The sequence below is a fragment of the Triplophysa dalaica genome, chromosome 6 (assembly GCF_015846415.1).
Source record: "Triplophysa dalaica isolate WHDGS20190420 chromosome 6, ASM1584641v1, whole genome shotgun sequence".
NCBI classification, from domain to species: Eukaryota; Metazoa; Chordata; class Actinopteri; order Cypriniformes; family Nemacheilidae; genus Triplophysa; species Triplophysa dalaica.
In genome coordinates, this window is record NC_079547.1 from 4049156 (window position 1) to 4337513 (window position 288358).

At 38.3% G+C, this 288358-nt stretch overlaps 4 protein-coding genes across 23 annotated transcripts in view; 1 reads left to right on the top strand and 3 right to left on the bottom strand.

Moving 5' to 3' along the window:
• The window catches only part of st3gal3a (ST3 beta-galactoside alpha-2,3-sialyltransferase 3a), a 22613-nt gene extending 3747 nt beyond the window's left edge, over positions 1–18866 (bottom strand). For 2 of the 5 annotated variants that reach the window (XR_008906964.1, XM_056750460.1), the window contains exons 1-10: positions 18631–18866; positions 17777–17862; positions 17379–17527; positions 16010–16057; positions 13967–14009; positions 12066–12158; positions 8781–8875; positions 6746–6809; positions 6483–6578; positions 5945–6131 (exon numbers count right to left, since the gene is read on the bottom strand). Coding sequence is in view for 4 of the 5 variants with exons in the window: in XM_056750460.1 (XP_056606438.1) it covers positions 5945–6131; positions 6483–6578; positions 6746–6809; positions 8781–8875; positions 12066–12158; positions 13967–14009; positions 16010–16057; positions 17379–17496 (744 nt within the window). In the remaining variant the exon portion in view is untranslated. Of the gene's footprint in view, positions 1–5944; positions 6132–6482; positions 6579–6745; positions 6810–8780; positions 8876–12065; positions 12159–13966; positions 14010–16009; positions 16058–17378; positions 17528–17776; positions 17863–18464; positions 18581–18630 lie in introns of those variants that run through there. The other 3 variants (XM_056750462.1, XM_056750461.1, XM_056750463.1) reach the window with 3 other exon arrangements.
• Positions 18867–28489: 9623 nt separating this feature from the next.
• Positions 28490–42922, bottom strand: kdm4aa (lysine (K)-specific demethylase 4A, genome duplicate a). Its single transcript, XM_056750411.1, has 22 exons — positions 42807–42922; positions 40883–41042; positions 40610–40785; positions 40305–40419; positions 38164–38357; positions 38032–38081; positions 37849–37952; positions 37632–37769; positions 37172–37521; positions 36933–37090; positions 34684–36851; positions 34507–34579; positions 33762–33943; positions 32540–32735; positions 32145–32221; positions 31837–31892; positions 31196–31304; positions 30719–30907; positions 30304–30477; positions 29969–30088; positions 29790–29882; positions 28490–29708 (listed from the first exon to the last, which is right to left on the bottom strand). The coding sequence occupies exons 2-22, from the start codon at positions 41027–41029 to the stop codon at positions 29571–29573; spliced, it is 5007 nt and encodes a 1668-aa protein (XP_056606389.1). The 5' UTR covers positions 41030–41042; positions 42807–42922; the 3' UTR covers positions 28490–29570.
• Positions 42923–44204: 1282 nt separating this feature from the next.
• Positions 44205–212008, bottom strand: ptprfa (protein tyrosine phosphatase receptor type Fa). Of its 15 annotated transcripts, none has more exons than XM_056750938.1 (37): positions 211682–212008; positions 176058–176158; positions 162092–162263; positions 149194–149339; positions 146266–146407; positions 124497–124685; positions 120689–120706; positions 118052–118162; positions 113336–113347; positions 108096–108365; positions 99415–99996; positions 99202–99335; positions 98573–98714; positions 94539–94844; positions 89889–90082; positions 74418–74535; positions 73528–74109; positions 72599–72696; positions 71584–71840; positions 70709–70790; positions 67303–67518; positions 64155–64312; positions 62975–62986; positions 62708–62820; positions 59226–59258; positions 58571–58668; positions 55856–55979; positions 55498–55673; positions 52746–52865; positions 51768–51922; positions 51374–51659; positions 50188–50366; positions 47270–47396; positions 46676–46801; positions 46440–46594; positions 45706–45841; positions 44205–45514 (listed from the first exon to the last, which is right to left on the bottom strand). In XM_056750938.1, exons 3-37 carry the CDS (start codon positions 162180–162182, stop codon positions 45446–45448), a joined length of 5757 nt encoding a protein of 1918 aa, XP_056606916.1. In that variant the 5' UTR covers positions 162183–162263; positions 176058–176158; positions 211682–212008; the 3' UTR covers positions 44205–45445. The 15 variants fall into 15 exon arrangements, with proteins under 15 accessions (XP_056606916.1, XP_056606913.1, XP_056606914.1 ...); XM_056750935.1 differs by having other exon boundaries at positions 98573–98717; XM_056750936.1 differs by lacking the exon at positions 211682–212008 and adding an exon at positions 185359–185559 and having other exon boundaries at positions 98573–98717.
• Positions 212009–264946: 52938 nt separating this feature from the next.
• Positions 264947–269158, top strand: LOC130424324 (uncharacterized). Of its 2 annotated transcripts, XM_056749890.1 has the most exons (4): positions 264947–265104; positions 266550–266608; positions 266773–268282; positions 268355–269158. In XM_056749890.1, exons 3-4 carry the CDS (start codon positions 266788–266790, stop codon positions 268396–268398), a joined length of 1539 nt encoding a protein of 512 aa, XP_056605868.1. In that variant the 5' UTR covers positions 264947–265104; positions 266550–266608; positions 266773–266787; the 3' UTR covers positions 268399–269158. The 2 variants fall into 2 exon arrangements, with proteins under 2 accessions (XP_056605868.1, XP_056605867.1); XM_056749889.1 differs by having other exon boundaries at positions 266773–269158.
• Positions 269159–288358: the final 19200 nt, after the last annotated feature.

Genomic DNA, 288358 nt, shown 5'->3' on the forward strand with positions numbered 1-288358 from the left:
TCTCATGGCACTTGCTGTTCTCCACTTCACCTGCACCCAATATTTCCCTTACGGATAACAGCTGGGGCGACGTGACTGTTACAAGTTAAAACTGCAGCTGACATTCATAAAGGTGACAGTCTGGAGTAACAAGTCCGGTGGGATTTCATCAAACGCCACTCCATTCCAAAAAGCCACCGCAGATGGCACATAATTGCACTGCCTGCCTTAAGCATGTTTTCTTTCAGTGTGTGTGATGGTCAAACAACCAATAACAAAGTTGTTCAACACATAACCTTAATTTCCTGGATGCAAAAAGGTGTTTTGATGAACAGCAAAACTGGAACAAACAAGCCAGGTGTGAATCGGTATAGTACAGCGATTTACAGTAAATAATGGCAGGATGTAAAACTAAGTATACCACATTAGCTTATTCACTTGATTATTCAATTCAGTTTTATTTAAATAGCGCTTTTCACAATGTTTCATTGTTGCATTGTTGGATGATCACTTAAGTTTACAGGATATCGAAGGAGGACGGCATATGAAGTCCACAGAACATTATTGACATCTATTAAATTCATTTCTTTTAAAAACAAACTGATTTCTACAATATTTCATTGAATCAATTCAGCTTTACGGTAAATACATGGAAGCAAAATACAGGTAAAAAAATAGCTGTAACGACACTAAATTTCTCCACCGATCCCGATAGCCGATCATTCAGTTTGATAGTTATAAAAACTCACATTAACTAAATTCTAAAGGTTCAATTAATTCATATTTCTTAACTTTCTGAATGTTATTAATTCATATATTGACTTTTAATATTAAACATCAAATTGACATTTTATTTAAACAGAGCACAAATTCATTGCATTTTCCTCTCATCTTTTGATAGACAGGATATATCAGCTCTGATTATCGGCTGTTAACTATCTGCCAATAGCCAACAGTATGAAAAATCGATTTTATCGACCGATAATGACAATTGGCCGATATATCGGATGCATCTAGTAAAAATTTTAAAGATGTATGAAATACATAGGAAATAGGGTATTTTAAAAAAAATACAAGTATATTGGCTGTATCAACGGCAAACAAAGATTGGACTGAAATCTCCACAGTGCTATCAAATAAGCATGTGTATCAAATAAAAATATCATAATATTACTTGATATCCTTATACCAAATAATGACAAAAGGGGTTACGTCAAAAACTTGCAATTGATGTTAGTGATGCTTACTGTGAAGATAATTGTCTGTGGGACAGTAACTGGAACGTTTCATTACTGGTGCTATTATACAAATATGATTATCGGTAAAATTTATATTTCGTCCAATGCAACATTACTAAACAATATTAGGACATATAACCAAATAATAAAAATCAGTGTTGAAAGCACAGATCCCTTCATTACCAGGCCCAGATAAAATCTGAATGTTTATCAGAACATTACGCACTTAAACAGAGGTGAATCAGCAGAAAGTGAATCCGTGTTGTTCGGCAGCGGCTGTTTGCTCGCAGAGGGTCAGAGTCATAAACACACAGGTGGAAAATGTGACGTGGCTCAGGGAGAGAGGTGAACATAATACCCTGTGCCATTTAAAAGCTCCATGAAAAACAAGAAGCGCAAACAAAGCCACAAGGAGAAGGAAGACCCTGTATCAATCACCCCGCGACGGATCCGCCCCAACGCTGCGACAGGTCTTTGTGCGCAGAGTTTCCCTGATACCCGTCACGGAGCGGCTGTAAATAGACAGGCGGGTAAAAAAACAGCCGACTAATGATTACGAACTCTGAACTCTGGCAGTTCGAGGCGGCTTACAGTGCTGTTTAAATGGCTCATTGTGCTGTATTACGGAACGGTCACTCAACACTGCCGTAGCAACGAGAGCAAAACTCCTCTCACTGCAAGATACAGTGTCAAACCCAGAGTCCAACTTGATCAAAAACATCGGTTCGATATTAATTGATTGACTAATGCAAGTCACTGTTATAAATGTTAATAGATATACATCCACATCCAACCCACTTCAAAAACTAAACACTGTCTCGCTAGCACACACACATGTTCGGTCACTTGCATTCTTTCCCTAATGGGTAATCCTCGGACCCCTTGTTTTCACAGCTCCAAACTTCCCTTTCTCTGGTTAAAACAGTTCCTGACACATATTTGTTTGATGATTCTGGCCAGTAGGCGTGGAGTGCATCCAGCGTTTCCCTTCTCTTGATTTTGGCGGAGGAAGTGACTACGGCTTGTACGCAACAATGACAGCTCTCAGTCTCTCTGACACTCTGGAGGTGCCAGTCGCACGCTTTATCTCAGAATCCATCGGTTTGACACACAGTGCGGCATTCATGAACCGCTGCGGTCTTCAACAGCGGTCTGGTGAGTGGTTCGGGATGTTGACCCCGACCCTGACCCCCACCCCTCTTTCTCCTTATGTCTGAATCACTCGACTTCAAGTGCTCTTGATGCTCATAAACATCATTGTGTTTGAATGTGTAAGAGAAATATGTCATACAAAGCATCTAATGATTCACAGACATGGGCTCTGTTCAAATCTCAAGTAAGCTGCCTGCCTAGATTGCATCCTAAAGTGACCAAAATTATTATTATCCATTAAAGATGCAATTTCGTACAAAATTTGTTATAAATCAAGTATCTAAAATCAATTTTCCTTAACCCAATTCACAACAGCTTATAATAATAACCAACTTTAACACAAGTTTGTCAGGTCATCTGCAATTTTATGTTTCTAACAGAGATGATGATTCACATGCAAAAGTTACAGATTGCAGCTTTAATGACCAAAATGGGCACCATAAATGGTGATTGAAATCATGTAAATATTTTATGTTATATAAAGAGGAATCCCTTTTCCATTTGTTGGGTATCATTGCTTCTGGTTTGTACATTTAAATTCATAGAAATCCTACAAAGTATGTCGTCTCTCAAAAACGTCCCTCCTATTTGGTCACATCCATATCATGTAAATGTTTTCCTCTTTTAAAAAAGAAAAGATTGATATTTTTCTGATGTCTAGACATCAAGAGGTTTAGTAAAATATGAACAGATGATTCAATATGTTGGTAATAAATTCTGTGAGAATTTATATTTCAAGTTTTGACTGAAAACATCACATCAATAATGCTGGAATCGCCCTACTACAGTATAAATATTACATAGTCTTTTTACATTCTTCATATTTTTATGCTTATTACAATATCGAGGAGTCAACTTAGCAAAATATGATAGCGTCAAAGTCTTCTGGAATCAACTCTGAGTGCTGCACATGACGTGGGCTTTTCATATGTCATTCAAAAACCCCTGACAACATAACGCTTGTGGTGACATCAGAACCCTTCTACAGTACCTCTTCTGCCCAGTCAAGCACATCAGCCCACAGCCTGATCTGCTCTCTCGCTCCCTTTGTCTCTTCTCTCCATTCAAGCTAAATATATTTTTGAAGTCTTGAAGAGTAGCTAGAAACAAGTGATTACGCCAACAGTGGAACAACAGTTTGTTGACCCTTTACCCACCTGCTCCTATTATCCTTTCTGTACTGCGTGTTTGAATCTGATTTCAAAGAGCCCATGAGGAGACAAAAGCAAAGGGACAGCCACAACAGCTGACACCACCAAAAGCTCTTCGACTGGACTAACATCTCACATATGGTGACATTAGTCTAAACACACCGTATTAGGACCACAAACCAACTGATGATTTAGCTGTTTTGCCGCATCATTTACGACAAGATATCTTGGCCATTCCTTTGCTTTTAGTAGACATAGTTGCCGTTTAATTCTGAATTAACGGAGATGAAAGTAATGAGTCTTTTTGGCCGGGAGCCCTTTTGCGTATCCCACAGTATGAATATCGCCAACAAACACAAGCACAAAGAAAAACATCTACTTTTCCTTTAACCTCTCAATTATCCTCATCAACATTTCTGTTTGAATGTTTTGAAATGAAGAGTGTTTACTAGACAATCGAGTTCGAAATTCACACACTTCAAAACGTTCACGGCATTAACACGTTCCGCTTCATTTCACGTATAAATTACACCCGTGATTGTGGCATGCGGTAGGATGTGAATTGATGTTTCACATGGATGGGTCAGTGACGGATAATGCTTTCAAACTGAAAGAGACGTTCAAAGTAAAAACAATTATCTAGAAAACTAGTTTCAGGAGAAACAGTTTTTGTTGGTTCAAGTCTGTTTATCATTAAGCAAAATTGTGTGTAAATTGGTTCATTTATTGTTCAGTTTGTTTAGTAAATCACTACTTTGTGGTTGCAAATGCAATAGATCCACAGCGTGCTGTAAAGACTGTCAAATGTATCTGCACCCTAATCTCTACATAAAACACTCAAGAACAAACGTCTGATGGATCCCATGAAAGAATCAGGAGATACATTTCTTTTTCCATCTTCTGTGCCTACAAACCCCATTTAGTCATAATGGCTCTTTCAGGCTTGTGATGGGAATTCTAATGGAGCAAAGATATGCTATCTGAGGAATAAAAGCAGGTGTTTAAGGGAATAGATGGAGTCTTTACGAAGTCTTTATAAAAACCCAGCCAGCGATAAATCTGAGCCACTGAACCTTATCAGGAGACAGTGAGACAAAATAACCTGATCTCTCACAAGGAAAACTGTCTCTCCAGAAGATCTTTGTGTGTGGTTAAATGAATCAACAAGACTTTATCAACGTTTCTTAGTATCACGTCTGATGAAGAAAATAATTTGAGCAAAATTCCCTAATATGAGAGATCTGTAGGGGGTGGAAATCTTTGGGCATGTCACACTGGAACTCTTTTTTACAGAAAGTGCTAAATTATTTGTTACGGGGGTAAAAATCTTAGCAATCTTCGTAACGACGCCTCCATTCCTAATAAAATATAAAGCTTTTTAAAGAAACGAATAAAAAAAAACATTAAATAATGTCTAAATATATATTTTTTTCTGTGGTAATGAAATACTATACTAAAACAAACATGAACTTTTGTTGTTCAGTAGGGCATGACTTATTTTCGCTGGCTTTTTTTTTAACAAAATAACTTTTTCACGAATACATGAGATGCATTGAAAATCAATAAACAGTTGGCAAATATTGGAGCCAGCTTCACAGAGCCAGTTAAATGCAGAGGTTGTATTTCAGGTATGGGTCACCATATCTGACAAATAGGTCACTTTCACTTTTTCATTTCACTTTAAATGCCAGTGACATTTATTACAGTATTGCGATCTGGGATACAAATAATGTGCAAACGTCCTTGAGCCGAGCAAAGCAGAGTAGACTTTCATCATGGGAGAAAGTCCACGAGCAGAAAAGAGGCCAGATGTGCGTGTCATTCTTATTAGCATTCTGGAGATAACTCGCCATAGAGCTTCTTGACTTAACCAAAACCTGGACATAAGACGGCTATTCTCCAGTCCAGATCACACAATTGTGCACATCACTGAGTACACTACCTGTCACCTAAAGACTTCAGTCTCACACACAGTTGCATATAAAGACACAGGAAACACAAAACCAACTTCCTTCTATAGTCACCAATTGACCTCTTGCCAGTTTCCTGGATGATGTAACTCTGTTATTTAATTATATGTCATGTACAGTTCAACTGTATGTGTGTAGTGTATTGTTTTATATATAGCGAGGGTGAAAAACCAAATTTCAGCTAAGTCTGGACTATAAAATTGAACTAAACTTAACTAATTTCAAAAACCTTTTCAAATTTTTCTGTTACAAAATATTCTATAATAAACACTTCTATTACAAAAAAGGACTATATGGCATATTTAAAGGAATTCCAAACTCTACTCTGTCCACCTCAGTATTCAGACACCATGCTGCCCCCTGCTGGTGGTAAAATATGTATTGCCTGTTTAATTGATAATCCTTTCCTGTCTGATATCTTAACAAATAAACATTATGTTGAAATCTGTCTTACCAGCTTCTCCTTAAACACCATTTGCTTGAGCCATTTAAAGTCCACTGGTTTGAAGGCGGAGAAGACGAAAAGCGAGTCGTCCTCGTAACGGTCAGGTTTCTGGATGGCTCCTTCGGGGTAGGTGATACGCATAGTGGTCTTAGAGCCCACATCTTTCTCGAACCCTCTGACTGGACCCTCATTTAGTCTAAATTCATTGGACAAATGAGTCATTAAAAAATAGATGTGATTTCCTGTTGTCATTGTGCATGATTCAACTCTGCACACTTAACCAAAAAAGCAAAAATGTTTTTATAATCTTCCATCATAATGAAAATTTTCTCTGCCTCTTTCTTTTTTGGCTGAAGTCAAAAACGAAAACTTCTCATTGTTAAATCTTTACCTCAGCTGCCTAGCAAGTGGTTCATTTCACTATGAAACACACACTTTTCAGTATTCAATCAATTGATTATTAAAAACAGTAAGTGTTTTTTAATGGCAGAGAGGGAAACATATTCACAAATTAATCAAACCACGATAAAAAAATTGAAGAACATACCGTATAACAACATCATATTCATCGATTTTGGAGCCCAGGGACTTATTGAACAGAATTCCTCCATTACCGATAATAATACACTTCATACAACTTAAACTGTAAGAGATAAAAGAGAAATTTGATAAAATAAATTTTACAAACAGAATAAAAAAGCCATACCAACAGAGAAATGTACAATGTACTGTGCTGTATTTAATTATTTTAATGTGCAATATTTAACATGCAGTCATAAATGACCTACAATGGATTATAACAAAATTTACCTGTCCAGTTCTGGACCCAGAGTATTGCTCTTTGTAGCTGACAAAATAATATCAATGATATTTTCTGTGGAGAGAGAAAATTATGTAAAAAGGCGAGTTTCTCATCTTGAGGATGTGCAGTCATACCCAGACATTAAAAAAAATAGATTTTTTAGATGATAACTGAACTCCACACAAATGCATCTTGATAAGGCTACAAGACAAGAACACAACATACTAGTATTCGAAGCGTTTAACATGAAGCGATGCCCGTCATATCATTTGATCATTTTTAAAACTGCTAATTTACCAAGTAGTCCTAGTACTAGTGATGGAGTACACAAGCACTTCATTCTAAATGCCGCCAAATTCAAATCATCCATACTGTTTAGGAACCAGCATGAGAGGTATTTCTATACTTTTCATCTCTCTCCACTGGCTACCGGTTGAAGCCCAAATCAGATTCAAGTCACTAATTCTTGCCTACAGGACAATCACTGGATCTGCACCGGCATACTTTCACACTCTCCTACACACTCTCCCTTTGCGTTTAGCAAACCAGCGGTTCTTGTATTGCCTTCTCATAAGGGCAGTAAATCGCTTTCCCGCTTGTTCTCCTTCAATCTCTTCTGTGAATACTTGATAGAAAAAATAAATAAAACAGTTTCTCTCAACAGGTAGTGGTCTAGCTTTTGTTGAAACTAATAACTTTGTATTAGCACCTATTGTATTCTTGCTCTTGTATGACGTATCGCTTATTGGTCCTTGAACTCTCTGTAAGTTGCTTTGGATAAAAGTGTTTCTTAAATGACTAAATGTATAGTAAAATCGACTCTGATATGAGTGATGCTTTAGACATGCATCACAGCCTCTAACACATTCAAGTATGAGAAAAAAAACACCCTTCATCCACTGCAATATCCACTCACTGTGCTATTTTAAGCAAACCTCAAGGCTGTCTTCTTGGAAACAGACTCTGAACATAATGCGTGTACCATGATTGATCTGTATCACTTTAAAAACATCTGTCTGTTACACAGAAGCATGTGTTGGAGCATCATTTCTCATTATCTCAAATAATCAGACTTTTTGCCGAAGTTTTGCAGAAGTTTTTGCCGTTATGTCGTTCAGAAAGGTTGCTCACCGGCCTAGGTCAAGAGATCTTTGAGTCTTTGTGATATGGCTGGGCTCTAGGCAAAAATCCTAGTCTAAACACTTTACTAAAACTATTAACTCACAACTCTTTCCAACAACACTCGGAGTTTATATAAATTACTAAAACGATGCTCGCTCTGAAAACGCCACTAGCAACAACTAATTGAATTTGAGTTGTGTTTCATCTCAACATCACATTAGAGTAGACAAAGACATGCGTAATTCCCACACAGACGTGGAATTCTTACACATTAACATTTCCGCTGCTTGAAAAAGCTCAATGGCTCTGAAGCGAAGATGTTGACAGCTCTGTTCTGAAAGACCCACAACATCTGCTCACTGACCAATGTGAAAATGTATCTAAATAGTGTCAGAGGAAAATCTGTCACTTTATGTGTATTTAACGGTTTAATCAGGCTGGAAGATAATTACACAAAAAACCTCAAGGGCAGAAACGAATGAAGGTAAGTGGAAAAGAGAAAAGACTTGTGTATTTTGTGTGAACATCTACAATCATCAGCAAATGTTGGACGCGGACTCGAAGTGATTAAATAGATGTCACGAGAAAATGGCTTGCACATTACCTGCACGAGCCTCTGGTGAGTAGTTAGGCAGACATTACATCTATAAACCATCTGACTTTTATTTATCCGCAAGTCACTTTAAATAAATGCGTCCACTAAATGAATGGATGAAAAAAAGGCTTGAAGTTTATTGTCGGTTTGACGGTTCACACTGACTGCTGCTGGTCTAGTTTTGGTCTAGCTGGTGGATCTATGTATTTTTATTTAATAAATAAAAAACTTCCATGAGATGATATTGCACAAATAAAGGTTTTAAGGCAAAGAAAAGGTACGAAAGTGTAAAGTACACATTCAACCAAACTTAAAGAAAGAAATACCTTGTGTTTTTATCCCAAAGGGAGGTGGATAATTGCTGATCTTTGACAGCCGCTTAAAATTTGAATCGAGGAACATGGGGGCTGGTTTCGAAAACCTAACAGAACAAATTTAAGAGAAAAAGAGGTTAGGCTCAAATTATGACAAGGACAAATGTAAAGGAACACAATATGTGAATAAGGATCACAGTAATGACTCACAGCCCCCTTTATGGGAGATGTATTTGTAACAGGTGGAAAATAACAGAGGATTATGTGCTCTGCATTATCCATAATGCCCTGGCTACTGGTGTGTTTAAGAAATCTCTCACACCTGAGTGTTTAAAGAAGCAGACATGCCAATCTAATCTCAAACTAATCTAACAAATGAAGGGAGTATGACACAAAACAATCATGCTGTATATCGAATTTTTATATTTCAAAAGATTTTCTCCAGAAAAACATACCATTCAACTAAAATGAATTAGACCTCACAACACTACATATTTAAACAAAGCTGACTTATTGTAGGTTTATTGCTCTGCACTATGTAATTCACACCAAAGCCTGACACATTATATCAGTTACACTACCAATTAAATTCTCCCTCAATGTGACCAAAAACCATGTGTGCTTTAGTCAGAACACTTGTAGAAACACCCAAATGTCCCATCTGCCATCCAACAAACATGCACCTGACCTGATTCCACTATACACCAGAGACTTGCTTCACTGCCTCACTAAACAATGGCTGAAAACTTTAGTTATACTTTTGATGATGTTGTACGCAGCTGCCAAGCCCCTAGAGTAACGTTACTAATGACACAGATGCTTTGCTGTAGTAAAGTTCCCATGAACACCAACCTCTGGGTCTGCTCACGTCCTAGTCACTTAAATGAAGGTGACATGCAGTCCCTCATTCCTCGCTAGCTCCAAACATCTAAAAAGCCATGAATTATATGGATCACTGCACGCACGTCTCCCAAACTGAGGTCAGATATTAATTCACGTCACAACAATAAGGGTCACAGAGCTATGTTTTATCCCAACAACTGTTTTACAGTATATAATTAATATTACTGATAAAGTATTGCTATTTTATCAGGTGCCAAAAGTTAATCTGGGCCAGAATTATCTCAGACTAGAGTGAAGCATGCTAATAGTTGACGTGGGCTGTAGTTAAACAGTAAACTAAGACTAGGGTCTACCTGGGCAAAAGTTAATCAGGATCAGAGATAACTAGGGCTAGAGTTAACCAGGGCCAGAGTTAACCCAGACTTGAATATGGTTATAAGTGACTGGGGCTGTAGTTAATCAGTTCACAAAAGGCTAGAGTCTACCAGGGCAAAGGTTAATTAGGATCAGAGTTTACTAGGGCTAGAGTTGATCAGGGCCAGAGTTAACCCAGACTTGAGTATGGTTATAAGTGACTGGGGCTGTAGTTAGTCAGTTATTTAAGGCTAGGATCTACCAGGGAAATGGTTAATCAGGGCCAAAGTTGACTGGGGCCAGAGTTAGCCCGAACTAGAGAATGGTAATAGTGGAGATGGGCTACAGTTAATCAGTTAACTAGGGCTAGAGTTTACTAGGGCAAAGGTTAATCGGAGCCAGAGTTAACTAAAGCTAGAATTAACCAGGGCCAGAGTTAGGGCTAAAGATAACCAACGCTAGAGTCATTCAGGGCTAGAGTAAACCAGGGCCAGAGTTAACCAGGGCCAGAGTTAACCAGGGCCAGAATTAACCTGGGTTGAGCTAAGCATGGTTACAGGGTCAGAGATAAACAGGGTAATGGTTATGGAATTACACAATGTAAAATACAGTCTCAGGTTAAGTAATACCTGTTAGTTTTCGTAAATTCAGACATTTATTAGTTAATTTTGAACCCAGTGGATGAAACGACAACTTAACCCAGATTTTTTTTACATTGGAATGTTTGAAAAACATGGCAAGAGATTAATACATGAAAACAATGGAGCAAACTAACAGTTTGTGTTTTTCGGACAATAAACCTTTTCATGTAGTCTTTGGCAATTGCTAGTATTCGGCTGACTTTGTGCTGCTTTCCAGGTAGAAACATTTATTTGAGGTCAGATTGCAAATGGGGTCTTTGGCCATGTGCACCAATGCATGAAAGATGCTAATTACACAGCTAACTAGATGTTATAGGGTTAGTGTCTCAACAAACATTGAAGATGTCATGGTCTATTTAGTATTCCCATCTGACTCCACTTAGAGCGGAGAGGTTCAACATCAAAATCAGACCAAGCCCTTGTTTTACAGTTATTCATTTTACGATAATGACAATGAATAATGATCTAATGACATTCAACAATGTGAATAATGATACAAGTAATAAAAGCAAACTATCCAGTAAGGACGATTTATTCTAAATTAAGTGTTGATTCATCATCTAAAGGATTCTGATTGTTCTTTAACTGCTGTTTATATTGATCTCAAAGGTTTTAGCAGGAATCTTGCTTAGAGAAACCCTTGCGTGTGAGTTGTGTAAGTCAGAACCTCTGCTTTCTCACGCAATGGGAGCTCAGAGGAGCAAAAAAGATCCGCATCCTGTCTGAGACCAGAACTGAGCTCTGTGGACGTGAAGCATCTTTGATACGCAGAGGATAAAGAGCTTCCACAGTAAGGAATCTTCTCAAACTATGAATTATTTAAAAGAGAAAGAGAAAGGGAATATCTCCTTTTCATGCCACTCTTGAGTTCATCTCAGGAGCATTGCTTGCAGAGACATCTTTACTGGGTAATGGGTTTAAGAAAAACACAACATGGTGCAGTACTTTCGAAAGAGGATAAAATGTAGGGTGTAAGCCATTTTGTAATTGAGATATTTAATGTTGGCGTATAATGTCCAATTCCACTTTGAAACTGTGCATTGAGAAAAGTGATATTCAAATGTATGCACAATAAAGGACCTATTTGGTCAGTTTCACCGAGAGATCAGGCCTAACAAAATGCATTGATGAGCACGACATTGAAGCGGAGGTAACAAGGAGCTTGACGTTTACTGGAAATAATCGTGCAGCTATATCTCTCTTTTATAAATTTGATCAAACTAAATACTCTTCGGAGATACGAAGTATGCAATACTACTGTATTGGTACTCAAGATTAACCATCTTTACCAATATTTACTTTATAAACTTTTCTGCAGAAAGAACTGTTTGTCTGTACAGTTTGATATTTCAACAGTTTGATATAGTGAACTTTATGTTGTTAACCGTGCAGAGTGAGATCAGATTTGTACTAAGATCAGAGGTGGAATCAAATTAGATTTGTAGTGAGATCGGCTTACTTTGGATAAATTGAGGTCATCTTGGCCTGTGCGTAACCTGGTTTACACTCGCCTTTACTGAGATTAGCATATTTATACTGGAGCTCCAGGGGTCTGCAAAGCAATAACAGAGTAAGAACATGTGTTAGAAGAAAAGGAGACAGTGGAAAGACATGAGACAGCCAGATAAGAACCTAAAACCATTTGGATACTTACTGCAAGTCATAATTGTGAATGCATATGTCTTTGAATTATTTATCAATATTAACAATATTTATATTAACACATACTACACAACATGTGCAAAAAAGTGATACAGTTTCTGAACACCACATTCATGCAAGATATTTTACTCACAAATACATATAGCTTATTATTTGGCTTGCACCTTTTATTAATGTACTCATTCTTAAATGATTATTTTATTATTGTAAATGAATCCCACAAAACCAGTCATTAGTAGCACAGGTATACAAGTAGAAATAGCTGAAAATACATTGTATGTGTCAAAAATTATTATTGCTCTTCAACAGAGAACGCCAAAACAAACCTGGTTCTTCTTAGCAACGGCCTGCTACAGCGTCTCTGATGGATAACTTTAAAGGTGATTTGCTCACCATTCAATTTTGCACCCTCAGATTCCAGATTTTTATCTCGGCCAAATATTGTCCTATCCTCACAAACCATACATCAATTGAAAGCTTAAAGATGTTGTAAAAATATAAATTTCAAAATATTATTTTTGTGGTTTTGTAGTTCTCAACTATTAGTGGATTTATTTTCAAAAGTTTCAAAATATGGATTATTTGCATGTTAAAATTAACGACATTTCATCATTATTTAATGTATTACAATTAAATGATAACTCTACCCATGTTTCTACTCTACCCAAGTAGTTTGTAATGAATAAAGTTTACACAGGTGTCCTAACAGAGTGATCACAGGTATAGTTCATTAAATTTAGACATGTTCCAATAGCATCTGACAACCAGAAAGTGTTTAAATACTGTCTTCATTTTAAATATTAGTATATTTAATTTATTTATTTATGATGTAAAACCTCATGAACATCTTTTTGTGAAGAGTACGTAACAGTTAATCCATGTTTATTCAAAGAGGTGAATTTAGATTAAATGTTCAATTTAATTAATTCCCTAAAAGATTATAATTCCAACAAAGAAATGCAGATTGCAATCTAAACCCTGTTCCTGGAGAGAAAGTGGCCAGAAAGGAAACCATCTGTGATGTGCTCACACTGTCCAGAGGATGTACAACGATAAATGTTTCTCTACGAGACAGCTGAGGTGAGGTGGAGTTTATGTTAAAAAAGCGCCAGAATAAACCCTCTTATTCACAAGCCGGCAAATGGAAACTTGCTGGTAAGTTTACATGAATACTGGACATAAAAAGATGACTCGCTGACAGTGTCATTAATACAGGTGAAGGTTAATGGTAATAGGAGAGGCCGTGTCATGTTTTTTTCTGGTAAACGGACCTCCCATATAGATACAATCAAGAAATCGGACATGACTAGGTGAGAGCTGCTGGGTGCAAAGACATCATTCATTAGAAAGGCTTTAGGGCTCCATTCATTATTCTAGCGAAGTAAAGTTCAAATAAACAACGGGTCAAGTTATTAAGAGAGAAAAATTGGTGGACACTACAGGCCAAACTAAACCTACATATGCACATATTTAAGCTCTGTACCAATACAGTGAGCCGTCTTGTTGTAAACAGCCCACATAGGCAGCAGTCTTCTAAGAAAGAACCCCATGAAACGTACAGTACAGCATAATAACACTGCTCGATTGAGACATGGATTAATTCAACTGTTAACTGTTTTATCATCTATATTGAGTGATTCCATTTACCCTTTCATGCTCAGATTATAACAACAGATCTTAAACTCATGTGTTACTCACAGTTTCCCATCAAGCTTCGTAAGGAATCCCTGCTTGTCGTACTCTAAAGAGAGAAGAAATATTAGACATCAACAGATTTTATGACCCTGCCAGAAGAAAAAGATGCATCAAGTTATTTTCAATGCGCCCCAAAGTAGCCTAAAAAATTACCTGAAAAATGTTTTTTGGAAAGCAGGTTATAAAGGAAGAGATTATTTTGGTACGCAACAAAAGAAATGTAAGACACTGTTTACATTCAATCATGAACAATAAGGGTTTTACAAGGAGTGACACGCAAATAGTAAATTAGCTGTTCAATTGTACATGCTGTCAGGTGAACAGGAGTGTCAACGAGGCATTACTTTGAATAACTGGCAACTAAAATACTTTACAAACTCTTAGATGGCAAAACCATTTATTTTAGGAGAAATTCATGGCTTAAAATTAAAAAAAAAATGTGTTTTATGACATAAGCAAGAGATCATTTACAGCCAATGGTTATTATGAAAAACACTATACGTTTTTTTAAATCATTGTCAGACTATGAATACATAAATAAAGGTACATTAAATATCGATTTAACTTAAAACATTATATTTTTTATATTAAAAAATAGAACTAATACGAGAAATTTGAAACTGGCAAAGAACATGGTTGGCTGGGACAACAGTCAAATGTAAAGCTAAACAGTAATACAACAGAATTTACAGGCACATAAACCATTTTACGGGACAAAATATTTTTTGCTTGAAGACTTATATATATATATATATATAAGACAAACAATATCAGATATTATTTTTTGGGGTTATTCGGCTAAAAATCTGTATAGTTCACTGAAAGAGTTTTATAACCCAAATGATATAAGAATGACACAATTTCATCAGCAGCTGTGAATCATTTAAATTTCACAAGTCTTCTTTCCTGATCAAAATAAATGCTGTCTGAATAGAAAGAAATCCTGATATTGAAAACTAACACTAAACACCAATTGTGATCCAATTGATTTAGCTAATGTGATGTGTAATGAATCAGACCTGAAAGCAATTGTAGGAGGGAGAAATAAGCTTGGTTGATGTAAGCAAGGAAAGTCGTGTCAGTGGTATATATAATGCTATAAGGTAGATGCATTCTTGTGAAGAGCGAGATTGCAGAGACATTGCATAAGATGCAACAGGTTTTAAATTACAGGAAAGAAATTTTAGCTCAGAGAGTCTTACAAAGATGGCTGTGCTTCTGTCAGCAGCTTGCCTGCTATTTCTGTACAACTGAAGGAATACTCAGGTTTAAGAGCTGAAGATCTATCAATAACATTGGTGGCTGACAATGACCACTGATAATATTACATGATCATTACAGATGATACTGGTAAGAAATTAACTCCTGTTGTGATCAAGTGGCTTTAGCATTGAAGCAGTGGAATGACGGCATAGTTATTTGTAATGCTTGTGGCCAAAATAGTTGTCTATTTACTGTTAACACTTTACTCTTACGTTTTAAAAAATTGCAGGCCACAGATGACAACAGCAACAGCTTAGTCAGGATAGATACAATACATAATACAAATACTACATTAATATAATAAATACATTTCATTTGAGTGTTGACTAAATCTGAAAATAGCTACACATAAAGATTGTGATGTCAGAATTCAGACTGTATTAACAGATCAATGTTTAGCATAGACACTTAATGTTTGTCAGAAGGGTTTTTCACCAGCCCTATGTCAAAAGCAGAAGCACGTTTTTCACTTCCTCTGCAAGTGGACAGAAGCACAACACGTCTTTGTAAATGAATCTGCAGCAGGATTCTGCTTGTACACACGAGGTGGGATAAGCTTCATAATGCAGGGAGATTAAATAAGCAGTTTAATTTACATTATCCATTCATGATTTGCAATCCAGTTTTTTTGTCCAATTCATTAAGTGAACTTACTTAGCAAGCATTTAAGATGTTTTACACTGAAAAGAATATAACTATCATATTTTTATAGTAATGCATACAAGCAATTCAAATGAATATATTAATCTCCCGACATCAATGTAGTATGTAGTGAACCGCTACCTGAAGCTAATACACGTCCCGTGGAGAGTAAAGAATCCAAATCAGGTTCTGAAACACAAGATCGTGAGCAGCGGTCTAAGAAAAAGTGAGACGCTCGTAGTGTCTCTGTTAACATAAGTCAAGAACAGCACACGTGAAAGTGTGAATATAGAAGTGTGGTTATTACTTAGCCCAGATTCACACACACATAACAAGTTTCATTGATCGGTTCGTACCATGATTAAATCATGTTCTATGAGACATCAGCTTTGACTATGAGCTATTGCCCACAAAATGAAATGTATGATTTACAGCGATGTGGAGCTGTGATCTGGAAAGATTTGCCGGGGGGAGTTTGGTAATAAGCCGAGGGAGTTTAAGCACACCATATCTGGATGAGAGATGAAGAAAAACATAACTATAAAGACACACGCAAGTGCATCATTCTGGGGGGATCCGATTTGTTCTTTATTGCTTTATTACTACATTTACATTAACTAGTTCATTGTTTATTACTTTTAGGCCCAGTTTTACAGATACAGTTTAGCTTAAATAATTCATGTTCACTTATTTTACTAGTATACAGAATATTCGTGTTATAATATTATCGGGAGACTACTGGTGAACTCAAACTGAAGATAATGAACATTACTGCACAATATAATTTAAAAGAAAAAGATAGTACTAGTAGTTTTGCCCTTCACGCATACTTTCCAAATACATATTTTTTTTATTAGAAGATTAAATTGAATTAAACTTGGAATGCAAGCGCTGTGTTGAATGACTATACAAGGTGAACAAGGTCAGTGATGTGGTCTTGGCTCCCTCCTCTGGCCACAGCAAGACAGCAATATTTTATTCTGGTTCCTTTTGGTTTTAACATAATGATATCACACCTATGATGTCACAGGGGAGTGCAGTAAAAAGGGATGTGCAACAGTCTTAATTTTATCCATGATATTTTTCGGGGAATTCCTGAATGAGAGTAGAATGAATAGAAAAAGTTTTAGGGACTTTAGGGACAATTTAATTTTTAGAGAAATACAGATTTTTTTATATTACTCTGGATAAGCATTCAGTTTCAGTTTCATCACGATGAACCTTTCTCCTTTACATCACATCAGACTAAAAAAACATTACAAATTACATTAACCTCTCACGGCATTTTTATTATGTGGGTTTGGGTTTTTCCGATGTAAATTAAGGATATAGTTTCAGTTTGTGTTTATGTGGTTTTCATGTTGACTAACGTTCCGATAAGCAAACCAACCAATATTTGTTTGCTTGTCTAAATATACCATTTAGGTCACAATACTTTATCCACGCCAGCGGTTCAGTCCCACTCCTCACAATCACCTCACGCTTAAGGAAATGCTCTGGGTTTACTCACGAGATTTTTGGACCGAAGATCTCATGTGTAGTCTTCCAGAAGAATAGTAGAGAAAAAACAGTACCAGCGTGGGACACAGGAAAATGATGAAGCTGCGTGTGCACTTCATTCTGATCATCTCTCAAAAGGCTTCATCTGCAATGAATCACCTAAAAAAACACACACACTGTCTGTTATCTACACTTATTTAGCAAAGGAAAAGATGAATGTGATTTTTGAGCCATGATATTGTGAAATGTTATGACATTTACATTTAGTAGACACTTTTATCCAGAGCGACACACAAATGAGGTAAACAACGGAAGAAATTGGAACAACATAAGGACAACAAAAAGCGCAAGGGCAATAAATCTGGTAAGCTGGTGACACAAGCAATGAGTTCAACACAGGGCAATTACCATCACAACTGTGGCTTAAACCATCCTTTCAACCACCCACAACGTTTTCTTTCATGTTCATATGCGTACAGCCAAAAGTTAATATTCTGTAAAGGAATATTATGAAAATTAATAAGCCATAGATTACAATGTAAAGTCTATTTGCTACAGTAAACTATTGTACATTGAAGAATCATCAAAAATAATATTAGATATTAATTTAAAGTACGCATGTATGTAGCCATGTGGCAATTTGGAAGCTTTGTGCTTTTTGGTTATGTCACAAGAAAATAAATAAATACAAAAGTCGACAAATACGAAGTTGGTGTAATTGTTTACAACAATTTCTAACCTTCACACACTTAGCCTTACAGTACCGATGAAAGTGATTTCACAGTAATATTATGACATTTTCGTACACACCACTGTTACGCAATATTTTACAATTATTTGCTTGTGTAAACACAAAAGGAAAAGTACTACCATACACTATAATGCCTTACATTACCATACGATTTGACATTTCTGTTACACCACTCGCGCGCAAACACTAGGGTAACGTTAACGGTTTTGTACGGGTTTATTAATACAAATACTATTTATTAATAGTTTATTAATACATGCAAAGTGACCAAATGAGCCCATAGCTGCTGTAACGATCACACACATTCACCCAGTTAGCGTCCCTGCTAACGTCCTGAAAACTAACCGTAAACAACCGTAAATCCGTGTTCCCAACCACACAGTTACACAAGCCTGTCAACAAAAACGTTACACAACAAATAAATTACGGCCTTTGAAATCGCAATAAGACAATGCTAGACCGTGCACGAGCGGGGGTGTGAGTCTGGATAGATTTCGTTGCCTTACGTTACCTCAGAGAGCGCGTCTTCGACACACAGCGACAATAAAAACATGTCCACAGCAAGATGCTATCTGTCTCTGCTGTCGGTACAGTTCCCCTGAAGATGAAGAAACACCATATTTGCTTCAGGCTATGAGCTCTGAACTTCAAAGTGTTTTGCAGGCTACACAATAATAACAGAGTTCATGTGTTGTTGAGCGAGGCCCTGAACAGCCTTTGGTAGACGGATTTTTGTGCACACGCACGTCCGCGCACGCACGCACGCACGCACGCACGCACGCTCACCCACACGACCGAAAGCTCCATGTCTGCCTACCCGTTAATCTTGTCAAAAAATGATCCTGACTTGCTTGTTGCCAAACTTTAACCTTACACACAAAAACATTCATTATAGATAAATATATGAATCCATGTTTTCAAGTATTAGTTCCCATATTTTATTATTTAGTAATTGCTAAAATAATGCTTATAGGAAAATATTAATATTGTATCTTCGAGAAACTGGAAGAATTACTAATAGAAGAGGCCTGTCTTTGTGTCGATCGGTTTGATCTATGAAGTGTGGTATGTCAGGCATCCTGTCAGTTCGAGAGTAAGTCTTTTAAGAGGAAATAACTTTCACAGTTGACTCTATTATGAACTAAATTTTTCCACCAGCTCTGATGAGAAGACCTCTGAGATGGTGCCTCTTTTTTACCCTGCATGCTTTAAAAAAATCTTTATAAAACACCATGAAAATATTTTGAATTGTTTATCCATTTGGTCCGATCAGTATATTCTTTATAAAATCACTCACTACAATTACTGAGCAATACAGCACACAAATAAGCATTTTTAGGTCCCCATGAGGGAAAACAAATCATACAGAATGATATTTATTGAAAAAAAAATGCAGGTTTGCGTGTTCAAAGTATCACGAGACACATGAAAGTGTTTGTAGGTGGGACAAACATGTTCATCTGAATCAAGCAGACACGATCGGATACCTGCGACCAAACAATCACATATGTTCTCAAAGGTCAAACAAACTTTCTGACTAACATTTGTTTGTGCAGAAACTCACAGTCGTCGCAGTAGCTGCTGCTGCAACAGGGAGTCGACACAGCATCGGTGATGAGATCTTTACAGATCTTACACATAAAGGCATCGGGCACTGGATCTTCATCTGAGGTCAATGAGGAGGACTCGTTCTGTGGTAAAATAGGTGGAGGTCTTTCCTCTGAGTAGCATAAGCCTCAGTAAACAGAACACGCACACAATTATAAACTAAATGTAAATGTTTGATCATGGTGAGGTCTCTTGTATACTCACGCATTAATAATGGGAATGACATGCTTACCGCTGCTGCTCAGCATCACTCCCTTCATGTTGGGGTCATTCACCTCCATTAGGAAGCTGAAAGGAATTCCTGCGCTTCTCCGTATGCGCTTACTCCCAACAAAAGTTGAATGCTGTGAATGTACAAGCAACAGGTTACATATATATTCATGGCACAACATGTGCACAATGCTGTTTGTTTAGTTATGTGTTGCCCGTGTCTTTGAGCTGATTCTGATGTGATGCCCTGGGATGCAACAGTTACGGCACACATAGTTTGGTGGAAGACCTCCAACCACCTAGAGTGCGTCACTGGTAAGTGGGCGCGCAGATGGCACTAGGGACGGGGGGACATGTCCCCTCAGATTCAATCGGGGTGAACTGATCCGTCCCCCTCACTGTCCCTACGAAAGGTGACAATCAATCGGTAAAACTGAGGAAAAATCAGGGTTTCTGGTATGTACCTAAGTAGTGGTGGATATGCCTCCCGCTCCCTTAATTATTTGTCGTCACTACAGACACAGCGTGACCACCAATAACAGGGCTGCAAAAGCACACGTATCTGCCTTGAGACTCACGCAATTGACTGCTTTCTCAGGCACTCACACCACACATCCATTTTCTCACCCAGGATCGCACCCGCCATTTTTTTCTGTGATGTGTAATAAAATTTGTGATAGAAATGTCTAAAAGCCTATCTGTAGTTTTTGATGTTGCATACAGTCTAGCAGTGGACCTCAATGTTAGAATAATGTGGCCATAGGCTAATCAAATATAAGAAGGCAGAAGTTCCTGATTACAGAGCCGGTGTGGTGGTGACCAAATCAAAGAAGACAGGTTAGGGTTGATTGTTTTAGAGGCTAAACATTCAATATATTTACCTATCAACCACATCACTCGCAACATTCAAAAAAGTACTAAAAAATGATCTCTTCTGTGATTACTTGACAGACAAATGAGAAATAAATCTCTCTTTTTCTCTCATCAGGTAGTGGTCTTGCTTTTGTTGAAACCAGTAATTTTGAATTGGCACCAATTGCATTATTGATCCCGTATAACATATCGCTCATTGCTCCCTAAACTCTTTGTTAGTCGCTTTGGATAAAAGCGTCTGCTAAATGACTAAATGTAAATGTAAATGTATGTGTGTCTATAAGAGCAAGGGTTGCGAGTGCTACTATGTGAAAGGTTTCATAAACACTCTTCAAACCTGTATTCAATGCAATATTAAAAAGACTTTATAACGTCTTTATGTCTATGATATCTAATTATATACATAATATATACATAATGATGAAGCTCTCTGGACATTCTTCATAAATACTAGGTCTTCTTGTGCAGAAGCCATTATCTTCACCCTCTTACCGGAGGGTAAATTGGTGCGAGAGCTGTGAGGTTCAGAAACAGGTGAACTGGATCTATGGCTGACGCTCAATCCTCTGGAGGAACACAGCGAATGACAGTACAGGGGTTTTCGGGACTGTGAGAAACCAACCCTCGGCTCTGTTCTTAATAGGGTTCACTTCCTGTGTGAGTAAGAACCAGAAAATCCGGTTTGAAAGGAAGACAAAGCTTGAGAACAAACAAGATTGTTTATGTGTAAAATGTTTATGTTCTTTATGTAAGTATCAGGAGACACATGAAACTGTTTGCAGGTGGGACAAACATGTTCATCTGAATCCAGCAGACACGATCGGATACCTGCGACCAAACAATCACATATGTTCTCAAAGGTCAAACAAACTTTCTGACTAACATTTGTTTGTGCAGAAACTCACAGTCTCCGCAGTAGCTGCTGCTGCAACAGGGAGTCGACACAGCATCGGTGATGAGATCTTTACAGATCTTACACAGAAAGGCATCGGGCACTGGATCTCCATCTGAGGCCGCCGAGGAGGACTCGATCTGGGGTAAGAAAGATGGATTCTCTTTCTTCTAAGATGCGTAAGCCTCACTAAACAGAACAAGCACACAATTATCAACCAACTGCAAATGTTTGTTCATGGTGAGGTCTCTTGTATACTCACGCATTAATAATGGGAATGACATGCTTTCCGCTGCTGCTCAGCATCACTCCCTTCATGTTGGGGTCATTCACCTCCATTAGGAAGCTGACAGGAATTCCTGCGCTTCTCCGAATGCGTTTACTCCCAACAAAAGTTGAATCCTGTGAGGGCACAAGCAACAGGTTGCATTTACATTCATGACATAACATGTGCACAAATGCTGTTAGTTTAATTATGTGTTTTACGTGTCTTTGGGCAGTTTCTGATGCCCACAAACTCTTTGAAGTGTTGCCCTCTGGCCGGCGCTTGTGCACCAAACACCAGGACTTCCAGCTTCTACTCCGATGCAATCTCCCTCCTAAACATATAACGGCTCCTTAAGAGCAATATTCAACTTTTACTACTCCTATAGTGTGCACTATAGTGCCTTATTATATGTAAATCTTTTTTATACATGTATATAACACTACCTCTACTTACTACATTATCCGTTGCACAAGTGTACATACAATCTGTTTATATGTTTATTCTACTATATACTACTCTGTACAATGTCTCTTATATGTTATTATCCCCCATTTTCTGTACAATAGTCTTTTGTTTTATAAATGCACATTTTAGAATCTTTAAGACTGTAAATCTTATTATATTGTATTGTTATTGTTTTGAATGTCTGTACTAGAAGCTTCCAACACCAAAGAAAATGCTTTGTGTGTGCAAGCACACATGGCAATAAAGCTCTTCTGATTCTGATGCCACAGTTATGGCTAAAATAGTGTAGTGGAAGGCCACCAACCAGCTTTAGTGCTTCAGTCATGAAAAGTCTTGCTCTAGATGTGAATGTTATTAAACTCACTTGAATAGTAACAGAGGCTGGAACATGACAGCTTTTATTTTGTCCTCCTTTGATGCATTTGCCTCAGCCAGATTGTCAGTCTGTTCATTTACAAATAAATGCTTTATGCGCCTATACAGTTTACATACAACACTATTGTTTACATACTGCTTTTGAAGATCCACTGGATGGTTTAGAACAGTTACTGCAAAACAAAACAACAAAGACTCAATGACTGATTGAAATTCACTTAAAGATTCAAATTCGTAACATCTTCACGTGACTTACTTGGCATGTCTGTTATATGTGGATTTTAGTCCAGTTCCAGGGATTCGTCTGACGGTCACCATGGTGTAACTGGGGATGATGTCCGCATCATCAGTGTATTCTGTGGTAAACACACACTTATTTACAGTCTCTGCACGTTTACCAATGTAATACCATGGTACTGTATACCGACCACAGTACATGTCAATATTAAAACTATTTACATTCGTTTGTCATTATAACACCCCAGTACTGTATTTACAAGGGGAGACAAATGTGTTTTTAACCAGGTTGTAAAAAATATCGCCCTATATACACACATACTAATTAGGGTCATAAATACTTGTCGAAGGTTGTGAAATGCACTAAATATACTAAACGCACACAGGGACAAATTATGATATTAAAGGGCCCCGGGGCCAGTTCTACCCCCAAGGGCCTCCCTCCCACACCTTTTCCAATCTTCCCCTTACCTGCGCATTCACAGTTACAGAAAGTGAAAGTTAAGGTTATGATAAATATTAAAACCATTCTCGCTCTGCGTCAAATGCCTGCGCTATGCTAAAAATTATATGTACAGGGTTTATATAAGCTACACAGTGAAAAAACAACAATGGACCAAATTAAGGCGTATAAAAAACAGACGTATTTAACTAACTGTCAAACAAACACATGTAAATTGCAAACATCAAATCATCAAAAGATTCAAAAAATGCAATTTAAATGTGCTGAAATTTAATAATAAGTTCATATTTAACAAGTTAAATTTCATTTAATAATATAGGCTATGGGACCCACATATTAAACATAGTTAAACATCTGGGGAATAAAGTTACAACATGCACCATGCTGTGTTTTAACTTTTCTGTTTTTCCTGTTTGCCCTGTAAAGCTGCTTTGGAACAATGCACATTGTAAATAAATAAACTTGAAAGAATTGAATGAATCAATCGTTGGAGTTTGGGTTCCTCGCCACAGCAGGACATTGTTGGCTCTCTCACCGGGAGACTGCATGTATTTATTAATTAGATATTATTTATTACAATGATCTTGCTTGTTCTATAAACACTATGCACTGTGCTGTGTTTTACCTTTTCTGTTTTTCCTGTTTGCTCCTGTAAAGCTGCTGTGGAACAATGCACATTGTGAAAAGCGCTATATAAATAAACTTGAATTGAATAAACATTTGTTTTCATTGTTATTGGGCTCTCTAACAAACTGGATGGCGCAACCTTAAAACCCCCTCGGGCTTATGGTAGTTAAGCTTCAGGTACCTTTCGAATACTAAGTTTCTTTCTGTGTTTTGGATCACCCATTAAATCAAATCATAATAGGTTGGATGTTATGAGAGAATTCTTCTGCAGATCTGGGAGCACAAAGACAAGACACAGAGAGGTAACATAAAGCTTTGAGTACTTTAATTCTAGGGAAGACACATATTTATTTAGTGCACAATAAGACACGTGTTACAACCAAATAAGGTTTACATTTATATTTACATTTAGTCATTCAGCAAATGATTTTACCCAAAGTGACTTACAAAGAGCTAAGGGAGCAGTAAATGATATTTTATACAGGAGCAATAACACAATAGGTGCCAATACAAAGTTACAGGTTTCGACAAAAGCAAGTTGAGAGAAAGAAAGGGTTGGTGTTGTTGTTTTTGTATTTAATTTGTCTGTCAAGTATTCACAGAAGAGTTTTAAGTAGTTTTTTTAATCTTGTGAGAGATGTGGTTGACCGGACCGAGTTAGGAAAAATGTTCCACCAGGAAGGAGTTGTGAAGGAGAATTCACAAGCTATTTATCGCCCTTATGAGAAGGCAATACAAGACGCCACTGGTTTGCTGAACGCAGGGTTCTTGATGGGCTGTAGGAGTGTAGGAGGGTGTGAATGAATGCCAGTGCAGATCCAGTGATAGAGAAAGAGGAGAGTTCAGTGAAGTGAGGGGGGTGTGTACCGAGGTCTGAGGTGCTGAGAATTGTTTGCTGATGGATGGTGTTTTCTCAATGAAAAATACAGAGTGATGTGAAGGCCATCAAAGATCACTGTGTCGTGTGTTAGTTTATTAAAAAACTTATAATGAATACACGGCATGTTGACTTAGTGCTTGCGGTCTGATGCCCCTGCAACAATAACAACAGATTAATTACTGTAATACATTTGCAGAAATGCAGAAGAAATTAAAACGATAAGACAAGCAAGTGATTAGCCACAAATATAATATACTGTATATAATCAACACAAATATGAACTTCAAAAGTAAAAAATTACACAACAACAAGGATGTTGAAATGTACTCTCAGGAACAGCGATTATAATGAAACACTTAACAAAACTTGGTTTCCATGGAAACCAATTAAGCGCATCAATTAAAAGAGTTGATGATGCAAATTATGCAGGTATGCATAATGCATTATAAAAGTAGTTTTAAAGCATTGTAATGCACCTTTTAATGCATTGTAACATCTTATAAATAATTGTTAATACATGATAAAAATTAGCAATTCATTGTTACACTACACATTTTAAATTTGTTATAATTCTTTACAACTACATATAATGCATTACAACACACATTATGAAGAATAATGCGTTTTACCCTTTAATAACTCTTTATAATGTATTATACATACATGCTTCAATGAAAGTAATTCCCAAATTTCGAATGAAGATGGCACATCCAGCACAAGTAAATACAAAATAAAGTTTTATTGCAGCTTGTTCTCACTTGTGTTTGAAAAAACTAATTACTGAAAGTAAAAGGGATTAGTCTTCATTTATAAGTCATTTGAATCACAACTCTGTATAAAATAACATGTCAAATTTATGTAAAAATTCATGTAAAATCAAAATTCTGATTTGTTAAAATGAGTAAGATTTTTTTTATATATTAACAACTATTAATTATGATCCACGAGAAAGACAACGGAGCTCAGAATTATAAAATTGTGGTGTGTCATTCAAAAAAGAATGCTTTGATTTCTCTCTCATCCAGAGACAACCTCTACATCCACTAGAATAGTCTTTGTGCCTCTAACTCAGTCATCTCATTGAAGCCTTAATAAAAACTGAGGTTCAAATAAATGTTTTATTGTCCATCTCACAGTAAAATGAAAATGATTGATGCTGCGAATCCCTTAAAATAATCAAGCAATCTTTATTAATATGTAATAAAATAATAAACTGAAAAGTAGAGTTATTGTCTTAACATAATATTGCAATGACAACACGGTTGTTTCTAATTAAATATCTCCATTTACACATTTATTATAAGAGGTTCCCTGCCCCATGCATCTCTCATCTAAGAGGTCCTTGCCGCGAAAAACGAAGACCCCTGGGCTAAATAGGTACTTTAGGTTTTTTGAGTGACGTCATTAGTAATAATTACATTTTGAGGTAACATACCCCATGTGGGGGTAATGACTGTCTGAAAGTAAACATTAAGAATTACTTTTCATTTAGAAGTCATTTGTAATGTAGGCCTACTTGCATCACAACTCTGTCAGCCTATGCAAATTAAGTTCCAAGCTCCAGGCAGCTTTTATAGAGAAGTTAGTAACATAGCCTACAACTTTTTTTAGATAAGCATATACAGCGGGGAAAATAAGTATTTGACACATCAGCATTTTTCTCAGTAAGGGGATTTCTAAGTGGGCTATTGACACAAAATTTCCACCAGATGTAGCCATCAAGCCAAATATTGAATTCATACAAAGAAATCAGAACATTTAAGTATACAAGTTCAATAATAATAAATAAAGTGAAATGACACAGGGAATAAGTATTGAACACACTTTAATTAATACTTTGTAGAAAAGCCTTTGTTGGTGGTTACAGCTTCTAGACGCCTCTTGTATGGAGAGACCAGTCGTCTGCATTGCTCAGGAGTGATTCTGGCCCATTCTTCCACACAAATGGTCTTTAAATCTTGAAGGTTCCTTGGGCCTCTTTTATGAACTTTGATCTTCAGTTCTCTCCATTAGATTTTCTATGGGATTTAGGTCAGGTGATTGACTGGGCCATTCAAGCAGCTTGATTTTCTTTCTTTGAAACCACTTCATTGTGTCCTTGGCCTTGTGTTTGGGATCATTGTCTTGCTGAAATGTCCACCCTCTTTTCATTTTGAGCTTTCGGGTAGATGGCAGCAGATTTTTATCCAGAATGTCTCGGTACATTTCTCCATTCATCCTGCCTTCAATAATATGAAGTCTGCCGGTACCCCTTGCTGAAAAGCAGCCCCAAACCATGATGCTTCCACCCCAAACTTAACTGTTGGAATGGTGTTCTTGGGGTGGTGGGCAGTGCCATTTCTTCTCCAAACATGGTGTGTAGAATGACTGCCAAAAATTTCAATTTTGCTGTCATCTGACCATACTATAGTCTCCCAATAATCCACAGGCTTCTCCACATGCTCTTTTGCAAACCGAGCCTCAACATGCTTTTTGTTCAGCAATGGAGTCTTGCGTGGTGAGCGTGCACGTATGCCATGGCGGTTCAGTGCACTGCTTATAGTTTTCTTTGAAACAACAGTACCTGCTGATGCAAGGTCTTCCTGAAGTTCTGGCCGAGTGGTTATTGGCTCTTGGAGAACTCTCATGCTTTTCAACGATAGATTGAGAAGATCTACAGAGAGTTCTTTGCTTCCACCCATCATGAAGTCTTTCCTGTGTGCCTCCTAGGTAATGAGAAGCCTTTATAGGCCATCAATTACGACTAAAGCAGCTGATATCAATTAGTACTGATAGGGGTGCAGGGTTTCTCTCTCAATACTGACAGATTTCAGGTGATCTCATGGCTTTCTATGCCATTTTGAACCTTCTTACCTTCATGTGTTCAATACTTATTCCCTGTGTCACTTCACTTTATTTATTATTACTGAACTTGATCAATCGAGCATGGATCAATGAAACGACACTCTAGTTGAACTACTTTGAATTGCTTCTTGTTACAATGTGTAGATTTATTACATACGGTATGTTCACTAAACACTAAGGCCCAGTTTTACAGACAAGGCTTAGCTTAAGACAGGACTATTAGTTAAATTAGGATATTAAAGTTGCCTTTATTAAAATGCCTGGGATAAAAACATTACTGGTGTGCATGTTGAGACACAACAATGGCAATTACATATCTTTAGATATGCTGGGCAATTATTTTCCGTTAAGACAGCTCACATTTTCATTTAAGTCTGGGACTAGTCTTAAGCCTTGTCTTTGAAACCGGGCATCAGCAAAGTTCATGGATTTAAATCCGAGAGAAAAACATATAATCAATTTTATCGCGATGTTTGGTGCTTTGGATAAAAGTGCACATGAGTTCTCACAGGAAAAACACATAATGATAAGAAACATGTCGGCTAACATTCTTAACAAACGCACATAAACTATTTTATGAGAGAACGAGACTCGTATTTAAAAGCAAAACAAGAGGCAGCCAAAAACGTGCTGAAAGCTTCATATATTTAAATTACAACATACAAAAACTATATCACAGTATATGAACCTTTAAGATGTATTAAAAACAAACTAATAAAGGCTTCTTGATAAAAAACTTTTATAATTCATTTATGGTGACACTCAGCCCTCTAACAAAGGCGGACTCCTACAATCTTTAACCAAAAGCTGGACAACAGACAGGCAATCGGCCTCAACGTTCATAAATGCATTGTTATCTCTGGATCTTGGCTACTGAAAGGAAACAGATAAAAAGTCATACAAAAACAGTTAAAAAGTGCAAAAATAGCTTATTAATACCCCAGGGGGTGTGATAATATGTTGACAGCAATAAGCTACATTATTAAAAATGCCTGAAATTGTGTTGAAACAGAGTGCAAGGCAGGGCTCTGTGAGCTGTGAAAGTGAGATTCTTGGCATTTTCGGCTTTATCCTCTTTCAAAAAACAGAATGACAAATCGGCTTTGAACTTGGACAGCACAGTAACTCACACATTTACTGTAAAAGTTACTTTCGGAAAGCACCAGGTAATAAATAGCCGTGTAAAAACATCTCTTGAGATTTCATTATGTTTCAAATAAAGCACAATATTCAGGTTGTCAACTGCACAATTTACAACAGTGTAGATCATATAAAAAAAAATCTGGATTCATAAAATTATAATGGCACCTCCGTTCTGTAAAAGATGGGTAAAACAGCGCCCTGAATTCAGTCAAATAAATTAATGCAATTCATAAAATGGAGATAACAAATAATCGTATTTTTACGAACAATTAAAAAAAATTATTAAGGAGACGAGCTACTGCTTCCTGTGCCAATTTATCCGGGTACCATGTGGTAACATCTGTACAAAGATTATGAACTATGAACGCCCTGCATCGACTCCACACCCATACCAGAAAAACGTAACATGCTGGATGAACGACAGCTTGTAGGGGTCTATAGGAAGTGGTCAAACCCCTTCAGGCTTCTGACCCCCTGCAATCTGAACGCTGTTGACATAAACAGGGTATGCTAGAGTCTGCTGGATGGGTGCTGGTGGTTTCGGATGAAGGTCGCGTCATTGCCGGCTACTCCATGATGGCTCGATAGATGACGGGCTCGATGTAGTCCCCTCTGTATCTGGAGTTAATCACTCTCTGCCTCTTGCTTTCCTGAACCTTCTTCTCTCCAAACATCTCGTCGAAGCGCATGTCCGAGGCCTTGGACTGAATCACATGCACTCACAAATCAGCACTCAGACTATTTTAAATATCGAATTGATTGACAAACTCTGATATGGAGCTCACCAGACGAGACTTGACCCTCTTGGGAAGTTCCTCGTCCAGAGTGTAGACGTCTTCTCTCTTTGCTGTGAGCTGCGATCCATCCTCAAACTCCACCTGAGAAGGTACAAGATACCTTTTAGAAAGGGAGGATTAACTGGATAATAACACAGTGACAATAACACGCAAGTTTGAATATTTACCTGGTACATCTGTATGACATGTGCTGCCACGAATTTGGCTCCATAAACAAGGCCATCGGTCCATCTGACCTGAACCACTTCCCCCTGCGGAGGTGGACCAAGCTGAGCGCAGTCCCGGTTCTACAATAAAACAGCAAAGATCATCCAACTTCTTGAGTAATGTACTACTTCATTATCAGAAATAGCGTGATTCACCGCATTCTAACAAAAAAGCTAACTATCAAAGGACAGTTCAACCTGAAAAATACCAAAAAGGTTTTGAGATGCCTTCTGAAGCCTATATGACATTATTAAAGGGTTTAATAAGACAAGAGAAATCTCTTTAGCCCTCTCACCACAATGTCTACTGGGAAAAGGTTATCGCTGAAGGATCCGTCATCAAAGTTGACCTCATAAAACGTCTCTTTTGTCAGCTGTATCACTTCACACTGATAGTAACGGCCGTTTTTGTGTTTGCAGATGACCTTTTGACCCACGCTGAGCTCGGCTCTCAGAGCTGCTGCGTTTCGCTACGGACAGAAGAAGAGAGAATATTTGCCGTAGTTCAACACCAAGGTCATTGTTTAACCACATGTATTCATTGGCGCTCAAACCGAAGTGCGAGTATGAAAATATGAGGTCATAATCAATACTTTATTCTCGGTGAAAACAGGAGGTCAGTTTTATTCCAATTTAATGCAGTGTGAAAGTGAACCAAGTGTTTACATCAGTTAAAGCAGAAGCTCTGAACGCTTTCTAAAGTTTCCAAACCTCTGACTGTACTGGGCCTTTGTGCCGGCAGCAGGTGACGTAGACGATGAACGGCCAGTCGTCCGGGTGCATGATTACACCTGCAGCCTGCGCGCAAGTGGGGTGATAGGATGTGGGACATCGACCGTGAGAGCACTGCACGCAGCATCCTGACGTTTTCTTCATGCGCCGTTTGCAGTAATAGCATTTCTGCAAACGCAGGATGTCAGTTCAGGGGAAATGAGAAGTGGGTGCAGATTTAAATAACACTATAGGAGTTTCGTAAATTACCATAGGCTCTATGCTTAGTGTATTTAGTATTGCCTTCAATGAAACAAATTTTTTTTACATAGAAACATTTGGTGGTTTTCAGTTTAAAACGTTTTTAAACGCACTTGTTGTGTTGGAAGTTTTAGAAAGAAGTGAAATCTTCAAACAGAAACGGGTAACTGTGTAAAGGTCACCCACTACACACGGTTCTCTGGAGATTATACTCACCAGTTTAAATCTCTGTAAGGGAATGCCGCTGAGATCCACAGGAGAACGTTCTGTGATGTTGACAAAGCGCGCTTCAAGCACGGCCACTGTGCACAGCACATGAACCCACCTGCACAAGGACACACATTGGTTCATGTTAGAAACTTGGGGTGGTAGTATATGGAAATTTTACATTAGCATAACAACTACAATTATTTTGAGGGTTCAATACAAACTTATAAATCATATGGATTCATCAAAATGGTATAGAAATATTTATTATTAGCTGCAAGAAGTTGTTTAAGATCTATATAATAATATAGTTTTGTTTTTCAGTTTTATTAATACTTTGAATTAGCCATTATTTTGATTTTTTTTTAATAATTTTGGTAAATATTGTAGCAATTTATGCTTTTAACAAATAACTCTAATTTATTTATGTTTAATAACCTTGTGGATTGCAAATATAACCTTTGATGGTCGTGTCTAGTTCTATTCTTTGTTCCTCTTTTTAAAACATGTCATTGCTTTACTGAGAACAAAATCTGATCACTTTGCTTGTAACATTTATAAAAAGCAAATAATATCTACAGAGATCTGATCAGAGAACACTGCTTGTGTTGTATCACTGCTGACATCTGGTGGACCTCTGGATTACTTACTTGCCATTATTGGCTCGGTGTAAAGCTCCTCCTCTCAAAGAACACAAACAGCAACTCTGAAAATCAACAAAACACAATGACATCAGAAATAAGATAACTCTCAAGTTACTATGTATTTAACACAGGTCTACACCGGACACTTGGGTGATATTTTATTATCTAATGGAAAGACAAAAATGTATTCTCAAGAAAAGGTTTCTGGTTGACAGACATGTTCTGCTCATGTGTTGAGCTACTGAGTAATTTCATCGAAGGTTCATCCGAAAACTGAAGCTGAAACCACACACTTTCACAGTATGAGTACTCACCTCTGAGAGAGCATTAGCTTTACAGCGGGCGCATTTCCAATCTTTTGTGACTCTTACTTGAGGCACACCGTAACAACCTAAAGAGAACACACCACTTTGATGAGAACATGAGTTATGGTAGAAAAAGCATCCTGATAACCGTTAGGTTTATTTGAACAAACTTAGTTTCCTCTTCACAAACAATCCATTGGACTGATAAGTAAAGTTTTTTTTTTCTCTCAAGATTTGTTGATAAAATACTAAAAGCACCTAAAACTCAAGCTCATTGAAATCTTAATGAACCTTTCAAACTTTGACAAACTTGTTTAGTTAAGCATAAAGCCAGCCAAACGATTGAGCTTGCTTATTTAAAAAAAAATCTCTTGCAATAAAATATGCATAGTTCTGAGTCTCACTGGTGTGCACACGGACGCTGCAGTGCGAGCAGCTGATGAGCAGGCTGGTTCCGTCTGCGTCCAGGTGAGGTGTGGACAGGTGCACGCCTGCGTTATCCTCTGTGGTGGTGCTGAAACACATCTCTGGAATCAGAGGTTTGGTTCTCATTTGACCTCCACGCAACACCACGGCTGACTCGCTGTCGCCCCCTTCAGACTAGACACAAAATCCACAAACAGGGTTTGTAGTGGATAACACAGGAAGTATTGGGCATGTAAATTGCAGCAACAGGACAGAAATAAACACAGATTTGTTGGTGACGGGCTGACGGCATTGTTATTTGAATATACTGAAACCATTGATTTAGAAACATCTGATGATTAGGGCTGTTAATGAAATAAAATCACGTCATCAAACTCAACATTTATAAAACTTTATCACTTTACATCATCCATAAACGTGATTTCTCATTTACATCTGATTGATTATTAGTTGTGGAGTTGAAGAGGACAGTTCCCATTATTCTACCCTCCTTCGCAGCATCATCAAGCTTGTTTTGAACATATCTGTTTTGAATGTGCGCCCTCTTGTGGCGGATTTTACAAATTGCGTCTTTAATTGCATCCAGAATAATATATTTTGTTTAAATAATGTGCGCACTGCATATATTTATTTTGTACAATTTTTAAATAAATTATACATAAACATATTAAACATGCACAGTGCACGACATATTTGTTTTTGTTTTTTCTGGATGGATTCATCGTGATTAATCGTTGAACAGCCCCTCATTGATGCATGAACAATTAAAGGGATAGTTTACCCCAAACTAAAAATTCTGTCATCATTTACTCACCCTTTTGTCATTTCAAATGTGTACAACTTTTTTTCTTCCACAGAACACAAAAGAAGATATTTTGAAAAATGTTGTTAGCTGGACCCCTTTCACTTGCATTGGTTTTGTGTCCATACCATAGAAGTGAATGGGTGTCAGTGCTGTTCGGTTACCAACTTTCTTCAAAATATCATCTTTGTGTTCTCGATAAAAGAAAGTCATAAAGGTTTGAAATGAATAGAGTGAGTAAATGATGACAGAATTTTCATTCTTTTTATTTTTCTTGATGCAGAATAAAAGAAAACAAAGCATTTCCTTTATGTGTTTTACATCATTTGTGCATGAAAATAATATTAAAAATAAGTAAATATATCATAATACTGGTTCACTCTGACATTTTGACTCACCCGCTGGTGTGCTTGGAACAGCATGCACACTGCACAGTAGGGGGGCACCAGCCCCATCTTTCTGTTGTACTCTCGCTCTCTCTCTAGATTAAAAGGTTTGTTTTGCCACAGGTGGGTCAGAGGTCGAGCCCAGGCCTCTCCGTCCAGACCGTCCTCCTCTGATGCTGATGGCTCCTGTAGCTCTACACAAGAAACAATAAACACATAGGTGCAGAACATATACAGACTCAGATCCAATGTTGAGGAAATAAATGACTGTCACGAATGTGAATTCTGTGAAACAGATCAATATAAGGTATATGTCCAATGTCACGGGACTAAAAAGGTCTCGTTATATCCGCTTGTTGGAAAAGTGTATTAACAGTATCAACTATCAGTGATATCTATGACTCTAGCTAGCTGTTTCCATAGTTAGGCATTTTGTGCTATTTTAATATTGAAATGTCTGTGAGAAGAAAAATAAATAAACTTTTATATATATATCAATCTGTTTATGTGATGGGCATCGATTTTGATAATCTTTGGTAGATAATATAACCGCTCTTTATGTTATGAAGCGCATATGCGTGTGATGTTTTGCATAAAGCCTACTGGATTGCTTGGATTTTCATTTAAATATACTGTGGCAAGTGTTGAGATAGATTATACCTGTATAGCTGGGTCCTGGAACAAGAGTTTTGGAGACCCTGATCTAATAAACTAAAGCCAGAATACACAGAAAAAATGATCAAGACAAGCATCTGACCTTCATCACTGATGATGTCCTTCATTAAAGGGTGATGTCTAGGTAGTCTGGGGATTCTGGTTCGAGATGTCTTCTGTAAAACCACACACATGCAGTGTCAGACTAAAGAAGCATGTGTCAAATCTACAGACCCTCAATGTAAAAATGCTAAAAAAGTGCATAACTTTCCACACATACCTTAGTGTCTTCCTGAGACTCGCTATCCGAATCACTGTCTCGTTCCCTCTCATGCCTGATGCGTGGTTCAAGCTCACTGTAATCTCCTTTAGCGTAGCTGTGAACGTGTAGCACCTCAGCCGGACTCAGAGTCCTCTGGAAGATATGCTGGACTTCAGACTGGTTCACCTGACCGCTGCCTGCAGACACGGAGCTACTCTGTGACTCCGAAAGCTCCGTGGCCTTTGCGTTTACAGTGATGTTGTTTGGTTTTGTTGTGACATCACAAGTGAGGGCGGTGCTAGTGTCGGGCTCGCACTCGGGGCTGACCAGGTTGTTGCTGGGTTCTAGGGTAACATTATCCATGTGGGCGGAGCTAATGGAAAGCTCTTGATTAGGGCTGACAGTGCTGTTGCTGGGATCTGTGGTGACATCATTAACCTGGGCGAAGCTTAAGTCAGACTCACATTTAGTGCTGACGGTGCTGCTGTCGAGTTCTGTAGTGTCGTCAGAGGTGTGTGTGGAGCTGACGCCTGGCTCGTGTATAGGGCTGATTGTGCTGTTGCCAGGTTCGGTGGTGATGTCACAGATGTGGGCGGGGTTAAGACTTGTTTCATCAGTGCTGATAGTGTTTGAAATACAGTTGCCAGGTTCTGTGATGGAGGTGGTAATGCTGGGCTCACAGCGGATGGTGCTGCTGCCTGGTTCAGTGGTGACATCACAGAAGTGGGCAGAGTTATTTGTGGTTTCAGGCTTAGGGTTGATAGTGATGTCGCTGGGTTCAGGGATGACATCACAGATGTGGGCGGAGTTATTGGTGGTTTCCTGCTTAGGGTTGATAGTGATGTCGCTGGGTTCAGGGATGACATCACAGAAGTGGGCAGAGTTATTTGTGGTTTCAGGCTTAGGGTTGATAGTGATGTCGCTGGGTTCAGGGATGACATCACAGAAGTGGGCAGAGTTATTTGTGGTTTCAGGCTTAGGGTTGATAGTGATGTCGCTGGGTTCAGGGATGACATCACAGATGTGGGCGGAGTTATTGGTGGTTTCCTGCTTAGGGTTGATAGTGATGTCGCTGGGTTCAGGGATGACATCACAGATGTGGGTAGAGCTACTGGTGGTTTCCTGCTTAGAGGTGATAGTGATGTCACTGGGTTCAGGGATGACATCACATACTTGGGCGGATTTATTGGTGGTTTCCTGCTTAGGGGTGATAGTGATGTCGCTGGGTTCAGGGATGACATCACAGATGTGGGCGGAGTTATTGGTGGTTTCCTGCTTAGGGTTGATAGTGATGTCGCTGGGTTCAGGGATGACATCACAGATGTGGGCGGAGTTATTGGTGGTTTCCTGCTTAGGGTTGACAGTGATGTCGCTGGGTTCAGGGATGACATTACAGATGTGGGCGGAGTTATTGCTGGTTTCATGCTTAGGGTTGATAGTGATGTCGCTGGGTTCAGGGATGATGTCGCTGGGTTCAGGGATGATGTCGCTGGGTTCAGGGAAGACATCACAGACGTGGGCAGAGTTATTGCTGGTTTCATGCTTAGGGTTGATAGTGATGTCGCTGGGTTCAGGGATGACATCACAGACGTGGGCGGAATTATTGCTAGTTTCGTGCTTAGGGATGATAGTGATGTCGCTGGGTTCAGGGGTGACATCACACATGTGGGTGGAGTTATTGCTGGTTTCATGCTTAGGGCTGATAGTGCTGTCTCTGGGTTCAGGAATGACATCATAGATGTGGGTGGAGTTAATGCTAGACTGAGCAGGAATATCTGCAAGATGATGTTCTGCTGTGATGTCAGAGGAACATGAATGGGGTGTGATGTCACTGGGTTCAACATCAGCGAGCTCCATGTTGACATCACCGTTCTGAGTGAAGTCATCAGGTTTGGTTTGGATGTTGCAGCTTTGAGTGACAGCATCTGACTGAGTGGTGACATCACTGCCCTGAGCCGTGACATCACTGATGCTATTGGATTGTGAAGATGAGGTGACATCACTGGGTTCAAAAGGAGTGACATCATCTTCTTGAGCCTGAGCTGTGATGTCACTGCTGGAGGTGGGATGTGGCTGCTGGCTTGATGGAGAAACCTCTTCCTCTGTGTGAGGGGAAGGGGCTTGATTATCCTCCTGGTTTGGAGAGGGAGTGTCTGTCTGCATGGTTTCCTCAACCTTCTCTTCACCTGCTCATAACAAAACATTTATGGCATTTCATATCATTTAAGAAAACGTACAGCGTTAATAATTTATATGAGGCTCTTTACCTGGATCAGCAGAGATGGATTGTTCTTGGCAGGCATCTGTCTCAGCTTCGCTCAATTTTGACTTCTTCTTCTCTACATCCCCCTCTTCTCGAACCTGATCGTCATCTTGTCCTTCAGCATCATGAGGACGCTTCTTCCCCACAATCTGCTTTGGACAGCTGCAGCATGACATCATAGGGATTAAAAGAAATGTCCTCATAAATAGTACGATAATATTTAGTAAATGAAAATGAACATGCCTGTTGTTCAGCTCAGAGGTGCTGCTTGGTTCTTCAACACAAACAGCCTTCGTCTCATCTGTCTCCAGCTGTCCATCAACAGCTTCTTTCTTCTCTTCAGCGTTTGCGTTCGTCTCCTCTTCATGTTTCAGCTCTCCAGTCTTCTCCGCTTCTGCTCCGCTGCTGTCTCCGAGCTCTTCTGTCAGGACCTCGCTCCTCTCTTCCGTCTGCTCTGCTTCCACTGGTATGTGCTTTGTGTGATCGATGGGCGCATTGTCCTTTCCTGCTTTCCAGAGTTTGTAACGTTCTGGCTGAAACTTGCGAACAAACAAGTCCATTGATATCTTCACCATGTCCTTCCGGCAAGAACACTGAAAGAGGCATCAACAACACAACAAGTTTTTGTAATCATTTCTTTATTTTTCAATAAAAAGACAAATATGGGAGTGGATGGCACTTCCGTATGTAAAGATAAACATACTAATGTTGCCTGTTTGCCATAATCAATCCAGCGCGGGGTGGCAAAGTTGGTTGACTCTGCGCAGTTGAATCCATGATTAAACCCTGCGTGATATCCATAAGGGAAGGTCACGATGAACTGGCCAGCTTCATGAGTCACCTGATGTGTTCAACAGATCAAATATTAATAATACGTTTAGGCACAATGCGATGCTTTTTATAAATATAAAGAAACAAACCTTGTCAAAGGGAATGCCATACTTCCTCAGAATCGATGGTGAAATTAAAGTCATTTTGTGTCGTAAGAAGGCTTCGCAACTCTGAGCGCTTCCAGGAAAAAATCCTGCATGAATGAAGAAATGTGATGACTTAAAGTGCTGATGAAGAAGAACCGTAAGAAGGCCTACAGGATATTACTGTACCTTTAGCAAGACGCTCCAATCTCTTCCCATGCTCCGGAGGCACAGAATACCTGCACAAGAGTTTGTTTTAATTCAAGACAAAGTGGTAATGTCTTTAAATCTCTTTACATTACACATGTGCTGTGTCTGTACCATGACTTGGGTTCTCCGAAGTGAAGGTAGTTGATGCTGTAGAGATCCATGTCCTCGGTGTGCCAGGCAAACGTACTCTTCCACATGCCGAAATAAAGATACGGAGTGTTTACTCCTTTTATTGTGACCCCACTTTCTCTCTCCACAGTGTCCAAAATAGTGTTTAGATTACCAATATTCCACTCCGTGACATCCTATCAGGAGAAAAATGTAATGTTTGTGTTGCAGAAGTTTGAGAACAAAGCAATATTGAAAAATATTGTTTAGAAGAAAAATTTGAAGGAATCGTTAACCCCAATAATACAAATTCTACAATAATTTGCTCACCCTCATATCATTCCAAAACTGTATGACTTTCTTCCTTTAAACACGTAAACTGACACAGTACAGAAAGTCCACGCTGCTGTTTATGATGTGAAGAAAGTGACCAGGTGCTGGCAAACTATTCCACACAACTTATACAATATATTTTAATAATTTCTCACAAACTGTTATATGTAAACAGAAGCGATGCTAAAAGCGGTTTTAGGCCATGTTCACACTTGACTTAATTTTTTGAAGCTGGTAGCGGCATCTGTTTTACATTAGAATCCTATGGATGGAGTAAACCTCATAAAAAAAGTCCTGAGCGCATTTTAAATGCCAGCGTCTTTTTCTGCAGCTCAGAGCATTTTCAGAGGTTGAAAAAGTTCAACTTTTAAGAAATAAACGCCCTACGTCAAGCACCTTTTTCACAGCTAACCAATGACAGAGACCCGTTGTTTCCATAATAACATGTTAGTAACATGACTGGTTGAGAAGGCTCAAGCTCAAAAAATAAAACAGAAGCCGAAATGCCCTTTGGAGCATATATGATAACTTTCAATAACTTTTGATTGCATTTCTAGCAAGAAATTTGTATTGTAGTTTTTAATTAAGTGATTGGTTATTGCAAAGACTTCCGTTACGCCTTCTATGAAGCTTGTCGCTCTAAGCTGCCTTCGTGGACAACTGATATCTTTGAACATTGCCGGCTGCTATTTGTAGCCACAACATGGCAAGCGGGTTTTATTACTAAAAAAGAGCCATTGTCAACTTTTTCTTTTCAAAAAAATAAGTCAAGTGAGAACACATCCTTAATGTGCTCTTTTGTGTTTTCTGAACGCTGACAGCTCCTGGTCACTGTATGTTTTCAATGTATAGAAAACAGTGTCAACAATCTGCTTGGAAACATTGTTTTCAATGGAAGAAAGTTGTATGGTTTAGAACAGTGGGGCGCAGAGGTACTGCAGGTGGGGCGTGACGGCTCCCCGAAACCCCAACCTCTGGATCTCGATGGTGAATGCACGAGGTACGCGATGCAAATTTACAGAGGGCAATGTTCCGTCTGAAGCTGCACGCATGAGGGGTCGCACAAAAACAATATAACAACAAAGTAGACAAACGTCCACTCAGGTAGCAGCTGCAATTACCTCTACATCATCTTAAGAAACAGGAAGATCATGTAAGAATGTTTGTCTTTCAGACTGTAATTTTAGAATAAGCGCAAGTCTCTCTCTCCCTCCTGATGAGTTCAGAGTGTGCGTGAAGGGAGTGGCATGTAAATAAAGGGCCTTTTCATTTATTTCTGAACTTGGACAGCTGTTTAAAGCTGTTGACAGTTATTAAAGATGTAAAGAGCTATTTCTGACAGGCAAATGACACAACAACACGTCTGTATCATAAACGGAGTATAAACTCTCGCTTGTGTTAAAATCATGAAACACCCAACGTTCTCATGATCTGGCAGATTAATCTGTTTGGACTAATGCCCAAAACACTACAATTTTGTAATGGTTTTAATGCAAAAAGCCAATGGTTCACAATGGTACTTTAATGGAAACCATCCATTTCTGTGATGGTTTCTTTTGTTTTTTGCAGGGTTGTTACATTTATAATCTGTCATATACAGGTATTTCTGCTTCTTTATATAGTTATAAATCTAACATATTTTATACGTTATCTTATCTATGCTCAATGTACAGTAGGGGGGCGCCAGTTCTTAAAAAGGGATTACAGGGGGGCGCGACCATGAAAAGTTTGAGAACCACTGCTTTAGAATATAAATAAATGAGTGATTAACCCTTTTAAACAATAGGCAAACAGCAAGTAAGATAACTCACTGGATCATAGAGGGTTCCGCTAACATCCGCCCCATATAACGGAGGGTTGAAAGTTAAATTCTTCCAATATTTCCTCTCCAGCTCATCAAAATCAGCGTATCTGGGATTACAGAATCTACAATGCAGAAGTCAGAGAAAGGTTAAGTTACACGGTGAGAACCAGGAACATTTGTTTAGTAAAAAGGCTTTACATGTATCCAAAGAAAACAAAACAGAATATTTTGACTACCCAATTTATCAATACAAGCATTCCATGGGAAGTGAAGTTAAAAACATATACGACTTTATCAGGCTTTGCTCCTCACTTGTCTGTGTTGGCGGTTTTGCGAAACTCGCGGACCGTCATCGGTTTCTTCTGGATGTTGTACTGAGTGAAGAGACCCGACTGGCCAGTGACAACCTGCTGAATAGGGGCGGGAATCACCAAATCGTCAATGTCGTCATACGTGTGTCTGGGCTTCCAATCTTTCGGTGGCACCACCTACGACAAAGACACAAGAATACAACTTGCTGAAGTGACAATCTCACAACAATAGCTGAACGAACATGGCAGAAAATTTAAACAAGGATGCACTAACCTTTGCCATTCCTGCTCTGTGAGCTCCCTGTGACTCCATATATGCGATGTATCTGTTGAAGTCTTTGAACTCCTCTTTTGTTGGATGAAAGGTCATGATCCTGGTGACAGGACTCTGAGAGCTCTGAGAGACAGAGTCTGAAGCCATTCTGCCTTCTGGACTGAATGAGGGAGAATACTTTTTAGCAACAAAGACATAAATCCATTACATAATAGTTCATGATTTTCAAAAATGTTTTTCAAATAAACAGGCAAAAAAGTTTGTAAAATAAATTTAAGTTACATAGAAATATTAAAAGGTGCAATTCGCAACTTTTGCCTCTTTATTGCCATCTATGTTTAAATCATCAAACTGCATGTAAATATGTGTCTGTTTACGTGGGTCAAAAAAACAACTGACTAAAAATCCACAGCCACACTCCCAAAACTTAAATTATAGACCATAATACTATAAAAACTGACTGTTGTGAATTTGTTGATAGTAAGGGGAGTTTTTTTAAAGGACAGTTCTTTTATGTATTTTTTTATATTTTTGATTGAACGTCTGCTTAATGACTAAATGTAAACTTTGAACAGTAAAAATCGTTTAACCCTCATTCATGTTTCATACCTTTGTTCTGGGAAAAGAAAGCATCAAACACTTTCTGTAAAAAAATATTTTACTGTTCCACTACTTTAAAACAAATCTACATATGTTACCAAAAACCTTGTCGATGTTATTAACAAACATTTATGATATTTTAACATATAGTTCAGCCCTAGATATAACACACACGCTTTAATATAAGAATAGACAACATCGATAAAAAATGTATATATTCAACAAGTGTCTTGTTGAACAAACTCATTCTCGAACCATTAACTACCAACACAACTACAATTCTAGGACTAGGCATGTTTATTTATAACACTACACTATGGTGATTCTTTACTAAAACATAAGGGAAAAAATAATGAAATAAAATATATTTTACTAAACATAACGTACATAACAATGAAAAAATATAATAGCTGGTATTCGTTCATTTTTAAGGATCCATACATATATAAAATACTATTATAACCTGTTCTGCATATATACATTATAAAACAGTATTATAACCTATAAACCCCCATTATATATGTTTATACATATTTTTATTGACAATCTTAATTTAAATGTATTATACTTTGAGGAATAAATCAAAAGTATTGCATTATTCAAACTCATAGTACACGACAAAATAACATTAAAAGTATATAGAAATAAACTTAATATATATAAAACCAATGTATGTATATATATATATAAAAGCAATGAAATTATAGCCTACACGTTGTAACATGTAAGTCTGTTAAAGTGCATTAAAAAGTGCATTATTATTGAACTTTTGTCCTAATTGTATTATAATATGCATTGATATTGTGTTGTATTATATTGTAGATAGTGAATATTAAAGCACTTGTAAAATCAGACCTGCACTAGCATGCTAACTGACTTAGCCCAATAATAACACGGATCATTCTGAAGGTTTTATCTGACAAATCAAACCCGCATCTCTCATGATGTTCTCATCATATTCCCACTCGGATAATTTAAAGTTCCGATGCAAAAAAATCTGTCACACTCAGTCCCTGAAAACAACAACAAAACAAACATACTGACGGCTAAAGCTGCTGAAATGGCACAAAACTTACAGCTGTCACACAAACACACAACTCAAGTCAACACACAAACACGCAGTCACGTTTATTAAAACGACTCGTTAAAGTTTCCGTCAACGTTGACTGTTTAACTCTTAAATATGAATTATTGATCTGCTCAAAACTTTGATGAGCTGTGATGCTAACTCCTGTAAACACCGACACTCGCGGACTGAACCTACACGAAATCGCATAAAAGCGTCATGGATTCTGTCAAAAGGGCACGATGTCAGTTTACTTACAGGTGTCGATGGGTCGACTGACAGCTGTTGAGTGCACGAAAGCCAAAAACCAGCGCAGAAAAAGACGATTATACAGCAGACATGTCCTCCATTAGAGCTCAGCGCACAGACTGCGCATGCGCAGCAGCACACTGTTTACAAAGATGGAAGAAGGCGTTCCTCTTATCAACTCTCTCCATATGACCCCCGTGGGGCCATATACACGCACAGAACACATATTTATACATATCATACATATTAGTACATACTGGTTTACATCATATTAAATAATATATCGGTTAATACTGCTGTAATAAAAAACTTTCAATAGTGTATGAATGAACTAAAGTAAGACAATTCCCATGGGACCATATAGTTTCAAGTAAATGACAATGACAGTACTGTCTTAGGTATTCCTACTGTACCATACTGATATTGATTCCATTGATAATAGGTATAGAGTGACATATATTTTGCCTGTATAGTAATGAATGAATGTATGGATTTGATTGACAATGAGATTACACATTCAATACATTCCTATGGGGCCTACTACAGTACAAATTGAGTATGCAACTCAATTTATGGCCCTTATACTTATCTTTTGTCATGAACAACCATGTACAGAAAATAAATATGATAGATTATAACGTACAACCCAACTACTGTATATATTGCTCATTAAGATATATATTGTGTATTACTCACTCCATATAATATATATACTAAATACATATAGACAGTATATTACTCGCAAGCATTTTTCATACATCGCTAGCCATGTGTGCACATAGGCATATACAGAAAGCTACTCGTTTTTGTGCATCATTTGCACAGTATGAAAAATACAGTGAAGCTTCAGACTACACCTGTACAGTATTTAAATCAATTTGAGCTCATTTGAATTTGAATCTTTTGATGAATCCTCTCGGTACTTTTTTGCCTAATATTGTCAGTCAATGGCAGTTTCCAGACCACCGATGTGTAATTCAATCATTTGCGGTTCTCCAGAGGTAAACCGAGACATTGATTACCGTCTTCAAATTGATGACCGGATCTAATTATGTGTTAATTAATATGCAGAATAAAAAGCAGCAACTGCGACCTTAGACTAAAGGGAGAACTTGTGTCTAATTTGTGAAATAATTCGCTTTTAGTTTAATTACTTGAAACTTCTCAGATGTAAATAGATGATAATATCACTATACTAGGTGTTCTGAGACAAATGAAATTGAATTTGAATGGAAATAAAATGTTGTCATTTACATCAAACTGCAGTGACTGGTATGTACGCTGGCTCACTTCAGCGGTTGACCACAGGGTTTCTGGCACAACAGCACAAACTGTGGAGGAACAAGCCATCTGCTCGTCAGGAAATGTGAAGAGAGGAGAACACAACAAAGCTAAACAATAAAAATGTACAAAACCCAATTAAGCATTTTATTAACACATATTTCAACATATTTCTCTCCTTTTTTATTAACAAATAGAAAACAGACTGCCTGTACAACAGATAGAACGCTGTTTTGTCTCTATGCGAACACAAAGTGAAATGAACCCCTCCCTGTCCTGGAATTCCATCTTACTTTTTGCGCTCAGGCCATAGGAGGTAAGAAACACTGGAGTATGCTCATATCTTCAGTCCAACGATGTGTGACGCTGCAGGGGATTTATGTGTGTCTGTACGAGCCACAGTGAGAAATGATCAGACCACATAAGGAGTTTTTTTTTCCGTAGGGCATCGATACCCAGGCTCAGCTCTGGTCAAGACTGTTTCACTTCGCTATCTTCCAAACCACATCAGCTTCTAGTCTGCACGGATGACGCACGGCTGAAGCGCCGCCGGACGACTGTGGGGACAGGCTGACCTTTGACCTGGGATGACATGGGACAAAGACTTTGCTGTGGCAGCAGGTACGTTTTCTTTGAGTTCATTAAAATGAAGGGTTTCCAGAAAAAGCGGCCGTTAGCGCAGAACCACGTCGTTTCATTGGTCTATTCAGTTTCTGTCCAGTGAGGTCACTGACTCGGCTGTAAGCATTCCATCTCTTTTGTACTCGATTATATTTTTTTACAAAGTATCAGGAGGTGAAAAGGTTCTTATAAAAAGTTTCCCCCGTCCCACCAAATAAAGATTATAATAATGATTAAAAGTAAGAAATCATCAGCAGCTCGGAATACAGTATTAGTAACCTGGTCATGTGAAAATACATGTCCACATGTGCTAAAAATAACAGAACGAGAATAATAATAAACAAGAAAATAAAACAAACCCCGTAGATATACAATGATTAGTGTAAATTATATAAAATAGTGTACTTTTCGACAGCAATGGCAATAATAATAATAATAGTAATAACAAAGTATGCTGATAATGAAGATCATGATGCAATGGCAGGTTAGGGTAAAACACTCAGCAGGTACAGAGACAGGAGCTGTGCATATATAGAGACCATATTGAAGCGTCTGTTTTAATGAGAGAAAACGGACTGGAGTGAACTTTCAGTAGCATACGTCCTCTCTCTCCCTGTATGTGTCAGTCAGTCTCTCTCTCTCTCTTTCTCTCTCTCTCTCCAGCGGCTGTTTAGGATGAATAGGTAGGATGGCTATGGCTCAGCAGGAAGTGACGTCTTTTTGGTTCTGAGGCATTCTGGGAGTGGTTACGTTGCATAGTGATCAAAGCTGCCTAGGTACTCCAAAGCTGCTCTGTAACACAGCTGATACTGATCCTGAAACACACAACACACACCGTTACGCTCAACGGCGCACACTAAAGGCTTAACACTCATATCATAAACAGGATCCACATCATAGCGTACGTCAAGTAACCGTGTGAAGAATTGAAATATCGCTTTAAAATGGTATTGATTAGCGTGAAAAATGACTGAATTGTCCTTGAAGAGGACAGCAGTGAGATTACCTCCGTCTGTACCATGGCAGGTCTCTGAGTGCGCAGCGTTTTGATGGTGTGGAACATGTCCACCACACCTTCATACCTCATCCGTTCCAGCACGATGCTCAGAGTGATGAACACGCCCGTTCGGCCCACACCAGCACTGAGAGAGTGAGAGAGAGAAAGAGAGAATGCTTAAGCACACATCAAAGTCCCTTTAGAAATGCCGCCGCACTCAGCGGCCATGTTTGCAACCATCTCTGGGAAGCTATTTCAGTATATTAGCTTAAACTCATAATCGCTTGGTAAGGTCAAAATAAAACAACTTATTACATGACGAACTGGAATACTTGATTCTAATTGGCCAGTCGTGACATTCCAAGGTCAGTTATTTCCCCAAAATGACCCGTCAAAACAAATTTTGCACGGTCATCTGAGTCAAAAAATGAACATAAGATCTTAAGTTATTGCTAAAAACATTTACATATAAAAATCCTATATTGGTCGGAGCCGATGGTCGAGTGGTTCGTGGTCCGACAAATGTGCCGGTGCGTCCCGGGCGACCCTAGTTCGAATCCCAGCTCGTGGTCATTTCCCTGAGCCCACCCCCTCTCTCTCATACACTTCGCTTCCTGTCCTCTCTAAAATAACTGTCTGTCAATAAAGGCAAAAACGCCAAAAATAAATCTTTAAAAAAAATACATAATGCAATATTGGATTTAGAGTGTTCAGAGTCTCCAGGACTTTGTCCTCCGTCTCACCTGCAGTGAACAGTAATTGGTCCGTCCTGTCCGAACTGCTCCTTGGTTTTGTGAACTTGGCCAATGAAATCAATAAAGCCCTCTCCTGTCTTTGGCACACCTTGTTCCGGCCAATCGGTGAACTGAAATTGGCGGATCGTCCTAGACTGGCCATCCTGAGAGAGAGAGAGATTTAGAGGTTTAGTGTTTTAAAGCAAAACAAATCGATCTGTAAGCTGCAGTATGATGAAACGAACCCGGGCGTCCGTGACTTTAAACTCCCTTAAGATGTACTGGGGCATGTTGTATTCAGCCATGGGGTCCACGACAAAGTACTGGTAGCGTGCAGATCTTTCAGCAGGCCAGTACTGATGACACTTCTCCTGTGGGACAGAACAACAGGAGTTAAGAAGTTTGTTTTGATCTAAACCCGAATTCAAAAGCTTTGTTTTTTAATATCGTCACTTTGGAAAGAACACTTTGTTTTTTATAATGTAAGTACTATAAAAACAATTTGGTAACACTTTCCTTGAAGCATGTATGTATAATGCATTATAAAGAGTTATTAAACTTGAATTATATGAATTATAATTCTTCAAAATGTGTGTTGTAATGCATTGTATGTAGTTGTAATTTAAATTTAAAATGTGTAGTGTAACAATGAATTGCTAAGTGTTATAATGTATTAAATGTAATAACAATTATTTATAAGACATTGCAATGCTTTAAAACTACTTGTATAATGCATTATACATAAATGCTTCAAGGAAAGTGTTACCAACAATTTCTTTAATTCCTTGAAACCACATGCATGCACCGACAGTAAGAGCAAAACAGTGTCACATTCTCACCCGTCCCATCTCTCTGAGCTTCGTCAGCATCACCACGATGGTGGAATTGTGCTCCCAAAGCATCCTCCAGAAGTCTTCGGTGGTTTCAGCCAGAGGACCCTGCGTTGCTATATAAGCCTTCTGCTGCCTGAATGAACACAAAACATTCCATTTCAAAACACGACCTTTGACACAAACTATGAGGTTTCACTGCCTTAGTGCTGTCTGAAATGGAGTAGTTCCTCTCAGCTGACAGCAGGAGGCACTGCGGCTCCATGATTGAGATGCAACATAACACGACCAAAAAGACAGACATGTGGAGATAAAGCCAGCAGGGGAGAGAGAACACTAGTACAAGATCGAGGAGATGAAGAAAGAGAAGAGTGAGACAGGTGAGATGGAGAGATAGAGAGAGAGAGACTGTCAGTAGCGGTTTACAGTCACATTGGTCTGTGTGAGGACACCAGTAGATGTTTTTAGTGCTCGTGTGATTTCATGCTGTGAGCGCTTCTGTTCGCCGCTGAGGGTTTCTTCAGATAAATAAAGAGAATGCTTCTCTCAGACGGAAAGAAAAAGTGCAGGATTTCTAATCTATCTTCCTCAGCACTTCCTTCATCCTCGATGTGCCTCGTTCACACATATGAGTTTATGACTGCAGTATTGCAGGTCCTCGTTTCTCAGCATTTGGATATTATTTCTGTATGTGGGCGACGTATCAAATAGACACTACAATATCTCACAATAACACTGCTACACTTCTCATTTGCATAAAACACAAATTTTACATCACTGGAAACGCCCACAACAGTCAATCGGCCATGTTAACATATACAGCACAACACATGTCAAGCTGGGAGAATGCATTCATCTTGTGGATGCTGTAAGTCATCATTGTGATCCGGGTGGAGAGAGAGACAGGTAAAGAAAGAGAGAGAGAGAGTGAGAGAGCCATGGTGTGTCTAAAGAAACTCATTTGCTTCATTCAAAGACAGGAAGCACAATCACTGCCCCCTCAAACCCACCACACATGCCATCGAAGCTCATCAGGCTAAAAGCAAGCGAAAGCTCGTCGTCGTCCGTCCTTCATTATAAACAAGATCAGTGCAATTACGCTTCAGTAAGGTAACAGATGCCAGGGAGCTCTTTGATTGGCTGTTAATGTGATTAGGGGCCAATAATGAGTCCAGATTTTCGCCGCACCTCTGCCCTCCGCCTCACATGACCCTTGGGAAGCGGTGGAGGTACAATACCGCAGGACTGGAACTACAGCTTTATTGCATGAAGCCAAATCAAATAATGGATCCCTACTGAGCCGATAATAAAAAGTTAAAAAGTGCTCTTATCCTTTAGGGTGATATATTTTTAAAACTGCTTGTATGGGATTTTTGTTGATGATTGATAGTACGGTAGAGAACTATTTGGAAAGTTGACTCTTTTTAAACAGACCCTAACTCCTCCTGTGAAGCGTATGTATGCACCTGTAACACAAACTGTATGATTGTGTGTGTTTGAGACAGATCTAGCAGTTCACACAGAACATACTCCACATGTCGGGTAAACCCCCACTGAACTGTTCCTCTCCTGTCAGCCAGCGCTGTTTTTCCCCAGCGCTGATAGTGCTTCAGCTATAGACAGTCCTGCCAATAAGTGCAATTTGCCCTGACAACTAGCAGCACAAAGGCGGCAGAGACGCAGAGGGGGACCTCAGAGATGAGCCGTGACTCTGTCACATCCAGCAGGAGGGACACAGACAGAGGGCAGTGACAGAGACACACAGCAGCAGAAGAACACGTGATACTTCATTCGCTGACGCACAGTGTGTGTCGATTCATTCCTTCTTTCTCAAATCTCATTTTTCTTTTTACATTCACACCAGGATTGGACAGAATTCAGAATACCATCACTGTCTTACCGAAACCTTTGATGTAAAAAGTCTTCAGGAGATTGAAAAAACAGTAGTTTTGAAAAGACTACATTTTGTGCTGTCCAAGTTGACAAGCACTTTGAATCCTTTATTTTTTATTTACTTTTTTATCGGTGATGTTAACATAACCCAGTGACAAACATGTAGATACAAGGTTTCAGAAGGACGGCAGCAATATAAAAACGGACTTCCTTTCAATCCATTTGAATTGAATTAGCCACGCCCAAATCAATGATGTTAGATATCGTCTCTGTGGGAGCGACACCTTGTTTCTCCATTTTTCATGATTTTCATTTTTCATTTTTTACCTTAAATTATTACTCTTGGTTACCCTTCATGTTTGTCAGTGGGTTTTGCAAATATCGAACTAATAAAAAGTATTAAAATGAGCTTGCTAACACTGACAACACAGTTTGAAATTATTTTTCAATAAGTGTTTTTTTATTTTCTGTAAAGTGGCAGTTTTGGAAACGAGTCCAACAGCAATTGGACAAACAATAATGTGTAAAAATTGTGAAACATGAATTTCTTCATGATAAACGGTCCATATCAATCCTACTTAAATTCTTCATTAAATTGAAACCTTAATTCTGCGTCCTATTCACAATTTCAATTAAAATTCATCAATTTAGTCTAATGTATCCTCACGGGGAACAAATAAAACGTCCACTAAAATAACGGGTATTAATATCTTTGTGGGGGTATTTGGTCCGCATACACACACACACACACGTGCACGCACGCACACACACATTTTGTGACATGAATACATTTCATAGACTTCTATTGTTTTTATACACCGCTGGTTATAGACGGTTTCAGCAGTAAACGTTATGTGGCCCAAATTTAACTTCCTGTAGACCTCTGCAAAGAGTTAATAACTGTTGATTAGTTTTAATTTAATTTAATGAATAAATATACAATAAAATATGAATATAAATGAATATTCATTTTAAATAAATATAAATTAAATTGTTATATTATAACCAACACAAACAGACACATTCTCACTCACCTGTATCCATCAATGAAACTGGCATTAATGTAGTCGGACCCCTCCACTCCTCTGATTGGCTGCAGACACACACGACTGGACTCAAATGGCATGATGTTGACCAGTCGGTTCTTGAATTTGTTGCAGGGCAGACTGGCGCTGATGAATCTTGAGGTGTGTGCTTTTGAGTTGGCCAGTTTCTGTTGTGGGAAAAGTTGATCATTTATGTTAACATGTGTGCTTTTCAAACAGTCTTCCCTGTAAACATTTGACGTGGATCTGTGACCGAAAAACAAGCAGTTTTGAGCAGCGTTTGTTCTTCAACGTCAAACAAAACTAGAGATTTGTGCTATTTAAAACTCAGCATGTCACCAGCGAGGTTACTCCATCATGGGAGTAAACATCCCCACCCCGTCTCCCCTAAAGTCATTACTGCTATACAGGGAAAAACCCAAATGTGTCAAAATACAACATCCTATAGCACTGACCTGCCTGCTGATGGATCATCTCCTTCAGACACAGTCACTTTAAAAACGAGTTTACACAACATCAAGCATCAGAAACATGATTATACTCTCTATGGATCTATAATGATCCAGCACACACCAAGTGTCTGATCGTCATCATTTGGGCTGTGAGGCGTCCCTGAAGACAGCTGTTGTGTGTTCACAGAGTGTGTTAAAGCTCAGACAAGCAGCGAGAAGCTTACACGCGCTTTTCCAGCAGCTGTACGCCTCACTTCGGTAACAGATATAGCTCACTGGTTTATCACTCAGCTTCTTGTTTAAGGTAATGTCACTTAGTAAAATGTGCAAAGGTCCTGTCAAAGAATTTCAGTGTAAATTGTATTGTTTTGTTTACTAATAAATCCACAGTGGCCTAACTGGTACGAATTATAAATGTTTTAACAATTTTACTTCACATTGCATTTTAACTTTTGGAAATGATTCAAATATTCTGATCCTGATTCCATTTTAACAACTTGAAATTATGCAATCATTTTAAATCGGATTCCACTTTAACAACTAAAAATTAAATAATTTGAGGTCGGATAAAATTGTACAATTTAACCCATTTAATCAAACTAAGTGTGACCACAGTAAGACTTTGTATGTGACTTGGATTCAGTTATTTCTCCACAGTTGAGTCTTTTAGGTCAAAGTTGACACAGGAAAGGCTTTGCCGTTTTTATATGACTTTGTCTCACCTTAAACTCCAGCTCCATGGCGGTTACAGCATCTCCGGTCGGAATCTGCGTGAGTTTCTGGATGTGTGTGTATAAACTGCGTGCCGGGACCTCCGTGTTGCCGCAGGTGGCCGCCTCCAGCAGAGCTTCGTGGATGAAGATGTACTGATCCTCCGTCTGCACCATGTAGTTCCTCTGAGCCCGCATGCAGGTCACGTGACCGTAGATGTCAACCAACTTCTCGTGCTTCATTCGCTCTAGCATGGCATCTATTACGATGAAACAGCCCGTTCGACCCACGCCAGCACTTCCAACACAAGAGCAGACTCATGTTTAGACTAATTTATCAGATTCATTTCTACACTTAACATTTGTACACTGTTATTGTGGAAAGTGAGTGTAGATCGTGATCTACCTGCAGTGAACCACCATGGGTCCAGCGTCAGGTGGATTGCAGGCCTTTACTCTGCGCAGAAAGGCTAAAATGGGGGTTGGGTATTCAGGGACTCCATGATCCGGCCAGGCCATAAACTGGAACTGCCGAACTTCCCGTTTCTCACTGGAACCGTTCTGTAGGAGTACATTAAAGGGAGGGAAATGTGAAGGAAAACAGGATTTATTTTCTTCTTTTGAAATAAGAGTTTGATGTTCCTTTCCCGGTCCACCCGGAAGATTTACTGAAACTAAGCTGCAAAAATGAGTCTGTCAGAAATCTTCAAGGTTCTGACATCACAAACATAAACCTGTTAACGTTTATGCATCCATGGCTGCACAGAATACAACCTGACATACTGATTCAGAGACGTTAACCAATCATAGAAGAGATCATCTACATGTCCTTCACATATACTTTTTTGCAGATAAAGCACTAAAAACAGACAGAAATAATATTATGGAAAACTAAACTATTACAATAAGTATACAATTTTGTCACAAAATAAGCCAATAAAAACCTATTATTATTACATGTATTATTATTATTATTAATATACACATTTATTGCACTAAGTTAAACTAAAAACGAAATATATATATTAAAATTATTATTACAATTGTGTCAGAATACAATTAAATAAAAACATATTATTATTATTATAAATATATTATTTATAAAACGTTTTTTATGTCAAACTAACAATATGTGTTCTTACAAAATGAAATGCTACAGTGATAAAAATTATTATTGAAAGTCTGTAACTTTGTCACAAAATAAAAAAAAAAAAAATATTATTTTAAACATTATTACAATCATTATATGTTAAAACTAAACTTTTCTTATGATAAGCATAATTTCAAAAAATGAAATGCTACAGTGAAAAACATTGCCTTTAAGCATTTATAATACTCTCCACTTCAATTTTCTCGACTCTGATAAGATAAAAGTAGTTCTGACCTTATACAGAGCGAAGGTTCGGACGCTATAGGTGGCCAACTCCACGGTGTCCAGCACGGTCACCTGAATCATGCCGTATGTTTCAGTCCCACGACTGGGCCAGTACTGGTCACACTTCACCTTTAATGACAAACACACACACGCATCTCAAACATCACGTGTCTTGATTTACAGTGTGTCAGAGCGTGACTATATAGGACGGTGAAGAAAGACAGATTCAGTGTCTTGTGTTGTGCTGTAAACGTTCTGTTTGACCCATTGGAAACTAAAGCAGGACTGTGTGTATATCTGTGGGCTTGTATATGGGTATGTTAGGCCTGGGGGTCTCTCTCTCTGGCTGGGCGGGCAGATGGGGGCTTCATGCACTACAGAATGTCCAGAGTAGTGGCAGAACCTCAGGCACTGATAACACACATGGGTGACATCCTGTCCACTCACACACAAACACACACACACACTGAGGGGTGTGTGAATAATGGCCGGTTAGGCTGAGATTCAGGCGCATTAGTCCGACCCATCTGGGCTTCTGTAAACACTGTTGTCCAACTAGAACAAAGAACAGGTACAATTTGGTCTCTTTCCCCTACTCACACATTGGTTTTCCTATGGTTGTGGGGACTTTGTTTTGATTGGTTTTAATAGCGCACTGCACAAAACCTCCTTGCATTTTTGTAGGCATTCTGTATTTCTATTTGTGTAGCTGTAAGCAAATTTATTACACACCTAAATGTGAATATACTACTCTTATTTCTAATAACCACTACAATAACCCTTCATCTAACCCTAAAGAAACTACAATAAAAAAAAATACGTTATTAATTAGTCTTTATTACGTTTTCAAAAGGATGTTCCTAAATGTCCCTCAAGGAAGGTTTTTAGATTCCACCCCGCACACATAAGACACATTAACACCAACACACTCCTTCAAGCTGTGATTTCGGTTATGAAGTGTGAGATTTTTCTTGCAGTGGAATGAATATAATCCTGTCACGGCTAGGAACAGCAGTAACAAGCAGCACAATATATTTGTGGTTACAGAGAGCAACAGCAGGTTTCTGGATGTAAAATCACATTTATTTTCTCCATCGAGAAATCGATTTGCGGTGAAAACCCATAAACCTTTCAACACTGATCAACAATGAGCTCACAAGTTGTTGAGGAAGCCAAAATTTGAGTGCTTTTAAACCTGATTTACACCCTTGTGAAGCTCTCTTCGGAGGTCTATCTGATAATCTTCAACAGCGAGACACAATTTCATTTCCATTAGAATGCTCGTGTAAGATTCATATGAGTGGTAAAGTGAACGTGAGGTGAAGAAACAGAATGACCAGCTGGCAACACAGCAGGTGAGGACTATAACTCCCCCCCCTTCCTGAACACACATGACTTCCTGTCCAAGACTTCTATTTGTTTCTTATGTTATCCACAGACAGGCACATGTTTGTATTTCCTTCAGACATCTTGCCTTTGCAAACACTAACTTCACAGAAATAGTCCCATTGCAGCGTGACATTTTTTATTTCTTAAAAGTGATAGTTCACTCAAATATACCCTCACCTAAAGGATTATTAGGAACACCATACTAATACTGTGTTTGACTCCCTTTCACCTTCAGAACTGCCTTAATTCTACGTGGCATTGATTCAATAAGGTGCTGAAAGCATTCTTTAGAAATGTTGGCCCATATTGATAGGATAGCATCTTGCAGTTGATGGAGATTTGTGGGATGCACGAAGCTCCTGTTACACCACATCCCAAAGATGCTCTATTGGGTTGAGATCTGGTGACTGTGGGGGCCATTTTAGTACAGTGAACTCTTTGTCATGTTCAAGAAACCAATTTGAAATGATTCGAGCTTTGTGACATGGTGCATTATCCTGCTGGAAGTAGCCATCAGAGGATGGGTACATGGTGGTCATAAAGGAATGGACATGGTCAGAAACAATGCTCAGGTAGGCCGTGGCATTTAAACGATGCCCACTTGGCACTAAGGGGCCTAAAGTGGTCCAAGAAAACATCCCCCACACCATTACACCAACACCATTATTGCATTAATGAGAAATTGAACAGGTGTTCCTAATAATCCTTTAGGTGAGCATATTTCATCATTTACTCACCCTTTTGTCATATCAACCCTGTATGATTTTCTTTATTCCGCAGAACACAAAAGAAGATATTTTGAAGAGTGTTGTTAACTGGGCCCCATTCATTTGAATTGGTTTTGTGCCCATACAGTAGAAGTGAATGAGGGGCAGTGCTGAAAACATCTTCTTTTGCGTTCTGCGGAAGAAAGAACGTCTTAAATGTTTGAAATGACAAGAGGGTCATGGAGATTTTACTTTTGTGTGAACTATCCCTTTAATGGCTTGGAGGCATCTGTTGAATCAGCAACTGCAGAACCTAAAATTTGACATTCAAAAGAAATTCAACGCACTGGAGGGTTTTTAGAAAACAAATAAAAGTCGCTTTATATGCAAGTCAGATGGTCCGTTCCTGAAAATAACAGCTGCAAAGTGGACCAGATTTTACCCAAATGGTCAAGTCTGGCTACACGAGACTAAAGATATCATAAATATGACACGATAACATCTGCATCTTGGTCTAAGAGGCATCACGGGTTAGTTTAAATAACTTCAAAACGATAATCCGGGAAATTTAATACCCAGTCTGAAAGAGAATAATTTTAAACGCCATCTGTCTCCCACCTTCGCAAAACTCTTCCGTTACCCTCGGCAGACACCAGACAACTCACCCTGCTCTTCTCCTCCAGTCTGGTCATCATGACGATGGTGTTGGTCCTTTGCTCCCACATCATCCTCCAGAAGTCACTGAGCGTCTCTGGCAGTGGACCCTGAGTGGCAATGTAGGCGTTCTGCTTGCGGTAGCCGTCGACGTAGTTGCCATTGATGTAGTCACTTCCTGGTACGCCTGCAACAGGGAATTTATTTTCAAATGTGTTATAAGGAACTATGTTTTTATTGGTAGCCAAAATATTAAAGAAATGAAAATGCAATGGGTGTGTGGGGAACTTAGGGTGGAGTTGATGGCCACTCTGTCGTTCCTAAATCATAAGGTCGTACAAAATGAGTTGTGTGGATTTCTGAACTAACCATCAATGGGGTTCAGCACGACTCGGGAGTGATCGTAAGCGATGACATTTGCATATCGGTTCTTGGGTTTGTTGACTTCTAGGTTGGAATTTTCCCAGGTGAACTGCTGACCAGGATCAACAGACTGCAAACCAGAAAGACAAAACAGGAAGAATTAGAAAAAATAGACCAACTTACATGCAAACTTAAAATCTATACAAATAACGACTTTTCTGTATTGCCTCACTGCAACTGGCAGGCCAAGTTTCCCATGTTATTGTTGTGTAAATGTGGACGTTTGTGTGTTCAGATGTTCATTTTCCTGTTGTTTTGTCTTTTTTTCTATACAGCAGGAAGATCTGATTTCTTGACCTGCCCTCCACTACATGACCATGCAGGTCTAAATCGCTACAGTACATCTTAGACCTCCATAAGCCTTTAAACCTACATCACTGTTACCATAGTGATGAAATAATGAGTCACAGGGGTGGTACTGTATGCACATGTCTGTTCTCTAGTCTCCCTGCAGTGCATTTTCGTGACTCTTGGGATAATTGATTTGTCTATTCCTGGCACAGAACCCCTTTTTTATAATGAACAAAACAGTAATTTTTCACGTATAAATCCCATTTAAACATGGGAAGGGAATTCACGGTAAACCTTTGGGAAAATGTTCTTTATGCAGATCACATGATCAAACCAAAGATTAATAATTTTTAACCTTACTCTGTGTAATTGCATGTTTGTTTCTTGCTACTATAAAATATAAATTGAAGAAATAACTATTTTATTTCAAAATGTATGTTCAATTACATTATACTGTATAAGTTTATCAATCCCATAGTCATTTTATATCTCTCAAACCCTCACTGTTCCTCAACCGACTCATTTGTGATTACTTTCATTTCTCCCAAGGGATTTTAAACGAAACATCCGAGATTAAGTCGGACTAACATAACTGAGCTCCGTTAAGTCTCCTGACTACGAAAACACAACCCCTCAACAATAACATGTTCCTCTGGGTGTTTTAAATAGCGTCGCTGAAGCATGTGTGACTTTCTCACACTCAACTCCAGCTGCTGTATGGTTGGCTTTACATTTCATTAGGTAGAATTGTTCTCTTTCTATTATGATGCAGAACACTGGAGATGATTGTTTTATTTATAAAAGCATTCTGCAGTTATTAACATTCACAAAGTTCATTTTATGTACCAATTAAACCTGTTGGGTGGTTTGTGTTCACAGGGTGGTGTTCATGAGTGAGATGTGCAGTTTTATTGTTTTGTAATGAGAAGCGTCACTGTATCTTGAGGGTGCATTGAGTTTCTGTCACAGGTTGTGAAGGAAACAGAGTCATTTTGAGCATGTCCCTCTATATTACATGCACACGCACACAGGCACACACACACACAGAGACACTTTTTGCACAAGTCTACCACAATTATTAATATTTGTTGATTTATCCGAAAGGACTTAAATTGAAATACCTGACCTGTACATAACTCCCCCCCCAAATGCTTTACCAAAGGGCTCCACAATTATGGAGATATTTCCATAAATCTCACTAAATTATCGCAATTGTAAATCCATATAGATATTTCCCACTAACACACTAAGTAAAAGATAAAAACATTTCAAAAACATTTTTTTTCAGTAAGAAATGACTGTAAGAAAAAAGTATCTGTTTCCTTCTGTCTCATGTTCTGTCCATCTTTGCATACATCTCTCCCCATAAGCCCCATCAGAGCATCTCTTTATCCTGTTCATCTTGTTTAGTATTGCATGCTAATAGAAGTCTTTAGATGTTTCATTAGATCCCTCTTACTCCCTTAGTATCTGATGTCTATATTAAGCTTTTGATTGTTTAACCAATGAGCTGCTCGCCATGCAATAACAACTCAAGCAGGCGATTGAGTGCTGTCTCCAACACCCTCACACACATGCGCGTGCCTACACACACACTGCAGCATTAGACGTCTAATAAAGCAGGTGACTCTCACACTTGCTATACTCCTAATAGAGTCATTCTCAAGCTTTAATTTCAAGCTCTGCGGATCTGTGTGTGTGTGTGTGTGTGAGCGAGAGAGAGAGAGAGAGGGTTGCTGTGATTAGAAATGTGTAAGTTACAGTGTTACATCAGCACATATGTGCAGAGCTCACAGCGATATCTGTTTTGGGTGTTAATGAGTTGACACTTGTGTGATCTTTAAAAAAAAAGTGATAGAGTAAACACATGGTGCTGTGTGTATGCATGTGTGATAGTCCCAACCTTTTGCTATAAAGCGAAACGTTATGCAAAGTGTCTTTTCATACCTTCATTCTTTTCATCTATTTAAGAAATCTCTCCAGTCATTGTACTTTTATAAATAATAAATAAACATGATTGAAGTAGGAGTAGAAAGTGTTTACTTTTCTAAAATGTTGAAAACTACACGAACATTGCTCTAATACTGTTAGCTGAGAGAAACCTTCCTCTGCAAACTATTTCACTTTATCTTAAGCGTCTCTTCAACAGTTGCTATGCTTTAGATGTAGGTCACATGTAGCACAAAACACATCTGCAGTGTTTTCCAGCTGCAGTGGATATGTATAATAGATGTGCTCTCCGCCTCTCATTGTCCTCATTTATCTATTGTAGAAACACATAATTTAATGCAATTATCTGATGTTCGACGACAAGAAATAACCCCACAGTGTCTTCTTCTTCTTTAGGCTTGTGTATACACCTCAAATTACCTCGTATTCCTGAGAGAAACACAGGCCGTCGTTGGCTTTCAGTCGCTCTATGTGGTCAGCCAAAGCGCAGACAGAAACTGGAGGGTGTTCTCGCATTCCTACAGGGAAACAGAGAGGATGAAGTGACAAATATCTTTTACGGGGCTTGTTTTGTTTTGATTGGCTGTACCGTGAGGATCCAACAGAGTTCAGTTCACACAGTTTAAAATCTTTTAGAAGATGAGTAAAGAGCACAAGGGTTGTGCAATGAGATAGTGAGAGAGACGGAAAGAAAAGGACAAAGCACAACGCTTGTAGTATCATGCTATGTGCTAGACAACTAGCGGTGATGTAAGCAGTGAAGGCACATGCTCAAAAGCTGGTTTATGAACCGCTTCCGGGTCGTTAGCAAAATGATATCCTGTACAACCTTTACGTGACATGTAAATGACACAAGGACTACAGTCGGACCACACGTTTTCAGATTCTTCCGCCAAACAGAAGAGGCGGAAGGTTTGAGACACACAGCCTGTGGAAAGGAGGTGAGAGATGATAAGCTTTAATTGACAGCAGCCGTTGTGGTGGAGTGGGTGTGGCTTTGGTCTTGATGGACAAGTGGGAGGGAGGTGGGAAGGTAAGTGGGATTTCACACAGGAACACAAAAGCAAAAACTAACTTGGGGTGTCGGGGCAGCTGAAGGCACTGGATCCTGTGGAAAAAAGGAGATAATGTATTTACGAAACGCGCTCTGTTTGTCCGTTTAGGGCTACTGTAGAAACAACATGGCGTATTCAATAGAGGGGGACCCGCGGCGTATATAGATAGAAATAACTCATTCTGAGGTAATAACAACATAACGCAGTATCATTATGTAAGGTCTACACATCCGAAGACAGTTATGTACAGAGCAATCGTACCAGAGTATGTTTTAATCGAACCAAACATGGCATGTATGAACACACCCTTATATTGCATTTCTGTCAATAGAGCTTCAAAAAAGAAAACACATTGGACCTTTAAATGGCACATTTCTCTATTAATGTCACTGGAAGTCAAGAGAGTATCTGTATACAATTGTCCCTTGAAGTTATATTCTGCATTTGTTGCACAACAAGGAAACATTATAAAACTTTCTATCGATAAGTTCCTATTTATCAAAGCGCCCTGAAGGTGTTTGAAACAAAAATTCTCACAAGTAAATAATAAACACTGCCAGTAAGACTCCTCATTTGAAGACTGTCGAGCAAAGTAAATCAATTTTCGTGCTAAAGAAAATGACATGAATATTCCACCCCGTTTTGCCACGAGAAAGATCACGCATCAGTCGGCCCGCGTGCTGGCAGCGGAACAGTCTGACATAAGAACATGAGTCACTTTGCAATTGAGGCAAAATCACATTCTTTTTGAAGTCAGCAAAATATCTGTGCGCTCTGAAATTCCCCCTGAGAAAGAGAGAGAGTGCCTAGAAAGAGACAGAAAGAGAAAGCACAGAGGGGAAAATATGGATGGAAAGGAATGAGAATGATAAAGATTTTCTCATGCGGATCGTCTCGATGAATTCTCAGGCTGGAAGAGCGTTCAAATCTCATCCGGAGGAGAATGAAGTTATCTGATCCGATGCTACACAGCATTCTGTGTGTTTGTGTGTGAGAGAGAGAAAGATCAGCTCGCAGGTTCTTCTCATCGTGTCCTTCACCTGACAGAGTGAATCTGTACGAGTAATATTTTGTCTTCACACCAAAGCTCCGACTGACCATCACACTCATAAATCTAGAAAGCGCTTCTGACAACTGTATCCCAACCTAAAACTGATTCATTTGTGTTGCAAAACTTTTCAAAATACATCTTAACCTTTTGGAACAGTGGTTAGACAAAATGATTACTGAAATACATAAAAAAATAATATTATTTGCGACCCTGTATGACAAAACCAGACTTAAGGGTACATTTTTTGAAATTGAGATTTTTACATCATCAGGAAGCTGGAGAAATAAGCTTTCTATTGATATATGGTTTATAAGGATAGGACACTACCTGGCGGAACAACACCTGCTTACAAAGCTGAGGGTGCAAAAAAAGCAAAATATTGAGAATATCGCCTTTAAATTTGTTAATCTGAGGCACTGTAGCAGGCCATCCACTCACAAAAGTAAAGTTCTACCATTTACGGTAGGATTTTTTTAATATATCTTCATGGAACATGATCTTAACTTAATATACTAATGATTTTTGGCATAAAAGAAAAATCTTTAATATTTGCCCCTACAATGTATTATTGGCGATTACAAAAAATGTTTCCGTGCTACTTAAGACTGGTTTTGTTGTCCAGAGTCACATTTGACCTTTTTTATATAAAAAATAAAAATAATTGAATACAGTATATTTTTTAGTGGAAGGGGGGCTTTTAATATTATTTATAGGATGGGGGTCCATGGAATCCAAAATTTTGAGAACCACTGTTTTGGAAGCTACCTTGTATCTAAATGCTCTACATGCAATCCCAGAATGCATTGCATAGTGTTAAAATTACAAATTGACTAGAGGTGGACAGTCCTTAAGTATTTTTATTTTTCCTTAAGTTCATTTTTTAAGTATCTGTACTTCATTAAACTGTTTTTACTCCGGAATAAATACTTCACTACATTATAAAGCATCATATCATACTTTCACTCCACTACATTTCATAAATGCATGTAAAACACAATGAGAAGCAATGTGCTGTTGAGAGATGCGGGCTGGCTTTATTGTAAGCCTGTTGTACTAAAGTGATAATCTCCGAATTTGGCACATCAAGAATGTGATTTTACACTGCATACAAAAGAGGCACGCTCGCGTTGCTCTCACCCATAAGATGCAGAAAGAGCGTCTACGGCACCATCAATTTGCTGGGTGCTTTGTCACCGAGGGGAGAGTGTCCCAGCGTGTGTCACAACGTTGGAAAGTGACGTCGATGCATACCCTCTATTCACGTCGTAGCAAGAGCGCCTTCAGGCAGCTATTTAGCATTGCATTTCTTCCAATTTATTGCAATGGCAGTGGCCCACAGTGTTAATATATTATCTTTGGCCTTTGCCATTGAGCACTAGTGTTTGCGCACCACACGTTAACTTCCATTACAGCAATCGTAAGTGTTGCATTACGTTATTTTAAATACTCTGATGTGCAAAACCTCTTCAAGAAGCTTATTTTACTGGCATGTTGATGAACAGTAAACCAAAAACTGCTGTGAGTCAGGAATTTGTCCAAGTTGATTTTTGCTTAAATAAAATAAGTAAAGTTAAATAAAGAGAATTTCAGTATAATATATTTTTTCTTCTTAGCTTTTTACTGTTCCTGTCACATAAGCATAGAACAAGGAAAAACACTTTAATGTGCCAAGCCATCAGAACCGAACCGAAAGCCGTAGGTGAAAAACCGAGGTTCATATTGAACCGTGGGTGAGCTTTATTGTTAGAGTAAAAAGTATAATATATGTATAAAAATGTAGTGAAGGATTTTCCCCCTCAAAGTTTGAGCACTCTAATAAAATACAGGTATTTAGAAAAGTATTTAAGAGTAAAAATCCTCAAGTAATGTCCACTGTACGACAACATAGGTGTTATGCTGAACACAAAAAAGTGTTCATTCAATTTGAAAAAAAAATACAAATTGGCGAAATAAGCTATTATTATAAATGTGTTCTGTAAAACACAAAAAAGCATTTATACAATTTGGAGTAGAATAAAATTGTTTAAATGAAAACTGCACTATTTCACTCAACATCTGTGTATATTGTACTATTTGTTTGTCAGAGACATGAAATCATCATCTTGGAGACATGAACAACTAAATTACTTACTTATAGCTTTCCGTCTCAGTTAGGGGTCCTTCACACAGAACGCAGGGCATTAAGACAGCTCGACTGATCCTAGCGGGGTGCACTTACAAGTGCATTAACTCATTAACTCTAACGTACTTAATTTATTCCACCGCTCTATTGTTTAACGCTGCCGTTGAGCCGCTGCAGAAGGGAGCAGCTTATGTAGACATACAACCGCAAAGTAACTCACTAGGGTTTTGAAACACCCCTAAAAAGTCAAGTCTTATGTTTATGTAGAAAGATGATGTATATATAACAATGTATATGAACAATACTATATAGTGTTTTAGGTCTATTACCTTGTGTCTGGTAGTTGAGTCTCCTCATTTCCACTGGGTCAGAAGAATTAGCCAATAAATGATCTTTAACTCCAGCTGAGTGCTCGTCTTTCGCCGAAGGTGAGGTGCGCTTCCTGTCCAGCCAGAAAATGACATGTGAGTATATGAACACAGGCAGATGTGTAAACATTTGAGATAATTTGTTGTTTGTTTCTGTTAGGAAGTCTCATTTATACTGTCATTTTTTATTAAACAACTAGCGCAAAATTGTAGAATCAAGATACCCACCTCTCCTGTTTGCTGCATTCCACAGAAAGGCAGGAAAAAGACACAGAACATCAGAAAGAGAGACAAGCGCAAAGTGTGTAGTGTGAAATTTTGTTAGAATGTGAAAATGCTAATGCTAATGAGCGTCATTTCAACAAACTCTACCCCTTCTTGGACTAGAAAGATCTGTCATTTAGCATCTTTTCTAACTTTCATATCACTCTGCTGACATTTGGAAAATTAGTTTTCTCTCGTCTCAAAAGACCTAAAACTCTGGACATTTGGTTCTCTTACATTTTTAATAAGAAAGATTGCATTAAGACTACAAGTACGGTTTTAATCTCCAGTTTTTGTTATGCCTCCAACTTGCAGAACTCGGCACAATGGAGATATCAAATTTTGTTTAGGTGTGCTGTCTTAAAAATTTTTTATTCGTTGGATTTTCATTGGAGATTTGGGGTAGGGAAAATATGATTTCTGCTGTCCGGTTGAATAAGTGTAGCACTATTTAATCATTAAAGTTCTGTATTAGCATTCAGTATTACAAAAGCCTAAGCGTGGCCTGAGGGTACACGGCTAAATTGCTGACTGTCGTAAGCGATGTGAATGCTGCAGTACGGAAATAAGATTTCTAGACGAAAATAGCATGACTCTTTTTTTTCACTCTGACAGTGAGTCACCAATGTCTAACGTCTCTCTGAAATTATATTTATATCATTCTAAAAAATAGTGCAATATAGCGGTAAAAGTGGTCATTGGGTCGTAATCAGAGTCATATGAAATGGCTAAAACGAATACGTGTACGTATATATAGCTGTATACACGATTTAAGGTACAAAAACGCTGTATTTTACACATACCCTGCATGTTTATATCTTCTCTTTTCCCCGCTTCTCTGAAATGTGTAGATTTTTTACAAAACTCATCGCTCTGAAAAGTGAGGTGTGCTATGATTGGCCAGTGAACCTGTGCGTAGTGATTGGTCGAATAATGCAAGCGTGTGACGGAAATGTTACGCCTCTTACCATATTTGGAACATCAGGTTCCAAAGCAATTGTACTGACAGGTACGCACTTACTTAGGTGTACATTTGGTCGATCTTAGTCAATTTATACCACTACTTTAACAGAAGTTAAGTTTGGGCCACATAAGGTTTGCTTCTATATATAAACCTATATAAAGGAGTTGTTCTAGATCATACCTCTTGAAGAGCAAAATGGCGATAACAATGATGATGATGAGAACGACGGCCAGCACAGGTCCCATCACCCACAGCATCTCTGGGTCTTCCACGTGACGGGACATCCCGTTGTGGAGCTTCACCATCATGGATTCAGAGTATGGACTCACGGTAAACATCTGCGCGAATACAAAAACAAAGACCGAATCAAACAGACACAACAGGACTGAGTTCAATCTTGCTTGAATACAGTTCATGTAGCTCTATTGGCATTGTGTTAGGATTGCAAAGGTCATAGTTTTGAATCAATGCATCAACATAAATTCATAAAAATAACTAGTGTCATTTCCTTTAATACCTCTTAGAAAAACTATATGTGAAATATAAAATGCAAAATGTGCCAATTTCAAACTGGTAAACAGGTGAATTTGGGGTGTTAAACAGGAGATGAGAGGCATGGCGACCATGTGTCCCCTGTACAGTGATCTTTTAATGATGTTTAATGGTCACAGATACACTGAGGATTTTTTAAAGTGCGTTTCAACAGAGCATAGGAAACCCTTCAAAATCTTCAAAGCAGCACCAAAGCTGGTCTTCTTCCACGAGCGCAGGAAACGAATCGCCTTAGTAACACCTTTTAGACAGCACAGCAGGGTGCACACAAGACAGAAGGAATGGAAAGCGGAAGATAGAGAGAGAGAGAGAGAGAGAGAGAGAGAGAAAGGGCTGAGGGTGGAGTAACCTCCTTTATCCTGCCGAGAAGCGAATGATACGCATCATCGACCGCTGAGACAAATCCCATCAACGCAACACCTTCTGCACTCCCACCTGAAACCACTGCGGGAACCAAAGACCCAGCCGCTGCCCAGAACTCATGTGAGTCATTACAGGAGCTCGCCACAAATGTTTGAATTTTTATACCCCGTCACTTTAGTTTGGATACTGTATAGAACCGCATTTGGAATGACTTTGAGTAATGTGAGTATGAATAAATAAAAACGAGGCCCAGATGGCACATGCACATATAGACAACATCTTCTGTTTGTAATTCCGACGTCTCATTTTAATCCTCGCCTCCACTGTCCTGATGTCACATCGTACAGTTTATGAATTATGAGTTTGGACACCATGTGTGAAATACATTTATTCATTTGGCAGATGCTTTTATCCAAATGACTTACTATACTAGCCGTGCTTTTTAACTCCCTGGGAATCAAGTCCATTAGCACATTTTCACTGGCCTTCCGTGCACATTCACCAGCTCACATTCAAGTTTGAATCCATCCTACTTTTTTGGTCATTCCTGTACATTTTTGTCATTTTGTAAAATATTTGATATTTGATGCAGTGATGTCTATTGTATTCTATGTAGTCTGTGCATTCTACTCGTACATACAATTGGATTGAAGGACTTTGACTTAAAAGGACTGCGGCAGTCAGAGGGCACATGACACTCTGCTGAATCTTTATGTGCCTGGACCACTTCTATGATAGTTCTTGGTACAATTCAGAATATTGCTGTTGTCCTTCTGAAACCTTGTATCTCCATATTTAGTTTTTTGCTTTTCCATAAATGATTATTTTTAGTCACCCTTTATTTTTGTCACTGGGTTATGCAAATATCTAACCAATAAAAGTGTTAAACATTGACAATACTGTATGAAATGGTTTAAAAAGTACAGTGTTTTTTAATGTCCAGAGTAACGGAGAATTTGGACATCCATGGTTTCAGAAGGAGAGCCACGATATATTTTGTAATATTGCAACCCGACTTCCAATAGTATCATTTTCCAGAAATTCTTTAATATATATTTTTTTATTCTGTGATCGTTTTTTAACCCTCATTTCTAAATTTGTGTATCGTTGCTATCCTTCTGAAACCTTGTATCTTCATATTTCGGGATTTTTTTATATCATCATTATTATCGTCACCCTTTATGTTTGTCACTGGGTTTTGCATATATCTAACCAATAAAAAGTATTAAAAAGCGCCTGTCAACTTTGACAACACAGTATTTAATGGTTTAAAAATCATAATGTTTTTTCCATTTCCTGAAAAACAGCACATTTGGACATCAGAGGTTTCAGAAGGACAGCGACAATATGAATCTTTCTTCTATAAAACACAAAAAAGATATTTTGAGAAATGTCTGGCGTCCAAACAATGGAGTTCAATAGAGGGATATTGTTCGGTAACTCACATTCTTCAAAATATCTTATTTTGTGTTCTGCGGAAGAAAGAAAGTGAAAGAAAGTTTGAAAGTACACAAACTTGTGTAAATGATGGAATCATTTTCTTTTTTGGCTGAACTGTGCCTTTAAGGTATTGACTAAGTAGAAAGTGAGGCAGTGGGTGTCAGAGAAGGATCTTCTGTTTCTGGCATGCAGAATGTCTCTCACACACTCTCTCTCCCTCTTTAGAACACACACACTCTCTCTCTCTTTCTCTAGCAGGTGTCAGACAGAACGTTTGGAGGGATGCAGAAGTAGTGCAGTGAGAAAGCATGTAAAAGGCCTGTGAGAATCTCTCAGTGGGAAACTTTCAGAGTGATCAATTTAATCGTCATTCCATCAGACAGAAGCGCATCCCACAGCGTGAGTAATGCATCTCTCACTGACTCGAAGCCTATTTACTTATTCATGTTCATGTGTGTGCGTGTGCTTCACAGTCATGTGTTTTCACTCTCCTCCATCTTCAAGACTCCCGTCTGCGACTCTTCATGTGATGTCTCTATCTATCTCTTCCTCACGCGTTTCCTTCATCTCCTCCCCTAATCTGTTTTTCTTTAAATGCAGCTGTAGTTTTGCTATCCTCTTCTTTTATCCAATTTCACACTCACCAGTCTGTTTACCAACACAACACACAAAGCAGCACTGACTGTGCTTCCACCAGCCCCCGTCTCCCCTCTTTCTAATTTCTCCACTTCTCATCTCTCCTCTCATTTTTTTCTTCACCTCTAGCTTTCTCCGTTCTCCTCTCATCTCGACTCCAGCAGAGCTCACAGCTGCAGACCTCTAACCCAGAGTAACTGATCATGAGGACGAGAGCAAGATGAAGAGAAGGAAAGTACAGAAGAGTTTTGAGGGTCTCAGCTGTCTTTAAGATCTCCTCTCTACTTATATCTTCATCAGCTGCTTTAAGCAGCGAGTTCAGTTTATAATGACTTACCGAGTCCCGATCTTTCAGTTCTGCCATGATAAATGTGCGGTACTGTTGCTGGCCGGGTAGAGGTTTGTTATAGTAACTGTTGTAACTCTTCTCATCTCCTAACACAAAGGTCTCTGGAAGTAAATCCAACTTGGCAGCGATGTACGGCTGCAAGAAGTCCTGAGTTTGCCGTCTCCTTCTCTTCCTAACGTCTGAGTCTCCACCGCCCTCCAAAAGCTGAAACACAGACAACACACATAAATGAACATATATTTAATATGAATGTACTTGCTTGAAATGGCTCTAAAAGGTGATTAGAAAGCATCATTTTAACACATAGATGACATCACTCTAGGTCTGTGCTGATGGGTGCATTCAGTAAGTGAAGCAGCTGTGCTGTGACCCAGAGTTCATAGGGCAGGTGACACCCTCAGGTGCTTCAGACAGACACATCATTAATTAAAAATGACACACACATCTCCACCAATTCTCTCACCTTTCTCACTTCTCTTTCTGTTGAGTTTTACCCTCTTTTCAATAGCAAACAAATTTAAACAATTTAACCCCCCAAAGTGCATAACATGAGATCATAAAAATGACATATCATGCAGTGTGTATTCTTGCCGTGTGTGAAAGTAAGCAGTACGCCAAGTTGTAAATCCGAAAGTGAATGAATAATAATGTTATTGGCTTGAGAAGAAAAAGGGAGTTGACTCTGAATCACACAAACGAGTCGTCCCTAGTCCGATTCGGGAACCGCCACGGATCTTCGTCACTGCATATAGTCCCCGCCTACGTTTTGCTAGGACTGCCCATGAAAACTTCACTCTTCTCCCCCAAACACTGAAGCTCGTGAGCCTCATTCGCGGTAGACCAATCACAGCAGACTAGACCAGCGAAAAGGACGGGATTAGACAGATGAATCGCGCAATGGACCATTTGAGAGTCAGTCAAGAAGTATGTTAAGAATAATGACCTATTATTACGAAATAATAGGGTTTTTACACCTTCTTTGTATATAAACTTGTTGTTGACACTCCATAAGAAGGACCTTAAAGATCCCTAGTTATGTACTCTTTAAGATTGAAGCTGAACCAATCAGGTGTGGCAGAAGAGAGAATGAGGATCACAAAGATCGTACAGTAATATCAGTGCGCTGATAAACACCAGCACAGAGTCCCATAATACTCCTCTCATTTCACCAGCAAAAGCTCGTAAATAAAGAGCAGAAGGGATCTTTGCTGGAAAACGGGGATGTTTCCAAACGCAGAACAGCAATGCAGACTGATTCTTAACATCTGAAAACTCTTGTGTTCCTAAAGTTTTTCCTGTTTTGCAGACGATGGCTTATTGAGAGCAAGTAAACTCATGAGAAAGCAAAATGATGTTGAGGGCTAGAGCTTTAGTATTAATAAAGGAAAGCAAAAAAATGCCAACTGAAGCTTTTTAAAAGCCCAGAAATAATCTCGGAAATCTCAGCAGAAGCTGCAGAGACGCAGAGAAACACATGAGAAGAAAAGAGCAACCACAAACACTGTGAAATCATCGAAAAACATCCATCACAGGCCTCATAACATGAAGTGAAGAATCAATGTGACAGCTAGAGTTACATTTATGAACCTTTTATCGGGGACTTGACTAATAAATCGTAAATGTGTGCTATGGGTTGACAGCAAAAATGAAATCTAAAACCAACAATGTGGATAAATCTCTCTCATGCTGTTTCATATAATAAATATTAATAATACAAAACAAAATATTATCAACAGTTTGTTTTCTACCTTTTCTAAAATTTCAACTCAGTATGTATGTCTATACTATTTATTATATTTGTAATATTAGTGAATTAAATAGTTTATTTGCAAAAACTGATAACTTAAATAAAAAATCTAGGGATGCACCGATATGTACATTTTGACCTATAACGATGAGAGGTTGATTCTTTAACATTGGAAGCAGATAACCGATATATTGGCCGATATACCGTATCTAGAAATAAATATAAATTATTTTATTTGAAGAGATTCACTGCAGAAAACAAGGTAAACATTAGTTATCTTTTGTCCCTGAAAACCATTTACAAAGTCTACTTTACAAACTTTTCTTGTATATTTTTTATCAATTTATAGATGTTCTTCCAGAGCAACCCAGAAAAGTGTTCCTAATAGCTACATGTCTAACAGGTCTCAAGACAGAAAGCATTCAGACAGCAGTCTGATCAAACAATATGCTTTTGTTCCAATAATTTACACATTCATAAATACTGTATCTACATACTAAACCTACATTAACAATGTTTTGCCAATAGCAGTATGAATGATCATGACAGAAAGACAGCACTGTACTGTATATTAAATGTGAGCATCGTGCGGCTGAAGAACTTTAACCAGAGGAAATGATTTATCTGCTATAATGTATCGGCCTGTATTAATGTATAATGTATATAATGTATTAATAATAATGTATATTATTGTATAATAATAACTGAAAGGTGCCATTGTTTTGCTGTTTTAAAGCTTTGATTATGTGTTTTGGGTGTTTTAACAGTGGATGTTCATGTTTCTAGTTTAAAAAAACTTTTCATATTTCACATACTTCAAGTCTATAGTTCACCGCTGTCTCTTTTCTCACAAAACGACTTGATTTTTTTACTGTCTTCATAAAATTCACCCTTACGAAACACTCTTGATTTGTAAAGCTGATCAGGTCTGTCGTGATTGGTTCTCGGCTTAGAATGTGTGTCTTAAGATGTCCCACCCACACCATATCAAGGAGCTTCTGCTTCTCAGGCTGTAGTGATTGGTCGGTCCCCCTCTCAGTGCACGTGCATTTATAAGCTTTGGCTTTTAACAACAACAAAAGAAAATAGTGAATGTGACCTTTTTGTCAGATATGGTGACCCGTACCCGAAATGTGACCTCCGCATTTAACCCATCCAGAGAGTTGTGAACACACGTACACCCTACTGAATTAACAGTAGCAATGGCGTCAACTTTACTTTATCAGTTAACGGAGGTCTGCTAGTGCATGTGCAAACGTCAATCTTTTTTAGAGATCGCAATTTGTTTTCTACTATGGCGAGGGAAATGACAGGGGTCGTCAATATGATAATGTTATCATATTTTAATTGTTTTATACTATTGTTTATTAAGTTATTATAACTTAAGCAAAACAACCCAACTGCAGTTTGATTGATATTACTTGGAATGCACAATAAAAAACAATATAATAAAAAATCTTGGTGAGATTCACACTAGTTCAAGGTCAATTTAAGTAAAGCCAAAAAGAAAAACCTACTACTTAACACTAACAAGTCAACAGAATAATCTTGAGCCCTTTTATCATATTCAAATTCACAATTTTTATAAAAATTATACTTGGTGTGGTGGTGCTGCTTTATCAACAAAGCACGCTGATACACACTCACCTCATCCAGATCCATGTCTTCTGGGTTTTCCCAGCGGCGTAGCGTGGATGTAGTTACTGGTACCACCACTACATAAAACCACCTGTGAGGACACACACACAAGAGAATATTTATTCACATCTCTTTTACTCAACTATAATGATGATAAACATGTCCCTATTTATCTCTGCCATCTTTTAAAGAGCAGATTTTGCGCGTCCTAAATGAAAGTGCAAATCTTTATGGCTTCATCACGGCTCTTGTTGTTTATGAGAGTGATGTGAGGGTCTGTTTGGACAGCACACCTCAGATTGCTTTTTCTGAACGCCCCAGCAGCCTTCAGCGCGCTCACTGACTGTAACAAACACTTGAAACTCAATTAAAATCTGAGTAATTTCTACGCTCTGATGCACGGAGCGAGCATGCTGTCTATTGTCAGTACTGTCACATATAACAGCCTCAAATTGTTCAATTTCTGTGATTTCTAATTGAGCATTAAGCTGAAGGACGTCTGAGCTCTTCAGCCAGTGTGAAACCTTCTTCTATACTGTATCAGGACAAATCTAGCGTGCAGCAAGCAGGTGAACTCATCTGAGACAGTTCCTTTGAGATGGGAAGTGCCTCAACATTAACCGTCGACCTCGGTACAAAGATCCAATATTTGCCCACTGAAGAACAGCATTCCTGCCTACGTGCACTGACTAAGACTCAAGCAAATATTGCCTTGAGAGCAGAAAATAAGAGTTGTTTTTCGAATAGCAAACCATCCAGTAGCCTGCATACTTTACACACAGTGTGCACTGAAAACCTGTTAAATGACCAGTGTTGCTCCTGCAAGTACATGACCCCAGAATATAATAGCCAAATGACTGATTTGACACGTTGGTGGAACTGACCTGACGAGGGCGCTGTTGTGCACTTTGGGCAGTGTGATGGTGAGTTTGCCTCCTTCTTCTGGGTCTTGTTTGTAAAGGACGGGTTTGGTGATGAAGAGGTCTGGGGCGGTACGAATGGAGACCTGCTGCTGAAGCCCACCGGCGCTGTTTCCTCGACTCATCAACACAAAAGAGTAATCGGTGTCCGGCTGTAGTCTCGTGATCAACTTCCTCTTCAGATCGCCCTGCACCTCAACGCTCTGCTGGTTATAAAGGATCTGCCAACAGGGAAACAGGTTAATATTAAAGAGAACACAAAGAGAAACAAACTAAAGATGCACCAATACTACATTTCTTCCCCTATACCGATAGCCGATATACAGAGTGATTTCTGCACCATACCAATTCTGAAGATAAAATTAATATTTCTTAACTTTCTGAATGTTATTAATTCAAATAATGTCTATTAATATTGAAAATTGATTCGCCGATAGTGTGAAAAACAGTTTTTTATCAAATAAAAGTTCTGCAGTCCATTCTTTCAACACTAAGGTTCAGAATTTTCAGCTTCCTCTTTAAATAAGTGAGCAATACGGGACCATTTAAAGTAATTAAATGCTCAATTTTACTTAGTAATTTTTGCCTCTGTATCACCACCTCTGATTTAAAGTAAAACTGAAGCTCATTTTACACATTTACCTTTACGAAGGTTGAAGTGAAATGATGTCATACTGTGATGTTCAGCTAAATCTTACCAGCTCAAATAAATTATTATTAAAAGCTTGCCAAGCTTGCAAGGGCAAGGAGACTTTTTATATACTAATTTGTTTATAATTATGAATACTGTGTAACAAAGATTTTTTATGTTTTTGTCTATTATTATTTGTTAACCAAATATTTACAAATCCTTTATGGTGCAATACTTGTGACAAAAATGAATTCTCATTTTAATTTATTTGTGTTTTGGATTCATGTGAACATGTTTAATTTAGCTTCACTTGTTTTTATTTATTTAAGTTAATGAATCTGTTTTCACCTTGAAGGGCACTTGAGACTTGTAGGTTTCGGGCACCTCCCACGTGAGCAGAACTGAGGTCTTCATCACAGCTTTAACACCAAAGTTTTTGGTGAACTCTGCCGTAATAAGAGAAGGCTTTTAGTCACATGTGACACAAGAGCAGTAAAAACAATGCAGGACAGAGACAACACAGATTAATAAGGAACCTTAGAACATCTAAAGAATTCAATAAACTATCTGTTTTCTCCCTGTTGTCTATTTTGCAGGGATGGAGAAGAGGGCTGCACATCTCAGCAGAAAATATGCAAAGCTAAATCCACGAAACTCTTTTGGTATTTCTATATAAAAACTTGACTTATTCAACATCCTCCTGCAGTGAGAGTTTAGATTAGATTATTGTCATTCTTTACGGTGTAAACGCGCCTCTTTACTATGTAAATTAAACTCATTATAGATTGAGCTCAGCGCTATTTGTTGTCAGTCGAGCAGCCTGTAATCTGAATTTCATTTAAATGAGATGTTTGCTTACATTTTCTATTGATCATGGTGGCGGTAATTTATAAAGCGAAGATCAAATAATGAAGGCTTCCCCAGTTACTCAGAAAACGTTCGCAGGTCGCACAAGATTATTATTTAGTTTTTAAATCAAATCAGCCATAAAAATTATTGTAAAAAAAGGTTATGTATCCCTGTTATAAACAATATAGACAATGTATATGGTTAATATTTTTTAAAAATCACATTTGAAAAAAATATGCTACTTGTATTTTGTTGTATAAGCATTGTAGTTTCATTCTTAACTTGAAATTGCACCTGAAATCCTGCTAGGACATGGCACGTATGGTCACCTAAGTATTGTCATTGTTACCAATCATTTTCTTTAAGTAAACATTAAAAAACAGACCCGAACCCCATAAAAGGTCTATAAGTATTTATACTAAACTCACCAGGCATGGAGGTAGACATGGTTCTGCTCTGAATGCTGGGGCTCAACGGACCACCTCCCTTTCCTGTGAACGCTCTCACTCTGATGTCATAGGTTGTGTCCGGCTGCAGACCGTGGATGGTCATCTGCGTCTCCGCGGTACCGTTGGTCTGGTTTTGAAGGCTGTTGATGTCACGGTACACCACCACGTAGCGCACGATCTTCCCATTCCTCTCGGGTAGAGGCGGAGGGTCCCACGCCAGTTTGGTGGTAGTGGTCGTCAGGCCCACCACTCTGAGATTCTGGGGGTAGCTGCTGGGTACATCATCTGGGGTGCTGATCTCTTTGGTGTACTCCTCTCCATTTCCCGCTCGGTTCTTGGCGCAGAGCTTAAAGATGTATGTGGCACCCTTGTGCAGGCCTGTGACGGTGAAGTGATCGTCTGTGCGTTTGAAGTCACGGGCGGTGTAGGTCTCATCTTCCTCACGCTTGTACCGCAATCTGTAGCCCATCAATTCACCCACCATCTCTTTAGGGGGCTGCCACTGGATAAGAGCTGTGTTCCCGATGGTGGTGCTGATGATCATGGTGGGCTTGCCAGGCACTGTCAGAGAGGGAGAAAGTTGCCATCATAAGTTATGGCATATCTAAACGTTTTTAGCAAAAAATAACCACACTTTTAAATATTAACACCCCACATGTACTACTCATACTTAGGGATCTGAACAAGCCCACACAAATGCTCAAACTTCAACGTGTTACACAACTAGTTTAATATGTGTAGGCCTGATATTACAGCTATAGTGATAGCCAAGGCCATTTGACTGCAGTTGAAACTTTTTACCCCTGATGACCTTAAATGTCAAATAAACTGTGATGTCGCAATGTCACAAGTTAAACACAAACACACACCTGCCCCTGTAGTGGTCACCACTTTGGCTTTGCTTCTTGCTCCATCTCCTTTAGTGGTGTAGGCTGCCACGGTAACAGAATATGTTGTTTCAGGCAACAGACCAGTGATGAAAGCCTCCTGAGAGAGAGAGAGAGAGAGAGAGAGAGAGAGAGGGGGGTGGTTAGTATCTGTCTCGCTATCGATGGAGGACATTTTGTGGTGTTGGTACTCTTTATTTCTGCAATAACTTTTTTCTCAAAAACTTTACCTTGTGAATATACTACAATTATGATATAATGTTGTGTATGGTGTAATCTTCAATATAATAATATTTTAATGATTGATTCTACTTTTGTATATATCTGAACCGTTTTTCGTTATTAATATGTTTTCTGTAGCCAATCTTTATTTGTTTCTGTTTGTGTTTTCTGTATAATGAGAAAGCACTCCTAAAATAATCTTAAATTGAATTTAAAAGCTGAACAATTTACAGGGGGCGAATTACAGAAAGTTTCATATTGCAGGTCTTACCTTAAATCATAATAAATTAAATTAGTATTTTTCATCTGTATTACAGAAGCAAATCTTAACTTGATTTGGGATTCCTATCCTATCTTACAAATCATATCTTATCTCTAGTTAGGAAATCTTAAATTGTACCATCAAGCTCGGCAATCCACATTCAGGTCTGTGACCAAGCAACCAATCAGCGAGTTGCTGATGAGGTAAACAAAATGGACAAACAACACCGGCGAGCTTTTAATTTTAGTGCCGCAGAAATAGAAACTTCTCCTTTCTTCATTTTCAATTATTAATCAATGTAATGCCATTGTTAGACAGCGCAGTTTGTTTTTAAATAATTTTGAAGTTAGGACAGCTATGGGGTCGTCCTAAAGTTAAGACCGTTTATTTGTCAAGTTAAGACAGTCCTGTAATATCCCTTTCCTTCATGTAGTTAAAATAAGATTATGCACTTAGGAAGTGCTGTTCTGTAATAGCTTTTGTCCTAAATGAGCTCCTATCTGAAATTACCATGGTTACCAAATCAGATAGATACGATTTTTCTGTAATACGCCCCCAGAACTGTAAGTTTCATAATTCTAATGGAGGTTGTGAGTTGTAAAGTGTTTTCAGAATGAAACTGCTCTTTTTTTCCCCGTCTTTATAACTCAAAGATAATGGTCTTATTCAGTCCTTCATACATTATTTGTGCTGCTCTGGGATATTTTTATAGTATTCTAAAAGCTTGATTCTTATAGTGAATGTCCTTGTTAGTGGATCACGTAGGTTACACAAAGGAATCGTTAAAAAACTGACCAAAAATATGAAAAGTTGACAATCTGAGGAAGATTTTTAAGATCTCATTGTCATCAAGGTCAATTGCTGTATAATATCTATTAGACGTAGTATTTTGAAAGCATGAAGTGATGTAACGATTACCGGTTTTATGATAAACCATGATAAAAGCATCCAACGGGTAGAAATATCATTTCATATTTTAGTTATCATGAAACCGTACCAATTTTTTGGTTACTAACGGTAAGTACTGTCCAGCGTCAGCCAAAGAAAGCAACAGTATTAGAGATGCATTATGAAATGCGAGTCAGGAATGCAATATAAACAAGCAAAATAATACGTTATTGATATGTGACATACATATTCATCCTCTTCTGCTCCCGTTTAATTGTGATCACAGGGCTTTTACTCCAAAAATTTACATATTGTGGGAAATGTAGTATTACTGAAACAAGTTTCATTTATATTTCCCTACACCGCACCCTAACCAAACGTGATGCGATGAGATTCCTGCGATAAGCAATTTCGAACGCGAAAAAGGGGCGGGACGAAACAATCAATCACACTTTTTGGACATTTCCAGCAACTCATAACAAAACCGTGATAATTCTGATAATCGTGATCATTTTGCTCATGATGTAAAATTTTCGTATCGTCACATCTCTAGTCTCTATGTTCACTCATTGAAGGAATAAATCTGTAGAGCATTAAAGCATGATGTTCTTAATTCTTGAGATCTGGGGACGTATTACAGAAAGATTGTCACTTGAAAATCTTACCCTATCTGTTCGGTAACCATGGTAATTTCAGTTAGGACCTTATTTAGGACAAACGCTATTACAGAACAGAAGTGCATTATCTCATTTTAACTATAGAAAGTGGACAAATAATTCTACAAACAGTCTTTACTTTAGGACAACCCAACAGCTGTCCTTACTTCAAAATTGTTTATAAACTAACAGAAAAAATGCTTGCAATTAAATCTCCCTTGCCTGTAAGCTGCTTTCTTTTGGTTTTGCTTGCAAGGGTGGTAAACTTTTCTTTAGTCTCAGCTGTACGTTAATGCCGGACACTGCAGACACATTATCGGCCCACTCCATGTCTTCATCTTTGTGAGCGAACTTACCAAATAGTATCGGCTTTGCCTTTTCTACCAATCTTATTACAGATTCTATTTCCACGGCACTAAAATTAAAAGCATGCCGGTGTTGTTTGTCCAAAGACCTGAAAGTGGATTGCCGAGCTTAATGATACAATTTAGGATTTCCTAACTAGAGATAAGATACGATTTGTCAAATGTATGTAAGATAGGAATCCAAATGAAGTTAAGTTTTGCTTCTGTAATTCGAATTTTGTGAAAAATCATAATTTAATGTATTATATCTTAAGTTTAGACCTAAGATAAGAAACTCTCTGTAATACGCCCCCTGGATCATTTTTAGATAATAATAATTTAGCCATAATTCTAGATTCAGTTTTTCTCTAGCATCTGTAGATTCTTTGAGAGAGGAAACTAGTGCATGTGAGGGTCTAAATATAGTAACCTTAAAGATTCCATGTGTGTAGTTAGAGAGAAACTAAGTGTTTTTTCACTGCAGGAGGTCTGAAATGAGTTGCCAAAAATCTGAAAGCTTCATCAGTAAACAAAGACAGAAAACAAGTAAACACGTTTATAAAACAGCATACACAGTTTAACAGATCTAAAAGCCTAACAACGTGCCGCAACACACGATAAAAGGTCTCTTTTCCATGTTAATCAGAGGTTTTGTCCTAACCAGCTGACAGCTCCGCCCACACAACGATCTCATTCGGTGTAAGTTCTGCACCTCATCATTATTAATCACATGGGTGATAAAAAGGCTACTGTATATACATTTGATTACATACGTTTAGTTTCTGAAATCATAGCATAGCGTTCGCTGAGTGATCACTGAAGTCATGAGAAACAGGACGCAATTTCTGTATGTGCACTCTTCAGAAAAACTGTTCAGATTGGCTGTGTTTTGGGATTAATTGTCGCGTGCCGCCCCTTTTATCGCGTTCGGTATGGACAAACACATGCAGGAATCTCATCGTGCCGCGTTTGGTTAGGATCCGGTGTAACAGACATTTTTATTTTAAGAATGCTCTTATTGGGGTAGAGTTCAAGTCTGTGTTAGTCTGTAGAAATGAATTGAACATAGAAATCAATTATATATGAAAATAACATTTCTAAAGTGAGATTCAGTCGCATTTGACTTTTCTAGGGACTAGGGACTTTCCTAGCACACAAATGACCACGGCCACCCAAACATAAAACAAGTGCATCTTTAATCGTCACCTCTCAACTCCACACTTTTACGCAAATGGGACTCACAAAAAGCTTTTAAATGCTGTTTAAAAGCCTTGGCATGGCAGGGGATCGACTCTGCACTTTAAGCATATTTGCCTTTGCCTCATTTCTCGTTTTTAGCAGTCCGGCTTATGTCTGGTAAGTGTTCGGGGGAGTCACTGAGTCCTGAAATGTGGGAAGACTTCAGCGTTCATATTAAGCCGTGATGGATGGACTGCCTGTGGCAACACAGAGTTTACCAGAACATTGAGAGAGAGGAGTCTTTTTATCTGTTTTGAGTGATATCACTGTCACGTCTCATTAATATGAAAGAAAAGGAAAGAGAGACGGAAGGGGGCCCAGACAGACCCACATACTGATGGAAAGATTAAACAGGCCATAGCTGTAGATGACAGTTGAATATGACTCTTGGTAAATATCTAGGGCACATGAAGAGGGATGCAGGCCTCTTGGCAGAGCGAGAAGAGGAATCGCTTGTCTCCAGCGCTACGGACGCCGAGCTGTCACTGGTTGTCTGAGGAAAGACTTTTGTCAATCACATTCACTCTTCAGCAGTTTGGACTGTCTGGGGCAATGCTGGAATTGTTCTCATTTAGCACGCAGGTGAAACCGAGTTGAGCGGCTTCTGATTCGATGTGAAAAATGATGACACCTCAGAGCTGCTGTCATATAACCACGGGCACATTTTGACCCCGATTTATCTTGAATTCCCAGCCTATGCATAAACAAACACAGTACACACATTTGTTCACAAGTCAAAGTGGTAAGTGAAAAATACAAATGCTGTCATCATTTACTCACCCTCTTGTCATTCCAAACCTGTATGACTTTCTCCTGTAGAACACAAAAGAAGATATTTTGAAGAATGTCGTTAACGGAACCCCATTCACTTGCATTGGTTTTGTGTCCATACAATAGAAGTGAATGGGGGCCGGTAATGTTCGGTTACCAACTTTCTTCAAAATTTCTTGTTTTGTGTTCTGCGCAAGAAAGAAAGTCATCAAGGCTTCAAATGACAAGAGGGTGATTAAATGATGACAGAAGATTCAATTTTGGGTGATCTATCACTTTAACAGGAAGGCAAAATCTGACCCTGACTTAATACACACTTCTGGTCTGATCCTGCATTATTCTTTATAGTTTAAGTTATTACAAAGACATAATTGTTTTTGTTTAGTTTTGTAATCATAGATCAAAATGTAATAACATGTTAAGTCTTTCAACTGTTCTCTTTTAATCCCGTCAGCCAGAGGCCACTTTCACTTTTTAATAAATTCACAATGGATAGTACCAAGTCCCACCCCATAAAAAAGAAAAATTACAGAGGGATCTCTTTAATAATCTTTCTAATGTCCTAGATGTCAATGCGATTAAATGGAGAACAGATGGAAATATTTTAGGCACTCCTGTGTCTCAGATATTTCTACTGAGAGAAAGATTCAGAGGAGATCTCAACAATGTCACATAGTGAGCTCAGATTTCGCAATCAAAAGTCAATATTATTCAAGATAAAACCAAAAATTGTCTCATTTGTTTCTATTTAAATTTTTCAAATTTTAGAAGAAACATCTGAAACATAAATTGATACTTGAATTTAGAGATAACAATCTTCAGAGCTATGAAAGAGCAACCTCTGAGCAATAAGATTATCCTATGGGACTTTTTTCTTGTTGAAAATTGTTCCATTCAGACCAAAATGTTTCAGTCAGACACTCCATCACAAAACAGAAGTGAATTCAGTTCAGGAGGATACAATTACGAGACGGGCGAAATTTTAAATATATAAATATATATAAAAATAGTAAAACTATTTTAGTGGGGGTTCATGAATAAGCTACACTGTAAAAAAATGTAATTTTACAGAATTTACAGAATTTGTTGTTTTTTTACAGATTTTCCATGTAAAATGTAAAAAAACGGAATTTTAATGTTTTTACAGTTTTTTGTGATGTGTTTTTGAAATACGGTCAAAAAAATGTACAATTACAGAAAAAGACAACAAATAAAAAACCATTTAATACACGTCCTTATATCATTAAACTTTACATGGAATTTGTTTGTGTTTTACTGTATGTTTTTGTTTCTCTCGCTTAAAGAAATTTTACGAAAAGTCCCTCAACAGAGTAAAAGAGAGAGAATTAAAGTAGCGTTTGTCTCCAGGCTGCTATCAAAACACATGCACAACATTTCAAAGTCAGATGGAGGCGTCTTTCTGCCATATGCCCACATCCCAAAACACACTACAGTTACTCACACAGAATCCCTCTTGTTCCACCGACACACACACACGGCAGGAAAAGAAGTCAATATCAGACCACAAACCATAAACACTGTATGTTGTAATGATTTATGCAGAACAACGGGTTTCATAGCATGGCTTGTGTCAGCGGAGGCATGTAGATTGATGATCAATATACCATGGAAAAAACAGAAATAAATCAATACGATATAGAAAGCTGAAGAATAATAATATCTTTCAACGATTTCAGGCCATGAACCTCAGCAGCTTGATCAAATCTAGTGATTAGTTCAAAGAAGTGCTCATTGAAGCAGCTGGGAACTTGATAAACATGATTTTGTTTCCCAATGGACTGATATAAATGCATGCACTCTGACTCCTACATGCTGCATAAAGGCACTAAAACAAATCAGAGCTTGCGAATTTGAGAAAGCTCTTTCCACATTTGTGTGCAATATGCATTAAATGGTCTGTGGGTGTGTGTGTGAGGCCGAGACACGACCCTGATTCTGGGATTGGTTGGTGAAGAATTTCACCTCTCTGAGTCACAACATCACACGTACTGAAAAACTGTGTTTTACAAAAAGTCAAGAGCGGACACCTTCACCGACATGTTGTTTTTCGGACTGAATAAACCATGACACCTGAAAGAAAGACTCGCCCCTGTGTTCCTCACAACCTGTTCATTACTCCAGCAAACACAGCGAACAGCATCTATCTCTGAGTGTATCATAACACAATCTGTAAACACAAAGAACATTCTAAATTTTCATTGAATCAGCATTTCTAGATGTATTTGGGCCATTACAGTCCAGTGTCTGTTGAATTTCAACAAAATTAAACTTCAGGAGTGACAAACTCATCCAACAGCAAGTTAAAGACTGACAGCAGGTCAAGACAAACGAAAACTGTGATAAAATCAAGGTTTTGAAATAAAAACTTTTCCTAAATACATGTACAAATATTACTGTTGTCATTGGTTAAAAGTGAATATGAACTTCACTGTAAAAATCAGAAAAATACAGAGCATCTTTTCTCTTATTTTGACCTGTTTCTCCAATTTTCATTTTCTGCAAATACATGCAAACAGAAACAATATATTTAGTTAAAATTCAGGAGATTTTTTTATTTATTTCTGAGGCTGTATAACGGCCCGTTCTGACTGCCAGCATAACACCCAGCGCAAAAGCTACATTATGCATTTCATTGAACAGATGCCGACTTCCGTCGACAGTGACCGTTTGCGACAGCAACGCATTGAAGTTGAGAAATTCTCGACTTTATGCAAATGATGAGCGACTTTCGGAAGCGACTACCAATAGGAGTAAAGCAGCGGAGTTCACATCATCCGTCTCTCGTCAGTTACTGCAGGGTTTGTAAAAAGTGTTACTAGAGCAACCAAAGCTAGGAACACCTTCTAATGACCTCATAGCAAAACACTAGCAACACACAGCGACACAGTCACTGGCAGTCTGAACGCAGACTTAAGAGACATTGAAAAAGACATACTGATTCAGTGTAACATCAATGATGTCATCACAAGAGTTTTAGCAAACTGAAACGTGATTCATCTTTTTTTACACTAAATCTATTTGCATACTAAACAAAAATACAAAATGTAATATGCTCTCCTACTTTTAAGTCATATTGGATAAAACCGTCTGCCGGATGAATAAATGTAAACATCATGATTTTTATACTGAACAAACTGCACTGAGAAAAGCGTACAATAAAATCGTTTTTATGTTATTTGACGAACAACTTAATAAAAAAAAACGAACATTCAATACAAATATTCGTTGTTTAACAGTGTGTATGTTCTATCCCGTAACCCTCACACAAACCTTTTTCTGCATTTTTACATTTTCAAATAAATATAATTTGAACATGATTTATAAGATGTTGTCCTCAAGGGGAACAAAATATGTCCTTACAAGGTCAAAAATGACTAGTATTTCTATCTTTGTGTAGACATTTGGTCCCCACACTGTAGGGTTTACCAGGACTGCACACACACACACACACACACACTGTAGTTGATGATTTAGACCCTCTGTCAATAACTGGAGATTAAGTTTCACCTTCAGAGGTTACAGGATATCTGCTTATTCAGCAACCAGCTCAGGGATTACATTTTTCCCTTATTTCCCTCAAACACACATCTAAAGGAGCCGCCGTCTGCCACTCACAGTCCTCACGTCCTGCACGCGTTTGGTGGTGGCAGGGCGATTTCTCTTCTTAATATGGCAGATGCATATTCAGTGAGCGCTGTGCTTTCCCCCAGATGCACATCAACTTCTGCCATCGTCCCACTGATGGAGGGATTTATATTCCGCTCCATAACCTTGCTGACTAACAGCAAATAAAAGACACTGCACCTCCAAACCCTTCGAAAATGCTTTAATCATAAAACAGCACACATAAACAAACAGAGAGAGCGAGAGAGATGTGAGAAGGTTGAAGAAACAGCTGAAAATCTGTGATTGTACAGTGAAAGAAAGGGTTGTTTCCTCAACCAAAGACACACTTTACTGTATGTACATATAGACTCAAAAATATTTTTTAAATTTCCACTTTGCAGGTTATTCTGGTCAAAACCCGCCCACTCTGATGGGAAGAGATTGTCTGAATCACATTACCATGTTTTAGATTTTGTTATTTAGTTTGCGGTTTAACAAAGAGATGTGTTATTCCGTTCAAACATAAAGATGATGCACACAATCACACATAATACACACAGACAAGAATCGACCGATCACAATTCAGAGGTATAGAAACATTGGAAATCAAAGATGCCATATTACCAGATAAGAATATACAACGTGCACCAGGACACTTTCTTACTTGTTGCTTGCTTTATAGATTACATTGATTAAATTTGACAGGCTTTGTTCAATTTTCAGTGGCTTCATCTTCAGAAGCGCTAATTGTAACAATCTGAGGTCTTGTAATAATGATTTTACTTTATAGCAGATCCATAAAAACATGGGCACTCACAAAACTGCATTACGCCAGAAACATCAGCAAGTGGATTCGAAAAAGCTCTCGCCGCTTTGATGTTATAAACTGTATATAATAAACAGCCAAATGAAACTGAAATCTATGGACTGGTTTCTATCAAACGGCCTTTAATAAATGTTTTTATAAAATGTGTTTTTAACTTAAAGCAGAGGTAACATGCTACGTCATGCATTTTGACTCCTTTACACTGTTAAACGTGCTAGCTTCTCAAGCTTAACATGGTCAACTTATATTAAATGTTGAACGTATGACATAGTATTTCTGTCCTTTATTCACTCGGCCAGGGTTCATGTCGTTTTTTTCCAACATGGATTCCCGTTTCATAGCAAGGGTTCTTACTACCTGCAGATCATTGTAAAGATCTTTCTGTCCTAACTGTGTTTGCACTAGATTTTAGCCTCAGCGAGAAGACAAGCATCCAGTCATACAGAGCAGATGTGTTCTGGTTCTTTAATCCTTATTTAGCGGGAAAGTTTGGACCACTGAGCATCACCAAAATGTTCGGTTGGTGCTCTGAGGAACCATCAGCGTGTCATTTAACAGATGTGAGTGGAGACACAGTGCTGAGATAAACAAAACTTTCTTTTGTTTCTCAACATCATTGGCACTGCCGCTGGTGGTTGCTCTTTCTCTCGCTCTCTCTCTCTGGATGGGATGAAAATGGGCAGTGATTTAGCCTTGACACTGATACCGCTTCACAATAAGAGTAGAGAGAAGTGAGTAATGTCCTATTTTACATTCCTGTCTTGCGGACGTGGTGCTACACGACCACTTTTCGCTTTACAGGTTTGGGCAAATGTGAGGAAAATTATGAAATATGACGCCACGGCAACTCTTTGTGCTGTTAAATTGTTATATCACTCAGCGCACGTCGAGGGTCATGTTCTGTTGGCGGGTCCCCCATCACTTTGGGCTGATAAAAGCTTCCATTAGGCCAACCCACCATCAACCAGCCTCTCTCTCTCTCACTCACTTACATGTATGTCATCACATTTGTTGGACGCCAGGTATTTCCTCCTGTGAATATTGGACTGGGTTGTGAAAGCATGGGGGAAATGTGCTGGAGGCTGCAGTGTTTTGGCTCTGGTTTGATGGCTGGGGTTTGGTTCTGCAGGGCGTGTTATAGATGCAAGGAATAAGGGTAGTGCTAAGGGAGATCTGCTGCTTAATTAACTTTGATCACTTGACGCTTTTTAACTGCGTGATCAAAAGCAGAACATCCCTTAAATCTAATGTTCATGCGAGCGTGTATTCATCTGAAGAAATTGAAATCACACAGAAATCTAAATGCTTGTGCATTCGTAGACCGAAGATGCTCTTTCATAACTCTGAGATGTCAACAGATACATAAAGAGATTTAGAGTGCAAAGTGTTACGTCATATTCTGAAAAGTATTCAAATAAATAAAATTCCCAGGCCTGAAATTCGCATTTTTATTATTACTTGATATTTCCCGGTTTTCAGAACTTCCCTGGATGTTGTTGCGATCGCTTTTAAAACTTTAGATGACTCACTTGTGAGAGTGTGTCTGTTTATGAGGAACATCTCTTTTTACAGATATAACAGACACCTCATTTGTGAATTTTCTAATAGAAACAGAAATACACAAACAAAAACATTATAAATATTACTGGGCAACATATTCAGCCCTGCATGGTAATAATACAAATTCATCACATTTCTATAGCGCTTTTGTGGGTACTCGAAGCGCTTTACATCGAAGGGGGGGTTCACCTCAACCACCACCAATGAGCATCCATATTGCGCCAGAACGCCCACCACACACCAGCTTATTGGTGGAGAGGAGATAGAGTTGCAAATAAGGCTGGGTATCGATTTCAAGGTTCCTATTCGAATCCGATTCACAAGCTCTCGATTCAATTCGATTCTCGCTTCGAGTCAATGATTATAAATTTAATTCAAACTATAGATATTTCTAAAAAAGATCATTAAATATCACATTACAATGGTCAATTAAAAATTGAAATGCCACAAACCTGTAAATCAAACTTTAGACAGACCTGGGTATATTGAAACAGAACAGGTTTTTTACATCTAAGATACAATATAACAAACGAAATTTCACAAAATTAGCTGTAAAGAGAGGCAGCAATCATATGAACCACTGCCTTTTATGTGAAGGTGTCACCCGCATTCACCATCTTTGGCTGAGCTCCAGCGTCCCTCACTGTACTGTAGCCTGCCTGTCAGACACACGTTCCCAACACTTTTGAGAACGGGTTCTTCGGTCCTTGAGTTGCCAGGTATTCATTCGGAGTAAGAATATACATTAAGAAAATCATCAATTAAAATGTGTCCTTAGAATATAAATAAACATTTTGGCGGCTGCAGTACATTATGAAAGTCGCCCAAAAATCTGCAACCTGCGGCTCCATACTTTTTCGGCAACTGCATTTTCAAAATAGCCCAATTGTGCCGAACACCGCGACCCTGGCAACCACCAGTTGAATTTTCATCGATTCACAGCTTTTGAGAATCGATATTAAATCGACCGCATTTTAAAAAACGATTGATTTTGCCAAGTTGCGAAGCCAATTTGTACATATAGGGATGATTGGGAGGCCATGATGTGTAGAGGCGAAGGGGCTTATTTGGCCAGGAAGCCGGGGTAACACCCCTGCTCTTATTCAAAGGACATCCTGGGATTTTCTGATGACCACAGAGAGGCAGGACCTCGGTTTAACACTCATCCGAAGGACGATGCTCCTTTACAGTATAGTGTCCCCATCACTATACTGGAGCATTAGGACCCACGCAGACCACAGGGTGAGCTCCCCCTGCTGGCCACACTAACACAGCAACCATGTTTTTCCCAGGAGGTCTCCCATCCAACTACTGACGTAGCTTCAGTGGGCAACCAGACTTAGGCAACATGGTAATATGACTGATAGCTTGATACCCCCATTAGCCAAAGACAGCTTCTCTCCTTCAACATAAAGGGTGCTTGCGTTTTCTTCCTCTTTATCTCGCTCTCCATCTCTCCATTTCTCCCTCCCTCACAGTGACCGGGTCATCATGCACACCCTCTCCTGCGCTGAAGGAGACATAGATCAGACTTTGACAGCATGTCTTATCTGATAAGACGTGTCTCATGCTTCACAGCCCTCCTCTCGCTCTTTCACTCTTTCTCTCTTTTACACTGAGGGATCAACGAGTCCTTCAGGTATGAAAACAAACAACAAATAGCGTCTGCGCAGCACCCTTTATCTTCCAACAACGATGGAAAAATATCTTCAGACGGAATTGAAATCAAATGCTATCTGAAAGCTTCGGGAAAAAAAACAGAACCGCACAAACATCCTTAAAATCAACCCAAAACCAAACAGTCTCTGGACAGAAGACTATAAGAGATAATAAATCATCCAATTAAAAGCACATAGGGGTCTAACAGCCTCATGTCAATGGAGAATCTCAACAAAGATGTTAAATTCTCTGTTTTGAGGTTTTACCTTACAGTAAATAAATAAATAAATCATCACATACAGTTCTAGAGAATGATTGAGAATGAGTCTATTATGATTTCATGCTCACTTTTAAAGACACCAAAACTCATATTTTTCATGGAATATTGGGGAATATAATAGAATAAAATGTAATACAAACAGTGTTTATAATAAATTATTTATTTGTGCGGGTCAAGATTATTATGATTATTATACAACAAATATACTTTCAGAAAATAACATTGTGCCATGTGCCAGTTTAAAACGAAATCTGTGTCGCTGCTTCAAAGGAATAGTTCATGTCAAAATGAACATTTGCTGTTAATTTACTCGCCCTTAGGCCATGTACAATTTTCAGCAGAGCAGAAAAGAAGAAAAAAAGATTTTTATCTAAAATGTTGTAAATAATGTTCAGTTTCTTGCCCAGACAGATCGTTTCGCTTCATTCCGTCAGACTTTCATTTATCATCAGTAGCTGTGGGGATTACATTTATCTTGGTCTTTACAGTTCTATTGTAATAAATTAACATCAAGTTTTCATTATTTGGTGAACTGCCTTAAAAACGCAGTAACAAGTACCATACAAGAAATGTAAAGAAACTAAAAAGCTGCATAAATCCTACACAGTCTAAAATGTTCTTGATAAATAAGCTCCTCTGCTAAACTGGTAAACAAATAATTATAATAAATTAACCAAAGAGAATACCCCAAAATGTTAATTCTTTCATCATTTATTTAACCTCTTGTATGACTTTCTTTCTTCTTCAGAACACAAAAGATGATATTTTAAAGAATGTTAACATTTAAAGAACATCAACATTGACCCCCATTGACTTCCATAGTATGAACAAATTCACTCGGACATTTCTCAAAATATCTTCTTTTGTGTTCTATAGAATAAAGAGTCATACAAGTACAAAGATGCACTCCTACTTCTGTTGTAGGTGCATGCGCCCGATATACTATACGTTTGACTTCTTCTTTCATTCAGGTGTAACAAGAAGTACCACAGTCAGCTTCGGACAGATTTTGTTCTTAATGATGTTACACTCCATCGTTCTTCGATTTCGCTTGAAGTATTTCAGGGCCCGTGGAGCATAACCCCAGGACAGACTTCATCAGGACCGACAGCCACTTCATCTCTTCCAGACAAGGACACGCTGGCCATAAACAGGGGCGCGAGCGAACGCTTGGGTGGCGAGAGAGAGCAATCATCAGGCTCCGAAACTGACAGAACGGGCCACTCAGAATGATTCAGAATGAGCTTCGCAGATTCAATCCATCACCCGTACATGTGATGTATGAATGAGCAGGCCCCTGCCCAAACCCCTTTCATCTCCTCTCATCTCCTTCCTCATCCCTGCGGCCCCAATACAATACAACACGCTCCATTTGCCATTTCTGAACGGAGAACAAGCAAACTACTGCTGCTTATCGATTCTAATGTGGAAACCGCTAAGGTGCCAAGCTGGCAGTTATTACAGTACACGAGGAACTAATGCAGAACCGGAAGAGAGCGAAATCATTTTTGTTTATTGTAATTGCTTATTGTACTGTAAGGTTTTCTTTTCACTACACTTTTTTCTTTTACATTACATTATTCTTTATTGTACTTGTCTATAGATTTAATTTACTACATTTCCATTTAAATTACTTTTCATTATTTGACATGTTTTGTGCAACTGTGTACGTGTATGTGTACATCTGATAACTGTCATGACACTGTGACAAATGTCCACATATGAAGGATGGTGTGTTAGCGTGAGCAAACGTGTTTCTCATGTGCAAGAATCTTGCTCGAGACCATCACCGTCATACGGTACAGATACCACAGGAATGCAGGTGATGGTGGGAGAAAAGGTGCAAGTTTTTATCTGGAGGGAACAACAGCATGACGGGGTTGTCCACCATTCAGAGACCAAACGCATCACTAAAGAAAAGGAACCAGGCCTGCTTTCAGATGAGGATCGCTCTGGTCCTTCCGTCTCGCCAAAACGTTTCAGCATTTTGACTCATTCTGTGCCTGCTAGTCTAACACTTATGATAGTCGCGCGTGCTATGTCATTCTTCGTCGCGCACACACTCCAGTAAGCTCACAAACCTGCAGTCAGGAAGTCTGCGTGTTCCAGCAAGCTAAACGCTGAATAACAATCCTCCTCTTGACTCTCAGATCTCCCATGAATACTCGGCTAAGATTACAGCACCCCCAAAGCTGCACATCTATTTAATCAAAAATGAATTTCTATCAAATATATATTAATATTAACTTCATTTGAATAACGTTCGGCGGGTTTGAATCTTCCCTCTGCAGGTTGGAATTACACTCTTATGAATAAAACAATTCCCACTTGTTCTCAGACCTATGTCTGAATAAATTCATTTTTTTTACTGGTAACACTTGTTTTTGAAGCCTGTACATTTCCCTCAATATGTTGTATAAAAATATTTATTATTACTTTCTCCGTTTAATTTTCTTAAATTTTCTTGGAAGAATGTCAGATCCCCCATTTACTGCAATAGTAGGGAAAATAAATACTATGGGAGTCAATGGTGGATGAGATCTGTTTGGTTCTGACATTCTTCAAAATATCTTCTTTTGTGTTCAGCAGAACAAATAAATGTACACAGGTGTGTAATCTGAGAGTGAGTAAAGTGGGTGAACTATCCCTTTAATAGAGCTGTAAATAAAATATATTACGATGCAAAGATTATATAATATTACTCTACATTACCCCCTTTATTACAAATAAAACAACTCAAAACACATTGTCAACAGTGTTTAAAATAATTCACATCTAAAGTTGTTTCATAGACGGTTTTATCCGTCGCACGCGCATGGCCCGAAATTAACTTCAGGTCTGTGTTTGGTTATAATTCAACAATTTATTAAATTTAAACAATATTAATTATTATTAATATTTTACAGTTTATTAATATATTAAAGACATATATATTTTTAAAGCTTTATAAATGCATTCCAATTAATTACGGAAATATTTTTAATGGATTCAATATATACAGACTTCAAATAAACTAGTGCTTTCATTCAATTTCACACAGAAGACTAAGAAAGTGAGCAATAACAGGTCTGGGTCATGAACAGTGTGCAGTAAGAGGTGTGTGAATACAGAATTGGTACCTGTGCCTCTGGCAATTCCATGTCTATGATGATGGGCTGCCCACGTGGCTCCCCGTTCTCCAGCCGTGAGTACACCACCTGATAGCCACGGATCTGTCCGTGCTGCTTCTGCTGCAGAGGAGGCTTCCAGGACACGCGCAAGGCCGTGGAGTTCACGTTGTCCACCTCGACTCTGCGTGGAGGAGCGCCAGGCACTGCACGAGATAGAGGGATGCTTTAAAATTCAACCACACAAACAACATTAAAAACCTGCTCCCAGGCTCCCTGTACTACAACATTTTATAGTAAGTTATCCGCTCTCCCTCCCACAAATTGGGTTTCTTTTTCAAATCCTTAAAAAACTAAAGGAACAGATTCTTATGATTTGTGTTTCCCGAAACTTGTTATTGCAGGTTTTGGTATTCTTTACCAAACACTTCACAGTGTGTTGAAACAGGGAGTCTGGGAGACAGGCTTCACCAATACCAGCATTCTGAAACTCCAAAGACAGAAGGTAACCCTGCTGATCTGGAGTTTGGGGGAGAAAGAAGCAGCTCAGTAGATGTTAATGACAGTCAATTGATAGTCTATAGATGAAGGGAAGGCGAGGTGAAGGTTAAAAAGCACAGCGTTAAAAGATTAATACCCAGACAGAGCAACCTCATTCCCCATTCCTGAAGTAACAGCCCAGAGCGCAGGAAGATCTATGAAGGTTCAAATGCTGAACATCAGCAATATAGGCCTCACTTAATTGGAGTCATTTGACTGTATAAATGTGCTTGGCAGCAGAATCCCGCCTTGACCTTCAGTGGGAAATAGTCAATAAAGGCTAAAAACTGATCAACAAAATGGTGTTTCCGTGCAGACCGGAGTAAAAACCAAATGTGGAGAGGTTGCAGAAACTGTGTGTATTATGTCTGTGTGTATATGTTTGTATACATACACAGACACTCGTATGCAAACATACACATTATATTTACAACATAGGTCGTTTCACATGTCTCTCATGATGTTCATTTTTTTAATCTGAAGGCATAGGCCTGCTTTCCTGTAGCTCAGTGGTAAGAGCATTGCGTTAACAACGCAAGGTTGTGGGTTCGATACCAGGGGATTGCAAATACCTATGTAAAATGCTTTGGATAAAAGCGTCTGCCAAATGCCTAAATGTAAATGTATGCTTAAAGGAGTAATTCACCTTCAAATCAAAATTTGTTCATCATTTACTCACCCACTTGTCATTTCAAACCTGTATGACTTTCTTTCACAGAACACTAAAGAAGATATTTTGAAAAATGTTGTTCAGCCACCCTTTCACTTGCATTGGTTTTGTGTCCATACAATAGAAGTGAATGGGTGGGCTGTGCTGTTTCGTTACCAACATTTTTCCAAATATCTTCTTTTGTGTTCTGCAGAAGAAAAAAAGGTATTCAGGTTGCAGGACAATGGGGCGTAAACAGTGACATAATTTTCACTTTGGAGGTGATTATCCTTCAAATGTTTAACATTTTTATGCAAAAATATTAAATATAATAGAATTGAGCAAATTCTAGGAAAAGGGTGACCATCCTGATGATGATAGAAATAATCAAAAATAAATTAGGATATATTATATCACAACATAATCTCCATAGTTAATTTGAGTTAAATTATTTGAATGAATATACAAATATATAATAAATATAAATATAAGAAATAAATATTGAGAAAATCTATTGAAATAAAATGTAGTATCAAACTTATAATTGAATCTAAACAGCATTTCAGAGGTTATAAAGCTAACCTCTGCTAGTACTGTGGTTTAAGCTCTTATAATAATTTAGTAAAACAAATATAATTTGATCTGCAAAGTCTAAAAACATTCTTGACTAGAACTCTTTTCTTAAAAAGACAAAAACCTAAGGGAGTTTTTCAAATGATTTTATATAAATGATATTATAACACAAACCCTGTCGATAGAGCCGAAGTGTTTTGAACCTTGAAGTTCTCTAAGGAATTAAACCCCAGGCTCTTCTCCTCAAACCTCGACATGACAACAGCTGCTGGAAGATTTAACTTCTTTCCTTCCTCTCAACCTTTCCTCACTCAGTCTCATTTTCTCTTTCTCGCCCTACGGTACGTCTCCATGGAAACGCCGGTGGAGGGTTCACACTAGGCTCTGGTACTTCCCTGTGCTCAAAGCCACTTCTTTCCGCTTGAGCTTCTAAAGCGAATTACCCACAGCTTCATGCGTGAAGGCAACATCGTAAGGAAATTACACGTGTGCCAATCAGCAGAGAGATGGATCCGTAACGTGATAAAGATCAGACATCACCTGAGAACTGTGAGGTGTGGCCAGTCTTGTGAAGACCGGCATCCGAGGGCCCGCATCCAATCACAAGCTTCTAAAATGCAGCATATACAGTAGTATAAAGTGAGGCTGTGTTTAAGGTGACACATTCCTTTCCGATTTTTGAATAAGTGATCAAGCTCTGCTGCCCTCCCGCATTGAAATTCTGCATGCCGCGACCTTGCACAAAACCACACGATCACACATCACCGTGTGAAAGACATTCATAACTCCGGTGAATAAACCATGAAGCTCAGAAAGACTCGAACCTTTATTTATAAGAATGCGCAGTTTAAGTGGCACAGAAAACACTCGGTAAAAACACTCCTTTCTGTTCAGAATTCACTAACAAGCTCATGGCACAAACAGTGTGCTCTTCAATATTTCTGTATTTGTGTTTGATGAATATGGATGCCGGGAGCCGGCGTGAAAGGGCGGAACAGGTAAGAAGGGCCTATGCCAACTGTTTACAGATAAAAGGCAGAGCTAATTTATCAATGGCTCGCTGGCAGCCTACGTTTTTGTTTTCCGTCGGAGGCGTTGAACCCTTATCGGCGCCACAGCACATTATTCTCTCCACAATATGCACGAGAAACAGTCAATGGCTTGATTTATCTCATTTTGACCTGATTAATAACCCTCCTGCAAGACTTAAAATGAAACGATAACCACATGTAAAAAGTTTGCTTTGGCTTTCGAGTTCAATGTGTAAACTTTGGGTGCAGGTCCAATAGATTTACATTTTCATGATGTTTCTAGAAAGCAGAATATTTTGGAAGGCTTGAGTCCTTTATGTGGATATTTCACCCAAATATAAAAGCCAGATATCATCATTTATTCATCCTCGTGTCATTTATTATCTCTATATGTGTTTACCGATATTCTTCATAATATCTTCCTTGTGTTCTGCACAAAAACATCAGAATGATATAACGCAGTGTAAATAATTTTCATTTCTGTCAAATATCTCCTTAAACTTAAGCCAGCAAGCAATTAACAAAAACACTGCATAACATCCTAACAGTGTGGTGGTGAGATTTGCACTGGCAAGTACCACAAGCATTGCCTTCCAAAAAAAAAATGTGGTTAAATAATGCTAAAAACAAATGCTAATCAGAAACGGATGGCTGACAGCGGGCCAAAAGGACAGGATGAACTGAGACAACAAGCCCTGGTAAAGAAAAAACGAAAGAACCCTGATTAACAGTAAAACCAGAGGTAGTTAAAAAAAACAAGTCTCCAGTAACAAGAACGATAGAAAGAGGGAGAGAGTCACCGAGGGAGAGGCAGAGAGAAAGAGAGAGAGGAAAAGAGTTTCTGGTTTGATTGACAGGTTTAAACAGACAAGGGACATGTTCTTCCGGCATTCATCGCCCCATTCACCTGTCAATCAAACTGCTGGAGAGGCTAATGTGGGGCTTTAAAAAAGCCCTCGCACACACACACACTTATTCACATTCACACACTCTCACGCTGGGCAATAGTAGCTAGATTTTTACATTTTTGGAAAATAATCTCAACGGTGAAATTTTGGCAGCATGATAGTACTGTAGGTGGTGGATGCTAGGCAGCTGAGGTCTATTCTGTGTAGTTACTTCAGTCGCTGGTTGAAAGTCTAAAGCTTTTTTCACAGATTTCATCTTCCAAGTGAAAACCAATTGTTTTGAAATGTAACCGCATAAACGGAGCAGTTGCTCTTTAAAGTTTAATTCTTACATAAATGAACTCCATATGTGTTAATCAGATCATTTTAAAGGTCCAGTGTATAAAATTTAGCAGCATCAAGTGGTAAGGTTGTGAATTGCAACCAACGGCTCACTCTAAGTTTATAAAAACATAATGCTTCATTCAGTAAGCTCTTTATACACCTCTGAAGACATAGTTATGTATATTATATTGCATTTCTGTCAATAGATCCTCCAAAAAATGACGCATTGGACCTTTAAAATTAGATGGCACTCATTTAAACTTTTCTAGCTTTTACAGTAGCACGTGGAATCTTAAAAGGTCAGTACAAACCTCAACATACCCCACCGATCACCCACACGCCCCCTACGCTTTTCTCCACAAGAGTCTTTTCATTGAAGAGCGGTGGCCGACTCGCAAAATCATACACCAGCACTTTTCTCAGGTGTTTCTCTCTCTTTTTTGTGTACAAGAGAACAGAAGAATGAAGAGCAGCAGGAAGGAAGTCCAGCGTACAGTAATAAAAGCAAGAAGCAGAAAGATCCGGAGAGGAAAGCAGGAACCGGGCTTTTCACCGGAAGTATTAGTTCTGGTAAGTTTGGCATCTCGGTTAGAAGAAGCAGAGAGCAGATGAGGAGCAGGCTAAAGCCAAGTATTACCGTCCTCTTGCGTTCTGATGCGGGTGCTGCTGCTCTCAGGACCGGGCCCAACATCTGTGTGTGCTTTGACCCAAACCGAGTACTCCGTCCATTTCTCCAACCCCTCCAGAACGTAGCTGGACACATCAGCTGGGATTTCTTGCACCTCGTGCCGTTCTTGGTCTTCACCCGACGTGGCCTGATAGGCAAGTGAGTAGCTGACGATGTGTCCGTGACGACTATCGACGGGTGGAGCCGCCCAACTCACCTGGATGCTGGTGGAGGAGAGACTGAGCAGGTGCACTTGCTGTGGTGGGGCGGACGGGGCTGGAAAGGGTAGGAGTGCAGGATGAACACATGAGATCAGGACCTTGCTGGTTCTTCCTAGCAAGAGTTATTTGTCTGTAAAGTGTTCTTGAGCTGATTATATGTTCAACAAACCCTCATGTGGAAATGACACAGCACACCAGAAAAACAGCTGTGCCATTTTGAAAAATCTCAAAGGGTTTTTGATAGATTCTGATCTCCTCCACTTTTGTGGCCTTTTACAAATTTGCGTCTAACGGTGCTGTAAGATTATTATTATTTTCTTTAATACCACAAACAGCAAAAGAAATAACATTTTCTATGATTAAATAAATAATTATTTTATTTAAATAAATAAATAAAAAATATATAATAAATTTAGACACACACGCACGCACAGACAATATATATAAAAGATAAAATAAAATAATAATACATGCAGTATGTATATATGTGTGTGTGTGTGTTTGTGTGTGTATGTAAGGGATAATCCACGGCTATCCGTGCATTAAAGGATTTTAATGCTCGTCGTGGAGCAAAAGTACAACCCTCCGTGAAGTTATTAGTAATTTGACTCTCCCCCTTATACCATTGTTATTTGTCAAGTTAAAGCTTTTATTATTTTATTATTGTTAATTTTAAATGTAATCAAACTGACTGGAGCTACCCGTGCGCTAAAGGTCTTTTAATGCACACCTTCCAGCCAATCAGAATCCCGTATTCAAACAGACCAGGGTATAAATATATACATGTATTATGTATACATATATACAGTACATATCATCAATTGCATTAATATATATTACAGAGAGACAGAAAGAGAGAGACATATTGATAGTGTAGACCGATACAGTATATACATATTGATATAGTGTCTACTATAATGTACAGATATAATGGACTGTGGTCATTTCCTCTCTGAGATTCTGCTGATATGATTCTTTGGAGGAAAAATGAAATATTGATGTTATATTACCTATTATCTTCTATTTTCTAGGTGTCATTTGTTAACAGGAAAATCACAGTCCTCCTGGGGTTTTCAAGCACCGGTACATAAATGGTTTTCTAAAAATACTTTCTAAAAAGAATTCTCTAGGGCATCAGGATATAAAACCCTTTTTAAAGTTTAATATTTGTGCGCACCTTCTAAATACTGCATGTGGCGAAACCGAAGCAGAGATTGATGGTTACCCGTTTGCGTGTGTGTGGGTTTACGGAAGTGTGACAGAAACAGAACGTATTTTCTTTCTGACACAGACTCTTCGGCTGCTCTTCAATGTATCCAATTATAATATAGGGAACGATTATTGTGGCAGTTTAAGAAGATTAACAACCGTGTCTGTAAACCGTAAAACATAACACACCTAAGGAGGCACCCATGAGAGAAAACAAAAAAAGCGAACAGAATGAAAAGAAGAGCAGAGTGACAAAAAGGTGGAAGAACCGGGTGAGAAAGCAAGATTGCACCAACAACGCTTTGAGAAAAACAACAGATAGAGTGATGAGATGCTGTACACATCTGGAGTCAATCAAGAGGGTGTTAAAGTGAACATAAAAGTGAGAAAAAGAGAAGAGAAGTGTTCTGAAGAGTGACAGAGAAAAGCTCTGCTCTGACATCCTCCGTAAATTATAAAATCAAAACTGACCTGTTTACATTCCTTATTCATTCTCATGGGATTATTGTGAACAAATCATGCTTTAAAAGACAAAGCTTTGTTCAATTTAAACATAATTTAACAAATACTGAAATGTTGACAAGTAGGTAAATCTAAACAGTAAAAGCTCAATTTTGGCAACATCAAACGCTATTAAACCTTTAAAGGGACGATTCACCCAAAAATGTAAAATGATGTCATCATTTAATTACCATCAAATTGTTCCAAAACTATATAAATGACTTTGTTCTGCTGACATTTGGAAGAATGTTAGCAATTTTCAGTTCTTGCCCACCATTGACTACCACAGTAGGAAATATTACAATTACAATGGTGGTCAATAGCGCCCCAGAACTGTCCGCCTTCCTACATTTTTCAAAAAAATGATCCAATAATTTTTTCCACTATGATAGTCCATGGTGGCCCATAACCGAAAATTCCTAAACATTCTTCCAAATATCTTATATGTTCAACAGAACAAAGAAATCTTAAAAGGTTTTGAACAACTTGAGGGTTGAGTAAATGGAGACTTTCTGGGTGAACTATGTCTTCAAGTTTCCTAACATGTTTACTTCATGTTAGAGGAGCCATTTGTGTGTCGCCTTTAAGTTGCTCCCTATGAAGTGCACTGAGATGCAGTAAACAGGCAGTGGGCAGTCGACTAGAGATTTGGAACAGAAAGAAAGAGTGAGAAAAGAGGGACTTAGTCCCTCAAGTCTTTACGGACATCGACTCAAGGATCAAAAGATGGATGCTTCGAGACAAAGAAAAGCAAGCGTTTCTATGGGAACAGAGTTTCTGCACGGGTCCCTCCTCTCAAAGCCGACACACGTACCAAATCGCTGTGAATATTAGGAGATTTCTCCCAGGAGTCGTCATAAATATCTCTGCTTTAGTCCATATCGATGGAGCCGGAGAAAGATGAGGACAGAGATTAAAGTGTGCAGCCTGCGTCATTCTGACGACACAGAGAACACACAAAGTCAGCGTGTCACGGTCCAGCATCGCAGCAGCTCTCCGGAAGAGCCGGCTACCCATTCTGTGTACTGTGATTCAGCTGAGGCCAGCGATGCTCTGCTCTGGACAACACAGGAGCTTCTGAACACCAATAGCTACTTAAAATGTTTTAGTATGGTAGAAAGTTTTGTCATTAGGGTGAAATAACACAGATGTAAATGTTAAATTTACTGTAATATTAAATATATATAGCAACCGCACAGTGAAATAAAAAAGTTGTTTTCTTGTTTCTCAAAACAAGATAAATTGACTTAAGAACCCATATTATGTAGGACAAATCTCTTTTTAGAGAACATAGAGTAAGAGTATATTTTTCCTACTCTGTTATATGAACAACATTTAATAAGACTATTAATCTTGATTAATCGCATCCAGAATAAAAGTTTGTGTTTACGTAAAATATGTCGGTGTAATGTGCATATTCATTTAGTATTTATGAACACATACACATAAACGCATATATTTAATAAAAATATAACAATGAATTAACGATTATGTAGAATTTAAATTATGAGTAAATATAAATTAATACATTTAAATATTTCCTAAATATATGTATGTGTATGTTTGTATTTATAAATACAAAATTAATCAATATTATCTAAAGTGAATTTATCTTATTTTTAAAATGTCCATATTTATATTTTTTTGATACTGATAAAAATACTGATCATAAAAAAGATTTTGCATTGGTCTCAAACACAATGTTTGAGACCAATGAGACCAAAAACAACTAGAAGCAAATTTCTAAAAGTCAAGATAAGGGACTATAAGAACACAACACAACATATTGTAAGTATTTTCTTTCTTATATCCATATAATCCCTCACGGGCTTGTATTATTTACATTTAAAGATGCCATATTCTCAGGTAATAACAGGAGCATGATGCCACATGCTGTTAATGTTTTCCCAAACCTGTTTTTCACATACTGAATGTTTCAGTATTTCGGGAGGTGATGCGCTGGCGTGTGAATTATAGCACAATTAAAAATGCATGAAAGTTAATATTGTTTGAAACAGAGGCTGTTTTCTGCTGTTATACTGCATATATGGTCAAAGAACATGTGGCACTTACTGGACTGCGCTGTCCGAGCCTCTATGGGCTGTGTGAACACACCGAGCCCCATTTCAGAGCGAGCGGCCAATGAGAACTTGTAGAGGGTGTCTGGCTTCAACCCTTCGACAGCATAAGAACCCGCTGGGTTAAAAGTGATGTGCTGCTGTGAAACAGAGAGAGAGAGAGAGAGAGAGAGAGAGTGAGAAGCACATACAGAAGGCAGTATGGAATACTAATGTATACACACTGTATACTGTTTTAAATATGTCAACAGTAAGAAGAGCAGTTATCATTGCTGAAAAATGGTTTCTATTTTTAATTTTATGTGAGAATGTCTTACATTTTGGAAATGTGATCATATGATTCACGGAACAGAGTGAGGGTAAATATCCCGGTTAATATTATTCATCACACTCGGAAAAATAGGTCAATTTAGGCACGTTGCATTGTGGGATGTTTCATGCCGTGTGCTCTGTATACTGCACATTTAGGCAAATGTATTAGGTTAGCTGTATATTTTATGCATATGAAAAATTCACATTATACACAGTGTGCATATTGTAAAATTGCTATGAGAAGTATGGCCATATTTCATTCTAACCATGCAATGTACAATCTGAGATTGTCTCTGTTTAAGCTTGAAGTACCTTGTTGTCAGATCCAGCTTCCCAATACGCAAGCTCGTATTTGATGATCTGGTCTTGTACGGGCCACAGCCAAGACAACATGATCCGTGTGTCAAGTTCAGCCTCTGCTTCAAAGCTGGTGGGCTGGGCCGGGACTGCGGTCAGAGAGAGACAGACAATCTTATCAAGTTCAAATTCATAGTTTATATCTCAAACAGGTGACACCCGGCTCACCTCCTTGCTGCGTTTTGACTTGCAGTACGTCTGAAGGCGGTCCGTCGCCCACCGAGGTGAACGCTAGCACACGTAACCCGTATGTGATGTCAGGCACCAGGCCGGAGATTGTGGTCAGGCTGCCGTCTTCCGTGTTGTGTTTCTGCCAAGTGCTGAGGGGCAAGTGCAGATCGGACGTGAAGTACACTCGATATCCACGTATCTGTCCGTTGGGCTCTTCGGGTGCCTCCCACTGCACCAGCATGGTTGTGGCGCTGAGCATCCGAGCCTGGACCCGTAGGGGAGGAGACGAGGGGGCCTGCTCGCTGGTCCTGGTCTCCACCGCCACGCTGGGTGGGCCACGGCCGATGTTATTGACCGCCATGACACTGAATTCGTATTCGGAGTATGGGCTCAAACCCCCGATACTGTAGCGCGTGGAGGCCACGCCGTCCACTTCCTGAAAGCCGTTGTCTGAGATTTTGGCCCGGTATTGGATCACGTAGTATGACACGGGTTCGGGGTTTCCGGAGTCCCACGTGAGAGTCACGCTGGTGGCAGTGGTTTCCGTGACAATGAGAGAGGTGGGAGGGCGGGGCAGAGCTGATAATGGGTAAAGATGTAAAATGATAAACAAGAGATAAAGTACAGTCAGAGTAACAACAATAATATCTGTACATTTTCAGATTACTGTATATAAGTCTTTACACTTGACAATTAATTTGCAAAACTCCTTTTTCCTTTATGGTACATTCTCAACAGATGACCAGAAAAGTGCATCCATTGAAATAAACAGCTTTTAAAATGGACTCGAAACAACTTTTGGGCTCAAAGCGATTGGACAGCTGTCAAAAGTCCAAACAGATCAGCCTGAATAGGCAGCAGCAGAGTGGAACGGGACAGAAAATCCTTGGAAACCAGTGGCTAAGTGCTGCTTTAAGAGACTTAAAGCCCCTCAGCTGCACCGCGGGCCAGGAAATCCCAAAACACATGATATTAACCTCAGCTAACATGATAATGCATGAGTGTAAATGGCAGAGCAGATTGGCAGTAATGCCACATTCGCTCTGATCAATGCTAATCCTGTAACTCAGCTCATATTCTCTTTATTCTCCTGGACTGTAGCTTTCAAGTCTTCCCTAGATACAAGAACAAACGCTGACTGTTTTAATAGTTTACGCACACTCAGAGAGTGATACATGACTTTGATTTTTACTAAATCTGGGAGATGCTTGAATGACTTTAAATCAAATAAAATGAAATGCAGATCAATTTAAATGATAACCATTTAAAGACGCAGAAAAAGCTGGATTTTCCAAATAATCCAGCATTTCTAGATGTATTGTGGCCCATTCCAGTTCAGTGTCTGTTGAATTTCAACCAAATCAAACCTCAACAGTGACAAAAAGTCATCCAACAGCAATGTGAAAAACGTCTTGGTTACGTATGTAACCTCAGTTCCCTGATGGAGGGAACGAGACGTTGTGTCGAGAACGACAGATGGGGTTCGCCCTTGAGAACCAATCAACTCTGACTACTATAGAAAAGGCCAATGAAATTTGGCGAATGCAATTTGCATGCCGGGCTCCGCCCCCGGAAATCCGGTATAAAAGGAGGCCGGCGTGCAGCATTCACTTACCTTTGTTCTGAAGAGCCTGAGACCTCTCAAACTGCAGCAGAATACGATACGTGTTCGTGGCATAAGGGACACAACGTCTCGTTCCCTCCATCAGGGAACTGAGGTTACATACGTAACCAAGACGTTCCCTTTCTGTCGGTCTCTCGACGTTGTGTCGAGAACGACAGATGGGGTTGCCTATGGAAAACGCCACAACGCTGTATCGCGTCACAATCTCTAGCGAAGCGACGGTAACAAGCCTGGGCGTGTCATCTCGAAGCTTTCGTGAGACTGTAACCTTCCAGTGTGGTGGTCGGGGGGTTCCAGAGCTTTCTTGGAGAAAGATGGGTACAGCCCTGACCGGTAACTTTCACGGACGGGGCCTTAGCTCTCTATAGGCGAGAGGCCGTCCAGATCAGTTTACACCGGGTAAGCGCGACTCTTAATCAGAGAAGCGCTACAGAGGCCACCTCCTACCCGTGGGGAGGAATATGGTGGATATAGGTATGGTCTCGTCCTTGGAGGAGAACGCATGGAACGTGCGGACTGAGTAGTTAACCGCGAGGTGGAGGCCCACCTGGGGAAGCTCATGGGTTACCAGGAGTGGGAACCATTCTCATGAGGATACATCAGACGGAACAGCCCACGGAGGGGGTGTTACAGACGTCCGGTAGCACTAGGTCCGGTTAGAGCTATCTGTGATAGCTCACATGGTATCCCGGCCTAAGGGGGAAGGCTGCTCTGCCCAGCCAGCCCCCAGGGGGTGCTTGTTTGGTGATGGATGGAATGCCTATTCTTAACCAGTGTCTGGGTAAGAAGGGAGGCTGGTGAGGTACCAGTTTCTTAGCGATGTGTTCGGGTAAGAAGAAAAGGTAAATAGCACACTGACCCAACCTATTAGAGGGTGGAAAGGTGCTTTCGCAGGCATACGCCCCCCCGGATGCCAGTCCTACATGTCGCCACGCAGGACGTGGGCTGACACCGGGTTTACGCGAAGGTTGTTAACCCTTGCGAAGGTGTTTGGGCATAGCCCAACCCGCAGCTCTACAGATGTCTGCTAGAGAGGCGCTTCTGCCAGTGTCCAGGAGGTGGCTAAACTCCGTGTGGAGTGAGCCCTCACTGCCAATGGGCATGGGAGATTCTGAGATCGGAATGTCGTCGTAACGGCGTCCACGACCCAGTGCGCCAGCCTCTGTTTGGAGACAGCCTTCCCCTTCTGCTGTCCTCCAACAGACACGGAGCTGGTCAGAGCTTCAGAGCTCTGCGTGCGGTCCAGTACGTACTGGACACAACACTAATCGGGTTGGGTCTTCCTCCCCTATGGGGAGCGCCTGCAAGTTCACCACTTGGCCCCGGAGGGAGTAGTGGGAACTTCTTGGGCACGCATCCGGGCCTGGGTCTCAAGATAACGTGAGAGTTTCCAGGGCCGAGTTTAAGGCAATCCAGGGACACGGAGGATGCTCGGTGGTCCCCTACCCTCTTGAAGGAAGTGAGCGCCGTCAGGAGGGCCGTCTTACTCTATGAGGAAGATCGGAACCTCCGAGGGGCTCTTTGGGGGGCCCTGAGGCTCCCCAGGACCACTTAGGGTCCCAAGAGGGTATGGAGCGGAGATGAGGCGGATTCCGCCCTCTCGCTGCTTAGGAACCTGGTGACCAGGTCGTGTTGCCCTAGAAACTTTCCACCGACTGAGTCGTGATGAGTGGCAATAGCGACTACATACACTTTCAGTGTGGAAGGGAGATGTTAGTCTCCAGTCTCGTGAGGAGGGGAACACAATCCTGATCAAGCACCTCAGTGGGTCTTTCTCGTTGAGAAAGACACCAGGACGAGAAGAGGCACCGTCTAGAGGCGTGTAACCGCCTAGTAGATGGGGCCCTAGCCTGGGTGATGGTCTCAGCCGTATAGGGGGAGTAGCCATCTTAGGATCTTCTCGTCCCGTCTAGAGACCAGACATGGGTGTTCCAGAGGTCTGATCTGGGATGCCAGAACGTGTCCTTCCCCTGAGAGAGCAGGTCCTCTGTCAGGGGAATGGTTCAGGGGGAGTCGCTATCCAGAGCATCGGCTCTGAGGCCAAGTGCGGTTAGACCGGTGTGGTGTAACCAATAACACTTGGTGCTCCTGCTCCCTGACCTTGCACAGAGTCTGTACAAGAAGGCTCCTGGGGGGGGAAGGTGTGCTTCCGCCCATCCCGCGGCCAGCTGTGCGCAAGGATATCCGTGCCGAGGGCAGGGACTATCAAGCGGGCAAATGGTGGTGTTACGGGAGGTGAACAGGTTTTACCTGGGCCTACCCGAACAGCCTCCAAATGAGCTGGACTGCACGGGGGTGGAGTCGCCACTCTCCACGAGGCATAAACTGGCGAGAAAGCACGTCGGCTGTCTAGTTCAGTTTGCCCGGGGTGTGTGGCCTGCAGGGAACGAGTCACCTGTTGACTCCACCGGAGGAGGCGTCGAGCAAGTTGTGTTTAGCTGCTGTGTGCGAACGCCACCCTGACGATCTGTATTCGCTACAGCTATAGTGCTGTCCTCGGAACAGCACGTGTATGTCTCGCACGAGAGGCCGTAGCCTGCTCAGTGCAAGTAGCATAGCCCACAACTCTTGGCAATTGATATGCCAGCGCAGGCGGGGGTTCGTCCAACACCCCACCTGCGTGCCCGTTGCACACTACACCGCACCCCTGCAGGGAGACTTCAGTCGTCACCACGACCTGCCTCATAACCTGCTCAGAGGGACCTGAGTCCGTCGAAAAAGTCATAAAGACTAGGGGTTATGGTGCGTCGGCAGCAGGGCGGCATCACCATGCGCCTGCTGCCGGTGTGCCACGCTCTCCTCGGAACTCGACTCTGAAACCAGTGTTGGAGCGGTGTCATGTGCATCAACTCGAGGGGTATTAGCCCGCGAGGACGCCATGTGTCCCAGGAGCCTCTGAATTGTTTCAGGGGGACCGCTGTCTGCCTAAAATGTTCATTTCAGACAGTTCAACACTGGTTGGGCACAACTGCGGACAGGTGTGCCGACATGGTGACAGAGCTGAGTTCCATACCGAGAAAGAGGATGCTCTGCACTGGGGAGAGCTTGCCCCTCTCTTGGTTGACCTGGAGTCCCAATCGACCTAGGTGCCGGAGCACCAGGTCCCTTTGTGTACATAACAGATCTCGCGAGTGTGCCAAGATAGGCCAGTCGCTGAGATAGTTTAGTACCCGCTCGCCTTCCTCCTCTCAGGGAGAAAGGGCGGTCAGGGACAGACCGAAAGGGAGGACTCTGTACTGATATGCCCGCCTCTCGCACGCGAACCGTGGGAACGGCCGGTGTCGAGGAGGATCGAGACATGAAAGTAAGCGTCCTTCAGGTCGATTGCCACGAACCAATCCTGACACCTCATAGATGTCAGGACGCGCCTCTGTGTGAGCACCCTGAATGGCAGCTTGTGAAGGTGCTCTGTTCAGGGTACGCAGCCTTTGGGGGCAACCCGCCGTCTTTCTTGGGAACGATGAAGTGCGGGTGGTGACCCACTGAACATCTTGGTTTTGAGGGACGAACTCGATGCCTGTTTTGCCAGAAGGGTGGTGACCTCTACCCGAAGTACGGAGGCGTCCCTGCCTCTGACAGAGGGAGAGATGATGCCCCGAAACTTGGGTGAGTCTCTGGCGAACTGGATCGAGTAACCAAGACGGACCGCCCTCATTAGCCAGCGAGACAGTGTGGGCAGCTCTCGAGCTCCCAGGGACTGTGACAGGGTGACCAAGGGGACGGTCTGCTTCATCATTCCCACGGGGGGTGGTTCGTCGGCTGGCGGAGCTAACCATGTCGCGGGGAGTCCCCGGAGGGAAGGTTTTTGCTCCGCCTGCTTACCTGCCTGGCGGGACAACGGCACGCACTGTCGGTTTGAGAGTGGTGACGGCTGTCGTATGTGTACGACCTCACGCCTCGCCAGGGTGTGAGGTCGGTTCGCCGAGCACAGTCCAGTGGAGTGTGCGATCGGCTGCAAGTAAACCCGGGGAGAACAGAAAACTCAGTGAGTAAGTGGGCGCCAAGCCCTAACAAGGGCCCGGCTTTGGTGACGAGGCAGGAGTCGTCCCGTACCGACCGATCAGAGCCGTGGCTGTGAAGGTTCGGGCCCGATGTTGTTCTCCCTGGGGTCTTCCCGTCAGTGTCCCTTCTCGCGAGGAGGTTGCTGACGGGGTGTAGGTTTCCCCCTCGACCTCTGCTTCCGGGGTGCCGCCTGTGGGGGCACAGGAACCGGAGCCGATGCCGAAAGGGTCCTGGGTTGCAGGGAAGCAGACGTCACGTGAGATCTCGGAGGCCTGTAGGCGGCCGAGTCGCGGCGTGAAAAAAATGTGGTTAATTGCCACTGTCTGCTTCGCCGTCAAAAAACTGCTGAGCGCAGTCCTCGACGGTGTTACCAACAACCCACCCTGCGAGATGAGTGCATCAAGAAAGCGGACTTCCTTGCTGTCACTCTTCTGCACAAGGTATAGCCGGGGGTGTCTCTCCTGGACCACTACCGTGGACATCGTCCGACCCAGGGCCCGTGCCGCCGCCTTAGTCGCCCGTAGAGCGCTGTCAGCGGTGGCACGGAGATCCTGCATTATACCCGGGTCGGCCTTACCCTCGTGGAGCCCTCTCAACGCCCTGGCCTGGCGGACCTGCAGGATGGCCAAGGCATAGAGAGAGGAGGCAGCCTGGCCCGCAACATCGCAAGCTTTCGACACCAGTGATGCCGAAGTCTTACGTGCTTTGGACGGTAGGAGTGGTCGATCCCCCCCCCAGGTGGTAGCCGTCCGCGGCACAGGTGCACCGCAGGCGGACGTTCCACCCGGGGGATCTCGACGCAGTCCTTGGCTGCCTCACCATCGAGGGAAGTAAGGGAGCCGGAGCTGGTTTCACTGGAACGGTCCGTGAGTGGAGCGTTCCAAGTTTTACACAGCTCCTCATGCACCTCCGGGAAAAACATGGCACCCGGGGTGGGCGCGGTTTGCACCGCGCACCGACCTCGGGAACCACGCATCCCCGGGTTAGCACGGATGACATCACTTCTGCTTCCTCCTGAACTCGACCGCTGGGGGTGGAGTTTGGATTCGGCAGAGTCGGATGCCAGTCTCCCTCCGATGCTGCGAGCGACATCTCATCTACGTCACACATCGTTTCCGAGTGTGTGCGTGAGGATCCGGACGGTATGCCACCGCCGGTTGGGGAACGTTCAGAAGAGCGAATCGGGGTGCGATCGGCCCGTGAGCACTTGGCTGGCGGGTTTACGTTCGCAGAGTTCCCCGTATCACTAACGCTGCTAACGTGGGTGGTCATCGGGGCCGTAGCCACAGATGTCACAGCCCGGGTAGCAGACGAAATGGTGGCTGGTTCCCGTAGGAAGACAGCCACCCGTGACCGCAACTTCTGAATGACAATCTGCCCGCAGTGCAGGCAGATGTGTCAACGAACGCTGCTTCAGTGTGCTGGACGCCCAGACACCTAATGCAGCGATCGTGTCCATCCCCCTCCTCGATGAGGGTGCCGCACCCAAGAGAACAGCGGGACATGCCGCGCTGGAGAATGCTCAGTCAGTCCTGAAAAGGACTTTTAGAAAAAAATCTCTAACACCTCCGGAACCGCCGAGACGCCCAGGGGAAGGTCGCTGCAGGAAGGGACGATCCGCTGTAACACGTCGTAGCACCAGCGTGTAGTTGTAGAGGATTGAATCCTGAGTTGTACTCATGAGCGATGGCTCTGAAGAACAAAAGGTAAGTGAATGCTGCACGCCGGCCTCCTTTTATACCGGATTTCCGGGGGCGGAGCCCGGCATGCAAATTGCATTCGCCAAATTTCATTGGCCTTTTCTATAGTAGTCAGAGTTGATTGGTTCTCAAGGGCGAACCCCATCTGTCGTTCTCGACACAACGTCGAGAGACCGACAGAAAGGGAACTGAGAGCGTTACAGGACACATGAAAATCAAATATTTTTTTGGCACTTTTCCAAAAAACATTTACAAATGTATTACTGTTGTATTGATTAAAATCGAATATTTACTTTTTTCTTTGTATTTGAAGTCTGAAAATATACAGATATTTTCTTATTTATATTCTTCTGATATATTTCAAAATTTTCATTTTCTGCAAATAAATAAAATTGTAACAATATTTTTATTTGAAATTTGAGAGAAATATAGTTAGATGTTCACATAATGAAACGACAGAAACGAGAGACATGGGAATTATGCAGTGATGAAAAATCCAAAATTAATCAAAACTGCAGAATTTTTCTAGTCGGTGTCTTAGTGAATCCCTCTAAAAATCGTTCTTTATTCCAAGTCCAAGTCATCCATTTGAAAAACATTCTTTAAATGATTTTTTGGTTTTGTAAAGAAAGAAATGAATGTTAAATCATATTCTTTGTTTACAAAACTGAGAATTTTGTCTACGTACTTAATTCGAAGCTTTAAAATGATTTTAAATTTAAACCGTTACGAATGCCTTCCAGAGAAAACAAAAAGAGAGCACGCTCTCACATGCAGCATTCAACATGATGTATTTGGGACAATGAAATGTTTCAAGCGGATTCATTATCGAGCGACAGCCCTTTACAATAATCCGTAATGATAATGTGAAGCTCAGAGAGCTGGTTGGCTCTGTCGAGGAGGAGAAGAGGAGGAGAGAGATCTCCTCATCACATCTTGGCTCTGATGAAACATTGATGAGGTGATTGCGTGCGCTCTCTGTCTAGGACGCCTGGAATTCCCATGAGCGTGTTATAGATGTGAATTCTCTCTCAACGATCTTCAGCACGACCTCCAATCTGATTACAGTAGCTTTGTTTGGAAGTGTCTGGATAATCACAACTTTAAATACACCATTGATATCATCGCTAGCTAGAGAGCCGAGGATTACTTAAGGATAAGTCTAATGTTACCAAGCAGCCAGAGATGTAGAAATACTTCCTTGTTGTATTTCAGTAATTTTGGAAATCCAACTCCTTGAGAAAAAAATATTCTGTTGACCTTCTCTTGTTTCATCTTCTTGTGTCATTTAACATTTTAAAACATAACAACAATATGCTCTTGTGTTAGATGTGATGCAAGACGTCTCTTACCTTTAACAGTGATCTGAGCTGTTGTATCAATCATACCCAGAGAGGAAATAGCCACGCAGGTGTAGTTAGCTGACTGGCGGATGTTGGTGAGCTCCAGCACGTTTCGTCCGATAGGCATCTCCTCTTCTTTAGTGAGCTCCACCTCACCCCTCATCCACTTCACGTAGGGCATGGGCGCACCCACCGCCACGCAGGTGAGGTTAACGCTACCGCCCGGCATCACCTCGTGATTGGTGGGCGGGATTGAGAAGCGTGGCGGAACCCGCCGGACTGAGGGGGAAAGGGCGCATGATGTTAGAATTAGAATATTGGTGAGGGAGACAAAAACATGCCTTATACTTGTAGTATGCAGGGGACTTTGTGTACGTTTTTGAGCGAGTACACTGAAAAATATGAGACATGATGCTCTGAACAGATACAAAAAGGTAGTCCCCGTGAACCGGAAGTTGCGATTGTTTTTACTTCTGTATTTTGACACATTTCCGAGTGAAATGGAATTTCTGCTGAGAAAAATAGTGGCCGTGTTTCTCTGCAATTTTGTTGGATGTACAAAAACAGCCGTTGCATTTTGAAATGGAACTGGCAGCAGACTGACAGCTTCTAAAGAGCCCTAAAATAATGTCTTCTGTGAGATTTTGCAGTATTCTGTATATAGTGTGAGTGTATTAGAAAATATAGAAAGCACTCATTGAGAATGCTGTACAACTGAATCAAGACTATACTTCATAATTTAAAGTAAATTTTACGTTTTCAAACTTCACAAATCAATAAACTTTATAATTGACACTAGATGGCTGAATTTAGTCAATAGTTGAAGCACACAGTGTATAGTACATGCTTTGGGAGACACCTTAAGTGTCTCATTTTTTGGCTATTGATGTAGTCGAGTCTCGTTATGGTCTCATTAAATGTAATTTCTCCGAATAACTGCTGATCTTTTCACAGCAATACAACTAAATGAAATCAATGCCAATCCGCGTTACAAAAACACCAGATACAAAAGCTGCTCACAAAAACACTGATAAGCTTTAGACCAGCCATTTCTTACAATCCTTTTTCCACCTTACATCACATGCTCCTGTCACTACATCTACAACTGACAGACACTCAGACTTCAAAAATTTGACAGACGGGTGAGTGTCATTTACAGATTTGAACCCTGACTTTCTTATCAATGTGACTGATAGTTTAGCTGTGCAGTTCACTCCTCTGTCAAGCATTTTCTTTAAAGAACTTAAAGGATAAATCTAAACCTAGATGAAGAAAAGAACCATTTGACGGCTGAATGTCACTCCACACACATTAAGATGCTGTGCAAAGCCAAATCATCCTTTTTAAATATCCAGCTGACACGTTGTTCATCTGCAGAGCTTGTGTAAATAAATGTCATTTCCTGAAGACCGCACTGGCAAGCGGCCATTTGACTGCGTTGATAGAGAGACCTTCATCAAACAGATCTTTTATAACATCTCTGTATATAAATGGAATTGTTGCTGAGTTTAGCTCTGTGAACACACGTCTACTTACATTTCAGAGTAAAAGCACAGATAAACAGGTCTCGCTTCTGAGAAGCTCCGACTCGCTTTCAAATCGAAACGTTACCTGCTCATTTCCTTGTGATTACCTGCTCATTTCCTGACACAGGAAATGACTGCGGATAAATAAGTAAAGTGTGGGGCAGAGAGATTTCAAATGCTCAGTGTTTACATGACTTGAATGTGTTTTTGGAAACAGAGCGCTGGATAGCACACATTAGAAATTTGTTATTGAGGTATAATAGTTTCTTTCTGCATGTTTTTCATGCTCTTCTTGTAAATTTGCAGTCTTTTTGTGTAATTAGATTTTTTTTAATCGCATTTCACTGTAAAAAAATACAGTAAAACTGTAATTTTCTGGCAGTAGAGGAGCCAGTTAAAGACCGTAGAAAAACAGTTTTGTCACGTAAAATTACACGTTTTCCAGGTTCTTGTAAATTTGTCTTTTTGTGTAATTTGACGGTTTTTTATTGTATTTAAAGATTTCACTATACGTGAAAAATCTATAAAAATAACAGTACAATTCTGTAAAATAAAGATTTTTAAAGTTTAAAGTTTCATGGCAATGGGACTGGTTAATACTTGACTCTTAAACAAACAATCAGTGTTTTCTCTTTCTGTGTCATATAGCTAAGGTTCACATACAGTGAATCAAAACAAACATGTGCATGCTTGACTCGAGTCTAGTAAACACTGAGCAAATTGCTCTGACGCTTTCTGATCTGTGCCAGCCATGACCAGAGGAGGCCAGATTGAATTTGAGATTAGCAGATAATCACAGAGTTTAGACTTTTGGGACGGAGTTTGTTAGTCGGGCAGAAGTGCCTGAGGTGCAGAAAGACATGACATTAATCCACATTAGTCACTGTACATAGAGTGGATGGTGTTATCCATGGACATGAGGGATGGTTAGGACATGATGGCAAGAGTTTGGAGGTTGTTAGGAAAGTTTCAGAGTCTCTGCTGGCTCGTAAAGCAGACGGACTTGAGTGAGGGATGCCAGGAGTAGACCCGAGGTTAGAAAATGGGCTGGACGGATCTCATAAGACTTGCTTTTGGGAGTGTTAATAGAGCAATGAAAGCTTGCAGTTAGACATGCACACAAACACAGTCATTCAATTAGAAGAGAGAAAGAGATTTGCAGGCTTCAGATGGGGAGGATTGGTGCAGAAATACCTCCCATCCTGGGTTGCAACAAACAAGAGATTTCACACACACACATACACAGACAATTTAAAACATATAAGTGAAGCATGATGCAAAGAAACACATGAGCAATAGTCAACGAAGCATGCATGTGTTACCAATACACTAAATCAAATGGATTACACACAAATAAATGACATAATGTGCAGCAAAGTGCAAAGAATCTGCTCTGTTCAACAGAAAATACACAATTTGATTTTTTCTCTGAAACAAAGGATTCAACATTAAGAAAAGATGTCTTGATGTTGCCAATCATTGAAATTCCTTTTAGCCATTTAAAAGTTAAAGAGGTAAAAATGTTCTGGCTCCAATCCATGTCAGATGTGTATTGTGCCAATACAACCCTTTAGGATGTAATGCAAAAAAGAAATCAATCAACTCTAGGTCCAAAAGTGAGTAAAAATGTAATTGCAAATAGCAAAAAAATCATAAAAATAAATATTCTTGGCTGGTAAATTCTCAAATTGGCAGGTGTGGCAAAAACAAATAGTGACGTGACTAAATGTTCTCTGAACATAAGAGTTCACAAACTTAAACTTCAGAAATTATGAATGTTGGCACAACTCGTGTGCTGTGCAGGTGCTGATATGAGAGATCGCAGGACGACAGTGCTGATGAGAACGTGCCTGAGGCCACAGAAATAAAAGCATGCGTTATGACATGAAGAACTGAATAGATCATCGAATAGACATGGGAGTGGTCTTCAAAAAAACCTAGGACGTTAACTGATTCCTGTCAGGTTCTTCAATGCCTTCTACAGAAGTGTTTTACCATTACAAAGAACAAGTATATCTATATAGTGACCCTGACTTGGCTATAAGAAAACTAAAAGTTTATATGCAACATTAAAGGGACAGTTCACCTAAAAATGACTTACTCAATGAAGTGAATTACTCAATCTCAAGTTGTTTCAAATCTGTATACATTTCTTTGTTCTGTTCAACACAAAGAAAGATATTTGGAAGAATGTCAGCAACTGAGATTTCTAGGGTACCATTGACTTAAATGGTTGTGGAGAACTGTTCGTTTTCTTAAATACTTAAAAATATTTTCTTTTGTGTTCAGCGGTAGTCTATGGTGCCCCAGAAATCTCAGTTGATTCAATTTTTCCAAATATCTTTCTTGTTCAATGAAACAAAGACATTTGTACAGGTTAGCAAAACATAATAGGGGGGGGTTATTCATTTTTGGGTTGACTGTCCCTTTAAGGGTCTTCAAATCAGTTTTTTTTAAACAACAGTACACTTTGGCATTATTATTAATCTATTTAACTAATGAGAACTTTGGAGGAAAAAGTGTTTAGGCCTTAAAATATATCACAATGTGCACAAAAAAATGGCTTTTGTGGATGAAACAGAACCAGGACTTTTGGAAATTTGTACCCAAAGTTTGTCTGGTATCGTGCTGTAAAACCCCTGTTTGCTTTTGAAGCGATTGTTTATCAGAGTTCAAAACAGCCCTGTAAGACCATCAGTTAGACATAACGCTGTTTCTCTTTCCCCTTCACAAATTTCCGAAAGAAAAAAGCGAATTTGTCAATGTCATCCAACGTTCTTGTCTAAATGAAACAGCTTGTTTTGGAGATAACGTAGAGAGGGCCGTGTTTGTCTTCTCCGCGGAGAACAAACGCCCGGGTTCAAGCGTTCCGGGCCTGGATTTATTTGAAAGGATAATGGAAGCCTTTAAACAAAAAGCCTCATTGCTTTCTGCCATCTCATTTGCTCTGTTTATACTGTTCTCCGCGGCGGAAGTCTTCACCAAATGGCTGATTCCAAAACAAACAATCAAAGCTGCTTTAGCCATTTTAAATACTTGAGAACTCAAAAGGCTTTCTGGCAGTTAACCGGGATGAAAGGACGAGCTTTCAGAAACGTGGGCAGAAAAGCAAGGGATTGTTGTACTTTTGAAATTTGAACTGGTATATAAACGAGTCTGATCCGCTAAGCTAAGGATGGATATCTCTGTTTGTTGTTAGCCCTCTCGGTTCATGCTTTGAACAACAGCAAATCGGCCTGTAGATTTAGAAAGAATTATGCTGCTGTGCTACACTGCATAAAACATCTAAACGCTTTCTTAAAGCAGCAGCGTGAACGAAAAAAATATTGATAACCAAGACATAAAAGTATAGTGCCTCTCTGAGTCTTCAGCCGCCAAGATGCAGATTTGAATAATGAGAGTCTGGAGTCGGGATCATCAATACTACAACTGTGTATAAGCAGCCTAACTAGGGCCCTTATATTCTCGACTCTTAACACTTCACAAAAAATAAAGTACATCAGGTGATGACAAAACGTCCACAGTCGTGAAGCATGCAACACCGATGAAAAGCTCATGTTGAAATGTAATGCATTAAAAGAACAGGCAGGCAGCGTCATGCGCGAGTCTATCTGGCAGCGGCAGACGGGGGTCCTGAGAGACCGGCACGCAACAGCAAGAGGCGCACGCGGCTCCCGTCCGCAGACCCTCTGAGTAGGAGGAGAGAGAGTGAATAGAACGCACCTTCCCGTTGGTCTGAGAGTGAGGAGTGGATTGAGTTTGGATGGCAGGGTGCGATGAAGATGGAGGGAGGGAATCAAAAGAGAAGAGGAAGAGGAGGAGGAAGACAAGGAGAAACAGAGAGAGAGTAAAACAGGCAAATATTCTGCTTATCCATAAAAGAGACATGATACGAGAATGTGAAGACAATGAAAGAGCAAGAAGCAAACATGCACTTCAACACACATTCACACTTCTCGTTCTGTGTTTGATATATTGCTGAAGTCATTAAAACATACTCTGTAGATGACTTGAGCTGCTTATGTAAAAAACTAATAGCATTTAGCAGTTTGCATACACCGATTCAATTCACACGTCAATTTCACCCCAAACAAGAAAATGTAGAAACTACATGAAATAATTCTCATTTCATTAAAAGACTGAAGCCTAATTTTTGGGACATCATTTTCATTCTCCAGCTCAAATTATGTTCTATGTTATTTTAAGTAATACCCATTAGTAGTCCTACTAAACTAATGTCAGATACTGTAATAAAAGGCAGTATATTTTAATTTATATATATTCCTTCTTTGAATTAGGGTAGATTTGGATTACATGAATTTGGGTTGGACTGTCATGTACTCATATACCCACCCTTTGTTAAACACAAAATATATTTTGAAGAATGTTTGAACAGATGAACAGTAGCTAGAGAATTCCAGGCCCACTGAAAAAATATTGATCACCACCTTCCAGCTAATAGAGGGACATTTAATATCAAGTTTTATATCATATTACTGTAAAGTAGTCTATTTACATCTAACAGAAGATGTTAATGTTGTTGTAAACCCTTTTTTTAAGTTAAATGTTCATTAATGTTATATGAAACATTGTCTTAAATAAGTGCATGAAAATGCATTTCCATTGGTACTCTATAATAGTTTTTTCAATCAGACTGTTATCAAATTGACTGAAGTTTAATTTGAACTTTTCAAGTTCAAAATAAACTGAAGTTAACATTCAAAAATTGAAAAGAATGCAGTGATGTAAATAAATAAAAAGACCACTTAAATGTTTCTTAAAGGTCTTTGCACATACAGTCCGAAATTTTCGCATGCGTTTTTTTTGTATTTTGCTCTCTTTGTACGATGTCTCTGAACTAGTAAAAAGGCCACGCAATATGCTTGACGGATGCGAAAAACGCAGAAAATCAAACCTGGTCCAAATTATCGGAGGTAGTGTGTAAATGTGATTGACACAACGTGAGGTCGTATTTATTTTTCAACGAGCGGAAATTTTGGACTCAATGTGCAATGGGCTTTAGTCTTAATGTTTCATGAGAATAACATGGTATTGCATAATATATAGTTAAATAAAGCCAATACATGTAAAAAAGCCCCATCAAATAAATCGTGCAGAGCCCTATTTAAATTCCTTTTTTTCTAAAGTCCAAGTTTTTCTATTGCATGTCTTCTAAATGTTTTATAGAACACTATCAAAGCATATTTCAGCTGAGCTGCCTGCCGCCTCAAATCTAATTGTTTATGTTCACGAGCTAGGTGTCGGAATTTCAGACTAAACCATTAACCATTTTGGGGAGGGGGAATCACAAAGTTTTAGAAAAAACTTTAGCTTTAGCTTTTGAGGATTTCATTCAAATCTCATGTACCCAATTTAAATTATTTTCAAAATAGGTGAATTCACAGTGTAACTGGGCAGTTATGACCCCTAGAATTGTCACCACCTTTCATCCCACTAGGGACGGCCCTGGATCTGGGGCACAACAGTTTTGTTTCCCACATTCTTCAAAATATCTTCTTTTGTATTCAACAGAACAAAAAAATAAATAGGTCCGGAACAAATTGAGGGAGAGTACACGATGACAGAATATCCCTATGTTTGGTGAACTATCTTTTGAAATGTCATAAAAGTGATGACACATCCCACAAGACAAACTCATTAAGGAATCTCATTGATTTTGGGGTGAACAATCACAAGGCACACACGCATCATTTCCATCCACACAAATTGTCAAAGGCACAAACGCACAAAACAAACAAGCAAAAGGCAGGACCCTCAACAGTGTGAGCGTCAGTGTGGTAAGGCACATGGGAATGAGAGTGAACAGGATAAGCACTTATGAAATGGTGGCTCCCATATACAGTGATCAACAGATGCACTGTAAACACACAAAAAAAATTGTGATTGTGTTAAACACGCGCACGCACACAAGCTGTTCAGCGGAGATCTGATGTAACTGTGTGTCGGTGATGTTAACACACCTGCAGAGAGACTCTAGACAGTTATACTACAGTACAAAGAAAATAAAACCATCACACAGCTTTATGTATGTTATATCCTCATTAGTAAGGCTGGGGCAATATAGAAATATCCACAATATGATATGAAGTAGTCTACCATCATATTTGAATTCCATTTAAATCAAATCCATAGATTATTCCATGTTGTATTAATCTAGTATTATATTTGTTCTGGAAACACTGATTTACTTTAAATGTACTGTACCGTATGACTGTTACATTCATTGATGCATATAAATAACCACGTGCACCATGATCATCTTAATACTTTCAAACTAAACTTTTAGTTTGTTTTTCACAGTTCAATGTGTTTGGCAAACAATTCCTTCACTATATCGCTCAGCCTTAGTCACTACAAAACAACACAGTACAAGATGTACGTGCACACACACAAACATATAACTCAAGAAGACAGTTCGCTTTAACTGCGAATACATGTGAATTATAAATCTCTGAATCAAAAAAGCAATAAAAGTCTGACACAACAGGTAAAAAATTCACTGACTAACAACCATTCTCTCTCTCTCAAACACAAACATTAAGCACCAAGTGAAGTCTGATACTCATACATATATATTAAATGTCATTCATCACAGTACATCCTGTTTGTGTGCGTGTGTGTGGTCTGTGTAAAGATCAAAGAGCTCCGGAGAGAATTCAGATGATATGATCTTCCCCATGCATCATTTATATAGGGTTTCTCAATGGGGCGCTCTGATTGGTCGAGCTTGAGGAAGAAAACCAGCAGAATTGATGTACAAAGATGTGAGTCTAGTTTTCATTTCCAACTCTAGAGCAGAGTCTCAACCTAACACATATGTTATAAACAGACTCAAACACACTCAAATGATATCAATTCCTTGAGATAGAGACTGTAGAATTTGTCACTTGTTATCATGTTTTCAAGTAAGTATCGATGCTTTTTTTGTGTGTTCAGTTCACATCCAAAAAAGACCATTTGCCACAACCTTTCCATATTCACAAATGCTTTATGGTCTTTGAACACTTGTCAGTCGGAGGTGGGTTATTAATGAAAGAGTGGAGTTCTGAAGGCTCTGTGGTCTCTGCTGTAATAGATCCTAACATTAGTAATGAGGGAAATTCCACGGCTCTGCTTAACAACGGGATTCTCTGATCCTGGCTGCAAGAGTCGACATGTTCTTCCACTGATACCCTGACAAAACTAAAACTGGTTCTCATATTCAATGCCTGGCTAGAGTAGTGAGAGGGATTTATATCTAATTTGCTAAAGTGTTGCTTACGGTTAAAGTGATATGTTTTACACCTCTAGCAATGAATTGCTTGGTTAGCTATGTGATGTCAAGCCAAACGATACAACTGAAATGTAAAACATTACAAACAAACTTAGCAATCAATCAAACTTAGAGACGTGTCTAAGGCCGGGTTTCACAGAAAAGGCTTAGCTAAAGCCAGACCTCAGTTAAATTAGGACATTTGAATGGCTCATATAAAATGATATCATATAAAATTTATATTTTGAAACAATCAATGGCACTGATTTATTTTAAGATATGTCAGGGCAAATCATTTTCAGTTAAGACAGCTCTAACATTTATTTTAGTCTGGGACTAGCTTTAAGCCATGTCTGTGAAACAGGGCCTAACATGTTTTTCCCTTTATGCTAGGCTAAGGTGAGAAATCAGACGACAGACTTGTTTGAGAAAAAAAACAAGTAAACATTTTTTAATTATTTATTACATTTTACTTTGTATGTGTGGTGTTCAGGTCTTTTAAATGTATTGGACCAATCAATGATTGCTTTAAAAGAAAATGAAATTAAATAGTACAATAAAATTATGTGATTAACACATTTTTAACCTCAGACATTTATATCTTATTGTTTTTCACCCATATCACAAAAAGTATCTTCATCATGTAATGTGATCTCAGATATTACCCATATATGTTGCTTGAATGGATTTTTGCATACGTTATTATGGGTATATTTGTTTAAAAACCAAATAATGCTGGGGGACCACTAGACCCGCAAAATTTGTCTGAATAACAAAAACATGAACACCACACAGGGTTAAACTAAACTTATGTTTAAAAAGTAATTTTCAGTATTTTTGTCTACATCTCAATTTAAATCAAACGTTTAATCTCTAGAATCTGCCACTGATAAAGACAATGTAAACACACAAACACACAGCTGGGTCACTGCAGCAAAGCTGTCATTAAAATGCCTTTAAAAGATCAGAAGTGGAAAATAATTGTAATTCTTCCTCAGGAAGCAGCTAGAGGTTTTATCAGGTGAATAAAGAAGAATAAAAAGAAATGATCAGGTTTTGAGTGACAGCTCCAGCTCTGGTAAATCCTGAATAAGAAGCAGAGGTTTGAAGTGAACAGGGTTTGGCTTTGGTTCAGATGAACCTTGGGTGACGGAGGCAGATCTTACCTCTGACGTAGAGGTTGGCAGGAGCCGAGTACCGCGTTCCTGCGCTGTTCACCGCCACACACTCATACTTGCCCTGGTCGGATTCCTCACTGTTCTCAATCTGTAGCGCCCCTGCAAACACAACACACACAAATCAAAAACCCGACAAAAATTATCTTACACACACACACACACAAACTATAGTAACCTCCAGCGGATTAAACAGGGCCACGCTGCAAACGATCCGACAACAATCGTGCCCAGACAAGAAAGCTGGTCAAAACAACATCGGCACAGGTGCCCCGAGGGAAAGCAAATCTTATTTGTGCTCCACAAACCTACAGCAGCTCAACCGCAGACACACACTTCATTGACTAACAATTGGCTGCCTCGTGACCTTCCCTGCCTTTCTAAATACAGAAAGAAACGAGAAACATCTTTCGCTCCATAATTCAATAAATCCTCGCCAGTAATGGAAAGCAAACTGAGTTATTTATTCATTGTTGTAAGTAAAGAGACCTGTAGGCTCTGCTGGCTAAAACTGTCACAGCGCATAAGATCAGATTTCTGCTAGCAGAGACAAAACCGTGCTCTCAGAATGGATCTGCCTGACTCGAGACATAATGCAGCTGGCACAATTACTGTCAATACGTCCTCGGAGCATCCATCGACAGCCATGTCACCAAACAAAAGGTGATCCAGGTGGACTAACACTAACGGCTTGTTGACTTAAAGACAAACCTGTCTCAGTACATGCAAACGCATTCTCTTTGTGAAAGAAAGGCCAGACGACTGTCTGCATCCTACCGCCACTTACCTGACTCCAGCGTTCTGGAATATCCATTTTTGATATATTTAAGAGCACATATAACATAGAAAGACTGAAGACATTGTGTTTTGACAGACAGAAGCAGATCATTGGTCCGTTAGGTTGTTTAGTACGGCGGTGCTGCTCGTTCTCGTGACATACATCATGCAATCTGAGAATGATGGATGCACACCGAGTGAAATAAAAATGTTGCTTTAATGTTCTGTATTTCAGAAATATTCCTGAAATGCATTATGGGATGGGTTTAAATGTGTGCATTCAAAATTGAAACATAATTGAAAGTTTATGAGACCTCATTAGAAAACTGAGCATTAACCTCGCTGCACAAATGTACATACACACACACACACTCACACACACAAACACTTTTCTTATTTTATTTAGATCGCAGGAATGCTGTATTTGCAAAGATTACATAAAATGCCATCTTACATTTGGTGCAAATGGATGGATCTTACAAGGCAGCATACTTTGCCCGACTACTTTGTGCAGCCTTCTTCACATTACAAGTGCTCTTACTCTATAATAACTAACAATACTGCCTAGGTAACAGTTTACGACAGCGCTATTGTCTCTTTTGCTCCAATCATCAGGCGTTTTTTCCCATCGGTTCTTTTTATATCTAATGTTTTAGTATCAGACTGATATTAAGAAATGTCTAGTCTGTCTAATCTCAGATTCCCTGTGATGACAGCTCGCCTCTACATCAACAGATATGGAAAGATCAGTTCTGAATTACAGTAGAGAACCGCATTTCTTTTTACCCATGTCGACGGTGAGCTTTTCTCTCCCTCTGACTGTTCGTTCTGCTGATCTCTGGCCTGAAGAAAAGACTCATCAGCTTTAGTTAAGAGCCCTGAGCAGAGAGGCATATGGCTAATACACTCTGTCATATTGACATTAAGCTTTTGCGTTTTTGAATTTCAAGTAATGAGATGTTGTAAAGGTATCTCGCTAATTCCAGAGACGCGCTGTTCGTCTGCTCAACAGTTATTGATCAGACAGGTTGTCAGTCATCAGAAGACCTCACATCTTCCATTACAAAGATGAGTTGATGAGAAAACAAATTAATACAAAAAATCATCCAGATCTTGATCTATAATAAAGATTATTATTAGAATATCTGTACAGAAAAAACTAAAGTATCTATTGCTACTACTAATACCGATAGCATTATTCAGAGTGATGTCTGCAGATACCGATTATTTTCATTGAATATTAATATAATAATATTGAATATTAAACTAGTGATGTTTCTTAACATTTTCTATACACAAATTCATAGCATTTTCCTGTCCTCTTTTGATTTACAGGATATATAGGCCTCAATATAAATTGTTTTTATCGGCCAATACTGCCGATATATCGGTGGATCTCTACTTATAACATATCGGTACTGCTTATAATCTCTCTCACACAAACACACATACACAATTCAAGATTGTAAAAAAGGCTTAATTTCCTATTCTTTTCTTTTAATTTTCAAATACGGCAAGCACATTTTCGTCAGATTTGTCAATGGAATAGCATTAACACTGTTTTTGGGGGGTTTTGGGGAGATACCACGTCTCTAGGTTTCCTGTGATTTGGTCTTCAAAATCTTTAACATTCCTATTCTTTTCGAATGGCTTGATTCAGACGTCCATTCGTGAAACAGACGAGCAGAGGTTCATGCACAGAGACGAGGCTGGACTGAAGACCAGAAGAAAGACAAGGAGGGTCCCAGAATGAGAGAGGAGGTGAAAACAGTGATGGGGACATTTGGGGGTGAACGAGTAAAAGATCAGGTGATGACGCATTCGGTTACTTTCTGTTTTCAGCATTCTTACCTCTGATTGGTGTACCACCTGGTGAGGTAATATGAATGCAAATAAGATTAAAGAGAACGGTTAGTGAAGAGGAAAGAGAGAGACACGAGAGAAAACAGGAGAGATATACAGGAGAAGAAATATTTCTTTATATAAGAGCCTTGTACAAACCCATTCTGATTTGAGAAAGAAATGTATTTTTTTCTTAGTGCTGTACAATCTACAGCACCTTAACGTTATTGTGTGTTTTTTCCTAATGAAAAATTTATATTAACTGTTGTAGGCCAGAAACCTACCCGACGCAAGTAGGCAAATGCAAAAATCGTGTACTTGCTTTTCTTGCACAAGGAATTTAACAAGGGGGTCTTGAGCCAAGCTATATTACAATTTGGAATTAGCAATAATGTAACGATATGAGCAATGAATAATTCTGTTGCTTTGCCAAAACAGTAGCGTCATAGAACACATCTTAAACTCATTATAGTCATATTCATTATTATAAACTCATTTTAGCTCCCCTTGTGGGGATGCTAAGAATGCAACTGGCATCTGTGAAACCCCACTTGTGTAGCTCGAGGTGTCACATACTTGCGTCGAGTATGTTTTGGCCTCGGGGTGACACATTTTTTCTGACAGTTGAGCCAGTAACTATTTCTCTTGTGACTCGGTTCACAAAGGTCTCCTGCTGTTTTTAGAGAAATTCATATTCTACCTCCAGCACATCTTTGGCCTTTGGGTTCAATCGCAGCTGTGCTAAATAAAAACAGCATGTGAGGGTGCAAATCTTGTGACAGCAGTTTGATTAACTACTATCATACTTCTATCCCACAATGTTTTGCATTGACTGACCCTTGAGCACTTTTGCAAGAAAAATCGCTTTTGTTACTCCAGATACTGTATACATTACATAAGGTACTGTTGCGTCTGTTGGCTATGATGCAGATTTATGTTAATCTGGATTATAAACCAACCGCTCCGCAGGTGAAAACAGGAGTAGATTTGGAAAGGTGGGGGTAATAGACACAAGGAAGCCCCTGTAAACTGTGTGGATAGCGTTTGGAAGCCATCAGCAGTTTACGTAGCCCGGTGCACACTGGGACCTTCGGAAAGCTCGAAGCGAGCTCATTCTGCTGGGTGAACCTGCAGTGTAGCACCACCATAATGAAGAATAGTAAAACTTTACTATATCTTCACTATGTCGAGGGGAGAAACTCCTAATATGTGTTACTTTATTTGGCGTTTAACTCAGTTAGAATGGGCATCCGTTATTTTACTAAGGAGAAATCAATAATCAGTCTGACGGATCCTCTCAGCAATCATTATTAATCACCTCTGCTGAAAGCTCAGCTTGAAGAAGGAGGCCGTGTGCTGTTTATTCAATTTAGGGGTTGGTGCAAATCCACAACTCTCGAGAGTTGCTTCGGCACTTATAATTTAGGAGTCTTCAAGCTTTTTAGGTCAAGTAACCCTTGTTGGAGAGATGGAGCATTGCTCCCTTGATACATCTTATATAAGATTATTGCAGTTTAAGCCTGAACAATACACAACATAATTACAAATAGAAACAATATTTTTATTGGAAATTTGGGAGAAATATTGTTAGTAGTTCACAGAATGAAATAAAAAATGATAATTTTACCTAATCACATAAAAAGTAAATTCTGAAAATCTGATAATCATTTTGTAATGGTTTCTAAAAAATGTTCCGCAGCTGTTTGTTTTCAGATCAAAGTGTCTCAAATATCATTAGGTCAAAAACATTATTAGTAACAAATTATTAGTCCAAATTTTCTCATTGTTGGTCACAAATTATTATTATTAAAGCTGCAATAACTTATTTCTTTATTTCCAAAGCCATTTACTTGATCATTTAAATGTTCAATTTTAATGATGAAGGCTGATTTTATATTTACGTATTTTCATTTGATCCCAAAAAATGTATTCAAACATCAAATAGCAAACCCCCTGCAATTCCACCACAGCTCACCTATGGGTCGAGAACCCCATGTTAAAAATTCACTTCTTTACTAAAAGTCTTGATAACTTGATAACCTGAAGGCCGGTGAACTCTCTAAATAATGTTCTGCACGGGGTGATCCCCTCGGGCTTGAGACGAGATCTGAACAGAAAAAGCAGCCGGTTCAAAGCTCTTCCACTCTTTTATGTCAGGACGCCGAGGGCAAGGCACTCGTTTCTCTGACCGGGGGCTTGATTCCGGACATGTTGTTGTGAAGCTGCTTTGCCTGTAACTGTTTACACACAGAAGGAGGATAACAATCGAGAGAGCGTCTAATCCTCTTTCTCGCATTTTATCAGATTGTGACTCTAGTTGTCACCTCTCTGCCTGCTAATCACCCAGCATGCATTGTAAACAGATTGTTGATTGATGTCCAGGGTAGAACGGGCCCGTTCGGCACGGTTGACGGTAATTACTCCAACACAATGACGTGCTGCAGTGAGATTAAGGTTCCGCTTTGAAGCGGCAGGTATTGAATTATGAGTGTTTTTCCTATTTGTTCATAGAATTTCCGTAAAGGTCACAATTTGAAAAATTGTTTCATTAGCATTGGTTAATGAAAATAGGCCGTTGTGCTAATGGCCGGAGAGCAGAGCTAATCTCAGGATCAAAAAATGGAGTATATGCAAACAAATAAATTACGCGATTATCTCAGATGAATTGTCCGAGTGGGAATTATTTGACAAATACAGGAGCGTTTGACGATTGATGCTGGAAATCACTGTTGACAAGGCCCAATGATTCCAATCAAAACAAATCACGGCTCTGTGCTGTTAATATTGTTTGCGTGTCCTAACGGGAGGGTTATGAATAATAACTGCAAGGCTGTCCTCGTGTTTACTTCAAGAAATGAAACCGGAGGCCCGTCTGGAAATAAAACTGTCATTTGCTCTCTTTACTTTTGACGTGAGGAAGCGTGCATGGGATATTTTGTGTGATGTAAAACACTTTCTGTATTCATATGGAGTTGCCAGGCTTTGATCAAGCAAACTAATGTAAATGTTAACCGGTAAGCGAAAGGCGTATGCAGCCTCTCGCAGCAGATGTCACTACTAGCTACACTTTATATTTACATTTTTATTCAGCTGTGAGGTTTAATTTGAGCTTTTATAGTTTCCTTTTTAATGAACTAAACTTCCCATAATTCTCACGCGGCAGAGATGATGCATTAAAAATGTGGAAATCCACACTTTGAAACTATATCGGCCTCTATACAGGGGCGGACTGGGAAGCAAATTCGGCCCTGGATTATTTGTTCCACATCGGCCCTCCACCAATTCTGTCGACCAGGGGGAAGGGGGTTAGTTGTTGTATGTAACATGTGCATTTCGTTACATGCCTACGTGTCCGACTCGCTAATGCCTTGGCATTGCGTGCATTTGAGTTTATAATTCGTCCGCCAGTCCGCTCCTGGTCACGGCCGTTCGGGACTTTGAAAGAATGTCCTACTTATATTTTGCTATAAACATAAAATATTAATTTATCACAACTGATATATTAGACAGTTTTAAAATGAACTGTCGTTTCGGACTCATGCGACAAAAAAATATTAAGTAAACCTTTCCTTTTGTTTGCTTTGAATCAAACGTGTGATTCATCTGTTTCATCTGAATTGGTCAAGGGCCTAAAACCCTTTACTGAAGAACTTTTTTAGAGATATACTGTACATTCCAGAACCAAAGCCGCTTAAAATTGGGCCACTTCCATCATTGTTTGTCGTCAAGGTCAAATAAAACACCCTCCTGTTCGCAATTAGTTTTTGGCAGTAGACTGAAGCCCTCGGAATATTGTGTTCTCACAGGTTTATTTTACCTGAACGGAGCTGTTTGATTCTGCCGTTGCTGCTGTTAATGTCGACCGGAAGGAAGTCTTTAAACCAGGAGATCTCCGGGTCGGGGTTGCCGCTCGCAGCACAAAGCATGGTGGCCGTTCTCGTTCGTTCCACCACCTTCAGCTGTGGGCCCATGTCTATGGTGGGGAACCCGTGCGGGATCTGGTCCTCTGAAAAACACAAGCATAACAAAGAGTGAGAATTAAGCCCGCACATGCACAGAACCACAGATGATGAAATTGTACCATGCGCCAATCCCCTTTGGTAAAGCCACGGCTTTATAAATGTTAGTATGCAAGACCACCCATGCCGCCCGGCTTCTGGCAGCTGACACGTGTGACTGTAAGACAGAGAGGTTCAGTATAGTTCACACTGTGAAATCGGCCGCTAATGTAAATGTGAGTGGGTCGAGGCGTGACTAATCTGCCTGTGGTGTTTCTGGTCATGGGTATACGATGGTGAGAGGGGAAATTTCCCTCGAGGTATTTCAACACCTAACAGAACGGCTGGCTCATATTGACCCGCCGTCTCAAACGAATACAGTCTAAGCTGACATCACTAAATTGGGAACCAATAAAAGTCAAATCCAAAGGTTCAAGTTCAAATTCCTCTTATGCACTATGGAGGAGGAGAAAGTCTTGTGTGTCAGATCTTATGATGCCAAATGTCTATTAATACCTTGATATGCATGACTGTTAATTGAGATAACAACTATCTGAATCAAAGATGAACTGTACTATGAATCTGAAATGTGCTGTGAGTGCTTCTATGTGTTTGAAATGGGAAATGAGGAACACGGTCATTGAAAGGAAGAGGGTCCTGTGGCCGAAACACACTCACTGCTACCAGATAATAGAGGAAAAAACACAAATATGCAAATCAGCATCATTAAGAACAGCAGGTGCAGAAAGAAAACATAATAGGACCGAATGTTCAAAGCTGTTCAACAACACTAATTGAGCCTTACCAAAACATGAGAGCTACAGCAATAACATCTCAATTGTGATGAGGCCTAGCGTGTTTATTAAAAGGTAGAAGGAAGTTGTTTATTTGAATAATTTCATGTGCAATTAAATAATCATACCAAATATTGTCTGCACGTACCGTATGCTTTGAAGTCAAGTGGTAACACTTATGTCTATACACCAGTTATGTGTGTGTGTTGGGGGTCTTAGAATGCAGTGTATTGAATGGAAACATTTAATGGGTTTTATTAACAATGCACATGTAATGAAATGCTATTTGTTTGTTTGTAGCAAAACTAAAAGCAGGTCTGAGTTTGCTTCGACAATTAAATTGAATTTAGAGCGTTTACATTTGTATCCTTTCTATCTATTTAAAAGGATAGTTTATCCCCAAAATGAAATTTCCGTCATCTTATATTATATTGATAGTTGATGAAAAAAATGAAAATTCTGTCATCATTTAGACATCCTCTTGTCATTTCAATCATGACTTTTTCTTCCGCAGACTACAAAGAAGATACTTTGAAGAATGTTGTTAACCGAACAGCGCCGGCACCCATTCGCTAACATTGGTTTTGTGTCTATACAATAAAAGTAATGGGTGCCGGTGCTGTTCGGTTAACAACATTCTTCAAAGTATCTTCTTTGTAGTCTGCGGAAGAAAAAGTCATGCTTGAAATGACAAGAGGATGTCTAAATGATGACAGAATTTTCATTTTTTTCATCAACTATCAATATAATGTGCAATGGCATTCATACTGTACATAATTTGCTGTTGATCTCCCCCAAATGGAAACCTTGTGGAACAATTAGACATTGTTCAGTTTACCTGAGCCTTTCACCAGCACAACACAATTAAAAATGATTTTTTTTTTTTTAAATTGGGGGGAAAGTCTGTTTGGTAACGCTGAGGAAAATTCTTCCTCAGAAAATAAAAGAATTCTGTCATTTATTCATTCCCATGTTCTTCAGAAAACTGTATGACATTCTTTCTTCTGTGGAACAAAAATTAAGATATTTTAAGAAATGTCTAAATGGTTTTGTATATGAACAATTACAAACGTTCTTCAAACTATCTTAGTTTGTGTTCCGCTGAAAGAATGACATACACTTTTGAAATGACTGTAAAAGAATAAATGATGCAAGAGTTGTCATTTTTATGTAAACTATCCCTTCAACTGTGAATTTGCAGTTTATCCTGTTTAACCTGAGAACTGTTGTTTTAGGCATTCAAGGCCTTTTGTTCTTTCTTCTCTGATCTCAGAGGTAGCAACATAACCCATTAAACACAGTTCAGAATATCACATTGCTCTTAAAATATTTATACATTTCCAATATATATATATTTCCAATCACGCACCTCTTAAAACACATTCCATTCTGCCTTTAAAATCTTTAGAAGCTGTTTATGAGTTCACCAACACAATGATGAAACCGGACCCCTCTGCGGTTAAATTACAATGTCACTGAAGTTTGGTTTTCTCACAGTACGGTTCTATTATTCACGCTCACACAGAAGAGTTTCTCTGAAACAATAGAGGGAGAAGTAGGGAAGGCCTACATAAAGAGCTGAGCCAGAACCCTGCAACGCAAGAATATCCCAGAACGAGGCGAGAGAGACTCCCCGGAGGGCTGATGTCTGTCTGTCTCTATCCTTGTGTGAGAACATGCACCTGTAGAACCCGTTACCTTTGTGGTTGTGTTTGTTTTCCATGGAGATAGAGCACAGATAAGGTCGCAGCGGGGTCACTATGATGCACTGGAGGTCTTTGTGTGACACACAGATTTGGTAATAGACCCCAGTGGGGATAAACCAACACGGGCCATAGCGAGATACAGCTTCGGGTTTTGACAGAATCCTCTATTGCAATCCCAGCCACAGGGAAGGGAGGGTTTGTAAGAGATACTACGCTATACTGGTGTATTGTATAGTGTGGTACATATGTGGTATTGTGGTTACATTTTACCCGTAGGAAAAAGTGATATTGTTTAATATTTCTGGTTATATCTCCAATTGCTTCTCCTACATAGTAATGATATCACATGGAGAGCAAATTCGAAACTTTTCCAGATTTCCAGAAATTTCTCTCAGAGACAGCAATCTCTCAAAAACACTTTCGCCTCATTTGTGTCCTTTTTGAAGAATTCTAAGCAAAGTGTATGAAACCTAACATATCATCATACTTAAATGAACCTCATAACAATAAAACGATCCCATGGGAAGAGTTGTTAACCAGAAGACCACTGGTTTGATTCCCACCACGAGTGACTCATGAGTCATTACAGCTTGTTCCTTACCCACACTTTGCTCCATGGATGATGTATCCTGGTATCCGGTGAACTTTAGTAGTTAGTTTAACATTATTGTGGTATTCACTACTGCTATAATGGAATTATAGCTAATACAGTCTTTCAGAGTATAAAGCATTGCATTTAAAACTACACATCACTGTGGATATAACATTATTATTTTAGATCTGAATGTTTCACTTTAAAATGATTTAGTCTGATTTACCTTTTTTGAAATATGCTTGAAATGCTTTCTAAAGAAAATGTGTGAGAATGTGTTTTGAGTGGTTGCCAGGCTATTTCTATGCGGTTGCTAAGGAGTTCTGAGAGGTTGCCAGTGCATTGCTATGTGGTTTCTAAGGTGTCCTTAGTGTTGAATTGGTATTCAGCCCCTAAGATATTCTGTTATGTGTTAAATTTTTGTCTACCATCCATTAAAATGGAAGAGTTAAAACTCTTTCTTGTGAATCAGGGTTGGCATAAAGCAGGAACGGGAGCCATGCACATGGCTGTTTTTCATTATGCTAACTGTCCAGTTCATCTCTGGCTGAGCTTCACAATGTCAGCCAGTAAAAAGGGTCAAAACTGGTTGAATTTTAAGCATACAACCAAGAGTCAGGTGTGCACTGTAGCTTGAAGCATCACTGTTTAGAGCAACATTAACCCGACTCATGTGAAAAGACTTATAAGAGTTATACAAGTTTAAATTGATGGACCGATGCCTGCCTTAGCAATCACTAGAATAAATCAAGAATCACTTCATGCCCCACGGCATTCTAAATGTGTAACCTACGCCAAAAACATTGTTCAAAGTGTTGTAAAAGCACATGTACAGAAGAACACAAGTGTGCACTTGAACCTGGGGCTTCACACAAGAGTCTTACGTGGCACACGGAAAGCCAGCTAGACATCACGCTTTAATGAGGCTTTCTGGATCCGACCCACAGACCTGTTTTAAGCCCTTTGTTGAATCTGATGGCTGTAGAAAGCATGTCGTACCTTCATTTGTGCACTAGTAAAAGACAAATAACACAAGAAACACCCCGAAATTCAATCACCCGGATTACTCTCCAGTGACAGGGCGACGTCTAACCCTCACACCGACAGCTCGGCTGCATTTTTGACTGGCTCAACACAATGACGCCAGCGTGGATGTTTCTCACAGTAATTTAACACCCAGCTATTTCATTAAAAGTATGCAAGTCGCCAAACAAAGAATTCTACGGTTACGGCAACCCTCAGACAAATTAGTCATGGGGACGTATTAGGCCTTATTACGTGACTCCGGCGCTGCCACGATTATTCGCTGGAATTTGTGAAATTGGGGATTACTCTCTCCACTCTTTAATCCCTGAATGTTGGAATCGCGGCGGAACTGACAGCCCGTCCGTCAGACAGAATTAGCAATTGCGAGGATGCTGTCCAGACATGCCTGTCTGTCTCTCTCTAAAAGTCACAGGGTTTTTGTCAGCTCATGGAATCTTATTGCCACAGCAACCTGAGAGAAAACACATGAGACGGAGAGAGGGTGACCCTGCATCATCCGCCGCAGGAAATAAATGTAAGAAACATTCTGTCTATCTGCTTACCTGATCACTTCATCACCTGAGGGATATTATCAAAACCACACATTACACTGACACAGTGTGACAGTACATATTTCCTTTGCCAATGCAAATACATGACTACTCAATACATCTGCCTCTTTCTTAAGGGCTAAACTGACAAATATAGACAAAGTGCTTTGCTTCAGAAGCAGGTTGTAAGATCTCAATCACACTTTAGAGTCTCTATAAATCTGTCACTATGATTGCAATCAAAAACCTTTTTTTATCTTTTAAGAAATACCTTGACTAAATTATTTTAATTTGAATGATTTTTTTGTAGGTATTTTGTGATTTTGCGTCAGCTGTTCCAAAAATATACAGAAAACAAAAAAAATGAGATTTCAGTTGCCATGAAATGATGCAAATACAATACAACAAACATTGTTGCAAACAAAAACTAACATGGAATACAATGCTAAAGTCTTCTTAGTTTAAACATGTGACAATCTGCAGCCTTCATTCCTTATCTCGATTCCCCAAAAATGTATAAAAAAAATCAAATTGTGCTTTATGTTAAAGTGCTTCCTCAACAGTACTAAATAAATCGTCAGTCAATAAGGAGCTAAATAGAGATTCAAGTTCTTTGTGACACACTACCCAGCATGCACTGCCTGTGCAGGGCCTAGAGGAGCAGGTCAGGTGTGTTCATTGAGGCGTAATGAAGCGGGCCGTCCGCTGGAACTGTGTCAGAATGACCCATCCATTTAGTTGTGTGTGTGTGTGCAAAAAGACGCCTCCACACTGGCGTTTTGTTCTGGGACGGTTACTGACAAGGTGTTTGAAACCATATACAGTACCTGCTGCATCTCAGACACTTCTGGACGCAAAGAGAAACGAGGATCACATTCGGCTGTAACACAGACAGACAGATGGAATGGATTTGCTCTGGGGATGAGAGACAGATCTTTATTGGGTTGCAAGTGTCTGTCTCAAGCTGCCGGGCTCGGAGTAAGTTTTGAAAACACGACAGAGTTTGACAATAGCCCCGGAGGATATTGTCTAATGTTTCCTGGTTGTGAATTCTTGGACTAAATGCTGCACAGAATCAAACCATGTGGCCAAGGCAGGCTGGCAAATATTAATCCGAAGTGGTGGTGAGGACTATTTGGAAAAGGTTTTAAAAAGGAAAAAAATATTGTTTCGAGGGAAATGGATGATTGCGTGGGCATTCTTATGCAGTTTCAAGGGTGTTCTGGGTGGTTTCTAGTTTCATTATTATCATCCATCAAGTAAAAACCTTACATCCATATGCAACTGCAATCCTCTTCATAACAAGTAACAAGAGATACTCGGACACTAAATTTCTCCACCGACACAGATTATTCTGAGTGATATAGATTCTGTAGATTTCTTATGGATGTTATTGATTCATTATGACTATTACTAATATTGAACTTCAAACCGGTAATGTTTCTTAACATTTTCTATATACAGAGTACACATTCATTACAATTTCCTCTCCTCTTTCCATTAACAGGGTACTGGCTGTCTTTAAACATGTGAAAAATTGCTTTCATCGACGGATACCGATTATTGGCCGATATATCGGTGCATCTCAACTAGCTAAATTATTAAAAGAATCATTCACGTCTAAAACACAAACTGTCAATTCCCAATTTTAGGTGACTGTTCTAGTGCTGCACAAAGTAATGATATCCCGCCAATAGCTCAATATTTTCATTGAAACATTAGGAAGATTGAATGGTGTGCCATGGGACACTTCTGTTCAAGGCACCTACTTCCCGTAAGAAAAACATTTGGATACATTCAAAAAAATATCTATTTGTTCTGCATACTTCTATCCTCATTCTAAATATTAAAAACTTTTTTCCTAGACATTTTTTAAGAGAAAGGTCCCGTCCCAGGCAATGTTAATAGTGGGAATTAAAAACATTCTCCATTAAGTCTCGTGAGCAATGAAAGAGCAATAAAGTTTTACAGATTCATTCGATGATTTTCTGACCAGTGATGTGAAACAACAGTTCACACTCACAATATGAGAACGGCATAAAACAGTGTGTGTGTCTGCCCTCACAGCTGCAGATGTAGACTCTTACTTGGATCTGGATTGACAGCTGCATCACGGATCTGTTACAGATTTGGACGTTTTCACTTGAGCGGTGCCTGCGAACAATATGCATGAAGCCCTGCTGATATAACTAATTCGGAATTTACACACTATAAGTCTCTTAATCTTTGCATCGAAGTTAATCGTTTCTAACTAATTCTCATGAAAATTTTACAGGAACGTAACAATTAACACTTGGTAAGTGCCAAAGAGAGTTAAAAAGAACCTTCTGTAAAAATGGTCTTCGTGGATAAATAAAAGTGATTTACTGGCTAATTGGCTGGTGGCATTATCTGAAACTCCAGCACAGGTGATCCGTTATTTAAATAGAACTAAAAGAATGAGAGTCTGAACATCGCTTAAGTGATATGAGCGAATGAATTGACCCTCAATAACTCTATTAATTAGCCATCTTACGTTTATCTACTTGATATATATCTTAAAGACAGTTCCAGTGACAAAACATATTATATTAATATATTATATAAATCTATATATAAATAGAGAAAGAAAACAATAAAATAATTGCAGTTATAAACGCAACGTTTTTGTAAATCTAAAAACATAAAAAAACGATAAACTCTGATTGAAAAAGTTTTATTTGTCTTACGCGCCAGACGTTCAGCCAACATTCCATGTGATGACTAAGGCTGAGCCTAACATTCCAAAGCACAGACTATGTCCAAGAGAAGCTACAAACTGTATTATCAGAATTTCCAGACCTCCGTTTAACATAAACTCTCAGAACAGAAGCAATAATAAATGACTGCTGAATGGAAAGAAGAACCTCATGCCCCCTGTTAAATAATACTTCCATCATCCCTGACTAAAGTTTCTCAGGTAGGACATCTACACCTCATCAAGGAGCTGATCCTCACTGGGCCGGAACAGGGTGTGTTAATTAACACAACATGAACTCCTCTCCATCTGGAGGAAGAGCGAGAGCCGGAGAGCAAAACAAACAGAACACGCCTCTTTCCTCCCCTCGTACGGTTGACATTTCCTACCCCGGCCTTTCATCTCCTCTTTAATCAAGGAGCAGTCATGATCCCCCTTGGAGAAATTGAATGCTCTTAATAAAATCTTCTTCTCGGCAGATAAAACCGATTGCATGGGGATGAGCGGAGAAGAGGGGAGGAAGCAGAGGTGAGGGGGTAAGTAGGGATTCAGGAGAAGGACGGTGTTGGGATAAATTAAATGGAGAGATATCTCACACTTGTCTGTAATGAACTACCATTGCATGCTGAAGACATGAGCCGGACTTGAGGAACAGGGTTTGGTGGGCTGTTGGTGTCACTATTGATTCTACAGGATTGTGCTAAAATAACTCATCCGTTATGCAGAGTATTTGAAAGATATTTTGAAAAATGTTTTGTAGCGTTATACTGTCCGCCAAGCTAAAGCCTGCTGTTTCCTGTCCAACACAAGCAATGAAGTGACAGTGATGTTGGCATGTGATGTCAGAGGGCGTGGCTGCATCTTGCTCTCTTCACCCTTGTAAATTGCCTGTCAGCCCTGCCACATTTGTGTCCGTGACCTTCTCTCCTTTTCATCAAGGATCATTAGTTAGCGAAATTTATTCGCATTGTTAATTCCTTCCCCTCAACTATCTCTCTCTCACACAAGCACACAGAAACACACACACAGTATCTCAGTTGCTAATAAGACTTTATTAGCTGCTGTTTGAAGCTGGGTCTTTGAAGCATCATCCCTGGAGGTTTGAAGAAGTCAGCAGTCTTAAGTGAGGCTGGCGGATAACAGGGACACATATATGCATGTTTCTATTACATACTGTATTTTAAAAAGATATAAACGGCTGTTTGACCTGAGGTTTCTGTGATTTGCATTAGTTCAAATATTAATAGATAAGAAATATAATGTGAGCTATTTTGATTAACTCATATTTTATGCCCTCATTTAACAATCATTGTACAATCATTTATTGTAATAAAATTAGCAATGATGTTATGTATTGTATTACATATGTAAGCTATATATATATACGATGCACCGAAACTAAATTTCTCTATCGATAGGATTGCCGATCATTAAGACTGATATCTGACGAGACTGATTATGAAGATTAGTTAAAACTGGAAAGTTTCTTAACATTTTCTATACACAGAGCACAAATCCATTGCATTTGTCACTCCTCTTTTGATTGACAGGATATAACAGCCCTGTGCATCGGATGTTTTTTAACTTTCGATTGCAGAAAGTGTTAAAAATTAGCTTTTATCGGACGGTACCGATAATTGGCCGATATATCTGTGCAATGTCTCTTTCTCTCTCTCTCTCTATATATACGGTATATTGTATAATACAGAAAATGGAAACAAAGGCCACAAAAGGAATAAAATTGTAAATAATATGGGGTTATCAATATGCTAAAATTGAAATATAATACTTTTTATATGCATTGTAAAGTAATGACAGTTTTTTTAGGATATGACGACTGTATAATCCAACGAGCAATCTTCCAGTCTCTCTCGTGAAACCAACATGGAGGTGACTAAAACTGCAATTCATCGACGGGCCGCTAGAGGCTGGCTCCAAAACAGAGCAGAATCTCATTGAGCCCCATGTTAAAATGGCCAACTTTACAGCACAAAAAAACGTGTTTACACCCTGGTACCAAAACATATTTTGGTCTATATTGGTAATTTTGCCCTTCATGACAACTGTGAGAGGGGGGAATTTTTTTTACAATTCATCTGTTTAGATAATATTAAGCCTTAAAATTCTGCATAATTAAAGGCGTGGCCACTTGAGTGACAGGTGTCCATTTAGCGGTCACATTCAAATTTTTGGTGTAGTTTCAGGTAATTTACCTCAAGATTAAGCTGTAAACCGCTGTAAACGTTTAAATGTCAAGTGCCAATACGTCTAGTGCGGCGGGCGTTGTTTGTTTCAGTAACAAGGCACGTCAGCTCCACCCACTTCTCTTTGCCCATTTTTCGAATATCCGGGAGTGACGGGCGATGATGGGAAGCCAAGATGGCGACGACCGGCTGTGCCTACTTTAGGCTTCATTTTTACTCTTCACAAACCTACGGGTGACATCACGGACACTACGTCCATATTTAATACAGTCTATGGTATAATTCCAGTGGTTAAGCTGCCAACTCATGAACTGCGTTTACAAATAAAGCCTTTAGTTTTATTATTTAATGACAGACCTATTTGACGACTGTGACCATTTCTCAGTCCACAAAAGAAACTCACAAGCACCCCCTATGCAGCATCAATGCAATGTGCTTTATCAAAGAATGCCTTCTTTTTAACTTCAATCCAAAATAAAGTATCAGTTTCTACACCAGTCATTAGGCACAGCTGAAAACAGAGATACTGCCTACACCATTTCCTCAGTCTGTCTGGGGAAATTCAAAATAAGACACAAAGTTTCCTTGACAGAAATTAGGACATCAATAAACAATATATGAACAAACACTTACAGTGTCAGCTGTTTGTGGGGGAAAGGACAAAATATCTTGTAAATAAGTTTTAAAGGATTGAAATAGGAAGTCGACCAGCTTTAATTACTTCTTTATCAAGCCCCAGCATACCTCTGGTGTGTACGTGCATGTGTGTGTGGCCTGTTTACTGCAAGATAAACTGCACTTTCTCTTGCCTAAAAGCTACACCATCCCAGTGAACACATCCCATCCCTAGTGGCACGCCGTGAGAATGAGCCACACTTAAGTGCACAAAACTACTCGTACACAATAACTCACTTAAGTAACCACACAAATCTTCCAGGAGATCAGGTAATACAAAATTACACACTGAATAAAATTACACATCCATTAAACAAGACTAATCAGGAAAGAAAAATGAACAAGTCAGTCTTCTGGAGCACAAACATGAATTATTTTTCTTCCTTCACAAACACTCCTTTGGCTGATGGTTTGGCTTGAGAAGCATATTTTGCCAGGCTGTTATTTTTTACACAACAGGTTAATAACAGAGCGAGATATAGTATGACAACAGGTATGCAGCAGTGAATAGAGACCAGAAGAGAAAATAAGAGCGAGCAATAAGAAAGGCCTCGGGGTTGATGGCAACACACAGCGTAATGATGAATTTTAGAGGAGTCGTGCGGCGCTAACTATTCAGAATCCTCGGAGTACGGCTAGCGTGCTTCATACATGCTCTTTATATAATGTCTCATGTTACCAACTATTCTTGTTCTGCGGCAGTCTCCATGTACCTGAGGCCATCTCTCTCGCTCTCTCTTTCTGGTTAACACCCTTTCAACATTATAAATCAGAGGAAGATACACCGAATACATAAGTAGAGAGAGGAATTTCAAAGGAATCCTATGGAATTACCTTCTCTTAATGTCCGTGAACAACTCGGTGTGCTTTACCGTGTGATGTATGCCTGACATTCTTTGTGTGTTTATGCAATCCCTTGCAGTAACTATACCTCATTACATGAACCAGGTAACTAAATACACAAAGGGGTCAGAGAGGGCATTGAATCTTCTTTGTCCAACTAACTTGGACAGTGTAATTTTACAGAAATTTACTGTTATTTTTAAACAGATTTTCACATATGTTAAAAAAATGTAATTTTACAGAATTTTACTTGAATTTGAACAAATTTTTCACATATTTTTGAAATAAGTTTGAAATAAGAATAAACTGCAAATTTCCGTGACAAAAACATGTTTAAGGTTTTTGTAATGCTGCCCGCTGCCCAATTATTTCCACAGTTTTGCCAAGAACGACATAAGGACCCAAAATGTGACTTTTCTCTTTGTTGAGGCTAAATTTGGTGGACGAGCAGGATTCTAATCACTGAGCTGAACCCCCCAAAAACCTGTATACAAAGTGCTTAACTGGGATTACAGGGACAGGTGCACGGTCAGATCAGAGGTCCGAGGTCACCCCAGCATGGCACCACACTGGCGCCTCAGTGACAAACACTCGGGAGTGTGGAAATTAGATGATACATGCACAACATCTCAGTTTACAGCAATTAACACATTTACAGGCATGTGGGCTTCTTGTTCTAATAAAACAATGTGTTGATTATTTTTATTTCAAGACACAGTACAAAAAACCTGCTGACTTTATTAGCAGCTTCTGAGAACCCTCTGAAATAGGAACTGATTTCAACAGGGTTTACGTATGTTATACAAAAAAGAAATGTTACAAAATGGAGTCGTCAAGTTTCTTAGAAACAGCTGTAACAATGACACGCTTAGACGTGTGATACATCATCATGCAATTGTTATTTGTTGCATTAGCTGCGTGATTCATGCAGCGTGTCAGACCTTCTAGTATTTATATTTGAAGGTAACAAGCTAGTTAGTTTACTGGCTGAATGGCCAGGACACGGTCCATTTCTAGTTCCGTTCCATTTAGACTGTAAACAATTGAACCAATCCATGGTTATAAAGTGCTTCTCTGTTAGACCGATCTCACCCCAGCAGGGCAAATGACTACCCCTGTTGTGGTTACCTAACAGACTTCTGGGTTGCTAAGGCAGAAAAGAAACGAAGCATTGCCTCTTTACTTATGTGCTCCTTTAATGTTTAGTCGTCTTTGAACGTCCCTTTCTATGTTCTTATTTGCTCAAAGGAGTGAAAGAAGATTTATAGAGTAGCAGAGGATGAATTAAAAAGATGAAACTAAGAGCAGGACACCCACAGTTCATATATACACCTGAATCATTTTAGCACAAACATAAAACCTTTGGTAAAGAGACAATCATCAGAGTAGAACGATGACTTTGAAATGATGCTCTCCGGGTCCAAAATCTCACAAATTTTGATAAAAGTAAGACAGAGAAACCTATTGTAAAACCATTAGGATTTCGTATCTCATTGCATTATTTTTATGACAGTTCACCACACTCCATTCCCATTACATTAAATTAAAAAAATGTTACAAAAAATACTGTAATGTGAATAAGGTTACATTAATGGGAATTTGATTACGGCATCTTTAATTGTACAATGACACCAACGCCATGAGCATAAAATCTATGAACCTCAGACCATGAGGTCACACCTCACACATCCTAAGGGAAATCACATAAAATTTGCTCATTATCTCGATCGTGATGGCGGCTGACGCTCAAAGCACTTGAAATCACTGATGTAAATATGACTCAAAGGGCATCTCGCGGGTCCAACGCACTGAAAGCCAAAACCTCATGTTGAATAGCCATCATAAACTGTTCACATAAATCTGATTCAACTCAGTGCTATTAACATCTGTCACACTTCTAGATTAACAAGACAGATTCAATTGGTAACCATTTAGGAAACATGACATGCCCACAAGCAATAAGATTTTAACTAGAATTTATGACCCATTAAAATAGGAATTAAATTCCGGGTTTATCATTATTGCAGTAAGGGAATCCATTAGGCAACATAAAGATTAATCATAAATATTTTAATTTACAGAGTATTAATACAGAGCTCAACCGAGTAACCTTCAGGGTACTTTGAGGGCTAATACGCTTTCAGCAAAGCATTCAGATTGTTAGAAGCATCTGCCGCAGGTATTTTGTTAGCATTTTCTTTATACGAAGTTGGGTTTATCGTTTTTTTACAGGAAGATAAAGATGCACCTGCATTCGCATCTGTTACATGCCACTTTACCAGCCAATTACATCTGATTTCATATGCCAATCAACTGAATCAAAATGATTCGTATTAATCTCCATCGAGCCTATTACATTTCAGACACACACAACACCAAGTAGTTCATCCATAAAATTTCCGTCTCCAAACATTTCAATAGTCTTGACATAAGTGAGCAGATCTACCAAATACTGTACATTTACACATTCACAAAACGTTTGAACGAAAACTGAATATATGAAGTGCTCAAGCTATATTGAAGGACATTCCGAAATGTTATTAAAAATAATCAGACGCGTTCCTTTTACATATTCCTCTTAAAGAAAAAGATCAGCTCATGCTTCAGTTCAATAACAGGATGTTCTGATAATGTTTCTACAGGAAAGACTTATGGAAGCACACATTTTTTTAATGCGTAAAATCATTCTCCATGATCTGTTCTCTCTTTGTGGAAACTCTTCATGCTTAGTTCTGAGTGAAGTGAAAGCGCACAATGAGATGTTCCTCTGTTTCATCACCTCCATGGTGTCATTTACTCAAGACACGAGAGCTGAAAGGCTGACAAGAAAAAGATCGAAAATGCTTCTACGTCTCTCAGCTGACTGAAATCTGGTTACAAAACACTCTCATCGACTGCACGGTAAGATTACAGATGCTCTGAAGACACAGATTTAGTCAATGTTTAATTACTTATTATGAAGGTTATATAAGATTTTCTTGTTCCATATATTACATATTGAAGGTTAGCCTGACATTTCAAAGAGAGGGTTTTAAATATTAATAAGAGATAACAGAGTTATGTTTGTTATGAGAGAGTGCCACTGTTGCATATCCCACAGTGCAGACTTTAAAAAATAAACAGTGTTCTATAAGCGCAGTGAAAGCTACTTAATATGTGTGCATTCTTTACTGTACATGCTTAATTATGATCTCTTCTCTTTATTTTCATCATATTAAACCTATCTTCCATTTTTGTCGAATAAGCTAAAAGTTGGCACAAAATGTATATGGCGGGTCAAAAGACTAATTGTGCTTTGATTGAACATCAAGGGTCAGATTGAGTACACAGGGCAAAATAGCGTGAGAGCGTATTTAAAAAAAAAGTTGTGCGTTTTAAAAACCAAAGCCGCAATATCTAATTTCCATAATACCCAACGCAATCTACTAAGAGTTGCGGAGATTAGTGCAGGGTTTAACACATGCATTTTGGGTGTAAATAAAGCCGCAAATACCAGTACGATCACAAGCACAAACCTTAGTAAATCAAGTTGCGTGATTCATTTAAATGCACTTCTCCCCATAAAGTTTGCAGCTGAAGAGGAAACTCATGCAAATGCATATGAAATAAGGTCAGTCGCAAGAACAGCTGTGTCCACACTTTTTCAGCGCTAATTTTCACTGCGTGTCTTTAACAAATACAGACAGTAGTGTTTTACGACAAAAGACGCGTTTGTGCTTCTGCAAGCTGTTGGTAAATCTGGCCCTAAGTATAACTAGCACTTTATCGCTTCACTCTGATTGGATAGTTTCTCAATTCTCCTTTCTTTGATTGGAGCTTACATATCAAACTCGTTATTAGATTCCAGATGCATCTAGTATTGAAATGATCAAAATAACGTTAATGAAAACAAATATTGCAACATTCAAATTTGCAATTGTTTGCAATAACTGCATGATTATAATTTTTCAAAAAGTTATGTATAGTCAAAGTTTTAGATCGATACAGATAGTAGAAAGACTGATAAGAAAAAGAAAGCGTGAAATTTTAATAAAATTAAAAAATAAATATAATATTAAAGTTATCACATTACACTTTTTTCTTAAATATCACTCAGACCTAATAATGGCTTTTTTCAATTTTGGATCTATATTTTTGAACATAAGTGTTTGTGACGTGACTCTGATTGATTGACATGGCTCTACACACATCATTATTTAATGCTAATAATTAATGCACTCCAACACATATACAGACTGCAACGGTATGTGTTTTTGTTTACGTGTGTGTGTGTGTGCGTGTGATTGATTATGACAGTTATATAAGTCTAAATGATGATATAAACACTGCATTAATCACCATTCAAACTCAATAACGCTTTATTGTCTGATTACGGTCAACGGTCGCCCACTCTCACATGTAGCATCAGGTGTACCTTCTGTCTTTTCTCAGAGTCTATCTCTTTCCATCTCTCTTTCCATTGCTGTTTCCAACAGCAGTGAAGTCACGTTCCTGCCTTGATGTGCTGAATGTGGCTTTCAGCCAGTTAGCAAAAGAGAAAAATACCCCTTAAAAACAAATTCTGAGCTATGCCGAACATTGTGAAAAGGCTTAGCACAGGTATTGTATGCACACATATGCAGACCGCTGATGGTGAATTTAGCGCTAAACATCTCCTGCAGGGGCATGTAGCAGGCAGCCCGATGTGAGGATGCTGAGGAGAGAGGTGTGTGTGTTTACCTTACTGTGGTACACTGATGGAGTGCTCAGTAATTGATATTTTGCTAAATCTGAACTCAGCTCAGAGGAAAACTGGGCCTCTGCCAACCCCTGGAAACTGAACCCGGGTCATGGATCATCAACCGCGTGTGTGCGAGATGCACGCTGTAATTCAGCCCATTGCCCCGTTCTTTGCATTAGCTGATCTTTACAAAGACTCACAGACGGAGGGAGAAATAAATAGATGCCGTCTGTCTGTGGGCATTTTAAAGATAAGGAATGCCTTTATGGGGGAAAAATGCATTTTGAAACGTCTGTGGGTGAAATTGCCAGTCTGAGTCACCTCGTCTACTGTATCTGTATGCAGGGAAAGTGATGATATGCTGTATATTGGCATTCTGTCAGGGAAGACATCTGTTTGCAGGTTATACATTTGTGGCTCTGTGCGCCAGCTGACACTTCCTGTCAGTCTAGAAAAAAGGCGAGAGGAGTTTTTCCATTTGAGAATGGCAGAATTCATAGTGCAGGCTTTCACTGTCTTATTAATCAGAGAGAGAAACGCACGCGGCACATTTCAGATGTTGAGAAGGCCTTGTACTTTCTTTAGGCTGCACTTTAAGATGCTGATAAATTGCATTGAATCTCATTGACTCAGCTACTCTGCTTTCAGGTGAAAACAATTGAGACGCATGAATAGGTCAGTAAAATTCAAAGAATGAGAAAGAAGAGAAAAGAAGCGGGTGGACAAGATGAGAAGTGAGGAGACAAAGAAAACAAGGAGACAAACGAGAATAAGGCATAATGCCACGGTCACACTACACTTTCCATTCCATTGACATCCATTCATACGCATGCGAATAATATTAGCAATCACTGCATTCCAAAGATCAAGTCTGGTGAACTTTGACTTGCGAGTATCAAATGATGACCAATAGAAGATCAACACATCACAGTGTGATCTTTTCAGGTGAAGGAAACCCTAAAACTAGAGCCAAATATACCTTTTTGTTTAATACAACCTTAAAAAAGAAAAGCGCTCAAGAAAATCATAATTAGGGATGCACCGATCCGATACTCTGGATCGGAATTGGGGCCGATCCGGGTCTTTTTTGCTGGATCGGGTATCGGACTGACGGGTTCTCTTCAGTCCGATCCGTTGCGATACCCGTAGATGTTACTCTAAAGCTTCATAAAGGATTAACTATCAGGAAATTACCATAAACGTTGTCATGCACTGTATTCGATGTCATGTATCTTGATAGCTTTATGGGAGGAATAAACCAATATAGCATAAATAAATAAAAATTGACCTCCGCTGGTGCGGTCATCTGTCAATCTCAATCCAGCATGCGTGTGTCCGGGAACAGTCAGGACGTTACTCGTTCCAAAGTTTTCAATATACTTCATAATCACTAGATAATAGATCGTGGTTTTGTTTAAAATGCATTTTGCCGGAGACAGCACTCGCTGAGTGTAACGTTATTAGATTCAAGCACTGGAAGCGGTCTATGTTATGCGTCATTCATACATAACTTTAAACTTTAGGATGGATTCAATGTTCTATGATTTAAACACATAACATATCTCTTCTCTTTGTGTTATAACTGTTTTGAACTTGGGAATCAAATATCAAATAACAGGATCATCACCATCCGCGATGCGCGTGAGTGAAGCGGGTGCATTAAGCGCATCATTCTGCGTCCAATGCGCATGACTTTAAATAACGTAGAAGCGAATGTATTAAGCGCATCATTTTGTGTCCAGGATGTGCATGAGCGAGTTTGGAGACTTTTATATTGTGATAGCTTTGTGTAATAAACAGAGATTTATTTGTTAAACATTTTGTAAGTATCTGTGCTTTATGAGACCACATTTTTGTTTTGTTTGTATTTTTAAGTTTAATACAGCACTTAATTACATTTAAAAAAATCATACTTTTAAGTAAAAATATTTAAGTAAAGGAAAATGGTAGATTTTAATGTACTCATGGATTTAAAGTAAAAAAAAAAAACATTTATTTATGGACTGTAGTGGAATAAGTATGATGTGCTTCATACTGTAGGAAAGCATTTTTTGTCCAAAGTACTCTGATATAGTACAGATATTTTAAAATGTACTTGAAAGTAAACATGCTTAACTATCCACCTCTGGGAATAAAAGTTAAAATATGCAAGTCTACTTTGATCATGAAAAACAGTGCAAGTATCGGATCAGAATCGGAATCGGCAGATACGCAGAATTCAGATATCGAAATCGGATCGGAAAGGAAAAAGTAGTATCGGTGCATCCCTAATCATAATCTATGATGTTTGGATAGAAAACTCTTTATCATGTGATGACACTATTTTACGAGGTGGCTTATTCGTCCGAATTCATCCGATCTTATTCATATGTGGCTTACATGTCAGTGACCGTTTAGGGTGGGTCTTCAGTATTGCATTTTTCTCGCAAATGTTGTTGTCTGATTCACATCACACGAATTAGGCACCTCGTATAGACAGTTTCATCGGACGTGCCGCCTAGACTGCAGTCAGTGTTGGGTAAGTTACTCTGAAAAAGTAATGAATTACTATTTACTCATTACATATTCAATAGTGTAATTAGATTACTGTCCAAATTACTCGGTCCAAAAAGTATTTAGTTACTCATTACTAATTACTTTCTATATCCTACATCAACCATGATTAGTTAAGTGATTCAAGAATAGACATGAAACGGCTTATTGAATTCATTCAAATAATATTATTAACTGACCAAAGTATTACAAATGTGAGAATTATACATTAAAGCACAGATTTTAAAGTAAAACTTTGAATTTTGAAGTCAATTACGCTATTGCACACGCATATATTTAACAAAGTATTTAGTTTAATTACATCAAAAGTAACTGTATTTAAATTACAGAAAACATATGAGTAATCCCTTACTTTACTTTTCTAAGGGGAAAGTAATTAAATTACAGTAAGTAATTACTTAGTAACTAGTTACACCCAACACTGACTGCAGTTCACTTCCAGTCTGTGTTTGATTATCGATCTGGTTAGTGTCTAATAATATAACTATTTATATTTAATTTAATTTATGTTAATATTAAGTTATATTATTAACATTAATTGTATTAAGAAACAATTTGTTGAAATTTGATGTATGTTAGTTTTATTAAATAAACAATTTGTTGAACATCTAGCTAAATTCAAAATATTGGAAAGGCAAGTTAAGCCAAGTAAGTTCTTCTCGGTTTCTTTTGCTTTTTATCTGAAATAATCTACAGTCACTCTATTGTTTGCGAATGTGTAATAGAAGCTAAGGGCAGTCCAGGATCGCACTCATGCGCAGTAACGTTTGTTTATGTTGTTGCTTTGAAACCGTCAATAATAGTTTTGAATTCTGAAAGTCTAGTGTGACCGCAGTGTCTACAGCCTCAACAAAGATACTGTAGTGTCAAAGACGGTGGCAACATTCTGCTCTAATTATTATGAGATCGAGGGCACAACACCTAACCTACAAACCTGATTCCTGCACAGGTTCAGCCCACCTGCTGGTCTACGGCTCCGAACAGACGTTCACTGGGACTTCGGACTCACAGAGTATAAAGAAACTGTGGCCCACTTTCCAACAGGCTTGGCATCCAAAACCGACGATTTCTCGCCTCTAAATGAATTATTCAATTCCCTGGATTCCTACACAGATATATTACAAAAGACAAATGGTGTCCTGCTATGGTGCCCTGCTTTGGCTCGAGCTGCATTTAGAGGAGGTTGTAGAACGTCAGTGAGCTGTAACTGTGGACTAAAACAGGCCTCTTTGTCTTAGAGAAGCGTTTGGCTGCAGGATCTAGACTGAGATTCATCACCCCGTAGTATCAGCGCCTCTATATTCCACATTTTTACACATGCATTGTGCGGCACATTCACATATAAGACATATCATCTCTATCCGTATGTGTGTGTTTTAATCTACTACTGGGTCAGAGGGACAGCCACGGAAAGATCATGCGCAAGACGCAAATGATCTGCTTAAATGTGCCCTGAAATGAACTTGCATCTTGAAAAGCAAACAAACGCCCTCACACACAAACACAGTTGAGGTTTGAGCTGTAGGAACACAGTGGGGCTTACAGAGAACACAGGCAGCTATCAGAATGCCGCACATGTTCCGATCCAAACGCGAGCGTGTGTGTGTTCGCTTCTCGGTTCTTTGAGATGGCGAGCTGATAAGCTACATAACCATTCAAGAAAAATGAATAACAAACCACCGAGGAGAAAACGCCTGGTGTGGCTGAAGATTTTGTGCTTTCTATCAGAGCTCAGCGAGTCTTTCACAGAAAACCCCATTGAGAGGGAGGCAGGAAATTCGGGGGAGCTTTTAGGAAAATGACTTTCTTTATCTTTTCAATGTGATCTCCCACTTTCTATTTCTTTCCCTAAAGTCAACACAAAAGTAGCTCACAAACCAATTTACTTGTATTATAATTTGGCACATATTATACAAACAGGATATTCAATGAGATAAAAATACAGGGGAAGATCTAAAATGTTATAAAATGTTCAATTTGAATGTCAGTTTGCAGTGGCTAGAGTTCTTTTTTTTGACAAAACTGTACTAAAAAATGAAAGGAATCTACGAGAATCAGAAATAAAGAAATAGGTTTAATATTTTCATTTCTACTAGGGAATTCGTGAACTATAAAATATATTCGTACAGCAAATAAGTACAGAACATTAAAATTATCATTAACAGCTCTTGTTGTACTCTTCAACCTCGAAGAAATTCACCGACTCTTCAAATTTACCGACTTATATGATGTAAATCAGTATGTAAAAGCATCAGGGAAAGAAGCAGAGTAACGTCAGTCGAGTCTCTCATTAACAGACTCTCAGAAAAGTAATTATAAAGACGTCAGGTGGAAAATAATTTACCAATCTTAGTTAATGTTGCTAACTCGGACAAGCGACTGGAGTTACTAATGTAATGCAATGCCTGTTTGTGTAAAAACCTTGTCCGAAGTCGGGGAATTCAAGTGGGACTTGAATATGCCATGGAGGGATATATAAACGATTTTAAAATAAATATGGTTGATAACAAGTTTAATTTGGAAACGATGGTTTACACACACAGTGCAGGCGAGAAGCCTCATGTTGCGGTCGTCACCATCACAGGTGACAACATCTAGGATCAACTGTTCATACGGCAGGGTAAGATTAATTACATTAACATTTAACCACTTCAATATGGAGAGACACTGACATGTTATTTTATGCCCTACAAGGTAGGCCTATATTCTGTGAGAACAGTTACCTATTCAGAATTGTATGTTAGAATGGACTCACTGACTTAACTAGTTTTAGCCAGAGATACGATAGGGAAGCACAAGATGACATTAAAGAACTCGAGGTGAAAACTTTTACTCAGTGAAAGTATGACAACCAGGAAAAAAAAGTTTTTCTCATCACTGGGATCTGAGTTAAATGAGGTTTGTGCCCTTCCTGTGTGGATTTAGGAAATTGAATAAAATAAATTCTACTCCTCATGCTCCTGGACTCCTGGAATTAGTGTACCCCAGACACATCGTTTCATCATTTTTGTAGCATAACGCCATAAAACAGATGAGAGCTTCGGATCTTACAATGTTTCTCTATGGCGCTGCAACCTAACGTTGTCTGACTTTCAATCCTAACTCATATTCACCTGCCATAGGCTCATCTGCGTTCGAGGGGAGTGACTTACCGATAGGTCAATTAAGTCCTATAAGAGCATCAGGTTGAGAGAACAAAAGTTCTTACCTTCCAGTACAGTGAGTTTAGTGCTGGTGTTAATTTCTCCAACGCTGTTGGTGGCCGTGCACTCGTAAATGGCCTCATCTCGATGCGTTCGCAAGGGCTGAATCCTCAGCACTGAACCCGAGCCGTCGTCAAATTCTATCACCTGAAACACACACAAATTATATTACACCAGAGTCACAAATAAACATCTCACTGGTGTCTTACCAATACAGAATAAGACATTAACAGAATTACACGCACAACACTCTTCTTTGATGCTAACAGCTCGCAAGGTTGCATGAATGAAAACATTGAGAATATCAATTAGATTATTAAAGGTCCAATGTATGAAATGTAGCAGCATCTAGTGGTGATGTTTCCAACTGCAATTGACGGCTCGCTCCACCCCCCTCCCTTTTGAAGCACTATGGTGGATGACACAGACAAAGATGTGGTCACGTTTTCGGTTATTTGCAGAAGGAGATGACGTATTTGCGAAATTCGCTCACTTTGTCTGTTTAGGGCTACTGTAGAAAACAACATGGTGAATTCCATGTGACTTTTTTGGACTTAGTTGATGCCTAGCACCCATTTTCATTTTGTGTGAAAAACTGAATCTTGACATTCTGCCTAATGTCTCATTGTGTGTTGACACAATACAAGTTAGAAGTTTTGGCGAGGCTATAACCATATACGTTTTTTGCAAAATGTGCTAATAAACCTAGCTGGAAATGTCCTCACTAGCTCCTATATGACAGCGATGTAAGATTCACGGCGAAATGGATTCATGTTTAAGCACGTGGCCATCATTGCATTCAGAGTGGAGTGTCTGAGACACAGAGCGTTTAAGTGAGATGGTGATGCTGTCAGCCCCGCTCTCCTTCAAGCTCAATCAACTCTGTTGACAGCGTGAGGGCGGGTCGTCTCAGCGAGCCCTCATGCCCGGCTCTTTGGTTTTAGGTTGGCTGCCAAATTGAGATCAACCTGAGCTCTTCTGCCTCACTGCTGGAGGACTGTACTGTCTACACTGATTGAAAAAAACAAACCGAATGTTCTGAGAATGCTATAGATAGAGTCAGCAAAGAGGACCTGCTCGACAAAAGATCTCCATAATTTGTCTGTTTTCACAAGCAGCTATTAAATTGCGTGGCTCTAATGCAGTTCCCTTGTTGCTACAGTAGTTAATCACATATTGTACATTAGAATTGATTATGGTCTGAAAGTTACAGTGGCTATTAAATATCTTTTAATGGTAGATATTAGTAGGGAGTAAATGACCTCTGTTATGAGTGTCTATTCTATGGAGAACTTTACATTGATATTCATCAGAGGAGCCCACAAGTTTAATGTTGAATAGCCATTTATGTAAATGTTGTGTCACAGGTTAATGTTCCCATTGCTGTGACATCATAACAGGTGATAGACTGAATATCAGCTGATAACTTGGCTAATTATTTGTGTATTTTTAGAACATTCTAATCGCCGGATAATGTGTCTACTTGGCTGATCACCAGAAATGATAAAATCTCCAGACAAACAAAGCCAGTTTTCAACGTGTTTAGTGAATTTGACAGCTGCAATCTGCAACTTCAGTGGTTATAATGAGCAAAAATATTACTTATTATTAAGACTCTCCTTGAATATCAACTGCATGATTTCGAAGGAAAGACAGTTTGACTAATTTGATTTCAATCCACGGAAAGATACATACGTAGTCGTATTAGCAGGTCATATTAGCATGTTACAGTCTGGCTTGTTTTGTGCCAAACGCCATATGGAATATGAGGCTCTGTACTGTCCCCCGACTGCAAAGGGTTTTAGCAGACCACCAGGGCCAGGCGACCTTCCAAGATCCACTCACCCTAAAACCGCTCCATCAGAAAGATGGATTCACATCCTCCACCTGCGTTGATGCTGAAACTGGCAGCATAAGCAAAAACTGCAACAATGGCAGGACATTGCGTGAAGGGGACATTTCTTTTGTCCGGAGTGCATTGAGACCTGTCAGACCTTCCCTGAACGCTTCTCCAAAAATGTCACAGCTCACTGACTCGGACCAAAGAGAGGCCACATCCGGTCCAGACGACAAAAGGAGAGTCGTGCAAACTGACTGCTAGGGTGGAATCAGAGCTATTATGATTTGGACTGCCTGTCAATAATAACATACAAAGCATTGAGAAGACATGTTTTAACCCGTTAGAGTTGTTTGGATCACTTTTATGATCTATGTATATCCATTTGGAGCTGTAACATAATGAGTCCCATAATAAAATCCCATTTTATATCAAATTCTTAGTTTGTGTTTAGCTGAGGAATTTAAGTCAACTGGGATGAAATGAGGACAAGTACAATTTTGGGTGAACAATTTCTTTAAAAATAACTAATTATTGTCTAAAGATTCATATTTCCTAAAGTAATAGATACAATTGTGTTTTTATTAAAGCATAAATAAAAAATATATATTTCATTTTTTTACATATCAAATATTTATTTATATTTCTATTTAGCATTTCTATTATCCATTAGTGTATTCATATGTATTGAAGAAAGTCTGTACACAAGCACTTTGTGTACTCCCAGACTTCATACTTATTCTAAACCGCCTGCACTACAACTGAGCTCGATATGTAACTTGCATGTAAACAGTTGACATCTCCCTGGCGGCCTCCAAACCTCACAGCAAGTCACGATGAAAGAAAAATCCCCCGCACATGATCTTAATCAAAGAGTGAAGCCGAATTTTTGTGCGATGCCTGAGAGCATGAAAGCTCAGTTAGAGGTGAGAATAAAAGCAGGCGCTTTGTTTTTCAAACTGGGTTTGATTTCATGTTCTGGTTAAAGAACAGCTGGCAGGAAGCAGGTAGATCTCCCACATGATGCTTGATGTCACATCTGATCAGAGCACGGGTACAAAGATAGCGCATCTCTTCATCTGGCATGTACATGTACCTCAAAGCGCTGCGAGCTGACTTTCTTTCCCTTCTTCATCCAGGTGATGCGTGGCTTAGGCTCTCCGACCGCCTGGCACACGAAGGAAGCCACCCCTCCAGAGATGCCTGTCTGATCTTCAGGAATCTTAATAAAACTGGGCATGCCTGGAATAGAGATGGAAGTGACATTAAAACATTGTACACCCAACAAAGACAAATGACACAGATATTTCTCTAGCAAGATTATTATAGTTTAATAAAATTAAACAAAAACAATTTCAACGTTTCTATAAATTGAAAAATAAAATACCGTCCAAATATTGCTTGAAAAACTTAAATGTAACAAAAACGAGAAATGTTGCCTTAATTAATGAAGTTAACTTATATCTTCTATACAAAATATGTTCAATGTAAATATGTATATATAAAACCTTATAGCAATATAAAAAATAAAAGCATAAATTTATAAAATTGCTTAAAATTAAACTAATATGAACAGAAAAACTATAATAAAGACAGCAGCTAATTCTAAAAATATAAATAAAACTATAATTAAACTGAAAACAAAACCGTAATAATTCTGCAGGCTTCTCTGCAGAGATTTCATAATGAATCCGGCAAACTCCAGATTATTCGGAATGTGCTTCTTGTATCCTTTACACATGTCACAATGTCTTGAGTTCTATTTCTTATAAGGAGAATTGACTAAGATTTTGTGTGTTTGTTTGTTTTCTTCATTCTTAAAGGAGTAGTTCACCTTCAAAATAAAAAATCCGTCTTCGTTTACCAATCTTTTGTCTTTTCAAGCCTGTATGACCTTCTTTCTTCCGCAAAAAACAAAAAGATGATATTTTGAAAAATGTTGTTAACTTCCCCCCATTCACTTGCAACATTTTTCAAACTATCTTCAGAAGAAAGAAAGTAAAACAGGTTTGACATGTTTGAAGGTTTTTCATTTTGAAGGTGACCTACTCCTTTAACGCCATTTCAGCATTTCAGCCTATTTTCTTGGCGAGAACCAGTCAATCCATACACAAGTCTGTTATATACACAAGTTGATCCATACACAAATTGGGGGGACAATTTGGAATCCTCAATCGACCTAACCGGAGTAAACCCACACGAACACAGGGAGAACATGCAAACTCCACACAGGAAGGTTTCTCATCCCAGCCAGGGCTTGAACCGGGGACCTTCTTACTGTGAGACACTCTTTTTGTGTTTCATATGACCAGTGACAAATGTATAAAGAACACAACCACAATAAATACACGAGTTCTACTGCAGAGTTGAAGATTATCACTCTGACATTGTGCCTAAGATCTGTTTTTGTGCTTCAGAAAACTAACTAATACAGAGTTACCACATCGAGATGAGTAAAGTGTTCCCTTAAGTCTCCAGAGTTTTTAAAGCAAAACAAAATACAACTTTGCACTACAACTATCCTAACAATAAGCGCTTGAACAAAAACTGTGTTTAATGCCTCCCTTCAGCTAGACCTCCTGGCAGGTCCCAATAATATCCACTAGTGCATGTCCCTCATGGCTGGAAACAATAAATAGGAACGACTCGAGACGGCTGTACCAAAAAATAAATAAACTGTGTATAAGCTATGACAGCTCTATTTCAGAGGATGTATCAAAATTATAATTAAAAGCTCTGACAGAATATGAATCATGGCGACCCAACCAAATTGAGCTCCCCAACCGGCACGTTCCCCTGGTGAAAACCTGTCTGCAGAGGAGAGCTGACAACGGCGTAATTAAAGATTCCGGCCATCCAGCTCACCGCGGGGAGCGACAGATATATCATACCGCTCACCGTCTGCTTTGTTTACTTCTGTCTCCGGCTACGGGATGCATAATGCAAACCGCTGCCCTCTCTGGGGACGATGTCTTCATTTTTTGGAAGGAAGTGTGTTGGTGTTGTATGTGTGTGAGATTACAGGGGAGCATGCCATTTTCTTTGCCTTTAATTCATTCTTTCACTGGCTTTACAGAAGTGATGTCAGTAGGGCAGGTGTCATTATGGGAAGCAGTGATCACAATTGTGTTTTTGGTGACTTTCATTACAGGTAAACACAAACACGCACGCACACACAGTAAGGCATGCATAATGGATTATTTCTGCGCACGAAGAAGGCGCATGATGTCTGATGTGTATTTCAGGGTAATCAGTCCTATATATTTGCATCACCTGCACAGGGTTACAGGACGCCAAATCTTCACAAACATGACTGATGTATCTGACGGTCACATTGGCTGTTTACCTCTGACCCTGGATGCATCACGCAGGACAGGCATCACAGATTCACAGTCACGCAAGACTTCCTCTGCCTGCTAGCATGACGGTCTGCTTCAATATTTACAGTGTTGACTTTCATGTGTGTTGTAGAGGCAGAGCAAAGCAATCTGGCTCCCTAGGTTTGCGTCCTTACTTAACCTCAGCAAAACACAGAAAACAGACTATCTAATGAGCACCATTACATCACCTGTCAATCATGCAGTACAGTAGGCATTTAAACGCCCTCTGAATGTCACTCAAACTCAAACCGTCGATTCTCCTGTTTCGCCGTTTTCACTCTTTTCTCTACATAAGTGACGCCCACTATAAGTCTGTTTCTCTATTATAATCTGTAACCCACGTCTACATAGACTGTATTTAAACCTCACCTTAAAAACAAAAAGAAATGAAGAAAAATCTCAAGTGCACGCGCATAATTGTGTTACATCAGATTCATACATGATGGAAATCATTTCCACTCCATGACGAGAGGCTCCTGGCGTATCAATACTTTGTTGGAATTCCTTGATTAAATCATCAAAACATTAACTTGGAGTCTACATGCAATTCATAGACTGATTCAAATCGGTATTTGTAAACGGACAAAGCTGGACTGTGTCTGCCTGTCAGGATGAATGTGGGGCGTTTCTAAGGTCAGTGAATCACACGGAGGCGGCGTGGAGTGTTGCATGAACTCGCCTGCAGCTAGGAGCATTTTTAAGTCAAAGCATCTGTGTTTTCTCCCGGTCCCAGACCAGGCCGTCATGAACATAACTCACGCAATTACATGTTAGCAAGAATTCATCATGTTAAACAGGGAATAATAGACCATTAACATTCAGAATGAAAGAAGCATGGAATTGGTGACATACTATCTGAAAGGAGTATTGGAAACGATATCACAGTGAGAACTCAAAGCCCTCTGTGAATGTTTATGACGCCATTTGATATCCAGAAGATTAACTTAAAATAATTTTATTTTGAAGCATATCTCTCGATATTAAACTTTGAGTGTCCACAAGCCATTCGATTTCAGACATGACCATAGATTGCGAGCTCTGCTTTATTATTGCTGCGTATATTTCATATCTGTCCGTAAAATATTCAACAAAGAGGTTTCATTTCTTTAGTGTTGTCTGCAGAGAGGAATCTGTGGCATAATTTAAACAAGCCACCTCTTTTCTGCTGAATAAGCTACAATATGCCAGTATTGATATTCCAATTTATGCTGACAGTCACAAGTCTGCCTCGTGAGACTTTGTTATTTATAGACCATAATTGCAGCTCTAAGTGGATTTTACAGTTTATACAATTACTAGACAAATGGATTAAAAAGGAATTTGAGTACTGTACTTGAGGCGAGTATGGGTCAAGTTTCTGGCCTAGGGGTCAGAGGTCACAACAGTGGGCACTGGGCAGCCGACCACCAACATGGCACTCACTTCCCTTGAACTGCTGCGGGAATACAGTTCATTTGTCGTACCCACAGATTAATGAGTATCAGCAGTCTGTGGCTGTCTATGTTTATTTCTCACGTAAAACAAGCCACAGAAAAATAAACACAACCCCTTGTGCCACAAGTTCATGCCATTTCACTTTATGTTTACATTATGCATTTCATTCACAGCAGAAGCTTCAAAACCCGCAGGAAGTAAAAGAACCTGACAGCTTCCAGGAAGTCAGCCTCCTGCCCTCTGCCCCCAAACATCAAGCAGCCCAAAATCGATCGGAGTTCAGCAGCCCGGCCATTTATTCTCATTAATTATGGATGCGCTGTTTACATCCAATTCTGCACGCTCATGTCTGCAGGACAGAATCTGATTGGACGTGAACACAGGATGTGTCAATATGTTCAACACCAGTGCTGCCGATGTACTGAACAGCGTTCTTATGCGTATAGTATATGCAGCGTTTAGTTTGTGTACAAACTACGAAGGGTGCTTAAGATGCCCCTGACTGAGGTAAACTAAATATCAACTTTTGTTTTCTAGTGTGTCTGTGATGTTGGTTACGTCTGTGAAATTATTAACAGGCCTTATTGTTATTTTTTGATCAACAATAATGATTTGTTTTCGTCATCGTTGTTTGATCAACACATTTGCACTTTTTCAGGGAAAGGCTTTTAACCATTTACGAAGTCTTAAAGGGATAGTTCACCCAAACATGATAACTCCGTTATTAATCACTCACCCTCTTGTGATTTCAAACTTATATGACATTCTTTCTTCTGCAGAACACAAAAAAAGATATTTAGAAAAATGTGGGTCACCGAAAACCGATGGTCCCTATTGACTTCTATTGTATGTACATAAAACCAATGCAAGTCAATGGGTAGCATAGTTTTTATGTTGCTAACAATTTTTTAAATATCTTCTTTTGTGTTCTGCCAAAGAAGGAAAGTCATAAAACATTGAAAGTTTATTAAATGATATATTTTTTTTGTTGGCTAAACTCTCATTTTAAGTTGGAGGTTCTTGTGCAAAACAAGTTGCTATGTAGACCAGACTTGTGCTTTATTTGGCTACATGAGAAAGGCATCTTAGTCCACACATTGTCATAATATCTTGCTGTTCAAAAACTGTACTAAAAAATACATAACAGGTCTCTGCGAGTTTTTCAGACATGATAAAGTTGATCTAGTGTGAACTCTGGGATTTATAACTCATGAGCAGGCTGAATATTCCATGGGTGGTAATAAGGTAAGAACAACACTAAATTCCCAAACCTAGTTAGAGAAACTCCAGCTGAACGCCTGGACTGTTTTATTATTCAAGGGAAGAGAGGAGTGAGATAAAGCCGTGGAGAAATTGCTTCTCTTTTATTCCCCATTGGGTGGTGCATTACAGTAATGGCTCTGTCTAAATAGCTATAAAGAGGAAGAGTGGTGGCCTATTATAACCAACGTGAACAATTCCTCTCTATTTCAATCTCTCTCTCACGCTTTCTGATGCGTGTTAGCAGGGGTGGTGTGGCTGGTATTGTTTCTTGTTCGCGATCGTTCAATAAGCGGCGAGTGAAATGCCTACACATGCAGAGAAACTCTGAAGGTGATTATACGATCCGCACACCCGGACCGTCTCACTTTAAAGGCTCTGACATCACTAATAAACTCGTTCAGCGACTGAGAAGTATGAATCAGAAAATTAGCTTTCTGATGACAATGTAATTGCCTTTCAGCGGAGCAGGAGACAGACGAGTTATTTAAAAGAAACAGAACAATTTGGTCCCGCAGTCTGATTTCTCTTTTCAAGCGGGAACGGTTTGCTATGAGATAGATGGATTTTTTAAGTTTAATGTGAATATTTAAGGAGTAATGTACAGTCGGTTGATCATCATCACATATTATAAAGAGGATAGGTCCTGTCCTTGATGCGGATGGGTCAAAAGTTGGGCAATTCCATGAAAATCTCAACCTTATCATAAATAAATTAAGCTTTTACCAAACGCTTTTTACAAAGGTAGCAACACAGTTAATAACATTTAGTGTTTCAAATACCCATGTGAGATCTCTCTTCAAATTTGTAAAGCATTTGTTTTATTTTTAGTGCCTGATTTTTCTTAGTCCTGTAAGTGCCATTTTCAGGATTGTCACATCCATAACCCTACATATTCCTCATAAATGGACACACGGAAATTTTAATAAAATAACTATTTTATATTCTTTAAAGAGGCATCCCTTCTCCATGAATTGGGTGTTATTGATTAAGCCTATAAGTTTGTCGTCTCCCAAATACTGTCACATTGATAACGCTTATTTCCCCATTTTCAAATAGAAAATTTGTTCATAGACTGATATTTTTGGACGTTTAGACTCTATAAACGAGGGTTTAGTAAAGTATAAACAGATGGTTCAATATATTCGTAACAAATGCATTATCTGAGCATTTTTATATCACGTCCATAACGCAAAATGTCACATCCATGACGTTGCAATATATTGTTTATTCACAAAAGTGATGACTTCACTGCGAATGTGCATCACTACCATCACTTGAATTTGTTGCACGGCAAAGTCTTGTACTGCAAAATGAAAAAGTGATTTAAAATGCAAAAAAAGAGACTCCAGAGTGGGACAAAAGAGAGATTTAACAGCAGTTTTATACAGTTTAGCTAAAAACTTTGACTGGACATGTGGATATATTTAAAGGTCATTTAACAAATAAAAAACAAGCCTGCACAAAATGTTAAAATATTTTTTTTTCTGCACTTAAAAACTGCAGTGGTATAAGATAAAGTGTGCCAGCTTCCATTAGCTGTGATTTAGGTTACAGTAAACACTGCTAGATGAACACCGGCAGAAGGGATAAAATGACGAAATTGAGACTGAAAATCCCACACGCACACGCGCAAGCACACACACAAACACAATCAGTGCAGCAGCTTTCTTGTCATTCAACACCCTGCTCTTGTCCTTCAGGACCTCTCTCTCATTTGGGCTCATATAACCAGGGTTTAATGGCATCTAGGCAGACAGCCAAACAGTCAAATACATGAGTCTGAGCTGCGTTTGTCAATGACAAATGACAAAAGTTTCAAACTTAAGTCACTGCTTTTGGACTGCAAAGCTCTCATTAGCAGTGCGGCTACACGGGCTCAATCATGCACAACGAGAGGAATCATTCACACAAACACAAAGACAGGCGCTGAGCTTTTTACAAGGCCCAGAGGTGCACACATTTTCTAAATGGCTGTTGAAAGAATATATTCTCCCAGTGAGCGGCCCTATTCAGTTTCCTTATGCATGATAACAGTGCAGAGAACAAGAAGTTCATTAAACTGACTCGGATCTGTGTGAAATAACCGCTATGATAACTCATCATTTGCTTAGTTCAAGATGAAAAACAAATACGTTTCATGTGTGTATATTCTAACTACCCTAAAAGTGCCTTGCAGTAGACCTGCAGAGTGTAAAATATCTACTGGGACGATCTACTACATTTGACAAAATGCAGCATACGACCAGAGCACAACATTACAGCCCATAATGCAATGCATCAACACACTAAGACCCTGTCTGCACCAATTTTATCCGTTTTGGCCTTTTGTTGACACTGAGACAGCATTTTTGTTAACAAAAACAGAGCTTTATGAAAACGCATTCGAAAGTGGATACATTTGAAAATGCCATTTTCGCACTGTAGTCTGGAGGAGGAAGACAGAGGGGTTTAAGAACGACGTGTTTTTCATCATGTGATGGAGTTGTTTTGGCTGCATTCCAGTTTGCTACATTAATGTCAGTTCGTGCGTACTTTAGATTGCATTTCAGGAGACTGACTTGCAATTGATGACTTGCTATTTTTGTTTGGCAGCGGAGTGTGAATTAAGTCTCATTATCGCTTTTGCAGCTTAACACAAGACGTGCTACCGGCAGCAACATCCCTACCTTTTGGCAGAAATGACACAGTCATTTGGTGTCACAGTACATGGATGTAAGCATTTTTCAGACATTTCAGTGTTGATTGGGAGCGTTTGGGAAAATGCTTGAAAAACGCTGTCTGGAAATGAAAACACCGTAGTGTACACAGGGTCGAAACCTTCTGTTTCGATGGACTGGCAAACGTTGAGGCACTTTTACATATCACTGAATTCAAAATAATAATAAATAAATCGTAGGTGTTATACAGTTATCCCATTATTCTTAGCAATTATTAAGGTAAAAGTGTAATTGCAAGTGGCATCTGTAAACAAACAATGTTTCTGATATTCTCAGAACTAACCTTCAGGATCCCTCAAGTTCACACAGTTGCCCTTAAAATAGCAAAGAACCTTTGTGATTAGTCTCTCTGGTTATGATCACATTTTGTGAAAGTTCACAAAAATCATCCTAGTATCCATAAATAAAATCATAAAATGTTTACCCTGAATACACTCTTAGTCGTGTTTTGTAAATGAATTCAAAAATAGCCGGAATTAATTTACATTTTACCAACCTGATCTTAAGTGAATTTGTAACTATTTTACAAGGTGGCAAAGTTAACAGTTATTAGAAAAAAAGAATACTGAAGCCCCACCCCTAAATCTAGCGTCACTGGTGTGAAAGCTTAAATGTACGAATAAAATCATACAAATTCATTCAAATCTAGTACAAATCATCTACCAAGAGAACATATGTAGTGACTCCAACCATATGGAAGATTTACCCTCACTTTTTTATCTTAGCAGTCTAAAGGTTCTTTTGGCCCCCAGGGAGTCAGGACCCCCTTTAATTGAACTCTCTCTCTTCAAAAAGGAACTCAAGCTGCTTTTCAGGCCTGCATGATTTGTGCCGTTATTGCACATAAGTGACTTTTGATTCCGTTGTCAGAGTGATTCCTGCTGTGTTTTTGTAGCTTCTCATCCTCATATTGACAAAAAGACTCTCTCATCTGTTCAGAAATCAAAGCGGAGTTATTTAGTGCAGTAACAGATACAGTCTGTGTTTGGCCTTTCCATATACCTGCTTTCAATCCTACCTGATTACTTGTATTTTGTGATTTTAAAAGACCTATGTCTACATTGATAAAAAAAGCTTTTACAGGTTTAGTTTACTGTAATTGTATTTGCCAGTTCTCAAGAAATCGTTGAATTGATATTGGTTTCTCAAACATTTTCGATTAAAGTTTTGATATCATTTACATTTATGCATTCGACCGACATTTTCATTAAAATCAACCTACAAAAATGTATATAAATGTGTGTATAATGTAAATGTGTATAAAAGCAAAGTATATACCACATAAGCGCCTTATTGAAATAAATTACTACACCCAGGCGGAACAAATAAGCATGAGCTCTGTAACACAATGATGCATCACTTCATTCTTCCTGTCAAAATATATGACTTATGTACGGCTCTGCCCCTCACAGATGTGTTTGTTTGTGCGTCTGAAACAGATTTCTGGTGGTTCTGCTGGAGGCTGAACTATCACGATTCATCCAAAAAATCCATTCGCATCTGCGTCAATTAGGCCGGACATCAATACGTGGCGGACAGTTAAAAATGGGTTGGTGTCGAACCCCTAAGCTCCGATAGGAAACACGCTCGGGCACACACACAGCGCAAAATCTAAACAGATTTAGTGAAATCTTGTTACACAGACCTTTTTAACCCCTGGAGCATTGGAGCTCTACTGATGCGTTCATTCAGACAAATCGCTTCTTAATCTGAAGTGATTTGAATAATCAATCTTGTTTGAACTGGCAGTGGTAAAGCCGATCATTGGCTGCTTCAGCAGTGAGTGTTTGTCCTGCTGTCCCATGAGTCTCAGCTCTAAGTCAGGTCAGGCCCGACTCAGGTGCAGGGTGAGGGGTCTTCTAAGCACTAATTGGCATTTAGCAGATGCTTTTATCCAAAGTGGCTTACAGTACATTATCGCAGGCTCAGTGCCCCTAAAGTAACCCAAGGTCAAGGGTCACTCTCAGTGTCACAATAGTGATTTTTTGATTAGTGAAATCAAACCTGATGTGTTCAAGACAAATGCTAGAACCGTTTTATTTAAATATAGCCAGAAACGCTACAAAAAGAACATCACTGGTTATATAAGCATGCAAAGCTTTAACATGTGAAACATTTTTTAAGCTGTAGATATGCTGAAGGCCACATTTTCTGTGACAGACGACTTGAATTTCAATGTATTCTTCACCCAAACCTATACTACAGCTATACATACTACAGTTTCAAAGTCTTTGTACAGTAATGTGCTGTTTAGAAAATGTATTTATTTCAGACATATTTACAAAAAAATGAAAACATGTACGGTATCCAAGCCACATCAATAGGTTTTGTAAAGATAAAACCAGTGTTGTTAATCTGGCAGTCTAACCATAATTCAACATAATAGATACTTAAACACAATAAAGATAGATTGTAGGTAATATATCAGGCCTGGGTTATATATTTATCGATAACTCCATCGTTTAGAGCAAGAAGAGGGGTTAGAAGGTAAAATAACTAGTTTAACTAACCTTCATTATAACAAGTTATCAATTAGAGGAATCTCACTGTGCGTTCACACCGGCAGTGACTCTGTCGCTAGGTGTCGCTAGTCTCTTGCTACGAGGTTGTTAGAAGGTGTTCCTAGCTTTGGTTGCTTTAGTAACATTTACAAACAAACTCTGCAGTAATTAACGAGAGACAAATGACGTGAGCTCCACTGCTTTATTCCTATGCGTAGTCGGTCCCGAAAGTCACTCGTCATTTGCATAAAGTTGAGCAAATCTCAACATTGTCACGTCGCTAGACGCGCCCACTTCCTGTCACCAACAGTCGCTTGTGTCGCCGGAAGTGGCCATCTCTCCATCAAAATCAATGACATCGCTGGCGGTGTGAACGCACAGTAATCTGTCAATCAAAGCAGGTCTATCAAGAAAACATCCCTTCTTTTGGAAATACAGAAAAAAATCATTATTGCAATGAGCAGCATGTGAATGTACTGTAGCACAGCATTGCATGACTGCTCAAGGTAAAATCAGTTCCTGTAGCAACCGCTGGCGTTAATCTCATATTTGCATTAGCACACCAGAAGCTCTCCATTACAAGATCCAGCACAGCATCAATCAGACGCAGGGAAACTCAATAAGCCCCATTGCTGCTGCAACCACACACTGAAGTTGCAGCATATTTGCTCTCATAAATAAAACATGGTGATTTTGTTCTCTGTGCTCGCAGTCTGCAAGATTACGTCTTAGTTCAGTCAGCGAGGAAAGAAAAGGAAAAGAAAAACAAAGAGTGAGAAGAAAACAAAAATCTACTGCCGCTGGTGTAACTGCCGGTGCAAGAAGTTCACAGCATCTAAGATACATGGTATACATGGTATACAAACCTAGCACATATCAATGGATGAACATTAGGGCTGTGACGCCGGCTGTGACAACTGCACAACAGTAGTGGTAAAGTCCCATAACAGTGGCGAACTGCCACCTGCGGTGGTGCTCGTCACAGTGACAAATATAAGTGTAATAAAAATGACTTTCAGTTGGTTTTAGTCAAAAGATTTTACAGTAACACAAAAATTATTGGCCCAGGTTATTCTGCGGTTATTGTGAAATTAACAGTTACATAAAATCAAAACCAGCTATGACCCGCTTGCTTTGTGTTGGAGCACGCAGAGGCTGCTGTGGTTGCAGAGAGACATCTATTCATTTGTGCTCCTGTGCACAATTTCTGAACGCACATTTAATGCAGCTGCACACATCTTAATCTGGAAAATGTCAACATGTTACTTTTCCATAAACAAATAGGAAAAAGTTATATTTTGTATGGTTATCTGAATAGGAAAGCCAAGGTAGGTTTAAAAAGTTTCTTTCAAATGGAATTGTTAAGGAATGTAAGGGTTAATACACGACTGACTGAAGCTGCCACTGCAACACAAGCTTTTTTATTTAATATTTAACTTTCTTATATAATTTAAGTTTTCATTATTTACTGATGTTTTTTTCATTATTTAACAGCTGTAGTTTACCGTTTAATCGGTTGATTTGGGCATTAAACATGGACAGATGTTTCATCCTCAATATTTGCAGATATCATTTTTCAAAACGTATTTAAAAACAGTCTATATCTCTCTTCCACTCGTCGTGTGGATGCTAATATAATAATATAAAAATTGTTTAAATATTTGTTTTATATAAATAATACACATTTCCCAACCACCACAGATAATTTGTCCATATCCACCCAGTGGTAAAAAACTGCTACCGTCACAGCCCTAATGATCATTCCAGAACAATGGATGTAAATATAGTTCTAATAACCTGTTTTTTAATTCCAGGTAAGTGATTTAAGTTTGACATTGGAGGTTGTGGGTAAATGATTAATAATGCAGGAATTACTGCCATCGTAAAGATCGAGAGCAGTAATAAGTGACCAGTCGTTCAGACGTTGGCGTCCTTATTGCTTACAGGGTTCAGGGACTACACAGCGCAATACCTGTGACCCTCACGGTGCTAAACAAACACGCCGTTATCATCTCTCATCTATAGAAGTAGTGAACACACAGGGCCTTCGGTCAGTAACTGCAAAAAAACACCTGAGAAATCTTTCTGCAGACACCTGAAACTTTACTTAATACGGACAACAACAATTTCTTCAGAATAAAATACAAACAAACCAGCAGGCTTCACATTTTCTGATTTATTCTTTTCCTATTAAGATCTGGCTAAGTGTGATGTGAAGCGTGTCTTTTTCATTAAAACCCGAACGGGTCTCTTGAGGCAAACTAGAGCGATTCTAAAACTTCCTAAAGTATGTTATTAGACAAACAACATGACGTCGATTGCATCCGCTCGATCCTGCCTCTCCCTAAATACCTGTGACAATCATATTTCCTCATCTTATATTGTGGATGTCTCCATTATTTACACCCCTTGATTCATCATCAGCTCGGCAGACGAGACTGAACTAAACCAATTGTGTCAGAAGATGTGCGCAAAATGTGCTGCCCCAGGACTGGCTTAAAGCACTAACCAGATTTTCCTACATGTATCTAAAAGAACACTTCATAGGCTTTAGGAAAGAAAGCTTTGTCTTGCGAACAACATGACATTCCCATACACTTCACTTAGATAAAGGTAAACAGAAATGCAGGCACATGACAACAGCCATGTACGAACAAAGAAGGCAGAAACACATGCCATGTGTTTAAAGTCATACTCACTGTCTGCATGGATTGGCACGGCCAGGCAGAGGAGCAGCAGGAGGCGTGTGGCACTGGCACGGGGAGAGGCCTGTCGGGCATGTGGCACCATGATTTGTGGTTGGCACTCACCGCAGGGGTTCCCTAAGCTCCTGCTGGATGACTATATGCTCACGCTATCATTTAGTGAGACCTGGCAGGGACATAAAAGAGAATGACATCAGAGGGCTGCAATGCAAATAACACAAAAAGTCAACAAGCATTACATCATGACATTTCACTACATTAAATCATCATCCTCAGTATTCCAAGAATATTTAATATTCACACGGTCCATGGTGGTTCTGATCCTAAGGCTCAAGTTTCTAAATCATTGCACAATGGTTTTCAGGGTGAGTTATACGGTTACAATATTCCATTATTTCGCTCTTCCTCCCCAAAGGATTTGATTGGTGGTCCTCTGGATTTTTGTGTTGATTTTCATGTTTCTTTGTTACATACTAGAGGGTGGAGTCTCTAAATTTAGTCAAGCCAGAGTCCTGCACACGGGTGGGTACCCGTTGGGTGAACCGCTAATATTTGATGTAACTGGTGGAATAATTATTCCAGTGTCATTTGAGGTTCGGTTGTGGGTCGGTATAAACAGGTGCGGGTGGAATGTGGGTCCAGTAGCTAAGAAGACTATTTCAACTCAACTCAGCTGATGGAGCTGCTTTTACACAGTCCTGTGCTTATTTGTGTTCAAGCTCTGTCTGAAGAGCTGGTTTATAATTGCAGCACAATTTGCAGTGTTGAGCATTGTAGGCAATCATGCGGCAACAGATGGACAGCAAGCACTCGACTCTATGCTCTTATCACAAGTTTAAGCTCATCATGGTGCTACCGGTCTTTTTCCTGCATTACACTTCATTTAGTTTTGATGGCAGCATAGCTTTTAGCGTGTTGCAGAGTTTCGGGGGGGACAAACAACAGTGATCCAGTATTGTAAGCTAGTAGGCTAACCTATCCATTTAATGAAGGATAAAACGTAACTCGGATAATTCGTTTTTTGTAAGAATTAGATGAATTCAGTTCATATTAAAATGAAGGGCATTTTAGACTTAAAATTGTAAAAATTTGAGATTAAAACATTTTTTTAAATGTAGAGTCTCAAGTGACAATGCTGTTGTATTCCTCACATCAAGGGGAGCAAGCGAGAGAGACTTCTGTGTTTGATTTGTAATTTTGCAAAGTCAGCTGAAACCATTAAAAGTTGATGACATTTTTTTTATTATTTCACGTATTTCTTTTATATATGATTTATGAAATGTGTTAATGTATTAAAATGGTTGTTCATATGATATTAACAATAGTTATCTTTTTTCTGTTCAATTATAGCTTGTTGCACGAGAAAAATAAATGGTTTTGTGTATACATCTACGTCTATTTAATGCGCTTGCAGTTCGGGTCGCGATGTGTTTGTCAAACGGGTAGGGTCGGGTACGGAATGAAATTAGTGCTGCTGTCGGGTGTTCTTTTAACTACTGCGGGTGCGGGTTTACCAAATAGGACCCGTGCAAGACTCTGAGCCAGGGTGACACCGTGTCTATACCGGATGCGACGGGCGAGACAGGACAAAATACATTAGAAACTCATTAGAATCTATTATCATTTTTAATATTGTCCACACTGGATGCACCGCGGCAAGACACGACAAACCCACTAAGAACAAGCAGGTTGTCATGTCACTGTTGTGCTCGGTGTAGACACGGTGCTACTTATTTACAGTGAAATACAGGGAATATAATTTTGTCTTTGCAACACTATATGGGCTGTTGACAAATAAACCGCACGTGTCCTATGGTGAGAAATTAAAAAAGAAGATAAATCTCTTTTAAGCTTATATTTATTATACATATCAATATTAATAATATAAACTAACTAGGGCTGTCAACAATTTATCGCATCCAGCATAAAAGTTTGTGTTTATATATTATATGTACTGTGCATATTCATTTTGTATTTATAAACACAAAAAAAACACATGTATAAATATTTAGGAAATATTTATCTGTATTTATTTATATTTACCAAATCAAATTTCGTATTTTTTTAATATATGCATGTTTTTGTATAAAAATACCACATGAATATGCATGGTACACAGACATATAGTACGTCAACACACACTTGGATGCGATAAATCGTTTGCCATCCCTTAAAATAACATATTAACAGTTTGTTTTAGGGATGCACCGATATGTCCATTTTGGCCGATAACGATAACCGATAATTCTTTAACATTGGAAGCCGGTAAATGATATATTGGCCGATATGTCATATCTAAAAATACAATTAAAATTCCATTAGACAAAAAGCGAAAAATGGACAACTGCTTTTATTTGAAAACATTGACTGCAGAAAACAAGGTGACCATTAGTTCTAGTTTTGAATAAACAAATAATAGATGTTCTTCCAGAACTACCCAGAAAAATGTTCTTAACAGCCACATGTCTAAAAGGTATTAAGACAGAAAGCATTCAGACCACAGTCTCATTCAAACAATATGCTTTTTTGTCTATAAATTACACATTCATAAATACTGCACCTACATCAACAATGTTTTGCTAATAGCAGTAAGTGAATGATCATGACAGAAAGACAGTACTGTAGTTTTTTTAACTTTAAGCAGCGAACAGCTGAATAACTTTAACAAGAGGAAATTATTTATAAATTAATCTGCTATAATGTATCGGCCTAAATTATATTATCCGCCGATACCGATAACATAAAAAATGACCCTTTATCGCTCATTACCAATAATTTATTGTGCATCCCTAGTTTGTTTTATACCTTTTTGCTGCCACACCATAGGACACAATGCAGTTTATTTGTCAACTACCAATATCCCTTCATACCACAAAGCCCTAGTAGTAAATAATTAAAGTAATTTTGGGCGATCAATTCGCACAATGAATAATGTCACTCGTTAATTAAAGTGTTCATTAAATCAAGTGGTTCTAAACATAAGAGAAAACAATTATGCCCATGAGACCTCTGGCCGCAAGAGAACACACAGATCATGCCAGGTTGACACTGCGAGCGAGTGTCTAGGGATCTCTGTGTGTTTATAGCCACATGGAGAGAGCTCTCCTGAAGACTAAGCCCATGCGCACATGCAGACACACACACTCACTCATGATTAAGATGATGCGTTCATCTATTAACCAGCACCGCTCATCATGTAATTGGCCGGACCTGAGCTAATTAATCATGCTCACACAAAGCAGACATCTGCTATCCAACACACCCCCACCGCCACAGAGAAAATAATCACGGTAAGAGCACAGAGAGATGCCCATCCAGCAGCACTAATTACAGTCACCACAGCAGGAAAGCTTGCGGCCGCTGGCATTTGGCAACAGCGTTTGATCGGGAGTTGAAGGTCTGCTTTCAAATTCCTGCAGGCTACGTCACTCTATAAACGCCTGAGCGGAGGGGAAACATGTCTGGTCTGCGAACACGGTATCTTTTCACTGCTTATTATAGAAATGAAGAGCCTTAAAGTGAACTGGTAATATGACGGAATCAAAAATATGGCTTTAATGCAGAATATTTGGAGACAGAAACACACACACTAGGGGAAGAATCACAATCAGGGGCGCCAATAGGTATTCTGGGCCCCTGTCTATAATTTTAATCTGGGCCCCGGTTCATCCGCAACTGTCCGCGGATGTAGGGGGGGCTCAGTCTGTCCGTGTCGGTCCGTTAGCACTGGTGTCGATCGCTTTCTGGATGTGATGCGGATGGCAGAGCCCCCGCAGGGTCCCTTAAAATGGTACTAACCTCCCCGCCCCCTTACCGTGCCCTGATCACAATCACAAGTCGATTTTTTATTGTTTTTTATAGTTTTTTATTGTTGGGTGTGTTAATAAGCATCTTCACAGCTTGCTGTTCTGTATCTGTTTCATGTCAAAACCCTCGCAGTAAAGTTGCAGATGGTTTAAAACAATGTATCATATCTCCCGTCGTTGTAAACAAGTTGCAACTTTCTATTCTGTTTAATGCAAAAATGCATCACATCTACAGTAAACGCCAGGAAACAGCTAAACGGAACGGGAAGTCAGTCAGACAACCTGCAGATTAGTGGATTTAAAAAATATTTATTTTTTCTCATGTCTAACACACACACACACACACACACACAGTAAAGACACTGGCACACAACTCTCTGTGCTTCAGCACACACAGTAATTAGAGCATCTGCCGCCAGCCCGCGCCCCTCTGTCTCCGCCTTTCTAAAGAAAACAGAGACTCTACTTTGAGTGGATGTTACAACCGAGCCGGCCGACCGTCTCCGGCGTGCCCTCCCTGCAGGCTCCCCTGAAAATTCTTACAGGAGGAGACGGAAGAGCATGCTGGGAAAACAAAGCGCGGACTGAACACGCTGTGCATTTCTAAAGACCTGAGTCACCTCCGCTGAAAGACAAATAGTACGAGCAGCCAAGTGTGATGATAAGCATGTTTAAATGAAGGGTCATAGGTCAGTCCATTTCTCTAAGAAATCACTCAAGACTGCACATTGGCTGCCAAGCAGGGGGGAACAATTCAAGACCTTCCTTCACTCAATCCACAATTTCAAGCAGAATTTAAGAGTTGAATCACCATTTAAAAATAAAGCCTCTATTCAAAAATAGGCTTCTGATATACCAGACTTCTTCTAAAAAGCATTTTTCACAGTATTGCGATTTAAAGTTACTGAGTTGATCTTGAGAGATTATTACGTTCTTGATGTTATAATACAGGTTCTTCAGATCAGTGTTTTTGTTTTATGCATCAACTATTATTAGAAAAGTAATGCTCTCCATTTGCAGTAGAGCATTTTGTAGTTTTCTGTTGACTTTCAGAAAAATGAGACAAAAACTCCTGAAACCAAAACACAACCTTTGTTTCAAGACTTACTGAAGAATGCCGATGACTTAGATTTATTGACGAAACCAAACGTCATAGAAATCATCTTAGAAAGCACCTTAATATTGGCCAATAATCGGTATTGGTCGATAAAAGCAATTTTTAACAAAGAAAAATCAATAATTTGATGTTCAATATTAATAGTCATTATATGAGTTAATAACAGTCAGAATGTTAAAGGAGCGGTTCCCCCTGATGCCAATTTTCAAACTTGTGTTAGTGTGAAATGTTGCTGTTACAACTTAAATAATATCTGCAAAATGATAAAGCTCAAAGTTCAATACCAAGCGAGATATTGTCTTTAACAGAATTCACTTTTCAAGAACTTCAGAGAACGGCTGGAATTGGACTACAGCGCTCTACTTCGCTGTTGAACGATGTCGCTATTCAGAGTAAAAGAAAAGGGGCGAGGCTTTCCTTATAAAGGGAAAGAGGAGGTCCCTTGGAATAGTGTTTGGTTATCAGAGATTGTAAACATTTAACTGAGATACACGTCTAATTCCTTTCACTTTCATCACAGCCCTACAGCTGGTAATAAGAACTCCTCTAAACACATTCTAAGATAACCAACGGTCAAATAACAGCTTCCATGACTTTAATATCGCCCGTGAAAGCTGTTCTGTGTAATACACTGATATTGTGTGTGTGTGTGCGCATATCTATAAAACACTTCAATGAAACGACCTATAAAGTCCTGCTTGCAAATATCTCATAGACAATCTGCTTGTTTTATTATCTAACTTAGGTCCAATACAAAATGGGAAAACTAACCCTTCTGTTCTTAGTGTGAATATAACCCGTCTGATGCCAATAGGTCCCCTGTCATTTCCCTCGCCGTAGTAGGAAACAAATTTAAAAAAAAAAAAATACATTTGCACATGGACTAGCATGATATGAAGTGGATGCCATTGTTAATGTCTTTGCCCATACAGTCAGAAATTTTCGTATGCGGCTCTCGTTTGTACGGTGTCTCTGAAATGTTATAAAAGGCCACTCGAAATGCTTGACGGATGCGAAAAACTTGAAGCCGGTCCGGCAGTGTGTAAATGTTATAAATGTAGTAAACTGGTGGTATACTTTAAATGCAAAACGCATCTGTCACATATATAAACGTAAATGTGCGGTAACACAACTCATAAACATATATTTCTAAATTTACTGCAGAGTCTATCAGAGTGATGTTAGCTCAAAAGAAGCACTTGCTTTATTAATATTGGATTGATGTATAATCTATCATAATCTCACAGAAGACTTGCTGCGCATTTCATTTCCTGTGCGTTAGCAGAAATCCCTATGTGGGGAAAAGCGGTAATATCTCAGATACACTTAGAAAATCAATGCTCTTTGAATATTAATAATGAGCTACACTTAAATTCACGGGTTTGATGTGGATGTAATTTTCTAAGCACTCACTTTAAAAAAACCTTTTCTTCCAGATATGTCAGATGATCATTACGGTCAATGACATACGGCAAATAGGGGCTGTTCTAAGATCTTGGTGTTGTGCTGTTCATCTAATCATGTCAATATTGTTTTCAAGACCATCATCTGTCTAATTCATTTTAATCTATACAAATAAAGGTTAATGTAAATGTCAGGGTTAATACACAGCTTCAGCAAAAAAGATGTGACGTTTTTCAGAAATGAGAGTGAAGGTGTAAGAAAATATAGTAAAGACATTCAACAAAGAACGCAGATCATTCTGGATCCAAAGCCGACCACTAAAAACCCAACAGGACCTGGTGTAACAAAAGTGAAGCTTCACCGAACAAATATTACAGAGGAGATCTAGCACTACAGCATCTGAGGCCATCACACGCTCATATCATACTCCGAGGATGTGCGTGTATCAAACAATCAAACACAATCACTTTCTTGCTTTTATGTTATACAAGAATTTGTTAATTTAGCATGCAACAACTGAATATTTGCATCAATTATGAGACAATAATGAGCGAGTTGTACAGACAGGGAGGTACCTCACTCTTGAAACAGAGCCACAACCTTTCAGTCTTTCACATCTTCTCTTTCTCTGGTGAAGAGCACCCAAATCCGCTGTGTTTCACCCAAAAAGATGTGTTTCCAGCAGGAGGGAGAAAGAATCGAGCACAGAGCGAGCCGTATCTTTTCCCCACAGACTCTATGGGTGTGAAGGGGAAAGGATAAAAACTTCCTCCTGCGGGAGCAGCACCCTCCAGGGGCAGCGCTTTCTTATCTCCCCTGTTATCCGCCCACTCCCCATGGGAAGGAGACAAAAAGTGAGTCACATAGACCGGCTCTGTATTATAAAGTTTTCATTCAAATTTAATTTCAGCGAAAAACTGAATCTTTAGTAAAGCGGAGAATGTCTTTCATCAACGATGCTAATAGGGCATCCGTGTATCGTTTCAGTCCAGATAAACACGACCTATCAAAGGTTAGGGCATGTTTTACAGAATTTATGGTTCTAATAATCTTGCGATCTAAATGCTTATGTTTATTGTTGGTGCAGATTAACATAAATCGTGTCTTTGAATGTGTTTTACGAAACTTGCAGCATAAAGGGAAAGGAGGATAGGAATTCTGTCTATACTATAATGTATTTTAAAAACTATCTCAGGATGCCTTTCATAAAATTGGAGTGGATTTTTCACTTTACAATGTACTTTAATTGATCTGATTTCTACTTTGATGACTTGCCTATCATCCTAAATGTGAATTTCTTTTAAACATTTTCCAGTAGTTTTTGTAGTATCAATCTATCATGTGCCCAAAGCGTGAATGTCTTCAAACACACGTCCACAAAAGCACACAACTAAGATCTAACTTTCATCTCCGAACTTTACTGCATGCACGGACAGACGGAAATAGAGAAGAGTGATGGAGCTCATCTCTGGCAGCCAGGTGCACATCTCTGGTCGCCCTGCAGCTATGCAATCCTGTGAGATTTGCGACTTTCAAGTGGTGAGCAATAGTAGAAAAAAGCTAGAATAGTGTAATGCCACAAAAGAGAAAACAAATGAAGGCAGAAGTAAAAGTTGGAACAACATGAAGGTGATTAAATGACAGAATTTTCATATTCTGCTAAATGAATCCTTTTAGACGTCTAAATGACAAAGACAGGGAAATCAATAGCGCAAAGCATGAAGGTTCTCTTTATGCATACCTAGCGCAGCGTGCTGGATGATAAACTTTTTTTAATCTTTATTTGAGGGAAGCACTCAGTGTGCTGTAAAGCGCTTGTGGGTTTATGTGGCCGCGGGGAAATCTGAGGCAAAAAGGACTTAAAGACTTTTATCACCCCAGTAACTAATTATTACAGCCCAAAGAAAGAGAAAAGAGCTAGACAGTGTGTGTGAGATGCAGAAGATACAAAAAATGTAACAAGAGAGAACAGACGAGCCCCTAAAGGACACGCAATTGCGACACATCCTGCGATGGCCGTAAAACATTTATGAAATAACTTTTGATCCCAGTGCAAAGTATCCACAGCAAAGTTAATGGTATGATTACACTAATAAGGGGAAAGAGTTGGAAGTCTGCTGTATATAATGACAGGGTAAAAACAACTGAGAAAGATATCATATAAAGTGTGTGTGATAAATGCACCAGCACAATGAGATGGAGACCACACAGTAAGATTGGAAAAGAGATTTATACCGAGACTCTTTAGCTTCTACAGGAAGCTAGTAATAACGCACAAATCCCACAAGAGCTTGCTTACATATGAAAAAGTGACAGAAACAGGAATATGATACAATAGTAAAACTGATGTTCAATAAAAAGAAATTTTAACTTATAATGTACCAAAATCAAGAATTTTAATATTGTTTATGATCCTGTAGACCGTATTGCAACAGTAATTCTGCCGCATTCCTATAAAATAAGCAGTCACAAGTGTGCATTATAGTAATTTACAACATCTTACCAGCCTCAAGAATCTGTTTTATATTTGGAGTGAGGACAAATAAACAGAGTTTATTGGCAGTCAGTGCAGATGCACTAGCAAACACACAAGGTGTCGAACCCAAATGGATGCACAGTGGTGCCAAATAATCTGGACTCTTAAAAAGCCAGGCTTAAATATTATTATCCACAATCCGTAATAATACTACAGATTACCAGTACTAACCGTGCAAGTACCTATAGTTTAATTTCAGTGGATGTATGAAGTCTCCCTTCATTTTCACAAAGGTGAATATGACACATTCGACTAACAACAACCTTAGTCTATTGACTGTATTATATATTCATTTAAACCCCCCAAAAACTAGCTGTTGGGACAAGTTACTGTCATCATTTACTTCCCGTTTTGTCTTTCCAAAACTGTATGACTTTCTTTCATCCACAGAACACAAAGAAGATATTTTGAAGAATTTTGGTGACTCATTAACTTCTACTCTATGGACGAAAATCAAAGTCAATGGGTACCGCCGTTGTTTGGTTACCAACATTATTTAAAATATCTTCTTTTGACTCTGTATGGCAGACAATGATACTATACATATCAGTGAATATGTGTAAAAGGTTTATGAGCGGAGGACAACCAGATTCGAACAATGGATAGATGAATGGTTTATGAGCAATGATTTTTGCTTCACCATAATAAATTCACTTCACAGAAGGGTCAATTAAAACTGTTATGACATTGTGTACTGAGAAATGATTTACAGTACGGAACATGGAAATCTAAAGTGCTCCAGACAAATGGGGTTTGAAAATCAATCAGAAATTAATAACAGGTTAATGTGCAATGTAATGTTGATACTGCTAGAGGAACAGATTAAGAAGTCGAGCAGAATGAGTCATTTTAAGAAGCTTGTTGGTGGAATGCCTAACTTCCCAAACGTGAGCCAAAAGACTGCGGTCTATTCATGCCGTAACAATCCCAAAGCATTCCAGGATTCATTCGAAAGAATGTTTTATTGCACCGTGCAGGCGTTTTCCAAAGCCTCTATAAAACTGTCAGAGGTCTAAATGTACTGGAGTGTAAGCTTATGTACAGCCTGTCACTGATACACAATAATGAGTTAATGATCAGTCGTGGGTGACCCAGCGTTCACAGAGCTTGGTCCAAAACACCTCAGATGCCAAGAGAAGTGATGAAGTGGACATTGCACGGCTTGGCAATCTGCAAATGAACTTTGTGAATTCCAGCAATTACATTCATTACAAGCAACTGTCCGGACTCTAATCACATGACCATTATTACAAAACCTTAATCCAAAAATGAAGTCTAAAAATCCATAAAGGCATCTAGAGAAGTGGCTAAGATTTTTATATTTATTTACGCTGGTAGTGTTTCGTTTGCTGCAATGTTGAGATCAAATGATAGACTTTTGATCTCAACAGATCTGCCAGTTTCTAAAATGGCACTGCATGCAAAACTTTTGCATTCTCATTATGATGCAATAAAGTTCACCGTCATCTTGTCCAGCAAAACAAATAAATAATTACCTGGACACAAGCACCTGGACTCAATTTCTCTTCTAGATGAAATCAAAGCGGTGGTTTGGCTACGGATTTAAGACATTCCCACTACAAAACAAAGAAAACATCCGTTCCGCTGATGACAGATCTGAGCATGTAAAGAATGCTGATAGTGCGGTAAGCGGACTTCGACAACAAACCCTTCCTGGCCGAGCAGTAAACCATTCAGAGGTCAGACAGGTGAGCAAATAGCCTGCACTCTGTGAGGTCAGATACCCGTAAAGGTTAATGACTGTTTTGTCCTGAGGCAGAACATTAACCCAAGTCACCTACAGGCCACCACATCAACGCTAGTGCTAACATGAAGGTCCAAATCCTTTCACGTCAGACAGTCAGTCACTCAAAAGGTCACGGATACCACTGTCCCTGCTTCTTAAATGCAAAGTGCCAAATGTTAGGGTCCAGATATTGACTGCAATGAAAAGTCAGTATTTAATTGGTCGACAGAACTCCGTCTGGCTCCCGATGTTTAATTACATGTAGTGCATTTATGAGACGACTTCGAGCCGCAATTAATCAAAACAAAACAATCAATGACCTGTGGGGTATGAGAAGCTCAAAGCAGACACTTAAAGAGCGAACCTCACAATTGCATGAGACAGAAAAGACTGATGACCCGGTTTCACACATAAAATTGCCTTAAAATTTGATGCGGCACTGCTTTGAATGTATTTGAATGTATTTTAACTATCTGTCACAACAATTGGTGACATCAAAAGGGTGGAATCGTGGGTGGGCTCTCTGACTTACTGGCAGTTAGATCACACTAGAAGCATGGCAGTTTGTTTTAAGGGTATCTGCAGGTTTGAGATTACGAATTAGAGACTGTTAAGGAGTTTTTAAGGCCAAGAAAAAGAAATAAGAAACAGCGTCTGAAGCATATAGGCTGTTTAACCAGCAAATGGTTCATGAAACTGAAAATGCTCAAAATCACCCAATAATAATTATTTATTTCAAGCAACTTGTGTATATATTTCCCCATTTGTCTCTATGTACCGCTCTAGCAGCTCTGTTAGCATGTACATTTGTCACCGTATGGTTGCAGGTTTGCAGCTTTTTGCAACTCTGATCTACTGCCCACTTGTTATTAGAAATCAGGTGTTTAACTCAAATATTAAGACCTTTGAGAATTATATTTAAAGACCCCCTTAAAGATTAATGACATTTATTGTAAAAATATAAATGTCTTGGCCTGAAATGTGTTGGATGTTAATTGAAAATGTTCATAAGCAATAAACATCTAGTTAAGTGGCAATAAACTTTGTCTATAAATACAAAACATGAAATCAATAAGACATGTCAGTGGAACTAGACATTAACCGGCCAGTCACATGTTCAGAATTCATATGCATCCTGTAATACACCGGCGGGTGAAGATGCCACCTGTTCTCCATTACACTGCACATATAAACACAACATATCAGCATTAAAGCTTAAAGTGCTATAACAGGAGCGAAAGTGTCCTTGTCTCTGAGCTCCAATGCTCTCTTAAAATACACCTGCATTCCCACTCACACACAAGTGCTCTTTTAGAGAAAGAGAAAGCGTTCGTGTCTGCCAGCTGTGTTGTAGTAAAGCAGCTCTGAGGGAGGAACAGCGTGATGGGACTCGTGGGAGGAGAGGGGAGCAGGTTTACGAGTCCCTCGAGCACATAAATCTGTCCATTATAACAATGTGGTCAGTGGCTATAGCGGGACTCTCCAGAGAGATGTGCACCCAGGAGAGAGCACTCACTTTAATAAAGACCACGGCAGACGGGAGGCACACATTCTCAACTTTTCATCACAGTAGCTCGGTTCCAAAATCTACTGATAATCTACCTTCTCAAAGCACGGATGGGGGCTCGACTGTTCTATGATTACTCAAATGTTCAGTCAATTAGTGAGGTTGAGTAGTTTATATGAATGTTATTTTGTAAGTTATGGTATTTGTAGTATGGTACTGTAGTATGTATTGTTTATGGTACTTTAAACATTGTAGCACACTGCGCTTTAGATATCCAAAACCTAGCAAAATGATGTTAAATGATGCTACCTTTACAAAAAATGCTACACTGTAAAAAACAACCACAAATTGTTCTCCCAACAAAGGTATTAAAGTAAATTGAACAACGTGTTTTTTTTGTAGAAAAGCAGAACGTTATGTCGAGTATACTGTACAAAATTAGTAAAAATGTGGTACAAACAAATATTATATTGTTGACTGTACTTAGATATCTCAGTGATTGTCCAAAGCGCGTTAAAGTTTGGCCAAATTGCCAAACTGTGTAATCTCAAAAAACAATTCTTGTGTTTGAAAGTTCCCAGCTTCCATTGCAGATTTTTCAATTTGCTGGTTAAAATGATTAAAATGATTACTATTTAAGTGTTTGCTGGCGATATTTTTTGTTTTTGTTGTCATTGTAAGTTACAATTAGTATTTAGAGATAATTTTTTAACAATAAGATGTTTAATGATTGTTACCATGATTGAGGCTCATCTCCTCAGTGCTGAGGTCTGAAGTGAATGATGCAGTGAGGCCCCTACTAAAATATTTAATCACAAACAGCTTTAGCAGTTACTTAATTAGAGTGTATATATAATGTTTTTAATATATATATAGAACAATTATATATTAACGTTATATTAAACAATCTTTTGAGTTGGGTCAACTAAGTCCATAGTTGAGTAAACTCAGAAATGTGATTGTAGCAAATTTATTTTAAGTTGGTTCAACATTTTTTTTCAATTGACAGTTATGTGATATTACTCAGTTAATTGAGTTAGGTGAAATACTTGGCCAAAAGTTGTGTAAACTCAAAAAAGCTGTGCAGCAATTTGCCTTGAAATTTGAAGTCAAGTCAACGTATCATTTTTTACAGTGTAGTTTATTTTAACCCATGCTTGGGTCAAATAGGGAGAAGACCCAAATGCTAGGTTAAATTAACCTTAAAAATGGGATTATATATACTTGACCCTTTCATGAGTGGGGAAAAAGCCATACCCCATATCCCATATTTTGAACGTAAGGTAGAACTTAAGTAAACTTCAGATTCTAATATGGCCAAAAGAAAACAAACGGTAGATTACAGTTAAACATTAGAACTATACATTAGAACTATTTTTACAAATAAATGAAAACCCTAGATCACTGTTCATATAAAAATAAGATAATAATACTAAAGATTAAATCTTATAGACTATATTTTATGGTACAATGTTATTATATTTCAGCTCAGTGTAATTAAATGTGTTCAAATAGAGGGAATACGAAGACCACCTTAAAGATAAATATGAATAATGCACATGGAATCTGTGCACAGTTTTTTTATTTTAGTCAACAAAATTTACTGTGTTAATTCAATAGATTTTTTATTCTTTTTGATTTGACAAAATTATAAGCAAAAAACGATGAGTTGAGATTTTTTTACAGTCTAGAATGCAAAGTTCTGCCTTACAGTTCAAAGTCCCAATCTCCTTTCTGATCATTCTTTTACTCTTGAACACACAAGGGCGACTGTGCATATTGTCTTTGAATATTGTCCTTGTGATTAACATACACTGTAATGTAAAGTAGGAGCTGAACTGACCTATAGAGAACAGGTTGAGAGTCGTTCATACAATGTTTAACCGATGCACATAGTTGCTGTCTCTGCACTTATGAGCTCCATTTCAGCTGGAAGGCAGCAGCCTGTGAAGGAAAAGAAAGTAGGTTTAGGAACAGAACTAATTTCCTTCGGCTCTGTATCTTCTATGTTCTTGCTCTTCTTCAAAAACTGTGCCGGGCTGCAGCAGTGCGGTACTCGAGGAGGGGAGGGCTGTCTATCGGACCCCCACTGCATCATGGGATTGAGAGGCATCACTGAGTTAATGGCGGCTTCCAGCTATCTCTCCTCAAAGCACTTAGGCTTTGAATTGGAATTAATTACCGGGACGTCTCTATCGCATCGCTCACATTAACATCTTACTATTGACAAGAGCGTTTATGCGAGCATGTGTGTGCTGATGAGAGTGCCACTGTAATCAAGATCTATAGCATCTCTCTGTCTGTCTGACGCTCTCTCTCTCTTCCTCATGCGTGTGTGTGCTGTTGGAAATTCAAACAAAATACATAATTCAAGACTGAGTGAGGCTGTAGATGCTTGTTGTGTCTACGTGCATGGAAGTTTGGTTACCGAGCCATGCACGTGGCGTTTTTTTCACTGTGGGTCTGTCTTTGTGAGATATACGTCCAGCTCTAGGTTTTCTGCGAGTGAAATGAATACTAAATAACTTGAGAATGAAAGGAAGATTGTAAAAAGTTTGTCAATTAAAGACATGCTTTGGGATGCTGGTGATGTGCCTCAGTGAGTTATCGCTATGGTGAATGAGAGATGACGTATTATCATAAGAGCAGAGAGAGAGGGTGGAGGGACAATATTTCATTCTAAAACACGGTTCATTAGTAATCAGATTGAGAGATATGCCTCCGCCTCAGGAACCAGTTCAGAGAATTGAGGAGAACCAAAGTCACACAGGATCATAAAACATTTTTTTTTCCATCTGAGGGCCCACCCTCAAGCTTCTATTATATTCAGATGTTTTATCAAATTATTTAACCTAATTACTATTAATAATAATGATTAAAATAATGATTTGAGGTACACTCATAAAAATAAAGGTGCTATAAAGGTTCTATCCTATATAAAACCTTTTTTCCAAACGGTTTCATAAAAGTGGTTTCATAATAAAACTTCTTTAGAACGTTTTTGTGTCACAGAAGGTAAAAACTATTTAAAAAACATTCTTCAGATTAAAAATGTATGAAAGAAATCTGTTTTTAAAGAACCTTTGACCTCTGCAGAGTTCATTGTGGAACCAAAAATGGTTCTTCTATGGCACTGCTGTGAAGAACCTTATAAGCACCTTTATATTTAAGAGTTTATGTATGTCTGTAAAGCTTAGACAGACTTGACTGATCAGTTTTAACATTTGTAAAAATAAATGTCTTTAGGTGAGCACCACTTAAAGGCCTGGTATGATTTTCCATGTGGGTTTATTTTGATCTGGTAATGGTCAAGTGGGTGAACCATAATTTCTGCACCATTATTTCTAAAAATAATTGTGACCCTCTCCTTGAAAACCAAGTCTTGGGATCTAATTTTTGAAATAAAAAGTCTGATTTCAACCATTAATTTACATTTTCGCATTTGGCAGACGTTTTTATCCAATGCTGCTTACATTGTATTATACAGTCCTATCCATTTGAGTATGTGCAGTCCCTGAGAACCTTGGCGTTGCAAGCGACATGCTCTAACCACTGAGCTACAGCTACATTTCACTATGATTTCAATCCTTAACATGGCCTTACTCATTCAAAATGAAGATATTAATGTTTAACTGAAGGTCCCTTATATTATGCAGAATGATTTTACGTAGAAAAAAAAGAATTCAAAGACTGGCTCCCAACAGTCCCTCCCCCAGTCGCCATTGTTCAGTGAAACCAACGGTTTACCCAGAAATGGAGATGTGGTGCTGGGTAAACAAACCATGTTTTTGATGGAGACAGCACGCCCACAGACCTGATGTAAATTATACACAAAACTGGAAAAGATGATTGGATGGCATCTTGATGAAGAAGTGCACACAATCAGGTCTGCAAGGTTGGCACTTTGAAATACTACACTCAAAAAAATAATATGTTGGACTAACTTAACTTTTTTATGTCAACTGGTTGCACGTAACTGGATTACATTGAAATTAAATAACATTTTTTATTTCAGTAAATGTAAGTTAATTGCTTAAGGTAAAAGCAATGTTGTTTAGTTGAATCAATTTAACAGGCTTTGTTTTGTTTTAAACTATTGAGTTAATTAACTTCAGTTATCCTAAAATTTATATTTTTATGTTCAACCAAAATAAATTCTACAGTTTCATTCAGTTCCTGTTTATTCAATGAATTTATTCAATAATTTCAATAACTTTTACAACATTTTCCAACAAGAATAACTTGTGTAATCTCTAAAAACTACCTTTACTTTTCAATATCAAAGGCATGTACATTAAAAAAAATTTCCAACAAGAATAACTTGTACAAACTCTGTAATCTCTAAAGACTGCCAACCTAACCAAAGGCAACACTTTTCTAAACAAGGGTAACCACCAAACTCAAAAATATAACTAACTCTTTAAAACTTTTAAGATAAATGAACATTAAACATTAACAAGTGTTTATTTTTACTGAAAAATGCACGATATAAAACACTTATTTAAGAAAATAGCTCTCAAAATGCAGTGTACTCAAAGCATGCTGGGAAATATAAGTCCTCTGCCCTATTATAACTATTTTATGTTAACACAACACAATTCCTTTATGTTGTCCCAACATGAATGGATTCAGTTATATGACTAAACATAAAACAATCATGTTGTAACCATATTTTCCAAAAGTTGTGTTGCTTTAACTTAAGCAAGTTAAGTAAATTGAACAGACAGCAAAAAATGTTTTTTTGAGTGTATAAATACAGAAAGCTTTACCCTATTTTACAAACCTTGTGCGAACACAACATGGCAGCCAGACATGCTGCCCGTCTCTGCTGATTATCACGGAAGTGCACTACCCTGCTTCAGGTACACAAATCTTTTAAAGGACTCTGTTAGTATACGACCAAGGTTCCTCCCAGCCTGTCAGCTCTCTGTGGAAGGTCCATTCAGAGAGCGGATTATCACAGAGAGGAGGAGGAGCGGATCGATAACATGCTGAAGCGCAACACAGTGCTACAGCGATGAGCCTCTTGGCATGGCTGACACGCGAATGCAGCTCTAATCCCTGCGGGTTAATGTAGCAGAGTCAACCATCCTTTATAGGGACTATACTTAGAAGACAAAGTCCAACCGACAAAGAGCTGGAACTGAGCTAGTCTGTCTTGTTAAAAAAGAACTGTGGAGTCAATAAAATCTGAATCTAAAGGGTGTGCAGTATCGATGATTTCAAGACACATGGTATAGAGCAGCTTGTGGGAATCATTTGTTGCCAACAAACGAAGACAACGACAACTGTTTGAAAAAGAAAATACATTACATAAAACAAAGCTAATTCTTCTTACATTCAAAAAAATCTGAAATTAGATGTCGACATACAGTGTGATATACAAATTGCCTATAAATGAACACACCAGTCTACTTTTATCGAATTTTTACCCTTAAGAGCCTTTCTCGTTCAAGTTGTAAATATTTAATGTTGACAGCAGGTAACTGTCTGATGAGTTCATTCATGCCACTGAATATGCTTTTAGTATTATCACTAATAGGATCTGCAACTTATTATCAATCCCGTTCCAACATCAACATATCAATCAACGACAGCAAATACCTTTCCTTCACTTCTTTCAAAAATCTCAGTTGCTTGAAACGTGGAGAAACTTAAATCCTCCAGAACTAATCTAACACCTGAGATAAAACAGCCACACGGAGCCAAACCAGACAGTGCGATGTGTACGGGTATGATTAGAATAATCCGACCTTTAACAGGGACACATGTTCATTATTTCCAAGTCTGTTTGAGTCTCCTTGATTTTCCATTACAGACACTGAGAACGAAGATTGTGAGCTGAATGACATGAATAATGCCGTTATTATCGGTCAATGTCTCGGCAGAACTAATTGCAGGATTCAGGTGTAAACCCAAGAGTTCTCAAAACACCTCTGATGCCGATGACGTCAATGAGATACAGAATAGGAACGCTTACAGCTTTACGTCTAGAGTAAATCAGAGTTTCTCAGACTATATTTTTACACCTCATAAGCCTTACTTTGTGTATGGAATAAACACAATATAGAATTTTAAACACCAGCGTTTATTTTGTGAATGATCTGGTGTGTAAACATCTATAGGCAAATTATTCGTCAGTCTGTGCAAAGTATGTAAACAGATACACACTGATTGACGACAAGAAGTGTTTGTCAAAAGAATCAATACTTATGCTTTAACAACTGATATCAGTGAGCGTCCTGCTTTTAGTGAGAAATCGGTGAAGAAAACAAGGACGTGCATGTCATAGAGTAAAACTGTAATAAAACTAACTTTCTGAAATTACAGATCCAGAGAACAACATCAATTTACCTCAAAAAATCAAGTTGCATTAAGACTTTTTTTCCTTAAAAGTAGCTCGGCTTTGGCATAAAACAAGTGAGGGGAAACAAATATAGTACAGGACAGTACCATATATACATTACCAGTCAAATGTTTAGACACACTTGGCAAATTTTTTTCACTTAAAAATATTTTAATCTGAAGGTGTTTGTTACAGTGTTTGAAATGAGGTTTGTAAATAAAAATGTAATTGTGGCAACATATTAATTTCTTTCATAACAAAACAAAAAAAATATTTTAAAAACATATTTTGGAAATGTATTCCTTGGAACAAATAACGAATAAAAACAGCCAATAAGAGTCCAGCATAGACAAAAATTCCTTTAATGTGGTTTCAAGATGTTTAAGTACAGGATAATAAGAAAATCCATTATGAAAAACAGACAACAATGTTTTCATTCTAAGAATATTTGATTTGCATGTAAAGGAATAGTTTACCCATATTCCCCACTGACATGACCATAGTCATTTTTGTTCCTACGATGCAAAGTCAATGGGGACCATTTTTGGGGTGAACTATGCCTTAATACAGTGAATAAATAAGGAAGAAGGACCTGAGATTACTGAGATAAATGAATCCAGAGTAGCTAAAAATACATCTGTTTTACATGTTTTACATGCGTTTTGTGTTCAAGCAGAATTCTCTGCTCTCAATCCAGCGCTGTGTTTTGGTGTATTTGTGTACGTGAGGTGGAACTAGGGGTCTGCCATCCATCCGCTGGTAGGATATCTAATGAAGGCATGAAAAATGGCTTATCTGATCTGACTGATTTGCATGTGTTGGTGTCACAAAATGAATATGGATAAGAATCTTGTGATTTCCTCAAGTGATCTTGACGGGTAGAGGCTTGCCTTTAAATGTAGAACATGAGCGCCTAATAAACCAAAAGCTGCTCTGTTTTTCCAGCTAAATGTCACATACAATTTGCTCGATGATAGACTCGTTTCCTGCAAACATACCCAGAGGCTGAAAACAAGCCGGAAAGTCTACAGATTAAAAAGTTTCTCCGGGGTCAATCTTTCTGTGACATTTCTGCTGGCAACAGCTGAGAACTTTGAATCTTTCATAAACACGTTAAATCCGTACAGTGCTAATTTTGTACGGCCGCAGGGCGTGTCAAAAACAAGGTCGTGTAACACAAAGGGGATATGAATGACACCTTCCATTACGACCCATGTAGAGAAAAGCGCTTTCACAGAGAGGGACACCTGTTGTTCGGCTAAAGTACCTTAACCCATTATGCTGTACAGTTCATTGTATAAACTTTTAAAGAGTCAGTGACGGAGTTTCCTATTGTCTACAGACAGCATTCATACACCTTTCCAGCATTTTAATCCTCCAGTTTTGGCTTTACAGTGAACTTAGAAAACAGAGACGGTTTCTAAGCAATGCTACTGTCAGAACCCTTCCGAAGACACTCGAAGGACGAGCACAGACTTGTGTCACGGTGGTGGTGAATAAACACACCAGAACACACACGGCAGAATCAAGACTTCTTCAGGTACGTCAACAAAGATGCCAGACGTCCGTGACGGAGTACCAAAGTTAAGAAATAACATACAAAACAGCACTGCATTTAAATACAGTGTCATGTTATAAAACTAGATTTGAAATTCCTGAAGGAAATGGCAACGCTGGCAAGCTTAGCTTTTTGACTTTGGTTTTGTGTAAAACAATGCATGAGAGTCTTGGAAACCAACAAACAATGGTGTTCCTGCCGTGCAAAGGTGCCTCTGTGTTAGTGTTTCTCAACCAGGGGACGGAACAAACATTTAAGGTGACATCAAATAAAAAATGACTAAACAATCATTAAAAGTCAATCAAAACTCAATATGTATGTGGGCTATAAAAATAACCAAACATTAAAATATCTTGTTTAAATATTGCTGTGGCTCCCTCGCGGGGAGGTCAAGATGGATCCTGACGGGCACAGTAGTTGAGTCATTTTATGAAAATAACACCACAAACCAATAGACCTGAAAAGTTTAAGAACCACTGTTGATGAGAATAGTGTGATTTTAAGTTAATTTTAAAGACTGCAATGCGCTGTTCTATATGGTTTAAATGAAGAACCGCACAAAACCAAATCAATCAAAATCAATGAAATAAAGGAGATACAGTAATGTTAAAGCTTCTTACTATCTAAAATCAATGGAGGCGCAAAAAAGTTTCATCTGAAAGTCTGAAGTTAACATGACCAAAACTTAATGGAGTTGATTCAAACTCTGTTTGGTAAATAGTTAAGTGGTTCAGACTGAATTAATTGCAGAAGCGTACTTTTAGGGGTTTAAGGGTTTCGAACGTATCTTAGCCAGAATGTTTGAGGACGTCTGAGCACCGTAATTATAGCAGATGTCTCCTGTTTCATAAGGGGAAAAGTACAGAGCTGGTAACCAATCAAAGTTCTCAGGTCAAAGAAGATCAAAGTTTGCCGTCTCACACATCAGCTTTTGAAGTTTTCAAAGGAAGGGAAGACGGTTGATTTTGAAGATTGTATCACCGCATTTAAACCAAATAACTGAAAGTAGCAGCTCGGAAAAATGCTGTTAAACGCTAACACCTTTCGCTCCCCTCAACACGAGATAACAGAAATAGCGACAAAGATGCAGTTTACTGTAAATCACAGCGACAGAAATTCAAAAGCTAATTGAATTTGGTTTATTTTGAACTCTTCTTCATAGACTTATGCAGAGGAACTCTGGCTTTGAAATCTCCATCAAAGAGAGCAATAAACAGCAAATGGAGACTTTAAACGGAAAACAAATTACAGCCGCGATGGTTCATAGTGTATTCATTCACATTCAGGCGAGATGAAACAATCCGAGGAAACCCCCGGACGCTGTGCGTGTATTAAGTGTCCATCCTCTAATGTAACGTAGGGGACTCATCCATGAAACAATGCCCTATTCATCATGTAGCAGACATTTGCTCAGCACCAAATCCACTTATTTTGCATTTACTTACAATTTCACAGTGTCAGTCTTGCGTTCTGCTACCAAAGGTATTTGCAAGCAAAATATTGTAAAAAATGGTTCCTGTTCTGTTTCTGAATGCTATTCCTAAACATCTTCATCAGACTGCTAATGGATAGGTATTTAAAACCTCCTTCATTCAAAACAACTTTGAGTTTGTATAAGCCACAAAAATTACTTATTACCTACAAGACCACCACAACAGACTAAAAACAAGGTTCTTCAAGCAAACAACACAAAGCCTTTGGATGAACCACCTTTCTAAATTCCTGTGCATTCCAACCTCAACCTGGATGGACACGAGGCATGATGGGTACACAAGTACACAAAGAGGCTCGAATGGATGACCTCACCGTCATAAAACACCCCACTCGAGTGGGCCAGTGGATCATTGGAAGAATAGTAGAGTTCACAGATTGAGCTCAAAAGGTCGGAGAGGTTAAGATATCTAACTATTGTTTTTGTTGTCCCATCTGGGAAGTAAACAGAAGCACAAAGCCTCCTCTCACTGATGTCCTCCCATACACCTCCTTCTCTGTTATTACAAACGAGAGCTGCGTGTTGGTGGTCCATGTAGCAACATGCAACCACTGAGAGTGCGAAGGGAAAGTGAGAAAGCAAGAGAGGGAGAAAGAAATCTTGGCAGTGACTGAATGGATGGCATTGCAGTAGGGCAGGACTGAGGGATTAGACGAGACAATGGTATGCTTGAAATACGCAAGGCTCTCTGTGTGAAATAGAATCGCTCCCTGGGGACACAAATGCATTCCCTGCTGAACAAAGTGTGACAGACAGCCTTGTTCCTGCTGACTTCTCACCAAAAGACACTTTTGATAGACTATTCAATCACAGAAGAGGAAAAGTGCCCGGCTCTTTCTATACCGGCCTGTTGTTGCGGTATATGTGAAGTCGTATTCGCTTTAACCACCTGGTGAATAATGGACTCCTACATGTGTTACAAACAATGCAATATACTTTCTTTTATACTGGGGGTCCAAAACACAGAAGAAAAGTTAAGAGACTTAAAAAAGAAGTTAAAAACAATCAGAATTAATCAAATCTAAGCATTCTGTGATGGACAAAAATGTCAACGGGTTTTGGACAAACCAGTGGAGTCTACGCCATCTCCAAGACACGCACGCACCATAAACTATTTCTATATTTTGTATAAATCCTTTTATGCTTCATTTGGTATAGTGAATACAATTTGCATTAGTCTAAAATTATTTAAAAACATGCATTTTCACTATTATTCTCTAATATCTGGACTTCACTCCACTATAGTTTTTAAAGCCTCTAACTGATTCATCATTTTTGGATAGTGTAACTACAGAACTCACATTTCACAGACTTCACTTTAAAACTTCCAGGAAACAATGTTTCATTTCATACTCCTATTCTCTAAATAAATTACACATTCAATTGACCATTAAAAAAAATCACAACCTCTCAGGTGGATATTATGCTAATGAGTAAACAACAGAGATAAACACTGATAAAATCTCTTGCCACAGGACAGCTGTGATACTTTTACTGGTTTCCTCTAAGCCCCTGGTGTGTTTGTGTATAAACAGTGTGATGAGAGACACTCAACCCAACCGCTAATAAGACACTCATTTAAGTGCAAATGATTTGTTGACGTTGTTTTGGAATATAATGGTGTGAATATAAAGGTGACTAGAGAGCTGAAATAACAACTGCAAGAAGTTCACACGTAAAACCTGAGCAAATTATTATAATACCACTTATATTATTTAAAAGACATGCAATGCCTGTGCATCACTTACCCATGCGTAGAAAACTTTCCCAAGGAAATCTTAACAATTATGGAAAATCCTCATTTAAAAGAAACTTAGTCCTGAAGAGGAAGGGAGCTGTACGTGCACGGAAGAACAGACTGATCCATATACCTGACACTGAAAGGGCAGCGTTACTCTATCTCAGTTCTCAGCTGGGACAGAAGCGCTAGTGTCTCTGGGGACAGACGGACGCTTTCTGAGACTGTGAACAAGACTAATTCAGCCACAGGGAAAATAAAGCAGGTGTTGAATTACCACAAGGAAAGAGGGAGGGGCTTTATCTCCCCGGCCAATCGGAGAAGGGAACCATTGTTTGATTTTGCACAGGTAAATGGGATGGCCTCTCCTTTTTCCTCGCTGGCAGCAGACCAACAGGTAACTGGGGGCAGTAAGGACATTAAAACGGGTTGGTTTGTTTTTTATAAAGTAGGTAGACAGACTGGCTGGCAGTAAAGCTGTTGTTGAGATAAAGACCTTCTTAAGTACAATATGCTGACTGATTCTGAACACGGACAGAGTTGTTTTGCGAGCTGCTGTAAAGATAACGCTTATCAAACAAACAGGGTGTGAAATATAGCAAATACGTGGTTTGATATAAATGTGTTAAGACTTAAAAATATCCAGCGACACTGGATTATTGACACTCGTGGTTCAAAAAGCACCAGGAGAATTTGAAAGTCTGACATCTAAATGTGTCACAAATGTTTTCTTTCGTTCAGATTCAATATTTAGACTAAACAGCTGGTAAATGCCTCCAAGTGAAAGCGAATAAATGTTAGATTACATATTCGCAATCTTACTTAGCAGATAACTGACTCGACAGCTTCAACTTCAACAGTCGACTTCAACTGCATTTGACACGTGTAGTAAAATAAAAATAGAAAAATGGAAGAGCAGACAAATCTCTCTGAAACGATATAAATGAGCATAAATTCACTTTAATGGTAAAAAATACATTTCTTGTTTAAAAATGCATGCTATTTGTGTGAAACATTTTTGTTTTCATTTAAGCCATTTAATGGTAAAAGTTTATTTTCTAACACCAGTTCTGGTGTCTATTAGGGTTGGGAAATGTCTATCTAATTGGCATCGGGCGATGGATCGCGTTATAAAGTGAGGTGCGTCTTTATACAATGCGAGCTTCGCAGACAAGTGTATGTCTTTATACAACGAAAAAAAATTTAATACTACGCGGGCTGCGCAGACACGATTCTTCTTTATACAACACTAGATGCACAGACACAAGTCAGACATGCGTCATCTTTATACCACGCGGGTTGCGCATACAAGTGTCTTACAGTTATAAAAATCACGCAAACTGTTCGTCCTCTTTTACAGCGCGATCTCCACAGTTATAAAGTCAGGCCAGTCTGTACAGCGCAAGCTTTTATGCCCTTTAGCCTTGTTCATATTTGTTTACAAGGTGATTTGGAGCACAGATCAGTGAGAGTCACGTGACGAAAAGGAAACATTTGTTGGAATCACGATGCCGGCTCACCATCGAGATGTCAGTCAGCCATCGGTGATGGACGATGACATCGTCTAACGGCAGCACCTAAGTGTCTATCATGAATTTAGCATGCTAATGGAGGTAAAACATGTTTTATGCATGGATCAGAAACAACAGTGGCACTAAAAATGATAGTAAAATGATCCTTAATAAAAATAACTGCCCTCTATAAATGATTCCAGCAAAGCAGAGCTCCATACGTCGCATGAAATGATCAATTTCAACATAACACCACCACGCTGCTTACATATCAACCAATAATGTACAATGGCAGCATATTAATTCTGCATCTTACCAATGGAACAACTCTAATGCCCAAACCCCAGCACCAGCTGTCAAATATACATGTTCCCTTCAGAAACCAATTACCTCTGAACAGGACTGCTGGGTATTCTTGATAAAGTGCTTGGACTATTAATTAATGTGTTTTGACCAAGAAAAATGAGGCGGAATAAAATTACAGATGTATCAGTTTTCATAAAATTTTGGCTTGATAGAGGAGCTCTTTAAAGAAGAGAATCCAGGAAGGAATCCAACAGACAGGATCTCTTTCACTATATCTCTCGATACACATAAAAGCTGATTTTTGGACTCTCTGCTTTCCCATAAGCCCACATTTATCTTTCATTTACGGCTGCAGGATTCCTGAGGTACATTTTTTCCTAAGAAAGGGACATATATGCAGATGAACTGTTTCTAAATAAAGACAGCGTTAACCCATTTCCACCAGCTGCCACCCACAGTTCAGATCAGCACTCACTTCACACAACTGAAAATATGTGTGTGTTTATGTGTGTGCGCCTACAGTTACCACAAGGACAGTAAACCCTGAAACCACATACAGTCAACAGTTTCCACATGGAAATGTCCTAATAAACATACTAAATAATGAAAATGTAACTATTTCAAGACATCTGTTCGTTTCCTTAGCTCAGCGAAAAACAATCAATGTAATGTAATGTGATAAAACTTGAAAAAGAATCAATCTAAGAAACGTAACACACTCTTAGGACATTACAATGACTCTCTCTCTCTCTCTCTCTCTCGCTCTCATACAGACAATGAAAAAGTGCACGTGTTCAACCTGAAACTGAAGGCACAGTGCTTGGTTTCTAATAGTATTATGGTCATGTCACGTCATATTACAAACAGCCTGGATTAAGTTTCACTTCAAACCTGAACACATGAGCGGCTGTTGACTTTAAGAAAGACATTTTCTACAGTCATCCAGCAGGTTTCAATCTTGAGAACCATTTGAGAGGACAATACCACCTGCTGGAACTGAACAGATATCCAATGTGTGAGAATCTTAGAATAGAAACAGACAACTGAACAAAACAGTTCTTCTTTTGGCTCATAATGAGCATGTTTTGGAAAATGGAGATATCACAATGTCCCTGCTGAACGGCAACCAGATGTTGTGTTCAAAGCTCAACAATAAAAATTACCCAGTAGCCCGGTGTCAGTGAGAGAAAGATTAGCACAACTGACACCTGCCTTGCAAACGCACACATTGTGTTTAGAATGTTAATTGTCTTTATATGTTAGTAAGGCTAAATTATCTATATGAATGATGTAGATGTACACTAGTTTTGTTAATTTAACAAGAATGAGTTGTGATGTCTTGACAGCTAGAATGGGGCTGAAAAGTATAAACAAATGACTAATGTTTTGCACCCAATGCCATTATTTTCCAGCAAAATTCTTCCGTGTAATCCTTTTGCTGAGAGTGATTGTGCTCATTAAAATTACCTAATCTGGTTATTTACGATAATGGATAATTTAGAAAAACAGATTACTTTCAAATACTTGACCAAATCCAGTCTTTTATGTTTATCAGCACTTGTGAAATTATATAACTCTTTGCTCTTTATTAGAAACAGTATTGTCCGTTTTCTGTAATTCTGTTAATCGGGGTAGTTTGATTCCTCAAATAATGTATTATCACATCCAGATTAAAAGTTTGTGTTTACATAATATGTCTGTGTAATGTGAATATTTAATTGTTTGCATTTATAAAAACATACGCATACATGCTCATATTTAAGAAAAATATCAAATATAAAAATTAAATAACATTAAATATAATTTAAATTATTGTCAACATTTACTAAATATGTATTCATATATTTGCACACAGCACACAGGCATATATTATGCAAACGCATACTTTTATTCTGGATGCGATTAATCGTTACTATTCTAAGTAACTGTCTGATTTTTAATGTTTGATTTGATCTTGAGGATTCTTGAACGGAATTCTGGTACCTGGATTTTTGATTCCCAATCACAGCATGCTGCTGTCAAACATTTTCCTCCGCAGCTGATTCGCTACATTTGTGCCAGTTTGTGTTTCTCATGTCATTTTGTGGTTTCTTTCATCTCGTAAAAACCCCCAACTCTAGTTAACATTTCATGACAATTTAATTATTTTATAAAAAGCCATGCATGTTACAAACAGAATAATGTAATGCACATGAAAATAAGTTAAATAACCCATTTAAGGCTCTGCTTCACACCGGGGTCCTGATCACCATGTCTGGGTTTATTTTGTCATAAAGACCAGCAGACAAATGCATATTGCAAATTTTTAGACAATGAAGTCTGCAATTAATGTGTTTAGTCATGTATAAAGGAAACAAACCGTCACTCAGAAAGAAACAGTCCTCACAAGAAAGAAAAAGGTTCTAACGGGTTTTTTATTCTAATAGAATGGGTCTATTAATGTTCGTTTGAATAGATAACAATGACTGTGTGAAATACATTCAGCAGACATCACAGAAACACCCAGTTCAGTTAACTTTCAAAGATAAATGTTCATGTATTTACACTCAAATGTGTGTTATATAGATTTTATAAGACACAAAATGTGCAAATGCCTATGTAGAAAGTAAGCTCTCTCAGTAGCACAAACAAAGGGGATCTTGTCTCTGGGTGATATAGGATGAGTTCACATCTGTTCTGATACAGCACTCGGTTCCCCAGGGCCAGAGGACGCAGCAGACAGAGACAGTGTATGAATTCATAATGTTAATCAATGTGAAGGACGACACACCCCACTGTGTGAGTGCAACAGATTCCCTTGATTTATACCCATGCAGAACACGAAGAGGATGTGCCATTAGCCAACACACAATGCATTAAGATTTTCCTTCCCCTAATTATGCTCTCTCTCTCTCTCTTCTCTCTCTCTCTCTCTCTCTCTCCAGGACATATGGCGGTAATTACAGAGTCACATGACATTTCTGTTAGGTTGACCAATCAAAGCCTGACCAACTCTGGCATCTGTGCTCGAACAATGGAGAACTTCATTTATTAAAGTGCACATTTTAAAAGAACCATGATGGGAGCAAAACACCATCTCACAACGGAAATCTCACTCCAGTTGTAACTAGGGCAATATAACACATGTTTGTAGAAAAGCAAGTAGATATATTATGGTATATAACACAGCTTTGCATAGCAAAGGTTCGTGTGAGATGAGATTAATGTCAAACTAAAAAACATAGCATGTCCCAAACAATTAAATGTGCATTCAATGCGAAGCAGCACTTAATTCTTTATGATTGCTTTGTTTCACATAATGCAATAGAACATACGCCTCGATTCCATGATATAAAACTGCAGATATAAGCCTGTTCGATTTCTACTGTAACCTAACATATTCTGTACATCATAACAGTCATCTTGTTTTTTAAGCCCTGTTAAACCCTGCATGTGACTTACATGGTAAGTGCATTGACACCACTTTTTATTCTTAAACCCAATAATCCATGCTTATTCATGCGTTTCTCACTCCCCAGTCAGCATGGAAAAAGATTCTAAGCTGTGATACGAGAGAGAAACCTCGCAGCATCCAGACTTCACGCTATAGGTGGCCCGTGAGCATCCCGGAGCTCAGCTCCGATTTCCGAGACACTTATTCTCCCTCTGCATGCACAGGCCTGTCCTTGTGTACACCACTGGAGGGAATGAGGGTCTATTGATGTCAGCTTACAGAGACAGCACTCATCAGGGTAGGGAAGAGTCATGTCCGCCTCTTGTTTTATATTTCAAGGGAAAGGTTTTGAAAAGCATGGCTCTGTTTTTTTAAGGAGACCACCTCTGCTGTGAGTAAAGAGACAGGCATTACAGTGAGGATGTGTGCTGTCATAACACACAGGGGCTGGTGGTGGTGCGGTGGTGCTTAACATTCTGCGCTGGCAGCACAATGAAGCCCGTCTAGGGCGGACCCATAAAACGCAGAAAGATGGCAAGCTTCCGTATCAGCACTGTGCCCTTGCGATAGACACTTAATCAAGATTGCTCCAGCGGGACTGTATCTGCAAGTTGTGCATTGTAAATTTCTCCGGATGAGACATAAATGACGGGAATCAAAAAAGTGATACAAAACGCTTTCACCAGATTCTCATTGAAAACTGCAGGATTTAATATTTTTTGGGTTAAAAAATGAAAAGCTCAGATGAAAAAAAGCAAGCTGGATGAGCCACATCTTGTAAAATAAAATAGTCAACCTACTGTATAGCTTGCCCTACACAATACCATGGGAAATTGCTTGGTAACCGTGTAGAGCCTTACAGACTGATGAACCACTGTTATTTATCAGTAGTGTTTGTTAAGGGATAGTTTATTAAAAACTGTATGACTTTCTTTTTTCTAAAACAGTGGTTCTCAAACTGGGGCCGTAGCCCCCTAGAGGCCGCAAGGTCGATATTGTTTTTAATTAAATATCCATTTAAGGAATGTCTCACTGACATTCTGACATTACCATGGTGAAAAGGCATTCAACACTGACATTGTTTAACAAAAGTAAAATGTTTTTACATATTATTCTGAATAAATCTATTTATTTATCAAGTAATGAAAATAATACCTTTTCTGCCATGTTATAAAACCAAAAGACCACTTAAATAAGTCAACCATGAGTGATATTAGCACTTATTTTTTTCATTAAATATTTAAATTACACATTTAACAACATTACTCAACCATGATCTAGTATGTCAATTTAAAACACTATAGCTATAAAAGGTATAAAGGTCGACATGCTTTTTGTCCCTCTGATATAGACACTGCCGGAGCTGTCAGCGAGTTCACCTAACACCACGACCACCACAGCGACAGCCATGTTAAAGTATGGGTCAGTATTTTAATGAACATTTAAAACATTCAGTTCTGATAAAAACCTCATGGCCACAAAACGAGTTCCTAGAAAAAACTGTCAGGTTACTATTCTTTATGATTTGTTAAGAGCAAATAGATCTCTTATTTACCCAAGGAGGGAAACCTTTCACGAAAGATCTGATGTCTATAACTCAAACCACCTGACAGAAGACATGATGTAGACGTTTGTTAGTGGATCAAATATTATATCATGTGCACCGTCTTAAGTCAGTTTGTTTCCAGATTAAGATATTTGCTCTGAGGGGTTGTTGGTATAGAGACATGCACCTGTATGCCTAGATTTGTGCTGTGTTTTAAAAGACTGTCAAACTCAAACACTGCAGCTACTCTAGGGCAACGTTAGGTTTAAATAGACACATCTTTTGTTCGGAAAATATAGGTCACCTTTAATCACAGCAGGCAATTTCACTTTATAATCATACACCCACTCAGAAGAACATGAGTCTAACATAAAAACCTCTTGGCTTAGCATACAATCATGACTTCTGAGGGCAGAAATCTAGTTTCTCCTTACTGCAAAAACTGCAGTGGGATTCTCTTTAATGTCATTTGAAAATGACTTTAATATATCAATTGTTTCTCCTAGAAAGAAATGAGATAAAATGGAATCTTAATGATGATTCTTTATATCTCAGATTCATTTAAAAGTCCAGTGTGTCATTTATTTGGAGGTATAATTCCATTGAAAGAAATGCAATACAATATATATGTGTCTTCAGAGGTGTAAGACCTTACATAATGAAGCGTTTTATTACCTCAGACTGAGCTATTTCTATCGCCACACACCATGGGTGCATGTCGACATCTCTATGGATATATCCCCTTGCAAAAAAATTGTCATGTTGTTCCTACAGTTATGGACAATCGGCTGTACAAAGTGCATTTCGTAAATACGTTATCTCTTTTGGCAAAGTAGGAAAACATGATCTTAGCCTTGTGTCCCCTCGTAGTGCTTCGAATGGAGGGGTAAAGAGAGCCGTTGGTTGCAATTCGCAACCTCGCCGCTAGATGTCGCTACATTTCATACACTGGACTGATTATCAATCAGCATCACTTTCTGTTTTATAATCTTACATACGATATTCACTCGAATTTGTCATGAACTACTGCAGCTTGTAATGTGAATAATTCAAGAGCCATATTCTCCAGGTTTATTCAAGTCTGGTTCTCAAAACAGCAGGAGGGAATTTTCTGCTTAAGAGTCAAGACACGGTGCACAAGCCCACAGACAATTAGCAAGGCCACTTCAATCTCGTCTATTGTCTTTCAAGGGCTGCCCTCAATTATATACAAAGAGAAAACTGTGATTATTTTCTTTGCGGTTAGATAAAGTTTCTTATTCGTGGGTTTTATTATGCGGCTGCAGCTGCGAGGATCCGCTCGGAAATCACTGGGGTGAGATTTCAATCTTGCAGGAACAGGAACATACGCTGTCCTCTTATCCATTCAGCATTTACTGGTCAAATAATTTAAATGGCATATTCGCTACCCATACATATACATCTTCCATTTCCATGTATCAGGATGAGGATATTAATGATAATCTTTTAAATTGTCATTAGTATGGAGTTCAACATCAATCATACATACTGAGCATGTCAATAACAAGCTGTTGATCTCATTATATTTCTTGTGGTGTGTTTGTCTAATCTTTGGTGCATCCGGCCCTCTCGAACTTTAACCTTGTAATGTCACAGCCGCTGTGCTGTAGTTATTATAATTCTCCTGCAGAATGTAATAATATTCTAATATAATTTTGAGAAGCTCATTGACTAGAAAAGGTAAGAGGCACTATACAGTAGGGATGAAAAAATAAACCTTTATCCCCAACCGCATGTGTTCAGTGAGCTTGTTTTAAAAACATGAATGACAAAAACAGTCTATGCAAAAAAAAATGGCAAAATTTAATAAAACATTCACTACACAAAGTTAATTAAACAGTTGACGTAATGCTATTCTGAAAATTGTATTAACTTCCAAGCCCTGATACCTATCACAAATAACACAAGTCCTTTTCCTTTATCTATAAAAGAAATATATAGTGTGACCTTACATTTGGGTCTATTCTTCATCTCCTTCCATGTACGTGCTTGGTGATGCCACACAGAAGCCTGGCTGACTAATGACCTGTCGCCACTTTCACTACGATCAAATAACACAACTTCCTAACAATAACATGGGCCTTTCATAATAACACACCTGGAGACGGAAGAGCACAATAAATAAGGGAAAGAGTAGGGTGTGGACCGGATCGAGGGCAGTGGGACAGGGAAATGTTCCTCTTTCAGTCTAGCAGAGGGCTGTAGGAAACCTGTCCTCCAATGTGTCAAACTGTGACGGACCCTCCAGCAAACAGCATGGCCAATTAGCTGTAATAACAGGGTTCGCAAGCTTTGCCCAACTCGCTTTCATCTCTGCACTACCAGGTTCAGCGTTGACTCGATGCATTCAGCTTCTTATGTCTCCTTGAGAATTAAACATTTGTATGTACACCCCAAGAGTATATACTGTATAAGATGTACATATGTACATCAGTTCACTCTCAGTGACATTTCGATTGACTTCTGACAAACCTTCCTACCAACTGAAGTCAATTCTTAGAAGTACTACACGGAATGTATACGTACAATGTTTTCATTGATGTTTCATATGTATGTCTGCATGTAAGATTAACTGTATTTATAGCTTCAACTCCTACTTCCTATTTGTAAACATATCTTATTGTTGGCTCCTTAAACAAAATGTTAAAGCAACAGTTGCCCCCAAAATTCTGTCTTTATTCACTCACCCTCAAATTGTTTCAAATCTGTATATATTTCTTTGTTCTGAGGAACACAGAGAAAGATATTTGGAAGAATGCTTGTAGCCGAACAATTCTTGGCCACAATTGACAACCAAAGTAGGAAAATTGCTTTTTAAATGTCTGTGTTCTATTGAACACAAAAGAAGATATTTAGAAGAAAGTAGGAAAGCAAACAGTTCTGGGGCACTTTCTACTACAATGGTCATTTTTCCTACTATGGTAGTCAATGGTGCCAAAAAACTGTTGAGTTACAAGCATTCTTACAAATATATTTCTGTGTTCATCGGTTGAAAAAATAATGATGTTTTGGAATTCGGGGATCTCATAATGTTTTTTTGTTAAAGCACTTTAGTAAAACCATGCTGTCCGAGTTATCAATATCAGTTTTACATTTTCGGGGTGGGACTATTTTGTCATATGAAAAATATTTATTGATTTTTTTCTTGTACTGAATTGCAAAGAGCAATGCTTTTTAATTATGATTAAAAAGAAGCTAACATAACATTCATTAATAACATTAACTAACAATTTAACTAACATAATGCATAATGGATCATTACTCACTAAAGCAGTCAAATGTCAAGAAACTCAGTTTAAATAATTGTTATATTTGAATAAACTGGATGTGCATTTTATATTGTTTTCTAGTGACTTAATAATGAAAGTTAATATAAAGTGTTACCGATATGAAAAAAGAATATCATTACAGATTCAGGGTACATCCATGCTTTATCTGAAATTAACTTCATAATAAAATACAAATCTTTCTGTGTGGTTTGAGGAATTTTCTGTCTCCTTGTGGGATCTTCTCTCCACTAGTTTATCCTGCAGGCAGCTCAGCGCACATTTATCTCTCACATTAATATAGTCCTGATGTGAGGAGAGCACAGCCATGTTACAACTGCACCGCAGTACTGCACAAAAAGAAGAGACTGGATTCATTACACCTCACCTAACACTGCATGCCCAGATGTTTCACGCATGTCACTGTCCTCTAGCAGATAATAAAAACCAACTGTTACAAAACAAACCCTGGAAGTATTATTTTCTTCCATTATGACTCTCGTGAGATACTTAAACAGTTCAGAGTTCTCAGTGTGGAGGTACAGAGAAAGTCAGACGTGCTGCAGAAACAGAGAACATTTCTCCGTCTACAGCACTACAGAGGGGTCTTTAGTTTCCTACAGAGAGTAAATCTAAAGCTATACAGTATAGCCCATGTTCTGTCTCCCGCAGTTACAAATCTTGAAAGATCTGCATTAAATACAGATGAAAGGACCTTTCTATACACCAAGAATTGTAGCCTCACTTACATCTGTCAAGACTTATAAAATCTATCTCTAGCCATCATGAGCCTATTAACTAGCGCCGGTCGGATTGTGGTCTTGAAATAAAACAATTAATTCCTAAATGAAATAAATAGGATGTGTCGTGAGATTTTGTCCATCTGCCTTATGGACCATCACGGTAGGATTACAGGGTTCTTAATGTGCTCTTCACCCCCGGAGCCAACCAATCACGTTCTTCCCACACACATGGGAAACACTCACAGACAGGCGGCAGGCTTACGTATCCTAGCATCCCTTTCCTCCAGCTGTCCTGCAAAGACACCGTATGTTCCTCCAGAAATAAAGACAATGCACAAACTAAACAACCTTCGAATTTTCTTCTACTTATGGCTTGCGTATGCTAACGTTGACTACGCTTCATCACACAAGCACCATATTGGGATCTTGGCTGAAATAGATGTGACCCTTACTACATAAACCAACACAAGTTAATTTTTTCTTATTCAACATCCTGTTCTGGCCGGCGAAGGCGAATCTGCTTTTATCCATGCTACAAGCTGTGATGTAAACTTAAGCCAAGGAGGTCTATAAAACCTGCTGAGAGCCGTGCATTAACATTTCCATTCATCTCAATAGCAGATGCACGGCTGGTGCGCGACCCCTGTGAGTTTGCAGACAGCATCCTTCCATTTTTGCTTTTGGGCACTCGTGACTGTCCTACCGATGTGTAAGGTACAAGACAGTAGGCCGAGAAAACAGACAAAGTCAATGTCATCCCATAAAACAAAACAAAAATAACTGGCTAAACACACGGTGGCATGCCTATTCCCGATCTAAACAGCCTCCGTGCCACTATTATAAACACACTCATTAGCATATTTAGTTTTAGGGCAGTGTTAAGAGATTAGAGTTCTGGATGTTTGTATGTCTTCCATGCCCTGGCGTTTCTTTCATGTGGGCATCATTCAGCAGGTGCGTCTTGGGGAAGTGATGAAATACATAGACGCATGAGGAAACACCAGTTAGAAATCAAACATGACCTCATGTGTGGTGAGAGAAAGCGAAGGACAGCATTACAGACTCGCTAGTCAACAAATCAATTAGTGTTCACATTCCATGGGAGTGTGGGAGAGAAATTTCATCGGGGTTGCACAGACTTCCTGGAAATGTGATCAGTTCTCGGGTGTTAAGTATCGCAAAAGTAGGAGAAAGTAAACCGAATGCGAGAAGGAGAGAATTAACATGATCATCGACCTCTCGGCACAAAGCAGGGAAAGGCGCTAATTGTTTATGATTTCTTACGTTGGCTCTAATAAGACGACAATTTTCTAATTGCACCAAATCGGCCTCGGCAGAGTTCATGGCCCGAGGTTGAAGAGCTTCACGCGAACTCATTAACGGCTGCCGCTTCTGCTCTTTAATCTGATGGAGCGTGCTGTAATCTCTATTTACCAACATCACATAAAATGTTACTTTACTGCACATGGCTAGTCAGGAGTGAAAAAATTGCATCACGATTTTACAGATACTTAGGTTAATGCTAAATAATCAACAGATTGTCTGCTTAAAAAACCTAATGGCAATTTTATTGTTTTGTTTACTGGAATGCTTGATAAAGGAATAAAAGGCATTAAAACTCAGTGTTAGAGAATGTGGATCCCTATGGTTTCTTACATAATATATGTACAGCAAATTCAAAACGATCCATCCTGTAATCTGTTTTAGGGACAAAAGATAAACTGTGTTTTATGGGTATCTGTGTGAAGTCAGAGAGAACATGGGCCGTCTTGTGGTCTGAATGTCTATGATAACAACTGCACAGTCACTTCATTTAATTCATAACCAACTTGTATTAGTCGAGGTACGTCTCATACCAAATGGGGAAAGTTATAAATAAAGGAAACTATTGCTTGAAGGTGAAAATCATTACATCATAATCATTGTTCCACAGCCTTATTACAACAACTGTACATATACGGGTGTCAAAAAAAGAGTAAGAGACAATAAACACCAACAAAAGAAAGATCACAAATAGACTGAAATAATAAATAGAGTGAATCTGACCATTTAATAAAAACAGCTCAGCTCAAAATCTACATATATTACTATGGTTTTTAGTTTATGTTTTTGCAATAGAAGTTTATCGAAGTTCCCACATCTTTTAGGTAAAGATTCTTTCTTAAGTCCTATTTAACAAAAAGAAGAGATCAGATTTCACAAAGTATGCAGATACTGGATGATTACATTTTTTACATATTATAACCATCATGTTCCAAAATTCCCCTTTGTTCTGTTTCTCTTTCATCTGACTTTCCACAAGGACATGAGGTAGATGACAGCTTTGGTTTTGCAACTTATTCCTTTTTATCTATATTCATTTGCCAGTATGAGGATGGTTAAATGATGTGAACTGGACAGAATATCTATAATAATAAGCTTCAAAAGGTATACATCAACACTTTAAATTGAAAACCTGGGACACATTTTGACCAATGACATTCCATTCTTTCATTTAGTCAGACTTGTAATAAGATTTTTTTTCATTTAATAGAGAATGCTAGGGCAGATTTCTTTGTATGTCTGGGACTAATGTGAATTCATATATTTAAACACTCATAAAAGTCCAAAAAGCCCCTTAATGGACACACTGATGTATCACACTGCCTGGCAGACATAGTTTTGGTACACACTTACAAAATAATATTTGGTCCAAAAATATTTTTCAAGGAGCGAAAAACTACAAAAATGTATACTCATTTTAGAAACGAACTACTTATTATGTACGAAATTAAGTCAAGAGATTTTTCACAATTCACAAATGGAAATTCACTGACCAACAGCGAGCATAGCCTAAAGACAATCCTACGAATGAAAGGAAATGCCAGTAAACCACACAACAGCTTCCAAAATCTGCAAAATTTCTCTTAACTTAAAAGTAATTTTGTGTTGAATTGGTACAGTCAAGGGCAACTGTTACTTGGGTTGTGCTAGACCACTGTACAAAAGGTATAAAGTCATGAATGAGCCGTTTAGAAAGAAGCTGTGGCTGCTTTTCTTCACTTTCCCTGCATTTCTCAAACTATATGTAACACACACCACTGGCAACAACACCCACTCGCAATCACTCAGGAAATACACCAGCGGGGGGCAGCAGCACATGGCTGACATCACAACATATGTGTGGTAAGGAAAAACTCGGGGATCATTAGATTCCCTTGAGTTTCATTTTGCTTAATAAAACATTTACACTGTCGTGATGTTCTGTACAACGATACAAATAAGAAACACTGCAAAGCGCAAAAGCACTTAACCAACATGGCTTACAAAACCGGAGCCTCTTCGATAACAGAAGCAGTTCCGTCAGTGTACGGGCACACCGCCCACAGCGCTAGCAGATTGCACTGAAACTGAGCGAAGCCAGACCCAGCAGGCCACTTCCCCTCATGGGCACAGGGTGGAAAACTCAAACATGTCTGCGATTGGTACGGTGCTCAAATGCTGACAGTGATTAAGGTCTCTGACACAAACTGAAACACGAATGTAATAAATAATAACATTGGAGTAAACTATTTTTTTTAAGGAAGCGGGGAGGGCAAGAGCTAGAGCGTGTCCTGTTAGATAGGTGACTCATGACATCATATTGAACAAACCAATATAGCATTTCTCTGCCAATTTTAGACACTGATAACAGGTCATATTGGACTAAGGGAAATATTTGTTTCTCTCCATGTATCAGAGGTTATTTTGAGCATTCGTTGCTGTATATGGAGTTTGATCTCAAACATTGTAGCACAACATGTCAAGGTACAAAAGAACCTGTGGTTTGTGGAAATTAGGCTTTAATGCAGCACTCCATGGATGCTCTATGATGACACAGTTTCAGTTTCACAGTGTAAATTGTGACAAGACTTAACATACGAAGACACAAAGCCCACACGATACGAAGCCCTGAGTGTACAAAATATTTAATTATTCTTACATCAAGTTCCAGCAAGATGCAACTTCACAAGAATCTTGCGATATTGCTGTCTGCCTGACAAAAATACACGAAATGTGTGTGACGCTACAATATTAATAACAAACAGACACATCATAGCAGTGCGATGAGAGAATTCTAATTTTTTTGGGTAAAACTAAATGCAAAGCTCATCATGATGAATAAACGGTTTAACAAAAACTTTACAGTTACAGTATAAGAAGATTCCGGTATAAGATAATGGAAAGAAAAAACACAAAGATCACATCAAGTCGCATTTTGTTTTTACAGCAAACTAAATCAAGTACAAACATTATAAACTATAAAGCTGTAAATCAATTAAAATTGTTGTACCTTGGTGATGCTTTTAATGCATATTCATGCAACAGCGCTAACTCGCCTCACTTGCACAAAATAGGCCATTGCAATTATGTATTTTTCACACTGCATCAAAACAAACAAATCAAAGCTGAATATTTCTTGTATTAATTATATTCAGAGAACTGTTATATTGAATTTTGACTGCTCATCAATGAATCTTATACTGTAATCATCTTGTACTGTAAAGTTTTTGTTAAACTGTGAGGAGCTTTGCATCAAATTTTACCCAAAAAATGTAACGTCCCTGACACGAAATGCCAAATTTAAGTTTATGTGATTCCAGTTCCAGTTTCCCCACAGCTATCAATTGTCTTCTCTTTTCTGCTTTTGGCAGTCTATAAAAGATAGATCTGATTTCTTGTTCAATTTCTTGTAATTCAATTACAGCAGTGAATAGCAACAGCTCTTTTTTCAACAATTCGGATCACTGTTGAATCCTACGGTCTTTTATTTAGAAAGATGATCATGTGCTTTATGCCTGCTTTTACAGTTTCTCATACAGACAGGCATGTTGCAGGATGTTTTGCCATGGTGGGAAATTGATTCCAGTGCTTACAATAGGTCCTTGCTCTCTTTTGTATTCGCTTGGCTGGTGGTTACAGCCAAAGTGCAAAACAGTGATTTAGGTTAAAATGGCATCTATCTGTTTGTTGTGTGGTGTTTGTCAATGCATCTTTTTATTGTTGTAAAATGTTATGTCTGCTCTTGATTGTAAACAACTTAGAGCCTGGGAAAAAAATGAATTTGTTCTATGCAGATTTCAAAACTGCAGCAAGAGGTATAGTGTTACATTCTGCCTTGGTAGAATCTCTGTTAAAAATAAAAATCGGATGGTGTGAAAATTGCAGCCAGCCATGCACAAGTGATTTCATAGTATGAACATTTAAATATTAGTAGCAAATAAAAAGTAAAATAGCAATACAGGTGAACATGACATTTTTTACATTTGAATTTATCGAATGCAACTTGTAGTGCAAGGAACATATTTTATCAGTAGGCCTATATATTCCTGAGAACTGAACCCCTGACCTATAAAGAATATAAAAATAAATGATAAAACAATCAGGCTTACAGTTTGGTCGACATGAATTTCAAAGGGGCCAATTACCATTTACTGTTCCTATGTATTTCCCATGATACCTAGCTGTCTAACCAGACATATTTCACAAGTGCATTTCATCAGTACAAAGGAAAACCATAGAAACTAAATACAATCAGTATTCAGCACAACCGAAGCTCTCTGGGAACTGCTGTAAAATAACTTCATAATACATAGCAAAATCTGTCTAACAATTTGAAGCATTTAAAACATCTGTGACAACTGCATTTATAGATATAAAAAGACCAGTGTAAGAAATGACTCTATTTAAAGTTTGTCAAATGGGATATAAACTGTTAAATCTTTAACAGCTAAGGATGAACATTCACTCTAATCTAGGATGACCACCAAACAACAAACCAAATGTGGGACAGGTAATCTGTTTGTGTGGGACAATGTGGGACACCACTGAAAGGTAGGGATATAATAACAGAATAAAAACCTTTATTATTTTTTCTACCTTTTACCTGGTAAAAATCATTTGATATTTTCGTACGCCAACCACAACCTATAGGCTAAACACTGTTACAAAGGGACACCGTTTATAATGTTTTAGTGAGTTTCTATCCGGCAAGTTGACATGGGAGGATCACCACCCGATATACTGACAGGCACAGCCTCTTGATGACTGCCGTCTTCTCATACATTGGATGAAAGTAAGCCTTTAAAACATAGTTGCGTTTTTATGAGCTTGTTGTACACTGGTGTGCATCGGACTGCTTTGATACAACACTGTTAAATAGTTAAATAAACAATGGCGTAAACAACCGTCTCATGTGCCTTTTGATTTAAAGAACGTTTCTTAATGTGACAACTAAAAACCAATAGACTGATGAAAATGCGGGATATTTTCTCAGTATGTGACCCGCAGGACTAGGGGTAAAAAAGCTGTCCGGAACAACGCAAAGCGGGACGGGTGGTCCGACCTCCTATTAAATCTAATAATCTCAATTTAAAACACTTACCATATAAAAAAGTACATTTCAAGGTAAAAATTAAAGAACAAAATGGCATACCCAGAAAGGTGGCTCATGTCGATTTATGAAATGAAGCTACACACCTAACCATTTGCTGATAATATGTTTTGTTCCACAATGTGATGTAAATAATTAATACAAAGCTTCAGTCAGCCAGTAAACAGGATCATCATGTCCATGTCTAATGTGAGGTAAATGTTTCCTGCCCCTTGAGATATGCAGTAAAGTGTAAGGGAAATGTAATCCTGTCCAGCCAGCTGTGCAGAAGGAGATCAATCACATACATTGATTACAGTTTCTAAGCATTAATGAGCAGAGGAGGGAAGAGAGAGAGAGATGGACCACATAGTCAAGAGTGATGTTTTCATTCACAGCACGCTGATCATTCCTAACAACATGGTGCTTCTTCACCATTGTTTTGGCATTTACATGCCGACGGTGTGTCAAGTTCAAATGCAAATAGTTCCCGGTGCATCAAACATCTCAAACAGTAACATCAAAAACACATGCGCTGATAAACTTGTTTTTCTGAAATTCTAACTTTTAGCTTAATGAATCTTAGCTTTCATTTTAAACCATGTTATTTTAACATTGCATTGGCAAATGTTTCGGTTTCTCTGCTCAAGAAAAACATCTCAACAAAATGCAAGATAAGAGAACAAAACGCTGGTTCATCCTCGTCCTTGGTTTGTTAAAACATAGTTTCTTGCTGGCTGCTCACAAACATCATCTCTCTTGTCATAAATTCACTGTGCCTTTTTCCTTTCCCACATCTCCCAGAATTTATATCTGAAATAAAGTTGAACTGTGGCCATGAAAATGCTTATATCCCTCTGGTAACACGACTAACTATTTGCAGCATCATGGCCAATAAATCACACGCCACACGGCCTGTCCTGGCCGAAGCGTTTTCAGAGCTATTTACTACTGATAATGCCTGCAGTCCCTCGTGTCGCTAAGAGAGAGTCAGTCAGGTGAACTCATGAATCACTCGCTTCTTTCATCACTGCTCACAACACTCAGCTGTGGGCGGTTTTAGGGTTCTGCAGAACATGAGGGGATAAAGTGAGAGCCTCCTTATTCTCAATGTCAGTTTTCTCATGAACTAATACATATTTGATCACAAACGATAATGATTTATAAATGAAGATATAGAAACTGGCAGAAATCTGTCAACAGGTACATAGTACACCGTTATACTTCAGCATATCCAGCTGAATGTGAAAGAACCCAAACTAGGGCTGCATGATAAGTCCCAATTAACACCAAATGAAGAGTTTGGTTCTAAATCAAGTTTTTTATGATGTTATTATGTTTTTATTGTGTTAGTTAGCTGTATTGTTTGAGTTATTATGGCTTAAATCAAAACAAACTGCAGTTTGATTGATATTAATTGGAATGCACGATAAAAAACATGATTTTTTTAGTTATCTCATTTTGGAACCAACCCCTTCAAATATGGATTATGACATTTGAAAGTCGGCGATTATGTTTAATGCACAATTTGTCCATGAAGCATGGACAAATCATCAATAGGAAATGCTGCTTGATCTAAAAGCAGTGCGAGTCGCTTATAATGTGCATTTGAAAAAACAATACCCGTCAAACAACGTCATAATAAATATACTTTATTGTCATGAAAATACTAGAGGAGGCTTGAAGAACAGTGATAGAGAGAGGCTCATACATATTTCCTGGAGCTACGCGTGTGTAAGGTACATCTTCTGTGGCGTTTATTTGGAGTTTTTGTGTGAGAGCTCCCCCTAGCTTTCAGACGCAGCAGCATTTAAGCATACTTCACTGACAAGCTGCGCAAAAATTTGCGGACTACCGCAAATCTTTTGCATTTTTTTTTATTATCGCGTACCCCTATCCCTAACCAAGCTCAAAAACTTAATTTAAATCCTTTAAATGTAATAATAGATAACTACATAACTATCTTATATACAAGATTTCAGGCTTAAATTTTCAGCAAGAATTACTATCTTGTAATATTGATTATATATCAAGCGTAAAGGGTCAGTTCTCGCAGGCACATTAGTCAAGCTTGCTCAGCTGATCTCAACAGGTGCAGCTAATCACTGTCAACCAATAGTGATACAACACATACTAATAGTTAAATGTTCTTGTGTCCTAGTTCTGCCTTCTTAGGGTTGCCTCTACAGCTGTTCAGCCGCGCCACGCTCAAAAATCCACCCCTCTTCCCCAACTCCTCCACATCCAACTGCATCTACCAGGTCCCATTTAATTTTATCGTATCCATTTCTATGATATTTTCCCTTCTGACAGGTATGAATTCTCTTTATGTCATATCACTATCATTTCAGGCATCTCTGCTTTTAAAATAATTCTCCTTTAATAGTTTTCTTGTAGCTCAGTGGTAAGAGCATTGCATCAACAACGCAAGGTCGTGGGTTCGATCCCAGGGGATTGGACATAACTATGTCTAAAAATGTATAGGACATTGCAATGTAAGTCGCTTTTGATAAAAGCATAAATGCAAAATGCGTAAATGTAAATGTAATTACTGTTCTGGTTCCATAGGTGGGCTGCATGGACAGGTGGAGAAATTGTCCAGAAAAGTTTAATTCCGCCAACCTTATATTGCTATTGTTTAAATCTTTGACAGTAGTGGTCGTGACAGAGTTTTCATTATTGTAGTTTTCATATTGCCCAGCCTTAATTACATCTAGTCCCTGGTTTGTTACTTGCTCCGTTTTAATTGGACAGATTGTTAAGATGCTGTAAGCACTGTAAATATATGATCTGTGATCATAACATCTAATGAAACAATCGCCTTGTTAGCTTAAGACAGCTCTGGGTTATCAAAGATGGCCTCTTCAGAGTGAAGCACAAACGCTTACCTGCTGACACATATGATGGAATATTTTATTAACCAGCAGTGGCTTGATATATATACACTCTTGAGTTTCAATCCCCAGAGCGTGTCAAGGCCAGAGATGGGCCACTTTGTCCTGAGCCCTATTATAGCAGTCACAATCTAACAGCTATCTGTTCACCGTCTGCACAAGGCTCCATAAAACCCACATAAAAGACAGAGCGTCTGGTCACTTGCAGATCGCCTTCACATGACACAGCTCATAAAACACATGCGATCTTACATGCGTAACCGAATCGGTCAGAGCGCCTAGAAACGTGGCATTACTCCATCATAAATTTAACCAAGAGATTAATGTTAATTTAAAGAATGTTCATTAACTCTCACATCTAACCAAGGTAACAGCAGAATATAAAGTTTGTTAAAAAGCATCAATACATCGAAGATAACACACACTGTCGGCCACACTGGCCCAACACACGTCATATTGCAATGTGAACTTGATGCATACAAAAACAATGTTACGTGTCTCGTCTACCACAGGGCTTTTCCAAAAGCACACATATCCAATAGACTTATACAAACGTTGACTCTTTCATTATTAGTTGGGAGCTCTAATGAGCAAAAGTCATAGAGGATGAAATAGCAGCTGTCATCATCCAGAGTCGCAGAGAAATAATTTTTCAGTTAAACCAGGATTTAGAATCAGCTAAAACTCAGATGACTCTAATCGCCGGAGCATTTTCTGGTAAAATAGGCAAAAAGCATAACTGTCATCATTGCAAAATAGTGGTTTTGGGTGTTTTCCGACCGTGCTACCAAATTTGTCCTGTGAAAACGCTTTGAAATTACATTAAGCAGATAACATCCATTTATATTTATGACTGACATTTACAGTCATTGCAGCAAAACACCAAGAACTACAAAAACAATGCAAAGAAAACACATTTCTAGCAACTTGTTACCTTTGAAAATGTTTTATAAACCTTTTTTACCATCTTCACGTTATGCCAACAACCTTGTTAGCACACTTGCTGTTAGTCTAAAAATAAACCTTTTTACCTGTATCTCTCTGCTCCACATGCCCTGAAAAGTTTAGTAAAATTGAGGCAGGAAATGTGTTCTTTATTAAAGGAAACAGCAGAGGAGAGATATGTCTGCTGAGGCATTGTAGGTGTCAGGTGATCATGTAAGTTTTTGTGGACATTTAGTTTGTACCTCTTGAGTTCCTGTTTCCTGTATTGTGATGTGGTCTTTGTAATTATTTTGTTCATAGGTTCCCCTGTGATTGTCTCCGCAGGTGTGACTTGTTAGCTAGTTACCCCTTTGTATATATAGCCCTTGGGTTTGAAAGGACATTTGTAGGGGTGTTACGAAACACTTGATGAGTCACGAGACTGAGTTCACGCGAACGAGAAATATATAGGGGAAAATAGTCTCTTATTCAACTTAAAAATACAAAATGCTAAAAATGTAGGCATAATAAAAATCAACTTGTATTTTATAAAAAGAATTAAAATTCTATTTTAATGAACGATATTATTCAGTAATAAATAATATGTAAACACTGCAAAATGTTTTGTCACAAACTCAACTGACAGGCAGTAGGCCTAATTGCACAAAAATTATGCCTTGTTTTCTTAACAGGTGGAGCTTTTAGTAACAAGCTGTGGTTGTTTTCTCTATATGCAGAGGTGGCGATCAAATCACACTGTCAATCCACCTTCCTGTCCACCACTGTCAATCCACCTTCCTACTGACTGAATTGTTTATGCTAACCTTGCACATATGTAAGAGACAGATGATCCGTTTTTGAAGAGTTTGCCTGTGAATATATTTACTAAAACGTAATGTGAACATACATATAGCAATTGCTATATTCTACTTGTGGTCCAGCAGCATCCTGTGCGCTCCCCTTAAACACCAGTGCTTTTGCACAAGGTGCTGCAGACACAAAAGACGTGCGCGAAAGTTGAAACCATCCGTCCAGTGCATGTTCACATTGAGAAATGGTGGGAAAGGAGAGCTGCGGGATGGAAAATCACGTTGTCTGTAATATGAATGGCCGCGGAGGTCACTGTAGCTCACAGCAGGCACATACTTTGTCCAGGTATTAGCGTGTTCTGCAGAGTAATGAAAACAGTTCGCACCACAACATAATGCGCCCTTACAATAATGCTCCCAAATATATTTTGAGGTCGTACTTGTTAAATTTACGGAGCATATGCGATTAAAATGGTTGCAATTTTGAGCCCAGCACTACATCTTGTCAATTACGTGAGGATATCGTGTAGATCAGATTGGTCTTGAGAGATCTTCTGCCACAAGATCTCATCACACCCCTAGTAATTTGTCAAACTTTGTTTTACGTGGAGTTTCATCTTTGCCTTTGCATGTACTCAGTCTTTGGATTACCTTGTTTTTCTTTGTCCTGTTTTATTTTTTTTTAATAAATGTTTATACTGTTTAGATCCAATGCCTGGCTTGCCTGGTTTCTATGCGGTACAGTAGGAGATGACAGTGTTTTCCACCAGTCAGTCGATCAACAAATGATATGCAGAGTGGCCCTGCAGAGAGAAAAGAGTGACACGTTTCCTGTTTCACGGGAAGAATTGTAAAAGGCTGAAGACAGACAGGCAGACAGATACTGTAGATAGATAGATGGCCAATATCTGAACTGTTTTAAAGCAACACTATGGAACATTTGCTCACTGGTTCCCCCATGTGGTTGATAAGCGCATTTGTCTGTTACTGGTGTCGTAAATAATGTCACTGATTAAACTTCCCCAGGGGCATCGCAATACATGTGAATTTGTTGACTAAGCTGATGAAACCGGCAAATGCAGAAACATCATTTGGAAACCACTAGCAGGGGATGGGCGGGGCTGTGTGTACCGACCTGAACACAGAACTTGCTGCAGCTACTCAAGTAGGAGTGGCAGTGGAATTCATCCAGTTAAGAGCAATCCTTCCACTGAAATAATTTTAGAGTCATTATTTTGAGGTTGAAAAACTACATAGTGCTGCTTTAACACTTTCATGTCATAAGATAAAGTACAGTTACTGCAATAACAACAAATAGCTCTTTGAACAAAATTTCTCTCAAAGTGCTTTTGTAATGAAATTGCAATGAGGGACATTATATCTCAGTCTATAAGTGGTTAAGCAAAAATCTATCAAGAACACTTAAATAAACATATTTAATTAAAAAAATATATATACACAGAAATTTAACAAGACATTAAAAAAAGGACAAAACGTTTATTTTTGAGTGGAAGGTGCCGGAGTATGGGGCGTGATGGGAAACGGAGTCCATGGGGGAACACAGGAGAAAACAGGCATGGAAACAGACCGAACCGTGAGAGTACTGATGGGCGTCCTGGAGGCTAGCGAGTGCTCCCAACACAGGAATCTGGGGAACCATGGAGGATCTGAGAGCTCAGGGGGCATAGGAGGTTCTGGCATAGGGACGCCGCTGTGTCTGCAGCAGTGGAGCTGGGGGGCCACAGAGGATCTGGGAGATGAGGGGGCCTAGGGGTCTCTGGTTCTGGGACAGCCGCCGTGGGACTAGCAGTGGAGATAATCAAACTGATAAAACCTGTTTTTGCCCCCTTTTTTCCCCTACAGATTCCAGCATGAAAGACAAACACAAAGAAAGATATTTGGAAGAATGCTTATAACCACACAGATTTTGCCCCCCATTCACTGCTATGTAGTGTAATTGATTTGTTCTGTTGAACACTAAAGAAGAGATTTGAAGAATGTAGGACAGCGAACCGTTCTGGGGCACTTTTGACAACATTTGTATTTTTTCTTACTATAGTAGTCAATGGGGGGAAAAATTTGTCTTGTAAGCATTCTTCCAAACATCTTTCAATGTGTTCATCAGAACAAAGAAATGTATACAGATTTGGAACAACTCGAAGGTAAGTAAATGTAAATGATAAAAGAATATATATTTTTGAGTGAAGTAACCCTTTATACGCAGGAAAAAAATTCACAGTAATTGAGTGCGTCATAAATCTTAAGCCTTCCTAGAACCTTATTAGTAATCTACATGATGAAACAAGAAATTGTGGAGTACTGTAATATTGCTGATGGAAGAATACAAGCAGTAATGGTTAGTTTTGTGGACGACTAAAAAAAATCTCCCTAACCCTGAATGATTTCCGAGCAGTAAAATTAGCCAGTTTAGAACTAAACAATCCACTTCCAATAAATCCTCTAAAATGTTAATGGCTAGAACTGAAGACTAATTTACTAGTTACAGATTGCAGCCCTTTGCTTGTTTGTACCAGCCTGACTTTTGTTCCTCACTATAAGGCCTGATGATTGAGTCTGGCCCTTCATCTATGCTGGGATGAAACAAAAGGACTGCTTTCCAGACTCTGGTCGAACAACAAACAAAAGGGTAATTGAAAACCATGGCCACTCTGTTATTGTGTGCTGGCAGGAATGAAATGTGAGCACCTCCACTGGTCCACAGATTGGTCAATCTGCACACTATACCATGATGGGCCACTGGCAATAGGAGTCCTTTCTTTGCGACCAGTTATTTTGCATGAAGCCAATACAAATCAGTAAAATTAAAAAATTATTCTCAAAGAATACAATGGCAGAGACCAATAAGCTGTTCATATCACGAAGACCGATAATCATATCATTAATCAGAGCCGGATTAACCGCAGAGGAGACTTCAATACAAAACACTTGAAATATTATTTATATTATTATATCAACCCATTTGATAATCCCATTGTCAAAGTTTCCATTGAATTTGTAACCAGGAGACCCTGTTTTCTGATAGTCAGCAAGTAAACACTGTTTGTATGTGACCTTGTGACTTATATTTCCAATTCACACAGAGACTGACTTCCATATATGTCAACAAGTCATGTATTTTGTTACCAGAGAGATAGATGATAAATGCATAGCCGCGCTTGTCCATTAAGAGGTTTTACCAGCTGCATCCCTCCGTCATCATGTGGAGAACCTATGCTACATCTAAAATAAAGGTGGGGAAAACCACCCTTCTCCGCATATGTTTACACTCCCACTCATTACTGAAATTACACATCATTTATCAGTACGGAGAGCCTGAATGAGCATGGACAGAGCTGCTGTGTCCAGTTTGTGTCTGGGTGAGAGAGAGAGATAGAGATAGAGGGTGAGAGAGAGAGAGAGAGAGAGAGAGAGAGAGAGAGAGAGAGATGCTGTCTATATACCGAGTGAAAGTGTAGCTCTCCAACAGCTAATTAGCTGAAGCTATGTTTGCTCTGTGTGTACTGTGGAGGCCTCCATCACCCGCCAGAAATCATCAGCAAGGAGCAAAGCATCAAAACAGATGTACTAAATAAACCGAGGTCCGGTGCTTATTAAAGATGAAAACTAAGTGGACAGGCATAACACATTAAAGACAAAAAACACACAATACAATATCTCATCTAACAGCCATACATTTTTAAGACAAGTTGACTGAAGTTAACTGTGACACACTGTACAGTTGGCATATCTAACTATCTATCTATCCTGGAAATATGTATGTAAATGTAATGCTGAATTACATCTTCAAATAACAGGAAACAATATTCACCAACAGTATACTGTTAACTGTATGGCATATGCGTTAGACATGTTTAATTATGGTAAAAACTAGATCAGTCCACTGAACATGTATGAACAGAGTTCTGCACACATATGTTGACATGACATTTTTGCGAAAGCAAATTATTCTTTATAAAGTCAATATGTGATTTAAGACACCGTCTCTCTTTAATGAGTACGGAGAGATGAGACCTCCCCATGACTCAACGCTACATCCTCCTCGATTCTCTCATCCAGGCTTCCTAAACTGACCGCTCAGCATCACCAACCAGCCATGGGAATACTTAACATTACAGTTTTCATGTTACACATTAAATATAGTAAAAAAAATATAACGTTATCGGGAAAAGCATATAACAGCAATATCTACAAGTTTATCATGTGACGGGTGCTGTTATTCGATAAGATGAGCTTATTAAATCAACCATTTAAAGCAACCAAATCAGTGTCCGCATATTTGATCTTAAATATATAACGTTATGTTACTCGAAAATGAATAGAAAGTAACACAGTCACATTTGGAATAACGTTAACGTGAAAAGCGTAATTAGGTTTCAGTGAATGTCAAGTGACACCTGACATGTCGAACAATATCAGTAACATCGCGACACACCTGAAAGGTGATAGAGACATTAAAAACTCAACTTACTCTTTAGTGTCTCATTAGATTGTGTTGTTTCTCTATTTTCTGTGTTCGTGAGCATCGGCTGAGACTTTTCTCTCCTCAGAAGTAAAACGGGATAAAATCCTCCTCAGTTCATCAGCTCCTGACTGAAAGCAGACTCAAATCCCGATGTTTCCTCCCCACAGACGCCTCACAGATGCGCACCGATTAGACTTCAGGTTAAATATATCCCTTCAGAATGATTTTGTCCAGAAGAAAGGTCCGTTTTACCAGGATTAGAAACGTGTTTTCTGGACCGGGTCTCTCTATGATCCTGGTGCGCGGCTCTCACGAGCTCAGCTGCTCACTGGGTTTGCGCTCCAATCAGTTGAGCGCGCTCGCGCACATACAAACGCGAGCGCGCTCAGATGCCGTGCACAACGGACACCGGAAGCGACCTGTAATTGTGTAGGTCCTGTTTCATTTTATTATAAACAGACAAACTGCATGTGAATATTTCCAGTTTGAGAAAAAAAAACAAGGAAATTGTGGTTTCTATGAATGGAAAATATCAAACTTGACAGAAAGAGCTACCTATGTAAAATTGGGTGTTAATGTCCGAGATTCCTTTAGGGGACTCTAGCTGGGAAATTTTGGTATATTTTTAAAACACACATTCAAAAATGTCTTTATGTGTGAGATGTGAAGGCTGTGGATAAAAGATGTAAATCCTGTACACTGTAAAATCTAATTAGTTGATCTTACTTAAAAAAAGCATGCAAAACGATTGCCTTAAAAAACCTAAGTAAAGTGAAATGGTATTGTTGAGTTCAAGTAACTTAAAATGTAAATTCAGATGCACTCTTGTCTTAGTTTGGAGTACTCAGAATTAACTATTTTTACCAAATTAAGAATTTCCATTGGATTTATTGCATCCATCATTGGAATTTTAAGTTCACTATATTTTTTTTTTACTTCAGATAAATATTATTCTTAAAATGCATAAATCAAACACCTTGACTTGTGCAACACAAAATGAGCAAGAGGAGACTGATCTCAGAACTGTATGCACAGACTATGCTCATTGGTAAAAACACACGAGGTTCACAGACCCTAATCACATGCACCTATCTTCTAAACAGTGGTAACCACAAAACTGAAACATATGTCAAAGTCTTCGAAATATCTAAGAGAAGTGAACATTAAACATTATCAAGTCTTTAACTTTACTAAAAACATATAAAATAATCCTGTTTTTTTAAATGTACTCTCCTAATTTAGTCTGGCGCAAAGCATGCTGGGAATCTTTTCTGCGTTCATGTAGGATCTGCTCTCCACTGCCTCTCGCTGGTGAAGTAAAGTAATTACTTTGCATGCCGCTACTTGCTTGATTTAAGTAAAAAATACTGAAGGCGAAAAGTAAGTTGTTTTATTTCCCCTGCAAGTAATCGTAACTTAATAAAAACTAGTAAAATGTATACATTTCGACAACTGAGTAAAGTTAACAAATAATTTGTAAGTAAGGACAACTATTAGATTTCACAGTGTAGCCTAAATTTTGAGGTGGAATGCCAAACCCTCTTGAGTTAGGCCGACATTCACAAATTTCCAGCCCTTACTATTATTTTATATCAGTAGTTCATATACTATAAATTATGAACAAACTGTATATTGTAGGAAAACAGCCAATTTCTCTCATGAAAGTTTGACCTTTGCATGGAATTGCCCATATGCATTTACAGACCTTTGATTGTTATTTTTACATATAACATGTCATGTACTGTACAATATGTGATGATTGATACAATCCGGTTCGCTGTGCACACACCTGCTCTCCACCTTCACCCACAGAACCATTTCTCTACTTTTTAAATTAACAGCCTCTCAAGCATTTCAGATTGTTACAAAACATAATATTTGTGGCAGTGAGCTGTGATATCACAGATCGATTTTAATACTTCATCTAATAGAAATTATTTCCCCCTTTGGTTTTAAGCAAAAACAGTCAAAACAAAAAGGGGGCGATGCCTTTGGTCCTATAGCACATAAATCTTTTATCATTTGTGTTAAGACCCAGACAATCGAGGCAATAAATATCTCATCTGAATCTCCCAGCACTTCCATTCCCATGAGTGGGCTGATGCAGAGACAAATATGCCTGCAAAAAATAATTTGATAAAAATCTCACCCCTCTCACCAATGTTTATTTATGTAAATGCCACAACAATATAAGGAACATAAAAAATCCATATGCCTGTAAATTGTTCTTGAGACATGAGAAATTTCAACTGTAAATATGGGAAAAGACACGCTTAAATAAAAATTTGGATAAAATAACATCAGTTATGTGTATCATGATCAAGACACCAAGTACAAAACCTGTCAAACAATGACGGTTTGAATGTAATACAGTTTCTTGTGATCTGTTCAATTCTTACAGTCATTTATAGAGATGTGTCTGCATAAACACGATACCCCAAAAAAACATTAAAAACAAAAATCAATTGAGAGTTACAGAAGGGAAATGTACAGTAGGAGTTAAGGAACACACATGTAATGTGGGCTGGATATCATGCATATCCAAATCACATGCTTACCATTGAGCAAAAGCTGAACATTATAAACCTACAGCGCAAATTATACAATACAAGTACAAATAATAAAGCAACGATTGGGAACACTGTCTTTTTGTTTGTTGAAGGCAGTGGAATAACAATGGCGAGCTGCACTGTTATAGTTCTTAACATTCAGAAATGCAATCTTCAGAGACATGAAGACAAAGAACTAACAATCACTTCATCATAGCATGACAAAGGCCTCTGGGTCTTTATGATTTATAATCTGCACTACGAAACATTAAGCTTAAATGCTATTGTGCCAACTGAATTGTTTGAATACATCTTCATACCATTTACTTTATATTCCATATCCTGCCAAAAGCATTTCTTTTTACTCTTACTACCTTATCAATTAGATTGACGCACAATAATGGATTGCATCAGTTGTTGTGTTGTCTACGCAGATGGACGCATCATCGCAGATTGAAAGCGGGAGAGGTCAGGTTCTCTCTCTAATGTAACTGATTAATCAGGGTCTGCGATGAGCTCACCACACCGTACGGACGGCAAACAATACAACAACAGCTCGGCATCATTCCTCAGGAGCCTCTTGGGATAGTGTCTGGCTTTCAAAACACGCTGCGCCCTTTGACCTCTGAGGAAAGCTTTTCAATCACTTTATACCTGCTCGTGAGGATGACTGGGTGGCGTGCACTGGGGTCAACAATTCAATTAAACCAGGCAACACACTCACTAATCACATCATGCCAGAGATTCATTAGGGCCTCACAATTTTCAAAGCTCCGCCTTCTTGAGAGTAAAGGGATTGGCAGGCCGTTCTTTTATGGGTCAATTTCATTTCAAGTCTTATTCGCTATGAGGTTCTGAGGTTGATTAATGTAAGTTTACATATTTTATGTATATTTTGTAATACACACATATATTATTTTTATATATATATATATATATATATATATATGAAGAGTTTGGTTCCAAAATGAGATAACTTGGTTTTTAAAATCTTTCCAAAATCATGTTTTCTTAATGTGCATTCCAATTAATATCAATCAAACTACAGTTGGTTTGTTTTGATTTAAGCCATAAAAACTCCCAAATACAGCTAACTACGAGCATAAGACTAAATAAAAACATGATATCATAACAAAAACATGATTTTTGGAACCAAACTCTTCATATATACACAGCACTAGAAACCATGAAATGTAAGCATTAAGCGTTTTCATTTTTGAACAGTACAGAAACATTGGAACAAAATACAACCAGAACATTTATAATTAAATCAAAATGGTAGTCAAATATCTTTAAGATTTCATCATGTTTGTATGATTTAAAAATGTAATATATAAAAATGAAACCAGAAGTGCTCCTGGACCAGTGTTTACATCTTTAATTACATATATATATTTACATGTTTAAATTACTTGGATAAGTTGGCAATACTCAAACATTTTGAGGCAACCCGTTGTAACCACAAAACTGAAATATATGTCAAACTCTTCTAAATATCTAAGAGAAGTGAACATTAGACACTAACGAGTCTTTAACTTTACTAAAAACATGTAAATAAATCATATATATTTTTTATTTAGTCTCATAATGCAGTCTGACGCAAAATATGCTGGGAATTGGAAATCTTTCTTGACCAATTGTGTTGAATTAACTTGATTAAATTAAGTTAAGGAGTAAATAAATTTTTTGAGTAATAGTAAACTTCAAGTTAATCAAAAATAATCATTATCCTTTACTTAAAAGTAAAAAAAAATTCAGGAACTTAAAATATTTAAGTAAGTAGAACTTTTTTATAAAATTAAGTTTACATAATTTTACATAAAATTTGGATTTACAGTGTTCATTAAGGAATTGAACATGTGCCTAAAGAATCAAAAAGATAAGTTCCTTTCTTACATTCCCTTTATTGATGCCAGATTGAAACATATAAGAGAGAAAGAGAGAGCGAGAGAGCTTAAAGGCAAACACGCTTCTTGAACCATTGCCAAATTTCAAATGAGCCCCGGGTAAATTGAAATTCAAAGAAAGAGAGTGGATAAAGAATGTCAGGCGTAGACTCAGGAGTTACTGATGGGGAAAATACTCATCTTGCCTGAACTCCTCTCAGGGTGAGATACGCCAAACAGAATTCGGAAACAAGTTCAACACAACTTCTCATTAAAACATTACATACCAAACTCATACTTGTGACATCAGGTCTAAAATTGTCTTATGATATGAAATGACTTCAAAAGGTATTTATCATCAAACACAAGTTAAGTACATTGTGCTACACCATTAGAAAATGAATCCTCAGTGCCCAAGATTTCAGAATACTTACCACAAATGATATTAAATCAGTTACCTCACATGAAATAAATTATCTGAGGCCAGCGTTTGACAGTTTAGCCTTACTCTGTGAATCCAACTTTCAGATTATTTTACTTTCACTGTTCCTTTACAAAGTAAGAGTTTTACTCCGGTTCTTCTCCGCTGTTCTTCACAATGTCACTGATAAATGATCACAGGCATGTATTTCTGTCAATGTGCTCACGATTCTGTTTCATGCGTCTGTTTCTCTAGTGAATTCTGCGGCACTAGAAGCACCTAAGAGAACTGCAGAAAAAACATTGACTGATTCCAAACAGCTATGTGATTATTCTGAAAACAAACTATAAATTGATGATATTTGTCCAGTTAATGTTGCTGTAACTGGTTTGCTCAAGCACAAAGCGGTTTGTTTACACGCTTCATAAAAAATAATTATTTCATCATTTTCTCAATCTTATGTCATTTAAAATGGGTACGACTTTGTTTCTTTCTCAAGAATGTTGGTAACCCAACAATTCTGGACATTCATGGACATGGAGTCATTTCTCAAAATATCTTATTTTTTGTTCCAAAGAATATAGAGTCATTTAAATTTTTGGTTGAACTATCTCTTTAACACCAACAATATTAGAGATGTGCTTGCCAGGGTGTTTCTCTGGTCTTACAAGTTATGAGGCTTCAAAATTTACCTAATGCAGGGGTTTTCAAATTTGTGGCTCGCACGGTGGCATGAGGTTGTTCGTGGAAAGTCACTTTTGAATGACACACAAAAAACTGTTTAGTCCAGTTAATGACTGGCAATAACAACAGTCTTGATATTTTACCATTACATAGTTTGGTATTGAAGCATACATTTTATTTATTGTATTTAGGGATAATAAAAAGGATGAATGTGTTTTTTCGCCCCATATTTCCATTAAAAAATATTTTGGTTGGTTTCAAAATAGATTATACCTGTCTAGGTGGTTCCTGGAATGAAAAGGTTTGGGAATCGCTGACTTAATGAGCAATGCTATGAACACATTGTGACATCATAACACATGAGTAATCATGACATAATGCTGATGTCATTATTTACAGAGTTAATGCAAATTAAAATCCAATTTTCTAATGTGGTCCTGTTTTTCTTTAGATCTACATTAATTGGTTTTAATTTAGTAAAATGTTTTATTAATTTAGTATTTTAAAGAATAACATCAATTTAAATAACACCTTAATGTTAAATCACTATGTCTATTTTGAACAGTGTAAAATAGAACAATGTGCCTTCACACCTGTGTATTTGACTTGTGAGAATTCATTTGTAACACATCGAACGGCCATTCTTCCACCCATCAAACAAATTCAACAGCCGTCCTTTCATGGTTCGTTTTTCGTTCTGGGGTATTTTCCACTTGCCCTTGGAAACTGAGGAATGGTTTCTGTCTCACTGACTTTGTTAATAATCATAATTATCTGAACGTCTCGTTTATCCTCGCTCGCTCCCCTGTATCTCCCGATCGGGTTTCTGACGTCATGTTGTGTAGCCGAGCTCTTGAAGCTTCCCTTTCAACCTCCAAAACTGTGCATGATAGAAAAAAGATATCAAACTGCTTAATTTTTAATCTCTTGAATGCAAACCGCTGTAGTGCAGGGCTCCGCTCTAATGGCCCCAGATTGGATAACTCGTGGAAGGCTCTGGAGAGCACAGAGATGCTTCACTGCTGGATGAGGGTATGATTACAAGTCAACAGAAAAGAAGCTTCTGTCAAGAGCCACAGTTGCAGAGATACTGTCTGTCTGCTGACAAAATGCATCACCAGCCTCTTTATGCTGGAAAATATACAGGATTGATGTTTGACAAAAAAAAGAAGAAATAGAAAAGATACCAAAAACACAATTTCGACCTTTGACGTGGCAGTAAAAAAGTGTGTGTGATTTTTGATGTGAGAAAACAGCTCTGGTAGTATTTTATTAACAAAATCCTATACAGTTGACCTTACGGGAAAACAACAGTATTTGCGTTAATGTTCCTGAATCTTTTTGTTTTTCATATAATAAACTACATTCATTTCAACTCAACCTTCATAACAGAGCAACGAACACACTTACTATCCACAAAAGTACCTTTTAAAACATGATTAGGAAAAATAGTTTGAACAATTAATAATTAATAGTTTGTAATAAAAAATAAAATAAAATTCATTATGAACAATCAATTCATAAAAGTTCACAATTTATAATTTATTCAACCGTGCACACTTCTGTGTAATGGCCTTAACACTAACCATGCACTATTCAAAACTCTATTTCTACGAAATTCAAAATTTTCCCATATAATGGAGATAATTTTTCCCATAAAATGGAGATCATTTTTCCGATATAAAGCAACCAAAATGCATTAAAAAATTAAATCACACAAATAAATAGAAAATTTATACGTTTGGCATAAGATACCATGAAATGACAAACATTACTTTTAGTGGGTGCAAAAAAAGACTTGATCTACTAACTTGTAAAGTGCAGTGTTCATGTACTGTATGCAGTGCAAAAGCTATGAATATTTGAACACTAGAGGTCAGAACCATCAACACATACATACATACTATGGCTTGAGAAATTCTTTTACCTAAGAAAGGGGAAAAAAAATCTTCAAACTGCATGCTTTGTTTTATGTTTATAAGAACAGATACTACAACAAAACAATGCACAGCAAATATTTATTTTTATACATAAACCTTCAAACTTGAAGGTTCAATATGCAGAGATCTTTTAGAGAGAAAGAATAATACATTTCCTCGACCACAGATGAATATATCACACATCCAGAGCTCTCCAAACAGCTGACTTTAACAGTTCATGCAGAGTTTGGGCCATGAAAAAATGAGAAAATTATAAAACCCCCATCTCTGAATCTGATAGCTCTAGCCCAGCCTAGACAGAGAGGCAATGATTGTTTTTATAATGTTGCAATTTTCTTTACAATTTAAAGTGAGTGCGGTTTGCACTGAGTGACAGTCAGTGTTCTGTGTCCATTCTCAACTCTACAGCACACACATTAATGAGCACAGTCCTCTCTCTCTCTCACCCGTCACAGAAACGAGTGGAGAGTCGGCACACTTCAGCCAGCACAGGTGACCGCCGCTCACATTTTACTTATTTGCAAGCGTTTACCTTGCTTGGAAATCTAATTAGGGTAGAAAATAACAACATGTCAACAGTAGCACCAGCTTTTAGGTAAAGACAATAAAGCACACAAATATATTAACACAAGGATATACTCTATAATGAGATATATTGTATTTTAAGAGAAACTTGAGCTTCTTTTTACATTCAATCTAAGTTTATTTTTCATATATGTCAGTTTAAAGCATGCTGACACTTATATTTTAATAAGCTCTACTATTTTTGCTGTTTTCTGAATTGTTTTGCATTTCATAATTGTTGTATTGTTTGGATTCTGTTTAAAAGCCTGTAATAGCCCATTTAATAGCAGGTTCCCCTGGAAACTTCTGCATTTTAACAACATGTCCCATTATTAGGGTACGTTGTCACAAAATGTCAACATGCGTTTAATGAACTGTGTCTTTATACCGTGCAGAAATTCAATGTCTTTATTTTTATGAAGACTATGACATGCCTACAAACAAACTGCCTTGCAAAATAAAGCCACCCTCAAAAAACATTCACTGCAGTGAAAAGTGTGACAACTATATATTTCTTTCAAAATGTTTTGTTTCCAAGTTTCAGTTTAAAACATTTTTTTTATTGTGTAATTCTACAACAAACATGTGTTTCAGTTTTAGCTTATATTTCATAAACTCCGATCTGATAAGTGCAGTTAATTATCTATTAAAAGCTTTATTTCCCCGCCCACATTTCCTTCCAAATCTGTATTACTTTCTTTCTTTATGCCGGACACAAGAGAAGATTCTTTGAAGAAGTTTGGTAAGCAAACGACATTGACCCCCATTGACTTCCATTATGGACCCAAAACCACTGAGATATTCCTCAAATTATCTTCTTTTGTGTTCTACAGAACAATTAGTCATATAAAGGTTTTACAGCATGAGGGTGAATAAACAATGACAGAATTTTTATTCTGGGGTGAGCTATCCTTTTAACAGCTGTAGTACTTTATCAGCACTAACTTCCTACTTGCAACATTTTAGTAATCAATAATAACCAGACAAGTCACAAGAGCCACAATCATTTACACAAATCAGTGATTTCACAATGTCCACAGTGGCGATGCTGAGACAGGATCTGGACATGCATCTCCTGCGACGTGCAGCCAAACCCACAGTCACATGCACAGATGGCTTCCCCCAGGACGCTGCCTCCAATGTTATGTGCACTGTGCGAGAGGGGGAAAAAAACGCTAATATTAGACATACTTGAGCGTTCCTGAAGGTGCTGGGATTAACAGATGGCGACAGAGCTCTGACTCACGGCATGAACGCAGAGTGATGGCGCAAGCCTCTCAAAGAGATACGCCCCGAGAGAGCAGAGACAGAGAGAGAGCTGGAACAAGGAGATGTATCTCAATGTCCAAGGAGAAAAGCTTTCTTTCTCCAACTGTTCAAAACCTTCCCTACAGCACGCTCAGACACCTCAAGAACATCTCCCGTAGAAAAATGATTCTATCAAGAATAGAACCAAAGCTTTACAGATTCAAACCCGTGTCACCAGATGAAGATGAAAATGGGAGTGATTCTCATGCATGCAAAATCTCTACCAGTGGAATACAGGGGTCCTGTTATGTGGTCATTGATGTTGTCATTGCTGTATGGTTGCTATGGTGTTCTGGGTGGTTACTAGGTGGTTGTTCACTGGTCTGGGTCAAAAGAGTGCACCTCCGGGACGTCAATGTATTTACATTTCGAATACACTTCAAAGCGCACATTTTAATTCTGTAGCACCGATAACATAAAATGCAAACAGTAGTTCACCCAAAAACGAAAATTCTGTAATTTACTTTCTGTTGAACACAAACATGTTAACTGACATTTCTGGGACAACAATGACTATCATAATAGGAAAAAATATTTTATAGTTTTTTTGTTCTGGTGAACACAAAATAACATATTTTAAAACATGTAGGAAAAAAACAGATCTGGGGCACTTTTGACTATTAATGTAGGTTTTCCTACTATGGTGGTCAAATATGTCACAGAAAAATGTGACTTCCTAACATTTTTCCAAATTTCTTTCTTTTTGTTTAACTGAACAAATAAATGTATACAGGTTTGAAACAATTTGGGGGGACTAATTCATGACAGAATTTTCATTTTTGGGTGGAGTATCCCTTTAAAACAAGTTACATGCCAAATTGTACCCGACTAAAGCAATCAATTCTGAGTTAACATTGGATACCCGTGGGACAGGTTGACACGGATATGTACACCTACATGTTTTTAGTGTGCATTGTAGGATGATTTCCGAATTGTGTCAAGGTTCTAGGGGTGTAAAAATATACAGATGTTGCCAAAAATATTGATATTAAAAAAACATTATCAATATCATTAAAGTGTTAATACTACACATATGCTAATACTGTAAATTATTCATCAACTATATTAAATGTTTCCTTATAACCACAATCGTGACAAATTCTCTCTCTCTGCCACTCTATTCTAGTAAACATGAAATCAACAAAATTTAAGATAAACTTGACTTACAGGACTATTTATTCATTTATATTAATAGAACACATTTGACCGACATTGCGATAATATTACTATCATGGATTCTTTTGGCCATGAAAATCATTGCGTAAACATCGGATATGAAGACGGTCCTAGCTCCATTATAGTCATCAAACACTGTGATTGGTTATTTTGTATAATTGTACAATCTTGTTTGATTGTAAATGCGGAAATAGTTTATGGGTCAAACCCGTTTCAAAAGGGTTGCTCACAAATAACTTGAAAATTTCTGTTTTAGTACCAATCCCAAAAACTATACTTATACTTCTACTAGATAAGCTAACTCGCAAGTTTATCTGCCTTCCTTATGCTGATATTGCCTATTCCATACAGTATAAAAAATTCTATAAATTCAGGATATGGGGATTCCTATGGCTCATATGCTAGAGCAATGCATCAGTGGCACAAGGTTTCGATTCCTGGAAACACACAAACTGATAAAAATGAACCAACACAATCTCACGGCAAAAACGTTACTGTTGTAAGTAGTGGCTAATTTCGTCTAATTTTCATGAATTCATCTCATTCGTACACTTATGTATGATTTGTTTTCACGCCAGTCACGTGGGCGGGTAAGGGGTGTGTATTCAGTATTGAATCAGAATACGAATTCAAATCAATGACCCACCTCGTGAAAGAGTTACGAATTCCCATGAGATCAGGTTGAATGAACACCTTAAATGCGCTGTCAGTTGCTTTGGATTAAAGTATTGGCCAAATGACTGAATGCAGTTGTAATGTTATATTGTGGAGAAATATGAAAGCTCAATTCGTAGAGCATCGCACTAAAAATTATATAAAAGTTAATACAAATGTTGGTCTGTTGTAATTCAAAAGCACTCTGTTAAAAGCATCTTATAATGAGCAACATATTCATGGTGCCTGTAATAATGTGTACAATATTCAAATGGAAACCCCAATAATGTCCTCATTGGTCGCTGATTCCTTCTAAAATCTTAAACTAGTGGAATAGTTGACCAAATTGCCATAAAGAATATTGACATATGGCAGTCTCCAAAGAAGCATTGCCACTAAACCCAGTATCTCCATGTCACTGTTATTACCCACATACAGTTCTCTCTGTGTACTGAACAGCTATAAAATAACATCCAGCTTTCTTAAATTCATGACATTCAGAACAGCTCCTAAAGGCCTAAGCAATGACATTTCAAGGTTTTGTTTTGATAAAGAGAACACAGATACAACAGATCCACACACAATATTTGTTCAGTCTGTTGTTCAGAATTCACAACATATCAAATCTATTATGTGCAAGAAAAAAAAGTATAGACATTTTTATGTTTCCTTTTAAGCTCAAAACAATTCAAATCAGTTATGTGACGAAGCAACCAATTAAAACCTTACAACAGAACGGGACAGGCTTTTCTTGGGCCAATAAGCAACCTCCACCCGACCACCTGTCATCTGTTATTGATAATAAAACTTGAGAGACCAATGTAGAAATGGGAAAGATGTGCTAGAACACATACATGAAAGCTTTCAGAACTGTACTTAGATGGGTAATAAAGTTATGTCAGCATCAAACTGAAGTGTGGACCAAACATCTGATTACGATCACATTAATATAATGTACAGCTCTCCCCAGTCTCTCTATTAAAGACGTTTAAAGAAAGTGTGTCGAGGGTTTAATGCACTGCGCCTACGACCACAAAAACCTTCTTGGTAACCGTATACTCTCAGCAGGAGCAAAACGTGGGTCTGTAAGGGCCCATCGGTTTATATTACTACAGTAAGTACAATCTCATTCCAATAACACAAAACACGCAGTCAACAAACTTAATATGAACCCATAATATCATAATGTGCTTTGAAAAGCTGAGAAGCTGAGAAGAATATGCACTACTGGTGACACATACTGTACAAGTTTTACTCCTGGTTTTCATATCATATTCAAAATCAACTTTTAAGGCTGACTTAAGTTTTTAAGTTCAATCAAATTGACGTCAGAACACCATAGCAACCATATAGCAATGTCTATGACTTCCTGGCACCAACCTAAACTGTGAAGTGAAGTCAATTTCTATTTTCTCACGCTTTTTCCGTCTCAAACGCAGCTTTGCAGACAAAATATGTGGTATTAAAGGGATCATTCATCCAAAAATTCAAATTCTGTCATCATTTACAGATGACAGATGGCAGTAACCAAACCAACATCATTTTCATTATTGGGGAACTACATTTTGTGTAAGAAAGCAACACTGATTATTGAAACTGACGTGGAGAGAGACAACATTGAACAGTTATATGGCAGAACAGGTGTGATGATGTCATTAGAGTCTGATGCACAGCTCTGTCCCCTCGGTCCAATCCGGATGCGTTCTGTATGTAGTGCCCACCCTTCATCTTTCAACATTTCACTCATCACAGTAAATATCCTGTTTCACTCAGAAACACATTAACTTACAGAAGTAAAATGGGTTGCCAGGTATCATGTTGACTTAAACATTCAAAATATTTTAAAGAAAATGTAGAAGACAGCCGTATTAACAGATGAGAGTAAACTCACATTAGACCAAAATAATTCATTATCAAATGGGAGAAGTGTGGAATGTTTCGACATTACAGGTGCTGGAATTCTTTGAAAACCGGTGGCCCGTTTTTGAATTTTTTCTTAAAATGCGTTAAAAAAATAATCATTCTATCCTCTTTGTAAATGAAGTCTTATTACATAAGCAGATTTACGTAAACACGGCATCATTTATGGTATATCTCTTAATCCATTTCTAATATCAACAAGCTGATGCATAAAGCTGTTAATGTAAATTACTGTATTTATCTTGTTTCATTACATCTCAAATAAATAAGCACAAATGGTATATAATGTAGGCGAGGGGCACGAGCACACACTCACACCAATGAGCCTTTCCATTTTTCTGTCATACTAAACATGTTCCAGGAACTAAAACACATACCAATATTCTCTGTTGTAATTGCCTACTCTGAGAGCAGGGGGCGTCTCTGGCTAATGCAGGTCTTCATTGTGAGAGCATGAGGTCGAGGGCGCCCATTTACTGCGAGACGGACAAAACCGTAATGAGAACTAAGCTACTGCCGGAGGTCAGAGACAGAGGTCAATAACTATTAACAAACTCAGTTTCTTAGCATTTGGACTGTGCACTTTGCAGTTTTTTAAGTGAAAGAGGGAATTAGGATTTTTAAATAGTAAAGGCAATAGTATTTTTTTATATTACTTCAAATCTCCCTCATGAGAAAGAATGACGCGGGGGCATAAAACATAATCAAATCAAACACAAAATGCCCGGGCCCGGGGTCTCTTTAGGAATATCGTTCCTTGTTAAATAAAGTGAATTTCTGAAAACATTCCCACATTTTAACCATTCTTTTTCTTGAGAACAAAGTATGATAAAGTAAGCCAAAATATAAAAATGCCATGGATGAACATTAACTGAGTAATCCACCATGCTGCAGTCGAGCATGAGGATCAAAATAACATTTTAAAATGACTTAAAGGGGTCATATGGCGTGAATAAGTGTTTTTTTAAGTGTCTTTGGTGTGTTATAAGTTGCTCATGCATGTATAAGAAAAAATAAAGTTTGAATGTAAAATATCTTCATGGAACATGATCTTTACTTAATATCCTAATCATTTTTTGCATCAAAGAAAAGTCCGTAATTTTTATCCATACAATGTACTTTTGGTGATTACTAAAAATGTTCCCTTGCTACTTAAAACTGGTTATGTTGTCCAGGGTAACATATTCGTTTTAGCCATGTCATATCACCCCTTTAATATCAAAACTATGAGCCCAGAACCTCTATTTTAGTTGACACAGAATTACCCAATATTTAAAACCAAACATTGATATTATATTTTGATTTGTTCTGGTATTCAATAATACAGTTTATCTTAATAATTGATTTGCGAAATATTCTCACAATATTGCAATACAGGTCTTTATCAAAATGTATACCGTCATATGCTTTGCCTAAGCAGAAATGTTAGTCTTTTAGTTTTAAGATCTATTTTATTGCAAGAAGCATGTTGCAGTATTTTTGCATTATTTAGTGTGCAAAGGTCAGTGCAAGGCTCTGATTTTCTGCTCACTTGCCCATACTCATCATTACGACTTATAAAGTGGAAAACAAAATCTTAAAGCATAAAGCATGTGAAGGCAAGATTACTGTCAAGGTTACCATTGTGATGGGAAGCTTTTCAGTGCCGTCAACGTTTCTGCCAGAAAGAGAGAATGAGAAGAGATTAAAATGTTCAAATGAATACTGTGTGATGCTTATTGTTTTATTTATCCAGATATATCTTTGAGCCAAGACCTTAAATGTGTTCATTAAAAAGAAAAGAATTAAGCATCTTGTGCAAATACTATATTAGCCAATACTTTGTGTCATTATTAAAAAATAAAGAAAATTAATATTTATAATATCACTGCAAATGTATTTTTGAACCGGAATACGAAAGAATATTTTTTTTCAAAAAGTTTATTGACTTGAGATACAGTCTTGAGACGAGTTAATCGTTGTTATTGGCAAATATGGATCTTCGAGGATTTTAACAGCATGTTTAAATTAAATGACACATTACACATGCTGAATGAAAGATCACAAGCGGCTGACTAACACCATCAGAGTTGGGCAGTAACAGTCCTGACTCTGCATTTCATTAGATTTTTACAGAGAGAAACATTGATCAGAGATGAAAATGATGTTTTTCTTTTTACAACAGCTACGATTCTGGCAATTGATTTATTTCCCCAAACAAATGATAAAAGTCAACCACAGAAGTTCCCAACCAGCCATAACTTGGTTGATAGTACCAATACAACAAATAAATTCTTCATAATCTCTCAAAGAGCCAAAATATGTCAGCACAGAATCAATATGAGAATTGTGAAAGAATAAATCCAAATGCTCAACATGTCTTCTGTGTGAGGAAGATTTAAAGACACAGTTACATTACTGGCAAAGGTACTGCCTGGGTCCAGTTATACAAGAAACCCGGTGGGTGGGTTTTGATTATGTTGCTTATGTAGTTTGTGGACCTTTATGTATTAGCTCAACGACATCGCGGGAACTATTCTGCATCTAAATCTGTTTTAAAGCTGTTGTTTACGTTAGCTGTAAACAGACATGGTTTTATTGGAATTGATCCAAGAGCTTCTGGTTTGTGCGCGTTCATGTGTTTTGGAGGAGGCGTGGCTTTGGACGGCGATTCGCATGGAAGTTGCATGGGATCATGATTTCAATGATAGCAAGCTAAAGTTAGTACCTAACCAAATCTGCCTTTAATTCTAAATAATTGCAAGTGTTTTCTTAACTTTAAGGATTTCTTGTAAACGGGCCCTGGTCTTCACAAGAGTCCTTAAACACAGTTCATTTTTCTTTTTTTAAAGATTTATTCATGGCGTTTTTGCCATTATTGGACAGACAGTTATTTTAGAGAGGACAGGAAGAAAAGTGGATGAGAGAGAGGGGGTGGGGTCGGGGAAAGGACCACAAACCGGTATTCAGACTCGGGTCGCCCGGGATGCACCGGCACCATAAGTCGGAGCACAAACCACTCGACCATTGGCTTCGACCTTAAACCCAGTTCTTGATCTAACATGGAAAATTCATCATTGCAAAACTTATTAAAACTTTGGAAATGTTTGTTTTTATAAATTCTTGCCAAGATAATACTAGGTTTTACAACAACTAAAATCAGCAATGAATTCAAAAAAGATTACCTATGGATTCGGCCAACACTTTTTCTTTAGATAAATAGTCTATTTTCACTCCCTGTAAATACACCACAGAATCAAAACAGGCTGCAAATGAGTCTTTCTCATACACAGGAAAATCTTTCTGTTAATCTAACTGATTATTATGTTTTTAGATTCCCAGTGGGAAAGCCTCATAAAATACTGTGATTCTGGCATGTTATCAAAATGCTTTCTGCTATCTCGAAGAGGAAAAAGTTACATGCTTACATTTTCAAAAATAACTGATTTGGTTTCCCTGGTGTTATTTACTCAAACATATTTAACCACATTAATATGGATGCCCACAAACAAACACAGACATGCATCTACATAAAACAAATTAGTAAGGGCTAGGAAATAGTCACACTGCTACACAAGTCATGACGCAGGTGTGTATCAGTTCAGGACACCTAGAGAGAAGATCATTTCCAAACTCAACAATCAGTCACTGGAGATGCCTGTTGATAGAAGGTGTCATCTGACCAGTGTGATATCAGGTGGATTTAAAACCTGTGTGGCTCTATTTATCCTACCAGCAGATGGCGATACAGCATGTGGTGCAGTTAAATCTAAAACTTACATTTGATTGAAAATGGTGTCAAGCTAAATCTATTTGTAAATATTTCTGAAAATGTTTTGTTGAGCCATCAACTTATTCTCTTAAACTCAAACTAAAACATAGAGAAGGCAACTCTAACTGTCCACTAAAAAAACTAAAAGTAACAATCCTTACATTGAACTGAAGTGTGAGGTACATTTAAAAATACTTATCATCAATGAAAAAGCAAAAGTCAAATTGGTCACTTTAACTGATTTCGTATTCTAAAAAAATAGACTCACAGGAAAAAACTTTTAGTGTTTATATGGATTGTTGCTTTTATCACTCTGTTATGTACACGCTGTGCAAGAGTAGCAAGGTGACCCCATACAAATATACGGCCAGGCGCTGCCAAGACTTCCCAGGAGTTATTAGTCAAGCTCAGGTCTCCAGTGTGAAGCTGCAAACCTACAGACGTCATGTGATCAGCTTATACACATACATACACCAACACGAGTGTGCAAACATACACGACAAACACATATTGAATCTTTCTATACATCTGTCTGAATAAGTGAAATTACTATATAACATCTTGATGGCACATTTCAATCATTTTATTTCACTATTTATATAAATGAGTTACAAGAAATTAGATAACTTCGTACGTTTACTTGCATAAGGCCTACCAATTCAAAGCATCCCTGCTGAAACCCAATAGAAACCAGTACAAAAATGTTAATGGTTCCATTAAACTACCATTTTGAACCATTATTCTCAAAGTGATGTGTTTTTGGCTCTATATAATCCTACCAATGGAATCAATCACATACCAGTAGATACAGTTATAGTTTCCATCAAATCCAATACAGTTTCCATTACAACCATTTAATCCATTACATTTTTTGTTGTGTTTTAGGCAGGGTTCTATTGTTTTTTAATCAATGAGAATGAAAACACACCCAGCCAACCAAAAAGTTTTTAGGATGTTTTGCTAACATTACATAACATTTTGTTAACCAGTACATTTATGAAAACGTAATTTCTGAATGTTTTAAGTGATGAAAGAATAATGTCATGATGTTAAACCGTCACACACAACATTGATAAACTGCTCTTTTAGCTTTACTGATAGTGATCAATCTTTTGGATCACTTTGACAACTTTTCAGAGGACGTTAGCATAAGTCAGCTGGCTGATGAATTCAAAGGCTGCATCACTCATCATTCAAACTTTTTACACCAAGTTTATGTTTATTTCAGTGTTGCACTGCTTCTTTTTCTTTCAAATCCTTCCCTGTTTAAAACATGAGGCAATCTGTCCCAACTCAAACCTCTGACCTTCACGTACGAAGCTGTGAAGGACAGCCCAGATTCTTGCAGCTAGTTTGTGGCGTATTAAGATAACACATCCAGAGTAGGAGATTCTCTGGGCAGATGGAATGATTGATCGATTTTTGATGCCAGCAGGTTGAGGCTGATTAATAATTCAGAAACGGGTAAAAAGTGTAAAAGAATTGAGAATCGCTGTTATGGATGGGTAGAGGAGGACTTTTTTGTTAATGACTTTGAATAGGCATAAGACAAAAACAAAAACGCAATACAGAAGACCTCATTAATATCTTGACTTCTTAAAGAAGGCATTGATTAAATACATTGACAACAAATTGAAGTCTGCTTCTCAGATGGTCATCCAAAGAACAACCCCATAGCATGTCCCATGTTGGAAAAAAACAATATAACACAACAGAAACCATTTCATAAATTATAATGGTTTCCATTTAAATACCATTATTTATAATATTCTTTCCATGCATTAAAACCATTACAACATTCATTTTTGTAGTGTGTTTTGGGGATTATTGCAAAACAATTTAACATCACCCACCAATAGACACCATCACAATAAATCTAATGGTTTCCCTTTATGAACCATCAGCGTTTTCATTGAAACCATTACAAATTCCTTTTTTTGTGGTGTGTTTTGGGCATTTTTCCAATATGATTTAACATCCCACCAATAGAATTCATCACATACCAGTTTCCATCAAAGCCAGTAAAAATCACAATAAAACCATCATAACTTATTTAATGGTTCCTATTTTTTTTTGCAGGGATCTGCTTTAGAGTTTAGACGGAGATCTTAAAATCATCTTTAACTGTGTTCAGATCTGGATAACATTGCACGGATAACAATCAATGTTAAAAGGGACAGTTTGTGGTTATACTGTACTGTATGTGAAACATTGCCAAGCATATTTACCCACAAGAGAACCAAGAGAAACATTTAACACAAACCGTATATTAAAACCATAAGTAACAAATCCATTATGTATCCTAAGCTATAAATAGGGAACCTATGAGTAATAGAAACGTCCTCGAGGTCCTCATCCTCTGGCAGACTTGAAAATCAGCAGTTAACAAAAAATTACAACCGTGAGTGTCTCTTGAAAAACTGCCCAAGGTAACTAAGACAGAGCCAAGCAGTCAGCCAGCAGACCGACCTTAAGCATTCAGAGCTGTCATCTAAAGCTGACACACTCTTTCCTTTCTATGTGTGTGTGTGTCGCCGGAGCCCCAGCAGCTCTCAGTCGTCCACACAGAGCTCATCTGAGCTGCTGGTCAGAATTAGAGTCTCTCTGGTGACCCAGGTCTGTTCGATAGTCGACTCATCCTCTCCGCTCGGGGTTCACATGGCTGAAAAATGATCTGTCAGAATGTGGCTGTGAGTTAGACAGTCCCTCAACTGCACAGAGGAGAGACTTAAGACGGCTTAACATCCAGAGATCACTCTCACTTTCTGGTGGAATTTACCAGACAGATGTACACCTGAACAATACTGGATCACTGAAAGCAAATAAGGCTATTAGTCATAATTGTGACTGTTCAATATTTTTAACAACCGTCCAAACAGATTGACTTACATTGTAAAACCACTGAGACATTCCTCAAAATATCTTCTTTTGTGTTCCACAGAACAAAGAGCCACATACAGGTTTCGAACAAAATGAGGGCTGAATTTACAGCTTTTTTTAAGTTTTGGGTAAACTATCCCTTTAAATGGTCCAACAAGTAAACCATATGTAAAGTTGTAAATTGTTTTGAAACAGACTGCAGGACTCTTTCATCTGTGGTCAAGGACATTCTCGGTTTAAATGTATGACATTGCAGATGTGCTCATGAAAGCTTGTCTTCTCTTCTCTTATCCGTCTTATCCTCTTTTCGTCCGACTGTCCAAACAATAACACGACACACCCAGCATTAGCTTTACACAGATCAACACGCTGCCACTTTGGCCCTGATGGACTGGGATTTGTCGACAAGGGCTAAGCTGTCTGTTAGCGATCCCTCCCGCTTGGACAAAGGTTTTCTCTGAATGCCAATGAGAGTGGAGAGGCACGGCAGGTCTTAGCCAAGGATAAGACCCCGGCTTGTTGTCTTCATTCAGCCACCTGCTGGCCTGACCTCCTGGCTTAGACTGGACGTGTCACCCATCATTAAACAAAGTGATATGTCCTCAATCCGATTGGCTGCTGCAGCACTCCAAATCGAAGGATTAACAACCAGATTTCCAGGCCCGTCGTGGTGGCTGGCGTTCTCGCAAGGTTTGCGCAAACAAGCCACGGCAAATACTCAAAGGCTGTTAAGCCGCTGTGAGGAAGAAGAGAGCTTTTAATGCCCTGCCGATATGAACGCTGGCTTTCTCTGACCTGTGACTAAACTGCACAGAATGAAGAATTTTTCAAGTTTTATTGAACAAGCCCAAAGTCTCCATGGGAGACCCATCCTAATATATTGCCTAGCATTTGTCAGGCAAAAGTCTAAGCGATTATAGTTTGGTGTGGATTTATTTGTGCTTTGATGGCTTGAGGTGGCAATTATTCCTTTATAAATATAATGAATTAATGAAGCCTGTACACAACAATATACACCAAAAAAAAACATTTTCACGGAGAGACAGTTTCTCTTCACTATTATACTGTCAATCATCTATACATGAAAATAACGAAAAAACAGGTCTAGAAACTCGCACAGGTGAGAGAACCGTGAAGAGAACAGACCTTCAGCTTGTCATTTCCATCACCAGCAGCTTTCTAAAAATCAAAATGAAAATATGCACAGCATGTTCAACACCTACAGTACCTCTCTGAATGACCTCTGCTCTCTCACAAGACGTGTGTTCCTGTAGGCTGGCTTTAATGGCTCATGGATTCAATCACACATACACAGATATGTATCCTAATATTTATAATGATGACCCAATGACTCTGAATAACAAAGTCAAAGATGGATTATTATTCTCCCGCTTTTTCCTCCTGCACAATCCTTACTGACAGAAACCGAGCAGCAATCCGTCTGTTTCTATGGTTACTAAGTCTTCATTCCTGAAGTGAAGCCCAGCGTTTTCAGCTGATGCTGGGTCAACAAATAAGCCATGTTACATTATCAGGGTTGAATAAGCATCCAAGGATGTCAAATGCTTATTGCTCTGCACCCGCGCTGAATTAGAGGCTGTTTTTGCAAACGCACACTCCAGAGCGGTCGTATTAAGATGCATGCTGAAACTCTCTGTGTGAGGATCACTGCTGTACGCTGTTTGACATTTTGATGTAACACATAACACAGCTTAATTATCTCACGCTTCCAGGCTTAAAGATCCCGGGACATCGTGGGAGGCGGCTTGTGGGTTCATATGTGCCTGAAACTTTTTCTAAGCTAGCTAAATATCCGCAGACGTGATGCATTTACTAAAACGTTGGAGAGTTTGTGGTTACTGTCAGGGCTGGTTAAGTTTATAAAGGTTGTTGGTTCGATCTAGTAAAGCATTTAAAGGAACAGTTCGCTACAGAATAACAAATTTACCTCAAAGCTTCACATTCATTATTTTGAAATCAAATCATATGCTCTATAAAAACTCTTCATCATATGCTAGTTCGACCATGTAGGTTCTTTAGAATGAGGGTTGCCTTAGTTATCACTATTAAGAGACAAAAATAAAAATTCTGGAATTTGTTTAACCTCATTCCAAACCTGTATATGACTTTTTTCTCTGGAACACAAAATAAGATGTTTTGAGAAATGTCTCTGAGGCTTTGTGTCCATACAATGGAAGTCAATGGGGGCCAATGTTGTTTGGTTACCAACACTCCTAAAAAAAGGTGATGCCATAAAATAACCCCTTGGTTCCATAAAAAACCTTTAACATCTGAAGAACCTTTCTGTTTCACAAAAGGCTCTTTGTGAAGAAAAAAGATTCTTCAGATTATAAAAAAGTAAGAAAGAGATGGTTCATTAAAGAACCTTGGACTGAATGGTTCTTTGTCGGACCAAAAATGGATCTTCTATGGCATCACTGTGAAGAACATTTTAAGCAAGAGTCATTCGAGGACATTCCTCAAAATATCTTCTTTTGTGTTCTGCAGAAGAAAGGTTTGTAATATCAGAATGAGTAAATTATGGAAGAATTGTCATTTGGGGGGTGTTAACTATCACTTTAATTGATTGAAGAAATAATAAAGTAAGATAAAGAGTAAAGGAATATAAAACGCTCAGTACCATGAGGTCCTTCACTGTGTTTACCTCTTGAATTTAAGAAGCACGCCCATCAACAGGACAGCTGACCAGCAGTGAAAGAAAGAATTCCTTTGAAAATACAGATTCATGGCAATTCTACCAAAGAAATGGGCTCCAATCACACAAGATTGGCAGAAATTGCAGAACAATCTCCACTGAATGGATCCCAGTATGAAACCAGGTCTATTTGCAGGAGGGCTGTAATTGAGTGTGCCGGACAGTACTGAGGGTCACTGATGTGAGTGTGAAGAGAAGGACGGGTGACCTAATGCATTTCGCCAGTGATACAACTAAGGTTGGAATGTGACTTGTAAAGTCCCCTGAAGCTGTTTATCGCCCAGTCACGGCACGCGGTGTAAATGACTGCGCCTTAACATTTAAGATCAAAGTGGCCCATCTGATTGAAGGCACTTTGATACTTATATGGACACATTAGGCATTTACGTGAAACCGCACTCGATCTGACCAGCCCTGACCTACAGTAGTGACCACCAGACAAGGTGTTTTCAATAAGTCTTGTCAGGATTAAAAAAGTCTAAATTAAAGCTGAACTAATATGAAGTTGGAGATGAAAATGGTGAACATGGACAAATTTACATTACATGTAGGTCACTCACTCACTCCAGTGATACAAAAGCACACTGTCGCTGTGATGCTCTTGTGCACGTGCACATATCATTGTGTTCTATACCAGGGGTTCTCAACCTGTTTTAATCCAAGGCCCCCCACTGTATTCAAAATGTATTCAATATAAGATATAATAATAAATATTTTGCCCATTTTTAAATATTTGGCATCTAGATCCCCCTTTGGAAGTCAGCTGAGGCCCACTTGTGGGCCCTGGTCCATTGTTGATAACCACTTTTCTATAATTTTAAGGAGCAGAAGATGAGAGTGAGCACATGTCTGATCAATACAGTTTTCACCACCCTTTGTCATTCTGTTCTGCCTAGTCAATACCATCCTGACAGAGCTTTTCTTGTGTTAGACGAAATTGAGGGAAAGTAAGAGAGCACTGACTCATGTACAGTTGTATTCAAAATAATAGCAGTGTGTTTAAAAAAGTTAATCCTTATAATTACTTTATTCAATACAGAAATGCATTAGGAACATTGCGCATTCTATTCTTAATCAAAACATGAAGAAAAAAGTATCAAATTTGTTATTACTGAAAAGGGAATAGCACTCCATAATGTTAGTTGATCTGGATCCAAGATGCTGCTCGCTTACTGGAGTGTTTGTGGTCACTGTCATGTTGAAACGCCCATTTCAAGGTAATTTCCTCTTCGACATAAGGCAACATGACCTCTTTAAGTATTTTACTGAACTCAAACTGATCCATAATCCTCTGAATCCAATAAGTACTGTAGGCCCAACCCCATGGTATGAGAAACTTCCCCATATCATGATGCTTGTGCCACCATGCTTCACTGTCTTCACAGTGTACTGTGGTTTGAATTCAGTGTTTGGGGGTCGTCTGACAAACTGTCTTGGAACCCCTAGACCCAAAAGGACAATCTTACATTTATCAGTTCACAAAATATTGCACCATTTCTATTTTGGCCAGTCAATGTGTTCTTTGGCAAATTGTAAGCTCTTCAGCATGTTGTTCAACAATGGGACTTTGCGGGGGCTTCCGGCCGATAGCTTGGCCTCCTATACGTGTCTTCTAATTGTTACAGTGCTCACAGGTAACATCAGACTTGCTTTGATCACCCTGGAGCTGATGAGTATTTGTCATTTTGGCTATTCTTCGATCCATTCAGAATGGTAGTTTTCTGTCTACTGCCACATCTTTCTGGTTGCTATTTTAAACCATTTGATATCATTTTTTCAATCATTTTCGGCACTTCTTTATATGTTTTTCCCTCTCTAATCAATATTTAAATCAAAGTACGCTGTTCTCCTGAACAATGTCTGGAACGACCCATTTTACTCCAATTTTCAGAGAGAAATGCACAGTACAACATTTGCTGCCTTTGTCCTTAAATAAAGGCCACTTGTTTGACAACAGGCGTCTGTTGGTTTTCTATTACTCTACTACAACTACTAGTAAAATATTTGCCATGTGGACATATCATTTTTACAAAAAGCAGTGTTTACCCACTGTAATTATTATTATGAATGGTTCCATTATTAACCTTTAACATCCGAAGAAACTTTCTGTGTAAAAAAAAGTTCATTGTGGTGAATTTTTTTTTTTAGATTATAAAAAGGTAAGAAAGAGATGGTTCTTTAAAGAACATTTGACTGAATGGTTCATTGCGGAACCAAGAATGGTTCTTGTATTGCATCACTGGGAAGAACATTTTAAGCAGCTTTACTCTAATAAGTGAACAAAATAATTTGCCATCTAACTGATAAATATCTTTTTTGTTTTGAAGACAGACATTACAATACAAAATTTGAACTATTCAGCCGTGAAAAAATAACAAACAATTCCAAATGTTCATTTTATCATCATTTCTTGATATAACGTGTCCATTCCAATCCAGGGTCTGTTGAATTAAGAAACAAAATCAAACCTCAGGACTGACATAAGGTCATGTGAAAGACAGCATGACAAGACACAAAAAAACTGTGATAAAAATTGGGGTTAACAAAAAAAAAAAAAAGATTACTGATGTATTGCTGAATATGAACTATTTTTGAAGTATTTGATGTCATGATTCTGCCTCTCCATGTCATGTTTTTCTTGAACTTGTAGCAGATTGATGGAGGGAAACGTATTATTGTCGATCATGACTTAATATACGATCTCTCCGGTCTCGTCTTATTCCGCGTATAGCTTTCCACATCTGTCGCATTACCCACACCTGCCCATTGTTATCTTCCTTTATTAGTCTCCCTATATAATGCCCTTGTGTTTGCTGTCCTGTGCTCGTTCATTTCCCTGTATATGACACAGGGCCGGCCCGAGGCATAAGCGAACTAAGCGGCTGCTTGGGGGCCCCTGGCCACCAGGGGGCCCCCCAATCGGTTTTTTTTACAATTAAATAACTTAAAACAAGTTATATAAATGAATGAATGATTAAATAAATGAATGAAAATGAATGAATGAATAAATGAAATGAATAATTCAAGATAAGAAAATTCTGATTTGCCGACAACTGCTGCTGTGACTGCCAGCGGTTGAGTCATGCGCAATTGCGCTTAGACACATTTCGCGTGCATTGACAATTCGCGCTGGCGCGCAAGTGCGTGTCACTGTAATTAATAAATTACAAGCTATGTCACAAAAAAGTATGTAGGCTATCCTCTGGTGCCGAAAAGAGAAAGAAGAAAAGGACAGAGGAGGAGAAAAAAGAGCAAGATAAAGGTATGTTTGCATGATTAGTGAAAATTGTGCTCACGTCACTTGAGGTAGCTGCTAGCCATGACTCGTGATCTTACATAAGCCCTCAGCCCCTCACCAGAGCTAACGTTAAATCCCCGCCATCAACAGTGAAATGTCACGCATTATTAATATACATTTATCTAGGTGTATTTCGCGTATTGATAATAGACATCAGTTTAAGTTGGAGAAAACAACCGAAGGGGAACTTAACCTTATAAGTTAAAGGGATGCCCGCTAGCATTGCTGTGTGTGTTGAAGTGAATGTTAAAATATACCAATACCGTGTTGGTTGCACCAATACATATGAATGTTTGTCTATTTTGGTTGCATACAGCTTTCCTGTAGCTCAGTGGTTTGAGCATTGCGTTAACAACGAAAGGTCGTGGGTTCGATCCCAGGGGATTGCAACTATGTACATTGTATAGGATAAAGCAATGTAATTTGCTTTGAATAAAAACGTCTGCCAAATTTAAAAGATTGCACATTTAATTTTAATTTGCATTTGGACATTTGCAAATTATTTATTTCTTGTTTTGTGACAGTTTGTATTTAGAAGTTGAAGAGTAAAGTCTTTTATTTAAGTATCGTATTTAGTATTTTTATTCATTTATAATGTAACATTATAGCATGACATTTGTGTCAATAATCTCAAGCACAGGTGACTCCGCGTGCTGGGAGTGGGCCCCCAAATCAAATTCTGCTTAGGGCCCCCAAGAGGCTCGGGCCGGCACTGATATGACATTGTGTCATTTCATGCTTTGTGGAAATTCAAGTCAGTCTTTGTAAGTTGTGTAATGATAGTTATAGTTTATGTCAACCATTGTTTATCTTATCTTGTTCTCTTGTTTTAAATCCGTGTAAGTTTTTGTTTTATGTTAAAAAAATAATTTTGTTTACCCCCTCTGAAACTGCTGCCTGCAATTGGGTTCTTCCTATCATCTCATAACAATTTGAGGTCTGAAAAATAAAGAGCAGCTTATCTGTTATTTTGACATGTTTCTCCAGTTTACATTTTCTGCAAATAATATTTTTATTTGAAATTTCGTAGTAGTTCCAGAATGAAACAAAAAGGATAATTTTACCTAAACACATAGTTAGGGAGATAAGAATTAAACGATTCCGATTCCATTATCGATATTGCTTATCGATCCGATTCCTTATCGATTCTCTTATCGATTCTCATTGGGTGAGGGAATAAGTACAATTTTTTTTGTTTGAATTAACTCGCTTTAATATCTGATGAGAACACAGCACATACTCAGAGTATACACACATTTTGTGTAGCAACCTCAGAACAAAACCTAAGTCCAGGGACCTATAGAATTTTTCACATTCATCATTGCTCCAGACCAAAAAAATTAAATTAAACTGCCATTTAAGTGCCATAAAGACTAAAAACACATACTAAGCAGTCAAGGAAGAGCTTGTGCCTTTGGGAATATTCTACCTGAAACATTTTTGTTATTAATCTTTACCAGGCAAAAGAATCAGATGTTCTGTATGTGATCAAATACAGTAGTACATGAACGTACAGTATTTGATTTATAAGTGGTTAAAATGGTTCTATTTGTGACACAAACACAAAAATCTGCATAAAAATGACTGTATAAACACCAAGCATAAAAATTACTCAGGAATGGAGCATACTGTAGGCTCATTTCAAATGTGACTGGATATAACTCATTATAATTATAATTATAAAATTAAAGTGGATAACTTAAGACAAACGAGAGCAACTGAAAGCAACTTGGTCACTTGTTTGTTTTGCAAGCTGAAACAAAACTGGAATGGAAATGTTGTTGATGAGTTCTCATAGCAGAACACCAGCATTTTTAAAACAATTATTGAAAATAAAATATTTACTATTTAAACCTCCCAGCAGGCCAACAAAAATCACACAACATAAAGTAATGTTCACCACATATTTATTTACATATTTAAATGTGTGTGTTCAGCAAAACAATGAAATTTGGCCAGTTTGAAACCAGGTGAGAAAATAATGATCATTTTGGGGTTCTTCAGATGTTATAAGGATTTACTTAATATTTACTTAATATGGTACACTCTTCTGCAGTAAATGTGTAATATATTTCTTCAATAATATATACCAGTGTAAAATAACATGACTTATTCCATGGTCTGTTTGAATGCTCAAATCTGATTGTCTGGAAGGAACCCTTTAACGCACGGGTATCTCCAAACTGTTTGATTCAATTTGCAATGAACTTTTATTTTCACATGTTAGATCTAAATTTAAACTGTAAACATAGATAAAATCTTTAATTTGGCAAGTAACCATGGTATAAGCGGGATAATACACGGCTAGACATTAAATCAATCCTTTACCGTGTAACTCAGTGCAGAGTAACTTGAAACATTTTGGGCCTATACTTAACATGGGTTAAGAAATACACTTTCGTTAACATTGCAAACTCACTTGTTCAAATTTGCATCCATAATATTTGTGTAGCACTGTCGACAGTCAATTAATTCACACTTGACACTGGTGTGCTATCGTATCCAGTATTTGGAAAAAACATGAAACTCTGACATTACACTATAAATATAGTAGAAAGAGCAACTTTACAAAATCGTACAGCGGAAAACTAGAGTTGTAATAAAAACCCTCTTTTTTAACAAATTTCCACATGTAGTGTTTTAAGGGAAAATATCATTTTGTTATAGAAAAGTAAGCACTGATTCAAGAATGACAGAATAATACAGTCTGAAGGTTTTCACTGCAAACATACAGCAATGTATATTTTAGAGCTTCCATTACATAACAAAACATTCCTGCCTCTGACCGAATGAGTCAAGTTTAAAGTCAGTGTAAGTTGAAGTAATAAGCCACAAGAGGCAGTGATCACAAACACAAATGTAGAGGAGCAACAGTGTGAAACATTCAACAGACAGGAAAATCCCAGTCAAAAACTCCCTCGCTCCCGCTTGGACGATAACCACCCCACCTCGACCCAGGGGCGCGGCAGCAAAGGTCACCGTTCCACCGAAGCTTTGACGGTGGCCGCACTGTGCACTTCTGTTTCCCCAGAGGGGAAACCCTTCGTCCGCGCTGCCCGAACTCTGCGGCACCGCGAGGCCATTCGGCGGCGAGGACTATCCGACAGCATGTATCTCCTTCCTCCCGGGTTTCGGCACAAATGTAACAAAGCTAAATAATAGGAAGGAAGGAGATGGGAACAGGAAGACATTTAAACATTTAATCAAACATAATCAAAAGTAAAAAGACAGCTGGCCGCCCCTCACGGTCGACGGCCGGCGAATAAAACATAAATACAAATACAAACATGTTTGGGCCCGGTCCGCTCTCTTCGACGGTCCGGTCGCTCATTCTCTTATATGCTCCCGATCTCCTACGTAATTGAAGACCGGTGCGCGCCCAGCTGGCGCTCTTTAACAATTACTCACCGGCCTCGAACCACGGTCTCGCCCCGCCTACTCCACTACAATGTCAACCAAGTAACTCTAAATGTATGAAAGGTAATGAAAATCAACCACACACTAAACACACATGCACAGACATTAAAACACACAGACAGAAAAGTCTGCCGTGATCAGATCAAAAAATAATGTAAAATGATCCAGTTTGAAACAATCTATGCTCTAGCATGTACGCGAATAACAAATTAAAGCTTGCAAGACAATGAAGCCTCTCTATTCATGTAAAGGTGTAAAACTGTGAACTGCAAAAAATCTGTGGAATCAAAGAACATTAACATTGGTTTTGTCGTCCATGCTCACAAATGTTAGTCGTAGGGTGAATTTTTCGAAATTGGGATTTTCACATCATCTGAAACTGAGTAAACAAGCTTTCCATTGATGTATGGTTTGTTAGCATAGGACAATATCTGGCTGAGATACAAGAGTTCTGGAATAATCTGTATTTTCGAGGGTGCAAAAAATTAGTTGTTAATCATAGGCGCTGTAGCAGCCCATCCACTCACAAAAATAAAGTTTTGATATAAAAGAAAAAACTATCATTTTGACCCGAACAATGTATTTTGGGCTTTAACTAAAAATGTTCCTGTGTTACTTAAGACGGGCTTTGGCTTAAGACATTTAGTCATTTAGAGGATGTTTTTATCCAATCAACTTACAATAAGTTTAGTGGCAATAATATGTCATACAGGGAAAATAATACAAGAAGTTTTATCACCAAGTTACTAGTTTCCACAAAAGTCAGGACAACACATGTTGAGAGAAAGTGAAAGAACGTTAGTGATTTTTTTTGTCATTTGTACGTCAAGTATTTACAGAAGAGATGAGTTTTAAGTAGTTTTTTGAATGTTGTGAGAGATGTGGTTGACCGGACTGAGTTGGGAAGGAGATATGAAGGAGGATGCTGATTTATGTGCTTTTGAGAAGGAAATACAAGACACACTCATTTTTTTCTTGATCGGGTGTAGGAGTGTAGGGGTTGTGAATGTGATAACATAATGTCCAAGAGAGAGTTGGGAGGAGCTCAACTCATTGCCGAGAAAAACCGGAAGAGGGCAGAGGAACTCTCAGACGACATCAAGGTTCAGAACTGGTAAAAATATTACACAACATTTAGCTTAAATATACATAAGAACTGAACAGACAAGGTTATTACTTTATATATTTAATATTCTATCAAAACACACATGAAAAAAACACCAAACAGCAATGAGGAGCCAAATGCAGGGACAGAAAGTCAACACTCAACTTGTTAAAAAAATGAGGAATGTGTGGAAAAAGTACTACTAACAACTCTAGAAAATCTGGAAGCTATGCAGACTCTATATAACAGTCTATATACAGATATCACTTTCATTTATGGATGTATCAGGGAATACTATTTGCCAAAAAGCAGAGAAAAAAGGGTATAAACTGACCGACGGAGTTCCCTCGTTTACTCAAACCATGAAGAAAACATCTTATGTTGTGCAATATGATAATCGAATCAAGAATGCTGCATACATGCAAAATCATTTCACAAATAAATAAATAAATCACCAAAAATAGACTTTACAATCGTCCGTTTTTTAAACTCTGTTCGGCTACTGTGCACAAGCATTTTGTTTCTCAAAATAGACCACTCGGCTGTAAAGCCAAAATTTGACTCATAGTAAAATGGAGATTAACGTAATGTTGTGTGTGCAATTTGATTTTAATCTAACTAGCCACTTTAAAAACAATATTAGTTCATTTATTTTCACCAATTTTATATAGTTTTTTTCTTTTATTCTAATTGCATTTGTGTTATATTGTTTTTTTATCGGCCACAGGACTTTTTAACAACTGTTTCAGCATCGCCCATTACGAACTCCATCAGTTTTCCATGAGAAAACTCAATTAAACCGTTTTGTATCATTACACATAAATATACACAACTCAGCAAAAAAAGAAACGTCCTCTGACTTTCAACTGTTTTTACTCTCAGTAAACTTAATATGTGTAAATATTTGTATGAACACTAAAAGAGTCAACACCATAAGACATAAACTAAAAATGTTTCACAGACATGTGACTAACAGAAATAGAATAATGTGTCCCTGAATGAAGGTAGGCTCAAAATCAAAAGTACCAGTTAATATCTGGTGTGGCCACCAGCTGCTTGAAGTACTGCAGTGCATCTCCTCCTCATGGACTGGACCAGATTTGTCAGTTCTTGCTGTGAGATGTTACCCCACTCTTCCACCAAGGCACTTGCAAGTTCCTGGACATTTCTGGGGGGAATGGCCCTAGCCCTCACCCTGCGATCCAACAGGTCCCAGACGTGCTCAATGGCATTGAGATCCGGGCTCTTTGCTGGCCATGGCAGAACACTGACATTGCTGTCATGCAGAAATTCACGCACAGAACGAGCAGTATGGCTGGTGCCATTGTCCTGCTGGAGGATCATGTCCGGATGAGCATGCATAAAGGGTACCACATGAGGGAGGAGGATGTCTTCCCTGTACCGCAAGGCATTGAGATTGGCTGCAATGACAACAAGCTCAGTCCGATGGTGATGTGATATTCCGCCCCAGACCATGACGGACCCCCCACCTCCAAATCAATCCCGTCCAGGGTACAGGCCTCGGTGTAACGCTCATTCCTTCGACGATAAACACGAATCCGTCAATCACCCCTGGTGAGACAAAACCGTGACTCATCAGTGAAGAGCACTTTTTGCGACTCCTGTCTGGTCCAGCGAAGGTGGGTTTGTGCCCATAGGCGGCGTTGTTGCTTGTGATGTCTGGTAAGGACCTGCCTTACAACAGGCCTACAAGCCCTCAGTCCAGCCTCCCTCAGCCTATTGTGGACAGTCTGAGCAATAATGGAGGGATTGTGTGTTCCTGGTGTGACTCGGGCAGTTGTTGTGGCCATCCTGTACATGTCACGAAGGGGTGATATTCAGATGTACCGATCCTGTGCAGGTGTTGTTACACGTGGTCTTCCACTGCGAGGATGATCAGCTGTCCTTCCTGTCTCCCTGTAGCGCTGTCTTAGGCGTCTCACAGTGCGGACATGGCAATTTATTGCCCTAGCCACATCAGCAGTCCTCATGCCTCCCTGCAGCATGCCTAATGCACGTTCACACAGATGAGCATTCCACAGGTGCATGTTAATTAATTGATTATGGTTAATTGAATATGCATGGCAAACATTGTTTAAACCCTTTACATTGAAGATCTGTAAAGTTATTTGGATTTTTACAACATTATTGTTGAAATACACAGTCCTGAAAAAGGGACGTTTTTTTGCTGAGTTTATTATTGTATCTTGAGGCAGATAAAAAAATGATTTTTTTTTTTTTTTTTATAATTTAAAAATCAAAATCAGTCACAAAATAATCGAATATGGGATATATTAGTTCCTTTACATGAATAAAGACAGACAAGGAAGTGTTCTCTCAGGCTGTTCCAAATGTCTTACTTTTCAGATTCAAAGAGGGAGAAAAATATCATCCATTACATTAACTTGCATTATATGGAAAAGATCAGCATAAATATTCTGGGTCATAATTTAATATAAACACTTTTAAATGAGCTACCCCTTTAAGAGAAGATACAGAAGACACACCTACGAGAACAAGGGACCTTCTAGTGACACGCCACGTTTCCTATTTCTCACTCCCCGCTTGCAAAAAATCCATGTCAAAACAAGTTTGTCTTTGTACAGTAGTTCCAGAATGGACCAGTCGTAACCACTCGAGAAGGTGAGTGACTTTTTTCAGGACTTCACATAAACAACTGTATGTGAGACTATAGCTATGTTTCCATATTATCTAGTGTTATTATCATCTTATCTAGTTTCCATCAAAAAGTGTTATATTATTTGTAAAATGTGCACAGTACATTTAACCTCTTAAATATGCAGTCAAAGTCATAGTTGTAGACGTGTCAGAGAACAAAGTGAAAGCAAACGATCATTGAAAGCGAAAGAGTTATTCGTAGGTGCAGCTGTGACCTAAAACATTTTATTTGTTTATTCAACTTTTGAAGGGCTTTGCATTAGCTTAAATGAGGCTTATTCTATTCTCACATAACATTAAAAAAATTATATTAGAGCATTAAGAGTCACTTAATTTTCCTACTTATTTGTGCCAAAATGATAAATTAATGAACTGTACTTTTTATTTATAAGTGTCATGTTTGTGATATTCATTTGTCAAATAGCCTAGAACCACTTTTGATCAAAAATCGAAACAGACTCATGATTTTACGAAATTACTTTTGTTTATTTATTAATGTATTTTATTTTATCCTTCTTTTTGTCTTCCTTAAAGGGATAGACATGGTGTAAGACTTTGGCAGCCCGACAAAGTCCAATTTGTTCCATCATAGTTTCAAAACAAACCAAAAATATTTTAACACTTTTACCATTCAGATAGTGTTAGATTATGTAGTTCCCTGCACAATTTAACCTATAGGCGAGGCCTTTTCTTTGTGAGTCCACTGAGTGCAGGCTGTCTTCTGAAAGCCCTTTTGGCATATATGAGGGGGCCGACATTCCTTGCCTATTCGGTAATAAAATTAACTCTAGATGAGATCGTTTGCAGATGTTTCCTGAACCTTATTTGGACGTACGAAACCCTAGACATATGATGTTCATCATATCGAAAAAAATAAAATCTGTGAATAGAAACATGGCTGAAGATGTACTGTGACTTATTTTTCTAAGACGTATTTTTTTTTGGGCAAAAAAAAAAAAGTGTGGTATTAGTGTTCACCGTGAAATCTCAGAAAAAACACCTAAAATTGTGAAAATCTGTTGTGCTTATGTGGGTCTTTAAGCTTTCCTTTGGATACTTCATCCAAAAATAAAAATTCTGTCATCAATTACTCGCCTTCAAGTTGTTCCAAATCTGTATACATTTCTTTGTTCTAATGCCCATTGACTACAATAGTAGGAAGAATTACCACAATATTCTTTGTTCTGTTGAAGACAAAAGAATACACAAAAGAAGACATTTTTTTCAATGGGGGGCAACGTCTGTCTGGTTTTAAGCATTCTTCCAAATATGTTTCACTGTATTCATCAGAACAATGACATTTATTCATATTTGGAACAACTTGAAGATGAGTAAATGATGACAGAAATTTCATTTTTGGGTTAAGTATCCATTTAGTGTGCTTCTCCGGCATCAAACTAAGGAACATATACATGTGTATGTCAGAAAAAGCAATGTCTGGCCATATGCCAAAGTCAACTGATCATTGGTTGTTTGGGAAGTTGTTAGAGTTACTTACTGTCTGGTCCAACTCAATTTAATTCAATCTGAGTAAGTTTTTGAAGCTGCCCATTTTATTACCAGCCATTTTGTTGAATGTTTTGGAACTTAAGGGGGGCGTATTCTGGTGTATTCATGTGGGAAGGTGACGTCAATGCATATGCTCTATAACAAGAGAAGGGTATAGAAAGAAAATCACAGCTTATGCTAGAAATGATCCCTATGTTATGAAAAAGAACGATTTTTCTAATGAATCAGTATAGAGACTCAACATTGTTTAAAGGACTAGAGCAGTCTAAAGAGAACAATACAGTAGCAAGAAGTGTGCACCCAGCAAATACTTTATAAAATATGGAAACAGCTAACATAACAAACATACATTTGCGTACTGTGTGTACTGTAAGTTAATACACCTTACCTTTCAAAAAGTGCAAACACAAGCATTATCCAAATCCGCTCCTCCCGACTGCAGACACACCTGCCACTGTTTTAGAATCATGACCAACGAGTTTTGCGGTGTTACAGTCAGTTTGCTTAATCAATTGCAGAAAATAGTTCATCTTTGTATGTGTGTGTGTGTTGTTTGTTGTGCACAGGGTAAAACAGAACTGACAGAAAATCAGAGCGGCGCAACTTGTTCTTCTTTTGTGTGGAGGTGAGTAAATACTGTATATATATTTTTCTCCTTGTGAAGTTTTTATAAATGACAGGCTTATTGAGTAAAACAGAAATGATAAAGGACCTTGCATAGTTAATAACAAAATATTTTATTAACAAAAAACACAAAGCAAAAATGCACACAGGGGTAAAACAGGAACGATGTAAATAAATAAGATCAGGCAAACAGGAACGCAGACACACTGACACTAGACTGAGAACAAAACTCACAGACAGGAAACACGACGCAACGTCTTAGACACTGGATGAGAGCACTGGAACACAGTACTCGAACAACCCTCCAAACAAGTCCTCGAAACAGCGGGTACAGAAAGAATAAGAGGTATAGAGAATACAAGGGCATTACATAGGGAGACAGACAAAGGATAAATAACAATAGGCAGGTGTGGGTAATGAAACACTGAAGGGAAGCTAGAGGAGCGGGGCCATGGACGAGACAAGAGAAAGCACATGGCATGTCAATATATAAACACAGCCATGTCTATCTCACACTAAACACGTGATACTATCATGGTTCTACCCCCAAGGCTGGACAAGCCTGAACAGAGATGGCAGAACCAAGACACACAGCTGTCTAGTAATAGCTTTTAAGAAAGTTACACATTTTCACAAATTAAAAAGACTTAAGATTTAGCTTATGAATCTCAACTATGGCGAAAAAAGTTATACTTTTATTTAAGCTGCAATGCATGCTGGGAGTCATGAATGAGTTTTTTACTATGATGTTACCCAGCACGCATTGCAGCATGAAGCTTTCTTTTGTTGATGGTCATAATTGTTGAGATTCAAACATTGATTCTTCATGTCTAATTGATTCAAGCAGTAGGTTTTATATGCTATTGAATTCTAAAATATATCACTGTAGTGCTGTTTCTCAGAGTCCCGAATGTAAAATTAAGTCTGATTAGTATAAAACACACCTACACTCAGTTAAAGAAGGTCATGACTGTATCAAATACCATCATTAAATGGACAATAATATTTAGCTTTGTTTTGCTGTAATAAATGTGGATTAACACACTTTTAAAGCTAACCAAAAATAAATAAAATAAAAGAATCAAGGATAAGAGCATAACGAAAGGAAACACTAAACACTATTATGGTGTCTTCTTATTGTTCATGGTTTCTTCAGTGATTGTGTCTGTTATCAGCAGGTGTTCATCATTATTGATCAGTAATCACTTAATTTATCACCTTAATTATCTCATTAACTTTACCTCTGCTTTAGTGTTACTTTAACTCTCTAAAAGTGTGGACACAAATAAACTCCCAGCAGAGTTAATTTAACTCTGGGTGTTTTGCTTTGGAACATTACTCTACTTGGTAGATGTCTGTGTGCATGGAGCTCCCTTTTAAGGTAGACATATTAAAGCGGCTCTAAAACACACAGTTTCTACCAATCTCATATTAATCTTGAGTACCTATAGAATAGTATTACATACTTTGTATGTTCGAAGAGTATTTAGTTTGATTACATTTATAAAAGAGAGATACAGCCGTTTGATTTTTTGATTGTAGTCATGAATGAGTTTTGAAGTATGATGTTACCCAGATGGTTACATATCAGCTTTTTCTTTGCTATAACAACTGTGATTCATAAATAAATGTAAATGAATGAATCACAAGCAAACACTCATCACAATAATGGTGACTAAATAAAATAAATTTGCATTGAGCTCACTTATTCCTCACGGTGTGACATCATTGTGATCATCGCGTGACCTCACGTGTTGACCGCGTACAGAATCTTCTTAAAGGGACAACACAGAAATCAGACTGTTCAGTATGAGAGTTAAAAACAGGCTGGAAAAATATCAAACATTACCTAATGTTTTAGTAATGTTATAAATACACATTATGGCTACATAATACAGAAAAAAAACATTAGTTATTTTCTCATCCTAGGAAGCACATTTTGACAAGAGGAAGACTATTGGACCATCATTCTGCAGATTCTCTCTTAAACATGCTACAAGGCGAATATGGACTGAATATTAATCAATACAAACTGAAATTTTTAGCTGCAGCTAAGACGTAGTTATCTGACCGATTGTCTTGAACACCAGAAAAACCATGGAGTTTGATTACCCTGTGAATTGTAACAAGAAAAAACACAGAGAACGCACCATGAGAAAAAATCCAGACACTCTTTATCGTGATGAAATTATCCAGAAAGGGAAAGAAATAACAATTGACCTCCTTTACTACAGCACAAAGAAAATTGAATGGAAATCCGCGATCTGTGACACATACAAGAATTTTGTTAAAGTAATAATTGATCATGGTGAACGTTTTATTATATGTTATGATACAACGCTGGACCAAAAGCGTCCCGTTCTCACAATATCCTGCTACAATACTGGCATTTTCCTTGTTCAAGGTAATGACGAGAATCTTAAATCATTTGAAGAGAACTTTTCTCAGATGAACACCGTAGCGACAAACATGAACAACCAAGACCCTGCGGACAGCCCACCTCAACCTTCAACATCTGATCAGCCGAAAGACGAAAGAGCTAAAGAAAAAAACACAGCAAAAACAGTTGCTGAAAAGACTAGCCCCTCTGTCAATGACCTCACGGATGATTTTAGTGCAATGCCTGTAAAGTAAAGCAAAATCTTGATGTGCATTTTATTTTCAATCCATTAATGTCCACAACTAGGCTCCTGATGGTCTTTACCTTGAGACCATTATTTCAAGATAACGTTTGTTTTCTGCCTAAACTGAAAAAAAATTAACATTTGGACCAACTTAAAAATTTACTTCAATTTTTGACCAACTTCAAACGATTACTGTAATTCTTCACCGCAAATTTTATAATTTTTTCTTTACATTTTAATTTTGTGTTCGTCAAAATATTTATTTTAACAAGCCAAAAAGGTAAAGAAGATGTAAAAAAAAAAAGACGAGGCAAATCGGCCTTCCAATGCAGGAAGAAATATCGGATGCAGGGTTCCAGGTTTCAAGAATTTGATCTTTATTTGTTTGAACAAGTAAATATTCAGAGTTCATAAGAAAGTGATCCAACAAATACATATCTGACTCAAATATTTATACAGTGATCATAAGTTGTTTTTCACATTGTTCACCAATCAGAAATCACATGATATCATTATGTGCATTAATCCTTCTCCTCCTTCCCCTCCTCATCTGCTACAATTATATTTTAGTCTGGCCCATCCTCTTGAAATTTCCCCTCTTTACATTTTGATCTTATTGGTTGTAACTTTAAATTAAATTATAGCAAGCATCTCCTAGAATATTCAAAAAATATGTGTGTCATGGCTTTTACATATTTTTCAACACATGATGTATCCTGCACATGCAGTTTTGCAAATTTAACCTATTGGATTGACATGATACATGCTGTACATATGCAACTTTTGGAACAATGTACTCGGTATATGGAACCCATGTGAGTAGCCACCGCTCTTAAGTATGAGGCCTGTGAAGCTACTAATACAATGTACAGTATAATATCATAAGCGCGGGATATGAAGCACGAGGCCTGTTGCTGACAATGTTTGCTGACTCTAACTAAATGTGTAACATAAGACACGAGGCTTAAGCTGACTCGATGGCCGCATTTACACTGCAGTTCTTGTTGCTTGTTGTTTTGACGACCCGTTTACATGGTTTTTGTACATGTTTCTTAACCAGAACACAAAAAACAGAACATAAAAGTTACACATATAATTAGTTTAAAATTTTGCATGGAAAACATAACAAATATAGGCCTAAAATATTTAAAAAGTGTAACATATCCGATATCTGCAGTTACACATGCACGTGGCGAAACAAACCGAGGTAGACGTACTAAATAAAACAAAAGTAAAAACGTCATTCGCATAGCCTATATATTGTTTTTATTTTTATTTTACTTGAATACCTTTTACTTATATATTTATTGGTAAATGCAGAATAATGACAATAAGAACGAAAATAATGAAAGGGTTTGAGAAAAGGGTTAAACTCAGCCGGTTAACGAAAATAAATATGAACTGTCAAAGGAAGATAAAAGCAAATTGTTCAGGTGTGGTATCTTCAGTGCGTTTTTACAGAGCCCCAATGCAAATGATAACAGAACGCAGTGGAGTTTTGAAGTATTTGGAACTGCAATATAAAGGGGACAGGATATTACAGCTGCGCTTTTTCAATTATATGAGTCTGATCAAGTTTTCAATCACTAAGATTTTATGAACAAGATCATGCAGACCGAACGAAAAACTGCTTAATAAAAGACAATACATACCTAGGGTGGGTGGTGTATGATCATAATTTTCATGTTGTTTATAATGTTTTTGTTGAGGAATAAATCAGTAAATGCTCGGTCAAGTGAAGCCTGTGTAAAAATGCGGGTGTCTGAAGTGAAACCCGTGCTTCTCCTTTGCGTGGTATAGATAATTATTTTAAAGGTTGCTGAGGGATCAAGTTTATTAAAGCGATTTGTATTTGGTGTTGATAATTTTTGATATTGTGATGCATTTTAAATGTGATTCATTTCAAACTTTAAACTTATTTTAAGCAGACAACGCTATTCTCTTGTCTTGAGATTCAGTTTGATGATTTGAACGTACATTCATTAATTCATGATTTTGCTAAATAGAGCATACCGATAGTTTTTTTTACTTTTCAAATAATTGACAAACTCGCTTAACTCTTGTTTCCCGGCAATCGTATGACAATTTTCCGGGATCATCTCTCTGTTTGAAAGGAATTAATGATGTACAACTCACAATGACGGGTGAATATCCGATCTGTCTGCTTACATGGCAGATGCAACTGCACGTATCCGATTCATATCAGATTTATTTCCAAATATGATTGAGGCCTGAAACCGATCTGAAAATATCGGAATCGGAATCCTAGCTTTTTCCTGCTTATACGGCCATGGATCATATCTGATCTGTTGCAACTTGGAGGAGAAAATCGGAACTGGGTCACTTGGTACATGCGGCGTAAATGCAGCCGTTTCAATTTGTGATATTGTCCGTTTCAATGTTATAACCTTAAATCTATCATCTAATTGATTAAGTGTTTCTATTAATAAAGGTTACATGTTTTTAATAATCTTTTCAATATACCATATAATTGATTAGATGTTTTGGAATTATACAAAATCTAAATCTACCATTAAATGTACTCTATGTTGATTTTATGTTTTATTATTTTTTGTTATACCATTTACCCTAAAAACTACAATATTACAGGCAATTTTTTTACATTTTCTTAAGGTTTTAATTATGGTCAACGCTCAAATTTATGTTCAAATTGTCCATGTCAATTGTATTGAGTTAATATCACTTTTGCACCCACAATTAGTGTTGAAAAATGTTGAAATTTCAACAACCCATCATTATTGTTATCCGTGTATGCTTTAGTTGGCCTCTTGGTTAAAGTTAAGTCAATTTCCTCTTTAAGTGCTTACAGTAGTGATTCAATGAGAACACTTGTGTATTAATAAAGGAGAATGAAAAGTTTTCAAACAAAGTTTTTGTGATTTGTGTCAAGCTGTAATACAGATGAAAAATTACACTTATTAATATTGAAGCTGATCTTTCATGAGTGGTTTGAATGTTCTTGTTTACAAATATAAAAACTGTGATAGAACTGACACACTTAGACATCAAACTTCATCATACAAACCTTTGCAATTTTTACAACCAATTCAGTTATTCAGATAAACACATCAGTCGCACTGCATGCTGGAAGTAATGAATGAGTTTTGCATTATAATGATCACAATAATGGGGACATCCAATTAATCTTGTACTAATTATCAAAAAGGGCTTTTGTAGACATTTGTTATTTGGTCTATAAAGGCAATCGATGCGATCTCCTGTTTCTGACCATTTTTAGGTAAAAAGTCATATTTATTGTTCAATTATTCAATCATTCATAATTAGTAGATGAACTGTTGTCGATTATATAAACTAATATAACTCAATTTTCATAAGTGACTAATATTGAAAAATATTAGGAAGACTTTATCTAACTTCTTTTATTGTGTCATGACTCATAGCTGATAAATGTAGGTACTCTTTTCTTAAAAATATAGAATAAAATCTACTCAATCGAAACAAGGGCAAATTAATGCCTCAACTCTGTGGAGTAGATTCAGTAGGTTTGCATATAGTTTACTTCGCTACCTTATATATTTAGGCTTAATTTAACTGATTTGCATAATTTTTACTAATCTTCAAGAATTATTTTTTTCAGTAAAATGCGACTTATTTTAACTTGATTTTGTCTTTACCTGAGAAAAACAGAATTTGAATGAATTAGCCCTGGCATAATAGTATCCAAACGACGAGCAAGAATGGATCTGAACAGTTAATAGTCAATATTAAGGGCGCTGATGGGTCTAAAATCACATTTGGTTGCATTTTTACTTTATTTTCGATCACTGTTTGTAGCTAGGAAGGCGGGGCGAGAGCCGTCAGACAAAGGGGCGGGGCCGGTGGCGTGAGTGATAGTGGCTATCAGCTGTGCGCACACCGGCTCCGCATTTCTGACGGTAGAGTTCGGAAGCATAAAAGAACGAGCTGACAGAAGGTGCGAAGAGAGAGGACCGGGCCCGAACTTGTGTTTGTATTTATGTTTATGTTATTTCGCCGGCGGTCGTCCGTGAGGGGCCGCCGGCTGTTATTATTTTGTGATTAAATGTTTAAATGTTTGCCGGTTCCCGACTCCTTCCTTCCTTTTATTGAACCCCGTTACACTGTTATTATTGCTTACCTCCAGGAAGGGTAACATATTTGCATTATCTCGCAAAACATTCAAACGTCCTGTTATTCAAACGTCCTGTTTTTATAAATGAAAAAAAGATAAACACCAAAAACCTGACCTTAGACAGAGAATGTCACAGACAATATTATGAACACCATATTAACATCATACATTAAAGCTTCTAGATCATGGAAAGTAAATACATTATACACTTTACACAGAGCTTGTATATGTTATGTATCTGTACATACATTCAGCAAATAAAGATGTTTCCCTTATATATATGCACTTTATCACATAAATTAAATCAAACAATATTCTAACAGTCATGTATAATGCATTATACTTTCTTACATACAGTACATAAATCAATTTCCTTCCATCCATCTTCTTCCGCTTATCCGGGGCCAGGTCGCGGGGGCAGCAGTCTAAGCAGGGATGCCCAGACTTCCCTCTCCCTAGACACTTCCTCCAGCTCTTCCGGGGGGACACCGAGGCGTTCCCAGGCCAGCCGGGAGACATAGTCCCTCCAGCATGTCCTAGGTCTTCCCTGGGGTCTCCTCCTGGTGGGACATGCCCGGAACACCTTCCCGTGAAGGCGTCCAGGGGGCATCCGAAAAAGATGCCGAGCCACCTCAGCTTGCCCCTCTCGATCTACTCTGAGCTCCTCCCGAGTGACCGAGCTTATCCCTATCTCTAAGGGATCGCCCAGCCACCCTGCGGAGAAAGCTCATTTCGGCCGCCTGTATCCGGGATCTTGTCCTTTCGGTCATGACCCACAGCTCATGACCATGGGTGAGAATAGGAACGTAGATTGACTGGTAAATCGAGAGCTTCCTCCTTGCGGCTCAGCTCCTTCTTCATCACGACAGACCGGTACAGCGACCGCATTACTGCAGAGTAATGCATAGTTGGAGCACACCCTCCGGTCCCCCTTCTTAAAAAGAGGGACCACCACCCCGGTCTGCCAGTCCAAGGGCACTGTTCCAGACCGCCACGCGGACATGCAGAGGCGTGTCAGCCAAGACAGCCCCACAACGTCCAGAGACTGGAGGTACTCAGGGCGGATCTCGTCCACCCCCGGAGCCCTGCCACGGAGGAGTTTCTTGACTACCTCGGTGACTTCAGCCCGGGTGATGGACGAGTCCGTCTCCGAGCCCTCAGCCTCTGCTTCCTCAATGGAAGACGTGATGGCGGGATTGAGGAGATCCTCGAAGTATTGGTACTCAACTGAGTACAGGTGGTGATCAGTTGACAGCTCCGCCCCTCTCTTCACCCGACTGTCCAAGACATACGACCGGAGGTCAGATGAAACAACCACAAAGTCGATCACCGACCTCCGGCCAGGGGTGTCCTGGTGCCATGTGCACTGATGGACACCCTTATGCTTGAACATGGTGTTCGTTATGGCCAAGTCCAATAACAGAACACCACTCGGGTTCAGATCCGGGGGGCCGTTCCTCCCAATCATGCCCCTCTAGGTGTCACTGTCATTGCCCACGTGGGCGTTGAAGTCCCCCAGCAGAACGACGGAGTCCCCAGTCAGAGCGCTTTCCAGCAGCCCTCCCAGAGTCTCCAAGAAGGCCGGGTACTCTACACTGCCGTTTGGCCATAGGCGCACAAGACAGTGAGAGACCTATCCCTGACCCGAAGGCGAAGGGAAGCGACCCTCTCGTTCACCGGGGTAAACTCCAACACATGACGGCTGAGCTGGGGGTCTATAAGCAAACCCATACCAGCCCGCCGCCTCTCACCATGGGCAACTCCAGAGTGGTGAAGAGTCCATCCTACCTCGAGGAGTGTGGTTCCAGAGCCCAAGCTGTGCGTAGAGGTGATCCCGACTATCTCTAGTCGGAATCTCTGATGTCCTTTTCTTAAAATAATAATCAATAATAATAGAGATTGATGTCTGAGGTGGGAAAATATGATTTTCCAGAAGTTAAATATGTCATTAATGTTGTGGGGTGTTCAGAAATGTAATACATTTTGATAAAAAACAAAAAATGTGCCAGTCCAAATCGTACCGGTTTCGTGGAATGACCCATATGATGGTGAAGGGAAGTAAGTCAGTCTAAACTTACTCTATATTAATGTTATTTGGCAAATGGGCACTAGGATATTTCAATGGTTTTTACTGGTTAATTTATGGTTATGGAGGTAGGGATGGGTACCGAGACCCGGTACTTTTTTGGACCTACAAAACTAATTCAGATAAAAAGATCAACTGCAATGGATGCTGGAAACAGGAACAGCTACACGAACAAGCACAATGAACGATCTCAAACAGATGCAGTTACAGGAATGAGTACAGCGACAGGAACAAGCACAGCTACATGAACATGTACAATGCACGAGCACAGGACAAAGAACACGAGGGTGTTTTAAAGAGAACAAACACAGGATCATTAACGAGAAACAGGTGCTGGGAATTAAAACAAAGAAGAGGCTGACGAGGAACGAGATGTAGGGAACAATGACGAGACATGAGAAAGAACCATGTCTTTCCCACATAAAACCATCAGGCAATGCCATGGCTCCACTTGAGACAGGAATAAAACATGACATGATAGTGGAACCATGACAATACCATTCGTATATACAGTGAGGAAAATAAGTATTTGAACACCCTGCCATTTTGCATGTTCTCCCACTTAGAAATCATGGAGGGGTCTGAAATTGTCATCGTAGGTTCATGTCCACTGTGAGAGACATAATCTAAAAAAATCACGAAATCACAAAGTATGATTTTTTAACAATTTATTTGTATGATACAGCTGCAAATAAGTATTTGATCACCTGAGAAAATCAATGTTAATATTTGGTACAGTAGCCTTTGTTTGCAATTACAGAGGTCAAACGTTTCCTGTAGTTTTTCACCAGGTTTGCACACACTGCAGGAGGGATTTTGGCCCACTCCTCCACACAGATCTTCTCTAGATCAGTCAGGTTTCTAGCCTGTGGCTGAGAAACACGGAGTTTGAGCTTACTCCAAAGATTCTCTATTGGGTTTAGGTCTTGAGACTGGCTAGGCCACGCCAGAACCTTGATATGCTTCTTACAGAGCCACTCCTTGGTTATCCTGGCTGTGTGCCTCGGGTCATTGTCATGTTGGAGACCCAGTCTCGACCCATCTTCAATGCTCTAACTGAGGGAAGGAGGTTGTTCCCCAAAATCTCGCAATACATGGCCCCGGTCATCCTATCCTTAATACAGTGCAGTCGCCCTGTCCCATGTGCAGAAAAACACCCCAAAAGCATGATGCTACCACCCCCATGCTTCACAGTAGGGATGGTGTTCTTGGGATGGTACTCATCATTCTTCTTCCTCCAAACACGTTTAGTGGAATTATGACCAAAAAGTTCTATTTTGGTCTCATCTGACCACATGACTTTCTCCCATGACTCCTCTGGATCATCCAAATGCTCATTGGCAAACTTAAGACGGGCCTGGACATGTGCTGGTTTAAGCAGGGGAACCTTCCGTGCCATGCATGATTTCAAACCATGATGTCTTAGTGTATTACCAACAGTAACCTTGGAAACGGTGGTCCCAGCTCTTTTCAGGTCATTGACCAGCTCCTCCCGTGTAGTTCTGGGCTGATTTCTCACCTTTCTTAGGATCATTGAGACCCCACAAGGTGAGATCTTGCATGGAGCCCGAGTCCGAGGGAGATTGACAGTCATGTTAAGCTTCTTCCATTTTCTAATGATTGCTCCAACAGTGGACCTTTTTCCACCAAGCTGCTTGGCAATTTCCCCGTAGCCCTTTCCAGCCTTTTGGAGGTGTATAATTTTTTCTCTAGTGTCTTTGGACAGCTCTTTGGTCTTGGCCATGTTAGTAGTTGGATTCTTACTGATTGTATGGGGTGGACAGGTGTCTTTATGCAGCTAACGACCTCAAACCGATGCATCTGATTTAGGATAATAAATGGAGTGGAGGTGGACATTTTAAAGGCAGACTAACAGGTCTTTGAGCTGATAGACAGGTGTTCAAATACGTATTTGCAGCTGTATCATACAAATAAATAGTTAAAAAATCATACATTGTGATTTCTGGATTTTTTTTAGATTATGTCTCTCACAGTGGACATGCACCTACGATGACAATTTCAGACCCCTCCATGATTTCTAAGTGGGAGGACATGCAAAATAGCAGGGTGTTCAAATACTTATTTTCCTCACTGTATGTATTCAGAATAAGTAAGAAGATGAAGAAACCGTAAAACTGTCTAAATGTTCCTATTTAACCCTGATATAAAATCATATTTATATAATTACAAAAACGGCCACCTCCTGTCGCCAATGGTCACTGTTGTGCATGTCGCCAGAAGTAGGCAACCTTCTTTTGAAATAAATCGCATTGGTCTACCGCTGCCAGTCACTGGTGGTGTGAACGGGGCGTCAGGCAGGAAGTGATACGCAAATAAACAGAACAGAACTTTTCAGGAAGATAAATTTACAGTTGCCTTTGATATAGACCACTTCGGAAGACATTAACAAGGCCGATCCAGAAGAAGTTGATGTTTCAGTTTTAGATTATACAAAGGTTTGAACAACATTTATAACCAAATTCAAAGGTATATTTTATTATATATGTGCTTTACAGTTTACTTTATACTTTATAAAATACTTTAACAATAACGACAAGAATGCATCAATTATTTATCTACTAAAGAATTAGAATTATGTAGCCTGACTTTGTATCTTCAAACTGTTAAAAGCTGACCATTCCTTGTATATTTACTATATATTATTATGCATGTTGGCAGACGCTTTTATCCAAAGCGACTTGCATTGCATTGTATTATACATTTGTTTCTGACTATGTGCAATCCCCTAGCATCAAACCCATCACCTTGTCATTGCTAACACCATGCTCTAACCACAGGAAAGTATGATATATAAATAATGCATTTCCTATTTAGACAGAATACTAACAGTTGGGCTATTCAGATTATTGACACAATGAGAATTTGGCGAGTTTGGGCTGAGCCTGAATCAACATTTCCGAGTGTTAGAACCGCAACAATGCGATTGGCTGTAAAGGATGGTGGCCGTATCTGCAACTCCATCTCAAGATCGGGTGAGGAGTGTAAAGTGAAATCTTCGCCTGTGAGGCGAATCGGCACACATCACAGAGATGCTGCGTTAGGAGCAACTGGGATTTAAAGCTCAGCGTCACTGCTGGATGATGACAACACAAACACTCATTAGATTTAACAGACTCATTAAACTGGAATGAGATACATAGCAGGTTGTGTCATTTCATGCTTTGTGGAAATTCAAATCAGTCTTTGTAAATTGTGTAATGATAGTTATAGTTTATGTCAAGGATTATTTATCTTATCTTGTTCACTTGTTTTACCTCCGAGTGGGTTTTTGTTTTATGTTAAATAAATCCTTTTATTAACCCCCTCTGAAACTGCGGCCTGCAATTGGGTTCTTTCCCTCATCTCATAATAAACACATAGTACATTTATAAAAACTGAAAATAATGATCTTTTAAAATGGTTTCAGGTCTACATTTTTGTTATTAATCTTTACCAGACAAAAGTATCATTTGTTTTGTATGTGATCAAGGACTGTAGAACATGAACGTACAGTATTTGATATATAAGTGGTTCTATTTGTGACACAAACACAAAAATTGAGTTTGCATCGAGTGGATAAAAATGACTGTATAAATGGAGCATACTGTAGACTCATTTCAAATGTGACTGAATATAACTAATTTTTATGGTGGTCATGAACAGACTGGCCCAGAATCTTTTTCTGACCGTCATCAAAAGATGATTTTAGAGCCTTTGAAGAACACATGACTGAACTAACGGGACTTTGCAACATGTTGCCTTTAGGCTGCTTCATCTGTTCTGAAAGAACACGCTTCTGGTTTTAATAAAATCATTGTCTCTCTATATCATTCTTCATATGTGTACCACACATTTAATATCTTAGTGTGGTTTATTTCATTAAATGATTTATTTATATATAAGAAAAATATTTTTTTTTTCTATGCATTGTCCATGCATGAAACTTAACTGAAATAAAGACTATGTTGGATTGTCAGAAACTGTCAATTCTTTATATATCAACTAAATGAATGAGACATTAAGGCCTTTTGCTGTGCTATCCTTCAACATCTTCATCAGTGTGTCACTTCACAAACCACAGCAGACCACAGTGAGTTTGTCAGGTAATTGATGTACATTACACAATGTCAGAATTAGTCCTGCTTTACTGGAGAGGCCAAAGGCAGAATTCAGCAACTATATTGCCTGATAAATACCTGTCATTACCAGCTAAAGCCAGAGAACATCTCAAAACCACTAGAAAAATGACAGAAAATTAACCTGAAAGGAACTTGGTCACTTGTTTGTTTTGCAAGCTGAAACAAAAATGGAATGGAAATGATGTTGAGGAGTTCTCATCAAAACAATTATTGAAAATAAAATATTTACAATTTAAACTTCCCAGCTGGCCGACACAAATCACACAACATAAAGTAATGTTCAAAACAAATTTATTTACATATTTAAATCTGTGTGTTCAGAAAACAATGAAATTCGACCGGTTTGAAACCAGGTTAGTAAATAATGACAATATAATGATAATTTTGGGGCTCTTCACATGTTATAGCATATCAGTTTGCAATACGGATTTACTTAATATGGTACACTCTATCTGCAGTAAATGTGTAATATATTTGTGCAGTAATATATACCAGTGTAAAATAACATGACTTATTCCATGGTCTGTTTGAATGCTCAATTCTGATTGGCTGGAAGGTGTGCATTAAAACACTTTAACACACGGATAGCTCCAATCTGTTTGATTACATTTGAAATGAACTGTTATATTCACATGTTTGATCTAAAATCAAACTGTAAACATCGATAAAATCTTTAATTTGGAAAGTAACCATGGTATAAGCAGGATAATGCACGGCTAGCCATTACATCAATCCTTTACTGGGTAACTCAGTGCACATAACTTGAAACATTTTGGGCCTATACTCAACACGAGTTCAGAAATACATTTTCATAAACATTACAAACTCCAATTTTGTTCAAATTTGCATCCATAATATTTGTGCAACACTGTCGACAGTCAATTTATTAATTTACGCTACGCTGGTATGCTATCATAACCAGTATTTGGACAAAAACATCAAACTTTGACATCACACTATGCAATATGCAAAGTATGTGACATTGGGTCAGATGATACTTGTTTGCAAGGGGTTTTCTTAGTGAGTAACTTATTTTTCGGACAAATAAAATAATGTATGTTACAATGAATTAAACATTTTATTTTCTTGAAGAACACACCCAAATGTCTTGATTATCTGACTTCAGGCAAATTTGTGAAATTACTTTCAGAGTTTATTTTCATGCTCATATAGAGTAGAAAGAGCAACTTTACAAAATCGTACAGCGGAAAACTAGAGTTGTAATAAAAACCCTCTTTTTTAACAAATTTCCACATGTAGTGTGTTAAGGGAAAATATTATTTTTTTCTAGAAAAGTAAGCACTGATTCAAGAATGACCGAAACGTTCAACAGAATAATACAGTCTGTGTAGGATTTCACTGCTAAAATATAGCGAAATATATTTTAGAGCTTCCATTATATAACAAAACATTCCTGCCTCTGACCGAATGAGTCAAGTTTAAAGTCAGTGTAAGTTGAAGTAATAAGCCACAAGAGGCAGTGATCACAAACACAAATGTAGAGGAGCAACAGTGTGAAACATATTCAACAGACAGGAAAATCCCAGTCAAATGGGACTGGGATGACATGTTGGAGTTTTACTGGGGGTGTGGTCACACTCTAATGAGTGGTTGTGGAATAAAATGTTTATTAAGATTACAGGAAACATGTCAACCAAGTAACTCTAAATTTATGAACCACACACTAACACACACAAACAGACATTAACACACACAGACACAAGTCTGCCGTGAACAAATAAGTATGTATGGTTTGTAAGCAAAGGACAATATCTGGCTGAGATACAACTGTTCTGGAATTATCTGGAATCTGAGGGTGCATTAGTTGTTAACCAGAGGCGCTGTAGCTGACCATCAACTCACAAAAATAAAGTTTTGATATATTTAGGGTAGGAAATTTGCAAAACATCTTCATAGAACACGATCTTTACATAACATCCTCATGATTTTTGCCATTTAGAGGATGTTTTTATGCAAAGCGACTTACAATAAGTTTAGTGGCAATGATATGTCATACAGGGGCAACAATTCAAGAAGATATATTACCAAGTTACTAGTTTCCACAAAAGCCAGGACAACACATGTTAAGAGAAAGTGAGAGAACGTCAGTGATTTTCTTGTCATTTGTCTGTCAAGTATTTACAGAAGTGATTAGTTTTAAGTAGTTTTTTGAATGTTGTGAGAGATGTGGTTGCCCGGACTGAGTTGGGAAGGAGATATGAAGGAGGATGCTGATTTATGTGCTTTTGAGAAGGAAATACAAGACACACTCATTTTTACTTGATCGGGTGTAGGAGTGTAGGGGTTGTGAATGTGATGACATAATGTCCAAGAGAGAGTTGGGTGGAGCTCAACTCATTGCTGAGAATAACAGGAAGAGGGGAAAGGACCTCTATGTTAAGATTACAGGAAACATGTCAACCAAGTAACTCTAAATGTATGAACAGTAATTAAAAACAACCACACACTAACACACATGCACAGACATTAACACACACAGACACAAAAGTCTGCCGTGAACAAATAAGAAAATAATGTAAAATGATCCAGTTTGAAACAATCTTTGCTCTGGCATGTACTCAAATAGAAAAAAATGTTAAGGTTGCAAGACAATGAAGCCTCTCTATTCATGTAAAGGTCTAAAACTGCGAACTGCAAATCTGTCGAACCAAAGAACATCTACATTGGTTTTGTCGTCCATGCTAAAAAATATTAGTCTTATTGGGTCAATTTTTCGAAATTTAGATTTTACATCATCTGAAACTAAGTAAACAAGCGTTTATTGATGTATGGTTTGTTAGGATAGGATAATATCTGCCTGATATACAACAGTTCTGGAATAATCTGGAATCTGAGGGTGCATTAGTTGTTAACCAGAGATGCTGTAGCAGACCATCCACACACAAAAATAAAGCTTTGATATATTTAGGGTAGGAAATTTGCAAAAAATCTTCATACAACATGATCTTTACATAATATCCTCATGATTTTTGCCATTAAAGAAAAAACGATAATGCCGTACAATGTATTTTGGGCTTTTGCTAAAAATGTTCCTGTGCTACTTAAGAATGGCTTTGGTGAAATTCATTCAGTCATTTAGAGGTATTTGTTATCCAAAGCAACTTACAATACGATTAAGGGCAATAATATGTCATACAGGGGCAATATTACAAGAAGTGATATTACCAAGTTACTAGTTTCCACAAAAGCCAGGACAACACATGTTAAGAGAAAGTGAAAGAATGTTAGTGATTTTTTGTCATTTGCCTATCAAGTATTTACAGAAGTGATTAGTTTTAAGTAGTTTTTTGAATGTTGTGAGAGATGTGGTTGACCGGACTGAGTTGGGAAGGAGATATGAAGGAGGATGCTGATTTATGTGCTTTTGAGAAGGAAATACAAGACACACACATTTTTACTTGATCGGGTGTAGGAGTGTAGAGGTTGTGAATGTGATGACATAATGTCCAAGAGAGAGTTGGGTGGACCTCAACTCATTGCTGAGAATAACAGGAAGAGGGGAAAGGACCTTATGTGAAGATTACAGGAAACATGTCAACCAAGTAACTCTAAATGTGCGAACAGTAATGAAAAACAACATTAACACACACAGACACAAAAGTCTGCCGTGAACAAATAAGAAAATGATGTAAAATGATCCAGTTTGAAACAATCTTTGCTCTGGCATATACTCAAATAGAAAAAAAACTAAAGGTTGCAAGACAATGAAGCCTCTCTATTCATGTAAAGGTCTAAAACTGCAAACTGCAAATCTGTCGAACCAAAGAACATCTACATTGGTTTTGTCGTCCATGCTCAAAAATGTTAGTCGTATTGGGTCAATTTTTCGAAATTTAGATTTTATATCATCTGAATCTGAGTAAACAAGCTTTATATTGATGTATGGTTTGTTAGGATAGGATAATATCTGGCTGATATACAACAGTTCTGGAATAATCTGGAATCTGAGGGTGCATTAGTTGTTAACCAGAGGTGCTGTAGTAGACCATCCACTCAGAAAAATTAAAGTTTTGATATATTTTGGGGTAGGAAATTTGCAAAAAATCTTCATAGAACATGATCTTTACATAATATCCTCCTGATTTTTGCCATTTAGAGGATGTTTTTATCCAAAGCGACTTACAATAAGTTTAGTGGCAATGATATGTCATACAGGGGCAACAATTCAAGAAGATATATTACCAAGTTACTAGTTTCCACAAAAGCCAGGACAACACATGTTAAGAGAAAGTGAGAGAACGTCAGTGATTTTTTTGTCATTTGTCTGTCAAGTATTTACAGAAGTGATTAGTTTTAAGTAGTTTTTTGAATGTTGTGAGAGATGTGGTTGACCGGACTGAGTTGGGAAGGAGATATGAAGGAGGATGCTGATTTATGTGCTTTTGAGAAGGAAATACAAGACACACTCATTTTTACTTGATCGGGTGTAGGAGTGTAGGGGTTGTGAATGTGATAACATAATGTCCAAGAGAGAGTTGGGTGGAGCTCAACTCATTGCTGAGAATAACAGGAAGAGGGCAGAGGAACTCTCAGACGACATCAAGCTTCAGAACTGGTAAAAATATTACACAACATTTAGCTTAAATATACATAAAACTGAACAGACAAGGTTATTACTTTATATATTTAATATTATATTCAAACACACATGAAAAAAACACCAAACACAAATGCAGGGACAGAAAGTCAACACTCAACTTGTGAAAATAAAGAAAGCGCAAATGAAAATAAAGGAATGTGTGGAAAAAGAACTACAAACAACTCTAGAAAATCTGGAAGCTATGCTGACTCTCAAACAGTCTATATACAGATACCACTTTCATTTACGGATGTATTAGACAATACTATTTGCCAAAATGCAGAAAAAAAAGGGTATAAACTGACCGACGGAGTTCCCTCGCTTACTCAAACCATGAAGAAAACATCTTATGTTGTGCAATATGACAATCGAATCAAGAATGCTGCATGGGTGTTTGAAATACTAAACAATAAAACTTGTTCAGAATGAAAAGACCTTGAGAAGACTAAACTCAGTGGTACATATATTGAGAACTCCATAATTCATGAGCATTATAGAACATCTAAAGAAGAAAAAAGATGATAAAAGCACAAAAAAGTGTAGGAGGGTGTGAATGTGAAAACATAATGTCCAAGAGAGAGTTGGGTGGAGCTCAACTCATTGCTGAGAAAAACAGTAAGAGGGAAGAGGAACTCTCAGACGACATCAAGCTTCAGAACTGTCAACTCAGAGTATTTTCCTCCAGATTAGACTTAAGTTTTTGTTGGCTGGTGAAAAAATTATACAACATTTAGCTTAAATATACATAACTGAACAGAACAGACAAGGTGAGTAATTTATATATTTAATATTCTATTTTTTATTAAAAAAATACAGGCACACACTCACCGAACACAAACACACATGAACAAATCACAGACACAAGTTGAACTGTACTAGGTTGGTTTATGTTTGTATATGTTTGTACATATATATATATATGTATTAAGCAACATTGGTTGATTTTAGGGCGAGAAAATCAGTCTGTCAGAACAAACACGCAGAAAACTATTCCTGACTTGTGTGTGTATACTTTATGTGTGGGTGGGGGGGGGGGGTTTGGCTGCGTGCAAGTAAGGACAGAGCTGAAGTAATCAAAGCTCCATATCTTGTTTAACATTTTGATAAAGAAATCACCATGACATAAGTGAAAGCATAAAATCTTAATGTGGTCTTGTTTGTAAATAAATATATATATACACAATATCTACAATCTAGAGTAACAAAAGCATAACAATTGCAAACAAACAATCAATTAAAAACGTAGCAAGCAGTGATGACGAGCTCAAGCAACTGCACCACCGCTACATAGTGGCTCTAATATACAATGTGATATAAGAACGTGAATTTAAGTGCTCAAGACTAACCGAGGCAATGTTGCTTCATATAGTATATCCCAAAAGACGTCATAATAATGTATTCTGAATTTATTTCAGTTCTGTCACAACAGCTCTTTATTTTACAGAGTAATAATCTCATAATCAGTCCTTGGGATCAAAAGCATGACACATCACAACTAGTTCAAATCCTCTGCTGTTTGCAGTGTCAGATAAAGGAAACCTTAAATGCTGTTGGTCCTCTGGATTGGAATGAAGTCACAAGTTTATTAAATTTATTTTTGTGTGTGTGTGAAAACACGGAACAATTACATCCTACAATATTAATAGACAGCGTCATGAGACGCACACGCGTCTTACCCCCAGTTTACTTCCAGTTTGTGTTTGGTTAGTGTCTAATAATATAACTATTTACATTTAATTTAAATTAAATTATGTTCATTCATTTATATTATTATCTTATTGTATAGTAATATAATTAAATAAACGATATGTTGATAATTGTTGCATGTTAATTTTATTAAATAAACAATTTGTTTCTTGCAGTTCGGTTGGATTTAAACCAAAACCATATGGTACATCTAGCGGTTGAGCTTGGTATCGCAGTCTAAATTTAAAATATTGTAGAGACAAGTTTAGTCAAGTAAAGGTTCTTCTTGGTTTCTTTTGATTGTTATCAGAAAAAAATCTACAGGCACTCTCTTGTATGTGAATGTGTGGCGGAAGTTACCTTGTAGTCACAAAAGTGTGCATGCGTAGTAACGTTTGTTTTTCTAGTTAATTCTAAAAGTAAAAGTTATTCTTTTATTATAACATTAACAAACTGTCTAGTTTTACGGCTTTGTTTGAGCGTTGTGACCACAGGCAGTAACATGTGTCTGTGTTGTTGTACACAGGGTGGAAAAGAACTGACATTACATCAGATCTGCACATCTTGTCCTGCATTTGTGTTAAGGTGAGTATAAAACATCGTTTTATGTGGTTTTGTGTTGTGTTTAGTATAACCAGGACTAGCGAGTAATGAGACTAGTACCTTGATGAGGTAACAATAATAATACAGTGGACTTCCTTGTTTAACCTATGTGCTGACCAATCTTCGGCATTGTTCTTAAATTATAGGATCTCCAGGTCAAGATGTCTAAAAAGAAAAACTCTGCTCTAGACACTAGGAAAAAAGGAGGAAAAGCGCCACCAGACGTGTCTTTCGATGATGTAGTGAAGGATTTGTTCAAATATTTTAAAGGTTTAAAAGGCTTACAGGATGCTGAAAGTGAGATAGAAAAGAAATATAACATTGACAAAAACAAAAACAAAACAAAAAACAAAAACAATAACGAAAACGATTGGAATGAGGATGATGTTAAAAAAGCATGGGGGAAAACACAACGGATGTATAAATACTCAAGAAGAAGAAAAACCTGGTCTCTTGCGATAATCTGTCACGCAATATCTGACATAACTCTAAATAAAACCAATTGTTCTTGTGAAAAAATAGAAGACATAAATGTGGGGCCAAACGCAGGGACAGAAAGGATCTTGCAAGCAAGACATGTAATAACTCAAAATAACACAGAGAAAAGGTCTTATCATGATTTCCTGAAAAATGATGACAGTACCATGGATGAGCCGACAAAGAGTCAAATGTCAAATGCAGCGACAGAAAGTCAAAACTTCACTTGTGAAAATTCACCAAACACAAATGAGGAGGCAAACGCAGGTACAGCAAAAAAGGAATGCACATCGAATTTGAAACGTGCAGTGAAAAAACCCGAAACTGGAATTAAAAAAATGTGTGGAAATAGAACTTCAAACACCTCTAGAAAATTTGGAAGCTATGCGGACCCTCAAACAGTCTATATACGGATACCACTTTCATTGTTGGATGTATCACAAGGAATCATTTCCCAAAAAGCAGAGAAAAAAAGCTATAAACTGATCGACGGAGTTCCCTCGCTTACTCAAACCATGAAGAAAACATCTTATGTTGTGCAATATGACAATCGAACAAAGAATCCTGCATGGGTGTTTGAAATACTAAACAAACAATCTTTAGAACCAAAAGATCCCATAGAGAAGCCTATACGCTCAAACAACTTTTTTCAGGACTTCATGATTCATGAACATTTTACAACACCTCACAATGTAAGTTATGAGGACCCTTACGTTAAAGGTCATATGGCTGCTGCTTTCAACCACAATTGGAGCCAGAAAGCGATGGATGATACATCCTTTATCAGCAACATAGCACCTCAGAACCAAAACTTAAACAAGAGCGCATGGCATAAGTTGGAAAATAAGTGTCGAGCATACACCGAAGATTATAATAATGTTTATGTGTACACTGGTCCACTTTACTGCCCTCCAGACCCCAACATTGATACAATAACATATCAGATTAAAGGAGGTAAAGCTGTTCCAACTCATTTCTTCAAGGTGATAATTCTGGAAAAACAAGATGGAACACTGGATGTAAAATGCAATATAGCGGACAATGCCGATGGACAAATATATGAGGATATTAAACTTGATGACATAGAGAGATTATCTGGACTGGTGTTTAGTGAAAAGAGTCATTTGGTGAGCAATGAAGAAAGAGTGACAGTGAAGTGGACAGCACGAGAAGAAACAGGTAAAAAGCACTTTATAGAAACAACTTTTACATTAACCCCTAGTCAGGATTCAAAGGAACATGTCTTCTAAGGTCTGGGGAGAGTACCTGTGATGAAGAAACACCATAGTGTTTAGATTCATCGCTGTCTGCATAACTCTCTTTAACCAATTCAGAGGCAAGTAAGTCAATGAATCAAAGCACACCATGTTCTCAAGTGTATTACACAACTACCTTGATTCTTAAGGGTTGGTTAGTATAATTCCTTTAGATTCTGATCACTAGAAATATTCCACATGGTCAATAATGACATGCACCATTGTACCAATATTTCTGTCCATCACAAACTAGAAGGAACAACAGAAAACCCACCTGTTCTGCCTTCACCTGAATATGACCCTAACTGTCAACTGTGAGCAGGCAAAAAGTAGCCATGTTGTTCATTTTTCTTTAAAGCTTTGACTCTGTTCCTTCATGTAAATACAGCTTTGTAGACTAGCTTATTGTTGACCTCTTATACAAGATGTTAAATGCTCTCTCACTTGTAGTTTGCTTTGGATAATACCATCTGCAAAATGAATACATGTAATCTGTGAAAATATATCTCGTCTTTTTCTAACACATGATATTGATTATACCATTTATATAACTGTTTCTGTCATTATGATGTAACCTGATGGCATGTGTTTCACAAGTAGACACAATAGACAGAACATCTGTTGAAGAAAACTGATGAAGGTTGTTTGACTTTGTGTAGCCTGTGATTGTTTTAATAGATATTCACCTGATATCTGATACTCATTTATTCTGCATGTATTCAATTCAATATTGTAGTTCTCTGTAAATCCTTTAGCGATATCAGTTTTAATTCAGCATTAAAATATTTTCATTTTGGAATTATAGTCATTCTTTGAAAATGATAGATTTTGACTGAATTTCTTACCTCTCACCTTTCTGTGTGTGGCTCTGAATTTTCTAATGACTTTGTGTCGTATTTAATTTCTTACTTCCTCATCCTTATTATCCTTTAGTATTTTTATATAGTGTATTAGTTAAGTCATAGATTATACTAATTTATTTCTCCCCATTTATTCTATTCTATATTACTTTGCTTAATATGTCTTAACCTTACGTTGGATGCTACTGTATTGTCTTCACAAGTAGATATGTTTCCAGTTTCACTTTCAAGGTTTTTGATAACGTCATGAGACAATGTTGTGAAGCAGTGTCTGTGCTGTTATAAAAACACCTGATGAATCTGTTTCAGTTAGGAGTTAGAATGAGCATCTTAACGCATTTATGATTTGTAAATGTAAAAATGTAAAGGTTTCTACATATGAAGAGCTCTTTTCCAAAACGCAATAAATCCATTTGAATAGTTTTCATGAAAATTACATTTTTTTTACCTAGACCCATACATTTAGTTAATATTAAATTTATCCTGTTAAAATGGTCTGTTGGCTCAGTCTGAACATGTTAACGATGATTGTTAAATGATTTTTTTTTTTTTCAAAACGCTACACTCCATCCGTTTTTTTTTAAATGTTTTTTTTTTAAAACAAACAAACAAGAGAATATGAAAAATATGACATCAGGAACTCATACAATAAATTAATATAAATCAAATAAACGCTACTGCATGAATTAAATAACAGCCAAATAAAATAAATAGTAACAAATTAAATGGTAAAATAAAATAAATATTTTCAATTTCATGTTTCAATATTTTCCACCACATACAATAAATAATTAAAAAATAACACATACAAACACCACTAAGGAGGAAATTCTGTTTGGTCAAGAGGAAATATCGCATTTAGGCTAAAAACAGATTCGGGATTAATAGCGTTTTGGAAAGAAACTGCATCTTGCAGTAGATTTTAAACATGGAAATATAGCGATTTGGCATAAAACATTGATGGAGCAGTGAATAGTTTAGTACACAGCAAAATGGCATGACAAACTCATTTTTTTTAAATTTGCCGTTTATTGCGTTTTGGAAAAGAGCTCTTCATATATAACTTATCATTCAATATATAGGTAATAATTTCATTCTCTAAAAGTTTATGTGTCAAGTTTTGACTGGAAAAATTACATCCATTAAATTGAAATTAACCACAGCAAAATGATACATTAGTTCAGCCGAGAAAACAAGAAGAGACACATCAATACACGATTTATGGTCTCCTGTTATCAACAAATATTACTTGGAGATGACATACTTCACAAACCTGCCTGTCAATCAAGTGAAGTGTGAGAAGTGGGGAGAGGATTTGTGGATCAATTATTAAAGCTGATGACGGACCCTTATTTCAGAGGGTCTCTGCTTAAAGGCTGGTGTTTGTATCAGGCGAGTTAGCATCAGTTTTTCTTGAATGCTAACACACAATTCATGAAACAATTCACCATTTTCTGGCAACTATAAACACATTCTCAGAACAATACGACACCTTGTACAAACCCAACACAAAAATGTCCTCATTTTGCAAAGGTTTAACCATGTTCTCATCCAGAAAACACAAACACATAATATAATGAACTGAAGTGTCAAGATGTAATCTCAAATAGTAATTCATTCAGTGGCAAAACTGATGACGCAACAACAAGAATCTCAGGATTCAAGAGGAGCACAGGTCATTGTGCATCCTGGAATCATCTACAGGAAATAGAGAAATATTTCACTATTCTGTATCCAGTAGACAGCAGAACATGTACACATTGTCAAGTTTTTGTGTAGCATTTTTACATTACAAACTAAATACCAGACAGAGAAGACAAGGTTACAAGAGTAAACTCGACTAACAACTTTGACAGGAACAGGAAATTAAGGCAAAACAAACCGCACAAGACATAAAACACAAGGGCATTAAATACGGAACCAATTCAAGCAGGGAACAGGTGAGGAACATGAAATCATAACAAGATAATTAATGAGGAAACAAGAGGGCGGGACATAGAGGAGACCGGAGAGAAAGCACATCATGTCGTGAGCGGCAGTGTTTCTCTCCACACAAAACACATGATACTGTCTAAAGACTGCATACACCTGACAAGAAGTGGTAGAACAATGACACCAAGAAATTGCTATAGCATCCTGTAACAAAAATGTTTATTTATATATTTATGATATATTGCTGCATTCCCAGTTTATATTGTTTATATATATATATATGTATATCTTCTTTTTTACTTTTCTTGTCTTCGTCTACTTCCTTCCTCATTGTTGCATTTCGCTCTTTCTGCACTCTTTTATGTTGTACATTGAAAACTACACCTGTCAAATTACTAGATTCTTGAATAATAATAAGAGGTTTTAGTAACAGTGTTTTGAATTGATCTTGCCAGTGTCTAAGACTACGATGTACGATGTTTCTGAGAGCTTGTGTTTCATGTTTGAGGGAAAATTGCTTTTTTCAGCAAGTTTGAATGGTTTTGAATAGAGAGCTTCTTTCGACCCTAAAATATGATGTTTAGGGAATCCGGAGAGAAGTTATGGATTTTTGTTTATCATTTCGAGAAATTAAGCCATAATTTCAAGAAATATATTTAAGCAATTGAGAAAAACTGTGATAAACGTGACATATTAAGAGAACGCAGACAGATTTTGCAGTCACGTAGATCTCCAGGGCATTTTGTGTATTTACATTTATGTATTCAGAATAAGTAATAAGATGAAGAAACCGTAAAACTGTCTAAATGTTCCTATTTAACCCTGATATAAAAACATACTTATATAATTACTAAAACGGCCACCTCCTGTCGCCAATGGTCACGCATGTCGCCAGAAATAGGAACCTTCTTTTGAAATGAATCGCATTGCTCTGCCGCTGCCCGTCACTAGTGGTGTGAACGGGGCGTCAGGCAGGAAGTGACACGCAAATAAACAGACCAGAACTTTTCAGGAAGATACATTTACAGTTGCCTTTTATATAGACCACTTCGGAAGACATAAACAAGGCCGATCCAGAAGAAGTTCATGTTTCAGTTTTAAATTACACAAAGGTTTGAACAAAATACAACTAACAACATTTATAACCAAATTCAAAGGTTAAACAAATATACCTTTAAGATTTTATTATATATGTGCTCTACAGTTTTCTATATAAATACTTGATCAATAACGACAAGAATGCATCAATTATTTATCTACTAGAATTATGTAGTCCGACTCTGTATCTTCAAACTGGTAAAAGCTGACCATTCCTTGTATATTTACTGTATATATTAATGCATTTTGGCAGAAGCTTTTATCCAAAGCGACTTGCATTGTATTATACATTTGTTTCTTGCGATTGGCTGTAAAGGATGGTGGCCGTATCTGAAACTCCATCTCAGGATCGGGTGATGAGTGTAATGTGAAATCTTCGCCTGTGAGGCGAAAAAGTTAGGAGCAACTGGGATTTAATGCTCAGCGTCACTGCTGGATGATGACAACACAAACACTCATTAGACTCAACAGACTCATTAAACTGGAATGAGATACATAGCAGGTTTATCTGCCCAGCGGCTGAGAATGAGAAATTAAATATACTTTATACAGAAGAGGTCAAAAGTGATATCCGGAGGGTGTTTGTACAATATTTGCTTTTAATGCTCCCTCAGGTCATTTATAGAATCAAACAAACACAGGACGGGATGTTAAAAACGCTCTCTTGTGCCAGATATCAGAGCACTTCATCAAGATTCATGAATTTTGAAAAAAAATTATACAAAGCTGGAGATCACTTCTGGCCAGTCCTTTCTACAAAACAGATACTTTTTACTAGAGAGAAATATGTCATACTAAAATATAAATACATAGCTCTTGCATTATCAAAATATCAAACCTATAATCTACAACAGATATAAGTTAGTCAATAAAATTAGAACCAAATTTACATTAGAATTACATAAACATGTCATATTTATGTCGAACAACATAATTGCTTGAGTGATCCCTGTGTTCTGTCCACACAAAAACATTCAATTCCGAGATTCACTCACACATTTTAATCTTTGCAGCAGCGTATACACAGCCAGTGCGATCTTTAACCTGTGGTTTACAGCAGTGCCGAGCGGTGTTTGCTATTTGCGTCTTCATGGAATGACTCTGCTGCCACTGCATGCGTTTTTGTGTAGATGACAGCTCAGTGCCGTTTGTCTCTGCGTGTGCTTGTGTGTGTCACAAAAAAAGAAACTATAAAGTCTGTGGAGTTCAGCCAGTACTTTACAGTAAACACACACACTTCAGTAGTGATGTTGAAGCTGTAGTGTGTTGGCTGAAGGTTGTGCAGTTGTTCTATTGTCAGCGTGTCAGATCTTTGGGCCTGATGGCTGCTATTTTTACTACTAAAAGTGGGTTTATGTAAATGTATAATTATACAGGATTAACATGGCAATTTTAATCTTCCAATGCTATGAAAGATACAAATTAACAATTCAAAGTGAATGATCTGTGCCGACGGATAAGAACGAAATCGCTCAAAACAGATTTCTATCTTTAAATAATGGTCATGTACAACAGTTGTTTCTTGTAGTTTCTTGTTCTTTTTATGATTGTGTAAATGTAATTATCATAAATGTAATAATCAAAACAATTTTGATACTATTCAGTATTTACAGAAACGTTTTCGGTATTTCCGTGCAAAATATTCCTGTACAAAATGTACATGTGCATTCAAAATGTATTCATTTTCCCCTTCCATCAAATGACATTCAATTTCTGAGATCATCATGCCCCCATTTTAAATATTCTCTAGCACTACTGGTGACTGGTCTATCCTGTAACACGTACCCCTCCCGATACATCTGTACCGTGGTAAAACTGGCACATCTACAGCTCTTTTCTCAGAGCAACAAAATGTGATGAATTCAAACATATGTGTTACATTTGTACATCGTGTGGTGTCGTGTCGTGATCCCTCTGGGATCAATTAAACTCTACAGTGTGTTCTGTGAAATCTCAGGATCCCTTATAATAACATTTATTTGAATTTTACATGCGACAGAAGCAACACTTCGTCAATAATACAAAGGACCAATAACGCTGTGTAAAAATGGCATGGTTAGACGATCCCACATGCTACTGAATCGCTCGAAGTTAGTTATGCTTAAAGCAAGAAAAAACTATTAACCAACAGATTCAGTAACAATGTGTGGAAAAGAAGAGAAAAACAGCTGATTAAGAAAACATTTCAATGAGTTTCAGAACATTAACTCGGGCTTAAATATCTTTCAAAAAAACATGAAAGAACTCGCTCCATTTGAATGGAAACAGGACATTTTTCAGGCAGTTTTCTTTGTTCTCTGTTGGAACTTGGAACAGAATCGTTTGTGTGACCCACGAAGCAACAGCTATTAGGAACGAACAGTGACCTGTGATGGTCCACTGAGCACACAGTGATACAGAACAACTCGGATACACAGAGAGAAAATTTGAGATTCAGTGAGAAAGTTAAAGGAGAAGAGAGACGGAGAGATCAGGATTAATGGAGTGTTCAGAGAGGTCAGAGATGACTCTCCACCTGGAAACAACAAGCAGCGCCTGGTGACTGACTCAATCTATTCAATGTTCAATGTGTTCGGGAAATATGAGAAAGTTGAACTGGAAAGTCTCTCTCTCTCTCTCTCTCTCTCTCTCTCTCTGTCTGAGGAAATATTCAGATGTGCTTTTGAAAAGCCTCAGGTGGGAGAGGACACTTAACAGATTTCACACATCGCTGATGTGTTTTTATCCCTTATAGTATCTTCTCTCTCACACTTCACTGCACTCACTCACAATAGCGGTAATTGCTGAGAAATATATTTGTGGTGTAATGGAACTAATAAGATGCGTGATGATAATTGTTGGGCTCTCTTTGTGTCAGAATATTCTAATGAAATTTAATGACTGAGAAACTCATTTAAGGTTGATGTTGAATATTGCACATTGCGTATGTCTCAAAAAAACTTCCTCATCTTATTGTGGTTCTATTGGGACATGACTACAGTAGCCTGAGGAAGTTTTTCCCATGCAATCTTAGCAAACAAAAAGATCTACATCAAAAGGGCCTGCAAAAAACATTTACGAACCGGTGTCCCGTGTTTGTGCGTGTGTGCTTGTCTGTGTATGTGTGTTAGTACATGTGTATATTATGTATGTGGAACGTTTGTGAATGGGTAAGTCTGTCTTCTGTGTTTTCACCCTTTTCGTGTTTTTACAGCTATAACTTTAATTGTTCTACTTATAGTCAATATGTCTCATGTACAGCTGCTTTGTAACAATGAAAATTGTAAAAAGAGCTATATGTATAAAGTTAAGTTGAGTTGAGTTAATGCACATATTGAAGTTTCACATCAGACACCAGAGATGCCTTAATTCCTAAATCCAAAATGCCTTAATTTGCAAAAATAAAGGTTTTTACACTTGCTTGAGGTGTTTTTTCTCTTGTGCGACAAACAGTTAACGCCAATAATGGGTAATGGAAACGTATTTGCAGAATGACATATCAGGCCGCTCATACTAGATCTTCTTATCATCCATTTAGTGCTTCAGGGGTTCAAAGGCTTACAGGAATGTAACAAATCAATGCAAAAAAGTAAATAAGAGCAGTTCATCCAAAAATGACAGTTCTGTCAATATTTATTTTCCTCATGAGACTTCAGACCGTATGACTTTTCCCTCTTTTTACACCATGACAGGTAAATCAGGTTCAGTAATGGCTGGGGAATCAGATTCATGTGACAGATTTTCACTGAAAAGATGCACATACAACAGTTCTGACCTCCGAGTGAACCAATTCATTAACCTAGAAACATTTCCCAGACTTCATCACTCAAGTATTCATCACTCAAGTATTGCCAGGACCTTATAGATTTAACATAACAACATCTGGTAAGGCTCACCTGACGCCTGCAGCACTTATATGATATTCCACTGAATCTACACACTCAATATTTATCGCAATGCATAATACCTGCCACAGGATTCAGGAATGTCAATGAATTGCTGTTCAAGTAATTGACTCAGTGCTGCAGGTGCAATAAGACCTGCTATAATGAAATTCACTATTTTACATTTGATTAGTAAAAACACACAGACGAACAGCAACGCATTTCTGAAATCACATGATTTGAATCAATGACACTTTCACCGAATTCCCACCACCGAGTCAGTTGAGATAACAAATGCTTCTTTATCAGAATCAGAAATTGAGTTTCAACATTATATTTAACAAATCAGCTACTAATTTATTTTTCTAGATTATAATGTGATTACAGTGATCACCTTTCACTAACATACAGTACGGTAAGTGAATAAGGACCAGGGACAGCCGGGGTCACCAATCACTTCAATCAAAAACAGAGTAAATGATAACATAATATTTTGGATGAACTTCTTGAAATAAATTCAAGGTTTAACAAAAATATTATTATTATCATTATTATAATTTTGATACTATTAATAATACTAAAAATAATAATATTTATAATTATTATTACAATTGGTAGATTATTATTATTAAAAAAAATGTTTTTATTATTATTACATTATTGTTATTGTTTTAATATTAGAAAAAGACTGAACGGGATTGACAATCATCACTGATTGTTGTTTACTACTATCGTTGCTTAAACCAAGAGGGGTTTGTTCATAATCGCTTAGCCTTAAAGGGAACACTCCACTTTTTTTGGAAATAGGCTCATTGTCCAACTCCCCCAGAGTTAATAAGTTGAGTTTCACCGTTTTGGAGGCAATTCGGCCGATCTCCAGGTCTGGCGATAGCACTCTTAGCAAAGCTTAGCATAGATCATTGAATCCAATTGGACCAGCAGCATCACATTCAAAAATGACCAAAGAGTTTAGATATTTTTCCTATTTAAAACTTGACTCTTCTGTACTTATATCGTGTGCTAAGACCGCCGGAAAAAGAAAAGTTGCGATTTTCTAGGCCTATATGATTAGGAACTATACTCCCATTCCGGCGTTATAATCAAGGAAGTTTGCTGCCGTAACATCAGGCGCAGAGATATCACGCCGTGCGTGTGGAAATGTGGAATGGTGAAATGCGGTGCGTGATATCACTGCGCCGGCGCAAACTTCCTTGAATATTAGGACGGAATGGGAGTATAGTTTATAAAGTCTTTGGTCATTTTTGAAACTCAACTTACTAACTCTGGAGGAGTAGGAGAATGAGCCTACTTCCAAAAAACGTGGAGTGTTCCTTCAAGTATTTAACTTTTATGCTACTGAAGAAAATGCTCGCTGAACTGTGTACATCACAGTGTGCTATAACCTCTCCAAACATTTTAGCAGCAAAGCAATGCCCTCGCAACCACCCACATTCATGTTAAGAGATTTGTGGGTGGAAGAACTACTCACGTTTTATTCAACAAAGACAAAACAGTAATTGTAACAGTAACACAATTACTGTAGTCCTTTGCAATAGTGCATTACAGACAAAAGCAATCTGACTATGGAGATGTAGTGCATATCCTGTGAGATGTGTGCTGGTGAATTGTAATGCGTTACACCCAACAGTGCTTCAACTTATCTTCAAGAAGACGTAATGAAAGCTCTTGCCTTCAAACCATGAACAAGACCCACAGGACAATAAATGGAGGAGACTCAAATCTTTTCAAATCCAATACCCACTCTCAACCTTCTGATGAAACAGAGTAAAAACCCAATTGCCCCCGAACAAATGCTCTCTATTAGACCTCTAGTATCTGATCAAGACTGTTCACTGTGGAGAAGATGAATTTATTAAATGCTGTTAAAAAGAATTAAGAGACATCTGTATTTTATTTGTGGAAATGTAAAATTATGAATTTTCCATGATTTACACTTTAAGATATCGCTGAAAATGTTGTGAATAAAAAAACATTTGAGGCATCTCTGACTCTTGTACAATGTTTTGGATACTGTACCTTTCTATTCTTATAAGTACAGTCAATGAGATCGGTTATGAATCTCTAACTCCTGTGTAGTGACATAGGCACACTGTCAGTCACCTAGTCAGGTCACATTGCATTTGTGATGTCATTGATGTGTGGGCACAGGTTGTTAGAAAGAAATCTTACTTCAAATCCATCAAGCTTTATTTCAAAGCAGCAAGAAAAACTTTACTCACCAAATAGCCCTATCTATGCTGTTGTCTATATCTACATTTCTCTTTCCTCACATTATCACCTTCTAAACTCGACAAAAGAAACATGAACATCAAAAAAATACTGAGTCAGAACTATTATTTAGCGCCATCACAAACACCAATCAGTTTCTCAGTAATAATAAAGGTGCTTAACAGGTTATCCCCTTCCCATAGACATACAGCATAAGACTTTATTGACTTTGTAATGTACTGACTTTTCCTAAAAGGTATCCACAAGTTTCTTACACCCCATGACGCTTGCGTGAAAGATGGGAGAAACAAATGCATTTCAAATGCAAATGCAACTTAATGGATTCAGTTGTTGTGACACTAAACCAATGAGCAAAATTATGGAGAGTTTTCAATTCCTTTACATGATGACGATTGTGTGCTATTTAAAGTTTTTGTATTTAAAAGCAAACTGCAAGCGTTACACGGGCCGCATTCACTTATCATAAAGCTGCTGTATCCTCAGCTGGCCATTAATCTGATGAACATTACACTAAAGATCACCTGCAAAAGCTGCCTTTTTACATTTTTAAATATTCTCTCTACGTTTTCTTTATAAGAGGATAAGTGGAAGAAATACTATACTTTACATAAAGCATATCAGGAGAGAAATGTTGTGTAGTACACATGATGTGATATATTCAAACCGATTTTTGACAACACGTCGGTAAAATACAAGAATCCTTGTGAATCAGTTAACTGTCTCGCATTTTTATTAAAGACTAACAGTGTGTTGATGATTGCATCAATCTATTTGAACTACCTTTTAAAACTGCAAACTCTTTTTAAACTATGAGGACATTCAGTCTAATTGATGTTTAAAGCGGGCGTAACACACAGGGTTTCTGCCAATCTCATATTAATCTTGAGTACCTATAGAGTAGTATTGCATACTTCGTATCTTCAAAGAGTATTTAGTTTGATCACATTTATAAAAGATAGATACAGCTGCACGATTGTTTCCGAAAACATACGGGGGGGAGGGGGAGGTTGAACCAAAGCAATCCGAAGCAGGACAGACAGACGGACGTATTGTGAATGTGAATGCGAATGCACGCAACGCAAATGCATTTGCGAGTCGGACACATATGCATGTAATGCAATGACACGTTACATCCAACCAGAACATCCATCCATAGACAGAAATGTGAGGGCAATCAAACATCACCAAACCCCCCCAGTTGATGGAAATGATGCAGGGTCGATGTGGGCCGAATAATCCAGGGCCAATTTTGCTTATCAGTCCGCCCCTGGTGTAAGCGCAGCCACGAACAGCAGGTGTTGCTCGTCAGTTTCAAAATTATTTTTTAATAGATTACCACATGAATCCAACAGTATAAAAATTCAAAATATGAATCAAAGTCATATTTTCTGTCATCAGCATGAGTTATTCAAGATGCAATACACAACTTCCACCGGTTCCTTGGAAGTTGTACCCACGTTGCAAATACCTCACTTCTGAATGAAATGTACTTTAAAACTAAATTCTTTGATCTTGTTCATTCTCTCCCTTGCTTGTCTTCAGGTTTAATCATCCTAGTAACATGGCCTTGTAAACTAATGGTACTGTTTAGTAGGGCTGGGTAAAAAATATCGATTCTTCGATATTAATCGATTTTCAATTTAACAAAACAATATCGATTCGGGAAATCCCGAATCGATTCTTAATGCGTGTGCTTTAATTCAAGGATATCTGTATTTCGCCTTCCTGAAGATGTCGCAATCACTCGTGCTGATACAAATAAAACAAAATAAATTCCAATAAAAGCGGGAGAGGAAATAAGGATCATGGCGGAAACTCGCGGTAGCCAATGGACCCCAGCGCCTGCAGATTAATGTCAGATTCACCTCGCGCTAAGACTACGCGATAGTTGAGAACGAGGGATTTCACAATCTAATCAATGTTTTGATGCAGAGATACGTAATGGTGACACACAAGTACTTCAGTGAAAGGCATAACATGTCACTATATCCTGGGATGCACATAAGTGATGCGCGTGCGTGACCAAAATTAAAATTGCGCTCTCTCAATAAATTTGGACCGCTCATCTGGGTACTGACATGGTTGAAACCTTTTGATGCACAATCACTGTTTTAGACCGACTAAATGTTATACTGGAAAAGATTTCCCTTTGAACTGAATGCTGCTAAAACTACTGCTATCTCGTTTGTTCCCGGTGTTAAATGGGACCTGGGTGTAAGTTATGAAAAACGGAGTATCGGTAGCTCCGCCTTCGTTGGTTCTGTGAATGTCTGGATCTGCACTGCGCTTCAGGTCCATGTGCGCTCGCAAGTGCACTTCCCAGCAACCTGCCCAAAACCAAAAAGGTTGGCGTTTTAGGTTTCAAATTTGATGTTGAAAATTAATATTTACTAATTAAAAATGAAAAACAAGAATAAATACAATACCAGTGTATTTTAAGTGTACAATATAGCAATATAAATATATTATTATCCCACTATATTATTTTGTTTATTGTTATGTATCTCTTGAGAACCAGATAGAAAAACGTATGTGCACCCCTGACTATATTGCAAGCATATACTTAAATGTGGATTCCATGCCTGCAAAACTAGCATTGTAATTGAAGTACTAATAACTAATCGATATTGAATCGAATCGAATCGAAAATCGAATCGAATCGAAACCATAAAATCAAGAATCGAATTGAATCGCCAATTTGGTCGCAATACCCAGCCCTACTGTTTAGCGTGTTGACAAAATGTGATATGGTCTCCTATATGTAAGTGGCTTTGGATAAAAGCATCTGCCAATTGAATAAATGTAAATGTATTGTAATGTAAATACAAAAAGTCTTTGAAATCGGTGGCTGTTGTGAGACGTGCTGATGAATTCTCTCGCTGATGTCGGTGTTGACATGGGAGCCTCTGATTAAACTCTGATTCCTTTACAACGTCGACCATTATTTCACCATCTACATCAGACAGCTCTACTGCTGTCCGCACAATAGCCGGCAATCCAGCCAATAACTGTTCAATTAAACTTTCTTGCTTCTCTTTGTTTTCCAGAGCGTTGAAAAATTGAATAGCCCAACAAATGGTTATTGTACCAGTCGAGCAGAGCAAATTTAATTACAACTCGCTAGAGTCTTTAATAAAGACCCAGTTCAATAAGTATAAAACAAAGTGCCTGTTTGTAAAGACAAACCACATGAAGCACAGACACCAGATGGAATTAAGTCTCCTTTTGTTTTGTTTTTTAGCGTTAAGCTACAATATTGTCCTTTGTCTCAATGCTTTAGTTTGAGACATCTGTTTGCCAAAGAAACAGAAGTTTGACAACAAAGAAACACACCGGAATAGAAGGAAGCTTCCGCTGGGGCCGTGGATCAAACACTTGTGGGATCAAATCACTCAGTTGTGTGTTGAGAAACACAGGCAAATGTTTACGTCTTTTATTATCTCTCCTGGTGTTATGAAGCCTCTGAATAAGGGAGAACAGTGGAAGTCTGGTGTGTGTTCGCACACAGACCCCTTCAGAAGACCCCTTCTTCTTACTCTCTTTTTAATAATTTGACATTTTCAGCCAAGAGCATCTTGTGCCTGTGTGGAATGTAAATGAATTCCTGTTTTTCTAATCAGTATGCAAGTTATACAAAATCATACAATTTGAACACATTTTTTTTTCAACTGTAGTGCTCGTGTAATTGATTTATCATTTTAAGCAGATAAAAAACCCCTTTTTACTGCAATACTGATGAAAGTTTATCATAAATAAATAAATCGTATACTTATTACTTTAGTGCAAAAAGACAAATTATATGGTATTTAATAATATTATTAAACTTTTTAACTTTAATAGTGTATTATAGAAGACTCAAACAGGAACCTTGTGTTTGAGACATAATAAGTGTGCTTGTGTTCTTTTTTGTGGTCGCTACTAGTGAAAAAATAATAGTAGTTAAATGCAAATCAATATTTTAGGTCTATTTTTGTTTGTTTGTTAAGAAGCTGTTTAATAAGCAGCATTCATCAACAGTCAGGCAGTCTTATTGCTAAATAAAACCCTTCAGGGTTCAATAACAAAAGTTGTTGTATTGCTGTAAAATTAGTCTAATGAAAATCGATATATAAATAAACATTCACATCTATTATTAATTTAAAATATCATTTTGTTTTTTAATTTGTGGCATGGTAGGTGCCCTCCACACTACACTATTAAAAATAAAAGTGCTTCATGATGCCATAGAAGAACCTGTCTAAGTGGTTCCATAAAAAACTCTTAACATCCGAATAACCTTTCTGTTGTCCATAAGGTTCCGTGTGGCAAACAAATATTTTTCCGATTATAAAAGATGATTACAGAGATAATTTTTTAACAATTCTTTGAGTGACTGGTTCTTTGGGCACCATAAATTCTTCTTCTATGGCAGCACTGTGAATAAATTGGGCCGGGACTGACCGTCTCACTCAACATTTTTGCGGCTCTTCTGGTGTTATGGAGCGGCACTCCATCGTGCCCCAATATAAATCTCAAGTTTAAGTTACAAAGTACCTTTTTTGTCAGTGTAAAGTATACACTTCTAATGATAATGAGTAGACATGACAAACGACGGCATAAATTATCCGGTGCGCTCTGTTGTTTTAACGTTTCAAGTCGTAATGCGCTGTTTGTGAAAAAAGTCTTGACTTCCAAATGATGTCATTTTAATCAAATTCAGGCATTTAAAGTGCTTTGTTCATGGTGTGTGTGCACAGCAGTAATGATCCACAAGTTAATGGGTCATCTTAAACATTGTGAATGTTGTATGAAGTTTTGACAGAAAAGTACTGGAAATTCACAGGTCATAATAAAATTCTGTGGACATTAATAATTGAAGATATTTGATATTGACAGAAGGAGGGGGCACAGGCCTAAAGAAAGATTTTATTCTTACATGCAGCTTTGTAAACTGCTGCTGTCTACAACGAGTTTGATCGGCATTTTATTGTTAAGGCCTTACAACTTATATTTTACAGTTTGTAAATTAATAAGTTTATAAGCTTTGTATACACACCCCTCAAAATCCCTCACAGAGCCCCGGCACATAACAAATCCCAATTAATCCACTGACAATGGGAAGGAATGCAAACTATATTATTACTAATTCAATTCCATTTATATTGTTGCAAATCTGCTTTTCTGTCATTTACATTAAATTAAATATTGGGACAGGCTGTAGAGAAAAAAAACATAGAAACAGGAAAATTATGAAAATATGGAATACATGCTATTATAGAATAGATATATATTTATATAAAACATTTTACAATGTATTATATAAACAGCCGCAGAAACAATTCAGAGACCATTTCAAAATCAGTTTTTCTGATTTTAAAATGTTTTTTTATAGGCATGTGTTTAGTTTCATTTTATGAACTTTTATGAATATTTCTCCCAAATTTCAGATACAAATATTATTTCTATCCGTATTTATTTGGAGGAAATGAAAACTGGAGAAACAAGTCAAAATAAGAAAAAAATGGTCTGTATTTTTTCTGACTTCAAATACGGCAAAGTTCAAGCTCATATTCACTTTAAGCAACATAACAGTAATATTTGTACATGTATTTAGGAGAAGCAATTGTCACTGTCATTGTCTTGTCATTGTCACTTTGTCACTCCTGAGGTTTGATTTTGTTAAAATTCAGGAATGGCAAACAACACATTTAGAAATTCTGATTAAATACAAATTTGGATCTGTCTATTAAAAAATATTTTGACTGTCTGCATGTAATTTTAGATCTTCATGCATTGTGTCAATACATTATATAATAAACTATAACATAACCAAGCCATGGTTAGACCAAAATGAAAGCGTATAATAAAAAGTGTACAACACAGTACTATAGAAACATGATCATATGAAATATTAATTTCCAAAACAAACTACAGCATAAATCAATTATTTGACAACAATGACACACATGGAAAAGCTTCACAGCCGAACAAACCGCGTCTGCAAATCAAATGTTTGTAATAACCAACAACATGCTGAATATTTCATTGATTCTACACCAACATATTCAAGTATATGCCGGACTGCTTTAGGTTAAACTGGGTCACTTTGAATCCATAATAATCAGCAGAAACGCAAATCAGCAAAGTGAGGTTACGGATGAACGGCATGCTTTTCTAAACATCTCATCCACATTTTATGAGGTAGAAAATCTGTTAGCCCGGATTTCATATCGCTACCGTATGACTGCTAATCCATTTCTATAACAACAATCTTCCCCTTTTGCAGGGAAGCAGTGAATAAATCTAAAGTTCAGCCCAACCTCCATTTAAAAAGGAATCGATCTGTTGTGTTGTGATGAATCGTATTAGATTCGAGAGAAACCTCAGAAGAGGAAAACAAAATTGACTGTGTCTCACAGCTGACATGCAGCTGATATCAGTACTGCAGAGATTGGGGACACCAGAAGACCAGAACCCTAAACGTTTGAGGGGTTAAGGAAAAAACAACGTTGGTTCCCAAGTCTGGTCCTCGGGCCCCACCTGTTTTAGATGTCTTCTTATATAGAACACCTGATTCAATCATCAGCTGGTTAGTGTGTTAATAAGGGAGATTAATTAACACACTAACCAACATCCTTAACAGGTCTGACAAGTAAAATCAGGGGTTCAATATAGGAAGACATCTGGGAGGGGGGCCGAGGACCAGGCTTGGAAACCACAGCTGTAGAATATAAAATCCATCTATAATGCATGAATTATACTAACCTCAGTCAGGATGTGTTTTTATTTTAATGCTTTCAATCCTGTTTTTCTTTTTAAAAAATAAAGTTCTGTTCACTATAGGATTGCCACAATATCAGATTACTACATGGTTATCATGTTATTACCAAAAAATAAAAATAAAATTGTAAAATAATAATTCATATGTAATGGGTGAAAATTTCAGATCATAATTATAGTGGCAACATTATCACGGTTATCCCGGTTTCGTTAACATGTTCTTGAAATGTCAAAAATGAATGATGTAAACCCAATTTTCTTTTGAGTAAACTTGCATCATACAGATTTCAAAACATCTGCTGGCAATTTAGTTTAATCACGGAGGAGGACGAACGTGCGCAGGCCCGTATCAAACGGCGGTTCTGTGCAAACTGTGCATTACCAGTTATAGTGTTGTAAATAAAGTTCAGTTTCTTGCACAGTTCGATCGATTCGATTACATCGAAAGAAGCCGCATGGATTTCTTTTATGTGGCCTCTTTCTGTATTTTGAGCTTTTAAAGACATGAACCATGAAAAACCATGGACCACAACTCCATGTAAAAAATGATTGTTTTAATACCTAAGAAATAATGTCACATCTTTATTTATTAATTTCTGCATTGTTGGGCCTAGTACACATGATTGAACAGTGTTGGAAGTGCGTAAATGGTTTTAACTGGAAAACTGAGCTCATGATAGACTGGCAGACAGAGAGAACAACACATTGAATGTATCGTATCCAGTTATATGCTTTATCAGTAAGGTAAAGATAAATCTCCAAATTTGATTATTAATAATAATTATTCTAAATTTATTGAGTAACGCTGCCTAAAAAGTACTGAGTAACTAAAGAAACAAGCTGAACGGAGTTTCAAAATCATAATATCACATCATTTAATGGAAATTAATAGAAATAATGGGTCTGTATAAAGAAATATGAGGTAACCTTGTGTCAGTATTTCTAAATTTCCAAAAATGTGCACATTTTGGGATTAAAGTCCTAATTATTATAACACTGTCATGACAAACTTACGGGAGCAGACGTGAATAAATAGTTATGTCTCGCTGGACAGGGTTTTTCAAGCTGAAATTGTTACATCCCTAAATAATAATAATGTCTCTTTTATGGCCAATAAAACTCACTCAAAAGAGCAATATGGTTACGTTAAATCAATGCAATAACACCACTGACTATGTGGAAGTGGTATATTAGTGTACAGTATATTTTTTAGTATATTATGACACCAATACAGTTCAGGAATGAGCAAAAGAGAATACATTTTACCAAACACTGTAATTATTTTAATGCACAACTTTAGCAGTCTGGTCATGACCCAAATGGTGCACTCATGGTATTACGTAATATTTGACAGATGTAATGTCAGCATCGAATGGACTAGTTTATTATAACATTGTGTGGAATCTGTGATAAGACTTAACTGTTTGTAAGTTTGTTTGTCAACCCTAAATATTACATTTGCACAATTGTTATGTTCTGGAAAGCACAAACGAAAGGTGTTGTTTAAATCCTGTAGAAATGACAGCTTCATTATATCAAGACGAATGGGACCAAAAATACAATATGCCAAAACTGCTACTCGATTAATAGCTGTTTCGCTGATGCTCCTGATTTGCAGGCTTAACAAGGCAAACTCGCACCATCTGCCACTCAAGGAAACAGACTTTACTTACGAGCTGCATATTTTTGACCACCTGTGGCCCTGCTAAGAGGAAAAATACAACCGCAGCTTTAAGAAGTGCCAAAGCAGCAGATAGTTAAAAGCGAAAGTGACGGTTTAGAGACAGTCCATATGGGCCGAAGCACAGTTAAAAGTGACAGCGGTGGAATTCCTAATGAGAAAACAGGGTTTCCAGAAAGGGTCTGGTGTCAGGGTAAACAGCCCACCTGTGACAGCAGCATACATGTGTTGATGTTCACAGCAGACCTATAGCTGGATGAGTCGAGGAAACTGGTGGTCATGGACTGAGGTTTCTCCATTCCTGTATGCTATGTTTACCTCCACCTGTCCAAAAGCAGAACGTATGAGTCAGCGCAAAGAAAACCAACTCAAACCGGCCTCCAAATATATAGCAGTCAAACTGTATTCACAAAGTTTAGGTGCAAATTTTCTTATGCACATACTGTCCTGACAAACACTTTTATAATATTAACATGATAGGTTTAGTTTGCTTAAAAATGCAGTATGTCAATATGACCTTAAAGGGTTAGTTCACCCAAAAATGCAAAAGCTGTTATTATTTACTCACCCGCTTGTCATTCCAAACCTGAATGACTTTCTTTTTCTGTATATGGCAAAGGAAGATCATTTTGGTAACCGAACCATGGCGGTCCAGTTCAATTATATTGTATGGACACATAACCATTGCAAGTCAATGGGTAATGACAAGTGTGTAAGTAAAAGATGACAGAATTTTTCATTTTAGGGTGAACTATCCCTTTAAGGTCATAATGTATGGCTTCTTAAATTAAGTGAAAAACCTGCATCTTATGTCTTAAATGTGCACTAGATGCTGAAAAGCAGAATGTATAAAACCTGGAAGACTTTTATGAAGACCAAGAGAAAATCATGGACTATTGCACTATAGCTAACCATACAGTCATTGATCATAGAAAACAAAAAATAACTCAAGGCAGTGCAAACTTGTGAACCGGCTAATCTTACAAATACTTTACACTCCACAAAACATTGGTTATGAGAAATGGCTTATTTAAGGGAAGTACTAGATAAAAGCGAATTTTATCATTTTGAAACAATAACCACATTGCGGATGCAGCCAGGGGCATACAAACCTATGTCCACAACCGTATCTAAAAGCAACTAATAGGACCATCACACTCCTACCGACCCAAAATAACCCCATCGACATCCAGAGAACTGTAATCACCGACCTTATGTGACGTGAGCACTGGCGGGAAATTGGTTTCATGAACTCTTGATTTTTTTTATTTGGTGGGAAAAATAGAGTTTCTGTACCTATGAGCTGTCCAAATATTTACAGATTTTTTTTACAGTTTGTGTGACACAGCTCTTGAAGTAAAAGCTGAAATGATCTGGTGGTCATTGTCGGTATTGAGCGCCGACGGTTTAATTCTTATTGAATAGCGTAACAAACCATCCACTGCGATCGACCGATTTAAATCGCATCTCTCGTCCAGAGCAAAATAACAGGCTTCATAACAGAAACATAACAAAAAGCAGTAAGGCGTTCACCAGTCCCATAGCAGAGCTAGTTT

Coding starts and splice junctions, on each gene's coding strand:
- kdm4aa (XM_056750411.1), bottom strand. CDS start 41,029: ATGGCTTCAGACTCTGTCTCTCAGAGCTCTCAGAGTCCTGTCACCAGG. Junction 34,580..34,683: donor AGTCTCAGGAAGACACTAAG/GTATGTGTGGAA, acceptor GTGGTTTTACAG/AAGACATCTCGAACCAGAAT. Junction 31,893..32,144: donor AAGCTAATGCTCTCTCAGAG/GTGAGTACTCAT, acceptor GTTGATTTTCAG/AGTTGCTGTTTGTGTTCTTT.
- ptprfa (XM_056750937.1), bottom strand. CDS start 162,182: ATGGTGCCACATGCCCGACAGGCCTCTCCCCGTGCCAGTGCCACACGC. Junction 98,718..99,201: donor AAGCTGGATCTGACAACAAG/GTACTTCAAGCT, acceptor TCTGTTTCACAG/CAGCACATCACTTTTAACCC. Junction 45,515..45,705: donor CTGCCATGGTACAGACGGAG/GTAATCTCACTG, acceptor TGTGTGTTTCAG/GATCAGTATCAGCTGTGTTA.
- LOC130424324 (XM_056749889.1), top strand. CDS start 266,788: ATGTCTAAAAAGAAAAACTCTGCTCTAGACACTAGGAAAAAAGGAGGA.